Source organism: Diceros bicornis, chromosome 6, assembly GCF_020826845.1.
Source record: "Diceros bicornis minor isolate mBicDic1 chromosome 6, mDicBic1.mat.cur, whole genome shotgun sequence".
In the NCBI taxonomy this organism is placed as follows: domain Eukaryota; kingdom Metazoa; phylum Chordata; class Mammalia; order Perissodactyla; family Rhinocerotidae; genus Diceros; species Diceros bicornis.
The window spans coordinates 9,136,017-9,424,374 of NC_080745.1; positions in this window are offsets into that span (position 1 = coordinate 9,136,017).

Genomic DNA, 288,358 nt, shown 5'->3' on the forward strand with positions numbered 1-288,358 from the left:
TTAAGGGAAACTCAAAATCCCATCATTTCCAGACTTTTTTTCAATTGAGAAATAATTGACATATAACCTTGTAATAGTTTTAAGTGTACAACATAATGACTCGATATATGTATATATTGTGAAATGATTACCTCAAGAAGTTTAGTTAACATCCATCACTGTGCATAATTACAAATTCCTTTTTCTTGTGATGAGACTTTTTAAGATCTACTTCTTAGCAACTTTCAAATATTCAGTAGAGTATCGTTAACTATAGTCACCATGCTGTACGTTACATCCCCAGGACTTATTTATCTTATAACTGGAAGTTTGTACCTTTTGACCCCCTTCCCTTATTTTGCCCTTCATTCTTCATTTCATCCTTCATTTATCCTTCATTCCTAAGAAGAGACTTCTGACACATTCTCAGGAGCAGAATGGAGTTCCTGAACCTGCAGAGGGGTTTTGTTGGAAGATGGCTGGCGGAACTGGGCTAGGGAGACCCCACTATTCCTCCTTTAATTTTTGGATCTACTTATTGTGCAAATGTTTTTCTATTTGCTCTTTTTCAGGAACGTTGTTGTCCTAAGAAATGATCTTCTCAAGAGCAACCCACAACTCAACATCAAGAAGTAAGCAGAGTGGAGTTCAGGGGGAGGGAGCAATAGGCAAGCTGCTTGGACAGCTTCCTGGCCATGACATGAACTAGAGAGGCCATGAAGGTCATATGGCTCTATAACCATGGCAGGAGAACAGACTGGCACGTGGAAACAGAGCCCTGGTCAATGGCTAAAGAGGGCATTGTCCAGTGTATATTCTGGGTAGTAAGTATAGATTACCTCATGGTGACCATTTGAGGATTGGGGGGATTAGGGTTCTAGGCATCCCATTTCCACCTTGAGCTGAAACTATTGTGGTCTATGAGGGGGTGTGGCAAGCCTTATGGAGTATACTATGTAAGCCCTATGGTTATTTTACTTAATGTTTCTGTAGTTTTCATATAAACTGGGTGAGATATCTCAAAGCAGCAGTGATAACAACACATTGGAGGCTGATGAAGAGGGAGGATGTTACCCAGCTGTTGTTTCTCAAACTCCTCAGGAGCTTCCCAGGTATTATCTGAAACCAGCCCCACACATGGAGAGTACAGAGAGACCAAAGAAAGAGGCTAACTACTCCAGCTTGGTAGGCGGTAGGTTTAATAAATAAGGGAATTTCTTATGAGGCTTCTCTTGAGCAGCCTCAAGATGAGTAGATTTCCACACTCCCTGCCAAATCTTAGAAGTTTTTATATACAGGCCTTAACTGGATTTAGTCACATACACCATCCAGATAGTCTTAACACCACATTTCTATCTCAAGGCTGCATCCTTGGGGTAGCTTCTGGGAACAGGGAAGGCAAACAAAATGCACATTTGAAGGACAGGGGAGGAGATGAGGAGCCTCCAATTGCCCAAGTCCAGAGCACAGGTCAACTGACCATCACATCTTCTTGATGGCCTCCTCCAGCATCAGCAAAACACCAGCATAGGAGAAAGTGCATCCTGTAAGTGTGCTCGAATTTTCTCCAAGACTGTAAATAGAGAGAAAGTGATGGGTTGGTCTGAGAGACTTCCATTGATTGACAGTGCCTTCTCCTGGAGTCTGTGCTTCAGGCACATTTCCTGACGTCTCAATATCAACTGAACACTTTGCAGAAGATCGTGCCCTAGAGAACTGGGTACTGTCATTACTCTCTCTAGTGTCCAGTTGACTTTTGTGTTTGGTTCATGGGTAAGTGGCAATGTGGAGATGACACTTATTTTTGTTAGCTGGATGCTATGAGGACTTGCCTTTTGCTACAGTAGATAAATGAGTGTTTATGGAGGAGAATGTCCTTCTCTTAAGAGTCTCTTCTCTTTCTCTCTCTTTCCGTATGTATATATAATGTTTTTCTAAATGCCTCAAATTATGATGCCATTCTCCATGAATTTCTATCAATAAGTTGAGATGGGTGATTATTATATGGGTTAATTATGTAGCTATATATTATATAGATATATTATCAAATAGATGACTGTTATGTAGATTAGAAGATTAGAAGCCAGGGTCCTCACAAAGTTAAGCAATTTTTATTGGGTTGCACAGCTTAGTAAAGTAGAAACATGCAACAGACCCCAGACCCTCTGGCTCCAAGGGATCATGTCCAACAGACATGACAATTTTATTTGCACAATGTTTGGTACATTGTAGGTGCTCAAAATATATTGTTGAGTAAATGAATAAATGTCTGGAAGTCTTTGGGTCATGACTTGATTATCTCCTTTTTTCTTTGTTTTGATCTGTCAGCCTAAGTAGGTACTCAATTTTTCTCATGACAAAGCCCTTTAGTCACCTTTTGCCCCCTTGGGGACTTTCTATAGTTTTTCCATCAAGCTCTTTACTAGCCCTGCCAAGGAGCAAATGTTTTTATTGGAACAGTATGAAATGTGACATTACTCATGGATTCTGGCAGAAAATTAGTGGTAGTGAAAACTAGCTCAGCACAGCTGGGCAAGATTGCACCTCCTCCCAGGAAGCGGTAAGCTGAGGGACTGGAGGGACTGCAGGGAGTCATAATGGTCTAATGATGGCTAATGGTGAGGAAACGATGGACCCAAGGCATAAATCAGTCTGAACACAGGGATGGCTAATGAAATGCTCTGGAGATGCTTAAGCTCATCTGAGTACTGTTCATGGGTGTGTGTCTCTTACTGAACAATTATTTTTTGTTACATGGGGGGAAGTATAACAATTTACTTATAGAAAGCTCAGAAGGCTAAGATATTTGCAGGTTGGCAAATAGGTGGGGGAATATGAGGCCTGTTTTCAGGTTCCAGAGCTCTAAGCCCATGATTCTTTCATGGTCTGGAGTTTAATCCCTGTTTTAGTTATTTACCAAAATTAGGGATGGATCCAGTTTTTAGCTGTGATCTAAGTTTTCTTCATATGCCATGAACAACGAGGCAGAAGATTTAAGATAGCAAGAGACCAGAGTTTAGTCCAAGACATATAATTGCCTTTGCATTCCCCAGTCCAATCATATTACTAACAGTTCTGATTTCACAACATTGGTTTCAGTTCTTCCTATACTTGTAAGGTTCTTTTGTTTCAAATATTTACCTTTTAGGAACAGTCAAAAAAAAGCAAGTTTGATTATAACCATAGAAAGTTTCAAAGGTGGGATTTTTCCAACTCTTTTAATAGCTTCCTCTTGAGCAAAAATGACTGGCAGCAATGATGTGCAATCAAATTTCCATGACTCACTTGAGGCAGATTCAAGGTGCAGCCACTTCTATCTGTTCTTTCATAGAAATATTAAACAAGGAGTTGGTACAGCTTGTAAGCAGACATTTTTAATGTGAACTTTGCAAGCAGCATGACATGTTGTTTTTGTAGAAATAATATAAAATATCTTCTGGAAAAAAAGAAGCATACATATCTTGAGACAATTTACTTGAGATTTGAGAATGATAGTTAACAGCCACAACTTAGTTTCCATTTTTTTCCAAAATATAATTTTTCCTTTTTTTTTTGAAATATATGGTGAGAGTGAGAAGGCTTCAGGACTATGACAAGGCGTTTGCTCAAGGGACCCTGGAAGATTCCACATATGAAATTATCACAACAACCTTTTCACGATTGAAGATGATGCCAAGATGTGTATGAGAGACTCTATTAAATCCTTCCTTGTGATCTTTTTGTAGGTAAAAGTTTTTTTTTCAGGTGTGGATCCCTGTGTTCCTAGAGGAAGGTGCCAGCTATACAGACTGTCACAGAGATTGGAACGGGAAGTGGGAACTTTCTGGCACAATTATATGGTTCTTACAGTTGCTAGAGTAACCTACTGGTTTTCAGACAAGCATATTTGACATTATTTCTCTGTCCTCAACACACTAGAAACATCCATTCTCTGTGACAATTTACTTTGAGGGAGTATGGAAATGACTTGCAGCCATGGATGTTGAGACTAGAGGGAGAACAGGATCATGACTTAGAGAAAGGGGTCATGGCTTACTGGAGAAACAAAGCAGAGAAGAAGAGCAAAACTATACCAGAAAGAAAAATAAGGCAGCAGTTTCTGCAAAATCCCATTCTCACAGCAATAATAATTAGGAGAACTGCCCCTGACACTTCTGGCACAGTCTGCTCCAGAGATGGCCTTTTCATTTTTGCCAGCCCTGACATCTGCACATCAACTCAGAATAATTCTGTTCAGTCAACTGGTTTTGTCTTGTCCCTTTTTCATGCCCAATCATTTAGCCTAAGCCCTACCAAGGTTATCAACCAGTCTGAGTGACCATTCATCTTCCTTTAAACTAGATGAAGCAATAGTCTCAGGCTTTTCTCTTTTCTGTCTTATTATTTACAAATCATCCACCTCATTATTACCAGCCATAAAAGAAAAAGAAAATTCAAAGGAGTGTAGCAGAGATTTTTTCCTTCTAGGGCTCTAACTTTTTGCTCTACAGTGCTCCAGGAAGAGAGCCTCTGATCTTGCTATTCTGGAAACATACTGCAAATGCTTTTACCCAGATCTGGACAAAGGACTTCTTAAGGCAAATGACCTCCAGGGTGGGGAAAGCTGAAATGAGTGCTTCCTGTCTCCTTCTCCAGTCAGTGTCTACTTGGAAAGTTCAACAGATATTTGGCCCCCTTGATTGTCATTCACTCATTGCAGGGTCAGAGTTAGGAAAAATATTGTGATCTGCACCATGACACAAAGAAGGGTACTGGCTACTTAATATATTTGAGTATAACTTATGTGTGGAATGATTGGCCTACTGTTCTGAGATTGAAAATGGAATGTGGATCTCAGAGGTGCTTCCTGGATCTAATGATGAGTACACCTCCTCTCACACAGGGATGGGGTTTTGTTAGAAGGGACTATTACTCAAAGTCTTCTCTGAAACTTGGATGAAATCAAAGAGCAAGACCTGAATAAGCACATTTTCAAATGAAGAAGCCTTATTTTAGGTAAACAAGGGTTTCTGGTTATTTACCCATTATTCCAATAACCAGATAGAAGGTGTCAAGAATAATACACTTGCCCTCTTCTTCCAGCTAAAAGACAAAGGCCTCTTTTGTGTTATTTACTTAGCACAATAACTAGGTAATATTTCTATCAAAGTGAAGTTTTCATGTTCTAACAAATGCCAGGATCTTAAGCCAAATATAGTCAGAATATTTTATCCTGGCATAAAGTCTCACTTCTGGGTGACCTGGGCCATGCTCTGAGAAATGTCTGGCAAAACAAACTAATCACTGGAGGTCACAAATAAAGACATTGTCACTTGCTAAGACACATAGCTACTTCCTGGAGTAGCTGGGAATTGGTGATAACAAACCACAATAAACCTGAGCTTAGAAATGGATTTGAATTTTGTTATTATACATTTTGCAATTTTGGCAGTTTTGAAGGTAAAAATGTATCAAAGGGTAATATGTCTCAAGGACAGTCACTGTTAAATCAATATTAATTAAACAGCCTTCTTCTTATTTAACAAAACACTGAAGTGTGGAGGAAGGGATCTGCTGTGACCATTTTATTTAATTTTCTTTTGCCATTTGTCAGATAAGGTAACACCTCCAAATCCCATACATTAGCATTTTTAAAACATAGCCAATTTTCAGCTCAGGTTGCTTACCTAATGATGTATTTACTATGCCTCAGTTATGATTTACCAGAAATAAAGCTGTTTTACTAAACAGAAAGGAACGAGGAGGAGCACCTATGAAGAGAAATTTTTAAAGCAGTTTCAAAGCAAGAAAAATAGTGGTGTTAGTACTTTTAATCAAATCAGAAACCCTGAAGGGTGTAAGAGCACATAGGAATGAGATAACAAGTACTGTCTTTGTCATGAAGCATAAAAGAAGGAATTGTTTGTGGGCCAGCTGAGTTATGGAAATAGAGCCAAATAGTCTTTGTCTATCCGTTTCATATCTGTTAAGGATCAAGGTCCCTACTCTTAACTTAACAACATATAAAGCACATAAAGGAGAAAAAAATCCCTTGATGAAAAGTAAAAGACCATCCTGTCAATTAGTTATATCCTTTCAAGGGTGTAGATATCTTAACGGAGTGGTCAGTAAAACCTGAACTTCACTTCTGATGAAGACGTTACTAAGAGCTGATTGTGTCGGCCGGGTGGGGGGGGGGGGGAGACTGGTGAGAACAGATCCCAAGAGCCTCATGAACAAAGCTCATTATAAACATATGTAGTCCTTTTACCAACAATGGAACTTCAGAACATCATTCCGAGCTTTTTAAAACATATCCTTAGAACCACCTCGTGGCACTATCCAAGGTGCTGAATTAGCTAGTGTGAAATCTGTCTCAGTTGAGAAGTCAGTGTCCCTTATCTCAGGGCCAGATTTTCTACCCTACCTCTGTCCCCTTTGACTTTGTGCTCCTGGCATCAAATGCATGCCAATTTTGAACTCCACTATATAACTTCAGAAAATTTCATATGTTGGGACTAATCCAGCAACTGTTTTTATATCCTGACTCCTATCATCATATCAAAGAGTAATAAAATTTGGTCCTTATCATCAATAGCATTATTATCTTACAAAACGTATCTGGCAGTTAAAGAAAGAAATGTAAGCACTTTGGTGGGGGCATGGATGGAATGTTTTGTGACCTTAGAAGGAAGATTTCTCTGCCTAGGTATGGAAAGAAGGAAACCCAAACTTAAACATTTTTTACAAATATAGGGTTTAAGTCATTTTTGAGTTAGACTTGGAATTGAGGATAAGGGTGAAGTTATCCTTGTTAAGGCATTAGTTTTCCCACCTGAAAAATGGTTCCATGTGGATATCAACTGTTGACATGAATCCCATCTATGACGTCCTGAGAATGAGTTGTTTAGCAACAAAAGAATAGTACATTTCTTTGAGTAAGCCCAGAATATGTACCTTTAAACCACTGCCACTCCATCCTTACCCTATGTTACAGAGAGTTTCTAGTACATGGTTTGAATTCTTCAGATTCTGATGAATGAATTATTTCAATTATAGTAGTTATTTTCTCATATTTATACCTAAAATAACCCACTTTAGGGATCAAGTGTTGTTACCTATTTTGGAGAGTCGCAACACTCCGTGCTTGAATTTATCAGTCCTTTATTCAGGTTTACAAATCTTATTGAATGCAATGCAAGTGATAAGAGAACATTATAATTTCTAGTACATGCATGTGCAGCTATGATAACACTTTTGAAGGAGTTCTAGTTTCATCAAAGTTTTGCTTCGGGACTGATGAGTGAGCCACAATGATAAAATCATATGGGACTTCCCACCCAAAATTTTTGGAAAATTTAAACCCTCCCTTGCCTCCTTTTGAAGATAAACCAGGAAAAATCGTTTTAAAATACTGGTAGAAACTAATCTTGTTCTTATGTCACCCTCAACATTAAACACTTTACGGTTAGAAACAGATAAGAGAACCAAGCAGCTAATGATTTTCTGAATATGTGAATATCTCATTTGTATTTTTACTGCCACTAAAAAGCAATTACAGATTTATTAAGAATACAGAGAAATGCATTTACTTGTATTAAGGAATGGTATCATCATAGAGAAACTATATACAGTGGTCAATTGTCAAATTAAGCACCACTTATTGGATAACATCCATATCTATTGTGCACATTAAGGGGCCTGGAGCTACTGAATAATCACAGATTCTCAAACCATGATGGGAATCCCTTTCATTATATTAATTTGTTCTATGGTTTAATTGTGTTCCCCCAAAATTCATATATTGAAGCCCTAACCTCCAATGTGACTATATTTGGAGATAGGGCTTTTAGGAAGTAGTTACAGTTAAATGGGGTCATAAGGATGGGATCCTAGTTCAATAGGATTGGTGGCCTTATAAGAAAAGAAAGAGAAAAATCTCTCTCTCTCTCTTCATGTTCACACACTGAGAAAAAGCCACATGAGCATACAGCAAGAAGGTGGCCATCTGCAAGCCAGGAAGGGAGCTCTCACCAGAACCCAACCATGCTGACACCCTGATCTTGGACTTCCAGTCTCTCGCATTGTGATAAAATAAACTTCTGTTATTTAAGCCACCGAGTCTATTGTATTTTGTTATGGAAGCTTGAGTTGACTAATGTACCTTGTCCTGAGAAACACAAATCCCTTCTGAGGAAATACACTCATACCTTTTTGATAATTTGAGCAATTGCTAATCCAATTTCATGGTGTAAACTGGCTTTCTGAAAGGAGAACATCCCTGAAACCCTACAGTAGCCCTGGATGACTTTTATTCATCCTTCATTGACCTGACAACAGCTCAAGTGTCTTGAACTTATGATTTTTTGTCCCTGATTACTCCCTGTCCATGAACAACCATTGAGAGGTCAACAAAGCTTCAGATGGTCTTACATACTCCTTAGAAATGTCAGGTAATCAAAAAATGGTGTAAAAGTAAGCAATAGCAAAGTATCTTTGGTTGATACTTGGCAGTTTCACATGTAAAATACTTAATGGAGAAACCTTACTTTCTGAAAAAGTAGTTGGAATCAGGTTGTGAGAACATATCGCACAACTTGACAAATATGTGGTTTGAGAGAATAGAAGGCTCCCTGTGGAAAAAAATGATATCACTTTGCATCTTTTTAGAATTTAGCATATATTAAAATAGTAATAGTAATAGTAAATACTTTTGCAACGATTAAAGCAACTTAAATCACGAATGATTTTTAAATGACGGTGGAGGTTAACCCCTTATCAGGTATACGATTTGCAAATATTTTCTCCAATTTCACAGATCCTTTTTCATTTTGTTGATGGTTCCCTTTGCTGTTCAGAAGCTTTTTAGTTTGATGTAGTCCCACTTGTATTTGCTTATTTTTAGTGTGAAATCCAAAAAATCATCGCCAAGACCAATGTCAAGGAGATTACCCCCTATGATTTCTTCTAGGAGTTTTGTGGTTTCAGGTCTTATGTTCAATTCCTTAATCCATTTTGAGTTGATTTTTGTGTAGGGTATAAGATAGGGGTCCAATTTCAGTCTTTTGCATATGCCTGTCGAGTTTTCCCAATACCATTTATTGAAGAGACTGTCCTTTTCCCATTGTATAATCTTGGCAACTTTGTCATCAATTAATTGATCATATAGGCATAGATTTATTTCTGGGCTCTCAGTTCTGTTCCATTGATCTATGTGTCTGTTTTTATGCCAATACCATACTATTTTGATATATATAATAAAAGGTTAATATCCAAAGTATATAAAGAACTCATACAACTCAATAACGAAAAACCCCCAAACAATCCGCTTAATAAATAGACAGAGGAATTGAAGAGCCACTTTCCTAAAAAGACCTACCAATGGCAAACAGGCACATGAAAAGGTGATCAATATCACTAATCATCAGGGAACTGCAAATCAAAACCACAATGAGATATCTCACACCTGTTAGAATGGCCATCATCAAAAAGACAAGAGATGAGTGTTGGCAAGGATGTGGAGAAAAGAGAACTCTTATGCCAATTGGTGAGAATGTATTGATTCAGTCTCAATGGAAAACAGTATGGAGGTTCCTCAAAAAATTAAACTAGAGCTACAATATGATACAACATCCCATTTCTGGACATATTCCCAAAGGAAATGAAAGCAGGATATCAAAGAGATACCTGTACTTCCATGTTTATTGTGGCATTATTCACAATAGCCAAAATGTGGAAACAAACTAAGTATCCATCAATGGATGAATGGATAGAGAAGATGTGACATCTATCTATCTATCTATCTATCTATCTATCTATCTATCTATCCATCCATCCATCCATCCATCCATCCATCTATCTATCTATCTATCTATCTATCTATCTATCTATCTATCCATCCAATTTAATATTATTCAGCCATGAGAAAGAAGGAAATCTTGCCATTTGCAACAACATGGATGAACCTTGAGGGCATTATGCTAAGCGAGATAAGTCAGACAGAGAAGGAAAAATACTGCATGGTATCGCTTATATGTAGAATCTAAAAAAAAACCAAAATGTCAAGCTCATAGAAACAGAGATTACAAAAGTCATTTCAGGGGGTCAGCCTGGTGGCGTAGTGGTTAAACTCGTGTGCTCTTCTTCGATGGCCTGGGGTTTGCAGGTTCGGATCCTAGGTGTGTACCTATGCACCACTTATCAAGCCTTGCTGTGGCAGGCATCCCCCATAAAATAGAGGAAGATGGGCACAGATGTTAACTCAGGGCCAATCTTCCTCAGCAAAAAAAAAGAGAAAAGTCATTTCTAGGGCTAGGGATGGGTGTAATAGAGAGAAGTGGGTAAAAGGGTACAAACTTTCAACTATAAGATGAATAAGGTCGAGGATTTAATGTAAAGCATGGTAATTATAGTTGATAACGCTATATTGCTCAACTGAAATTTGCTAAGAGAGTAGAACTTAAATGCCCTCACCAAAAAAAAAAAAGAAAGATAAATATGTGAGGTGATAGATGTGTAAATTAACCAGATGGAGGCAATCATTTCACAACATACACATGCATCACGTTACCACAAGGTACACTTTAAATATCTCACTTTTATATTTATCAATCATACCTCAATAAAGTTGAAATTGAAATAAACAAATAAATAAATAAAATGGTAATGAAGGAAAAATATGATCCAAAGCTTTATTTGATTTAAAGTGTTTGATCTGATCATATATGTTTGAAGAGGTTACTCATTTATAAGCTAAGGGTACTATTTTTCCTGGGACTATAACTCTGAGATAAACATACCTCTCTACTTAGGACTACTAAGAATCTTTAACTTAAGCCATACTAATTGTCTTTAAATTTATTTTTTAGTTTTAATTATATCCAGGAGATCCCCTGGAAAATGAAGTCAATTAAAGAGAGGTCAACTGGAAAGATTCAGATGATGGTGAAAGAGTCAGATAATTCCAGGGTCTACCAGATGATGTGAGTGAGGCATTTAGATGAGGTCACCGTTGATCTGTGGTTAACTAGCATGAAGGTTCATAACTGAACAGGTGATTTTCTCCCTGGTGCTGGTTTTCCTTCATCTGAGTTTCCATTCTCAATGAATTATTTACCTAATTGTTCCTCTAGTTTATCTAGTGATTCAAACAAGAAACTTATCAGTCCTAAAATCTCAATCCCCGCAGAAATCAGTTCCCAAATCTTTCTGATCCCATACCTCAAACAGTTCTCAAACCACTCTGCTGCTCTTCTTCTATCCCTTACAACCGAACTCCAAGCTACCATTGTCTCTTATCTTGCATCTGTCTCCTTACTACAGTTTTCCTGTCTGCTCTTGCCCCTCCACTCCAGTCTCTAAATCTGAGACAGAATGGGACAGTTTTACTGATCAGATCACTCCCATGCTTAAGGCCTTTCAATGTCTTCCTGGTAGTCTCAGGATACAATGCAAAATTTTTGACATACAGTAGGCCCAGAGGATCTGACTAATTTATATCACTAGCATCATCCTAAATTACTTTGTTTATTTTTTCATTATAATCCAGTCAAACTGGCCTTGACAATCAAGTACTTGAGAAGGCTACAGTTCTTTGTGATTTGGGCCTCACATGTAAGTTTTTCTCTCTGCACGTCTACACCATCTTCTGTACCCTTTGCTAACAATGCCTTAATTATTCTTCAGATTTCAAATCAATGCTGTCTAAGTGAAGCATTCTCTGATCCTCAGATTAATAGCAACCAGTTAATTTTTAGTATCCTGAATCTGCTCCAGCAGGATGTTTTGGTTTAGGGAGCAAAATTATGCTCAGATACTGAGACCATCTTTGCCAATAGTTTATTTAACACAGGTTTGCTGTGGGATTTATAATAGTCTCACAAGCCAATAGCATGCAGGATAATTTCTCTTAATAAGCCTATAAAGAAATAACATGACATACTCCAAACCAATGATAGATTAATCACACTATTGTTCTAGGCAAGGGGAGATGAAAGGAATAAAGTCCAAATTAAATCAAGGTGTACCTTTTCATACGAGTAGGTACTCCAGAGACATGGCTTGACTAACTGAGAGCTGATGTCCAGCTGCCAGCACAAAACAAGTGAAAAGTCCCTTGTTGCTAGAGCGTGTTGCTAGGGAACGAGGGCACCAGTGTTGGCAGGCACAAACGTCTTTGTGGAGCTGCTGTGTGGCTTTTGCCACTACTAATAAGGGACTCCCCCTTACCATGGTAGCAGCTAATGCCCCGAGGTCTTCAGAGAGTATATTTAGGTCAGCAAAGTGTTGCTTTTCCCAGATTAAAACTCTTCAAGAATTCTCACAAGCTCTCAGTATTTATAGTCTAAATGTCCCCTTGTCATACTTGCTTCTCCACTTGTTCTTACTGATAAGTCCCCAGCGGGACCCCTCAGCAGCTGGGCTACTGAGTTCTTCTCAATGACAACAGATGAGATGATGACATCCTGACTCAATTTACTTCATTCTTGTATCAAAACAACAACTATTTTTATCTTTGTCATAAACAAGGGACTAAAACAACCTTACTTAAGTCATAAACAAGTGGATTTGAAATAGTATTAAACCAATACACAACACAACATATATAATTATAAGAAAATAATTTTATAATTTAGTAATTATGATTAACATTCAAGTATACAGTGTAATATCTTACATGTAGTGAGAACTAATTAAATCCAACATTGATCAAACGAGATTTTGTTCGTTTTATTTTTTTGCTGTCAAACTTATTTTAAAGAACTTCAATGTGACCCCAAATGGAATCAAATTCTCCCGTTGGAATGTGGGCAAGTGGGACCCAAGAATCTGTCATAAAAACAATCTGTCATTCTTGGAAATAGATGATGCTTAGAGTGACGTCGAGACTCAGAGTCAGGGATGAAGTTGGTGTCCAATTCTTAGGGCTGTATGGTATTCTAAGCAAGTGGGTTTTGCCTAAGGAGAGTTCTACTTTTGTCCATGAGAGTGGTCTTCCTAAATGGTAACTATCTTCATTCTGAATGTCCTTTGCAGGATGACTCAAGGCCTAGCCAGTTCTCCATGGCTCTTACAACTAAAGAGTGGAATTGAGAAGAGGCATACATGAGAGAAGCTTTTGGGAAATTATGTTAACACTCTAGTAGTTGATTCAATCCATGAGATGTGGTTGTCCAGGGGAAAATTTTACTTCCACAATTATGTTTTGCCTCATGGGGTCATCCAGTCATTTATTGTCACATACTGTGGGAATATGGCAATGTGGTAAGATCCATCACTGTCAGGAAAGCATTGTGCCAGCTTTTCTAAGAGCATGGAACAAACATTCTTATATCTGTTCCCGTCTTCCATCAACTCTGGCAACGTGTTATTTAGTCAGCTAAGAAATTAAAGACAAGTAAAAAAAAACTTTTCTTAAAAAAATCAAATAGAGATAATTTTTAAAAGAAAGAAATCAAGACAAAAGCTTGAGTCCCTATCAATTCATAGACAAATCAAAATGAAGAAACTGAGGAAATGTGGCAGAAAACACCGTGGAGAGGATTGACTTAAACACAATAAGAGTCAGAGCCAGCTACCTGTGAGGAACAGCTTTAGGGAGAAGTTCTCAGAGTGCAGTTTAGAGTATTCTCACCATACACACGAGCAGAAGTTAACTGTGAGGCGGTTGATGGAAACATCAATTAGCTTGATTGTGATATTTCACAATGTATACATGTATCAAAACAGTACCTTGTACACCTTAAATATATACAATTTTTATTTGTCAATTATACCTCAATAAAGCTGGAATACACAAGAGAGGTAAGTGTTATAAACTGTTGCCAAATAAGACTAATAATGCAATGAACAGAACTTGGGAGGAGCTGGGAAAAACTTTGTTGTTAGTGCTGTCAAGGCTATTTTGACTCCCAGCGACGCTGCGTACGACAGAGCAGAACCTGCCTGGTCTTTTTGAGCCATTCTCTTACTTCCAGCGCTGTATCGACAATGCTCCACTGCTGTTCGTAGGGCTTTCACGGCCTTGGGAAAAAGTACCAGGGACCTAATTTCTTTATTTTTCTTAGTAAGAAGACAAATGCTGCTGTCTCAAATTTAGATATGATATTAACAAATAAGTAATGACTTTAGCTTCTTCATTTTTTTCATAATATTATTTCTTAAACCAAAAAGGAAGCTGTTATAAAATAATATCCTTTTAGGGAAGAAATACTTATTTGAAGTTTGGCAAGCCCTTTGATTTCACATTAGCGTATTTTTTCCTATTAAATTAAAGTAAAACAGAAATTCTTTCTTGGTCTTTATATCTACATTTGTGCAAAAAAACATTTGGAGTGATATGAAACTAATATTAATGACAGTTTTAGGGGATTTAGGAGTGGTGAGCTCTTGCAAGACGGATGGAAATGGACAGAAGACAGCTTTTATTTTTCATTTTCTAGTTTTCTATACTATTTGAATGTTCTAATATTCATCCTGCATGAAAATTTGTCAACAGGGGTTATCTGAGCAGAGAGCTCATTGTCCACTGTTTATTCTTACCTTTATAATTTGTCATATTTGCATGTACCAATAAGTCATATTTGGGTTTGGATACTTTTAAAAAGAAACATATGGAAGTATAGAATACAATTTAAAAAAATAATAAAACTGAAATTAAATAATAAGGTAAATATCCAAAGGTTTAAAATAAAAAGTAGACATAGTAACATAGATCCTATATGATTAGAGACAGTGAATGAAGAACTAATATTTCTGAGCATTCAATATATTTTACTTATGTGGGAATTTTAAATAATCTCTTTTAGGTTGCTGATCTACAAATGAATAAAATGACTTAAGTGCATAAATATATAACGAAAAATAACATCTAAAGGCAGATGTATAATTAAAATATACTAAAATTCAAAATAGGATAAAAGAAAATAAGACAAAAACTCTAAAGATTGGGGCTGGCCTCGTGGCGTAGTGGTTAAGTGTGCACGCTCTGCTGCTGGTGGCCCAGGTTCGGATCCGGGGCGTGCACCGACGTGCTGCTTGTCAGGCCATGCTGTGGGGGCATCCCACATAAAGTGGAGGAAGATGAGCATGGATGTTAGCCCAGGGCCAGTCTTCCTCAGCAAAAAGAGGAGAATTGGCATGGATGTTAGCTCAGGGCTGATCTTCCTCACACACACACAAAAAAGAATAAAGAGTTAAGTGAAGCTAAAATAAATAAAAGGAGAAATATTTACATAAAGAGTACTTTACATGTTTATACAAAGAGAAAAGTAAATTTACCTAAAATAGAAAAGTTTTTAAAAATGAAAAATTGCTAATAAATGTAAAGAAAAAACTAGATTAGTATAGAATATACTAATGAAAAATATGATGAATAGTACTAAAATTGTGAAATGGCATAAAAGGAAAATATAAAAGAATAATAGTCCAAGATTGCATTTTGTGTGTATGCCTGAGGAAGATTGGCCCTGAGCTAACATCTGTGCCAGTCTTCCTCTATTTTATACGTGGGATGCCACGACAGTGTGGCTTGATGAGCGGTGTGTAGGTCCGCGCCTGGGATCCAAACCTGGAAACCCCAGACTGCCGAAGCGGATTGCGCGAAATTAATCACTATGCTACTGGACTGGCACCAAAGACTATACTTTTAATTTATTGTTAAAGTCAACCAGAAGGGATCAGGATCTCAAAATGCCCAGAGTGTGCAGGTTTGGGTAATATGGTTGCTGGCCGTTTGCTTTTCATACTGATAATGAATGAGGACAAATTCAGTCTGGACACATTTTTCTGTGTCACAGTTATTGCAAAAAACAAACAAAAAATAGGAAATGTATATAAGAGAGAAAAATTTTAAAGCAAAAACTGAAACAACAAAAATCAGTGATTTCTGCTATGTTAATTCTGGAAGTCCTGATTCAGGTTATAATCAATACTTCCACCAGAGGAGAAAAAAGGAGACATGTAGAAGAAACACAAAACAATATTTTAAAAGTCAATAGTACGGTGAAGTATTGTGAAAAGCAAAAATATTAAATCATAAAGGAAATGAGAAAATGACAATAACATGAAAAAATAAACTAAATCACTAAAAATCAAATAATGGTAAACAATAAGTGCTTAAAAATAATTAGGCAACAGGTGGTTGACAGCAAAACATTAAATGAGGTATCTGGGCAATGTCCAAATTCTAACAACTTCCTAGTATGAAAAAAAACATGACAAAGAATGTGTTATTTTAATTTTCCTTTATTTGTGGAGGTTAATGGAAGCCATGAGCATGGACTCTAGAGATTGGAGGAGCTAGTGCAGAGTTTAATTTCTCGAAATAAGAAAGGGGTGAAGGAGTGACATCAGCATCATGACGGAGTGAGCTTTCCCGTGAACTCTTCCCCCGACAAGATACAACAAAAGCAACAGTCACAGACCAACAATGGAATCCCAGACAGTGAAAACCTAGAGCGGAGGGATCCACACTGCCGCACATCTGAGAGCGGAACGTGCTGGGCCCCCAGAGGAAGTGGGGAGAGGTAAGGAGAACTCCGCTCCCTCCCCATCAGATCAGCGATCTCGGTCCATGCGGCTCCCAGAGAGGGGGGAGGGGCGGCCCTCGGCGGGGAAACCGTGGCTCTTCGGACTCCCTCAGCCAGTGGAAAACTCCCGCACAGAGGACTCAGAGGAGCCACAGGGCTACCATCAACATCTGAGCACCCCAGAGAGCGGATAAATAGGGGCAAACGAGAAGCCTCCCACATCAGGGACCCAGAGGGCAAAAGAGAGAGCTCCCCCCTCCCCGCAACCCGGACTCTGCAGCTCAACTGACCAGATCTAGCGATCCGAGGCAGATCTGATCAAACAACTGGACCCGTGGATTGCAGCGGGGAAAAAGCAAAACAAAACCAAACTGCGGATCGCAGCAGAAAAACCGGGGCAGAGCGCAGGGGGCTTAGACTACACAGCCCTTTACCACCAGACAGTGGCGGCAGGTGGAAATTGCAACCAGAGACTTCCAGGATGAGGAAAAACAAAACCAACACAGGAACCACAATGCAAAAATATATGAAATCACCAGACCAGAAACAAAATGACAAGCACCCAGAAATCAACCCCGAAGACACAGAAATCCATAAACTAAATGACAGAGATTTCAAAATAGCTATCATAAAAACACTCAACGAAATAGGAGACAACACAGACAAACAATTCAATGAGATTAGGAGTTTCTTCACAAAAGAGATTGAAATCATAAAGAAAAACCAATCAGTGCTGGTGGAGATGAAGAACACAATGGAGGACATAAAGGAGAATCTGGAATCTTTAAAGAACAGAGCTGACAATATGGAGGAAAGAATTAGTACTTTAGAGGATAGGAATACAGATATACTCCAGATGGAAGAAGAGAGAGAACTAAGACTAAAAAGAAATGAAGAAAGACTCCGAGAAATATCTGACTCTATTAGAAAATGTAACATAAGAATTATAGCTATTCCTGAGGGAGAGGAGAGGGAAAGAGGAACAGAGAGCCTATTCAAGGAAATAATAGCTGAAAATTTCCCAAATCTGGGGAAGGAGCAGGAAATACCAGTAAGCGAAGCCAACAGGACACCTATATACATTAACAGACAAAGGCCTTCACCACGACACCTAGTGGTAAGGCTAGCCAGGGTCAACGACAAAGAAACAATATTAAGGGCAGCTAGACAAAAACAAAAAATAACGTACAAAGGAACTCCCATCAGGCTCTCAGCGGATTTCTCAACAGAAACTTTTCAGGCTAGAAGAGACTGGAATGATATATTCAAAATACTGAAAGACAAAAACTTTCAGCCAAGAATACTCTATCCAGCAAAAATATCCTACAAATATGATGGAGAAATAGTAACTCTCCCAGATAAACAAAAGCTAAGGGAGTTCATGGCCATGAGACCCCCACAAGAAATACTGAAGAAGGCCCTCAGACCTGAAAAAAAGAAGAGAAAGGGAGCACAAAGCTTGGAGGAAGGAGAAAAGTAGGTAGACAAAATCAGAGAAATAGTAGATCTTTACCGGAATAGGTTAGCAACTACATAATACTAAACTCAAAGATCAAAGGAAGAAATTCACCAAAAATAAATTTAACCTCATCACTGTAAACACACAGCCACAACACAAGATAGAATAAGGTATAACAAGAGCAACTTAGAAGGGGAAGAGGAAAGTGACTGAATTGACTTAGTATAAGGAAATAGGAGGCTATCAGATAATGGACTATCTCATACACAAGATTTTTTGCCCAAACCTCAAGGTAACCACTAAACAAATAATCAAAGCAAAACCACATATGATAAACAAAGAGAAAACTAGAAGAATCATAAGACAGAACAACCAAACTGAATTGACAGTCCAAAACAAATGGGACAAGAAACAAAGAAAATGCAAAAGAACCAGAAAATAAGTGACAAAACAGCAACATTAAGCCCTCATATATCAATAATTACCCTAAATGTAAATGGATTGAACTCTCCAATCAAAAGATACAGAGTGGCAGGATGGATTAAAAAGCAAGACCCAACAATATGCTGCCTTCAGGAAACACATCTTAGCACTAAAGACAAGCACAGGCTCAGAGTGAAAGGATGGAAGACAATACTCCAAGCTAATGGAAAACAAAAGAAAGCAGGTGTTGCCATACTCATATCAGACAAAGTAGACTTCAAGATAAAACAGGTTAAGAAAGACAAAGAAGGGAAATATATAATGATAAAAGGGACACTCCATCAAGAAGACATATCACTTATAAATATATATGCACCCAACATAGGAGCACCAATGTACATAAAGCAACTATTAACAAACCTAAAAGGAGAAATCAACAACAACACAATAATAGTAGGGGATCTTAACACCCCACTTACAGCAATGGATAGATCAGCCAGACAAAAAGTTAATAAAGAAATATTAGACTTAAATGAAAAACTGGACGAGATGGACCTAGTAGACATATACAGAGCACTCCATCCAAAAACAGCTGACTACACATTCTTCTCAAGTGCGCATGGAACATTCTCTAGGATAGACCATATGTTGGGAAACAAAGCAAGCCTCAATAAATTTAAGAAGATTGAAATCATAACAAGCATCTTTTCAGACCATAAGGCTATGAAACTGGAAATGAACCAGGAAAAAAAAAACTGGGAAAGTGACAAAAATGTGGAGATTAAACAACATGCTACTGAACAACCAATGGATCATTGATGAAATTAAAGGAGAAATCAAAAACTATCTGGAAACAAACGAAAATGATAACATGCCATATCAAACCATATGGGATGCAGCAAAAGCAGTCCTGAGAGGGAAACTCATAGCGATACAAGCCCACCTTAACAAACAAGAAAAAGCCCTAATAGGCAACCTTAAATTACACCTAACAGAACTAGAAAAAGAAGAACAAACAAAGCCTAAAGCCAGCAGAAGGAGAGAAATAATAAAAATCAGAGCAGAAATAAAGGAAATTGAGACCAAAAAAACAGTAGAAAGGATTAATGAAACAAAGAGTTGGTTCTTCGAGAAGTTAAACAAAATCGACAAACCTTTAGCCAGGCTTACTAAGAAAAAAAGAGAAAAGGCTCAAGTAAATAAAATTAGAAATGAAAGAGGAGAAATTACAACGGATACCATGGAAATACAGAGGATTATAAGAGAATACTATGAGAAATTATATGCCAACAAATTGGACAATCTAGAAGAAATGGATAAATTCTTAGACTTATACAACCTCCCAAAATTGAACCAAGAAGAAATGGAGAATCTGAATAGACCAATAATAAGTAAAGAGGTTGAAATAGTAATCAAAAACCTCCCAAAAAATAAAAGTCCAGGACCAGATGGCTTCTCCAGTGAATTTTACCAAACATTCAAAGAAGATTTAATACCCATCCTTCTCAAACTATTCCAAAAAATAGAGGAAGATGGAACACTTCCTAAATCATTCTATGAGGCCAACATCACCCTGATACCAAAACCAGGTAAAGACAATACAAAGAAAGAAAATTACAGGCCAATATCGCTGATGAACATTGATGCAAAAATCCTCAACAAAATATTGGCAAACCCAGGGCCGTCTTCCTCAGCAAAAAAAAGAGGAGTATTGGCGGATGTTAGCTCAGGGCTGATCTCTTCACAAAAAAAAAAAAAAAAAAAATATTGGCAAACTGAATACAACAATACATTAAAAAGATCATACACCATGATCAAGCGGGATTTATACCAGAGACGCAGGGATGGTTCAACATCGGCAAATCAATCAATGTGATAAATCACATCAACAAAACAAAGAATAAAAACCACATGATCATCTCAATAGACGCAGAGAAGGCATTTGACAAGATACAATATTCATTTATGATAAAAACTCTCAATAAAATGGGAATAGAAGGAAAGTACCTCAACATAATAAAGGCCATATATGACAAACCCACAGCCAACATCATACTCAACGGGGAAAGACTGAAAGCCATTCGTCTGAGAACAGGAACGAGGCAGGGCTGCCCACTCTCACCACTCCTGTTCAACATAGTATTGGAGGTTTTGGCCAGAGCAATTAGGCAAGAAAAAGGAATAAAAGGAATCCAAATAGGTAACGAAGAAGTGAAACTCTCACTATTTGCAGATGACATGATTGTATATATAGAAAACCCTAAAGAATCTGTTGGAAAACTGTTAGAAACAATCAACAACTACAGCAAAGTTGCAGGGTACAAAATCAATCTACAAAAATCAGTTGCATTTCTATATGCTAATAATGAACTAACAGAAAGAGAGCTCAAAAAGATAATACCATTTACAATTGCATCAAAAAGAATAAAATACCTAGGAATAAATCTTACCAAGGAGGTGAAGGACCTATACAATGAGAACTACAAGACATTATTGAAAGAAATCCATGATGACATAAAGAAATGGAAAGCTATCCCATGCACATGGATTGGAAGAATAAACATAGTTAAAATGTCTATATTACCTAAAGCAATCTACAGATTCAATGCAATCCCAATCAGAATCCCAATGACATTCTTCACAGAAATAGAAAAAAGAATACTAAAATTTATATGGGGCAACAAAAGACCCTGAATAGCTAAAGAAATCCTAAAGAAAAAGAACAAAGCAGGAGGCATCACAATCCCTGACTTCAAAACATACTACAAAGCAATAGTAATCAAAACAGCATGGTACTGGTACAAAAACAGACACACAGATCAATGGAACAGAATTGAAAGCCCAGAAATAAAACCACACATATACGGACAGCTAATTGTCGACAAAAGTGCTAAGAACATGCAATGGAGAAAGGAAAGTCTCTTCAATAAATGGTGCTGGGAAAACTGGACAGCCACATGCAAAAGAATGAAAGTGGACCATGTGCTATCGCCATTCACAAAAATTAACTCAAAATGGATCAAAGACCTGAAGGTGAGACCTGAAACTATAAAACTCATAGAAGAAAATATAGGCAACACACTATTTGACATTGGTTTTAAAGGAATCTTTTCAGATGACATGCCTACCCAGACTAGGGAAACTAAAGAAAAAATAAACAAGTGGGACTTTATAAGATTAAAGAGCTTTTATAAGACAAATGAAACCAGAATCAAGATGAACAGACAACCAACCAGCTGGGAGAGAATATTTGCAAAACATACATCAGACAAGGGGTTGATCTCCATAATATATAAAGAACTCACACAATTGAACAACAAAAAAACAAACAACCCGATCAAAAAATGGGCAGAGGAAATGAACAGACACTTCTCCAAGGAAGATATACAGATGGCCAATAGGCACATGAAAAGATGCTCAACATCACTAATCATCAGGGAAATGCAAATCAAAACAACACTAAGATACCACCTCACGCCTGTTAGAATGGCTATAATCACCAAGACAAAAAACAACAAATGTTGGAGAGGATGTGGAGAAACAGGAACCCTCATACACAGCTGGTGGGAATGCAAATTGGTGCAGCCTCTATGGAAAACGGTATGGAGATTCCTCAAAGAATTAAAAATAGAGATGCCCTATGATCCAGCCATCCCACTACTGGGAATCTATCCAATGCACCTGAAATCAACAATCCAAAGAGACTTATGCACCCCTATGTTCATTGCAGCATTATTCACCGTAGCCAAGAAGTGGAAGCAACCTAAATGTCCCTCGACAGACGATTGGATTAAGAAAATGTGGTATATATATACAATGGAATACTACTCAGCCATAAAAAAAGACAAAATCGTCCCATTTGCAACAACATGGATGGGCCTGGAGCGTATTATGTTAAGTGAAATAAGCCAGAAAGAGAAAGACAAACACTGTATGATCTCACTCATATGTGGAATATAAACCAACACATGGACAGAGAAAACTGTACTGTGGTTACCAGGGGCAGTGGGGGTGGGGGGTGGGGGGTGAGGGGTGGGCACAAGGGGTGAAGGGAGTCATATACATGGTGATGGACAAACACAAATGTACAACCCAAAATTTCACAATGTTAGAAACCATTGAAACATCAATAAAAAAAAAAAAAAAAAAGAAAGGGGTGAGGAAGAACAGTGAAGATCACAGTATGAGTGTCCAAAGTTGCACGAGAATTAGAGTTTCAAGGGCGGGTGTTCCAGTAGCTGAAGTTCCACATGCCGGTGGCCAGAGAAGGATTTGAAGAAGAACAGATATATCTGTTGTTAGGTGTTACTAAATTGTTTGATTTGTGATTTGTGAACCCACTCGCCCTCATTGCGAACACACATCTATCCAGACACACACACAACACTAATGGTTTGGATAATGGTTTTGCTTGCAGATGCTGGTCAATCACACAGCACTCATTTCATCTTCATTTCAGTCCAAAGGAGGCAGAAACTTTCCCTGTTTCACAGATAAGGAAACCAGGTCACAGGGAGGTTAAGTGATGTGTCCAGGATTATAGAATTGGAGAATGCTTGAGCCGTGCTGCAAACCCACGCAGTTTGTGCCTAACTTTCTACTCTAATGTGTCAAAGTGGTCTATGATTGGTGAGGTTCAAAACCAGAGGCTTCCAGTCATATCAAGCTTATAGTTAAGAATTTGAAGATCCCTCTACTCTATCTTCCCTCAGACCACAAAGGAACAGGAGTCCTATTCCTGTTTTAAAGCAAAGATGAGAAGAGAAGGTATTCAAGAGGTCCTTGAGAATATTTACACTAAGACTTTGGTCAAAATACTTAGAGGACTCAGTTTTTGTGTTTTCTTTTCCTCTTGGGCTCCTCCATTACCCTGGGGAAGAAAGTGTACCATCTTTATAGGATACTCTGGCCTGGCTTGGCACAGCAGGGACCAACTCACAACAGCTGGAAGGTGCTTGCTTCTTTGAAAGCAAGAGAAAGCGGAAGACTAGTTTGCTTTTTCACTTAGCATCTTCCAAAGCCTTTAGAGAGAGTTTAGCCAATTAGCCTGGATTGTAAAACCTCCCATGATTTGGTGGCTCATTTATTTTCAGATCAACACCCCTCCTATGGTTGGAAGTCATTTGTCCAAAGCTTATTCAATTCATTGGCTGAAGAGATGGATGTCTCCCTCTGAAGGGAAGTGAGTTTGTTTTCCATCCAGACAGCTAGTTCCTTGACCTGCTCAATGGGTGTTGAGTAACTGCTGTCTCTGCAAATTCCTAGGCCCTCCTCGCTTGCTCCATGCTTATGTTTAATGAAGTGTGTAAAGGCAAAGTAAGGAGAAATGAATTGCATAGGAAAATACGGCAAAAGATGGAGCATAGGAAGTTCTCTCTAAGTTCCGGCTCATCATATTGCCTTTTAATCACAGCTCAGTACCCTACACCTATCACTATCCGTAAGTCAAACTTAGATTCCTTATCTTGGCCTTCCATGGCCATCCATGGCCTTCCATGATCTGCTGTCACCATTTCCACATGTACTTCTTGATGATTGCACTTTTCTCTACAAGTGTTTCACCAACCAGATGGGTGTCTTTTACTCTACGTATTTCGCCACCATACCCCACCTCACTGCTTTCACCCTATTTCCCTGACATGATCCTCTGTGCATTTTCTTCTTTCAGCTTTTGCTTGAATTGTAGTTGTAGTAGTTCCTCTCTGGGTGAGGACCTCACACTTGGCAGAAGAGCAGCTTATTTAAGACAAGAGAGTCCTGTCCTGGGCCCACACGAACCTGTGTGTCAGGGCCACTGATGCCCCAGAAATGCAATTAACAGTTCTCTTTAACAAGGGTGATGGTGGAGAAATACGAACTTCTAAGTTGTTAATTTGGAAACTGGTGCCACAGTCCCTCCTACTCTCTGATCCCCTAACGTGGAGAGTAGGGTCCATCAGACAAGAGGATCCAGCTGTTTCTAGGTGCAGTTTCCTTGTTGGAGCCTAGGTGGTGCTTTGAACTCAAACATCTGCACAGATAACTTGTTTCTATGCCAGAATGAATTCTCCTTTAATGGTGAGTGCAACTTATCTTTCAGAAACGGCATTAAACCACACTCTGACTGTCCTGTCTTCTTTTCCTTTTATTCTAATGACCTTCTCATTCCGTTAAGAGGCATTGCTGACTTTCTATTTTGCTGACCAATGGAACACATCCATTTTAACTATTAGACCTAATCACCTGGCTTCCAAGGGCAGTGACCACTCCAATCCCCCTCCCACTAGTGGCAGGGCCACCATCCCAAGTTCCTGAACCCAACTGAGTCACAGGAGTAAAGCTGCTGTTAATATAGTAAGGTCCAACATAGAGTCAAGGCACCGGGATTTTTAAAATAATAAATCATGAATGATTTTATACATATATATCTACAAGGAAAAATATAATAAACATCTATGCCCAGCACATCCAGCTTAAGAAGTAGAAAATTAGTTGAGACCCCTGTGTACCCCTCATCAATTGCATTATTTGGAGGTCCTCCCTCCGAAATGTGGCTGGTATACTAATTTGCTGTTGTCACACCCATACATTTCTTTATGCTGTTACTACCCATGTAAGTATCCCTAAAGAATATATGGTATTTATTTGGATATTTCTCAACTTTGTGTAAATTATTAAATTATACTGAAAATATTCTTTTGCAATTTCCTTTGTCTTTTGCTCAACATCCTGTTTATAAGATTTATTTATTTATTCATGTTTATGTTTTCCAGCTGTCTGTATTTATTTTCAGTATTATATGGTAATTCATTATGTGAATATATTGTAATTTACTTATCTATTATGCTGTTTCACATTTGGGTAGTTTCCAAGGGTTTTTTTTTTCCCTATTACAATGAGTGCTGCTATGAACATTTTTATTATATACAGCTCCTTATAACACAGTTTTAAGTTGGTCTAAAGAACTCTCTGCTGGCATGGAGTTATCAGGTGGTAGGGTATCTAAATTTTCAACTTTGCTGGATATTTCCAATTGTTTCTAAAGTGTTTGTACAAATTTATATTCCCATCAGTAGTGTAATACATGGCTCCACATTTCTACACCTTCATCATTGCTTGGAATTGTCATACTTTCAAAGTTTTGCCAATTTACTAGTGTAAAATAATATTGTATGAGGTTCAAATTTTAGTTTCTCTAATTACCGGTGAGATTGGGTATCTTTTGTATGTTTCTTGGCCATTTCAATTTTCTTTTCTGCAAATTCCTAAGAATAGTAGTTCTTTGTCCCTCTCTCTGCTCTCAAGTCCCTCTCTCCACTGCGTCTGCACAGGAGCCTAACCCCTAGCTCCTCCCTCTGGGGCGAGTCTTGGAGGTTCCTTTCTGGTTTTCCTATTAAGATCCAAGCACCGAGAAATCTTTCTCCATGTGTCTTTTTTTTGTTTCTTTCTGAAGAAGTCTTGTCCTGAGCTAACATCTGTTGCCAATCTTCCTCTTTTTGTATGTGAGCTGCCGCCACAGCATGGCCGCTGACTGAAGAGTGGTGTAGGTCTGTGCCCAGGAACCGAACCCAGGCCACCAAGGTGGAACATGCCGAACTTAACCACCAGGCCACCAGGGCTGGCCTCCATGTGTCTTAACATCAGTTCATTTTCTCCTTCCCATTTCTTGATCAAGGTCAAGAATGAACCTACCAATACCCAGCAATGGCCTCATTTTGATCTCTCTGGAAGGGCAGTAGGGTCTTTGCCTCAGCAGCTGAAGATTCTCATATAATCATTAGCAGAGGAATGGAAAGGTGGGAAGGATTGGGGAATCGAGGTCCCTGGTGTGCTAAGGATTGAATAGTGCTGCTGTTTTTATTAGAATAGAGAAGGGACAAGGACCCATGAAACATGAAATGATTAATCATGAAATGACTACATTTCCTTAAACAATTCTTTCCCACCACAATCTAAACAGAGTTGTCTGAATCAGCTGATTTGATTTTGTGATAGAAAACAGAGTCGTATTAGGGGCTAAGTAGAGGGAGAAGTGGAATGTTGTAATCAATGTGCAAAGATACTTTTCCCCCTTGTTTTAGTGTTCCTGCGATGTAACTGTATCTGCAGCACAAGTGCACGGGCCACCAGAAAGGATATGCAATTCTCTTGTCCATTTTTCTCATTCTTTTTATTTCTGTGTTACCTCTGGGTTGATATTTGGGAGAGAAGGCAGAAGTACTTAGCCAGGAAATCTATGCTGATAAAGACATGAAGAAGCTGGCATGTGGGTGTCTAAAGGAGGAGAGTGAAGAGGGATAAGCGGCCGCCTGGTGAGTTCAGGGAGGGGAATCAGGAGCAGGACACGGACGCTGCTCTGGAGCAGCTGTGGGCTCTGGGGCTGCGGGGGCAGAGTGTCTCTGGGCTCCGCAGGGGCACTGCTGCGAAGTATTATTAAGTATTACTCCCTCTTTGTGTTCTTTTGAGAGATGCAAAGGAGAATATGGACTCACTTCTGTAATTACTTTGATTATTCATGACTTCAGAAAAGGGCAGATTTTATAGAGGTCTAACGTTTGTTAGGATTACATAACTATCCTAAAGTTATACCACCTAGGACCCTTGAAAATTCTACCTTCTTGTCTTTGAAATGTGAGACTCACTTGAGACTTCTCATCAATGTGTGATTGTAGGTCCATTAATGTTGAATTTGTGTACTCTCAAATTCTAGACACAGTCTAATATCATGGGATAAGCACTGGAATTTGATTTATAATTAAAAAAAAAACCTTCAGGATCCGATCTTTCTTGCTATCAGTGTATGGGATGACTTCAACCTCTGAAGTTGTCTTTGTCTGTGTAACATGATACTAATTACCCCTTCCCTGCCAACCTCTTAGAGCTGTTGTGAAGATCAACAACTGAAAATATTTATGAAAATTTGAAAACTATACAGCAACATCACAGTGTTGGGCTAGTTATTTTATACCTAATTAACCACGTTGGAGAGGTGACTGACTGTGCCTTACGACTTGTGTGTTTTGCTGCACTAATGGGGAAAGGTATATTATGGTTGCCCACAGCTGCTATATCCTCCAACAGACACTGCACAAAAATTTAGACTACATGAAAAATTGAAAAAGGCATACTACCTATATATACTACTATTTTGTGCCCTGGATTTGGAAGTTTATTACCAGAGAGTATTCTGTGCACATTTATAAGGAGACTTGGTAAAGGCTTTGCTCTCCCCTTTAGACACTTATTGGACTCAGAGAACTGCTGTAAATTACTAAGGGTGAGAAAGAGACTAGTGTGAAGCGTGGACTCAAGTGGCTGCCCCATCTTCTCCCTAGCAGCAAATGTCTTCCAGAAGATGAGGGGCACGCAAACTAGGGAAGACAAACGGTTCCGTCAAGGAGGGATATGACAAGTGGGAGATTGCTTTATTTAAAAAGAAAATCTGCCTTGTTGGAGGCGCCTCATGTTCTTGGGACACAGATGAGATAAGCACACAGACTCTATTGCCATTAATACTCCCGGAATGAGAAGTGAAACATTTCTTTTGAGTGATAATTTGGGCCAGCAAGTGTGTTTGCACACAGGTGAATGGAAAGCCTGGAGAGGGACACAGGAAGTGGGGAAAGAGAAAGTCAAGTGGAGCAAAAGAGACAAAAAAAAAATTCCCTGTGCTCCTTAACCCTTGAAGACAGAGATAACTGGTAAACCATGTAAACTACCAATCAATGATGAGCTGAAATATCCAAATGTGATATGAGAAGTGAACTACCTTTTGACTCCTGGTTGCTAACAATTTTGTGTTTCAAAATCCTTTGAGAAATTAATAAAAATTATGGAGATTTTTCTCCATGAAATAAATGGAGATATCCATACAGGCAAAACATTTTGCATAATATCCATTGGATTTGAGGATTCCTGTGATTCGTCCATGTACCTCACTCAGGACTGACTCCCTGCTGACATTTTTCTTCATCTATATGATGTGACATGATATGATATGATGTGACATGATATAATACTATATGATATGATAATAAGGGATGTCTGGAAACGTAAGTCTTGTTTGAAGACATAATTCTAAAGTGCACAAGTAGGGGAAGGTGAGACCTTTTTGTAGGAGACCTTGCTCTGGGGTAGTTGTCTTTACTGAGTCTTGGTTCCTGATTCTTATTCCCAATTAAAGGAAGATATATCTAAGAGGGCACAGGGATGTCTATTGCTCTGTGGTATCCAAATATCAGGTATCACCGTATGCCCTGGGCCCCTAATATAGAGCTTTCATTGTCCTGCAGATGCTGAGTGTCACTATTTCGGGGACACCATTCAAATAGGCTTTAATGTGAATGGTGGCCCTTGGGGTAGTTCGGGGTGGTGCCTGCACAAATAGCAACTCTAGGATTACCTTCTCACCATTGCAGGCAGACAGCAGAGCTACAAAGAACTAGGAGTGACCACAAAGGTCTCTTGCCCAGTCCTAGGCTGTAGGCTGGCGCAGGTTATCATGCCATCACATGGAGATATTCGAATCTCTCTCTGACAAGGTTTTCTTCTGTCTACAGAATTATCCATGGTGGAACCAGCCAGAACCCATAAGGTGAATGACATTGACTTCTCATTTCTTTTAACAGTTGGATAACTTTGGGCAAATTTCATGACTCCAAAGTGAAACACTCCTCTCTGGAGAGGGCACTGCAGGTATCTGGAGATCCCAAGATTCCATCATCTGCTTTTTGCTGCCACCAAAGGTAACTGCGCTGACACCTCTTAGAACAACTAGGTTTGGGCTCTACCGTCTAAGAACTCTTGGGGACAAGAGAAGATACAAATGAGCACTTACTGACCACCTGCTGTGTACAGTTTGCACTGTCTCACCCTGATTTCCCATATTGATAGAAGGTCATTCGTCAAAAGAGGAATTCTCCACTTCTTCTTAAACTGGATGCTCTAAACCTCACCTGCTTCTCTCTGTTCAGGAGAATTTATTGGAATTTAAGCCTACATGTCAGCTTAATTGTGGAGAACAATTTAGAATAGAAACTGAGTTTCAAAGAGAATTGGGCAGTTTCGGTGTTTGTGACAGTGACAGAGTTGTGTAAAATGTCAGATTTATGTCAAGGGTCTGAGGTACCAGAGCCTCAAGGTACCTAAGGCTGTTTGCTGTTCCACAAAATGGATTTTATGTCTATTTTCCATTGTTACTCAGGGCATAATAACAGAGAGCTATAAGTTGCCCTATCAACAACCGGGTCACCAAATGCAAGCCTTCCTCTGAGAGTGTTCAAAGGCACTGGACTCTGGGCTGCTGTTTCACCTATGCTGCACCATACTTTTTTTTTTTTTTTTTCAATTTAGAAAGTTTAGTTTTATTTTTTTTTAATTTTTTGTTTATTGCCTAACATTGGTTTATAACATTGTAAAAATTTCAGGTGTACATCATTGTACTTCTATTTCTGCATGGACTACATCATGTTCACCACCAAAATACTAATTACAACCCATCACCACACACATGTGCCGAATTATCCCTTTCACCCTCCTCCCTCCCCCCTTCCACTCTGGTAACCACCAATCCACTCTCTGTCCCTATGTGTCTGTTTATTGTTGTTATTATCTACTACTTAATGAAGGAAATCATACGGTATTTGACCATCTCCCTCTGACTTATTTCACTTTGCATTATACCCTCAATGTCCATCCATGTTGTCACAAATGGCTGGATTTCATCGTTTCTTATGGCTGAGTAGTATTCCATTGTGTATATATACCACAGCTTCTTTATCCATTCGTCCCTTGATGGGCACTTAGGTTGCTTCCAAGTCTTGGCTATTGTGAATAACGCTGCAATGAACACAGGGGTGCATGTACCTTTACAAATTGGTGTTTTCAAGTTCTTTGGATAAATACCCAGCAGTGGAATAGCTGGATCATATGGTAGTTCTATCCTTGATTTTTTGAGGAATCTCCATACTGTTTTCCATAGTGGCTGCACCAGTTTGCACTCCCACCAGCAGTGGATGAGAGTTCCCTTTTCTCCACATCCTCTCCAACACATATTGTTTCCTGTCTTGTTAATTATAGCCATTCTGATGGGCGTGAGGTGATATCTCATTGTAGTTTTGATTTGCATTTCCCTGATAGTTAGTGATTTTGAACATCTTTTCATGTGTCTGTTGGCCATCTGTATATCTTCTTTGGAGAAATGTCTGTTCAGGTCTTTTGCCCATTTTTTAATTGGGTTGGTAGTTTTTTTGTTGTTGAGATGCATGAGTTCTTTATATATTTTGGAGATTAAGCCCTTATCAGATGTATGGTTTGCAAATATCTTCTCCCAATTGTTAGGTTGTCTTATCGTTTTGTTAATGGTTTCCTTAGCTGTGCAGAAGATTTTTAGTTTGACGTAGTCCCATTTGTTTATTTTTTCTATTGTTTCTTTTGCCCAGTCAGATGTGGTGTTTGAAAAGATGTTGCTAAGACCGATGTCGAAGAGCGAACTGCCTATGTTTTCTTCTAGAAGTTTCATAGTTTCAGGTCTTACATTCAAGTCTTTAATCCATTTGGAGTTAATTTTTGTGTATGGTGTAAGGTAAGGGTCTACTTTCATTTTTTTGCATGTGGCTATCCAGTTTTCCCAACATCATTTGTTGAAGAGACTTTCTTTTCCCCATTGTATGTTCTTGGCTCCTTTGTCGAAGATTAGCTGTCCATAGATGTGTGGGTTTATTTCTGGGCTTTCGATTCTATTCCATTGATCTGTGTGTCTGTTTTTGTGCCAGTACCATGCTGTTTTGGTTACTATAGCTTTGTAGTATATTTTGAAATCAGGGAGTGTGATACCTCCAGCTTTGTTCTTTTTTCTCAGGCTTCCTTTAGCTATTCGGGGTCTTTTGTTGTTCCATATAAATTTTAGGATTCTTTGTTCTATTTCTGTGAAAAATGTTGTTGGAACTTTGATAGGGATTGCATTGAATCTATAGATGGCTTTAGGAAGTATAGACATCTTAACTATGTTAATTCTTCCAATCCAAGAGCATGGAATATCTTTCCATTTCTTTGTGTCTTCTTCAATTTCTTTCAGCAATGTTTTATAGTTTTCGGTGTACAGATCTTTCACCTCTTTGGTTAAGTTTATTCCTAGGTATTTTATTCTTTTTGTTGCAATTGTAAATGGGATTGTATTCTTAATTTCTCTTTCTGCTACTTCGTTGTTAGCTGCACCATACTTTCTGCCGACTTACCAACGACCCTTTTCACTCATCCATTCGCTCGGACATTGAGACAGAATTTATTGAGTACTGTAAACCCAAGGTTTGGAGACAAATATGATGAGCACGCTGTCCTCTAGTTTGGGCATGGGCATAGATAGCCACTGTACAAAGTGACAAAAATGCAGCGGAAGAACAAGACCTGAGTACTGTGTGACTACACTTGGGGCTAAGGGAGGGCTTCCAGAGGAGGTTTCATCTGAACTGTCATGATGGCAGAGAGAGAGTTTTCCTTGTGGAAACAGTGAGGTAAGAGGTCTCAGCCAGCAGGAGCATCACGAGAAGAGGCTGGAGACACAAGGGCTGTCAAGGAGCTCAGTGCAGTTGGAAGGCAGAGTTTGTGCATAGGGAGAGGAGGTGGTCGTGCCTGAATAGTGTGCGGGTGGCATATCAGAAAGCCCCTGTGTCTTACTCTTCAGCTTTGGTTACTTCGCTGTTCCTCTTCGGATTGAAACACACCATCTTACCATGAAGGAAAGGTAGACAATTCCGGGAGACTGAGAGAAGGGTGTATTCCCCGAGAGCCTGGGGTAGCTGGAGAGACTGCTTGAGTGAGGAGTCGTGCTTTGTTTGAGAGAAGGTGGCTGGGAGTTGCAGCTTTCTGAACACCAACATTAAACGGATCAAGATATATTTTGTGGTAGACCACGGAAAGAACTTGTAAATAGAAGTAGTGTATCATCTGAACTATTATAAGGCAAGGAGAGAGTTTTTCTATGAAGACAGAAAAGGGAAAATGGAATTTTACCTTTCTAGATTATTTTAAATTGAGACCTATACTAGGGCATAATTCCAACAGAACCTGTCCTGATTCTTCATTTTTGATGAATATGATCACATTTATCTAAAATTGGTAAGGTATGAATATCGACTTCACTGGGCTATTGTAGGGGAATAAATAAATTACATATGAGAAAGTGCTCATCACAAGGTCTGGCGTATAATATAGAATCAGGAAATATGCTTCCCTTTTTCCCCTTCCCTTCCTCCTTTCTTCCTTTCTGATTCTTCCTTCCTTGATTATTTTGATGGCTAAGGGAGATATCAATCTAGCTGGGGTTTTTCACAAGCGAGCTGTTGAATTTATATCTACCAAAACCCATGCATTGAAATAACAGTGACAGACTGTTTCAAATTTTTCAGCTCATTTTCACCCTTGTGATTGTTGACGGTAAACCCCTGGAACTGAAATATGTTTCCTGAGCATACTTCCCCTCCTCGTCACACATGGAGACCCTTATTTGCTGTGAGAATCTATTCCTAAGTCTATTACTGAAAGAGTGATGCCAGTGTTGTAGGAAAACAAGCACAGTCTCTTTCCTTTGGGAATAAAAGGAGGCATGTGGTAAGCAAAGTCTCCAAACCTGGGAACTCAGTGTGTAGTCACAGTCTTGACTTGAGCTTTTATTTTTCTTTCCCTCTGTGTGGCCCCACGGTATAGTACTGCATGATTCTCCCAGCCTAGAGATGGGCAACAGACAGAACCAGATGCTATACAGAGAACTGAAATTGCTGACCAAGGCACTTGCACTTTTAAAGGGGCACTTAATTAAACACAGGGACGCAAGAAACTCAGAGAATATGGGTGTTTCAAGAGAATGAACTCTAACTACTTGGTATTCTCCCAAGAAAGCCACTGCCAGAGTTGTTTTTAAAACATAGGTCTGATTATGTCATGCTCATGTGCACAAAACTTCTTTAACTGCCCATTGATTTCAACATAAAGTTTTAAATCTCTTTTCATGGATTCATAACACTCATGCATTTGGAGTTAATTCTGAGCACCTAAGACACATGAGTTAAGTAAGAATTTTGACTTCACCTTAACCTTCTCTGGTTCTCTAACATCTCTGTGTAAAGGTGAAGCTAGAAACAGAACCACTGGTGACTCTATGAGAAAGATTTCTGAAGAGGAGTGTTACTCATATGTCATCATGAGTGCTGTTCCTGGGGTTGGCTCATGAGAGTGACCTGTGAGGAATTTCAGGTACTCTGCATCAGTTGGTGTGAGGTTCTTAGTCCCCCAGAGAACTGGGACTCGGGCTTGTGCATTCCATCACGCAGGCCCTGCTCTCAGAACAAGGCTGGCAAGCCAGCTTGTGTCCAGGTCCCTGTTTTCTAACTGCTGGTCTGCTGACCCCACAAGTACATGATTACTTTCTCTTTCTCATATCCCGCTCAACTGTAGGGTAATACATTGTGAGTAGAGAAGTCAAAACAGTCCTTTGGATCCTAGTTTTCCAAGGATACTACCTAGAAGAAAAGACAAATTTTCCAGACAGAATTCAGGGTCATAGGTGCATTACAAACATATTTTTCAGCCCTGAACACATTTCACAATTAATATCATGGAGGAATGGAGGAAGCACAGCCATTGTTTAAAACCCAGAAGGGGGCAATGGACTAAGTCAGCAACTGGGGGAAGATAAAACAATATTGTCCTCTGGGTCCATAAACCACCTGGTGGGAAGCAGTGTTCTTGACCAGTGGTTCCCAAAATGGGTTGTACACACCCAGAGGGTGCCAAGATCATCCATTGCAATACGGGTAGAAAATATTAGGGCTCTAATTCTATATTTTATATAAAAAGACAAGAATGAAGTTTCACTAATTTTTAATGTATGGATTGACATTGGTGTCTTTATGTGGTCCATATGTCAGATGCTTCCACCTAAAGTTTAGCTGATGAAATAAGAGAGTTCCAAAATAGGGAGGCGTAGACAGCAATGACTTACTCTTCATTCACTTTTGGTTTATGGTGATGTTTTACAGTTTTCTGTGCGCCTGGTTAAGTGGATTTATCACGTAACTAGTTTTAACTAAACTACCTTTCCATAAAGGACAAATGGCTTTAAAAATTCATACAAAGAAACTGCATAGTTAGTACAGATGAAAGTACTATTTAGAATGCAAACTAAAGAGGATGGTGATAAAATGACAGCATGGACATTCCCACTCATAGAATGAGCTCTTTGTCATCAACATTAAGAGGTTAAAGCAGTGGTGATACAATAAGATCTGAAAAGAATCAGCCAAAGAAAAAGTCAAAATTTTCCAGGTTGTTTGAAATATCTTTAAAAACAATATGATCTGGGAAAGCTTTGCTCTAAGCCTATATTTTGCCTTTAAGTATTAGCTAATGACAGCACAAAACCCATATAATTAGTAAAATGTTTAAAAATATTGTTTATTTTATCTTAACTCCATCTTTTAAAATTTACATTTTGTGTATATTTTATAGTGGTTATACTATACATTATGTACATATACATTAAGTTAAAATACACACATACACATGTTGGAAAAAATTGTCAAATAATTTTACTAATGGCAAGAATCATCAATATGCTGCTCTAGGAAATTATGATAATCAGAATCAGAGAAAGAATCTAGAAGTCAATGAATTTTAATTCTTGTTAGTCCATCACTCTATCCACTTGTCATTGTATCATGAAATGGTGAGGGAGAGTATTTTAATCATTTCCCTCATAAAATATCACAAATTGAAGTTTCTTAATTGAGTAATTTCATCATCTCTGAATGGAAAATATGGACTTGTTATGATATTTTGTTACATTGGATTTGTTTGGCACAGGATTTTGTTCACCACTTGCTGATGGCAGATCTGTTCTCCTGTCATGCTAAGAGAAGCGGGTATATCTCACAGTGAGGCAGAGAGAGGCCTCAGTGAAGTCCTGAAAGTTTCAGGACATGTTAACTTCTCTGGAGACTGTTCTGGTTGAGAGAAGAGGGAATAACGAGCTTCACTGTGGATGAGTGGAAGGTGTTGTGTCTAATGACAATCCAGATTAAACTGCATTAAACAGTGAGCTCAGAACTATTATTTTTAATCAGGAGCGAGACATGGAACTCAGACTTATAGACTGTTTTGTGGCAACATTAGTTTGATGTGCCGGTTTAGCCATAAAGGCTAGTAAAATGTGAGATGTTGTCAAGCAGGGGATAGAAAATAACAACTTCTGCCATTAAATCCAGATTCAGCAAATCGTTGATTGAATACCTGCTATGTGTCTATACGTTGCGATGATACGGGTCAGCTCACTACAATTTAAAATAGATTCAGAGAGTTGGAAAACACTAGGAAAAAATAACTACTATAGGGAGAGGGGGAATTGGGAGAACGTGGTCAAAAGGCACAAACTTCCAGTTTTAAGATAAATAAATCCCGGGGATGCAATGTACAACATGATGACTGCTGTGTGATACATAGGAAAGTTGTTAAGAGAGTAGATCCTAAGAGTTCTCATCACAGGGAGAAATGTTTTTTTCTTTCTTTCGTTGTTTCCAATGATTATACTGGTTATTTTTTTATGGTTTGATTTGCATATATCGTGAAATGACTATCACAACATCCATCATCTCATATAAGTACAATAAAAAGAAAAGAAAAAACAAAGAATATAAATAATTATAATTTCTTAGAAAAGTGAAAGTGGAAGGAGGGGTAGGAACTAGCTTATTAGATAATAAAGAACAATGGTCCTTTGTTAGAACCATTTTTTGTTAGATTATTTTCTTTGTTAATAAAAACAAACAACAAGGTAAGGGGAAGGAGGAGGAGAGATGTAAACCAGTTGAACCATTTTGTGTGCATGAGTACAATGATAGTTTCCCCAGACAAACAGCCCAGAGTCATATTGTTGAACAGGTAGGATATCAACAGCAAGACTCCAACTCTATGTCCCCAGAACAGTTGATGAAATCCTCACATGTGTCTTCTCTTCTTGCCAACAGCTTCTTCCTAAACCATTCCCCTCCACCCTCATTCCAGTAGCATCCTTTTTCCAGGTGGGATTTGGTCAAGAAAACAGAAAGCACTGTAAGATTTCAAGCAGGGAGACATTTCATACGGAAAACTACAATTCCATTAGATGGACTGGGAGAGTCATAGGGAAAGGTTCTAATGTCTTCTAGGAAATCAATACATGAAAGAATAATCAGAAACTACCATCAATTACCTCAGCCACATGCAGCACCAAAGTGAGTGATTTACTAAAATATGCTCTGAACCCCTGGCACAGCTCTATCATCTGCTGAAACCCAAGCCTCTGCTCATATCTGCCACAAAAACAATATGACTTCAGTTTCTCTTCTCCTCCCAGCTTTCATATGAGCGACTCTCACTGGCAGAATCTAAACCAGAGCCCAGCTGGATGGGAAATGCAGCTCCTAAGCTTGTAGCCATTGTGATGCAGGAGAGAGCAGAGGAGGCAAATGGCGCTGAGTTTCCAACAGACGATCTAGCACAGTCATGCTTTCTCATTGGGAGTAATGAACATCTTTCTGCCTCACTGGTATTCCTGAGGGTGTTTTAGTACAAGGTCACTTAATATACAGAATTATTTCATATGGACGTTTGATAGATACTATATAATAAACTAATGTGCATTGATACCACATTTTTAATTGAGTTGAAGTTTAAGAAGAAAAGGCTCCCTCTCTTGCTCTAGGTGGGGCTTCCACATACTCTGTGATGATGTCATCCCATTATCCCACAGAGATTTTTACTGCTGCTCTCCTGCAATCTACTCTCTGCAAGTCCCTTGCTCTCCCTCTCAGAATTGTCTTGCTCTCGATTACCAAGGGTAATTCTGCTGTCCTTCTGAGATAGCAAGTAGTGCTCTCTCCCACCAGGAATACCTTTCTGTCTCTCGGCCACTTGATAGGCTTTGTACTCAGATTGTTAGAGTGAAAAACCAGGAATTACACTATTGCATTTGATTCAGTCTTTCAGTTTATCCCTGGGAACTTGGAACACTTTCCTTTAGGACTGAAAACACTATGAAGGAAAATGTTTTGGGTAATGCCCCAAAGTACTGATCATGGACAAAACTGGTTTTCCAAGACTTACTCCCCAGGTGGGGGTGGGAAGTGTGTGGGGAGCAGTTTTCTCTTCTTTACTTGAGTGTCTGGAATTAAGAGAAAGGTATTTATTCTCAGCCTCTTTGTTAAAGAGTCTTAGACTCAGGGAAGGTCCTCAGCTTCAATTGCTTTTTTACCTCTTCCTCACAGGACGGTAAATACAGTGACATGAACCAACCCTGGCAAGTAGAACATGAGTAGAACATGACATGACATGTGAGGTATCCCTGCATTTGAGCAGTGGGCATGCAGATTTGCTCCCTTTCTGTGACATCTACTGCATCTCAACAAGGAGATCGGCAATGCTTTGAAGAAGGAAATTAAAAACATAAAGACATTTGTTTAAGCTTCAAGGTTAGAGAAATTATGCTTTAAGACCTCTCAGTCAAGCCTGAAATTATAACTCAAGGCATAGAACAGTGGTGATCAACTGTGCCTGCTTTGTCCCCATTCCCTGGTAGTCCTGAAGGCTGGAAAGACCCTGGTAACCAGGTAGAGTACTCTCTTTGTGGCAACATCATAATCTTTTCCTCATTGGCTGTTGCAGATCATCGGTACCAGAGACCCATGGCAGGAATAAGGAGATGCCATAGATTATCACAAATTTCTTCATAAAACTGAAGTGTAATATTGATCCAGGAGGCACTGGTCACAACTGACATTTTCTTCCACTAAATTAAAAGAATAAGAGACAATTTTGATGAATTGAACAAAGTCTAGATGCTTTATATTGCGCTGATGTTTTGAATTTTGAGGAAATGCATTTCCTAACTGTATCCTGCAGATAGATAACTCCATTATTCCACTCATTTGTTGGAATTGTAGAAAAAATAATCAAACTTGCCAGCATGCTCAAGTCTCAGATTTTGCAGCTTGTCATAATTAACACAGGATCTGCCACAAAGTCTGCTGGAATGACAAGAAGAGGAGCACACAAAAAGGAAAGCAAGCCAGAAATAGGCAAAGTTAAACCCCGGATAGTCATCTGTTTATTAGGAGTAATTCCCAGGGACAGCAGCCAATAGACTGAATTGAAATGTCTAAGTTGGTGACCAGAAAACCATAACATAATATCCTAAGACATTGACCTAGGGGCCGGCATTAAAATGTCCAAGGAGGATGGTCACAAGGCCATATTATCACATCCGAAGTGGCAGTCAGAAGGCCAATTTCCAGTTTATAATGTCATGGTGGGGTAAGGAAAGCAGATAATGAGACTACATTATAAAGTCCGAAGTTATGATCATAATGACATTACCATCTATATGAATATGTTCACAGAGTCAAACGATAATTTCAAAGGGCAGAAGCCAAAAGACCATATTATGATGATCAAGAAGATACCCAGAGGCTGCACATTATAATGTCTTGGATTGTGACCAACAAAATCCATTTCTCTCATGGCCAACTGATTGATTAGCTGGTTACCTTATAGTGGTCAAGGACTGGGAGGTATTGCCCTCTAGGTTTTCTGGTTTGTGGTCAAAGATAGAGAAACAAGGATCTGTGAGTGTTGGGGATGAAATCACTTGCTAGTACAAGGAAGGACTTGTTTGGCTTAAAACATCACCTTTGTAATGCATGTGCAGGATCTTACAGGCTGGCTGGTGGGACAGGCAAGGACTGACAGAAAGTGTGGAGACACATCTTAGAAGCCATGTGTATCAGTCTTCTTGGGCTGCCATAAAAAAGTACCACAGGCCGGGTGGCTTAAACAACAGACTTTCATTTTCTTACAGTTCTGGAGGCTGGAGGTCCAAGATCAAGGTGTCGTAGGTTTGGTTTCTGGTGAGGCTTCTCTTCCTGACTTGTAGTTGGTCACTTTCTTGCTGTGTCCTCTCATGGTCTTTCTTCTGTGCTGTCATGGAGAGAGAGAGATCTTTGGCGTCCCCTCCTCTTCTTATAAGGGCACCAGTCTTATGAGATCAGGGTCCCACCCTTATGACCTCACTTAACCAGAATTACCTCCTAAAGGCCCTATCTTCAACCATAGTCATGTTGGACTTGAGACTTCAACTTATGAATTTGGCGAGGGGACACAATTCAGTCCATAACACTATGTATCGCTGACCCTCCATAGATCACTCAGTCTTTGGTTGGCCATGTTGAAAACTGGTCTTACTAACCCTCCTGCACTGCAGGAGAACCAATTCTCTCTGAAAAAGATATTCTAAGAAAGATTTGAATAAAGCGACAACACGCTTCTGCTCTAATTCATAACATTTTATTCAAACCTCTTATAGCATTTCTTATAAGTCTTAGTAAGCTAGGCAGTTGTGATATATAATTATATTCACAATTGTTTCTAATGTGTAACTTTCTGGTTGATACCCGTTATTTTCCAGATCTGCTCTTCTCTCTTTTCCATCCTATTTTCTGCCTTGGAAAGTTATCGTGTACAATCCTTTCGCTCGCCTCTGGGTTTGGGAGCCTTAGATGGCAGTAAGATGGTTGAAGAAGGATAAGGCCAGGACATTAATCCTTGTAGATCCCTCCCTGCAAGGTTTATTAAGGCCACCTGTATTCTTCAACTGAACGCTCTGCTGCTCTCAAGGAGGCTTTCTCTACATGATTCTCTTCACCTCGGGCCTGGTAAATACCTTCTTCCCTCAACCTTTTGGGCCTAGGAGTGGTAACTAAGTCCCTGCTTCTAACCCAGATCACTGCACTATCTCTTGTAGTTCCTTTAAATCCAGCTAACACATTTGTGAATAGTCCATTTGTTAATAAGCATCCAAAGTACCCCAGATGTGCTCTTTGTTTTGTATAGAGGCACTGACTGATACAAAAACCATCACTAAGCCAACGTTCCCATTTTTGCTTATTATCTTCGAGTCAATTTACATGCACATAGCTTCCCAGGAAAATCACTTGTATTGGCTGGGGTAATGTCAAAATTTAGAGATGCTTAGCCACAAAGCATTCTGGAAGCTCAGGCTATGTAGGGAAATGGAGGGGAAGCTGAGATGACTGAGGGGACTGGTCTCCACTGGAGTGCGGTGGGAAAAGTCCAAATCACAGTAACCAGAACTGTGTGGTGAACCTGAGTGTCATTCAGGTTGGGACCAAGATCCAAGGGAGTAAGAACTGCTTCTGGAGTCCATCCAATTTCAGGACAACAGATTAGAAATAAGCCTCGACTACTCATATACATTAAGGTAAAAATGTTTCAGTGATGCTAAATAAATATATTTTCCCCATGGGATTCAATGAAGTTTTTTTTTTTCGAATTACTAAGTAATGCTGTCCACAACCGCTGTTTTTCTCCCTGAATGGCCCTTGTGCCCAAAAGTTGCCCACTCTGATTCTAAGCAGTTAGGTTAATCAAGAACTGTCACCACACTGTGATCTAAAGCTTGGACCTTAGAGCCAGAAAGGGCTATGCTCAAATACAGTCTTTGTCATGTAGTAGCTGTGCAACTGTAGTCAAGTTACTTTGCCTCTCTGAACCTCAATTTTCTCATCTATAACTGGGGATACTCTTAGTATTTATCTTGACGGTTTGTTGAGACATGAATAAGATTCCTTCTGTAGAATACTAAGCTCAGTTCCTTGCATAGAATGAGCATTGGGATAGATGCTGCCACACTCCTCCTCCCACCCTGTTGCTCAGCATCAGGTAAGGGGCGCTTTGTGTCCTGGGTAGCCAACCTGCCTTGGGAGCCTTCTCAGCTCATATTGGCTAGCGTAAAGGTTGGATTTCAACCTACACAGAAAGGAGATGGAAAAAACTGTGCAGACTAGCAGGGTCATCAATGGGGCTAGAACCTAGACATAGCCCAGTTCCAAAAAGCTATCTGGATAGAGAAGCTGAGGACAGGCCACCTCAGCAGGCCCCGGGGGGTAATGGTCTTTAACAACATGCTTAACCCGTGGCCTCCCACCCTGGCCGGGATTTGTTCTGGAGCTAAGGGCAGGGGCATCATGTAGCCCTGGGAGCTGGAGTAGGGGAACATAGAGTTGACAACCAAGAAATTTGGGTTGCTTCCCCCAGTTCTAATGTCCTTTGTCACTGAGGAGTGGTAGGGCGAGTGTAGTGAGAAGGCATGGTCCCAGAGCCTTCAGGAGAAGACAAACATTTTGATCAAATAGGGAAGATGCTGTGATTAGGTGTTTCCTATTTGATATTAGATGTTAAAATGTGTTGGAAATAATTTTCTTCTCTTAGTCGCAATGGATCCTACTAACAATAATAGCTGAAATTTGTTGAGTGCGTACCACATGCTAGTCATTGTGCTACTTTGTTTTTTGCAACTTAATTACAAGATAAATATGGCTATTATTTCAGTTTCGAGATAAAGAAACAGGCACAAAGAAGATAAATAAATTGGTAAAGTGCTTCTAGCCAGTAAATATCAGGGCCAGCATTAAATCTGAGTCAGCTTTTAATAATTACAAGGCTTCACCATTTAGACACAGAGAATGACTTAGTAGGCAGCATAGTGACAGACAACTAGACTGACTCCTTCTCTATTGCTTCTATCTCAAAGGTAAATATCTTGGAAAGGCCAGTGGAGCTGGATTTCTACTCCTGGTTTATCACTTTCTAGCTGTGTCACCTTAGGCAAGCGACTTCATTTCTCTGGGCCTCAGTGTCCTCATCTATAAACTGGGAAAATAATACTCACCTTACTGATGCAGGTGTTAAATGATACAAGATAAGAATGAATAAGAAATTATATAAGACATGAAAGGCATAGAGTAGATGCTAATTTATGACCATCCCTAGTTTTCTTTCCTTTTATCACATGCCATTCCAAAAGGTCATCCTTCGTCTTGGATATCTCCAGTGACAGGGACTTCACCATTTCCCTGGGACTCTTATTCTGGTCCATTACAGAACAACTCTGATTATTAAAGGGTTGTAATGAGATACTTGTAATGAGATGCTTGCCTGAGGTCAGTTCTCTGAGTCGACATAGACTAAGAGTAATCTCCACTTCACATCACTGGCCTTTTCATATTATAGAGATCATTCTTATGGCCTCCTAATATTTTTCTTCTCCAAAGTAAACACCTATAGTTATGTCATCTCTTTCTCAAGTGAGAAGCCTGTGAATTCTATCACCAGACTTATCATCTCTTTGATAGTGACATTCGTCGATTTCTCTTTTCAATTTTTTTTTTAATTTCCCAGGAAGCAAATGTTCACTATATAAAAAAGGAAAAAATATACAGACTTAATAAAATAAAAATTACAATTTCTGATGCAATATTTGCTTTTTACAATCCACCCTGGGGATCTTCACTCATTTGCTATCATGAGTCTGACATGCCACTGGCACTGTCTTGATAGAATAGCTCTCCTGACCTGATGTTAGGTGACAAACTATAAATCTTCCTAACTTGCTCATTAGAGATAATTGAGAAATGATGAAGAAAGCAGTGCTGAACCCTCTAGAAGATGCAGATACTTCATTTATCTGTCTCATTTGGTACTACCATTATCTCAAATTACAAATTCACTGTGCTTTCATCATATTTGTACAAAGGGAAATTGCCTGCCCACAGAGTTCAAGGACTCAGATGGACCTGTGTAATTTGGCCAAGCACAACAGCCATTCCCCAGATCTTGGGTGATAGGAATCATACCCTGTTCTGTAAGTTCAGGTAGTTAGTTCATCCAGTTGTCATTTCCTGTGACAATCTTCTCTCTAGAACTTATTGGTTCCCTGAGGAATTCTCGTGTTGAAGTGGGAACTGAAATCATGACTTATTTACTTGTCCTAGTGCTTAAAATCCCAAGTTTGATCATTTGCTAACTCCCAATTCCCAGTCCTCTCATAGCTTTGAATACCCAGGATGTCTTGGATATTTAGAAAGAAAAGCTTATGTAGCCAGTATGGTCAAAGAAGAGGGGCACTCCCAAATGCAAAAGCAGTTTTCTAGATTCCATCCAGAAGGCATGGTTTATACAATCTTAAATGTATTCTCTACAACATCAGTGCACAATATGTAACTGGAAAAGACATATGATCTCTACTAGTGTCTTAGCTCCCTTAATGCACGCACGTGCACACACATACAATGGAAGAAAGATCAGAAAGAATTGGTTCTGAGGTCCAGCTTTGCTTATTTCCCTTAAGGCTGAATTTTATCCTCTTATCTCCAACCTCAAATCCTCCTTTCTGTGAACCTAAACATCTCCTTTACTCACTGCTAGTGGACCTGATTCTAAGTGCCCGCTGAGTTGATGATAAAGTTCCAAATTTGTAGCTGACGTGTGGAACAGTCCTCCCACCCTGGAAATGTGTAAAGCCCCAGCATTTGGCAACTCTGCAGTTCACAATGAAAAGTGATGAGGACTAAATGGAGGGACCATAGAAGAAAATTAGAGTCAGAAGCACTTAACAATTTAGTATTAAATTCCAAGACATGAATTTTCCTCCTGGATTTGTTTGTTTTTCTTGGAGGTGGAGAGGAATTTGGATCTCTGGAAGCAAAGCACCATGAGAGATCCACAAACCTCTGCAACGTAAACCCAAACAGCTGTTAGACTGCAAGTTCCACAAAGGCAGGAGCTTCTGCACTGTTCACCACAGTATCTTCAGCTCTTGGAAGTTAGAGGGCACTTAGTAAATGTTTGTTGAATAAATAAAGGATTGCATAAAGAATGAAAGTTGAGTGAATTTTTGCTTTGTATCTTCTTCATGTTTATTTTATTTTCCTTTTATTCCTTCTTGGTTTTTGCAAAGTCTTTTTGGAAATTCTGTGCCCTCTCATATGCTAGGGGTTAGATTTAGAAAACTTGCATCAATAGTTGAGCTAGAGGTTAAAAGTGACATATGGGAAGTGATATATCCGTGGAGCCATTAAGGAGCTGTGGTGGGGCAGAAGTGTGAATAGAAAAAAGAGAAGGAGGCACACATGAAGTCAAATCCAAGGATCTAGGTTCATCCATGGATGGGATTTTAATATTTGTTCTAAATAGGATGCTGATTCCTTTAAATACAGGACATTCTGCAAAGCTGTTTTTATCTCTTTAAGTAAAAAATCAGGGGTAGAGTGAAGATTGTTGAAAACTAAGCTGCCTGGAATCTGAGGCCAATGAAAGGGTGAAAAGTCAGGGAGTCTCACATGAAGAGAAGGAAACGACTTCAGGATGAATCACACTTGGGACCCTTCTCAACTTGCTGACCCTGCACTGGGTCAGCCTGCCTCCAGAAAAGATTCTGCTTTCTGAGTTTTAAAACCACAGTTTGTAAAGGGTTGGTGCTCTAGGACTCAATGAATAACACTGGAAAACCCCACAGAAAAGAATGAGTGAGGATTGCCTTAAATCTAAATGGACTATTTCATTCAAAAAAAGTTTTCTTTTATGAGGTTGTGAACTGAATATTGACTTGGCTCATGAAAACTGCGGATGTCGCGGAAGCTCCCACTTCAGGAACTAGGACAGATACTGGACCTGGTCACCCAGACTCTGTCTGGGATCCCAAATGTTCACTCTTAGACCTCAAATACTCTTCTTTCCTCTCGACACAGAACATCGTCTGAAGGATGTTGTTTGCTGAAGGACTGAGCAGGCAGAGCAAGAATCAACTTGCCAAGGGTTTCCTCCACCCCTGCCATCTAATCACATTGTTTTTCAATCCTTCATCCATCCCTGACCCCACATCATGCTGTATGCTCTCATTGTTCTGATGGATTCCATACTTGTGTCCATGGAGAAGATCGTAGTGTTGTCCAATGGCAGAGATGAAAATTACCTTGAACAGCCTTTCCTTGCCAGGCAGGAGACTTTGTGGTCATGGTTTATATCTTTGGAAGAGTTTCCCACTTTTCTAGGGACAAATACATTGTCTCTCTCTCTCTCTGGTTAGAAGAGTAGCTGGTGTGCCCTTCCTAACAGTGCCCAGCTCTCCCCCCTCGACCCACGCATGCTGCTTCTTATAAGAAGGGGAGAGGTCAGGCTAATGGTGCCAAAGCTCTGCAGGGCTAGAGAAAGACTCTCCCAGGGAGCCAAACATCTCCCTTTCTAAAGTTTGTTAAGGGAGAGCAAAGGAAAGAGCACAATCAGAATTAAAATGAATTGTCTCGGATAGCTAGAGTGAAAGGTAAAGAATTTTTGAAAGGTTTCTTGGTCTTTCTTTTTTGAAAAAGATAACAGCCTTTAAAATAAGTAAGACTTTCTTCAAGGTCCAAGAGACCCCATGCTCTCACTTTGAGCTTTGAGTGACAACACCCCTGTTGCTTATTTCAATAGAAGCCTTCAGAACTCATTAACTTAAGGGAGGAACATCGCATGGGGAAAGAGGAAAGGAAAGAAGAGGAACATGATTCCCCCAAAAATATCCCAATATAATTTCTTTATTCTGATGTCCAAGAGGTAAAAATTGTAACTGCTTGATATATAATAGTTCATGAAATCAGTTTTTGAATCATGAAACAAGTCACTGTTATATCGCTCAATTTAGTGAGAAAAATTTTTTTAAATATAATCATTGCTGAAATAGAAACTGAATTGAAGAAACTGAAATATTGAGTGCTATCACATGGAGAGGTCTGTTACTATCACATCAGACCAGATCCTTCCCCGGCCCCACATCACATTTTAGCTTTGCTCTCTCTCTGCTTAGAGGGTCTTTGCAGTGCAACTATGCTGGTCTTTGGGGATATAGGACACGTTTTGCAGTGTTAGGAAACCTCCAGAGGCACCTGGGCCGTCCACAGCCTGGTTGGTGGTGCAGTGAGCAGATGACGCAACAGGGGAGCTGATTGCTTATCATGAGATAAGAGTTGTTATACAGTGATGGCAGGGGAGAGAGAGTTGGGAGGAGAATGGAGATTTTATTGCAATTTGACAAAGAGCCTAATTCCTATAGTCTCATCTAAGATTGGCACACCACGGAGCTTGCTCCTTGATGTTGTTAGGCTTAAGCTAGGTGACAAGATACCCTAGTTTCTGATAGCCAAAATTCCCTATTTCTTTACTTCATTACCCCAAAGCCTCATATGACTATGGCAACTGGAGTAAGTACTGGTGCTGGCAAAGAGTTCTTAAGGTAAAGTGATTCCAGAAATTTTGTCAGCGACAAATGTGGCTACCCCACAAGCTTCATAGAACACTTCGCTGGTTGGCAGATGGGAATAGTTTTCATTTTCAAAAGCTTTACCTTCCATTACCTTCTATCCTATTTTCCTCATTATTTTTCTTATATCACAAGTCTCACAGCACAGAGAGGAAAAAAAATCAAATGCTAAAATGAAGCTGTTCTTGAGTAGGTGTGAGAGAGAGAGGAGTTTCTGATCTTAATTGGGGTTAACAGGCACCAGTGTTTTGGCTTCAGACTTAAAATCACATAGTGAGGTAATTATCAGCCACTCAAATGTGGGCCCCTCAACTGCACAGACCAGGCTGCCTACTTCACATGATGTGTGCATCTTTGGGTGGAGGGTGGGGAAAATAGGTGTGTAAAATTTCAGGCATAGGACTGTGGGTGTTTGCACCTGTGCTCAGGGCCTCCTCCAGCTGCCCTTCAGTGTTCACATTGTGTGCACCTGGGATGGGACACTTCTTTGGATCTGCTGTATAAGATCCACAGGCATCCTACAGGGGATGGAAGAACGTTCCAAGAGAAATCATTCCTCCCTGGGTGGGGTGGGGACTTGCTTAGAAGAGGCTGAAAGACACAGCTAACCTAGGAAAGGTTTTTAGCCATTTCTCTCTGAGATGGGGGCTTCCTCTCATGAAACGTCAGTGAGAGGTTCCCTCAGCAATGCGGGAAGCCTGGCGGGCATGCAGAGACACATCTTTCTAAATTTCAGGTAAGGAAGGATTTCTGAACTGGGGCACAACAAACACAAATTATAAAAATAAAGCGGTAATTTTTATGAGTATAATTCAATTTTCTGTTTATTAAGAAATACATATACAATGACAATTCAAAACCTAAAAAAAGAATATTTGCCATTCTATAAACCCCTCTCCTCCCAAAAAGAAATAATATACAGAATAATGCAAAATTCTACAAAACACTAAGAAATCAAATAAGCTGAGTAGGGGGGGAGACCAGCAAAAATACTAACAGAAAATTCACAGAAGAAACCTGAATAGCAAGTACAGATATGAAAAAATGCTCTACATCATTAATAATCATGAACATTCAAATTAAAACCACAAATTTCAAACTAATCAGGCCGGCAAAGTTAAAAAGTCTGATAATATCATGGTGGTGAAGATGCAGAGCCACAGGGATCCTTACACTGTGCTGGTGAATATGTATATTGGTACAATTTCTTTGAAAAATAATTTGACAATAACTGGTAAAGTTGAAGTTGAGCTGGCAATTCCACTTCTTGGCGTATACCACCAAGGTATCCTTGAACACCTATGCCAGCAAACATGTAGAAAAGCACTCATAACCTTGTTCATAATAGCAAGATCTGGAAGCAACACAAATGTCCATCAACTGGAGAATGGATAATTCAATCATGATGTATTCAAACATCAAAAAAATGGAATGGAAAACCATAGTAAAATGAAAACACTAGAGCTACAATATCAAACAATTGAGAAAAAATTTGTAATAAACATATAACTAACATATATATGAAAAACATGCAAAACAATACTACATATTGCTTCAAGATTCATAAAAGTTTTAGTTGAAGTATGAATAAAGGCATGGGAATAAAAACCACTAAATTCAGGGTAGTGTTTTTCTGGGAAGGGAAGGAAAAGAATTGGGGAGAGGTCCAAAGGGGTATTTAGTTCTGCTGACAATGTTTCATTCCTTATTAGGGATGTGAATGCACAAATATTCAATGTACTGTTTTAATATCTATTTGAATGCCTTAAATACAGCAAATTAACTTTTTAAAAAAGAAGTCATGGTAGCTGGTGACATGTGGTAAAGCTCTCATTCTCTTTCTCCCAGAGCAAAAAGATTGCTCTCAGGAACATTCTCCACACTTTTCCCAAAGCTATATAATCCATTCAAAGATGCAGAGAGAAAAGAGAACTGGCAAAAGAAACAAATAACAAACAAAAAACTCATTTCACATCAAGAAGATATTATGTCATGGCTAAGTGGACCTGACCACCATGTAAAAAGGACATTCATTTTTGTCATGTGTGTGTTTAACCACCTTGCATTCCTTTTTCCCTTTTGGTTAAATGCCTTTATTTCCCTCCGAAGGACTCGCCCTTCTCCATTCACAATCCACATGTTTGCATAGACTTCTGTGGAGGACGTGACCCTAATCAAAGCTAGTCACCAGGTTACAATGATTGATTCAAGAATAAATCATCCAATCAAAATCAATGAGAGCTCAAAGATTTTGCAAAGAGTCATTGGAAAGGGACTTGTGCTCTTTTCTCCTCCATTAGCTGAAACAAAGACAGAACGTGAGCTCCAAAGCTGCTTCAGGCTCTTTGTGACTAGAAGGCTCTCCAGTGAGTCTGAGCATGAAGGCTGTGTGAGGAAGAAATCCAAGTGAATAAACAGAGTGGGAGAAACTAGGGCCCGGTGGATTTGTCAAACCTTCCAATCAAGCTGTGTTTGACACCAGCCCCACCTCTGATCTCTTCAGAACTGAAGGTCAATACACCTTCTTTATGAGCACGATTTGACTTTTCCATTTCTTGCAACCAAAATGATCCTGATACATTTTTCCTTAGAGTGAAAATATCAAAATGAACCCTCCGGTTAGTAATACAAGCAATCACAATTTTGGCTGAAAGGAGAGCACTCGGCCCTCCACGCCCACCCAGCTCCCACCTGCCAGGTCACCAGTTCCCCTGAAACACTTTTCTAACCACCTCAGCAGCTAATAAAGGAAACACAGCTGGCTCCACTCAGATCCAATACCTAGTCCTTCTGTCACAGAATTGCCTAATCAAAATAACTAAAATTGCCATCTCAGAAATTAAACCCTCCTTTTGACTAGAGATACTTATCCCAGCCAAAAACACTTGATGAAGACCCAGTGAGGGGGTCATTGTTATCTTCACTTTGAATATTAGAGAAAAATGAAGGAAAAGGAGATGAGTTGGTGAGGAGGTAATTTGCTTCTTCTGTCAGATGTTGCACAACACGAATGATGGTCTAAATTTAAAGATTCTTTAAACAGCATGTACCCAGACTAATGAAAATCAAAGTTCAAGGGCTTATTTCAATTCTGATGAACAATCCACCCATTCGTAAGGATTTATTGACTAGCAGGGGAATATTTAAAATTTGCATTTCACTTGCCACTTTAGAATTTTTTTCCAAGAGCATTTAATCTTCTTTCCTCCTTCTCTATTCTTTAAAAGGTCTTGACTTGCTATTCTTAAATGAAATTATCCCTGTCTGCTCCCTCTTCAGTGAAATGAAACCAACTTTAAATAACTCCCCTAGACGACTGAGTTCTAAAACTTTTTGAACGAATACTTTCTCTCAAGGTCCCTACATGTTGTGATGTTGTATTCTATCCTATTCTATTCCACTTTATCTTAAAATATCTTGGTCAAGACTCACTAAATTGGCTACTGCTGAAATGATTTCTCTCTTCCAGAGTTGTTTCATATCTGTTTAGGAAAACCTTTGAATCAGCAAAGTGATTTTTTTCTTTAACTTCCTTCATTTTACATCTAATCTAAGAATATTTTCCATCAATGAATGAAGGTAGTGGGACATGGGAGTTTTGTCAGTTCTATTGGTTTTCCTGCACCTAGTTTCAAAGGGACTTTTCCCATCATTTTTGCACTTAGATGCACTTGAATGCATTTCTGAGATGTCCTCTACTCCACACAAAAAAGATTGATCCTTTATTTCTCAGGATCTTTTTCCAAGTGGCAGTTAGGATTATCCAAAAGGATACATTAGCAAATGAGTGGCAGGCAGGGGGAGGGGAGAATCACATTTCTTCCTCTCTTCTTGGTGATGACCATGTCTCCCATGTGATCCCACTCTTGTTGGAAGCCTCTGTTCTGATTCTGGTGTGTACCTGGTAGATTTGGCTCCTGGTCTCTGTAAACATCATGCTCTTTCCCTAGGAGGAGAAGCAGCTTTCTGTTGCTCATCTCTGAATTGCTTTTCCATCCCCTATTTGGCTTTGTGATGCTTCCAATAGCTTCGTTAACTTGTTCTCATACTAAATTCCTCCCATGGAACTACGTGGCATTCACTCTTTCTTTAGACTGATGCGTTAGACTGACGTATGTTAGGATTGGTTACATTTGTTATTAATTTGACCCACATCTTGAACTTTAGTTCTGGGAATGGGTGTATTTGAGGGTCCAAGATTCTGGAGAAAAGGATATCCTAGAAAGGCAAGCCCAATATTCTGCCTGAGGTTTTCTCTTGAGGCATTTGCCAATTCCTAAGAGGCTGAGAAGCCAAACGGATATTTAAGACATTAAGGAGCTAAGAAACTTATGTAATCTCAGGGTGCTTCAGAGAGAGAGAGAAAAATAAGAATTTTAAGGCCTGCCATAGAGGAGGGACCTTGGAAACAACACACACATTTAGTTGAATGGCTCCTCTTAGGAACAAGAGCAAACTGGAAGAAGGCCAGTTCTCACAAAGCCTGAAACACCTTAAGCTATCTTAATTCCTGATTAAATCAAAGCAGTCTTCCCAAGGTGGTCTGTCAGAAGAAAATTAAATTCTATCTGGAGGAATATAAATCATTCAAAGCCTCTATATTTTAAAAATATACAATAAAACTAACTAAACATAACAGAAAAAAATGACCATATGCCTGAAAATAAAGAGGAAAAAAAGAGAAAATGAACACAACTGTAATGTAATAAAACTCCAGATATACAATGTAACTCCAGAATTTGGAGTTATCAGATGAGTACTTTTAAGAAACTATAGTTCACGTGTTCAAGAAAATAGATAAAAAATTTCAGTGGAGAACTAGAATCTATAAAAAGAGTAAAACGGAAATTCTAGAACTGAAATAATTTCTATTGAAGGATTCAATAGAAGTTTGGTTGAAACAGAACTGAGTAATAGTGAACTAAAATAATGAGCTAAAATATGCAGTAGAAAATATGTAGACTGAATCACAAAGAAAAATATATACAGGAAAAAAATGGAGCATACCAAAATATCTAAATATATGTAATTCAAGTCTCACCAAGGATAGGAGAGAAAGAGATAATAAAAGGCAGAAGAAATAATTGATGAGTTACAAGCTAAGAATTTCACAAAATCTAACAAAATACCTCAAGACTAAATTCAAGAGGTTCTACAAACCATACAAAGAATAAATATGAAGAAATCTACACTTGAGTAATTACAGTCATGTGTCACTTAACGACAGGGATACATTCTGAGAAATATGTCATCAGACAATTTCATCATTGTACGAACATCATAGAATGTATTTACACAAACCTAGATGGTAGAGCCTGCTACACACATAGGCTATGTGGTACTGATCTTATGAGTCGACTGTCTTACACGCGGTCTGTCGTTGACTGAAACGTCGTTATGCGGTGTGTGGCTGTGGAGTAAAACTGCTGTAACCAAAGTCAAAGTGAAAATCTTAAAAGCAGCTAGAGGAAAAGAAGGTTCATTGGCTTCACAGGAGCAACAATAAAACTGACACAAACAACAAAAGATAAAACAAGACCAAGTTCTGAACGAAAATATTTGCTAACCTGGAGTTCTATATTTCAAAAGTGATGGTAGAATACTTTTCAAACAAACAAGGAGAGAAGTTATTGCCAGTAGTCCCACACTAAAATAAAGAAGAAAAATATAAAGAAAGACACGTTATAATGATTTAAGGCTTTACTCAACTGGAAATTATAAAGATATAAACTTGTCTGCACTTAAGATTAATAATACAGGAGAGAAGTCAAGATGGCGGCGTAGGCAGACTCTGAACTCACCACCTCTTGCAGACACAGCCAATTTACAACTACTCTTGGAAAAACTACCCCTGAGAGAGAACTGAAAACTGGATAAGAGAAGCCCCTGCAACAAATGACAATCCTAATTGAGATGGAAGAGGCAGAAACTCCCTTCTGAAGAGAAAAAACGCCACCCTCACAAGCTGCAGCACTTCAAGGTCACCCGGGAGCAGTCCAAAGGTACGCAGCCCTCCCTGGAGGCGTGGGGCTCTGAGCTGGGGAGTGTGCCCACTACAGGCATTTTTTGGACCCAGCACAACCCAGCTGAGTGGCATAATATCAAACTTTGCTCTCTACTAACAACATTGGGGAATACCCGCAGGAAAGCTGGTTCACAAAGAAATTAAAGCTGGCTCTTAAAGGGCCCACGCACAAATTCACCTATCTGGGAAAGCAACCTAAAATCACCAGAAAAAAAGATGCACAGTCTTTTGGTGAAAAAAGACTCACCTGATACACTCTGAGTGCATCTCGGTGAGAGGTGACACCTCTCCAGGGACTGGGACATGGGCAGTGGCCATTGTTGTGGCTTGGTGTGGGCGTGCTGACACAGACACTGGCAGACGCCATTGGAGTTCTCCCTGGGGCCTGCTAGCCCAGGGTCTGCCCCACCCACTAGAGCACCGATTTAATCCGGCTTAGCCAGGACAGGCAGCCCACCCTAGGGATTGGCCCCACGCAACAACAAGCTGTCAGGAAACTTGTGGGCCTGCATAGATTGGTGACTGGATTCTCCACAGCCTGGCGAGTGGGTCCACCTCTGTGGGGCAGGGCGTGCACAAGGAGCCGGTGGAGAGTGTGGAGTATTGGTGGAGTGTGTGGGGCTCCTGCCTTGGAGAGACTGGGTCCACTTCAGGAGGTCAGGACACGCACGTGGGGCAGGATTGTGTTGACAGTGTGTGTGGCCCTGTGTGCAGTGGGGCTTGTCAGCTGCAGAAGACTTGTGCTTCTCAAAGACCCACATAGGGGATTGGCCCTACCTTCCAAAGCCTGAAACAATTGGGTGCTCCTGTGCCTGAGGCCAGCGCCACCCAGCTGCAATCCTCAGACAGCTGACAAGACCCTTATGCTGGAGGCTTATGGCAATTGTAAGCCCCTCAACCAGCCACATGGGGGACCTACTCACTTAATGGAAAAACTGCAACAGGAATGTGCTATTAGACCTTGTAGCCAACTGTGCTGGGGCTCCCCACACCTGATGAAGACAGTGAAGGGCCCACAACAACTACATACAGCTGAGCATTACAACCAGCTGGACAGGGGGACAGCTCAGCATCCCTGGGCACCTACAGGAAGAGTAACCCCACCCCAACAGAAGGACACATGTAAGCCCACACAGGGGTCACTCCTGGAACATTTGGAACTGGTGATGAGAGGGAAGCACACTGCTGGGCCTCATACGGCCTCACTTATGTCAGGTCACCTCTCCAAGATCAGGAGTTTTAGCTGACCTACCTAATACTTAGACACAAACACAGGGAAAGAGGCAAAATGAGGAGGCAAAAGAATACGTTCCAAATAAGGGAACAGGACAAAACCCCAGAAAAGGAACTAAATGAAACAGAAATGAGCAATATACCTGACAGAGAGTTCAAACAAAGAGTGTTAAGGATGCTTACTGATCTTGGGAGAAGAATGGATGAGCTCAGTGAGAACGTCAACAAAGAAATGGAAGAATACAATATTGGAAATGAAAAATTCACTAGAGGGACTCAAAAGTAGAGTAGAGGATACAGAAGAACAGATCAGCAAGCTGGATGAAAGACTAGAAGAAATCACACAAGCTGAGCAGATAAAAGAAAAAAGAATTAAAGAGAACGAGGACAGTCTAAGGGATCTCTGGAAGAACATCAAGCACACTAACATCCATGTTATAGGTGTCCCAGAAGGAGAAGAATGAGACAAAGGGGCAGAGAATCTATTTGAAGAAGTAATAGATGAAAACTTCCCTAAGCTAAGGAAGGAAACAGACATCCAGGTACAGGAAGCACAGAGAGCCCCAAACAAGATATACCCAAAGAGGCCGACACCAAGACACAAGACACATCATAATTAAAATGTCCAGAATTAAAGATAAAGAGAGAATCCTAAACGCCACAAGAGAAAGACAAGTTACATACAAAGGAAACTCCATAAGCCTATCAACTGACTTCTCAGCAGAAACCTTACAGGCTAGAAGAGAGTGGCATGGTATATGTAAAGTGCTAAAAGGAAAAAACCTAAGCCAAGAATATTCTACCTGGCAAGGCTACCGTTCAAAATGAAAGGAGAGATAAAAAGTTTCTCAGATAAGCAAAAATTAAAGGAATTTGTCACCAAGAAACCAGTTCTACAAGAAATAATAAAGGACTTATCTAAGGGTGAAAGAGAAGACCACAAATAGGAAAAATTATCTATTTCCATGATAAGACGGTAACAGATACAAATACACAAAAAGGAGGTTAGATATGATATCCAAAACATAAAATGTGGGAGGAGAGGAGTTAAAGAGTAGAGCTTTCAGATAGAGGTCAAACTAAAGAGACTATCAACTTAATATACATTATTCTATACATAGGTTACTGTATATGAACCCCATGGTAATCACAAACCAGAAACCTATAATAAATACACAAAATCTAAGGGAAAGGAACCCAAACATAATACTAAAGAAAGCCGTCAAGCCACAAGGGAAGAGAGCAAATGAAGAAGAAAGGAACAGAGAAGAACTACTAAGACACCGAGGAAAAAAAAGTTAAAAAATAGCAGTAAGTACATACTTAGCAATAGCTACTTTAAATGTCAATGGACTAAATGCTCCAATCAAAAGGCATAGGGTTGCTGATTGGATAAAAAACAAGACCCATATATATGCTGCATATAAGAGACACACTTTAGACCTATAGACACTCACAAACTGAAAGTGAAGGGATGCAAAAAGATACTCCATGCAAATGGAAAGAAGAGAAACCTGGGGTAGCAATACTCATAACAGAAAAAATAGACATTAAAACAAAAACTGTAACAAGAGACAAAGAAGGGCACTACATAATGATCAAGGAAACAATCCAACAAGACGATATAACACTTATAAATATCTGTGCACCCAACGTTGAAGCACCTAAATGTATAAAGCGATTATTAATAGACATAAAAGGAGAAATAGACAGTAACACAATAATAGTAGGGGACTTTAACACTCTACTTACATTAATAGATAGATCATCCCAACAGAAGATCAATAAGGAAACATTGGCCTTAAATGACAAACTAGAACAGATGGACCTAGTACATGTATACAGAACATTCCATCCAAAAACTGAAGAATACACATTCTTTTCAAATGCACATGGACTATTCTCCAGGATTGATCACATATTAGTCCATGAAACAAGTCTCCATAAATTTAAGAAGATTGAAATAATACCAAGCATCTTTTCTGACCACAAGAGTATGAAACTAGAAATCAACTACAGGAAGAAAAACAGAAAGGCCACAAATATGTGGAGATTAAACAAAATGCTACTGAACAACAATTGGATCCACGAAGAAATAAAAGGAGAATCAAAAAATACCTAGAGACAAATGAAAATGAAAATATGACATGCCAGAATTTATGGGATACAGCAAAAGCTGTTCAAAGAGGGAAGTTTATAGCAATGCAAGCCTATCTCAACAAACAAGAAAAATCTCAAATAAACAATCTAACAGCACACCTAAAGGAACTGGAAAAAGAAGAACAAACAAAAAGCCTCAAATCAGTAGAAGAAGGTAAATAATAAAAATCAGAGCAGAAATAAACGAAATAGAGACCAAAAAAACAATAGAAAAAAATCAATGAATCCAAGAGCTGTTTCTTTGAAAGGATCAACAGAATTGACAAACCTTTAGCTAGATCCACTAAGAAAAAAAGAGAGAATGCTCAAATAAATAAAATCAGAAATGCAAGAGGAGAAATTACACAGGACACCTCAGAAATACAAAAGATTATAAGAGAGGACTATGAAAAGCTATATGCAAACAAAAGGGATAATCTAGAAGAAATGGACAAATTCTTAGAATCATACAACCTTATGAAACTGAATCAAGAAGATATAGAGAATTTGAATAGACCGATCACCACTAAGGAGATCAAAACAATAATCAAAAACCTCCCCCAAAATAACAGTCCAGGACCAGACAGCTTCCCTGGTGAATTCTACCAAACATTAAAAGAAGACTTAATACCAATCCTTCTCAAACTCTTCCAAAAAATTGAAGAGGAGGGGAAGCTCTCTAACTCATTCTATGAAGCCAACACTACTCTGGTACCAAAACCAGACAAGGACAACACAAAAAAACAAAATTACAGACCAATATCGCTGATGAACATTGATGCAAAAATCCTCAACAAAATACTAGCAAATCATATACAACAATTCATTAAAAAGATTATACACCATGATCAGGTGGAATTTATTCCAGGGATGAAGTGATGGTTCAACATCCACAAATCAATCAACGTGATACACCACATTAACAAAATGAAGAATAAAAATCACGTGATCATCTCAGTAGATGCAGAGAAAGCATTTGACAAGGTACAGCATCCATTTATGATAAAAACTCTGAATAAAATGGGTGTAGAAGGAAAGTACCTCAACATAATAAAGGCCATATATGACAAACCCATAGCTAATATCATCCTCAATTGTGAGAAACTGAAAGCTATCCCTCTAAGAACAGGAACCAGACAAGGATGCCCATTCTCACCACTCCTGTTTAACACAGTATTGGAAGTCCTAGCCAGAGCAATCAGGCAAAAGAAAAAAATAAATGGGATCCAAAATAGAAAGGAAGAAGTGAAGCTGTCACTATTTGCAGATGACATATATATTTTATATATAGAAAACCTTAAAGAATCCACCAAAAAACTTTTAAAATTAATAAATAATATGGTAAAGTTGCAGGATACAAAATCAACACACAAAAATCAGTTGCACTTCTACACAGTAACAACGAAGCAGCAGAAAGAGAAATTAAGAATACAATCTCATTTACAATTGCAACGAAAAGAATAAAATACCTAGGAAGAAGGTTAACCAAAGAGGTGAAAGATCTGAACACTGAAAACTGTAAAACATTGCTGAAAGAAATTGAAGACACAAAGAAATGGAAAGATATTTCACGCTCTTGGATTGGAAGAATTAACATAGTTAAGATGTCCATACTTCGTAAAGCAATCTATAGATTCAATGGAATCTCTATCGAAGTTTACATTTGATATTTTTCACAGAAATAAAACAAAGAATCCTAAAATTTATATGTAACAACAAAAGACCCTGAATAGCCAAAGGAAACCTGAGAAAAAAGAACAAAGCTGGAGGTATCACTCTCCATGATTTCAAAATACATTACAAAGCTATAGTAACCAAAACAGCATGGTACTGGCACAAAAACAGACACACAGATCAATGGAACAGAATTGAGAGCCCAGAAATAAGCCCACACATCTATGGACAGCTAATTTTTGACAAAGGAGCCAAAAACATACAAAGGAGAAAGGAAAATCTCTTCAACAAATGGTGTTGGGAAAATTGGACAGCCACATGCAAAAAAAATGAAAGTAGACAATTATCTTACACCATACACAAAAATTAACTCAAAGTGGATTAAAGACTTGAATGTAAGACCTGAAACCATGAAACTTCTAGAAGAAAACATAGGAAGTACACTCTTTGATACTGGTGTCAGCAACATATTTTCAAGGACCACGTCAGACCAGGCAAGAGAAACAATAGAAAAAATAAACAAATGGGACTACGTCAAACTGAAAAGCTTCTGCACAGCAAAGGAAACCATCAACAAAATGAAAAGACAACCTAACAATTGGGAGAAGATATTTGTAAACCATATATCTGATAAGGGGTTAATCTTCAAAATATATAAAGAACTCATACATCTCAACAACAAAAAAAAACTAACAACCCGATGAAAAAATGGGCAAAAGACCTGAACAGACATTTCTCCAAAGAAGATATATAGATGGCCAACAAGCACATAAAAAGATGTTCAACATCATTAACTGTCAGGGAAATGCAAATCAAAACTACAATGAGGTATCACCTCACGCCTGCCAGAATATCTATAATTAACAAGGCAGGAAACAACAAGTGTTGGAGAGGATGTGGAGAGAAGGGAACTCTCATACCCTGCTGGTGGGAGTTCAAACTGGTGCAGCCACTATGGAAAACAGTATGGAGATTCCTCAAAAAATTAAGGATAGAACTCCCATACAATCCAGCTATCCCACTGCTGGGTATTTATCCAAAGAACATTAAAACACCAATGTGTAAAGATACATGCACCCCTGTGTTTATTGCAGTGTTATTCGCAATAGCCAAGACTTGGAAGCAACCTAGGTGCCCATCAAGGGACGAAAGGATAAAGAAGATGTGGTATATATACACAATGGAATACTACTCAGCCATAAGAAATGATGAAATCCAGCCATTTGTGACAACACGGATGGACATTGACGGTATTATGCTAACCAAAATAAGTTAGAGGGAGAAGGTCAAATATCATATGATCTCACTCATAAGTAGAAGATAAAAACAACAACAAACAGACACAGAGAGATAAAGACTGGATTGGCGGTTACCAGAGGGGAGGAGGGGAGAGAGGAGGGCAAAAGGGATGATTATGCACATGTGTGTGGTGATAGATTGTAATTAGTATTTTTGTGGTGAAAATGAGGTAATCAATGCAGAAATAGAAGTATAATGATGTATGCCTGAAATTTATACAATGTTACAAACCAATGTTACTGCAAAAGAAAAATAAGTTAATTAAAAAATTAAAAAAAAAGATAAATAATACAAGCATGAACATATACATAAGGCAAAATGATATGTGTAAAAGGATATCAACAAATCCAAAACCATAATTGGAGATTTTCGCATCTCTTTCATAGTAACTGATAAGAAAAGAGGATACTAAATTGGTGGTGCTATAGAAGACTTTCATAATATAATAAACAAATGTCATTTGATATATCTATATATCACTACACCCAAAACCTCCAGAATATATTATCTTTTAAAGTGCACACAGAATTTTTACCAAAATGGAACATATGATAGGCTTTAAAGCCAACTATGCAAATTTCAAAGATTTGAAATCACAGAGTATATTCTCCAACCATAGCAGAATCCGTGTAGAAGTAAAATCCCCAAATATTTGAATATTAAGCAAAATATATGTATATAAACCATAGCCCAAAGAACAAATCACAATGGAAATCAGAAAATATTATTGTTCAAATAATGATGAAAAGAAAACATGTCAAATGTAGTGGGGTGCAACTAAAGCTATGCATAGAGGAAAACTAATAGCTTAACATATAAAATAAGAAGACTGAAAATAGAGGTTCTAAGCATGTATCATAAAAAGTCAGGAAGAAAGACACAAAATAAATGAGTATTTTATTTACAATATTTGAATAAAAGTGAATGAAGCCAAGTATTATTTCTTTGAAAACATCATTTAAATTGATATTCCTCTAACAAGACTGAACATGAAAGTAAAGAGACAAGGGTTATATTATCAATATCAGGAAAGAAAAAGGGAGCATTACTGAAGATTCTACAGATATTAAAATGTTCATTAGAAATACAATGTAAAATTTACGCCCAGGATGTCTGCTGTCTCCATGTGTATTCACTATCATATTGGAGGTCCTAGCCAGTGCAATAAGATAACAAAATAACCAAAATGAATAAGAATTGAAAAGGAAAAAATGCATTTGTCTTTACTTCTGTGCATGTGGAAGATCCAAAGTAATCTATAGATAAATTATTAAAACTTATAAATTGATCAGCCAGGTTGCTGGACAAAAAGGGAATGTACAAAATGTCAGTTGAATTTCTATACAATAACAAAAATTATTAGAAAATAAAAATTTAAAAGATACCATTTACAATAGCATCAAAAATATCGAATATCTTAAGTACTCGCAAAATCACTATACAAAAAAAAACCCTATAAAATGCGAAGACAAATTAAAATAAAAGCAGTAATATATCTTCTTATGAACTGGAAGAATTAATATTAAGATGTAATTTTTCCCAAAATATATCTATAGATTCTACCACTAGAAAATCGATCAAAATCATCATGTTTTAGTGGAAATTGACAAATTGATTCTGAAACTTACATGGAAATATAAAGGAATTAGAATAGTAAAAACCTTTTTGAAGAAGCAGCGTAAAGTTGGAGCACTTGTATTACCAGGAACCAAGTATCTGTACAGCACTTTGCCTCACTGTTATTGCCAATACATTTGTACTCTTTATACTATTTGTACAATAATTAAAAACTGTGGTGTTGAATAAGGATAGGGAAATGTGCCTAGAGAATTCAGAAAAAGGCTCACACACCTGACATCTTTATCACTGTAATACAATAGGATAAGAGAGCTCTATTCTCTAAATGGCGATGAAACAAATCAAGATCTAAATGAAAAAACAAATCACCCTAACCTCTACTGCACCCATAAAAAAATAGTTACAAATGGATTATAGACTAAATATGAAAGGTAAAACAATAAAGCCTTTGGAAGACAACATAGAGAATGGCTTCAGGACCATTGAGAAGGTCAGGATTTCTTATTTGTTTTTTATTTATTTTTTTTCCAGTTTTATTGATAGATAATCTACATACATCATTTTATAAGTTTAAGGTGTACAGCATGATGGTTTATTTACATATGTAGTGAAATGGTTATCACAATATGTTAACATTCATCATCTCATATAGATATAATAAGAAGAAAAGAAAAAAATTTCTTCTTGTGGTGAGAATTCTTAAGCTCTGCTCCCTTAACCACTCTCCTATATGTCATACAGCGGTGTTAATGATAGTCATCATATTGTACATTACATTCCTAGGACTTATCCATCTTATAACTGAAGTGTGAACCCAAGTTTATTCCTTTTGACCACCTTTCTCCAATTCACCCTCCCCTAGCCCTCTGTCTCTGGTAACCACAAATCTGATCTCTTTTTCTAAGAGTTTGGTGAGTTTTTTTATTATTATTAGATTCCACATATAAGTGAGATAATATAGTATTTGTCTTTCTCTGACTTATTTCACTTAGCGTAATGCCCTCAAGTTCTATCCATGTTGTCGCAAATGGTAGAATTTTCTCCTTTTTTATGGCTGAATAATATTCTTTTGTATATATATGCACACCACAACTTCTTTGCTCATCCATTGATGGACGCTTAAGTTGTTTTCATGTCTTGTCTATTGTAAATAATGCTGCTATGAACATGGGGGTACAGATACCTTTTCAAGTTAGTCTTTTCATTTCTTTTGGATATATTCCCAGAAGTGGAATTGCTAGATCACGTGGTAGTTCTATTTTTAAGTTTTTGAGGAACCTCCATAGTGTTTTCGTTAGTGGCTGACCAATTTGCTATCTCACCAACAGTGCACAAAGGTACCCTTGTTTACACACCCACATCAGCATTTGTTGTCTCTTGCCATTTTGGTGATGGCCATTCTAATAAGTGTGAGGTGATGTCTCATTGTGGTTTTAATTTGCATTTCGCTAATGACTAGTGATGTTGCCTGTCTTTTTATGTACCTGTTGGCCATTCATGTCTTCTTTCAAAAAATGCCTAGTCAGGTCCTTTGCCCATTTTTTAATTGGATTATTTCTGGTTTTTTGCTATTGACTTGTATGAGTTCTCTATATATTGTGGATATTAACTCCGTATCAGATATACAGTGCGCAAATATTTTTTTCAATTCTGTAGCTTGTCTTTTCATTTTGTTGATGGTTTCTTTTGCTGTGAGAAGCTTTTTAGTTTGATGTAGTCTCGCTTGCTTGTTTTTTATTTTGTTGCTTGTGCTTTAGGTGTGATTTCCAAGACCCATGTCAAGGAGCTTTTTTCTTATTTTCTTCTAGAAGTTTCAAGATTTCAGGTCTTACATTAAAGTCTTTAATAAATTTCGAGTTAATTTTTATGAGTGGTGTAAGATAGGGGTCAAATTTCCTTCTTTGACATGTGAATATCCAGTTTCCCCAGCATCATTTATTGAAGAGACTGTCTTCTCTTCATTGAGTATTCCTGGCTCCTTTGTCAAATATTAGTTAACTGTATATACTTGGGTTTATTTCTGAGCTCTCAATTCTGTTGCATTGGTCTATTTGTTTGTTTTTATGCCAGTACCATACTGTTTTAATTACTATAGCTTTATAGTATAGCTTGAAATCAGGAAGTGTGGTGTCTCCTGCTTCGTTCTTCTTTCTTAGGGTTTCTTTTTCTATTTGGGGTCTTTTGTGGTTCCATATAAATTTTAGGGGTGTTTTCTCTATTTCTGTAAAAAATGCCATTGGAATCTTCTTTTTTTTTTGCTGAGGAAGATTCGCCCTGAGCTAACATCTGTGCCCATCTTCCTCTATTTTGTATATGGGATGCCACTACAGCATGGTTTAATGAGCGGTGTGTAGGTCTGTGCCCAGGATCCGAACCAGCGAACCCCAGGCCGCCAAAGCAGAGCACGCGAACTTAACCACTACACCACTGGGCTGGCCCTGCCATTGGAATCTTGATATGGATTGCATTACATCTATAGGTGGATTTTGGTAGTATTGACATTTTAACAGCATTAATTCTTCCAATCCATGAACACGGGCTACCTTTCCATTTATTTGTGTCTTATTCAATTTCTTTCATCAATGTCTTGTAGTTTTCAGAGTAGAGATATTTTACCTCCTTGATTGTTTATTCCTTGGATTTCTTAAGCAGGACACGGAAAGCACTAATCATGAAGGAAAAGATTGGTGGGGACTTTATTTAACTATGGATTATGGTTTTCAAAATATACTATGAAGAAGAGAGTGAAAAAACACAGTGTAGTATAAGATATTTCTCCCACTCATTTAAAATAAATATATATATTCAAATATATATATAAAAAGATACATATATTTAAAGAGAGGTTGAGTGCTGTAAGGTTTAAAATAGCATGTTGGAACAGAAAGTTTCCAAATGTTCAATAAGCACAGGAAAAAGTGATCAGTTTCATTAGTCATCAAGGAAATATAATTTAAGACTCCAACCTAAATAGACCAGTTGATATATTATATGTGGTATCTGTGTCTAAAACAGGAAAACAAACTCATAGTACAAGTGTTAGTAAAATATGAAGTAACTGGCACATGAATACAGCACTGGTTGAAATAGAAATTTATAAAATACTTTAGAAAACTCTTTGATCAAACCTACCAAGGCTAAAGTTTTGTATACTCTATGACCCAGTTATTGCACATCTAGGTATGTATCCAACAGAAATGTGTACGTATTGGCGTTCACGTGGACGATGAATAAGACATGAACAAAAGTGTTCCTAGCAACACGAATCACAACAGCCCCAAACTGACATCAACAGTGGAGTGGATGAAGAGTGTAGCATATATTTAAAAGATAGAATATATATGTATGAATAAATTACTGCTACATAAAAAATTATGGGTGTATCTGACAGACAAACTGTTGAGTGAAAGAAGCCAGACATAGCAGTATCTGTTATATGCTCCTATTAATATAAAGTGCAAAAACCCTCAAAAACAATCTATGGTGATAAAAATCAGAATAGTCATTATGTTGGGAGGTGTAATGATGTGAGTGCCCATGAGGGAGGCTTTCGAGGTACTAATAATATTCTATAACAGTGGTTGGCAACTTTTTTGTTGCCACAGATAATAAATATTTTAGGCTTTGTGGGTCATATGATCTCTGTTGCAACAACTCAACTCCGTCCTCAAGGTGTAAAAGCAGCCATGGACAATATATTAAAAAATTTAGTGACAATATTTATGAACACTAGAATTTGAACTTCATATAATTTTCTGTGAATTTCGTGAAACATAATTTTGTTTTTGATGTTCTCAACCAGTTAAAAAGGTAAAAAACATTCTTAAGTTGCAAGCTGTATAATAACAGGTGGCAGGCCAGATTTGACCCCAGATTGTAGTCTGTTTTTTATCTAGTTTGTAGTTAAGTGAATATGTTCACTCTGCACTAATTCATTAAGCTGTAAACTTAAAGTTGGTGTACCTTAATGCTGTATGTTGTATTTCAATGAAACTCTTTATTAGAAAATGCTGAATAAATCTAGGTGACCTTGGGTTTGCAGATTAGTTTTTAGATACAACTCCAAAAGCACTATCCTTGAAATAAAATTATTAAGTTGGGCATTATTAAAATTCAAAACTTCTGCTCTGTAAAAAATCTCTGGTAAGAGAATGAAAAGAAACACTACAGACTGGAAGAAAATATTTGTAAAACATATTTGGTAAAGAACTTGTGTCCAAAATGTACAAAGAACTCTTAAATTCAATAATATGTAAACAAACAACCTAAAAAATAGGCAAAAGATCTGAACAGACATTTAATCAAAGAAGATATACAGATGGTAAGTTTTAGCACATAAAAATATGCTCAAAGTTATAGCATTAGGGAATTGCAAATTAAAAGAACAATGAGGTACCACTATACACTTATTAGAATGGTTAATATTGAAAAAACTGACTCGGGGCCAACCTGGTAGTTTAGTGGTTAAGTTCGTGCGCTCCACTTCGGCGGCCCGGGTTTGCAGGTTTGGATCCCTGGCACAGACCTACACACCACTCATCAATCCACGCTGTGGCAGCATCCCACATACATAATAGAGGAAGATTGGCACAGATGTTAGCTCAGGGACAATCTTCCTCACAAAACAAAACTTGACAAAACCAAATCCTGAGGAGGACGTGGAGCAATAGGAACTGTTCCTCACTGATGATGGGAATGCAAAATGATACAACCACTTTGGAAGACAGTTTGGCAGTTTCTTGTAAAGCTAAATATAGTTTTACCATACAATCCAGTAATCATGTTCCTAGATATTCACTCAAATGAGTTGAAAACTTATGTCCACACAAAAAGCCTGTGTACAAATGTTTATAACATCTTTATTCATAATCACCAAAACTGGAAGCAGCCAAGATGTCTTTTAATAGGTGAATGGATAAATAGACTGTGGAACATACATACAATGGAATACTATTCAGTGATAAAAATTAATGAACTGTCAAGATATACAAAAATGTGGATGACTCTTAAATTCCTAATACTGAGTGAAAGAAGGAAGTTTGAAAGGTATATACTGTATGATTCCACTTATATGACATTCTAGCAAAAGCAAAACTCAAGAGATAGCAGACAGATCAGTGGTTGGTCATGTTTCTGGGGTGAAGCACAGGGGAATTTATAAGATGGTGAAACTATTCTATATGGTCCTGTGACAGTGGATGCATGACACTATGCATTTGTCAAAACTCACAGATCTTTACAGAAAAAAGAAGGAATTTTGATGTACACACACTTAAAATATTATTTAGAAGTTCGTGGGATCCCAGAGTGGAATTCAGACTCGGACAAAAGAATCTAACTGTAGTGCAAATGTATGTAACAACCTCACTGTAGGGATGGGGGGAAAAGTTCCTGGCACAAGTAACTTTGGAAATAAGTATAACCTGCAAGACTAAAGGTAAAAAGAGTACAGTAACAGGAGTATGTAAGTGCCGTACTCTAGCTGATAAATTTTTTTTTTCCCGCAGAACTATAGATTAACTAATATGGAAGTGTTCCACATGTGCACTGGAATAGAACAATTAGGTAGATGAACGGCAGATGTCAGGAACCAGGCTCCTCACTGTCGGAGTGGGAGGCTACAGGTACATAAGGGGAAGACGTCATGACACGTCCTCAGCCATCCTCCTTTGTTTCACGTCTGGGTGAATCCAGCACCGGGGGGTGATCGGAGTATTCCTGGACGTCATTCCAACACGTGGTGGTAAGCAGTAACAATTTTATAAAGAAGCGACTGTGAGCAACATAAATATTTCTGACTGAGCTCAAATTAAATTTATCTCTAATTCAACGTTTTTTAGGGGGAACCTCAAAGACATATAGGACATCTCCAAGGCCACCTGATCTAAGGACAAGTGCAACCAAGATCAAGATGATCTCTAACCAATAGCAATTAAAAAAAAAAAGTGCCTTAGTCTTATGAATTTTAGGGCTGGTCTGGTGACATAGTGGTTAAGTTCGTGAGCTCCACTTTGGCAGGGGTTTGCGGGTTCTGATCCCAAGTGCAGACCTGCGCACGGTTTATCAAGCTGTGCTGTGGCGGAGTCCCATATAAAGTAGAGGAAGATGGGCACAGATGTTAGCCCAGGGCCAGTCTTCCTCAGCAAAAAAGAGGATTGGCAATGGATGTTAGCTCAGAGCTAATCTTCCTCACACACACGCAAAAAAAGCAACTTGGTCTTATGAATTTTACAAAAGCATTTTTCCATGCAAACACTTTGCAAGGGCTTTTCCCAAAGCCTTGGGAAGGCTCATGAAAGTGTAATCAAGCTTTATTAGTTGCCACCTTTTTTTTACTCTCTGGATTGCCTTTTGACTCTTATAATGATGGCTTTGAATGAATAGATTCTTTTTTTTTTTTGGTGAGGAAGATGAGCCCTGAGCTAACATCCATGCCAATCCTCCTCTTTTTTTTGCTGAGGAAGACTGGCCTTGAGCTAACATCCGTGTGGACCTTCCTCCACTTTATGGGGGACGCCACCACAGCATAGCCTGATAAGCGGTGCGACGGTACCTGCCCGGGATCCGAACCCAGGCCACCAGCAGTGGAGCACGTGCACTTAACTGCTATGCCACGGCCGGCCCCAAATAGATTCTTAATTTTTATGTCACTCAAATCATCAATAATGTCCTCATTTTTTAATGCTTTTTGTATCCTGTTTAAGAAATATTTACCACTCCAAAGTTATGAAAATATTCTGTTATCTTAGAGAGGATTTATTTCTTTTACATTTTACAGATCTGTTGCTTTTGTATTTTTATCTACGATCTATCTGAAATTGATTATGTAAAATATATGAAATAGGGGTCAAGATTCTCATTTTTGTGTGTGAGGAAGATCAGCCCTGAGCTAATATCTGTCAATCCTCCTCTTTTTGCTGAGGAAGAATGGCCCTAGGCTAACATCCGTGCCCATCTTCCTCCACTCTATATGGGACGCCACCACAGCATGGCCTGACAAGCAGTGTATCAGTGTGCTCCCAGGATCTGAACCCAGGCCGCCAGCAGCGGAGCACAGGGCACTTAACTGTATGCCACTGGGCTGGCCCCAAGATTCATTTTTAATACATACTTTGAAAATTGTAGGTATCGTTCATTGAAATGCTTATGTTAAAAATATAAAATACATAACCACAGTAAAATACACATACTCATCAAATATGTATTAGAATATATTAAAAGCATTTATTACATGTGTTTATGGCTAAAGACTCTCCTGTCACCATGGCTTTTTTAAATCATGAATCTTAATGTGACTATTTTTATCATTCAGTTTAAAATATTTTTTCTTTAATTTCCCCTCTGATTTATTCTTTTCCTTTGTGATATTTGGAAGAGTATGACTATGTATTTGAAGTCAGCAGTCATTCTTATTGTCATTCTCTTGAAAGTAGGGAGTCTTTTTTATCTGGCTGATTTTAATTATTCTGTTTTCCTTTGTTTTCAGCAGCTTTACTATCATGTATCCTGGTATGGTTTTGTTTATGCTTATTTTAGTTAGATTTGTAACATTTTTTAAATTTATTGCTTGATGACTTTCATATATTTTAGAAAATTCTCAGCAATCAACACTTCATATATGGCTTCTGCCTCATTTTCTCTCATCTATTTCTAGGATTACAATTACACATATGTTAAACCTTTTCACCTTTACCTTATATTTCTTGTTCTCTTTGTTTTCCATCCTTTTGAATATTAAAGCACTAATTGTTACATTTTCTTTTGACCTATTTTCCTTTTCCCTAATTCTGTCTTTAACAATGTCTAATCTGATGCTACTCCTATTTGTTGTGTTCATAATTTTAGTTCGTATATTTTCATTCTGATTTTTATTTGATTTTTTTTACATGATCAGTTATCTGTCAATATTCTCTATCTTGTCCTTTATTTTCTAGAATCTGTTAATCACAATTATTGTAAAACATTTGCCTTATAACACTCATTAGAATATCCTACACGTCTATTTATTCTCTTGGTTTTTGGTCACATTTTATTCGGATGTCAAATTATTTTTTATATAAAATCAGTTCAGTCATTATATATAAAAACTTGGAAAGATAATGTGAGGATCCAGATGATATGTTTTTCTTTCCTTTATGTCCTTCTCTATTCCTTGGATTACTTTTTCTTTTTTGAGGAAGATTGGCCCTGAGCTAATATCTGTTGCCTATCTTCCTCCTTTTTTTTTTCCTTTTTTCTCCCCAAAGCCCCAGTAGATAGTTGTATGTCACAGTTGTACATCCTTCTAGTTGCTCTATGTGGGACACTGCCTCAGCATGGCTTGATGAGCAGTGTGTAGGTCTGCACCCAGGATCCAAACCGGTGAACCCCAGGCCACTGAAGTGGAGCATGCAAACATAAATGCTATCCCACAAGGCCAGCCCCTATTCTCTGGATTATTGAACTAACACAACATAACTGTCTTGCTAATTGTCTCATTCTATCAAGCAGATTCTTAAATATTTTGTGAAGATTTTCTAGCTGTTCTGAATGGGAGGGCTGATCCAAATCCAGCTAATTCCCCATTGCTTGTAAGTAGTAAGTTGATCTATTATTATTATTTAGAAGCAAGTTGATCTATTTTTCAAAATTGGATCTAGTTCTGGATCCTGTGTTCTTCTTTAGTGATTTAGGTTTTGTTATTTATAAAGAAAACTATTATTTTAATTGCTATTGGTTTATAATACACTTATGTGTCAGATGGCAAAAATGACCACAAATTTTCTTATCTTTGTAAACATGATTTTTTAGCATGACTTTAAAGCTCTTCTCATCCAGAGATTAAATCTCTTTCTGCATCCTTGAATCTTGGCTTGGCCATGTGAGTTTCTTTGGCTAATGGAACATTAGGAAATATGCAAACAGAGATTTGAAAAGCATTTGTGCATTGGAACTTCCTCTCTTTTGTAACCACCACCATTCACTGTGTGATTAAACCTAGAATATTTTGCTGAGTGATGAGAGACATGACAATTATCACTCTAGATGACATTGAGCCAGCCACCAGATATTTGAGTGAGACTGTTATTGTCCATGCAGTTCCAACTACATAACTAAGAGAATCATGACCAAAAAATGGTTATTTTTTGTTTTCAGCCATTAAATTTTGGAGTGGTTTATCATGCAACAAAAGCTAACTTTTACAAAAATAAGTACCTAGAAGTGCATGGATACCACGATATAAATATAAAACATTTAACATTGCTTTGGGGACTGGATGATAGGTAGAAGTTAAACAAAGTGTCATGAAACCAAGTAGGGAAGGCTGGAAAAGTTGTGAACAAACTGCTAGAGGAGGTTGGAAAAAATAATGAGGGACGGCTATAACAAGATGAAGCAAGGTTATATGTGTTAAGTAGCAGCATAAAAATAGGCAAAACTGTTTTTTTCAGTAGTTAGAAGTTAGAAAATATACCTAATGAAATTTAGGTGTATACTCTTGGTAAAGCAGAGGGTAAAAAGTATCAATTAGCTGATTTTAGCTGCATAAGTTATGGGAAGAGATAAGAAGCCGACTAGTCTGTTTGTAAGAATTTAGAAGCACTTGAGAGCTCTTGCTAGGGTTGAAAATAAAACTGTTTCTGATTTCTAGTTTACTTAGGCAGCAAAATTTTGTCAAGATGAGAAAAGATCTCAATGTAAATATCAAATAAATGCTAAGACCCTATGTTAAGATATTAGATAGATAAGGTGGTGCCTGGTGATCCTCTCAGCTATACCAAAGATCTTCCAAGATTAGTTACAGGGTTCTTGTATAGTACTCTGACATATGAAAGAAGAGAAACGCCCATCTCAAAAAGAATTCTGGGTGTAGTTTTATTGAATGTAGTGGATTCGAGTCAGATACGTAGGAAACCCACAGACTTGTTAAAATAGTTATAATAAAGTGCATTTATTTGTGTCAGTGCATAAAGCACTGACTGTTTGAACTAAAAGGCATTGTGATTGTTCAAACTGCAAAAAGATCTCTGGCCAAATTTCTACAGGTAGCCAGATGGTTAAAAACCTATTCAACTGCAAATAGAAGCTATTATATATGAAAAGGAATACTCTTCATATCAGAGCCAAGAGCCTAGGGAACAATGGACTTCCTGGGTAAAATAGAGAATAATAGAATAGGGAACTGCTCCTGGGCCCTTTTGGTTATTATTTCTCCTTCTGATATCCACTAACTCCTCTGCTCTCATCATATCCCTTCCATCCCTCTTCAACTCCTAACCACAGTTTGGTCCGTGAGTCTTTTGGTAGGAGACCACTATCTCCAATTACATTTCTTCCATATGTGATGCTTATGCACAGACACCACTCCACTACCTAAGGACTAGTGCTATTGCAAACCAAAGCCAAGATTTTGACCCTAACTCACTCCCACTTTATTATCTCATCATATTCCTTTCCCAAGGCAATGAACACAGAGTTTATGTGCTTGAATGAATGGGGGAGGAAAAAGGAAATTATCTGGAGGAAAAAAAAATGATTAACATCTCCAAAATATTTTTTAGTCAAAAATGGCTTGTCATTGCCTATTTTCAATTCTTGTTTTATATCTTCCAAAATATTCTTACAGATAATATATAGATTTCATCAAATTTTTTATACTCTTAAATAGAGTTCCAGCTGCTTAGTTGATAGTAGAGTGTCCTTAATATGATTGTGACTCAAGAACTTCTCAAATGAAGATGCCATCTGAAAACCACTTGCCAGCAACATGAATAGTTTTAGAGAGTCCTATTTAAATACGAGTCAGGCCAGATACTTTGTTAATCATCCTTGCAGATTCAGAAAGATTTAGGTTTTTTGCTTCAGATGATTTTATCCATATTTCAATGGGATTTAAGGGAAAGATATTCACAGCATGTATTAAATTCATGATTTATGGTTGCTTTCCTAAATGATATTGCCCCACTTCTCCACAATTAAGAAGTCTCTGTGGTACTAAACTTTCCTACTAGGAAACATTTTTCAAGTGCTTTGAATTTAAAACATAAATCCACTTACACTGGCCTATCTCTGTTTATTTTTATAAAATTATTCTTTTTTTGTGGGTTAATTAGAAATGTAATTTGAGTTTACTTTTGCAATCCATGTAAGCTCTAGGCAATATTCTCACTGATTTCATTGAGTGCTTAATTTTAATAAGAGCAATAGAGCACAATTCTTATTTCCTACCTCAGAGTCTAGTCTCTTTACTTTGGTCCTTAGAGTTAAGATGATATGGTGATTGCAGTACTCAGATGGGCATTTAGTGTGTGGAATCTTTTATTCTCCATGTCTCTTACTTTTAATCTTTCCCAGATGTCAGACAGTAGTCTGCACTTAGATGTGTGAAAGGCTCATGGAATCTTCCTCTCCTGGCTCACAGACATAAAGAAACCAAGAGCTGGGTTTCCTCCTTTTTCATCCTGGAAGCCTCTCTTTGGCAACCTTCTACATAGGTAAATAAGCTCCTGCTAATCTTTTGTTGCTGAGATTCGGCAATGCCTAGAGATATTTGGATCTTTAAACCATCTTACTCAACCTTCAAGGACTATGGCCCAAAGCCTTCTGAGGTGAGGAAGCCAAATAGTCTTCCCAATAAAGGAAAAATGATTTGCTATAAAAAATGGACACTAATGTTACCGAATAGCTTGTCTAATCTACAGTCCAACAAATGCAATTTTACCATGGCCATACATGCTTCATATCTCCAATGGCAGCTCAAATATGAAAGTTTAATTCCAGGCATACAAGATGGAAGTTTCAAATGAGAATTATATTTAAGTCTAATTCTCCCTGGAGCATAAGACAAAAGAAATAGAGGTAATCCAGGTAAAGAGATGTGCTAGGAAAATCTGCTTACTCTGGCCCATCTAAGATTATTCTTATTACTTTGCATAACAAATTACCCTATAACTTAGTAACTTAAAACTACTTCTTTATTTTGCTTACAATTTTGTGGGTCAGATATGTGGATAGGGCTCTTACTACTTGGGTTCTTCCCTGTTAAGTGCAATCAAACGTTGGCTTGTGCTGCAGAATTGTGAAAGCTTGACACGCTGGACATGCAAAATAGCTCACTCACAAGGCTAGTAGTTATTGTTGGTTTTCAGCTGGGAGATGATCTACATTGATGAACTGGAGTACCTATATGTGGCCTTTCCATTATGTTGATCTCAGGGTAGTTGGACTTTCTATACAGAGACTCGGGGCCTCAAAAGTGAGTGTCCCAGCTTGTGAGATGAAGGCTGCATTATCTTTTATGACTTAGCATTAGAAGTCACACAGCATCACTTCTGCCACATTCTATTGTTTCCTTGTGAGCTGTATTCCTGCCCAGATTCAAGGGAAGGAGAACTGAACTCTACCTCTTGACGGTGGAGAGGCAAGGCTGGGGATGTGGGATGAAAGTATTCAAACCAATTTTGGGAAATGTAATCCGCCTCAAGTATGACACAAGATTGGAATCTTCAGGTGGGCCAAGAGGTGCCAGAAAAGCCATTGCTGAATGTATAACCGAAGAAGGGAGCTGAGACTTGAAGAACAATGCACAGAGGTAAAGTGGAAGCTGAACATGGAGCCAGGACGATGGATGAGGTTTCCATGTAGGTATTTTATCTTTCAGAAAGTACCTGAACACCAACTCAAAGAAATCCTCTTTGTCTTCTACTTCCGGTCACCCTTGAGGATCTGACCAAGAGGGCTTTACATCAAGTATTCAGACAAAGGAGAAAAAGTTTGTTTCTTTTTTTTGTCACCAGTAGATTAATAGAAAACATTGATTAAGGCTGGTACCTACAAATTAAAGCAAAGATTATGTCTCCCTGAATACTCTGGAAATTAATAAGGAGAATTGGGTAGATCCTTCATCAAGTGACCAGTGACATATGACTCTGAGTAGAAGGAGGGAAGATAAGGCTTGTGACAAAGCTGCCCAATCATGGTGATATGGTTTCTTTTGTGTTTTATTTTCAGAGGCTCTCCTACTAGGTAGTATTTCAACACTCTCTGAAGACTCTCAGTTTCTCCACTATGGGAGCGGGTATTTTTGGTAATGCTTTAGAGACCCTCTACTGGGTTCCTACACAGGCCAGAATAGAAATTTCCTGAGGAGACCTTTACTCCTTCTACAACTGGAGATGAAAAGTGAGCTTTAAAGATGGTAAAAGCAGTGGAATTAATGTCTGTTTGGGTGAGACACTGTTTTGGCCATCATACTATCTCTTTTTATCTTCAAAACAATCCTGAAATGTTAATAGTATTATTCTCCCTTGACAGATGAGTATATGCTCATCTTTTAAGCATAAATTCTGAGGAAAGTTCTTACAGTTAGTGCACTATAAGTCATAATTTTAAAAAGATGCATCAAATGCCAAAGTTCTGCCTCCATACTTCTCTTGGATGCTTTTAGGATCCCAGCGAAGTTCAGAGGAAATTATTCACCACGAATATTTTTGTTCTTCTTGGTCTTCTCTAAAGTGCTATTTTGATTTTCTTCAAATCAAAGAAGAAATCTCAACATAAAGAAAAACAAAGCCTGTGGCGGAAGAGAAGCTGGAGACATCTCTCCCTTGTAATCATGCTGAGATCCAAAGCTGGGCAGTCAATCCCTGTAGTCAGAGGTGGGCAGTCTTAAGACAGTTTGAATGAGATAGGGCTATAGCTGCACTTCTAAGACTCCAGTTGAGAGACAAAAGAAGGGCCTCAGGCCCTTTTACCGATATTACTCTTGTGTAGATGAAGCAAGTGACGGCACATGACAAATGAGACTAACCCAAAGCTCAGTGGATAAAATAATTTCAGGCCTAAATGACAGAGAAAAGAAAGAAAGCATTCCAGGATTCTCTGCATCTCCATTCATATATAGATTTATGGTAACTACGGAATTAAATTTCAGACAATGAGATTTGATTTAGTACTACCAATTATTTTGTTCATTCACGAATCGGTTCATATATTCAAACATGTGTATTGAGCTTCTACTATGTGCCAAGCAATGAGGATGTATTGGTACACAAAGAAGCCTTGATCTTCATGGATAGTCTAGTTGGGAAAGTGTACAATACATAATTGAAAGACAATTACTCTGAAATTACCAATTCTGGTAAGTACTATGAGAGAAACTCATAGAGTGCGATGATGGGGATTAGTGTGCAATGACCTACGCCAGAAGGGTCAGCAGAAAACTTCTTGCTATGAGGCTGAGAACTGAGTGATATGAGGAGCCATGGGAACAGTGATCTAGGCAGAGGTACAAGGTGTACGGGGATAAGAGTCTAGAAGAAGGAATGTGTGTACTATTGCCTTTCAAGAACTAAAAAATGGTGATTATGCTGGATTATGGAGCACAAGGAGGAATGTCGAGAGTAGGTTGGGGGAGATAAATCAGAACCAGGGCACGCAGTGCTTGTGGACCACGTGCAAAGTTTTGACTTTATTCTCAGTGCAGCAGGTAGCTGTTGGAGGCTCCTTGAGAAAAGAGTGACATGATCTGATTTACATTTTAATAGTCGTTTGTGGATAAGATGGGTGTTTGATCCTCAGCACTTTTCTGAAGGCTTAAATACTAATGAAATGTGCTGGACTCTTTCCCAGAGAGCCAATAATGGAATATCATCTATTTTCTTTTGTTTCTTCTGAATTCCTGATGAGCAAGGTAACAGGAAAAGGAATTCTTGAGAACCAATCAACTCAAGTTCTGATGCATGGTCCTACTATAACCAGAACTAGCCCATCCAGCTGGCGTGATGGAGTCTCCTCAAAACAGAAGGCAGTGAGCTGAGCTCAGAGAGGTGGAGACTGAAGAAAGAAACAGATCAGGAGCTGGAGAGAAGGGAACATCCAAATCTTATCTCAAGTTCAGTGAAATTGGCGTTAATATATGAGAAGTATGAGCTATAGCGGTAGTCACTTGTTCAATGTGGGAGCAGATCTCAGTGTTGGGTGGACTCCTGAGTCCATAGGGAGCTGTCTACAGTGATGCATTTGGTATCAGGTGTGAAACCCACTCCTGGGTGGCAGTAGCTGGTAAGGCCAAGGCTGCCACTGGCTGCATGAGTGTTCAGGTCAAGACTTTCAGCCCTGTGCTTGTTCCTTGTGCCTGCTTGCTCCTGCAGTGAACACAGGAGCAAGCCAGAGGGACATTCTGAGAGATGAATCCCTCCTGTCATGGTTTTGGTTTTGAGGTAGCAACAACATCAAGTCCAAGGAGACATTTGGCTCCTTGTTGGATGGCATCCATCTAACACTCGTGGATGCGTAGACTGAAGACTACTTTCTACCCAACTGACTGGTGGGGAGGAAGCTCTCCATTTACTTCTAGGCCATGGTCAGCTTGGCTCAAGATTGGGTCCAGACCGAGCCTGCAGGTGGTGAGGTCAGTCTTTCTGGCAGCTGGGTGGGACTGGCAGCAGTTGGATGTTGTTCTCTACCTTTGTCTTCCTGGAATAGTCTCCCTTAGGAGATAATAATTCCAATTCTTCTCCTTCTCCTTCTGTTCCTCCTCTCCCCCTTCATCTTCACCTCCCCTCCCCCTCCGTCTTCCTCTCTCTCTCCCACTCCTGCTTTCCCTCCCCTTCCCTTCCTATTTCTCCTCCTCTTCCCCTCTTTCCTCCCCTCCTCTTCCTTCTTTGGTAGTATGTTCCCCGCCCCAAACAAATGAGGGTTACAAAGATGATGCATTGATTCTTCATATAGATAGAGTCATGCTCTAGTTTCAGTCAACCATGGACCACATATACGACAGTGATCCCATAAGATTAGTACCGTACAACCTAGCTATATAGTAGGCTATACCATCTAGGTTTGTGTAAGTGCACTCTATGATGTTCGCACAGCAATGAAATGGCCTAACAGCGTATTTCTCAGAACGTCATATCCCCATATGCATGACCACATATATGCTCTTTATTTAGATAATTTATGCTGTTAAATATTTTAATCAATTTCAAAAATGGACATTTTGAGAGGAGATATTAGGCTAAAGTTGGCTCCTGGGAGCAGAGTTTACCATTGGCTCAGAGAGTCACCTTGTGCCTACCAGCTAGATAAAGTCCCAGGATCTGCAGGAGGTCTGTGGGTGAGCACATTCACCACTTGTGAGCCCCGGGCTGCATGGGATATCCTTCCTCAAGCCACCTTGCTCCAGGGAGATCAACATTGAGACTCAGAAGAATGTCTCCTTAGCGTATGTACTTGTGAAATCCAAGATCAATCTTGGTGAGAGGGACCTATGTGAAATTGGGATTAGAGTTTATTCTAGGTTGAAGTTCACTTAGATTTTGGGTTAGGGACCAATTAGGGTCTGAGTTAGTGATCAAGTTATGGGCAGAGTTAGAGAGTACTCTAGATCCAGGGCTTAGCTCTTCTGTGGTTTGCTGAGGATTCATTTTCTCTGGACATGTCCTCAATCTGTTGCTAAGGTGAGAGGTCAGCCTGGGCTGGAACCTTCAAGGCGGTGGGACCCAGTGACTTCTGTCAGTAGGACAGCACTGATGTTCCCCACTCTGGTCTTGAGAGGACATCCAATGCTTGCTTTTACTTACTTCATTTGTTTCAAAGTGACAGGTCAAGATGTCTCAGAGGGCAAGAGATTGACAACAACCTTTTTTTTCCTGTAGTGGTAGAGGAAAAAAGGTGACACTGTTGGGTGTGTTCAGTGAGATGAGGAGACATGGGATATTTCTAGCTGGTGCTTTTTTGCCATAAGGTGCGGTAGATCCCACTGCTCAGTATGTCTATAGTAAACCCTGGAATGGGAAACAGGATGGTGCTAACGTGTCACTGTGAAACCCCAAGTCTCCAGCAGGGAACTTCCTTCTCAGGAGGAGGCAGCAAGTCATTCACAAGCAGGATATGCTGCTACGTGGGACAACCAATGAAACAATCAACCAGACTGCTGCATTTCCTTCTCAAAATGCCCCATCCAGGACTGGGCACTGCTCACGAAGCAAGAGGATGAGACTGAAGTCCAGAGAAGCCCTCTATAATCATAAACGCCACAGAGAAGAGATCCCTAACAATCAAAGTCTTCACTAGGGTAATAAAAAGAGAATCTGATCTGCAGTGCCTACCAGGAGGCAATGATGGCAGAGCACAGAGGGGCAGGATGGAGACTACATCCTGACCAAGACCCAACATGCTTTTCATCCCACATGATGAGAAGCTAAAATATTAAATAGAGCATATTTCTGAGTATCTTTGGCTAGCCATTGTGTCAGTAAACAACAGTTTGTAAGGTTACAGACTCAAATGACCACAAGAAATAGGATGAGAATAAGACAATAGGGAGTGGTGGGGACTTTGGTCAATTAGAGAGCACATGTTAGTGTGAAGTACAACAATTAGCTATTCAGTTCTGGCAAACTGTCACTATGCTAAAATCTGAGGCCAATGTTACCAAATCTTTCAAGTTTTAAGAAAAGCCATGTATCCAGAATTTAAATGGAATATGCTGTTTTTAAAAATTATTGTGTAATATTCTTGAAACCATTGTGTAAATAGAACCTAACACATCTGGGGTGCTGGACGTGTCCTGGGGGTTATCATTTGTTTGCTGGAGCTTTGCAAAGATAACGGTTATGTATGGTGGTTCTCCTGTTCACTCTAACCCAATCTAATTCTCTGTGAGACTTTAGGTCTGCTGGTAAGAATAGCAACAAAGTGAGTTTTATGCACAACAAATGAGACTGTGAATAGATAGCCTGGCTGTAAACTCCTTAGATACTAGAATAATGTGACAGATTCTCATCCCTGGAGATAGCTTTATGAGACTATGGTGTTTCATTCCCGGGGCTTCAGCGACCAACCCATCTTGCAAGATCTGAGCACACACAGAATCTTTGCTTCAGAATTTACAAACAGTCATGTATGATGAGCACAATCTAGCATGTAGTCTGTATTCTCGGCCTAATCTGTTCAAGTCCCCTGTGTCCATCCCAGGGCTGTAATTGCAACTGACAGATGATCCAGCTTTAAAGACAGGAGCTTTCAGAGCCTGGAAAGGACCAAGCAGAAGCTCCATGCAGGGACAGCGGCACAGGAGGCAAAGTTTAGAAATCACACCTGAGCCCCAGCTGTGGGTTTCATTCTCTCTGGGCCCTGGAAAACAGCTCGAGATTTTACCAATTCATCACAGCCCACTACTTTGGAAAAATGCCTCTAAATATTTCATGGGCAGCTCAGCCCTTCTCAGAGCCTCCACAGGAAACTCAAGGCCTTTCTGCTTGTCTCATTAATTCACAAAATGTACTTTGTTTCACTTGATGGAAAATTCCTCTGTTGGAAAAGGAGAAGAAGCGTTGTTGTGTCCAGAACAGAATGCAAAGCACTGCCCCAGCATCTGTCTGAGGCCAGCCAGACCTCAGAGGGCCAGAGTGCGGGGACTGCAGCTGTCCAGCCCCGCCCTGCTGCTCAGTCCTCTGTAGTCCAAAGGAAGCTGGGGGCGGGAATGGGTGGACATCCTCCTAGGACACAGGCCCCTGAAATCCCAAGGGCTGTCATTGGAGCTATGGAAATCTCAAGTTGGAATCCTAAAAATCCCCTTTGTAAGGAGGCCCAGGAAAGAGGGACACACACACACACACACTCACACACGCACACAGCCGGAGCCCACGCTTTGGAATGCTGCCTGAGGGAAGCTGTGCTCAGTTCAGTGTTTGGTGAATATATCCTTTAGTCGTGAAATAGCAGACACAGATGAGATCCACGGCTGGCGTCGCCACCCGGCATCAACTCCAGTTATCGCTCTTCTCTTGTGCAGCTCAGAGGTTGCTGGAAGCATTTCCCATTCCACTCTGAATCCCTGACAGAGCACCCGGGTTCAGGCTGAGGGCACAAAGCTTGTCAGCTGGCTCCTTCCTTTCTTCCGTCTTTCTCAGAATGAGCAAGGGCTAGCAGCAGGTTTGGAAATTATAGCCAAGGCATTTTGATTGTGTGTCAGCATTGCGGGCTCTGATTCACATTATGGAAAGGTAAAGTGGCCACATTATACCTGTACAGGATTGCTAAGGTCCTAGAGTAGCCCCTCTACCTGTCCTTTCAGACTGGAGAGGTGGAGGATCATCCCTGGAGAATTCCTAACCATAAGAGCACACTCATTCCTGACAGCACACACTCACCACGGTGGGAACACAACATCACAGAGGCACTCATGCGCCAGGGAACATTCCCCCTTTTCCACCTTTATCAGCTAGTGTAGGCTACCTTAGGCTGCATGATACACGGCCCAACATCTCAGCGGCTTACAACACAAAACGTTTTTGTCTCACTCATATCCTGTGTCTCTAATGGATGGAATGTGACTATGTCCCATATCTTTATTCCAGGACCAAAAATGAAGGATCAGGCCCCACCTGGTGAGAGAGTAATGGGGATCCACACTATGGCTTCTAAAGCTTCGGCTTACCAGTGGCATCGGTCACGTGAACTCATATTGAGTTAGCCAAAGCAAGTCACCAGGCCAAGTTGGAATCATTGGGAAAGGGCAACACAATCTTCCCACATGAAGGAATAATGACTACTGGGAAGGATGATATATTATTTCACACCCTTATTCCTTGCAGGGTATATCCTGCCTTGAGAAAAAGAAGCCTAAAGCTCAGAAAAATACGCTGTTTATTAATTTAATATTAATTGAATACCTACCATATGTCAGATACTTCTAGGCATAAAGGATAAGAAAAATCAGGACAATTTCCCACTCCTATGGAGCTTATGTTCTAGGGAGGAGACAGAAAACAAAGTGACATGTAAATATATAGTGTATTTGTGATTAGTGCTATGGAAAATAATACAACAAAGTAAGAGGGAAAGAAAGTTCCAGAATACGTGTATGTGCATATGTGATGTTTTATTTAGAGCTGGGAAGCTGTTGGCTGGTTTAAGGGGAGGCATGGCATGATCCTACTGATGCCACTGACATCCAGTTACTCTGGCTGCTGTCTGGCAGAGGCAGAAGCAGACGAACGAGGTGGTGGCTTTTGTGGTAATTCAGGCCAGAGTTGGTGGTGGTTTGGACTAGGATGGTGGTGGTGGTGAGAGGGTGTGAGAAGTGGTCATTCTGAGTTTCTGAGTATATTTTGAATATAGACAATCGGTTTGTTGGTGGAGTGGACTTGGGGAGGATGAGAAAAAGAGAATTGGAAGATGACTTAAGTATTTTGTCTCGAGCCGCTAGAACAGATGAAGTGCTGTTATTGAGATGGTGAGCTGCAAGGGGAGAGGCTTAGGGGTGAGGGGGAGGGGGAGTCTGGAGGTCGGCTTGGCCCTGTGACCTTGAGGCTCCTGTGACGTCTGAGGCTCCTGTTAGACGTCCGAGTGGAGCTGTCACAGAGGCAGTTGTCGATGTGGTCTTGAAGATCAGGGAGATGTTTAGGCCAAAGATTTGAAGTTTGGAGTCGTCATTTGCTTGATATTTAAAGCCATGAGGCCAGATGAGATGACTCAGGGGGTGGTATGGGCAGAGAAATGGCCTGAAGTCGGAACCTTGGAGGAGAAACTAGTGAAGGAAGCTGGGAAGGTGTGCCCAGCGAGGCAGGAGTGAAAGCAGAGAGTGGTGTTACAGAAGCCAGACAAAGAGGATGTTCCGAAGAAGAGGAAATGACCAACAGTGTCCGACACAGCCAGAGGGCACCGAGCATGGCCACTGCATTTAGCCAAAGGGGCAGAGAAAAGCTGCCGTGCAGAGAGGATTTCTAGGGGAAAAGTGGCACAAGGTCCCTGCCTTTCTGAACCCTCTCAGCTACAGTCACTGAGGAATCTCAGCTTTCAGGCTGAGCACACCCAAGCTGCTGCTGGCCCGGACCTGCAGGCTACCAGCTGGCTCAGACTCCAGCCTTTGGAGTCTGGAGGCCCCTTTGGACTGCTGGGTCTCAGGCTCTCGCTAATCCACTGAACGATGTTTGTTCACACGTGTAACCCACATAAAAGTGGCAAATCCAGGGAGTTGCATTCAGAAGTAAAACTGGTATGACATCCAAAGAGCGTTGAGGAGCAACTGACTCTTTCTCGAGCTCTCTTTAAGGAGCACTAAATGGGGATTACTTGCTAACTCAAGTCCAAATTCTGGAATCCCTTTCTTGAGTCTGTCTCCTACCCTTTCATTTATATGGTGCAGAAGATGCCTCTCCATCTCTCGTCTCATATCTAAAGACTCCCGTAGCTCTTGGAAACAGGGCCTAGGATACTTGTTTCCTCTCTCCCCTTCCCCTCCTGTCTCTTTGGGTCTACTGTCTATTTTATTTATTTACTTTCTCATCATGCGTAGATTTCCCTCCTTTCTAATGTAGATTAACTTGGCCTTTCTGGTGGTCTTTCAATTTTCTTCTCCCATTACCAAGATCAATAAAGCAAAGGCCAGAAAGCTGGCCAGACAAACAGAAATCTCAAAAGGAAGGCAAAGCAGGAAAATGATGCGCAGGTATCCATTACATACGCCTGTTGTTCTGCCTGAATTTGCATGTGTCAGCCACTCTCTTCTTGAGCCAGGAGCCACACAGGGGCCCACACACCTCTCACTGGGTCCTCATGTCTTTAGGTCCATAGAGGAGTCCCTAGTCAAAAGCGTAACCTTCCTCCTAAGCCCTGCCCACTGCTAAAGAATTAGACTTTGCTTCTCTTTTGACATATTTCTCCTCCTTTCTGGGATGTGTGGGTTCATTTTCCCCTTTGAGGATTTGCCAAAAGCAAAAGTAACAATTCCAACTGCCTATCACTTAAACAAGAGGAGATTTATTGGATTTATCAGAAAGCATATAGTGCAAGAGCGAGAAAAACACAAGGTTAACTTCAGGTCAAGCGGTCCAACTCCTGTCCAGCCAGGCCATCCCAAGCAATCATTTTTGGGGTCCTGCAGCAGTCTCGCTGGGCCCAGTGTCTGACCTCCAGAGAACTCCAGGAAGAGGAATCAGAGGCTCCTGAGGAATCAGAGCTGCAGCCCTGGGAGGCTTCCCCAGTTCTGTGTGTGAGTCAGCTTTAGAGCTTTAGTGAGATGAGGGACTGTGACCCAGAACGTCTGCTACCTTCTCCCACCTGTGCTATGTGTGCTCCGTTCAGGGGTGGGGGTGAGGGGACTGGTTACCTCCACTCCAGCTATTAACTACAAGGGCAGGGCAGGGGTGGAATCAGCTGTCAACTGGACTTAGGGATGTGAGGGGTAAGGTCTGCGGCTGGAGAGTCCTGTTGTCACTTTAGTCCCCTCTGGGAGCATTGAGAGTAGTGAAGAGTTGAAATTGAAGTTCGTACAAGTAGTGATCAAAGCTTATGTAGTATCTCCTTAAATACACTATCCTATATCCCCTTGGACTGAAAACAACAGCCATTTCCATGGTTACAGAGACCCATTTTCCAGGAAATAAATAGAAGATGTTTGAAACTGAGTAGTCAGAAAAGGAAGTGTGTGCACGTGTGTATGGGGGGTGTGTGTGTGTGTGTTTATTCTGTGCCTATATGCCCTGACCCTTTCCAGTATCCTATTCCAAAGCAGAATTGTGCATTGCCCTCATAAGACAGCAGGCCCTGTGACAGCAGGCATCGTGTTTGTTGTGCCCACTTCTGTGCCCTCAGAGGGGATCCTGACCAGAGTTAGGTGTGTTGAATTGCTGACAGCAGAGAAATCGTCAGTGCCACTGCATTTCCTTGTGTTTGAATGAACACATCCACAGTCCTGGTTGTGCTTTCCCCGCCATGTTAGATGCCCACAGATAATCTAATGCCAGAACTGAATATGAGTTTGCCATGCCTTCTGGGATGCTTGGATTTGGAGCACCCCCATGACCCCACAAAGAATAAGCTGAAAGCAACCCTTAGCTCATGACCCACCCATATCCACCTTCATTCCTCTTCTCCCCCAGCAACAGTTTGAGCAAGAAGCATAAAAATGGTAAGTGTCAATTTAAAAAAGCATCTTAAAGATCTCAGTCTTCAAGGTAAAGAATTGCTCTACTGGATCTTGGGCCTCCACTTGCTATGCTAGCCAATCACCAGACCCCCAAAGCTGGTCCTCTCTTTCTTTCTTGGTATAATACAGACTGGGATGGGGCTGTAGCCAGGGCATAAGAGTTCAAGACATTTTCCAGGAGCAGGTAACGTGGCTGCTTCCTTGTCAGGGAGGCAATGCTGATACTGGGATGGGTGGTAATAAGGGTTCACCAAGAGGCATGGAGAAGCTTTACCAGGACTTTCAAAGCATGTCCTTGATGGATGCAACCAAATACCAGATAACTGTACAGTGAAGTGTCAGAAATACAGAGGTAAAGACCAAGCTGTTCAACAAGGAATTCTGCTGGTCACTCTGGTCTGTTTTTATGGAGCATCATTTACATACTTTGCCCTAATACTGATCTCATCATTTTAAACAGATATATAGTAGTCCATTGTGTGATTATACTTTGATTCATTTAGCTCATTCCTTAATAATGGACGTTTAGACTATTATTCCTTGTTGTTGTTGTTGTTGATACACAGAGTGCCATAATATGCATGCAGAATGACCACTTGTGCTACACTGTTTCTTAGAATAGATTCCTAATATTTGAATTATCAGGTCATAGGAGGAGACATTTTTAATTTTGGTAGATATTGCAAAGTTATAATCTGGAAACACTGTAGCAATTTAAATTCTCATCAACCAGTAAATGAAAGATGCCCATCATACATAACAACAGTAGGCATTATAATTCTTTCATAGTTTTACTTATCTGATATGTGACAATCAATACCTAATTACTTTGTGTTCATTTATTTACAAATAAAGAATACTACTTGCTTACAATTTATTAATTATTGGTATGTCTTTTTGTGGAACTTTTAACAAAATTTTTGAGCTTTCTTTCTTATTGAATTGGTATTGGTATTTTTTTTTTATTTGCAAAAATATTTCATGTATTATGGATAAGGAATTTACATCTGTTATTTATGTTGCAAAGTTTTTCTAGGATGGAAACCATGTCTGTTTTGCACATGATAGTTTTTCCATCAATTCACACAGTGCCTGGCCCAGAATGGGCACTCAATAAACATGCGTTAAAGAAATGGATGGATGCACAATACTACAGAGACTATGAGTGCAACGACCCTGGCTTGACTTGTAGCCTTTTCGGCATTGACTTATTGATTAATATCAACCTCCTGGTCCACCTGAGCCCCAATAGTATGTCTTGTTCCATCCTTAGACAAAGGCAATTCTCCTTGGTAAAATTCCAACCTTTTCCTGGAGTGTGCCTCTCAGACCATCTATGGACTTCCTGCTGATATAAGCACAACTCCTCCTCTGCAAGCTATTAGCAGGAGATGATGATTGTCCAAGGAATGATCTTCAGTGGTGAAATGCAGCGCTGCTTGCATATGTCAGCTTTATTCTGTTAGTAATGATTTGATCATTAAATAAGATATTCAGTGTTATTTCTTTGGGGCTTCGCTTATCATCTGTAGCCTCATCCGATTATTTGCATGTTGGCTCATTCAAGTGAGACATCCCCTTCATACAGAGGGAAGATTTTTCGAAAGTTGATTTAATCTGAACAAAATAGAATAATTACAACCTATATATGATAATTTTATTATCTTAACCACTCAAACCACTAAGAAAGATCACAATATAAACAAGTATCAAACTATATCATCTTCAGTGGAAGAACTCAAGCAGTCTTTAAAGGGAATCAGCCTCTTCTTAATATTCCTAGAAAAAGCCTGGATTATCATCTTCTCTCCAAAGACATGGAACATCTTGGTACTGATAGAAACAGAGCTATGGCTTCTACCTCATACCTGGAATGTAACAGCATATCTATGCTGTAGTTTGTCAAGCATTGAGCTGGGCACTGATTCTCCTAGTGCTGGTTCCTACTTCAGAGAACTCACAGTGGATGAGTGCAAGCATTACCTCCCCCCACCACAAATAATTTGCAGAATACCTGACCTACATGGGCACCGTGAGACAAGAGGCAAGAGAAAAAATCAATTCCTAGGGACACACACCTTTACAGAAAGAGGTCTGCTAAAGGGGAAAAGATTCTCATTCTTTTCTTTTTCTCTTTTTGCTGAGCAAGACTGGCCCTGGGCTAACATCCATGCCCATCTTCCTCCACTTTATATGGGAGGCCGCCACAGCATGGCTTGACAAGCGGTGCCTTGGTGTGTGCCTGGGATCCGAACCATCGAACCCCAGGTCGCCGCAGCGGAGCGTGCGCACTTAACCGCTTGCACCACCAGGCCAGCCCCCTGGTTCGTTTCTTCACATCACATATATTACACACAGCTTCAAGGGGTTGAGGGTAGACAATCCTCAGTGGACCAGGGAAGTAAAAATTGTAGGAACACCAGGAAACATTGTCTTCCTGTTAAAACCAAAAAGAAAAATTTCTGTAGAAGACGTCAAATCTATTCCATTTATTTCAATTCACCCAGAAATTCTTATATACCCAGTATGTGCCTGGACCTGCACAGCATTAAGGAAAAGATAGATTTTCTGTTTGGGGAAAACTGGGATCTGATTGATGAGTGGAGGCTCACACATTAAAATTAAAACATTACATAAAAAAAAGTGGAATGTGGTGCTAGGCTCAATACAATTGAGCTTGAGAATCAAGTTTTAGCACATAATGCCTGCAAAGCACTGTAGAATATAAGATAAAGAAAACAAGTCCCTGTGCCCTAGAAGTTTATCATTAAATTGCTAAGTGTGTACACAGCCAATAAATGCCTAGGAATTTCAGGAATCATGAAGCCCCTTCAGCAGGGAGGGAACATGATCTTATGACAGCATGGGACTCTTTCCAAGGGGGTTAATGAGGGCAAGCTTTCCAAAACACATTTTTAAATTCTGCAAGCCTCGATTTCCTTGGCTGGAATGATCTCTCCCATTGACACAGTGAAGCACCATGTCACTGCCAAGAGCCAGCTGTTGGGGTACTACAGAGGTCCTTGTGATGTTAATTTCTTTGTAACAGTGAAGATGAGCAGAAGGGGATACGGTGTCTGGATACTATCTTTACTACTCTTAGATTAAGCACAATAGCTCCTTATTCTACCTTACCATGTGGTTTCCCAAGGATTATCCTGGGGATGTCTACCTACCATTTGGCCTTATTTTTGGAACTAGATCTCTTTGTGACCTGAACCAGAAAAAACCAGAGAACCAGGGACCCCAGAATTACAGCCTGACTTGTCAACAAGAATAAGAGATATGCAACACGTGAAATGAGAAAACCCATGATGAGAGGCTCACCCAGCCTCAGTGCATTGAGCAGAAGTGGATGTCAGGACCTTTGGGGGAAACTGCCTGGCTGAAGGAGATCAGAACTGAGGTTATATTTCCCAACTATTACCATAAGCTCTATATTTTTTCTAAATCTATCCCTACTTTATTTTATTTTGACCTAACAACAGAAGGCAAAGAGTATTAAAAATGTTTGTTTGTTTTCTATTTGAACCCAGATATGATCTGATACCATGAAATCTTTTACTTCAAACAAACAAACACACCAATCAAACAGCCATTTAAAAAGCTGGCTTCCAGGAGAGTAAGCCACTGAAGTCAAATAAGAATCCTTTCTTAACATCCCAACAGGTTAAGTGCGTGGCTCAGGATTCAGGTTGGGCAGGGGCCTGGGAGACAGGGCACACAATAAAACAAACCTGAGATGATTCCAGCTCTCAGGAAGGAGGAGGACTCATTGAGGAATGAAATGAAACAAAAGAATAGACCCATCTGATCTGTGGAAGAATCTTGTCGGGTAGAGTGTTGTCATGCATCTTGGAAACTGTCCAAGACACATGGTTACTTCCTGCCTCTGACTTCCGGTCTTGCCACATCTCATTTGCCTTTCATCTCCCTGGCTCTGGGAAGACAATTTTTAAGCTGATATTAAGGTATAGACAGAGGCAGTGGGAAAATCTGCAGTCACAGCATATTTATAATTTAGGGGAGACCCATGTATTATGCAAAATGGTTCCATTATTTCTAAACCAAAGATGATGAGTGACAACGAAGGCTTCCCTGTGGTTCTGCTGGGAAACAGAAAAGAGAATAATATAGGACAGCTGACAGAGAGGAATACAAACTCCATCCTCAAGCTTCTGCCACTTATTTTCTTGTCTGTCCACTCTCTTCTTGATGGGAAGCCAGGTAAGAGGTGGGCTTGGCCAGTTGGACCCTGGAGTCAAAAGGAAAATGGCATATCTTTTATCTTCAGTTATCTTTCAAGGTCCAGAAAGAAAATTTTAAATTTATGTTGTTTGAAGATTGTGGAGTTTAATCCAGATAGGCAATTAGAAACACGGCTGTTGTGCAAGGGGGCGTGGGGATAGCATAAAAGTGGTATTCTTGGAAAAATATTAGTAGTCTAGTAGGGATAAAAGGGATATTAGAGAACCAAGAATGTCAATAGTAAGGACAAAGGGTTTAGGGTAGACAAATAAAAAGTGCTCACAGAACTCCATTACCTAAGGTCCCATGTACCTGGTTGATTTGTGATTTCATGAGTTTGTAAGAGCTGAGTAGGTTGATTCCAAGGGCTGGATCTTCCTTCCTTCCCACTATTCAAGGCCCATGTCTTCCTTGCCCTGTGGTGCCAAAAGGAGGTTTTGGCCATCATTTTCTAGGAGAAAGTCCTGGGGAGTGGGGGAAACTCCGTCAATTACACACAAGACCCAAGTTTGCTGAAAAGAGAGGAAAGGTTCTGCCAGTCTCTGACAAGCTCTGACCTTCCAGTAATTTCTGTTTAGAAATATGAGTTGTGTGTTCGTCTCTCTGCATGTCCATCTGGCTTGGCTGCTGCCCCTGCCATACTGGACCCTGAGGACCCATAACCTCCAGTGTTCTCTCATGGCCCTGCACAGACAGATCCTTTAGATGTTAACTCAGTGAGTGGAAAACAAACATGAAAATTCCAAAGCTTGGAATAATATGAGACTTAGAAGGACATGTTATTCTTCTTAAGAAAAGTGTTCTATCTTAAAGGATACTAGTACATCCGGCAATCACGTGGAACTCAGTCCATTCCTCAGCCTGGCTTCTCAGACCCCAGCATTTAGGCAACTTTCGGTGAGCGCTGCCTCAAGGTCTCTGGAGGTCTCTGTTCATTCTAGATGCTGACATCCACACCTCCTCCTGGCTGTGATGCTCAAAACCTTCACTCTGGCAGGATTGTCTTAGAAGGAGCCTTTGGGCTTCCTTCAGCCTTTTGGAATTCCTATTCCTGACTGGGACCCCAAGCACTAGTCCTTTCCCTTTGACCTATTGTGTTCACCTAAAGTGTATTCAGACATGCTTGGTGGTAAGGCTGTGATTTTCTTTGCAGACTTCAGCTTTTTCATCTGAGCCTAGACAGACATCTGGGACAGAACAACCCCTGCTTTTGAAAATGCCATGTCTCTCCTCTATCCTGTTACCAATCAAGTTGTTGCCTTCCTTCTCTCCTTTCTAGAAGAGTCATCTGCTCTGACTACTCTCGTCCCTTCACTCTCATTCCCTCCATAGCCCACTACGGTCTAGCCTCTTTCCCATCAGAAAACTGCTTGCTTTCTGGCCTTGTCCTCATGCATAGGCATCCGAGACTTCTCTATGATGTTTCACACAGTGGGCTTCTCCTGGCTTGAAACCCTCTCATCTTTTGTTTTTCTTGACATCACACTCTCCTGGGTTTTCCTCTGTGGCCTCCACTGGTCTGGTCTCTCTTCCTCCATTTATCCCACAAATGCTGGGGTCCCCAGGTTTCCTTCTTGTCAGTCACTGGCTGAGGATAAGTATAAGCTGTTGGCTAAGCATCTGTGCTGTGACACCAAACTACTTGGGTGTGAATCCCAGCTTGTCCACTTCCCTTCTTGGACAATTTTTTAACCTCTTTGTGAATCAGTTTCCTGTGTATAGGGAAAACAACTATAGTGCTTAACTTACAGCGTTGCTGTAAGAATTAAATAAACAAATATTTGTAAAGTGGTCACACAGTGAGCCCCCAATACATGTCTCTTGTTTTGATTATTAGTCTCTCATCCTCTCTAAGAGCTTTTACTACCAGCTCTATATTCCTGAGTCTCAAATCCATTTCAGTAACTCAAAACTTACCTTTAAGTTCCAGACCTATATATTTCCATTTTCTACATTCCTGGATATATCAGGGAAACATACAAATCAGCATGTTCAAAGCTAAACTCATTATCTACTTGCTAAAACCAGCTCTTTTTCCTGCTTTCCATATCTGGGTTAATGATACTGCCATCCACTGGGTTGTTATAATTAGAATTCTCTGAGTCCTTATCTATTACTCACCTTCCACAGTCAATTTTGAACCAAGCCCTGACTATTCATCTTTCAAAATATTTCTTAAATCTTTTTATAATCCTTCCTTAGTGTTAGTTTCAGTTCAGTCCCTCATCATCTCTCACTTGGACTCTTAGAATAATTTTCTTCCTTCATTTTTACTCCTGTTTTCAACTTTTCTTTTTAAAACAATGATCATATGTCATTCCTGTTCTTAAAACATAACCAAAGAAAACAACAGTACTAACAAGAGTGCCTTCACGGAGCCTCCAATGCCCGAAGAAAGCAGATGCAGCCACGCACCCTCCCAGCTCTGAAGACTGCTTGGAATTCACATTTACCACTTTTAACCTGAAGTAGCTAAATCTCTGGTACTGAAAAAGGATTTGGGATTTTACAAACAAGTCACATCCTTTCACTTCTCTTTATCATTAGTTTTCTCTTTTTCTCTATTTGACAAAAATCTGACTCAGGTTTAAGGTCCAGAACAAAGATGTCTTTTTCAGGGCAACTCCCCTGCCATGTCTATCCCCCAAGACCCAAGGCAGATCCACCTCCCCCTCTCCTAAGCTCTGTCTGCTCTTTGAATAGACCTGGCTACTGAATTTGTAATACTACAATGACATTACTTATTTCTATTTCTCTCCTAGCTGTGGGTTCTTGTTGGTCTCTTATCCCCTGTATCTGACACGGCCCCTGGCACATATTAGCACTAAGTGAACGTCTATTGATTGCACTTTTTCTGAGAATCTTTCTTTCTCTTGGCAATTTCCTTACCAGGGCAGCCAAACTTGATGCCTCTTCTTTTTCCATTCAGGCATTTGCTTGGTTTCTGCCAAGTGTCTGTGTGCTGGCAGTGGGTCCTCTCAGCCCATGGTATTGTCACTATGATGGGCACTTGTGTGGGAGCAGGCGAGTTTGCCCACAACTGATTTGAGTCAAACTAATTTGATTAATGGAAACTTTCCTAATGACACTCACTTAAAATCCGTATTTACACAATGCAAAGCATTTTATGGAATATACACAAAGTGACAGTTGTTAGAGAAGGAGTACTTGCATCCTTTTAGGAATATTTTGATCCATTTTGTCTACTTTTGAGTATTTCAAGTATTTTTAGATTTAGAAATCTTCCATTTATGAATTTTACATTATGTCATATGCAATTCATCAAATGCATTCCTTTTGGTGTTCTGGCCTGCATTTTGCTGTCTGGGGACTATTTTAGGTGACTGTGTGCGCTATGTGAATCTATGAAGCAAATCAGCTGATATCCAATTGGCCATTTTAGTGCAGCATTATATTTTGACTCTAAGAATGAAAATCATTTAGCTCCATTTCTCTATTTTATTCAACAGTCTACTTCATACAGTAATGCTCTATCAAAACAGTCACATACTACAACAATTTAACCTAACACTTTGAAATTTGTAGGTTATTGCTTTCACTATCGACACAGTATACACTCATTAAATAAAAGTCAGAAAGCATGAAAGAAAAGAGTAAGAAAACTAGTCTTCTTGGTTATCATAATATCAAGATCCATAATATTAAGATGCATTTCCTTTCAATCTTTTTATGATCATTTTTGCAATTTTATTTGATATTTTATCCTTTAATATTTATTATATTAGTTAACATTATTTATATTTTATATGGAAATTTTATGTATTTAACATTATATTGATACATTTATAAAGTGAGTGATATGTATATTTCCTCCTGAGGTTCACCATGTAGTTGTAGTTCATTCATGCTCACAGCTGAATTGTATTAAATTTTGTAAATATACTGGAATTTGGTTATTTATTCTACTATCGACCGATATTATTTTTTGCTAAGAGAAAGATTTATTCTAGGAATATTAATGTTTATGTAATATATGGATATTATTTAATTATATTTTATTACATATATATAAATACCTAATATATAGATATCTGATATATAATCAATAATTATAATCATATATGTAATCAATTGCTAATATATATTATGTATCTTTCTATCTATCTATTTACCTATCTATCTATCTATCCAATGAGAAGGATCAGAGTGTAGACTTATCCTCGAATGCATGGGTCAGAGGGTGTGGTTTTTTCCAACTTTGTCGGTTGGTATAAGTTTATTTTCTAAATAACATAACATTCCACAAGTATGTAAATATACTGGTTGCTCTGCAACTTTTTCAACACTTGTATTTTGGGTTAAATCCAATTTAATTATGATTTTGTATAATCGACATATTTTGTATAATTGACATACGAGAAACTGCACATAAAGTGCATAATTTTATCACACATTTTGTATATTATATTTCTTCATAATTGACATAATAATTGCACACGAAGTATATAATTTGATGTTTCACAAGTGTATACACTAATGAAATTATCAAAACTATGAAGATAATAAATATTCATCATCCACCCCCCCCCCAAATTTTCTCATTCTTCTTGGTAATTCCTCTCTGATACCCCCCCAACCCTTCCTCCCCATCCCCAAGCAACCACTGATGGAGTTCTGTCATTGTAGATTATTGTGCATTTTCTAGAACTCTATATAAATGGAGTCATGTAATATATATAATTTTTACATCAAGCTTTTTCACTCAGCATAATTATTTAAAAACTGTTATTGTGTGTAGAAATAATCCATTTCTTTTTATTACTGAGTAGTATACCATTGTTTGGATATATAACAATATGTTTATCTGTCGATCTATTGATGTACATTTAGGTTGTTTCCACTTTTTGACTATTTCAAATAAAGTTGTATGAACATTCAGAAATAAGTTCTTGTATGTTTGTATGCTTTTAATTCTCTCGAGTAAATATCTAGGGATGGGATGACTGAATTATAAATTTGTGTATATTAACTTTTTAGGACACTGCAAAAATGTTTTCCACAGTGCGCCATTTTATATCGCCGTCAGCTGTGTACAGAAGTTCCAGATGCTCCACATCCTTGCCAGCACTTGGTCTGATTAGTCTTTTTAATTTTACCCATTTTAATAGGTGTGAAGTGGTGGTTCATTATAGTTTTAAATTGCAATTCCTAGAGACTAATGGTGTTGAGCATCTTTTCATGTGCTTACTTGCCATTGTGCATCTCCTTTTTTCCTGAAATTTTGAGCTGATTTTTTTATTGGGCTGTTTGTTTTCTTGTTATTGAATTTTGAGACTTCTTTATATATTCAAGATATAAGTCACTTATCAGATATATAATTTGCAAATATTTTCTCCCAGTCTGTGCTTATCATTTCATCCTGTTTTTTGAAGAGCAGAAGTTCTTAATTTTAATGACATCCAATTTAACCTAGATTTTAAAAAATCATGATCATATTTATGGTGTTTGTATTAGTTTCCTAGGGCTGTGGTAACAAAGTACCACAAACTGGATGGCTTAAAATGACAGAAATTTGAGCCAGCCCTGATGGCCTAGCAGTTAAAATTCAGTGGGCTCCACTTCAGTGGCCCAGGCCCGATTTCCGGGAGTGGAACCACACCACTTGTCTGTCAGTAGCCATGCTGTGGTGGAACAGAAATTTATTTTCTGATAGTTTTGGAGACTTGAAGTCTAGAGTTGGAGTGTCCCCAGAGTTGCTTCTTCTGGAGAGCTATGAGGCAGAATCTAGTCCATGCCTCTCTCCCAGCCTCTGGTGGTGTGCTGGCACTCTTGGGCATTCCTTGGCTTGTAGCTACGTCACTCCAATCCCCTGCTTTCACAGGGCCTTCTCCCTGTGCCTCTTCTCAAAGTCTTCCCTCTGTGCATGTCCATCTCTGCGTCCACACTTTTCCTTTTTATGACAACGCCAGTCATATTGTATTAGGGCCCACCCTAATGATCTCATTTTAACTTAACTACCTCTGTAAAGACCCTATTTCCAAACAAATTACTGGGGATTAGGACTTCAACACATCTTTTTTGAGGCGACACAATTAAACCCATAACAGTGTTGTATGTAAGATACTTTCCCCTAACCTAAGCTCACAAAGATTTGTTCTGTTGTTTTCTTTATAAAAGTTTTAGTTTTATGTTTTAAATTTTAGGTTTATGATCCATTTGATTTTTGTATATGGTAGGAGGTATGGACTAAAAAGTTCTTTCACTTTTTTTTTCTTTTGCATATGGTTATCCAGTTGTTCCACCATTGTTGTTTGAAAAGAGCACCATTTCTCCATTGAATTGCCTTTGCATCTTTGTGAAAAACTAGTTGTCCATAATCGTGTAGGTCTATTTTGTCCTCTTTATTTTGTTTATCTTTACACCAATATCACACTGTATTGACTACTATAGCTCTCCTTTCAAATAGATTCTCTCTCATTTCTTCTGAAACGCCAAGGGATCTTATGTTAGACCTTTAGTCCTGTATGTTTATTAAATTTTTCTCTCCAATTTCCTGTATCTTTTTTACTGTTCTTCATTCTTTATAATTTCATTTGCCCTATCTTTTACTTATTTGACTCTTTCTTCAACTTTGTTGAATTAGTTGTTGAACTCGGATATTGCATTTTCTAATTTTAATTACTAATTTTATTCCACTTCTAGAATTTCAATTTCCTAATCTGAAAAATCTATTTTGGTTATTTTATATATTTTCTTGTTCCTCTAATCATAGTTTCATTTTTTTTCTTCGAGATATGTTTTTAAGTGATGATTCCAATATTGGACATTTTGCAGATCTGATTTGGCTATGTTGTCTCTTCTGCTCTTCACAACATGGCACCTTTTTTTCCCACCATATACCTTTGTTTTCATCTTTACCCAAGATATCTCATTCCTTGAAAATTTGTATATTGAAATTCTTTGACATCTATTTTAAATTTTCTTTGCTCTGGAGAGGATTTGCCATTTTTCTACCAAAGTTGAGGTTTTTTTGTTTGTTTGTTCAACTTGTTTTTTTCAATCAATATCATTGATAAAGGTAAAAAGAATTTTTGCTTTATTCACCAAAAACTTTTAATAATTTATAATAATTAGGTTCATCAGGCCATGTAGTTTCTAGACCACCCAAAATATAAGCATCTGGGCTTTTGTTTTTATGCAGCAATTTGCCTGACGACTCATGTGCCCAGAATGCAATTATGCAGTTACCACCTTACTGAAAAAGCACATCTTTAAGCCTCTCTTTTCACGTAATGTTATCTTGTGCTCATCACTGTTATTACTAGATACCCTGTAAATACCAACTTTGAGGTTTGTATATGATAAAGATATCAAAAAATTAATATTTTTCAAATTATTATTGGCCCCTTAATTTTAAGTTTTTATCTGTGATATTTAACTTGGGGTAGTCAAACTTGTCTTTTTCTCCCTGTTCTCATTTGTTCTATTCAATCTCAGCTTCAAAGATTCTCCCTACAGAAGTAGAATAAAAATACAGTTCTATTTTTTAGAGATCTGTTGCTTTACTTTTAAAATATTTAACTGCTCAGCCATCGTTAGGAGTCTCTAAGCAGATGCCTGTTTACAACCTCCCAGAGGAAGGAGCCGTGGTGGTCCAGCCCTCTTCTCTCCTCTCTATCTCTGATTATTCATGCTCCTCAAGGCTCAACAAAAAATATGTGCTCTGTGATGATTGTTGTTCTACTCATTATAAGGAAGACATTTCCACTTCTTGTACATTTACCTTACTTCCTCTAAATATCCACGCTTTTGACTATTATATTGAAAATTGCTTTTTGCTTGAAATGCTTAAAAATAGGCTAAATGGAAAAAAATGCTCCTAAAGGAATATTAAAAAAAAAGGATTCTTAATGCTACTTTAAAATCAACCTATCGTATAAGAAATAAGTTCAATGCACAGGCATTTCAAATGAATGTCACAGTTAACAAATTATTGTTAGAATTTAGTAGATTTGGCATAGACAAATTGACCTGGAACCAAATTCTCAGCTACTTTCAGGGTCCACAAATATTCTCTGATTTTTCCCTTAGGAAATGGTTTTTCCAAGTCCGATCTCCACAGGTTCCACTTAAAAATCCCTGTGGCCTGCAGGGTCTTTGTCCTCTGTAGCAGGAGGCTGGTCATCTCACAGTCTTGCATACAACCTTGATGCTGCACCTGTCGGGAGAGGCTGGTGGCTGTCTCCAAGAATACCACCTATTTCAATATTTGATGCATAAAGCATTTTAGAAAGTAACTTGCCTAACAGATTCTTATTAATAATAATGAAAACTATCCATATGTTGACAATAGTTATACGGAAGGTTTCCAGGTCCTCTAAATCAAGCGGGCTAAATTATTTCATGAGAAGTTGCTAGTGCTAATCATTTTGAATGATGCCTAATTATATTATGTGATTTTCTTTATTCACTAAAATAAAACTTAGAAATTTCTCATTTGGTTCAATTCACCCCATGCCTCTCCAGCAACATAGGCCAATGTAAAGCCTCTGGGTTATTACCTGTGAGGCCCATGGCTCCAGCCTGAGAACTGTGTGGACAGGGCCACTGGTAGAGGGACAGCCTTACTGATACGTGCTGAAACGATTCTGCTGCCACCCTTGGGGACATCTCTCCCTGTCCTGCCTCTTGTGACCTGGCCCTATTGGTGGCTGGGCCCTTGTGTGGGGCTTTGCCAATTATGGGGCTCTAGGAAACTCCTCCCTTACCTATACAGAGATTTTGTTTTCTAACTTATCTCTATGCAAACTTGAAGAAGTTTCCACCCCCTAAATATCTCTCTTATCTGTCCTCAGTTGTCCATGTCCATTGCTTCTGTCTTGGTTGGGCCTAGTTTACCAATCTCACCCAACAACCTGTTTACCACACTAGGGCTTGGATGAGACCCACTAAGACACAAGTGCACCTGTGGCCTTCTGCTACTGCCTTCTGGAAAAAGTCAGATGCTTACTCAGTGTCCATAATCCGGGCTGTGCCTACCTCACCAGCTGCGCTTCTTTTCTGCTGGCCTTCACAATCCATGTTCCAGCTACAGAGCCCACACTGCCTCTGTTCCTCTGATGTTTTGTGCTTTTGTGAAAGGAGACCCATTAGAGCCCCTCCCCAGGAGACCTCGTTTATTGAGCCTCAAGCAAACATTGCATCTTTGGGGAAACCTCCTCTTTCACTTGAGGTCCCCGTTGTCTCTGTTTAGTGACCTGTGTGTGCCTTAATCATGCATCCCCTACACTGCAGTTGTCTTCCATCTCCTTGTGCCCATCGCCTGGCCTGGTGTGGGGTAGTGGGTAGCAAAGGCAGACTTTGGAGCCAGGCAGTCTGAACTCTCCTTCTTCCTGTGCTACTTACTAGCCATGCCCTGTTGAGCAAATTATATACTCTCAGCCTCTGCCTCACATTCCTTCTTCTGTACAACAGGGATCCTCATGGTATGCAACTCACAGGGCTGACATGCTGATTAATTAGAAAACAGATAAAGTAGTGGGAGAGTCTTGAAACAAAGTAAACACCCAATAATTGCTCTCTTTTGTTAATATCAAGAACTTTGTTGAATGAATTGAGCACACATTCCATATGAGACAATAGCAATGACTAGCATGTGACTGCACAACCCCAATGTGGCAGAGAATATAACAATTTATCTAGTTAATGTTCATAGCAGAATTGTGAGGTAGGTGCTATTATTATTCCCATCTATATATGAAGAGATGAGGCCTAGAGGGAGGTTAATAAAATTGCTCCAGTCATAAAACAAATACGTGGTGAAGTGGGATTTGATTGAAAGCAATATGATTCCAGAATTTTCACTTTTAACCACTGTTCCAAACCCTCCCCCAAAACACTATGTTCTTTCCCCAGCACATATTTCTTGAATGAATGAATTTAAAAAATATGTAGATTTCCTGTCTATAGATCTAGATATACAGAGTGTGAGAAATAATAGGAATGTCCTGACCCAAAAGATCTTTGGAATTTTGCAATTTCTGAAATGCATTGCATTGAGCATGAAAAAATTCATAGTCCTGGACACAGAGTGATAACTTGGGTGTAACACAGATAAAAAGACGTGTGGTAGAAAGCTCGTGGAGAAGGACAACGCGCCCTGGGACAGGAGGCAGAGAAGTTGTGAGGGGAGAGTCAGGAGGCAGCAGTGTGTAGGAAAGCCAGACCTGGGCATAAGGCATATCTTGCTTCTCATTCTGCTTCTGCCATGTGTTAGCTGGCTCATTCAGTCAATAGTTTATTCACACCTAGTCCGTATTTGCTGCACTCCTGGTATGTTCCAGGAACTGCTACTTCTTTCTGAACCTTAACTTCCTTTTATGTAAAACAGTCATGGTACTTCCACCTTGAAAGATGTTGGAGAAGATTCAGTGGGAATATGGAAAGGTGCAACCCAGGGACCTTCTAACGGGGCTTTCTTACCCTTTTACCAGGCTGTCCCTAGACAGGGACCAGAGGATGGGTTCGGTTATACATGAGGAGTCGGAAAGGTGATTGTAAACCCCAGAAGGAGAAAGGCGTAGGATCAGCAAGCTGAAGTCTAGGGTGAAGTTTGGGCAAGTCAGTGGAGCCCAGGCGAGAGATCCAAGTCAGGTCAGGAAGGTAAGGGTCTGAGGCTGGGCAACAAAGGGAAAGCATGTTGAGATCAAGTTAAAGAATGGGGCAGGATGTATTCCTCATGGTTACATTTATCACTTGCTAGTGTGTGAGGTTCATCCGTATGTCTGGCTGGTCTGAGAATGGATACTGTTAGAAGGGAGAGTCCTTTCCTCACTCCCCGTGTCTTTGAGGGGCTCCTGACCTCCTGCCCTGTGCTTTACAACTACCTGTTAAGACGGAATGAGTTACTTGGATAGAAGACAACAACCACCAGTCCACGTTTCTCAATAGATAATCTATCAAAGATTCTGAGCACAGGTGTGGGTTCTCGTTATTCTTTCTTTCTCCCTAGGAGCAGTGGGAGGCAGTGACCTATGTAAGTGTGTCCACTTTACAGACTCATGTTTACCTCAGATGTGCGGCACAAAAGTGTAGACAAGCATTTTTCGACCTCAGCACTATTGACATTTTGGACCAGATGATTCTTTTTTGAGGGTGGAGTGCCGTGTTGGAGCATCTGGTGCATTGTAGGATATTAGCCACATAGCTGGCCTCTACCCACTAGAAACCCATAACATCTCCACAGTTGTGCTAACCAGAAATGTCTCCAGACATTGCAAAATTGCATCTCCCCCCCTCGAGAACCAATGCTCTAGACAGATGTAGGGAATTGGCAGACCACTTGGACCTGATACCAAGTTGTGTCCTCCAATTTAGCTTCGTCAGTAATAAAGCTGATATTTTGGCCTCTATTTTTACTTTTCTTTTAACAATTTACAACTTATTCAGAACCCTGATGAGAGTCTCTTCAGAGAGTTCAGGGAATTGCTTAGGGTGGGTGTGCAGGTCCTAGCTGGAGTGGACCTCTGTCACGTGAGTGCTTCACCCCTAGGATAATTACTCCTCTCGTAGACAACCTTTAGACATTATAAAAGAGAAGGCCCCTGAGCCCTGCCACTGACCTGACGTTTGTGGCTGAAGTTCAAGAGGAGGCTGCCCTGGGTCTCCTGAATATCCAACTCTCAGATGAGTTATGTAGCTTCAAAAGCCAGGTCAAAGGCAGGCACTGACCCTTTAGCAGGTTGACAGTCTTATCTCAGTAGCCAGCTGGTAGGTAGACCAGTTGGCTCTGGTCCCAGCTACATTTTCTGGAAAGGCAAAGATAAGATACTTTTTAAGGCTGGGGAAGTTCTCTGCAGGGCTTCTGTGGGCAGTCAAAAACCAAGACTGAGCCTGTGATGTTTGGACTGGGCATACTAGAGGCTGTCTGCCTAACTTGGGCCATTTTCCTGGCTGAGCATCACCTATGGGCACTGTGCCTCAGACAGCCCCAATCCACAGACCAGAAAGGCTGAGTTTTCAGCTCTGCAGAGGCAGCAGCCTTTAGGCTAATTAATAAATCATCAACACATTTGTGGTGTGAAAAATGAAATATTTATGCTCGCCAGAGTAATATTTCTGTCTTGCAGCCCCATGCTCTGTTGATGCCTGATGGAGGATGAAGTAAATACCAGCTGGTGTAGAATGAGTGGAATATAATTACTCTCTACAAAGTTAAGTGAATATTAACACACAGAAGTCACGGGCACCGCCACTCACCCTCCCCCGACTGCACTGCCCAGTCAATGGCATCCTGACCCCGTATTTGGCTCCCCCACAGCTTCCAGCAGGGATCTCAGCAAAGGGCTTGGTTGTCGGCGCTGGGGAAGTGCTGGGGCACAGGCTGCTGAGAAAGGCAGCATGTCGACCACTGTGCAGGGGCACGGGGAGGAGATTTTCCTGATGCCTGAGAGACAGTGTGATACTGTGAAAGAAATGTGGCTTTCAAGCTAGAAAGACCCAGTTCTGTGTCCTACCTCTGAAATTTACAAGCCTTGTGACCTTGGTCAAGGTCCTTCACCTTTTTTTTTTTTTTTTTTTGGTGAGGAAGAGTAACCCTGAGCTACACCTGTTGCCAATCTTCCTCCTTTTGCTTGAGGAAGATTGTCCCTGAGCTAACATCTGTGCCAATCTTCCTCTATTTTGTATGTGGGACGCCGCCACAGCATGGCTTGATGAGTGGTGTGTAGGTCCGTGCCTGGGAACCAAAACTGCGAACCCCAAGCCCCCAAAGCGGAGCACACGAACTTAACCACTACACCACCAGGCCGGCCCTGGTCCCTCACTTTTTTGTATCTCCATTTACTTATCTAGAAAATGAGGGTAATACTGCATTCTGTGATCAGAGATCTGTGCTTCAGAAATTAATAGACAAAGATTTGCATGGTGACATGGAGGTAGAGATGAAATGTGAGGAGAGCTGGAAGGAGATTGAGTAAATAAACCTCAAATGTTAAGGTGATGGCAACGGAAATGCAAAGGAATGAAAGCGTGTGAAAGGCAAGGTTGGCCAGTAATTTTAAGATTGGAGAGTCAAAGGGGACTCAGTTATGAACCCAAGCAGCAGGGAAAACAGAGATGCCATGGCAGAGACTAGGAAGTCCAGAAGGAGAGCATGCTCAATGAGAGGAGGTGGCGGAGAGGTGGGCTGTGTGTGGAGTGGAAACCAGGTGGACAGTCTAAGAGGAGTAAGTGATCAGTGAGATTTGTCCAGCCTTGGAAAAGTGTGTGTGTGTGTGCACGTGCAGGCGCTGGGTTTCTGGTCCCCTCCGTAAATCCCCATGCTGCGTAAATACAATCCCCACGTAGTAGAATTTCCACCAGGAAAAGACTATACGTGGCTCTGGATAGTCAGTTCTGAGCTCCTCTCTGCCTTCATTTCCCGTGTTGAGTGCCTCATACCTAATCCCGGGATTGCAGATCAGTCTGTTTATGTTGTGGGGGGCTCACCTTCACAGCAGTCATTCTTTCACTTCTGCTTGGACCTCACTTTGAAGGTCCGTCCTCACCCTGTGTAGAATCACTGTGTCATTATTAGCCTTGCCCAGTGTCAAGGGCAGCAGGTGCCTGGTGTCCAATGAGCATGGATGTGGTATAAAAGATATCCAAGTCTTTTATAGAATCCCAAGGGATCCCAAAGTCCCTGCCCTTAAAGAGCAGAAGCTCTCCTCAGGCTACAACGTGATATCCATGAGACAATTAAAGAACCAAAAGTGTACACCTGAGTGTTTTAATATTTCATAGGCTATAGGCCTTCTGGAAGAAGAAAATCCACTTTCTTAGCACCTACTGTATGCAATCACTATTTTAAGAATATTACATAAATGATTTCATTTAATCCTTATAGCCATCTTGTAAGATAGGCATTTTACAATTGGGAAAGCAGCCTCAAAGAAACTAATTTGCCTTCCATCAAAAAGCACGGAAGTGACAAGAACAGGATTTAAACTCAAGTCTGTTGTCTTCAAGTTCTAGGTCCATTCCATCTTTCCTTCTACACTCATCTCCTTCTTCCCTCCCTTCTTTCCATTCCTCTGCTTTCTATGTTCCCTTTTTCTTCATTTTCAAAATGTTCTACAAGTGTCGCAATATTGTTAGCTGCGTACAATTGATTGTATTCAAGCTGGTAATATGTCAGCTTGAAAAAAAAGATTCCTTGTAGATGAGTGTGGCCATGTCACATAATTCTGGCCAATGACATATAAGTGGAGAGAATGAGCTCAGCCTACCTGGTGCTTGGCTGTCCTTCCCCCACCCTGGAAGGAAGACTTGATGCTCAAAGTAGAACAGCTATCTTGTGAGCAGTAGGTGATGGGCGCATAAGGCTACCTGAGATTAAACAGAGGATCTTGGTCTTGGAGGACATAGTGGACCTGCCATCTCAGCCCTGGACTGCCTGCCTCTGGACTTGCTCAAATCCCTGTTTTTAAGGCTCTGTTGCTTGTCGTGGAATGCAATTCCTAACTTTGTTTAGGGAGTGATGCACTAAAACATTAACTTAAAAAAAGCTCCCAGGGCCGGCCCCGTGGCTTAGCGGTTAAGTGCGTGCGCTCTGCTGCTGGCGGCCCGGGTTCGGATCCCGGGCGTGCACCGACGCACCGCTTCTCTGGCCATGCTGAGGCCACGTCCCACATACAGCAACTAGAAGGATGTGCAGCTATGACACACAACTATCTACTGGGGCTTTGGGGGAAAAAAATAAATAAATAAAATCTTTAAAAAAAAATAAAAAAATAAAAGCTCCCAGACTCCCACTCTCCACTTAGAGGGAACCACTGGCAACAGGGGAATGGTGTACGTGCTCCAATACTCATTCTGTGCTGGCTCCATTTACAAACAGACATATTGGCACATCTGTCTTTCTAGTACATTAGTGATGCGCTCTATTTTTCTGTAACATGCTCTTTCCACTTGTGTGAAAATATGGAACCCTACTATTTAAAACATTTAGATATTTACCAGGTACTCTCTATATGTTGCGAAACAGTGGTTTTTAAATGGGGATAATTTTGCTCCAGCCTCGGAAGCTGTCTTTTGTTGATGTCTAGAAGCATGTTGCCATTTGGCAACGTCTGGGAGCACGTTGGTTGTCACAATTGTAGGGAAGGGAGTGCCTGGAAGGATATAATTCAGAGACACTGCTGAGTATCCTCCACAGGACAGCCTCCCACAACAAAGAATTATCCTGCCCAAAATATCAAGGTTCAGACTTAAATGTCAACACCAAGGTCGAGAGACCTTGCTATGAAGTATTCCACAATATAGTTGTACCATAATTTATTTAAAAGAATCCTACTAATCAACACTAAGAATGTTTCTAACAATGCTAAAAAGACCGTCATTGCCCATATATATTTGAAGTTATGTATAAAGTTTTTTAAGAATAAATTTTTATGCGTGGAATTGCTCGGACAAAGAATATGCACAGTAAATATTTAGATGCTGCTGCCAAATCACCTGCAAAGAAAAGGCTTCCTTAATTTACACACCCGTCAAGAGTGCAATAGACATTGCTTACTTCCCTGAATCCTCACCAGCATCAGATATCATCAATATTTTTAATCTTTGTGAACCAATGGAATTCTTATTGTTTAATTTGCATTCTCTGATATGAATGAGTTTAAGTCTCATTTTCTCCGTTAATTGGCCATTTTATTTCCTTTTCTGTGAAATGCTTCATCCGTATTCTTTACCTATTTTCTTTCTGATTATTGTTTTTTTTCTTATTGATTTGTAGAAGTTCCTCTTATATATTGAATATTATTGTTTTTTTTATTAAACATGTTAGAATTGTGTTCTGTCTACCTTTCCCTGCTGCCTAACCATTTAGGAAAGAGAGAATAAATGAAGGTTGTAGAAGTTGGGAAACATTTCATTCATCATTAATCAAACCTGGTTTATCTGGGTGCCTCCTACGGGTCACGTAGGCACTATGCGAAACATAGCGAGGGAGGGCCCATCCTGCCCTCAGGTAGCTCAGTCTAGATGTGGATGACAAAATGTGCACATATAGCCTTTACTTTGATCCTTATTAGGAATCAACTGCCTAATAAAAGAACTTGTCCTTCATGCACAATGAGCTGAATCTATTGAACGTTAAGACAAAAAAATTAGCAGAAGAGATATCAAAATAGCTCTTCTTTTACCTAGGATAATGACTCTGGGGAGGGAGGCAGATCTTTGCAGATCACAGCCCTAATACTGATCCCCAGGATTAGACAGACAGACCTGCCCATTCGTTGTGAGGTTGGCCACAGGGCAGAGAGCAGTGAAGAGCATGTGCCCGTGCTGGCAGGGCCTGCTCCTAAGAGGAAGAGGGAGGCTCTGAGTCACACACACTGAGTTTATTCTCTCCGTCTTTACCAATAAGATAAATTGCTCCATACACCATGGGGGAAGAGTAAGTGAGGGGACAGATAGAGGCCAGGAGTGTTACCTTAATGATGACTTTCCACCTGGAAGGGAAAGAAGGGAGGAGAAATAAATGTCACCTACTTTCTGTTACAGAAAACTCCCATAAGACCTTTAAAACCTCCCCCTCCCCATTTACATCCTCCACCGGTTTGTTTTTGTCGGGGGAAGAGGGAGAATCTCCCTCTGCCCTTTCCCTTAAGGTTCTTCTGGCTGGCCAAATAATCAACAAGACAGGTTAGCAGGAGAAAATAATACCAAGTTTAATAACATGTATACATGGGAGAAAGCAGGGACACTGCGTTTCTCAACACAATAGCAGAAATTCTCATCTTAAATATCTTTTTCAGCCAATGACAAAGGAGGATTTTGGCGGTGGGGGGAGTCAGTTACAGGAGATTACCACTAAAGCACAGTAAACAAGAGTAAGGTTTATTATGTAGTTCAAGGCCTCACCTTCCACATTGATAAGTCACTAGAGATGAGCTCATGCCCCTCTCTTCTCCAAACAGAGAGGGAGATACCTTTACAAATGGAGATTTCCCTTATAAATGTAAATGATTGTCTGGCAACTCTTCGCAGGGTCATCCAGAGAATGTGGCCAGAGAGACAGAACTTCTGATAAGAGGGGCTTGTTGGTGCCTTTCCTATTGTAACATTTACCCTACGTTATCTTTACAGCCATCATGATAGATCTGTTCCAGGAAGGAGCCACCATGTCAAATTCTTTAGGCAGTTAGTGGGGGAGGTCAAATGTCCTCAGAGAAAACAACCAAGGTAAAGAGATAGATTTCAGGGTGGCCAAATCTTGATCTCCCACATTTTCAAACAATTCATCAGTGTGTCTCTCTTTTCATATCCCCTCCCCTCTTCAGTGCATCACACATTCTTCCTTCCTTCCACCCTTTGCCCTGATCTTTGATATCGTGGTAGCAGCTTTCTTCATGTTCAAAGTTCTCACATTTCCATCTACAGCCTCCCCTGATTACCGCCTGTCTTCCTCCTTCAGGCTTTCAGGTGAGATTTTTTCATACCTACAAGTATTTAGGATAGCTTACTAAGAAAACCTTTGTGACTTTGTTTTGTTCATAATTTACTATACTTCCTTTAAGTCAATGTCCACTCTCCCCTCCACATTCTAAGAGACCTTTACGTTTATTCACATTTATTCTAGATATTTTCTTTTTCTTTGGTAATTCTTCTTCCTTTACCCTCTCCCTTCTCCCTCTCACTATATAAAATGTTGGTATTCTTCAAAGTACCATGCTCAGCTCTTTTCTCATTCACTATCCCCTGTAAATGCATGATTTTGCTGTCAACTATATAATAACAACTTCAAAATTTATATCTTCTAACCTAACCTGCACACACACACATCCCTGTGTTTCCAATCCCTAGTGCATATTTATACCTGGCTGTCACACTGCTATTTCAAACTCAACATGACCAAATCCTATTTTTCTTTCTATATTCGACTCAGTTAATATCATTAACATCTGTTCAATTAATAATGTAGGCATTATCTGCAGTGCAACTCTATCCATATTATAAATCATAGATTTTATTGTTTGATTAAAACTTTTCAAGGGCTCTGTATTACCCAAAAGATAAAAAACAAAAAATCCTTGGAATTCTAAATATGTCTCTTTACTTTATGGATATGTGATGGTTAATTTTATATGTCAACTTGGCTGGGCCACAATGCCCATATATTCGGTGAAACATTATTGTAGATATTTCTGAGAGGTGTTTTTTAGATGAGATTAATATTTAAATTGATGGACTTTGAGTAAAGCAGATTATGCTCCATAATGTGGGGGAGTATCATCTAATAAGTTGAAGACCTGAATAGAACAAAGACTGACATCCCCTGAGCAAGAAGGAATTCTGCGAGCAGACAGCCTTTGAACTTGAACTGTAGCATGGACTCTTCCCTGGATCTCCAGCCTGCCCTGCCAGCCTACCCTGCCGATTTTGGATTTACCCAGCCTCCTCAACTGCATGAGCCAGTCCCCTAAATTAAATCTCTCTATATAGCTATGCACACACATCCTAGTGGTTATGCTTCTCTGGAGAACCCTGACTCGTACAAGACCTGATCCTGTATCTTTAAATGAGATCATTCACTTTTTTGAATATTAAAAAAAAAAAAAAAGAAAAATCAACCAGATAAACAATCAAACAAAAATAACCAAATAAAAAACAAACAAGTAGGAAAACAATTCTAAACTACCACCAACACAAACCCGTGTTCCAACCGTGTCCAAGCTCCCGTCTCTCCGGGTACATGACACACTCTTTAAGGCCTTTGTGCTGTATCACATGCTGGTCTTTCATCTTGGGATACTCTTCCATATTTCTTTGCCTGAGTTTTCTCAGAGATTCCAGGTAGAGTCAGATGTGGCCTTCTCTGTGCTCCTGTAACACTTAGTCCCCATCTTTATTTGGGCAGGTCCCATACTGGATGACAATTATTTGCATCTGCCTTCCTCACTGGGGCTCACAGCCCCAGCACCCAGTGGGTCCTCAATCAATCTTTGTGGAATGGAATGTCTTTAATCTACAACGAACTTTTCCCCATTAAATCCTTCTTGTATGCAGTAATTCCTGCATACAATTCCTCCAGAGGCAGTCAACTCCTGAACCCTCCCCACCTAGTCCCTGACATTCAAGCGCTATCTGCCTCATAAATTCCTTCTGCATTTGGAGTGCTGTCCTGACCTCCAGCAGGAAGCCTCGGAGACTAAGATGGCTGCCCCCTGGGGATTCAAGATCATGCAGCCCATTGACACCCCTCAAGGACTCATGACCTACAAGAGCAACAAGTGGAGTTGAGCACAGGTGGGAGGTGACTTCAGAGGAGGCTGATGCTTCTTGCTCTACTGAGTAGCAAGTGCAGAGATAATCACACTAAGTCCATCCTTGACTTTCTGCCCACTTGGGAGAAGTGGCCAAGTCCTTTAATTACAGACTGGGGGCTCCCTGAGGGCAAGTGATCCACTCTTCTCCCCTCATGATTCACTATTGTGTGCAAAAATAAATAAGTGTTTGTTTCTTAGTAGCTGTTGGTAAATACTGCCTTGATTGATTGGTATGGTAAGAAGTATCTCAGTCTGAGAGGCTGGCTTATTGAGGTAAAATAAACATAGGTAGCAAGTTTTGAGGGAAAGTAGGAAGGACCTTGCGCCTTCCTAAAAGCTGTATCTGTAACATAAGTTATTACCTCATCAGACATCGTAGGATTTAGCATGAGATATATGAACGTAAATTTTGATTTTAGCCTTACTATGCCATATTGGGCAATTATTTTACCTCTTTACTCTCAATTTCCTCATCTGTCCATTAGGCCTTATAAATTCCTCTTGTTGTGAAGAGGATTTGAATTAAAATATGTCAGAGTGCCCATCACCAGAAGTCCCTCAATAAAGTGGTTATTGAACCTGAGTCTTCAACACCTTCTTTATTATAGGCAATCACAGTTCTTTTTTCCCCCACGCACTGTGCTGTAAACCTTGCCAAAACACTCAGACTATATTAACCGTGCAGTAATAAAGAAAAACAGCAAGCTAATTTGGGAAACTTCCAATAACAAAAATGTCTATTAAAATTTGAAAATTGTATAAAAACTCTATGACCGCAATAGCCTCTTTCTGTTCTGCGGGGAAACCAGAGATGGAACATCATATTTCTAGTCCTTGGCTTTTGCTGTTTGCTTCCAGAAAAGACAATTTACGTGCTGGTTATTAGAGCCTGTCAATAAATTTCAGAAGTGAAGCAAATCTCACTCAACTGACTGACAGCTACAAATTAATTTTGCTTTCTTTAAACAACTAACCAGCCTAATGTTTGTGTAGCTGACAAGCCTCGCTGTGTCCTGTTCTCTTGGCCCAGTGCAGCGTGCACGGTCTGAACGTCATCATGTAGTGCAAATTACTTTGCTTTCGCTCAGCTTCTTAATGGGGAAGACAGTGCAGTTTGTTAACAGACGCCTGGGTGAAAGAGGACTGCAGTTTAGAATTCTGTCTTTGGAGATATGCATAGCCATGCTAGGAGATGGTTACAGCAGGAATGGCCCCACACTCTCAGGGGCTCCGCTCAGTCCCAGCTGTGGTTTCTTACTGCATTCATTCAGCAATACTTGACCAAATACTGTGTTAAGTGCTGGGGATGAAAAGAAAAATGCTACTCAATTCTTTTTTATAACGATGCCACAGGCTAAGAGCAAAAGAGATACAAATAAGGACCATCTGTCCTAATTATAGCTGTAATAGGCAGTGAGGACATAAATGAGACAGTGATTATTTTATGGGCAGAAATTGGAGTGTGGTGACCAGTTGTGAATATAGGAAGTGATTATTCCAAAATGTCACTTAGCTGTTTGTATTTGTTTTCTTTTTAAGTGAGGTATAACACACACACAGTAGTGTTCACACACCTACATTGCACAGCTCAATGAAACTTTACTCCTGTAATCACCCATGTAATTACCACCCAGATCAAGATCTTGGACGGGACATTATCATCTCCCAAGAAGGCTTCTTTATGCCCCTTCCTGGTCACTCTTCCCCACCTCCAAAACGTAACTACTATTTCATCACTAAAGATTTATTTTGTCTGTTTTTGAATTTCAAATAAATGGATTTATATGATATGTCCTCTTTTGTAACTGTCTTCTTCCGCACATTTGTCCGTGAGATCCATCCACGTACGGGGTGTACCTGTAGCTCTTTTCATTGCTATGTAGTCTTCCCTGTAGACACTGGTATGTGAAGGATGGATACAAGTTGCTCCCAAGTGGACAGTCAGGAGGAGGCATGGCTTACATTTCAGCGTGGTGTATTTGGAGAGTAGCTGTAGTCACACTATAGGGATTTAGGGGTTCATATAGGAGATTGTGCTGAAAAAAAAATTGGTGTTAACACTGGGAAGGATGTAGAATATACTGCAAGATGTCTGAACTCTGTTTTTGTAGATCATCTCCCAACATATTCAGAGGTAAACAGGAGGTGTGGTTGGATCTGATCTAAGTATAGCACACATTATTCTGATATAAACATGGCCAGTGCGTGGAAACAAGGAGAATTCCATCTCAGGAAACTAGAGGACAGGCCGTCATAATAACCCTGGTGGCTTGATGTGAGGTCAAGGGCGGGAGAGAAGTGGAATAAACAGAGAGAGTAACACGTTTGGAGACGGACAGGAAGGGGAGCGAGGAGTCAAAAACTGACTTGCAGCATGTGAGGCAGAAGCAGATGAGGAAACAAGAAATCAACTTCCACTTTGGATGTTCATGTGAGACTGAATGAGAGCATCCAGGTTCTGCTGAGGTTTCCTCCATCCTCCCCTCCCTCCACCCCACTACCTCTACCCTGACCCACCACGAGGAATTATGCACATTTCATTTACATCTGGGTCTGAATTCTTGCGCCTGCTTTTGTGTCATTTTGCCATTTCAAAGAATAACATACCACAGCTTTTTATTCCAGCCCTGTGGTGGTGCCCTTTTGGAGAGAATAAATCCCAAGTAGAGTTGCCAAGTGCCAGTGACATTTGCCATGTTTGAAAAGGCCTTATTTTGAAGAATGATTATTGATTCTTTTTCACATTTCAGATCATTCCTTTGATGCTGCCTTTTACTGGCCCTGGTGAGCAACCCTCAGCTGCGTTCGTGGCTCCTTGACACAGCATTGCACCCGAAAAGAACGCGATGTGCTTCCAGGCTGCACTCACCCTGAGCCTCACCATCAGGAAAGTCACTGTTTCTCTGAATACTTCATCAGACAGAGGAGCTTCTCCAAGCCTCGGCAGGGTTGTTGAAGACACGTAGATATGCTTATAAATGAACGCAGATAATGATGGAGTGTGCGGAGGGAGGAATGAGGGTATCGGTGCACTTGTTTAGAATGAACGATAGCAACTTTGGGACTATATCACTGCTGTGGGCCTGCAATTTCCAGAAAGGAATAGGACTGGAAAGAGAGCATAGCAGAAGGGAGTTGCAGACCAGGAGAAAATGATAAATAATCCGCTGAAATTGCCCACAAAATATTGACTGCCAAGGAATAAATATTGAAAAGAACCATTGGGTATGCATGGTGTCCATGTAACAGAAGCCTGCCCTGATTTCTAAATTTCAGAATCACAAAGCCACAAAGCCATATATCTTAGGAATCTTGACATCACCTATAAGTGTTAGAAGTGAAACCTCACATTCAAAGGCAGTGAAGGTTTTGTGAGCCTTTTAGGAGCAGTAGAAGAAAGGAATGGGGTTTCAATTCATGGTATATATTCTGTATATTTGAAATGTGTTATTTATTCTCTATTACATGTGTCCCTTGATATCATGTTGTCTTCTGGGTGTTGGCCAGGAGAATTGACGAGACATTGCACGTCAATGAACTTTTAGGAATAGGAAAGAACTTTTATCAAATACTGATTTCATTCTTCCATATTAGAGTAGGACTAACATTCTGAATATATCAGAATATATATCATTACATATCCTGTATATTGTATAAATATATAATATATATAAAATTAAATATAGTTGAGTACTTACTATTTGGAAAGTAAAGTCTCAAATTGTGAATAAAGTATTTAGCATAATGCATAGAACAAGGTAATTATTATCCTATCTTTTCCTTTAGACCAACTCTCCAGAGTGGGTATGGATGCTTCTGTTTTAGACCTGAAGATTCAAACTTGTGCTCTTGATGACTTTAACTGTTCTGCCAGCACTGGGATTTTTAAGTAGAGAGTCTGTGAAACCAGCTTGGCATCGGGTGATTGAAATGTATCCACATAGGATGGACAACCCCATGGCACTCCCTCTTCTGCCTTCTCTAGATAGACTCTTTCCTATGCCAGCACCATCATGGACCCTGATATTGCTTCAGAAATGGAGCTTCTCCCTTACAGAAGTTTATTCACACCATTAAGAACCTACAGCGGAGTGTGCTGAGGAACCTGGGCAAGACTCTATGGTACAAGGACAGAACTTGTAATTAAGGTGGCTTCTGTCAGATAATATAAGTGTTTTTACCCTTTAAAAAGCTGATTCTTTACATTTCCTATTCAACATTAGAACAAAACACTTCCATTTAGATCTTTGCAGCAGCCTTTATACTGCCTTTTCACAGATGCTTATGTGCTATGATTGACAGCTTAATACAGTAGGTCTCAAGTGTTCGTGTACATTATAAGCACATGGAAAATTGGTTTAAAGTACTGTTGTCCATGCCCAGTTCCAAACTTACTCAAACAGACTCTCTAGATACTGTAAAAAAATAATAATAGTAATTCTGATTCTGATAACCACTATTGGCTTAGCCAACTTGAACTTTTCTTTAAAATTTATCCTAACTTTCGTCTTGGAACCAAACACATCCTCTTGCCTGGACTAATAGCTGACTTTCCAAGTTCTTGCCACTTCTGAGAGCTGTTGAGGCCTTTGCCTGCAGCCTGATCAATCAGTTCATTTGCTTTATTTTTTGGATTATTAAGGTATGGCTTTCTGGCCTGCATCTCAGTGAAAGAGTTGACCGTTGCACATATCATGCCTTCCATGAACTAGGGAAGAAATAATGAGCTTGCACCTGGTGACAATGTGGTCCCTAATGTCCATTATGGGGGCATGAAGTCAAGGAACCAATATTTCAGACAAGTAACAAGAAAGCGCAAATGTCAAAAACTAGGAAGTGCCTGAAAATAGTAATTGGTGCTATTTCAGAAACAGTTATCAGAATTCCATCATGTCAAAGTCAAAAACACCAGAGAAGTTGCTTCAGCAAGTAGAACAGACAGGTGCCTGCGATAAATTCTGTCATATATGAGACAAGGGCTGCTACTTCACAGGATTTGAATTCCCACTCATGCCATGCACGTTTCTACTTCTTGGATGAATTCAAGATCTCAAGAGCCTTCTGAAAAATGTCTGACTTTCTTTCTTTTTAAGAGAATGTATTAGTTAGGGCAATATTAACTGCTGTAATAAATTCTCACAAAATTTCAGAGCCTTAAGACAATAGAAATATATTTCGTGCCCATGAAACAGCACCATGTGGATGTTCCTGGTCAACAAGCGGCTTTTCTCCAGACAATGATTATGGAATCCAGACTCCTTCCAACTTGTGATTTCACCATCCCCTTGGGCCTCAGGTTGCTCCAGAAACAGCTGACAAGTGGGGAAATAGAGAATGAAGATAGCATATCCACTTCTTAAATGTTTCTGCCCCAAAGTAAGAAGCAGCACTTCTGCTCGTTTATCTTTGGTGAGGACTGATCACATGACCTCATCTAGACTCAAGAGGTCAGGGAGTCAGCAACTATAACCTCTGATCTGGCATCCACTTTTCAGCATCAACTCTACGGCAAAGCTGAGTTTTTTATTCTTTGTTAGGTAGTTCCAAATCTCGAGACTAGCCTCAATGTGAAATTCCCTTTCATATGCGTATAATGCACACATAATATATCTGTTCTCAATGAGGAAAGAGGGCCAAGAAGGCCTTTGTCCTAAACCAACTCTGTCTGAGGGAACACTGCTTTGTCTTAGTAGCCATTTAGCCACAGTCTTCTCTTGGATGCACTGCTTGAAATTTTATTATAAAAATGAATTCACTTAGTAATAATAGTTGACTCCATTAACATTTAATATTTAACTTGCTCTTTCCTACAAAGTTCTCCAGAAATTGTGTTCTAAAGGGATCAGTGCTTCTTCTGGTACAACAGAATTTTCAACAATGTTTAATCAGAAATGAAAGGTTATTAAGCAAATATTTTTAAATGACTTTGTTTTGCAACGGTAGAGGACAAACTGCATCCGACATGGATCCGTTGCAGAGGCTGGGTTCCAAGGAGCTAGATATTCGTGTGTCTTGCCACACCATGTAGATGTTAGTGCCACATGTTTTATACTTAGCTGTGAAGTCAGTGTGTATACCCAGACCAGATACTACTAGAATATTCTCTTTCCTAATGCTGGCTAGTGACTAGAAGTTGCTAAGGTGAGGATTATAAAATCCAGTTGAGCCCTTCTAGCGGGAGAGACATCACTCCTTATTTTAGACAACGTAATGGAGATCGGGGCTGGCTGTATTTGGGAAGCCAGCAGCTCTCCTGAGAGAAGCTGTGTGATGCTACAACTTGAAGGACATCTTGCCTCTCGGACTAAGTATGAAGAGGCAGCAGATGGTCTTCCTGTGCTCTATCAGGGTCGGTTATACTTTTGATCAGCTTTGAGAAAGAAGTGATCTGCCGTTGATGTTGACTCTGCCACGACATCAGTTGTTTGGGTTTTCGTGATACATGTAAGACATATATCGTGGACGTATTCAGATTTCTATTCTACTTCACACTTAATAGTAGCAATCCTTGAGCACTGGCCGATTTTTGGGTGCTTACTATGTGCCAGGCACTGTAATAGGTATTTGTGAACACAACACGATCTACTTTATATCTTACAATAACCTTATGTGAGGGTAATATATTATCTCCATATTACAGAAGAGAAAACACTGAGGCTTAGAGATGTTTAGTTTCTTGCTCATAGTCACAGGACAATTCAATAGCACATCTGTGTTTCCATCCTACGGCTGTCCAGCTCCAAAGCCCGAGCATCAGCCTCAAGGTGAAACAGCTTTGGCTTCTCATACATGCTTTCTCACTTATTTAACCAACTTATAAATATTTATTGAACAGGTACAGGGCTAAATGCTGAGAATATAGCAGTAAACCAAAAAGACAAGTTTTCTCACAGTGTGAAAAATGCATGTTAGTAGGGATGACTGCAGTAAAGTTAAAGTTACATAAATAACCATTTAAATGCATTTGTGGTAAGAACTATGATGAAGAGTTCAGGGTGCTATGGAAAGATTTAGGAGGTGGATGTGTTATCCAAGATGCCCCTAAGAAAGAAGTACTTAAGCTGGGACTTAAACCTAGGTAGACATTAGCTTCAAAAGAAGGGGAAAGAGCATGCCCAGCAAAGGAAGTATGTGTGTGCAAGCCCAGAGAAAGGCACTGGCCGGCAGAGATACAGAAACGTGGGAGGCCAGTGTCGCTGGACCGTGGACAGCCAGGCAGAGTGGTGAGAGAGGAGGTTGATGAAGCCGGCAGGGCTGCGCTCATGAAGAGCCTAGAATGTACACAGATGGTGGAGAAAAGCACAGACTAGTCACCAGACTATGGGTATTGTCAGAGATTCTGGAAGGTTGAATGCTGCTGAGGGCTCTGCTTTGTTTATTTAGATAACTTCATAAACACAGTCATTGACAGTGCATTAACTCTTTGTGACAAGGCATTTTACACAGGACTAGCTTATTTTCTGCTTTCTTATAGACGGTTAGGGAGAATAAAGTGCTCAAAATGTCATCAATAGTAAGAAAATCAATTAATGCAGCTTTTCCAGAATAGTGAGTTAAGAAATGTAATTTGTAGAATAGTAAATATACTGGAGGGCTGGCCTCGTGGCTTAGCGGTTAAGTGCACGTGCTCTGCTACTGGCGGCCTGGGTTAGGATCCCGGGCGCGCACCGACGCACCGCTTCTCCAGCTGTGCTGAGGCCGCGTCCCACATACAGCAACTAGAAGGATGTGCAACTATGACATACAACTATCCACTGAGGCTTTGGGGGGTTAAAAAAAAAAAGGAGGAGGATTGACAATAGATGTTAGCTCAGAGCCGGTCTTCCTCAGCAAAAAGAGGAGGATTAGCATGGATGTTAGCTCAGGGTTGATCTTCCTCACAAAATAAATAAATAAATAAATAAATAAATAAATAAATGTACTAGATATACAATATATGCCATTTTGGACGATCAAATTGAAAATAATTAGGATATAATTAAATACTTTAAAAATTAAAACTATAGTAACACAGTTTAATTTTCTCCCAGGCTTCCAGTTAAATATGGCATCTTACTAGGTAGTATATAGCATTCTCCCATTAAGCTTCTCCCCACTTCCCGCCAGATACACAACTGATGACATGAGAAACAAAATATGTCAAATAAAAAACTTACCTAAAATTTAAAACACTAATTTATGGAAACCCTGAAATCTGGAAACCTCCCGGATAATAATTGTCCACTGAACACGCATTAGGTACTGGGTTAAGTACTTCATATGTTAGGTGCTTCAGATGCTTTACAATCCCTCCAACAACCTTACCAGGTAGGACTTCTAATTTTTCAATTTTAAACAGTAAAACTAAATGTTAATAATTTAAGTAATTTGTGCAAGATCATCCAGCTGGTAAGGGGTGGAACTGGGCTCAGGAGTCTGTGCCTTTAAGCACAACGCCAGTCTCACCTAACGCTGGTGGGTGCTATTGTCACTGATCCTTAGATACATGCCCACTGATTCTCGAGAGAGTCAGGGTTGTGCGTGTGTGAACAGACTAGTGCTAATCTGTTTTCTCCTTCCCTTCCTTCATCCCACCATTTCTAGGAGGAGCTAGCCCCCCATCCTCTGCAGGCTGCAGCCCAAGTGTGGTCTGCAGTCTTCCCAGCTGAGCCTCAAGCACTTCCCCCTAAGCATCCTGGTTTCATGTATAACATTCCCCTGTGCTGAGCCAAGATGCTGGGTCAAGCCCATCTGTTCTTGTAGCTCTTGGCCATGTTTTCTGCAGCAGAACAGAAGAGAGTGAGCGGGGCTGAGTCCTGGTCTGCTCATCTAACAGGTGAGGCAAGCTAGAGGATGACAGGGGATGTTTCAAATGTTGAGAGAATGCTCAGTGTGGCAGACAGGCTGTTAGATGATTCCTGACAGGTTCTGGGAGCCGAGGTGTCTTATTTAGGTGTATGCAAGCCACAGGTGTTTTCCCGTAGGTATGCAAGCAATCCTGCGTGACAGGCTAGTTCAGGAAGAGAAGTGCAGTGCTGTCCCCCAGCACTGCTCTGTGCCTTGTGCCCCACCCCACACCTGAGATTTTGTAATGGCTGTGCCAGTCCTGACCCGGTCAACGGCACACCTGGGATGTAAGTTGGGCGAGTGCATGAACCATCATAATATGGTATTGTCTCTGATATATTAGGGGCATTTGGAGATGCAGAATTAAGATGAAAAAGAAAAGTATTAACTATCTGCGGGTAACTCCAGAAAACCTCCACAAAGGAAAGTGTTATAGAAAAGAGGGCTTTGTGCAGTCAGACTGATGGGGGAAGGAGGACGTGTAGAGAGAGAGAAAGTTTTATAAATGTGACAGAATATAACTTGCTCAGGGAGTTGAACAAACATGGCATTGTTTACATGGATTAATCTGTTGGTATAGGTACTGTGAGAAATTTTGGGGTGAGCACTCCTTGTGGTCACCGCATATGTTCTTTGGGTTGCAAAGAGACGTGATTTATTAAGAGCATGTAGGAGTTAATGAATCAGTAAAAAACAAGGAAAGTAGTCCTTTTCCCAGTATCAGCTCAGCGCCTGTTCTCTTACCAGTCTCAGACAGCAGAAAACCAGGGATTGTAAAGTCAAGAGCTTATTAGCCTATGACCATGGTCATTCTCTAACAAGAAAAAAAAAAATTAACTTGATAGTATTTTGTCAGATCTTCATGTACTCCTTCTTACTTCAGTTAATAGCATTCTTGCCTGCTTGGATAAGGTCATCTCAGTCTCCACACCTCACTCAACTCGCTGCAATCTGACTTCTTCCTCTCACTTCATGTAAATCGCTCTTACCAAGGTTACATGTGACTGTCTCGTCACTAAATCTGGGGATTCCTGTCAACCCTTACGGTGTGAGCGCTCTGCAGGCTTTGTCACGGTTAACACTGTCCATCCTTTGAAACGACTCTGGCATTTATTTTACCTTCCATGGCACTCTATTCCCGGCTTCTCTCAGTGGTGGACACCTACCTGTTTGTTCTTCTAGTACCTTCTTTCCTGAGAATAGTCCCTCCCTCTCCAAACCCCACCAACTCAGTGGGAGCAGTGATGTTACAGTGTGACTTCAGCCCAAGCTGGCTGGTCCAGCGGTGGGAGTCTGACCCCAGCGGGACCAATCATTGTCTTGTGTGTTGGAGAGATCACGGGCTCTAAGGGAAGCAGTTCTGAGCCAGTTTAGGTAAAGAGTCTCTAACTGGATATCTGAATTCACAGATACAAACTGCAGGAACTGATGGCAAGTGTCTTACCACGTGCGCTGGAGACATGGGTCCTCAGTGAGACAGTGAAGGGTGGAGCGGAAGCAGAGGGGGAGAGAGGAGAGGCAGAGAAGATGACTGCTGGTGTCTGAAACTTGCGCCTGATCCTCGTCATGAACCTCTCTCGCCCTGGGTTTCCTATTTCCAGAGGTAGCAAAGGGAGATTTGGAGGTTTCGAGTCAAGGGCAACGTGGGCAATGGGAGAAGCCCAGTGTCACTGCAACCATCTTGCCTAAGGATTTGGGGAGGAGATCCTTGAGAGTAAGTCGAGGTACTCTTCTCAGAAAAGGTGGAATGAACTCCATGCCAATAGACACAGCAGATGTCCCCCACACTACTGAGGGTCCTCACTCAGATATTAATTTTTAGCTTTCATAGAAATCCCAAAATATTGGCACAGATGAATAGATTGGGGCTCGTACATGTTAAACAAATTATACAAGTCCCCATAGATGTTAGAGGTGAGAGAGATGCAAAACTGAAATGGCTTCCCGCACTGCCTGTGCTCTCTCCAACACAGCAGGGAGTGTGTGTTTTCCTTTATCAATGTGTTCTTTTCCTTCCCCTTCTTCCTTGTCTTCTTCTTCTTCCTCCTCTTCTTCTTTTTCCTTCTCTTCCTCCTTCTTCTTGACAGAACAGTTTCTTTTTAATGAACTCTTATCCAGAGATTTAACAAGTAGATCTTCTCTGGTAGAAATGGGAGTTGAAGCCAAAGCTGCACACTCTTCTCTGACAAGTTCTGGGTCTTGATTAATAGAAAATGTCACATGGGATGCTTTCTAATCAATTGATCAATTTCTAATCAATCAATATTCTGTCTCTTGTATTCTGATTACCAAAATGATACATCGTATATAATTCAAGTATATGAATATCCAACACTGAATATAAACAAATGTCCTGGTCTTTATCAAATTGATAGGCAAGAAATGGTGTAGCATTACATTTTCAGTTTGTATCTTCTTGATTATCAGCATGAGAGAACATAGTTTAACATATTTCTGGACATGTATATATTTTGTTTTTAAAGTGTCCATGTTGTCATTTACTTATTTTTATGTTGGTTTGTTTGCCTTTTCTTCTTGGTACAAAGGAGCACATTACAGAGTATAGACATGAATGCCTTATGTATTATATATGTTGCAAATCATTTACTTCAAGCTGTGATCTCTTTTAACCTTGTTTATGGAATATTTTAAACTCAATAGAATAAACAGGGAGAGGTCACTGCGGAGGGGTAGAAATATCACTGCTTTTATGTCCAAGGAAGATCTGGATTTGAATTCTGACTCCTCCACTCACTGTCTGACCTTTTGGAAGTTGTCTAAATCTCTCTGAGCTTTTATTTCTCTTAGATAAAGAAGGTGGATATTATCTGACTAATGTAGTTTTGAAATGATTAAATGAGATAACACAACTGAAAGCATGGTCCACTTATCAGAGTACCATTCAAATTTAAGTGGCCCATTGTGATTACATGCTCTTCGATAGGGCATGGGGTGTTTCTCAGCCCGAAATAGACATAACCGTTGTCTTGCATACAGGCAGAATATTCCAGATGTAAAACATGAATGATCCTAAGCACTAAGCCTCAGGTCATTGTTTTCAGTCTTGTCTTTTTCTAAACCTGAGAGCATTGATACAGACTGAGTGACCTGCTTAACTTCTCCCTCTTGTGGAATGACAATGAGCCTTTTGTGTGAACTGACCCATCCATTTAGTGATCTCTATTCTTCAGTCTACAATGCGCTTTGCACCAGTCTATTCGTTTATTTGTTATCAAATATGTTCCTCTTATTTCCTCCGCTCTGTGTTTCAGAGGACTACGTTTTCCAGGCTTCCTTGTCTGCTGGTTTTATTTACTAAATCTTCTGTAATAAAAAAAAGAAAATCTTTATTAAAAATGTATTCAACCAAATTTGTCAATCATTTGCTTTGTAGCCTCTAGGATTTTTTTATATTAATTAGGAAAGATCTTGCCCTGTATAAGAATATGAAAACATTCTCTGATACATTTTATAGCGTATTTTATAGCATTACAAAAGGAAAATTATTTTATTCATCTGGAATCTGTTTCTGTATATGGTGTGAGGTATTTATATTTTGTTCCCAAATGAATAGTGAATTTTCCCAATACCATTTATTGAATAATTGAGTAACCTATTCCTGTCTCACTGATTTGAAAAGCCACCTTCTGCATGTGTTAAATTAGCGTATATACTTAGATTGTCTTGTTCTGTTTCGATCACTTATTCATCTATTTCTAAACGTTTTTATACCTTTTATGTTACAAATGAATGCAGAATTCTTCTTTTTGTAGCTCTGAAGCACGTTAAATGAAACAAAAAGACTTGTTCCAACATCAAATTCTATCATCAAAAGTTTGACGTAAAACCATTTAGGCCTAATGCTTTCTGGGGTGGATACTTGTTTTTGCAGGCTCTCTTATGACTAAAAGTATATTTAGGTTATGTATGACCTCTCCAATCAAGCTTGTGACAAACTTTTTTTTATGATTATTTATTTCATGTAGATTTATAAGCGTACTTACACATAATAGTCTCTAAGATGTTTTTCTAATATAATTCCTTTGATTGTATGCGCGTGTATGTGTGTAAGTGTGTGTGTGCTTCCTTGACTGACCTGTCAGAATTTTATATGTATTTAGTGGTCTTTAAAAAAAAAAAAACAAACTTTAAAGCTTATTTATAAAATCTATTTTTGGTTTTATTTTTAAATTCTGATGTTATAACCATTACATTTTTTCATCTATTTTATGAGTTTATTTTATTCCTTATCTCACTTTTTGAGTTAAATGTCTCCTTCCAGGTTCTAATTTTAAAAGAGAATAGACAAAAGGATCCAAGCAAGGATATGTATTGCCTTTATTTAGAGGTTTTATTAATTACTAGATTGCAAGATACTTGGGGTCTCCAAGAAGGAAAGAAGGCACCACACGGGAGCAGCCAGCCTTTCCCCGGTGAACGAATTCCAAGCTTCTCACCCTCTGGTTACAAGATTCAGTGGATTCTTAGTTCTCACCAATATTGCTGATCAGATTAGACATTCTTGAGGAGGGGAGTGAATAAGTGGAGGAGTGGAAGAGGAATTATGTGTCCTCTAAGCCCCTACAAAGGGATAAAAGAGAAATGTCTTTCCCATGATTATCAAGGAAATAATTTCACCCTGAATGATCTATATATCGTACTCTCTAATTCTATTGGGTTTAATTGTGAAGAATATGTATATAACTTCTCTGTACATGAGCTCATTTTCACCAGATATCTAGTTGTGACAAAGCTGAGAAAGCAGGCTTCTTTCTCCTGAAAAATGTGTCAAGGACCTGCAACCACTTGAAGTTCATATCCAGAATTTATATTTTCTAGAACATTCAAATAAATGGAACCTCCTTACACGTGCATGGGCAAGAGAGCAATTATCACTTTTTGGAAGGGATTGTTGTATTTACCCAACACCATGATCAAGATAATAAAAATTTCTTGTGATCTGTCTTTGAAAAGAGGAAGCTTTCTCTGAAGGTGTAACCCTCGGAGGGATTTATGTGGTAGAGTCAGTCTAACTCCCACCTACATTCACCTAAGACATTATCTCCTAAAGACCTTGAGTTTATTATAACTGGAAAATGCCCTTAGGACAGCCAGGTCTTCAGTTGTAGCTTATGATCTCCATTACTAGTTTCCTCCTAGATGTTAGAAGGTGAAGATTTCTCTAACATTCTTGAGAATTCAGCTAGGCAAGTAAACGAATCTTTATTGCATTTTATCTGCTATTTCCAGGTGGTTTTAAATGAGAATGTTTTCATAAAATATAATCAACAACGTTTCTAGATATAGGGAATGTTTTCTCTTTATTAAGATTTATTTCATTAAGTTACAATGGATTCTTTTTTCTTTACCTGAGTTTCGTTAGATTGATCCTTTTGCTGTTGTCTTGTGGATTAGACTTTCTGCTCCACACATCTGTTCTACTAGTTGTGACATTAACTTTTAAGCAAATACATTTACACTTAGAGCTTCCTATCAACGTCAAAACTGGATTGCTAACCATGGCCCACCCCTAGGCTCCCATAGAATGAGGCGAAAATTCTAGCAATTTCTCTTCTTCCTGGACCCTTACGTTTGGGGAAGAGAACACTTACTTAAAAGCTGGGTTAAGTTCCTTGGCTTTATTAGCTCCAAGTATTTAAAATTAATTACTTTTGTCATTACATATCCTCCACATACTAAGATTCATTTCTCAGTTCATAGGGGTATGTTAATGAATACATTTTGTGAAAAAAGAAAGTGTAAGCAATATATAGTTTCTTTCCATTGACATTTAAAAAGTCTACTTTTTTCTTCATAGTTGGATCAAAGTTTTGACAGGGATAGCATTTTATAGTTCAAAATCCTTCATTCTTGTGTGCTATTTTCTCGAATCCAGTGTTTTAGACAAAAAGGTGCATGTCAGTCTGAATCTTAAAAGGATATTGGCTATTGTAGATCTAATCTCCATAACTTCTGCTTTCTGTCTTTTAATTCTTATTGTTTTGAATTTTAAACTGTACATTGGGATAATTTTGTAGCTTTATCTTCCAAATCACCAAAATAATCTTTACTCATAACAATTCTCCTATCCAACCTTCGTATTGTTGTTGTAATTTTTAATATTAGTAATTATGTTTTTAATTTAAAGAAACAAATAATTAATTTCTATTGTTCAGAGCAGGCTTTCTTTTCTATGAAAATACAAATACAAAAAGTTAAAATCTTTCAGCGTTCAATGCTAACTCTGATACCTCCAGTATTAGTTCTCCTGTTTGTTCATTTTGATTTCTCCCTTTCATGGTGTTAAGTTTTTAATATTTTTTCCTCCAAAGTCTGATGATTTTTTTTTTGGTTGCTCATTTCCATGTATTAATGAGCTTATAGATTCAGCCGTGATCATTGTTCCTGGGAGTTTCCTTGGCAATGAGTGCTGAGGCCAACTGCACCCAGTGGACAGGAAGGGAAAGCCAGGCTGGCTCTGCCTGACAGCTGCAGAAGGGGCCTATCTGGACGATGCGAGTGCCTTGGACTCCCACAGCGAGAGCCCAAAGTCACCCATGATAGGCCCCTTGGCAGAATTCCCACAGTGGTCCTATAAAAAGTGGTCCTGTAAGCTTTACCCAGTTGGAAAATGTAACAGACAGCAGGCCTGAAAGCAGGGGTTTGCAGCAACTATTTTTTAATCCTTTAATTAATTACACAGTAAAAAAGCCCATACTCTGTTCCAGCTCCTCGTTCTTGCTCTCTGTGATCTTGTTTTTGAGGAATTCTTTTTGGAAAACAATTTTTCAGAGGTTCCCTCTTCTGTTTTTATAGATTTCAAGGTTCCTCAGCTATATTAGTTTTGGGGATCAATATTGTTCCATTAGCTTAAGATCTTCCAGAAATATTCTATATTTCTTGGCGTTTAAAGGCATTATTCTTAATATTTTAGCCTTACCATTTGTGTTTTTTTCTGTATCAGAGTAATTTTGTGATTTTCATGAGAATTTTGAGAGAAAGAAGAGGAAAATATTTGTGTTCAGTGAGTCATTTGAAATGAGAATTCAGATTCTAGTTTTTCCTTTCATTTTTTAAATTCAGAAAGTTCACCATCACCAGTCTGAGTAGACCTCTTCATATTGATTTTCAATGTGAAACCTCAATCCCTCAACTCACTGGAATTTCTTTTTGTCTGTATTTATTGCTTATTCGTCTGTTCTATAGTCCTTTTCTTGAATATGTGTGTCTTTCTAGTAAATACTCCATCTTCATAGATTTGTAGGGGAGGAAGACAATTCCTCTACCCTCCAGGTCCTTCTGGTTGGTCTAAGAGTTAAGTTGACAAGAGATGGAATTCTGGGAGAAAAATCAAACAAAGCTTTATAACGTGTATACATGGGAGAAACCCAGGAAAACTGAGCAACTTGCCATAATGGCCAAAGTTGCCACCTTAAATATCATCTTCAGCTAAAGACAAAGGAGGATGTTGGAGGTAGAGGTTTGGGACTTCAAAGGGGAGGAAGGCAAGTTACATGGAGATGGAAAAGCAAATGTTTGTTAGACAGAACTTTGATGAGAATGGGCTTAGCAAGGACCCTCGCAGTCTACTGATACCCAGAGTTATCTATGGTGATGGCTTGTCCTGGGGACAGGCCTTTTATCTTAAATTCTTTTAGGCAATTTGGGGAGAAAGTCAAAGTTTCTTTCATAGTCTTTTGTTCTTAAAAACAATTAAGGGGCCGGCGCCATGGCCTAGTGGTTGAGTTCAGTGCGCTCTGCTTCAGTGGCCCAGATTGGTTCCTGGGCGCAGACCTACACCACTCATCAGCCATGCCATGGCAGTGACCCACATACAAAATAGAGGAAGATTGGCATAGATGTTAGCTCAGGGTAAATCTTCCTCAGCAAAAATAAATGAATAAATAAAAATAATGAAGGTAAAGAGACACATTTTGGGGTAGCCAATTCTGATCCCCCACAAATTCTATCCTTGAACATATATTCATCTCCTTATCCTTGTCTGCTGAGCCCTATTTGATATTTTACAAACTGGATTTCTAATCCACTATTTGTTTCTACAGTTTCTAACCTGATATTTCTGAACTTCATTGACTTTACCCTTTTTGATAATCTAATTTTTCTTCTGAAAACAGTATTTTCTGATTGTTCATTTTTTCTTTTCACACATTTATTTTAAACTCAGATCTTGATAAATATATGAAGCAAAAAATTTCTTGAAAGTTTTTTTCTTCTTAGGATAATTTGTTTTATAAGGAAACACTTACTCCTTCTCCTCAGTTTCTTTAAAATGTATTTGGTTTCATTTTTTGTTTGCTCTCATTAAAGTGAGAGCTTCATGTTCATCTAATATTGGGAATCAAGACGGGCATGGTCAGAGGTCATGCAGAGCATTATCCTGATCTCTAGGGCTACGTGAGTGAGAAGAACATGTTTCTATTTGCTGACTTCTTTTGGGTGTGAATGTATAGTGGTCCAAGTGCACAAGAGAGTGATAAAGAGGTAAATGTACCTGCATCATCTGCTGAAGGCCTTCTCTGGCTTGCTTTCTCTCTCGCTCTCTTTTTTTTAAAAAAATAATAGCTTAAAGATATCTGATTAATATAACTGTTTTGTAAAGAGATAGGTCTTCCCTCATTAGGAGCAGGACCTCCTTTCTTTAGGGCACTGTCCACAAGAATAGGTCTGCTGTGCTGGTTACCTGGCAGGGCTGCATTTAAACTGTGCTGATTATGTAATGGCCAAAGGTTGCCTTCAGGTCTTGCTTCTTGAAACTCTGGGAATTTGCTAGAGGCTTTCCACCCACTCCCAGGCACGGCTGCTCTGCAAGAGACCACTGGCCCTTTATTTTACCCAGAGCTTTTACACTCTAGTTACAGAGTCTTTGAATTTTGTTTTGCCGTTGGGTGCCATGTTTCCTTAGTTTGAAGTGGTGATACATGCTTCTTCCAATTTTATATTTCTTTATTCATTTTAGTGGGGTTGTCAGAGAGGTAAGTTAAATGTTGGTTTTAAATTGCCATTTGATCTGAAAGCCCTACTGATTTTGCTTCCAGCCATTTCAGTTCTGATCTTTTTTATTCTCTAACACGGATTTTGATTCTGTTTTTTACTTGTTTAGATGCCTTGTAAATCCTTCCCTGATCACTCATCTCCCTGTAAATCTCATCCTGTTCATTCCTTATCTCATTTTGTTGAATTTCCATCTCTATCTTTCATTGGTTTAAGGTTTTCTGCTCTTGTTTCACTGAGTGTATGTCTTCTTTTGTTTTATTGAAGATGCCAAACTGTTTTTGAGGTTTTATTCTCAATCCATTGTTGGCAATAACCTTATCATTCCCAGAGCTCGGCTACTCCTGAGGCTTTGGGCCGTGGTCTTCTTGTTTCAGTTTACTATGTGCCCCTTCTGTGTTTTTGCTCTCTTTATTCACTGTTAAAGTCACCTTATCATTCACAATGAGATTATTTTGAAAGAGAAAGAAGGTACCTACAGGATAAAATTATATCATTTAAAAATATCTCTGTATTCATAGACAAATTGGTTTTGTAACATTGGTCCCTATAAAATAGTTCTGATGCAAAAATCCTAAACATAATATTAGTGAGTCAAATTCAGTGATATTATAAATAGATAATATGTCATGAACTAATAAGGCTTATCTGGATCTGTAATGCTGACTTAATATTTGAAAATCAGTCAATATTATTCACACATTTACAAAAAGAAAGGAAAAAAATTATATGATCACTGTGACTATGTAGAAAAAGCTTTTGGTAAAATTCTACATTCATTCATGTTTAAAAATAAATAGCAAACTAGGACGAGTACGTTCAAAATGTCTACTGTAAACATCATATTTATTTTTGAAATATTGAGTTTTATACCCAAGATAAAAAATGAGACAAAAATGCCTGATCTCATCATTTCTAGTCAACTCTGTACTGGAAGTCTTAGCCAATAAATCAAGACAAAGTCGTAACCTCAACAGTGGATTCTAATGCGTCTCCAGCAATTTTTGTCTTCTTGTTTTCATGTATTGAGAAAAAGTACTATGGCCGCATAGTAGAAAGTAAATTTTGAGAAAAACTTGTGTAAATTACAGGTTCATCACCAAGTTTTGTAAGAGACAGAATTTCAGTACCTTTTTTTGATGAACCATGCTCTTACATTTTTCAGTTACTACTGCCAAAGGGCTTACTGCAAAATTAAAAAAAAATAACATTTAAAAAAATTAAATAAATAACTTTAGATTTACAACATAAAATAAATAAAATCACAGTAGCAACACCACTTAGAGTCTTCTCTTCACTCTATGACAGGACTGCTTAGCTTTTATTTTCCACATGTATTTCGTGTATGTCTAATCTATACCTTACCACATTTCCTTCTAACTCTTCTATCAGCCCAGCAATTTCATGTGTCTGACAGATGACAGAAAGAGCCACGATGAACTGCTGCACTAAGTAGCTAGCTGGGACAGCAGCATTGAGTACCTGACACTAGAAAGAATTAGCTGAACCTGGTCACTGGTTGCTCTGGGGATTACAATATACAACCTTAATTTTTCTAATTGTACCTGGAATTTGCATATTACTATTGCATGTAAAATATAGAAGCTCTGCAACCTTCTAGTCTTTTTAATTGTCTTGCTCCTTTTAGTTATATTTGCCATATTTGTTACATCTATTCATATTAACATGTAAGACAATTTATAGTTTTTGTTTTAAACAGCATATTTAGTTTAAAGAAGCTAAAATAAAAAAATAATGTTTTATATTTACCATTTTAATGCTCTTCATTTATTCCTGAAGAGTCTAGTTTCTCTCTGATATGATTTCTCTTCATGCTGAAAAATTTCCTTTGAACATTTTGTGTGCTTCAAAGTCTGGTGACAATGAATTACTATAGTTTTCCTTTATCTAAAAATGTCTGTATTTTGCCTTCATTTATTAAGGTATCTTTGCTGCTTACAGAACTCTGGGTTGACAGATGTCTTTTTTTCTTAGTCTTCTAAAGATGTGGTTCCACCATCTTTTGACCTCCATAGTTTCTCATCAGGAATCTACAGACATCCAAATTATTAATCCCCTGTATGTGTTGATATTTGCTGGTTGTGTTCAAACTTTTTATATTGTGTTTCAGCAATCTGATTATAGTTTGCCTAGGTGTGGTTTTCCTTAAATGTATCATGTTCAATCTTTACTGAGCTGCTTGAATCTATATATTTGTTTTTTAACAAATTTGAGAAGTGTTGGACACTCTTTAAATATTTTTCTCCTCTTTTCTCTCTACGTTGCTTTTGGACTTTTTGAAATTGTCTGTTTACTTTATTTTTGATGTTTTTCTTTCTTGTTTTTAAATTGTGTGATTTATATTGATTTATCTTTGTGTTCGCTGATTCCATCCTTTTTGTTGATATACTGTTATTAAACCCATGTGCTAAAAAACTTATTTCACATATTCTATTTTACAGGTCTTGAATGTCCAACTCTCTATTTTTTGTATTATCTATTTCTTTGTTGACACTATCTTTTCATTTGTTATAAGTGTGTTCTCAGTGTTTTTTACTTTATTACAGTGTGCATGCTTATAATAGACCCTTTAATGGCCTTATCTGATATTTCCAGCATCTGCATCATTTCAAGGTTGCATATATTTTTTCTTGTTTTTCATATGCCTAGTAACTTTGGATTGTACCTTGGACATTTTGAATGTTATGTTCTGAGGATTCTGTATTCTCTTATACTTACCCAGAGATTGTTGATTTTTTTAAGCAGGCAATTAACTTACTAGACTCAAATCCAAGTGATCATATCTGTGGTGCATAGTGGTTCAAATGTCAATTTAGTTCTTTGAGCTCAAGTTCAAGCTGCTTTCAGTTTTCCTTTCATATGCATGATTTAGTAGTCAGTCACAGACTTTTACAGAGTTTATGCACAGTGGTGATTTCCATAATTTTGGTTCTGTTTTGCTCTCTTATTTCTAGTGTTTCTCCTTTACCATCTGTTGGCACTTTTAGTTCCAGGGTTTTTTGCATTGAGCAACAAAACTACTGGTTTTTATACCAGAGTTTTAGCTATCTGGTGCAATTGTGATAACTGTGACTGTGGCTAACCTTGAGGTGAAAGGAAGGAAGGAAGGAAGGAAGGAAGGAAGGAAGGAAGGAAAGAAGGAAGGAAGGAAAAAGCAAGAAAGGGACCAGCCCCATGGCGTAGTGGTTAAGTGTGTGCACTCTGTTGCTGGTGGCCCGGGTTCGGATCCCGGGTGTGCACCGACGCACCGTGTGTCAGGCCATGCTAAGGTGGTGTCCCATATAAAGTGGAGGAAGATGGGCACGGATGTTAGCCCAGGGCCAGTCTTCCTCAACCAAAAAAGAGGAGGACTGGCATGGATGTTAGCTCAGGGCTGATTTTCCTCACAAAAAAAAAAAAAAGAAAGAAAAGCAACCAAAAAAAAAGAAAAGGAAAGAAAAGGTGGGGAGAAATTCACTTCTTGCTAGACACTTTCTCTACATTTTGATTTCCCCACAAATAGTGTCTTCTTTTGTTTAGTCTGCAGAGCCCTCAAAATAGGTATTCTTTTCCCCCATTTTGTTTTGTTTTCAAGCTAATTCAGAGTTCATAGCTGTTATTTTGGGGTGGCTGAGTTTATTAGGAGCTCACTTTTCTGTATGGGATGCCAGTGTCAGAGTTTTTAAACCGTCATAACACAGGGGCAAAAATCTGCGCAATCTTCGTACTATACATGATTGAGTGATATTGGATTTCTTGCTAATCCCAGGAGGTGAGGCTGATCCAGATTTAAGATTACTTAGGAAAAGCATTTTCATACTTCTAATTATTTTACATGCATGTGTGTGAATTTTTGTGTAAAGAGATGTTGCAATTAAAGTTTTAAGCAAGAAACCAAAGTACTAAAGATGCTGCTTATAAAGTGAATTAATACCAGACTAAAAGGAAGTATTTCAAAATAGGTGGTTAATTGATTTCAGGAATCATGGTCACCTTAAACAGTGACTCCTCTAGGTTATAAAAGATTGAGGGAATGGAGATGAAAAGATTTCATGATGAAATTTCTTTGGCAAGACCTGATGTGGTGTCCGATTTACTTGGTTCCCACCGAGGGGAGTAGATGGGTGAGGATGCTACCTCTTTCACTTCAAGGCTAGAGACAGGAACTTCACAGGAACCTAACAGAGAACTTTAGATGTGAGAGAGACTGGAAGAGGCATTGAATCCTGTGAAGGTATCTGGAGGGGAGACAACATAGACTGGAAAACTGCTCTGCCAGTAGTGAAAAAGCTAAGCTACTGCTACTTCTGAGAAGCAAGTGAATTCCCCTCTGTTGGCAGTTCAAAGAGGAGTGGGCATTTTCTGGGCACCAGATGTATACTCTGCGGAAGAGAGAGCCAGGTTGGAGCTATTTTACGGCCTTCTCAAGAGCACTACGTACAGAGGTGGTGGACCTGCAATAAGAAGGGTGAACGTAGACCTCTAAGGACAGGGGGTTGGGGAAAAGTGGATGGTTGAGGGCTGTGGGAAACTGCACGTGACATGCCCTAGCAGACGATCCTCCAGATTTCTGCAAAAGTGCCAAGAGAGTCACTATCAACGTTTACCAGGGCCTGAGACCTCAAAGACATCTTTTGGAAGTGCCAGCTCTAGAAAGACCTTCTCTGTCATGTTTTCTTTTCCTGTCTCCCTGGAATGATTGATAAAAAGAGAAGAATCATGGCCTCTTCTTCCACTGCAAGTAGCTAATGTTATTTTTGGGGATTATTAAATTTTTTGGAACTTGACATTCTAATTTCTGTATTGAAACTATGTTTCCAAAGTAAAGAAATAGGACAAATTATTATTATCCAAGAGTGAAGTAGTGAGTCATAGAGCCTAACAAATATTGAGATACGAAAGTCTAAAAAAAAAGATATTTTCTTTATTATATACTACCATTTGTGCTTGCGCAATGTGCTGACATTATACACATTCACAGAGAGAAGAGGTGAGCAATTGATTTTGTTTGAGGATCCTGGAGAGCAGCAGAAAGGATGTGACATTTGAAATACGTCTTAACAGAGTTGAAAAAGAAAGAAAGAAAGCAATATGAGCAAAGACATGGAGTTGAAACTGCATAGTGTGGTATAGGTGACAACAAGAATTATGGTTTATACAGGCAATAGGGTTTGGAGGAAGAGAAAGGTGAATTTGCACAAGTGGCCCGAAGCCCGTATACTAAAAACAGTGTGTGTCGAGTGGATTTACGACAGAATAATGAGGTAGTAGGAGGCTGTCAAATTCCTAATATCAGGGAGTTTTATGAAAGTGTTGGTGGTTTAGAAAGGTAGTCTTGTCAGTGCATTGGAGGAAACGTTAGAGGGACAGAGACTAGAGGCAGAGGCTGTTGGTAAACAGTTGAGAAACGGTTTTCGCCTGGGGTAGGGACGAGGCAGCAGCAGTGGATTTGCTAACCTTGGGGACAAGCAGAATGTGAGGATACCCGATAAGGAGCAGCTAAGAGCAACACTCAGATTGTCTGGTTTGAGGTCTTCAGCTGGCACATGAGACTGCTTAAACAAACCTGGTTGAAGGAGGAACTTTAGGTTTGAGGGGGCGGAAAATGAAGCTGACTTGGAAGACATTAGTGCCAGTCAACTCACCTATAATACACCCAAATGCAGGCATTCACTAGCTAATTAGAAAAAGAGTTCATTGATTCAGGAGCTAAGAGTTGGGAAAAGATTGGTATTTATAAGTTTAGGTTTAGGTATGGACATAGAGAGACATTGCAAATCATTGTAGATAAAGTGGGAAGAAGCAGACTTGATAAATAAGAAAAAGAGCTGTCAGAGGTATGAGAGGCAGGAGACGACATTATAGGAATCAAGGAAGGAAAGAGAAGTTTTTAGAAACAATGGGGTTTACACCAGCATCAGCTTTTGCACATAAACCAAATAGGATGAGCACTGAAAAGAGTCCACGGCATTTGATTATTAGTCAATCATACATGGCTTTTGCCTGAACTCTTTAGTGGAGTGGGGATTCAGGAGTCAGGACACCATGGAGTGAATGAAAGACAACAGATTAGAAGCAGTAAATACTGCCTCGGCTACCTAAAATAGTGTGGAGGAGCAGGAGAGAGCTGGAGAGCCAGATGGATTTCTATGTGCCACTTTCAGAATGGAGGAGCTGAAAGAATGGGAGATGCCAGAGACAATATGAATGTGAACTACTAGGGAAGACAGAGTAAACATTAGCTCAGTGGTGCCCTCTGTGCCTTTTGCAATGATTGAGAGTAAGAGCACCTAATATGTTCTTACAAAATACATTTCCTTGTCTTTATTCCCTTCGGCCAACTTTAATTAACTTAGATCTAGAGATAATTCTTGACAGTTGTGTAAGAAAAATTGGATAAAGCAAAATGGAAATAATCTTTCTGCAGATGATCCAGAATGAAGTGATAAATGCTTTCTCTTAGACCTCTGTGCTATTGTATCTCTAGATTATTTCCTTTTTTTTTTTTTTTTAGTTCTCATATCTTTTCTTTTAGTTAATAGATTTCATTTTTAGAAAAGTTTTAGGTCTACAGAAAAATTGAGCAGAGAATCCAGACTTACCTATACTGCCACCCTCCCGTCACACACATTTTCCCCTTATTAACTTCCTTTATTAGTGTGGTACATTGGATACAATTGATGAGCCAACATTGACTCCTTATTCTTAACTAAAGCTCACAGTTTACATTAGTATTCACTCTCTGTGTTGCACATTCTATGGGTTTTGACACATGTATGCTGACATGTATCCACTATTACAGTACCATACAGAGTAGTTTCACTGCCCTAAAAATCCACTGAGCTCCATCTAGATTATTTTCTTATATTTGTCTTAAGGAGAAAAGAGGTATTGGCTGACCAATCGCAGAGCACTATGGCCTGATTTGTTTTGTTTTTTTGTCATTTGTGGTTGTTCTATGTTGCACTTGGTTGTCTATTGATTTGTATAGTAGGTTTGAGACCAAACAGATCTGAACTCGAATACCAGTTTCACTGCTTCTTGGGTGTATGATCTTGACTAAGAATTAACCTCTCTGAGACTCAGTTTCCTCAGCTATAATGTGGACACAACACTGCCTCCCTTTCTGAGGATTAGTGATGACTCACTTTAGGCAACTGCACAGTGCTTTACATACAGTGCTTAGTGAATGGTAGGCTTATCATTAAATATGACCCAGATTTCCCAGAAGGTGGTCTACAGCCCAGTTGTCTGAGGATTTTTCCTGGGAGAACAATATTCTCCCCCTCTTGGAAAGTCACATGGAATAAGTCAAATAGAGAGCAGATAATTTAGATCTCTGCCAAATATTTCACTATCTTGCTATATGTAACATCATGGCCTATGAGAAAATTCTGTAGCGTAACAGATATGGAGGACTCAGAGGAAAAGTGTATCTTGACAGTTGTTGTGAAAATAGGTCAGGTTTAAAAAATATCTGATTTATGCTCTTAGTAAGATAAAGCGGAACCATGAAACAAGAAAATGACATATGACAAAAGAACAGGTGAGATAAAAGGGCAAAATTCTGAGAAAAAAATAGCATAAGCTAAATTTTTTAAAATCTGCCACAAAACCAAAAAAAAGTTATATCAGGTTTAAAATTGGCATTGGGTTCAAAACGAAATAAAATTGTCAGTGCAGAACATTGAATTAGTGTTGAAGGAAATGTTTGAGAAATTATTCCAGAAATCAGAGGAAAAGGGCAAAGACGATAGTGGGGAGACAAAGATTTACAGTTTTGGGGCAGAAGAGATAAAAGAGAAAAATATTGAGAGAGAGAGAAATAGATTGAAAAGGCAAACAGTGGGAAATCACTTATAAATTACAGGAATTCCTATAGAAGATCTTCTCCCTCTAAAAAATAAGCCAGAATGGCTGGAGAAAAGGGTTACAATAGATAAGAATTTTGACCTAAAAAAAAAAATACCCCAGTCTAAAAGAAGCATCATAAATCAATAGGGACAAAGATGATTATTTAATACCTGGTGATGGAATAATTGGGAATAAATTATATTCCTACCTCATCCAATACTGCAAAATAAATTTTATGGATTTAAATATAAAAAAAAATCACACAAAACAATTTAGTAAAATAGAAGTAAATATTTATTAAATTTGTGCATGGAGGAGAATTTTATAATCTCAGATGCAATGAAAGAATTCTCAACAAAAATGTGAACAGATGTGGCTAAATTGAAATTAGAGTAATGCAATTAGGATGTGTCCACATTTAAAAAGGCAAAATCAATGTGGGAATGATGTTTCAGCAAATATGACAAACAAAGAGATTTCAATGTCTTTCCCAAGTGAATTTTTTCAACCAGTGACGGGTGAGAGAACGAGAAGCCAAACTCCTGACTCCCATGTCCAGCTGGATAGATTAGATGGTGTGCATTGAGCATAAATGCACCCGCACTACTGAAGGTCACCCTATGTCATGCCCATTGACTCAAGATAAAATAGCGTTATGGCTGAACAACCATATAAGGAATTGACTTACACAGCTACTAGTGTATTTATTATAATGACGCTAAAATTAATGTAGTTTTTGCACTGTCATTATGCCTACTTCATCAACCATTTTAGTACAGAAATTCGCCAAAACTCAGATTATCTCCTGAAGGAAATGAAGAACCAAATATAGAAGAGAACTAGTTTGTGGTGAGGCAGGAAGACTCAGACTCAATGAGAGAGTAGATCTGCTCATTGTTATTTATGCTGAGACCTCCTTCCCACATAGACTAAGGGGAAGGGGCTCAGGAGTCCAGATGCCTCTTCTTTTTCCCTCCTGGTGTATGCAGCTTGTATTTTTTCTCTATATTTCTTATTCTCTTTCTCTTCTTTGTTCCTTGCTTTTTCTTCAGTTTCCCTTTTCTCCTTTTCTAGTAAAATGAATGGACCATGGGCTCTGGAATGAGACAGTGCAGTCATTTCAGCCAGTTAATGATTTTTAAACCCAACACAAATTGTTACGAGCCATACTTTTCTCTTCTGTAAAATGGAGACAAGAATACTTAGCCTCCAGGATTTTGTGGGTATTAAGTGACATAATGCATGTGAAGTGCTTGGCAATATTAGGAGCTCAGGAAGTATTAGGTCCCTTTTCCCTCACAGCTCACCTCCCTCTCAAGTTCTCTACCAGGCTGAGCTTTGCCCGGTGTCTCAGGGTAGATGATCCACAAAGCCCTACTTGTCTGAAGCCAACCTGTGAAACATCCAGTTCCTTTTCAGCAACAGGAAATAGGGGATAAGATCAGAGTAATTTTACATTGGTCTTCTACCCTACAAACACCATCACACTTTCGGCACCCTCACCCACCTCCCAACCTCCCACCTGCCCATACTTGGTTTACTCTGCTCTTATCAGTTTAATTTCTTTATACCAGAGGTGATCAGAGTATGAGGTTCTCCAGACTTAAGTGGCTTCCAGGACATAGACTTTGTCTGAAGAGGGGTTTGCTCAACACCATTTACAAAGGGTCAAGGGTTCCTCTCTTGGAATTTTGTACATGGATGTTGCCCGGAGTTTGGCCAGAGATAACAGTCCTTTCTCCCTCCATAGCTGTCCAGATCTGTGGTTCTTTCATTCCTTCTTCCATCTAAGGCAGGCAGTGATTATCTAACCCCCTTCCAGACAACACTGGAAATAGGAAACTTGCTGGATTTCTAAGTGGAATGTCCTAGCTTCCTTTTACTATAGCAAGCACCATATCATCCTCATCAGTTGGAAGCGTGAATCTATGGTGGTGCTCCTTGGTACAAGGGCCAGGAGACCTTCTGTCACATAAAGATTGTAAGAGGTTTTCCCTCCATATTAACCTGTGTGGGAAATGGGGCACGGGAAGGTAAACCTAAGCAAAGAACATAACAAGAGCACATTTCTGTAAGTCATAGAAAATATAGATGGCTTTTTATTATTCAGCTTGTTGGGGCCCAGGGCAGGCTTCCTCAAAATATCCCACAATGGCATATTGATTATTTTGAATTAAAGTTACTTTAGCCAAATCAAAAAAACACATTTTGACTTTCCTCTCTTTGTTACCCCTGAAAGCAGGAAATAAATTTCCCATGTGAAAGGTGCTCTCCCTGCATCCTTATCACCAGGGCTAGGGAATTCAGGGCCAAGGAGCCTATATAAACAAACCATGCTAATTTATTACCTCAAGCCTAAACTCTGCTTAAATTCCTCACTAACGATGTACCTCAAACCTAAGTTTCTTTGTCCTGTCATTCCTCACAAATGTACTGTTTCTTTGTGTAAAAGATATATATACTGCCTACTTTGTTCACTCTCCGAGCATCATTTCTCTATGATCTCGAATGCGTATGTATTAGACTGAGTTTTTCTCCTGTTAATCTGGTCTTGTATCAATTTTATTATTAGTTCAGCCACAAGAACACAAGAAGGGTAGAAGGGGGAATTTCCCCTTTCCCCAACAAGCTCAAGTATTGATTGAGCCCCTACCAAGTGCTAAGATTTGGAAAGATAAAGGCAAAGGAAACACAGTTATGGTCTTGAAGAACTCGCTCTCCAGGGGGAGAGACACCTGTGTGAACAAGTAACGGCACTTTCATGTTCTTGGCTGTTGTGATGGAAATCTGAGGGGCCCCGTGGTGACATGTGGGGGGAGGCATCATTTGGGGCAGGGGGGAAGATGGTGATCAAGAAATGCTTCCTGGTGAGGGCACGCCCGAGTTTTCCTGAGGGGCTTTGCTACACTTCACTACATGCTCTGAGAGGTGTCTCCAGGACCCCATGTTAAACATTGGGGCTTTCTCAGCACTGCTGAAACACCCACTCAGACACCATTTGGCCTTTCAAGGTCTTCATAAGTTTCTCCTATATTGTCTTATTCAACTAGAGATACAGACTCTAATTTCAATTACATTTTCTGAGAAAGACTTATAGGATCCAATTTAGAAGAAATGCTGAAAGTGGTTTCATAGAATCCCAAAGATGTCATCCTTCTTCTAACTCCCACACCGAGGTCCCTAGTAGAATGCCCAGTGTGGGTGGGATCTATAAATCGTTCAGGGAAAAACAGCACCACAGCAGCTGGGCGATGTGAGCATCACAAGAGCAGCTCATCTTGTCTCACTGGTCCATCTTGTTAAACGTCCATAAAAATATATGGTGGAAATCAAAGAGGACTCAGAGCCGGCCCGCGTGGTCTAGCTGCCCTCACTTTCATGCCACTATCCTCTGAGGTCCCTTTTTACTCTTTTCCAGGAAATTTTTCTATTTATGAATTTTCAGCAGGGTGTCTGTGTAAGCCCTTCCTGTGCAGCACATGTCCCCAATGGGTGAAGTGTTTTGTAGTTAATTCCAATAAAGGAAGAGTTTTAGCGCCTTCAGCATTGTCATGGTCAATTACGTTAGAATTAAAACTGTGGAGTAAAATCTGCAAAGGAGCAGACCTCAGTTAAAGCACACAGTTTGGCATTTAGTGCTTCAGAACACTTGTGCACAGACACACTACAGAGGGCAAAATGGTTCCCTTAGTAACTATTTGAAGACTTCGGAGCCACATTTGGATAGAGAGAAGTCACTGGATCTCCAGTATTGAATGTTAGACAACCAATTTCCATATTGCCATGCAAAATGACTCAGGCGGGAGAAAAGCCCTCTCCTGTGTTAAAGAATGCAGGCAGGTCTGTCCTTGCTCCTTGTTTCTGGAGGCGAAATTAACGAACATGGCTTCTTGAGTTTTGAAATAGAAGTGCCTCCAATTCTGGGCTAAAAAGGCCCAATGAGAATGATTGCTTCTCAGTGAGAAGGTAATGTAACAAAACTGAAGTTCAAGGAGGAAGAAGAGAATCACTACTATGTACAGGTAAATGTGTTAAATGTGCTCAGATGCACAAAAGGTAATTAGCATGTAAATTGAATTCTGAAGAGGAGAACACAAATAATCCAGTCACTAAGGACCTATCTACAGTGGATTTTTGGTGCCAGAGTTTGACCTGCAATCCTTTCTAATGAGGTGATAATGAGCTGTGAAAGCCCAAAGGAGATGTTGGGTAGCAATCTTTAAAAGGAAAGGTAGGCACAATTCCACATGCACAGTCAGCCCTCGAATGTAGCAAGGAAGTCACTAACATCGGTTGCCATAACTTGCCGTGGAAAGAACGTGTGGTTTTGGAAATGACGCTGGCTGAGGCTTCTGACCTTTTGAAGTTGTCAGTAATCTAGGAATGACTTAGACATCAGGAAATGGGAGCAGACTTGGCAAGATATAAAGACAGTGACATCATAAGAGCACACAACCTGCAACTACTCACGGAGGGAGACATCTAACTTTCAGTACCAGACCCAGGCCCCCTTCTCATCCTCATGATTAATTCTAAATTTGCCAAAAGGGATTCAGGACTTCCTGTCCCACACTCTGAACTCATCATGAGGACTCTTGCTCCAGGTGATTTGGAGCTCTGGTTATTTAATTCAAGAGTTAAGTGTCTACTGCACAGTAGAGAAATAAGACTATTTATTCTAAAGTTCAGTTCTCTCAAAGACAGAGACCCTGTCTTGCTTTTGTTGATGGATTTTAATTCTCTCCCTAAACCCCAGAGCATAAACTAATGACTAACCACTTCTTTTTAAGGTCTCGCTGAGAATGGCTGGTGGCAGCCAGGGCCCAGCCAGAGATAGGACGGGAGTCAGTCTAGATGTGCTCAGAGCCATCCAGGAAGGAGGCCAGGAGGAGAGGAGCAGAGTTAACTTGCAAGAGGACGTAGGTTCTCAGAGCAGAGGTAAAGAAGAAGAGTCAGGAATTTGAAATAGGTCCATGCCGGAAAATTATCTTAAAGGCAGCAGAATATATATTTTTAATCCAGCAAAACTTAGTTGAAATAAAATGCAAGTATAAAAATGGGTCAGTGATGGAAACCTTGGAGTATGAGAATATCCACAGAGCAAGAAGACAGAAATAAGTTTGCCCAAAGGCCTCACCCAGCTCTCTTTTAATCGGAACTTGCTCCCGGTATGGCTGCTTTGATCCCACGCTCTAGAGGAGGCTGAGCCACTGTGTCCATATTGATCGGATGTCAATTGGCTCCCTTGGCCGTCTAAGACCCCCATGTGCTGACCCTATGGCTCCTGCTGGCCAAATCCCTTTGTTACTGTGATAAGCTATAAAGAGAAGTCTAGGATACAGTAAGAACCAATCACAGGGGATATGGCCTGGTCTGTTAGGAGTCAAATAAAGCCTGTCTGGGGAGTGGCATTTAACATGAGATCCGAAGGATGAGGAGGAATTTGGCCAGGAGAAGGATGGGGGTGGGGGATGGGGGTGAGGCAGTTTCCCAGTCAGAAGGCATGGCCTGTGCGAAGGTCCTGAGGCACAAAACTGGCAAGGCAGCTGGTTCTGTGTGTTATCCCTCCAATAGGTCCTGCTTAGCCACAGCCCTGCCCTGGAGATAGCCGCCAGAGGAAAGAAAGGAAGGGAATGAAAGTATTTTTGTAGAGCTCCAACCTTCTTGGAAAAGAAGGGGCTGGGCAATGGGAAAAATAAACTAGTGCTCTGAGAAACCTAGTTTCCTACTTCCCATCCCTTCAGCCAACATTTCTGAATTGGAAATTAAAGAGAATATTTGGGAGTTCCGACATTTCACAACATCCTAGCTGACCTCCAGTCACAGCCAGAAAAAACGGCCAGCTTCAGTCTCAAAGGAGGTTGTTCTAAGGAGAAGTTTTACACACACACGGTTGCATTTTCTTAGTACTGAAGGATTTGGAACTCACTCTGTATTTACTCAGCTGTGCATAGCAATTACCAAACAGCTCAATGGTCAAGAATTTCCATAAAGTGAAACACAAATACCTGATATTTACATTTTAAAGTCTCCCCTTCCAAACCATCATATTTTAACCCTCGGCAAGGGGATTCCCTGCTGACACTAGGATTTGAATGACAGAAGGGATAAGCCACTATATTTTGTTTCCACCGGGGTCACATTACCAACCCATAATTTCTCCATATTAGAAAATAGTACTTGGTTTCCAAATAATGAGCAGTTGGACGATGGCTTTGCCCCCTGCCACCAAACACTAGTGCCATTTACATCTCCCCATGTGGAGACAGGAGAGAGATCTGTTTCCTCTTGTCACTTATAGAGGGACGGTGGGGCCTCAGAGACACAGAGCCACACCATCCCTCAGAAACAATACCACCCAGAAGCCCTGCTTAACTTTGACCCCTCTCAGAGGAGGAGCATTCACAAGCATCCTCCACATGACCGGTGCCTTTCCTGAGTGACAGGGATACTGTCCTCTGAAGGCTTCAGGACGCAATGGGTTGTTCACAGAAATATATTCACATGGTTCGAACTCTTTTCAGAAAAGTCCTGTCTATATTACAATTCACTTTGAGAGCCTTCAACCGTTTAAGTTCTGAGGTTCCATGTCCAGGGGAAAGGTACTGACTATTTGTGGTCTCAGATCCCCAGAAGCAAGTGCATTCAGGAGAGGGTTGCACCAGCTGCACAAACCCTCAGAAAGGAGGGGCACAGACTAAGAAGGAGGGATGGGACCTTGCAGCTCTTCAGGTCTAGGGAACGCCAAAAGAAGACCAAGGGCTGTGAAAAAGCTTGAGTCCATTTATCGCCACACACCATTTTCTGTGGGGGTGGTGTGAGGGGTGTAATTCTTAGGGAGGAGGGTGTGAGCTTAGCACTCAGAGTCTAGACATGCAGAGATAAGTTGTGTCCAGGGATGCCCTTGGGAGATATGGCACAGATGATGAAAACCAGGAGCTTGGCTGGAAAGGTGGGCAGGTTTCCCAGAAAAGGAGAATGGTACGACACAACAGTCCCCAGATTTCAAAGAACCAGAGGGACCGAGAAGCCTGCGCTGCCCCTCCAAATGTGGAGGGCGTTGCATCCATTAGATGCAAACCCCTGAGGCCTGATGGGTTTGCTGCTCTGCCTTTGGAGGGAGTCGTCCTGCCTGTGGCTACCTTACTAATCATGGTGCCCAGCTAGGAAGGAGTTTGCACTGAGACTGGCCACAAGGCAGGGCCAAGAATCTCCAATGACACATTTTAGTTGGGTGAGGCCTCTGTGCTTAACACAGAGTGTTCATGTCACTTGCTCTGGCTCTGTCCCAAGCAGGAACAGAGAATATGGCTTATGCCTGTCCTTGGGATGTTAATTATGCCCAGGCTTAAGGGTATGGGAGCACCCTCTAATACACACTACTCATACATATGCAGGCCTTACTCTAATTTCCATGGCTTTTATTGGCAAGCTTTATTTTTACTTCTTAAAATATCTCTCAAAAAACTCCCTGCTCCTTTCTTCTGTAAGGGATATAATCTTATAGAAAACCACCAGTGTGGGAGTGAGGCAGACTTAAGACGAAATCCAAGTTCTGACATAACTAACCGTTTGACCTTGGAAAAGTCATTCATCTCCCAGTATAGAGAGAGAGAGATGATATTGACTTGAAATTTGAAATACTGGGACGAGGAATCAATGATATATTATATACCAAAAGTTTAGCATTTTCCTTAATTCGGCATGTCCCCAACATCCGTTTGACTCTTGATCTCTCTTTCTCATCTAACTCCTATTAATATCCCCAGAAATACTCAGGAAAACCCCAGCTGTCCGCATCTGCTGATTCCGGTTTCCCAGCCTTCCGCTTTCCTGTATGGAGGAGACGTACACTCTTGGGCTGGGATGTTACAATTTCTCTGCCTCAAGCTAGCTGACCTCTATTGTGAGCTCTCACTGGGGACCCTCTAGTGGCTCTTTTCCAGGGTGGCCTGACAAAGCTGTGACAATCTGAGAATCTTTGCCAAAATCACTGTGCTCCACTATGACCTTCCTGCATTTATCATTTAATAAGACACACATTTGGTTTTTGGCAATGGATACTTTTCCTCCCAGAGCAAAGATGCGTTAAGGATGTTATCCGAGGACCCTCCTCTACGTCTTATTAATGTTCCATCATATTCCATTATGGTCACATAAAGATTTGATGTGACCTTTGTCTGTGTTGCTGAATAATTGGGGTGATGGGGAGAAAGGGATTACCAATGCCTGAGCCCCTCAGAGTTCCCCCGGAAGAGGATGCAGCAGGGCCACAAGACACTGGGCTAGAGCTCTAGAGAGGCAGCTCACCCCCTGCAAGATGGGGCAACCACTCCATTTACAGATGAGCAAACAGAGGCCCAAAGAGATTATTCAACTGGTCCATGTTCACACAGTATTAAATGGTACTGGGTATACGTGGTTTGTTTTTCCTACTGCAGAATGATGTCCCATCGCTCTTCCTCTTAAGAAAGCCTGAAGATTTAGTGTTGGCCTCTCATGATTTGCTCTGCCTTATGCTGTCTGTGGATTGCACACAAAAACTCAGCTGGCTTCGTCAAGTTGACAGTAGATGCTACAAAGGTCCTGAGGACCAAGAATCCTGGAGGATGAACTCTTGCCACTTGACCTGGTGTCCTGGGAGATGCCCAAGTGATTGATCTCCCCACTGGGCCCTGGGAGGGGCTGGTTCAGAGATCAAAGCAAGAGGTCCCAGAGGAGGCACTGGGCCGAGAGTGTGCCCTGCACAGAAGACATGAAGACGATACCCCTGCATCAAAGGAGCAGCATAATGAAATATAACCAGAGGATTAATTAAAATTGGCACACAAACCAAATTTTATGCTAAGGTTTTATTCTAGTCTCCTACAGGGCTTTAAGTTCTCTTTGGTTCATAATGTCCACCAGGAAAAATAGTGTTATAATGTATTCTTATTCTGTAGTTTATAGTCTTTTTTTAATTCTCATACTAGATACGATATCAGGTTATTTTAATTAGTTTTTCTATAAAAGCACATTTGCAAGTATCATCTGGTTTAAAATCTAATGGAATCATAGTTTGTAAATGCTCGGTTAAAGATTTAGTTGAGCATGATTGTCCCATCAGTGAGTGCTCTGAAAATTTGTCCATGGAAATTAGATTTTTGACGCTGCTTCATTTCCCAGGTGGCATGTTATCATCTCTTTAGCTACATTTTCTGTTGGGTTATTGCTACAGACCTACCTCAATCTCAAAACAATTGGGAAAAACATTGTATTGTGAACACTCAGTGATATCTTGCTGCCATTTGGAGAAGGTGACAGGATACTCAAGGTGCAACCCCATCATGCCCATAATGACCTTACAGAAGCACAAGTTGTACCTCTGTGGGCTGGCTGTCCCCTGTCCAGGTCGCAAATGATTTAGAAACCACGTAGGCCCAAGACTTGAAAGCTTCAAGTTGCTGGGGTGGATGAGGCTGGCAGACGCAGGCCTGAAATCGTCAAAGCATAATTGTGTCGGTGCGAGGTTACCATTATTCACTCGGGGCTGCACAGGGATCACATTAATATGCCGACAGCTGACTCCACAGGAGAACAACTGGATAGAAAGTCATCTTTGCCTGGAAATGATTCAATACCCAACTGGGGTGAGGAACAGAAGCCAATCTCCTCTAAGTCTCTTTCCACCTCTCTTTCTCCGATGCTCCCTTGGTTAGCTCATTGAAAATGTAGTAAGGTTGCAGGGCTATTTCTCCTCTGTAAATCCATGTGAGAAGGGACTCTGATATGTAACACTATATCAGGTGGGCCACCGAGGGTTCTATTTGTAGAAGGGATCTATAAGTATTCTGGGAGAAAGAGCAGCCACTGGGCACTTTGGAGTTAATGCACGATCAGTAAGGCTCTGATGTAAATGTCCCACCTCAGCAGGAGAGGGAAGATGCTGGGACTCAGAGAAGCTGGAAGAGTTGAATGTGGATGTGGTGCTGTAGGCACAGGTGTTTTCTTCTGACCAATCCTACAGAGAATACTCCTTGAGATTTTTGAGGGAGGAAGTAGGATGAAAAAGTAGACCCGCAACACCAATCCAATTGCTGTTAGAGCAAAAATGAGGAGAGAGGGGCTATGGGTTGAAATATCAACAAAAACAAGGATAAAGCTTTTTTCTCTTTCCTGGGAAAATCCCCTGAAACGTGGGATGAGGACCCAGAAGGGAAGGAAGGAGACTTGTCAATAAAGCAGGCAACCTTTGGAGAGAGCCCAGGGCCCATCCTGTGTGCTACGAAGGTAAGTGGTGAGAAGGTCAGATCAGGGCTTTACACTGGCAGCCATCAGCAGAGCTGTCCTAGCCATCAGCAGGACTCATAGGTCCTTTCCAGGGGGTGAGTGGGTTGAGGGGAACTTGGTGGTGAAGTGAGGTGGAAGTACTTGAGTTTCTCTACTGGCAACTCTGCTCTAGAAACAACTACAGTCACGTGCTGTGTGATGATGTTTTGGTAAATGATGGACCACATATACGATGGTGGTCCCATAAGATTAGTCCCATATGGCCTAGGTCTGTAGTAGGCTATACCATCTAGGTTTGTGTAAGTGCACTCTGTGATGGTCACACAATGACGAAATCACCTAATGATGCATTTTTCAGAACGTATCCCTGTCGTCAAGTGACACATGTCTGTATAGCAAAACCGTGGGTAAGAGTGCTAGGGCTGGAGTCATGCCACCTGGGTTCAAACCCGGCCCTGCACTTACTACGGATATTAGGTTGGAAAAGTTCACTGCCTGTGGAAGACACGGAGATACGCCACTCAGCTTCCCCTTCAAGAATGGGCTTGTGGCTCAGGTAGAGGTGTGTGGATAGCTGACAGCCTCCCGCTATTAGCAGTGTCCACCCTGGCTTTCAAGCTGAGGTCATGTTACTGTTGAGGCAGCCCCTGCCGGTGACTAAGCATGTGGTGGTGGAAGGGTGTAGACATTTCCTTTAAAAAGAGGCCTCCTCTAAAGGGCAGACTTTGCTCTGCATCCCGTTGGACTAGCAGAATCTTTGTCAACTCCACACCGTGGCTTCACGGCCCCCCTTGACCAGGCCTGCTTCCTCCCTGGTTCTGTCACAGGTGTTACTCCACGATAAGCTTTTTCTACTCCTAACTCCATCTCAGCGTCTACTTCCCAGAGGACTCAACCATTGCCACAGCCCTATGCCTCAGTTTCCTCATCTGTAAATCAGGCATAATAAATTTGAAAACTAATTTATTGCTGTTATAGGATGAACAAAATAATCATGTAAAACACTTAGCAGAGTGACATCCTTGCCATGTTGTCAGTGGAGTGAAGACTGGAAAGGTCCAGGTTATCTGATTTTCTCTAAATAAAGAGTCCCATTCTACCTCACTCCAATTCCTTTCAGCATTTGGCTGATTGGGCATATCCTAGTATCCAAACCTTTGGCCCGAGGAACTGATCCTGGTCTTATGTTTGGAAGATTTCTCCTTCTTGAAATTTCCCTCACAAAGAGACTTCAGTCTGGCCATGACTTATTTACAGTTTAGCCACATTAACCAGCTAGAGGAGGCCTCACTTGTCTTGACAGAGGAAACCCAGGATTCTGGAATGAAGATTTGGATGCTCTGGAGACTTTACAACCTTGGTTTCTAGAACACAAGCCAGGAGTTCCAGAGCAGGCTAAGGAGCACCATGAGATCTTGCTTACACTGATATTCAACAGGGGATTGCTATCAGCTTTTAGGGTAAACAGTTCTCAAAGACTGCAGGATGTTCTGATTAGAAAGGGTTGAAGTTTCATGACTACTCTGAGTTCTTGACGTGGAAAATAATTGTCACAAGCCATTGTTGTTGTCGACAAGAACCGCAGAGCTTACAACAATTTTTATCTGAGAGATCATAGGGAAAATCTCTTTTCCCCAGACACTGCCAGCCCCAGGCCAGTTGTCATAGTGATAGTCATAGCGAAAGCAGCTCAAGTCCCTAGCTCCATGTCCCAGTCTATATGACAAAGTGGTTAGGGCTGGAACTTAAGCTTTCATTTCTTTCCTTCTTTTCTCTCTCTTTCTCTCCCTTTTCCACTTCTTCCCTCTCTCCTTTACTCTCCTTCTTCTTCCTTAACTGCCCTTCATTTATGCATTTAAGAAACTTTATTGATCTTTTTCTAGGTCCTAGGGTTACTTAGAGAAATAAGATATAGGAGGTACTGTCAAGTTTGTTGTCTGAGAAATATTAGACAAAAAAATAAGATAACATGATTTGGGGCAATTAGGAAGGATTTCACAGAATATATAGCTTATGGACTGATCTTTGAAGAATGATTAAGAACCTTCCAGGCAGACTGGAATGGGGGGGTGATGGTGGTGGTAGGGCTGTGGAGATAGCTTCACTCTAAAGCAAAGTGAAGAGCACGTAGAGACTCAGAGAGTCGTGAAACATCGTGGCTTTAAAATAGTCTCAGTGCAACTCAGTGACTCAGCAGCCCAGTGAAGCAGCCATCCAGTGGCATGGAACCCATATTATGCTTGGAAGTTTGTGAAGAACACTGAACTATTTTTAGCAGGACAGGATTAGAGCCCAGAGCCTCGTAGGGTCCTTCCTGGCCACCTAGAGCCTGTGTAGGCGAGTCTTGCTTTACATTAGACTTATGAGTGCAATCTCTCCTGAGAGATTGAGGTCCCCCACTCAGTGGCGTCACTATCCTCGCTTTTTCCTCCAAGTAAACATATGCATTTGAACCCACAAATAGCCACTGATTTACGTGTAACTCAAGAAAAGAATGGAAATGTGGCCAAATGGACCAACAAGTAGGGAAAGTTGAAAAATCAGGAAACACCAAGGACTCAACATTGGGGCAGGTTATTTCCTTTAAAAATATACAATTAGTGTCATCGGTGACATTTCAGGGAACTTGTGCTCTGAACCATGTCTTGGGCAGTGGCTTGGGCTGCTCATGGCCAAATCATTCTCTCACCTCACTGCCCTGTGCGTAGGCCCTAATACATCACACCCCACTTACCACTGCACTCTGACTTTGCATTTGCTCACTCACTGTCTAAGTTTTTCAGCTTTTTCAGATTTAACAAAGTTATAAATTGGTGAGGATTTTGAGGGAGCATATTTAGTGGATTGACATTTATAGTTTAATGTGATGTTAACTCATGGTTCACTCAAGTCCATCACCACACACACACAGGCTTTTCCTCCTGCGTTGGCATCACTGCATATCTGCTCTCTGCAAAGTTCTTGTCACCATGCACACTGCACTATCTGTCTCCAACGCACCAAGATTACCATGACCCTGGGGCCGCCTTGCAGGATGGAGAGGTCTCCCACACTCTGTTGGAAGCTGTCCTTTGGGAATGTAGTCTCTACTCTGTCCCTCCTTCTGGATTATCAGAGAAATGACTCAAAGTTTCTGCTTGATCTAGAATGACATAGGTCCCTTGATAACCACTCAATGACGTAATCTTTTCAGGGAGGCAAATATTTGTTTGAATGCTGTTGCTATAATTCTCAACATTCATTCCATTGAGCTCTGCCTGCACTCTTCCCCAAAACCCGTTGAGGGGGAGGGACAGCATCCCCCATCCACATCCACTCAGACGTTAGTACAGCTCCTTTCCCATGCCCTTTGTGCCTTTCCCTCTCTCTCTCTGTCTGCATAATACGCAGACACACAATCTCCTCCCTTCCTCTATGTTCACCATAGTGCTTCCCTGATTTTGGAGGAAAAAAATAAAAGGATCGCCATGCAGAAAACCTGCCTGTTGAACAGACTAATATATCTCTCCCAACACGCTGGACAGGAAGCGGGTTTATGGAAGTTTTCTAGTTTTCTAAGGAGTGAGTGTTTTAACTCCTACTAGATGCTGAGCTTAGATGCTCAACAAACAGGAGAGGTGAGGTCATTGTGAATGTTAAAGAATCGCCACCACAGGCCGGCCCCGCGGCTTAGCGGTTAAGTGCACGCGCTCCGCTGCTGGCGGCCCGGGTTTGGATCCCGGGGACGCACCGTTTCTCCGGTCATGCTGAGGCCGTGTCCCACATACAGCAACTAGAAGGATGTGCAACTATGACATACAACTATCCACTGGGGCTTTGGGGAAAAAAAAAAAGGAGGAGGATTGGCAATAGATGTTAGCTCAGAGTCGGTCTTCCTCAGCAAAAAGAGGAGGATTAGCACGGATATTAGCTCAGGGCTGATCTTCCTCACACACACAAAAAAGAAAAAGAATTGCCACCAAAGGAGGCTGCTGGGCAATCCTACGAAAAAGAAAGACAACAGGAAATATTAGACAAGCATCCCAAATGGCCGCTACACTATATGTGACCTTGGGCAAGTTACTTAACTTTTCCCTGCCCGGGTTTGTAAAATGGGAAGATAATCACATTATCTTCATCATAGACTATGATGAGAATGAAGTGAAAAAAAGAAAATGCACAGAGCTATTGCACCGTGCCTGAAACATAGCAAGCACTTCCTAAAAGTTAGACATTATTTTCGTTTCCTAGCTTGACAAAAAATTGCAAAGTTTATGGTTGCAGAAAAAGTAGAATTCTAATGTACGTTTCACAATTTATACTTCAGATTTCCTGTTCTTTTGACAATTCTGTAGTATTTCCAAGTGTAGCTATGTTTGCCTCCCTGGACCTTTGTGGGATTCGGTTGGGATGGTAAGAGGGAATCACTCATTCGGTTTCCCATTTTCCTAATACAGTATGAATGGCCCAAAGATCGTGTTCAGTCTAATGTGTCATGCAGTCTGTTCAGTGTTTTACTTTTTCACAAAATGAAATGTTAATGCCTGAAAGATCATTTACATACAGCCTACTAGTTATTTAAGAAAACAGCAATTAAACATGTTGAGATAATTAACAGTGTGCACACGATTAACAATGCTTTTTAGATGCTAGACATTAATGGAGTAGATGCCAAATGTAATCTCTCACACTTCAGTTAGGATTTTTTTGTTAATTATATTAATTTACAAATTTAAAACAACAATCATACTCATTCAAACAAAATGAGTATTTGAAAAGTTGAAACAATCAAAGTGGGTCTCTGCTCTGAGGACAGAATGGAATGGATTACCTTTATTTTCTGTCCCCACCAGAGGACAGTGTAATTAAGGACAAGAAATAACCTGCTACCCTGCAGCCTTGTCCACAACGGACTCATCCAACTCTTTCATGCACATAATTTGTTTCGAAGCTAACTCGCCTGCTGGGATCCAACAAAATAGAATTGTTCTGCAGCTGTGATTCATGTGCCCTTCCCTGGGTCTGAGTCCTGTCTTGACCCCACAATATGGATTCTAAATGGAACATGTGGAAATGTCAGGTGAGCACACTGGCAGGCCAGCCCCTTGGCTGCCCGGCCGGGGGTCACGGACCTAGCAGATCCAGGGGACTCTCATATCCATTCATATTCACGGCAACATTTCACAAGCCCAGGACTGCTCCCAAGATCATCCTAGTCTATTTATGAAGATAGTGACCCAACAACCACTGCAACTTGGACATCCAAGAACACGTGTCCGTCTAGTGTCTGCTGAGCCACTGGCACATGAAACAGTCCCATTGAGGGGCAGCCTGATCCAGAGAACACCATTTACTAGCTGAATGGTCTTGGGCAAGATTGTATGCTTCAGTGTTTCTAAATTTGTAAAATGGGGATAATTTCTACTTCACAAAGTTATTTTGAGGATTGAAATGAGATAATCCCCTGAATGTTAATTCCCTTCCACTCATTTTGAATGTTTTCTAAGCCCTCAGTATTCAGGCAGCTGCAGCAGGAAAATTTAACGTGAAAGGGAAGGAGGGAGGGAGGGAGGGAGAGGAAACTTAAAATTGAAAGTCTTTAGTTGATTGCTGCATGGCTCTACAGTCACCAACAGAAGAGGCTCTGGCTGTATGGCTAAAGGTCAGGCTATAAATAGGGCAATATAAGGGAGGTGAATAGGGCAAGTGACAGTTGGAATCTGGGTTTGATTTCCAAGATTTTGTCATGAAAAGAGGCTTATGGCAGGGAGGGAAATTGGCATCAGTTGATCATCTATATCAAACTTGACCCTATGTCTAATGTTTTACTCACACTCTTTTCACATAGTTGGTGAGTTTCAAAGCCCTAATTTGAACCCATGTCTCGGTCTCTGATTTCAGAATCCTGGTAATCAAGACCTATAGCTTCCTACCTAGTCTCCCTTCTCTTGTTGGGACTATTCATATCCTGAGGAACAGACTCTCCATTTGGCTGGTTCTCAGCTCCCCTGGCCCACAACATGTTCTTGGGTGCTACCAAGTCAGGAGGATCCAGAGACGAACAGTCAGATTGCCCTGTCTAGGTGACATGATGAGAAGTGATCCTGCATAGACCTCCGTGTGCCAGAGCCCCACACCCAAAATATTGCAGTCATTTCCTTTTTATAGCACGCTTCCTTGTTAGAAATATAGTTGGGTTTGGGGTCTTTGTCTCCGTATTAAAAGCACTTCTGGCTTCAAGCTTAAAACTTATCATAAATTCCTCTCCTGACTCTCCACAAAAAATACTAATTTGAGATTCTGTATCTAAAAAAAATGCTTTTCTTTTACAAACTCTGAGTCCTAAAAATGAAGCAAGCATTCAAGTAAGTTCATGTTCCCCGGCCTTTGCCCTTCTTCTTCCTTGTGCCTCATTAGCATCCCTTGCACCTTCTCATCATCCCAAGCTGGTTAATTGCTATTAATTATTCCACATTATCCCAATAATTACCTCCTCCAGGAAGCCTTCTCTCACTATACCTCTACCTCAATATGTGGTAATGGGTCTTCCCTTCTGGGGATTCCAGGATCATCATCACTCTGAGCACTACAAGTCTCGTTGAGCCTCTGAGCCACTTACTATACCATGTACCTCCAGGCAGACACAGTGTCTTGCTCTCTGTACCCTAATACCTACTTTCCAATGCCTAGAACTAAACAGGTTCACCAAAAAATTGTCACACTCCATCTGGTCAACATGTTGAGGACCCATGGAATCTAAACATGGCTTCAGCAGTCCAGACAAGAAATTGTTGCAGGAATCCCAGCCCATCGCATTAGGAGGGACACAGATGAAACGCATTAACATATGCCAGCCACGCTCTCTGGAAAGAGAATGAGATCTATTTAGAGCAGGCAGTTTAATCCAGCTCCCTTCACTAGGTTTATCTGGAGCCACAGGGACTGGGGAGGAAAGTCAGCAATTGTCCCATAATTTAATCGACACAAGAGCTGATCTTGGCAGTTCATACCAGAGGAACTACCTGTTCATCAATGGCCTTTTGTTCAGACCTCATGACAGTTCAATCTGAAAGTGAAATTTTCTTTTTGTTGCTGTCTTCTGCTCCTCGGCATTTTGCCCTGGTGTGGAGCAGCTCTTCTCAAACTCCCGTGTATCTAAGAATCACATGGAGATGCTGTTCAAATGCTGATTCTGATTCAGGAGTTCTAGGATGGGACCGGAGATTCCAACAGGCTCCCAGGTTAAGAGCTGCTGCCACTGGTCCATGGAACACACTTTGAGTAGCAGGGTTTAGAGATGTAATTTTCAGTTTCTGCTGCGCATTCAAATCACCTAGGAAGTTCTACAAAAGCACCAGTTCCTGAGCCCCACTTCAGATCATTTAAATCAGAATACTGTTGAAGCCCAGGAATGGTATTTGGTAAAATGTCCCCCAGAGATTCCAATGGGCAACCAAAGTTGAGAACCATTGGTCTAAATTAGTGGTCCTCAAAGTGTTGTCACCAGAACAGTAGCATCAGCTTCACCTGGGAACTTGTCAGAAATGCAAATTCTCGGTGAATAGATAAACAAATTGTGGTATATCCAAGGAACAGAATATTACTCAGCAATTTAAAGAAAGAAATGAAGTACTGCTACGTGCTACAACATGAATGGATCTCAAAATTATTAGACTAAGTGAAAAAAGGTAAGTGCAGGAGGCTGGCCCTGCAGCACAAGGGGTTAAGCGCACGCGCTCGCCGGTTTGGATCCCGGGCACGCATCGACGCACTGCTTGGCAAGCCATGCTGTGGTGGCGTCCCATATAAAGTGGAGGAAGATGGGCATGCATGTTAGCCCAGGGCCAGCAGTCTTCCTCAGCAAAAAAAGAAGAGGATTGGCAGATGTTAGCACAGGGCCAATCTTCCTCACAAAAAAAAAGGGGGGGGGTAAGTGCAAAAGATCACATATTGTATGATTCCAGAATTGGAAAATTATAGAGACAGAAAGTAGATGAGTGCTTGCTAGGGGCTGGGGGTGGGAACTGGGAGTGACAACAAATAGACACAAGGGATCTTCCTGGAGTGATGGAAATGTTCTAAACTAGATTGTGGTGATGGTTGTACAAGTAGGTCAAGTTATTAAAAATCATTGAATTGTACACTTTAAATGGTTGAATTTTATGGTATGTAAACTATACCTCAATGAAGCTGTTAAACAAACAAAAAAAAAAGACAGGCAAATTCTCTTGCCTCATCCCAGATCCACTAAATTGAAGACTCTGCCCAGCAATGTGTGTTTAACAAGCCGTCCTGGTAATTCTGAAGTGCACTCACATTTGAGAAACCCTGGCCTAGGGTGGGAGGGTCCTGAAAGCTGGCTACTGCTGGGATACGGTCCTGGAAGGAGTTTTAGGGTAGAACCCCCAGGAAACTGCTCCGGGGAATTGCAAAATAGAAGCAAAACAGTATTCCAGAAACCGTGGAGTAAAAAACTCTTGGTAATTGGAGGAAAAAGTTTATGTTCCACACGCCAATCTGCACCCTTGATGGCTATGTGAACGTGGGAAAATTATTAGCCTTTTCTCACCCTTGGTAGCCTAATCTATAAATGGCAGTAAAAACACATACCTCTCAGTGTCGCTGTGCAGATAAAATTAGGGGACAAATGTGAAAGCTCTTCACAGTAATAGACTCATATGAGGAACTGGTACAAAATACATTGAGAAGAGTAACAGATATGGGTCCATTTTTCCTGCATATAAACTGCTATAATCCAGCCTCTTCTAAGAAACTCATCTTGGAATTTTCAGTTGCATTGGGGAAGCTTTGTGCTGCTATATTAGAAGGTTATTATTCCAGCAAATTCATATTCTTCTGGGTTCTTTCTTGCCTCTGGGGTCTTACTTATTTAAGACTGCTTATTTTCAAAGTCATATATATCTACTGCTTGGAAAAAGCTTCAGGACAATGCCCTGGATTCAGTTCCATTCTCTTTGTTATCACAACAGCAGAAACTATTTTTACTGGGGAAATTGCCACCCCTGAAAGAGATGCCATCCTTATCTTGGAACCAAGGAATTTCTCTTTGCAATCCCTGACCTAGTAAGTGGACTGTCACAGAGAAGAATATATGCTTGTTCCCCAAAGCCATCCACTAGGTGTGCTAAGAGAATTTCAGTTTAGCATCAATGAGACAAGAAGTAAACAGAATCAGCCTTCAGTGAAATATATTTTAGGGTGACATATAGCACTTTAGCAACTGGAGCTCAAGTCAAGACATAATCAACTAATCATTGGTAATCATTGGTAATTCAGATGTGAATGAAGCTAATTTCCAGACAAACCGCCCTTCAGATGGTCCCACTGAGTGGCAGGCATAGGTGTTTATGTTGAGTAGCTTTTGGACCCGAGGAAAAGGCAAAGTGCGGTACTGTGGGGCAGGAAGACTAGGAAGCAATGATAAATCCTCAGTCATCTTCTGGTGCCCTACTCACCCTAACCAGCTCATGAAAAGACAGAGCCACTGCCTTCTTTCCTGAAGCCCTGTCATGTCCTTGAAAGGCAGTCATTTCAATTAGCTCTGTCTTCCAGTTGCTCAGTTAATGTAATGTTCAGTTAGTGATTCAAATGGAAAAGCCTTCATCCCAGCTAACAGAATTTGTGTGCCATCTATGTCCTATTATAAGCTTCTTTAAGGAAATGTCCATGTCTTGTCCACTGATGTGTTCCACCCAGAGAACGCTGCACATTGCAGCAGAGCGCTATGCATTTAACTTGTTCTCTTAACAGTTAATATCCACACTGCTCCTGTGACATGGGCATTATGATCTGGAATTTATCAGGAAGTACATGGTAGAATTGGGGCGTGACCATGAATTTCAGACTCCAAAGCCCATGCTCTGCATTTGGTCCCTCTTTGCCTCATCCCGTATTTATATCTAGAAACAAGCAGCAAGTTTGATGCATTGGAATTTGACCCTCCAGTTCATCTCTTAGTTTCTGGGTTATCTGGGACAATAAAGGCTTATCAGTCTTACATGTCCATGCGGTAACAGGAGAACACGTCCACACTCCCTGCTTGCGGCTTTCTGAGGCAGCCCTGATTGTTTGAGCCAACTCCATCTCTGCCGAAACCTCTGAGTCCAGTTCCGCCCATAAGCTCTTTAAACAGCTTGCTCATCCAGTCTATAACAGTAAAAATCCCTAGTACAACAGGCAAGGAATTGCTTGAAATTCCAATTAAGCCAAGTCTTACCAAAGCCATTTCCATTATCTCAGTAAGCTGCTTTCTGCATTAAAAGCCTCCCCTTAAGTAATTCTTCTTGCTGGTCTGTTGACATGTAGTGCTTTTTTATGACCTGTGAATTCAAAAGCAAGAAAATAAAGTGTAGATAAGCAGTGCACTGAACTTCCATCATCAAATCAGAGCAGCATCGTATCGCCTTGTCACTGGTCGTGGCTGACTGTTTCTCACATCAAGGAAGAAAGCACTTCTCAAGGGAGGGCTGGGGAAGACTCAGTAAAGGGTTCTCTGAGGTCTTTGGTATGAATAACAGCATGTTCTGGGGAGCTGCTTGGATAGCAGTGTCATGTGTTATGCCCTCTTCTAGATGGGAAGCTGAAACAGGGGAGGGATGACACTATCCCACACTTCTTGCCCAGCAGTGAATGCACGTGAGGGGCTGGTTGCATGAATAAATGCATGGTGGTGACAATTTTTGCATGCTGGGTTCTGACATCTTACCTTCAGGTGCCCATCTGCCAGGAGTTCTGTCATGTAGAGCCCACCTTACTGAGGTAGACTTCTTGTCTTGTGTCTGCTCTGCTTTGCCAGTCGCCCAGTCATCCAAAGACCTAGTTTCAGAGGCCCGATCTCCTGCCAATGAAATCTACAACAGAAATATTGAGGCAGTGGACTTTCTGCCCAGCTTAACCCTGACTTGTTCAATGTCACGTTAGGGGCTCAGAAAATCAAATTACTTCTACAGGGCATATAGCATTTCCCTGGTTCTCTGTGGATTTTCTGTCTCTCTGCTCCCCTGATGTTTGTTTGTTTCTCTCTTCACTGCTGAGTTCATCTCAACACAGGCTTATTTTTTGGTTTATTTGTTTTTAACCAAATTCCTCAGGATCTACTACCGATCCCTGGGGTGAAAGATAAATCCTCCTCAAACTATGCAATGTTTCCCCTACATGTGCTTGTCGCTCCAGTGCTAGATTTGCCTAGACTTTAGTCCTCTGTGTGAAAGCCAAAGTCCCTCTGACTTAGCCACTTTCTCTGGGCAGAGAAGCCAAGGCAGGCTGTCCTGGATTTGGAGTTAACAGGATCCCTGAGGACTGGGGTGTGGCTGCATGTGGGTGCCTGCAATGATGGCGATGCTGCAGGAAAAGAAAGAGGCATCTCCGTTCAGTCTGACAGCGGGTTTAGATCTTAGCAACGCCAGGATAAAGCTTTAATAAAATTAACCCCACATCCACAAATGTATCTTTTCCCCCAATGTATCTCTCTCTTTCTCTGTGGCTCAGATACCGGGCTACGAAATGCAGGGTCCTCGCGTCTGGTGTTCTATCACTCACCAAGCAGTGTGAGCCGGCAGCTGGTGACAGGGTTGAGTTGTTACAGTCACATGTATTTCTCCAGAGTGTGCAGAATGACAACCTCAGTTTTGATGGAGAAGACATTCTGAAAGTATTTCTAATTGCTTTTATTGAAAGGGATAAAAGGAAACAACTCTAGCAGATAAAGTGGGATGGCTCCTGGGAATAATACCTGCCTCTCAAGATTATGCTTGATTTATGGTTTTGCATTGCTGAATGCTAGGGTTCTACCTCCACCTCTCTCTGAAAGCCATTTCTTTCTCTCCATCCCCACTGATACATTGTTCTAGTACAAAAATGGGTCTTTTCTCAGAGGGGCTATCACAGCAGCCTGTTGTCTCGCCCACTGCCCTCCCAGCTCCATGAAGCACTTAGAACAATCTTCCTAAAATATGAAACTGATCATGTCAGCCTCCTGAAGGAAACCCTACCATGGTTCTCCATCTCCCCTTCAGGATGAAGATCACCTGCCCACCTCATGGAGCTCTGAGGCTTAATGGGATGCCGCTCAGCGTGAGGCAAGCATCCACTGAGCTGGCCACCAATACGTGGCTGCTCCCCAGTCCTTCTCTCACACTTGTCTATCTCCTCTTCAAGTCTATGACTTTTTCTTAACGTGTATTGGCTTCCTCAGCATCTGGTGGTTTCTGAGTCCTCACATGTACTTAGTTAATGTTTTGAGCAACTTCGTCTATTCCACCACCACTCAAGGACAACAGCTTTAGGTCAGGCAATGTCCTAGGCACTGAAAACACAGCCATGAACCGACGAGAGCCCACTGCCCTCGTGGAGCTCACCTAGAAAATGAGGGAGGGCAACGTCATATAAGGTATTAGGAAGGCCTCCCTGTTAAGCAGACATCTGAAAAAGGAGAGGAAACAAGTCTCATGGATATCTGGTGAAAGAGCGCAGCAGGCAGAGAGAAGAGCCAGTGCCTTCCTTGAGGTGAAGCCATGCTCTAAGGGTTCGGGGAATGGGGAGGGACCAGTGTGGCTGGAGGAGAGGAGCTATGGGCAGAGAAGGATGCAATAAAGTCAGAGGGAAATATAGGAGGCATGTGGAAAAACGCAAGGAGTTTGGATTTTTATCCTCAATAAGATGTAAAACCACTGGAGGATTTTAAACAAAGAGGTAACATGACCTGACTTAAATTTTCAAAGGACTGTGTAGGCTGCTAGGGATCAACTAGACTAAAAGGCAAGGGCAGGAAAGGGGAGAGCAATTGGGCGACTATAGGATGAGGGTGATCATTGTGCAGGTGGTAAGCAATGGGATTCTGGGTGCATATTGAAGGTAAAGATAACTGAATTTGCTTATAGATTGGATGAGTGGTATTGAGAAAGAGAAGAGTTAGGAAACGAGGAAGGATGGCTCCAAGATTCTTGGTCTGCATAATTGCAATAACAGAATGGCCAATAACAGAGAGGGTGAATACTCTGGGACTAGTGGCAGGAGGAGATCAGATATCTTCTCACAATGCTATTACATGGTCAAATCCTTCCTTTATTGCTTGTTGTTGTCTTTTCCCATGTTGGTCACTATGTATTTTTATTATTTTGTGGTCCCAAATAAAATGTAATATATGATTGTTCAAGTCTGTGACTTTGGGCAAGTTACCAAATAACTCTGAGCCTCAGTATTCTTATTTGCAAAATGAAGATAATAATATCTGCCTCATAGGCGAGTTATGAGGATTCCATTATATAATGCATATAAAGTGTTTATTTTCTTCAGTAAAAATTTATGGCTTTGCTCAAACGAGTTCTGCAGATTACTTACTAAATATTTTGTAATATATCTGATATTGGAAAGGGATTTTTTTTATCTCTTCCAAATGATTACTTCTGAATTGTAGGAAAAATTTTTAAACAAGTTATACTTGAACTAGCTTCCTTATTTCACTATTTCTAAATTTATTGAGGAAATTCTTTTGATTTGCCAGGTGGTCAGCTGCCTGTTCTTCCTTCGTTTTGCTAGATGTATGTCATATTTAGTTTTCTTGGCTTCTTGCACTGGTCATAGAAATGTTAAATAACAGCAAACCACCTGAGACCATTTGGGGTAGAGTGGCAGTGACACCAGTACATCACTTAAACATAATGGTGGCTGCTGATTTCAAGCTGAGGACTTATTCCTATCTTCCTAGTAGTCTACATTAAAATAATTTATTTGACACAAGCTTTCATCAAATACCTTTTCTGCTTGAGATAGTTATATTGGGCTCTCTTTCCTATTAAAGTAATGACATATCAAAGGATTTCCAAAATTTTAAAATTTCTTTGCCTTGCTGCTTTATTGGGATTAACCCTTGCATGTCTGTCATATATCATTTTTAAAGTTTTGAAATATTTTATTTATGATTATACACACACACATATATTCATAGTGAGACTAAGTTGAAGATTTTCTTTTGGTGCTTTTTGCAAGTTTTGCTACTTTTATACAACTAATTGAGAAATTTGCAATAACTTCTTATATTTTGACAGGTTAAATAGCATTGGATAAAATTTTTTCAAAGAATGATTTGTCTTGAACATTTATTTTCATGGAAGTTCTTCAACAACTTTTATCATTGTTGACCACAGTTAATGGCCTATTTCCCTCTTCTAACTTTTCTTGAATAAATTTTGGTAATTTACATTTTTCTAGGAAGTCATGCATTTATCAATGAACTGCATGTTAAGATTATAATGACATTGCATTCCATTGTAATTATTTCACTCATTATCTTATTTGTGTATATATCCTACTTTGCATGCATAATGTTATACATTTTTGTATTTTTATTTTTGCTGTTTTTCATACTGCCAGAGATATATCCATCTTATTGCTGTTTTCTAAGAATCACATCTTTGATTTCTCAGTTTTATTGCATCTTATTCTAATTCATTAAATTTTGGTTTTATTTTTATTATATATTTTCTATGCCTTTTCTAGGAAGTTTTCATTGTTCTTTGCTTCTATAATTGAATGAAAGTTTATTTCATTAGTTTTTTCATATTTACTAGTAAATTGTATAAGCATATGAATTTTCTTGAGTACAGTTTTGTGTGAGATGATCTTTAAACTGTAATGATAGCTTGACACCAATTTTGAAAAAAATACTTAAAGTTAACTTTGTTCTCTGCTTCAATCAAACTTAAACATTAAAAACATAAATGGAGCTTTTTGCTTAATTCTTTCTTATTTAGTTTTAATTCTATTAATTGTTTTTATACTTATAACTATTGGATATTTTGTCAAAGGTTATTTGGTATTAAGTATTTAGTTTCTTTGCATTATAATTAGTCGATTGTGACTTGCAGAATTTCTACTCTCGGGGTCACTGAGATTCTTTCTCTCTTTTAGTATTGAATGTGATGTCCCTGTGCAAAAATTACATTGGCATCAGAAAGGTATATTTTCTATAGGTATTTTCTGTAGCTATATATTTAATATACACCTATTAAAGAAACATTAATTAAGTTTTCCATATCATTTTTAAAAATTTTTGTCTTCTCACTGTGTCAAAGACTGAAATTTATGTTTTAGACTTTCACAGGGCCGGCCCCGTGGCTGAGCGGTTAAGTGCGTGCGCTCCGCTGCTGGTGGCCCGAGTTCGGATCCCGGGCGTGCCTCGATGTACTGCTTCTCCAGCCATGCTGAGGCCGCGTCCCACATACAGCAACTAGAAGAATGTGCAGCTATGACATACAACTAGCTACTGGGGCTTCGGGGAAGAAAATAAAAAGAAATAAAAAAATAAAAATAGACTTTCACAATAATTATGATATTGTCAATTTCTCCTTGGGTTTCTAACAGCTCTTCCTTTATATTGTTCACTGTTTTATTATTCATTTTATGAATGTTGTATCTTAACTGCGGATTATTCTTTTTAAAACATAAAATAACACTGTTGGCAGCTTTCATGCATTGGCTCTCCCATCCTCTCTTCTGATACTAATTTTGCTACATCTGCTTCTGCATTTTCACTGCTCGATCTGTCGCTGCTCTTCTCTTCTGTAATTTCTTCCCATCTGTACTGAGGTATAATTGACAAAGAAAATTGTAAGGTATTTAAAGTGTGCAACGTGATGCTTTGATAATGCTATACATTGTGAAAGGATTTCCCCCACTGAGGTAATTAGCACATCCATCACCTGACATGTCACCTTTCTTTTTTTTTTTTTTTGTGAGAACATTTAAGTTTTACTCTTTTAGCAAGTTTCAGCTATATGATACAATGTTATCAACTATAGTCACCAAGTTTTAAGTTAGATCCTGGGACTTTATTCATCTTATAACTGGAAGATTGTGCCCTTTTACCCGCCTCTCCCTATTTCCCCACCCTGGCCCCTGACAACCACTTCTCTACTCTGTCCCCTCTGTAGCTTTTGTTTTAGGCTTGTCTGTTGGCAAATAGCTTATATTCTAGTTTGCTTTTGTGCTTTGACCCTACCTTAGACATTAGTCTTTAATAATTTGCATTATTTTTATAGCTGATGTGTTTTGGCTTACTTCAGCTCTCTTATTATTCCTTATTGTCACTTTTCTTTTGCTTTTTCTTTTCCTTCCTAATTTTTTTTTTCTCTAAGTGATTTGGAAGTTATAGCTTTCATGGGTAAATCAAAACTGTGCTGAAGCCTTACATTCAATTAAATAAAAATTGATTTTATCCAGTCAGTGGGCGAAAGCCAGGGCTGAGAATGGACAATGGCCTGGGCTCTCCCCTCCGGGAGCTCCCTTATCAACCACTGCAGTGGCCAGGAATGCTCCTCACAGTACCGAGTTGAGGATATTCTTTGTGCCCAACCTCACTTTACCATCCTTCTGCCACTTTGTTTTGTCTTGTCTGTCAGGTAATACAGATTCATTATTATTTAAACCTCTTATTTAAAAAAAAATTAAACCTACACAAAAGTTATAAGAATAGTACAATGGACATTCACATACGCTTTACCTAGATTGGTCAAATGGTAACATTTTCCACATTTATGTTGTGTGTGTGTGTGTGTGTGTGTGTATGCTGAATCATTTGATATGTGGTAATTATAATGACCCTACAGTCCCTAAATACTTTAGTACAAATTTGCTAACAACAAAGATTGTTTTATAGAATCATGACATGGTTATCAAATAATAGAAATTTAATATTGGTAGATTGTTGTCACCTAATATGCAACCCACATTTGAATGTTACTAATCTTCCCAAGAATGTCCTTTAGAGCAAAATAAAATATTTTTTCTTGTGGTGGCCACCACCTTGGCCAACTGACCAAAGGTATTATCATCAATATTGGGACAAAATCATATCACATGATTCTTGATACGATGCACTGAAAAGGATGCAACCTCACTTCAGTAGTTTTCCCGCCAAAAACGCATAACCTGAATCTGATAGTGAGAAAACATCAGACAAACCCAAGTTGAATGAAATTCCACAATATAACTGGCTTATACTCTTCAAAATGTCAAGGTGAAGAAACACAAAGAAAGGAAGAGGAACTACTCCAGATTCAAGAAGCTGTTAGGGACCTGACAATTGAGGGCAATGCATAGTCCTGGATGGGACTGGCGTAAAACAGCTCTGAAGCAGGGGTTGGCAAACTATTTCTGTAAAGAGCCAGATAATAAATATTTTAGGCTTTCTGGACCATATGGTCTCTGTTGCAACTACTGAACTCCGCGGTTGTAATGCGAAAGCAGCCATAGACAACATGTAAACAAATGGGCATGATTCTGTTCCAATAAAACTTTACTTAGGAAAACAGATGGCAGGTGGGCTGTAGTTTGCAGATCCCTGCTTTAAAGTGCATTATTAGGACAACCGACAAAATTTGAATATGGACAGAGGATTATAACATTTTTATTTTATCAGTGTTAAATTTCCTAAAATTGATAACTGTGTGATGGTTACGTAAAAGAACGTCTTTCTTCTTAGGAGATACACACACACATATACACATAAACAGAGATACAGAGGGAATATTCTGTATGGATAGGTAGATAGATAGATCTGCATCTAATCTATATATTTTTCTTTTTCTGACCCAGGCTCTAATCCAGAGCCATGCCTTTTATTCAGTTTCCTTTAATGGGGAATGGTTTCTCTTCTTTTTTTTTCTCTTTTGTGATTTTGACATGTGTGAAAAGTCAAGCATTTTTTTTGTAGCATATTTCTCAATTTGTGCTTTCTCGTAGGACTACTATAAAAGCAATATTCTGTTCCAATCAGCACATCACATCAGGAGGCATATGATGCCAATTTATTCCATTACTGAGGAGGTTAGCATTGATCTCTTGGTAAACATGGTGTTTTCCGGATTTCTCCACTTTAAAGGTAACTTGGTTCATCATTCTTAATTTATTATCTTCAAATTTATTCAAACAGTCTTCATAGTGAGACCTGACATCTTTCTCTGTTTATAGGAACCATCATCTTTTGCGTTTATACACTTATAAAAAAGAACCATCTGCATTGTATTACTGACCTTCGAAGTCAATAGATGCTTGTGAAATCTTCTTGTAAGAGTTGATGTTTATTTCTGTCATATTAAAAATTATTTCCATTATATTTGCACATAACAGCACAACACAGACGCTGGGACTCCTAATCATGTGGGTGAGCCCCTTGCAGAGGCCCAGTATGTTTAAGAATACTCTCTTCTATTTAAAGGTTATCGTGCAAATACCAAATAACTACCACAGCTGGGTATGAGCTGGTGGCTTTGATTCGTAGACCTTTCAGAGGTGCTATGATTTGCGTTACTATAGTTAGGTTTTATTAAAAGTTATATATTGTAATAACCTAGTTTTTTTTTAAAGATTTTATTTATTTATTTTTCCCCCCAAAGCCCCAGTAGATAGTTGTATGTCATAGCTGCACATCCTTCTAGTTGCTGTATGTGGGACGTGGCCTCAGCACAGCCGGAGAAGCGGTGCGTCGGTGCACGCCCGGGATCTGAACCCGGGCCGCCAGCAACGGAGCGCACACACTTAACCGCTAAGCCACGGGGCCAGCCCATAACCTAGATTTTTTAAAAAAATGAATATGGTCTTAAGATATTAATGTACCAGCTACACAGCTAATTAAGAGGTCAGAAAATCAAAAATATCAAGCTTAAGGCTTTGAGTATTTCAAATGATTTTTAGAACTGAAAAGGTATAGGTTTGATTATGAATGTGGCCCACCAGAATGATTTTCTTTGCTTTAGCTGCACAGCTCAGGGGGTGTGGGAAGCCAGGACCCCAGGGATGTTCATTTGGGTAGACCTCAGGTGCATGCACATCTGTCCTCAGGTCTACTTTAACAACTGGGCTTCCAGGAACAGCAATGGGGATATAATGGGTTACATGTGAAATGAATAAACGAATAAGTGAATTAAAAGAAGAGAAAAAATGGAAGCCTTGAATCCAAGGAAAGCAATGGGATTAGTAGTGTGGATACATCCTTCGTGGGAATGAGGCAACATGACATGCTCACCTGTAATGGAAAATGCCAAGCACCTACAAAGCCAGTGGATTAAGAGAATTTTCAAGCTTGACACATTGGAACTGAAATAGGGAATCATCTGGGGTTCCTTCGCTTTGATGAATGGGGCCATGTAGCAGATTTTGGCTTTGAAAAGCAAATATACCCAGAAGAATGAAAGGGAGTAACTGCTGAAAGAGAGTGAACTCAGAAGCCACTGTCCTCCCAATTATCTTCAGAAGAGATAAAGATTTATTGAAGAATATTTTTTCAGGATGATCAATGGTTTCCTGTCTGGCTCTAGGTACCCAGCAGAAAATTTTCATTTTCCATGGTGTGGGGAGGACACCAATTTATCTCTCTTTTCAGAGGCTACACTTGACTGGAGGTGCAGAGAGTGAGCACACCTAATTTAGGCTCTTCAATCACCATTTTCATGGAAAGGGATTCAACAAATTCTCCTTAGGAGAATATCCAGCAGTGCATTCACTTCCCACAGGAAGTTTTGGTGGTCATTCCTCTCAGACTTGGGCCAGCAGAACACTTGGGCAGAAACGAGTGTGGGAGGAACGGGAAAAGGCACTGAGTGACAGCAAGAAAACACAGTTTCTTGTCAGCTCTGATCTGTGGGGCAGAATCAGTGTTGAGCAAAATGTAATCTGAGAAGCCCAGAGCCACTCCAACAAGAGCCAGAGAACTAGATTCAAGCTGGAGGTGAGTTATGAGACAGGAGAGGATTAAGTATGGCTGCTCCTTTTGCTTTCATTGGCCAAGAGTATATTGAGTGGCTTCCATCCCCAAAGCACTACTCATTCCCAAAATGCCCACTCTGTTTCCTGCAACCCACAGAGGCCCCACCCAAGTTTGGGCAGCCATCCTCACCATGGGCCTGGGAGGAGGCAGGGACTTTTGGCAACAACTGGAGGTAGGAAATGGAAAAGATTTTCCAGCATGATGCTCCTGATGGTAATGCGGAGTCCTGCTGCCCAGGAAGCCTGCGCCTCTTCCTCATTCCTGTCTACCCATCCACCTTAACTATCCGCTCCTTCCTCAGAGACCTCACTACCCTGTAAAAATGGCCCTGGGTAGCTGCAGCTGTTCTCCATGTATGTGATCTGCTTCTAACCCAGTTTTCCATCTGAGTTAACCAGATCAAGTGAGGTGAAGCAATTTGAACTTGATCCCCAGTGAGCCTGTGACTGAGTCTACATTTAGAGAACTCACCTCTCTTCTCCCAGGGCTGCTCACCACAGCCACGTCCCTGAGCCTATCAGCTCCTCTAGATTAATATCCACTTAAGCACCCGATGGATGTTTCTAACCCCATCACCCGGCAGGCCATGCTGAAGGGTTCCTCACCCCTCCTAAGCCAGGCATCATCAATCCTTCCATCTATCCATCCATCCATCCATCACTCATTCCATCCATCCATCCATCAATCAATCAATCAATCAATCAACATTTGTAAGTTAGACAAAATTTTCCAAAGGGCATGCTTGCACCTCAATCATTTCTTTTAGTACTTCCCTCTCTGGGGACTATTTGCAACCTATTTTTAAAAAGAAGCATGAAGAGGCAGACCTGAGAACCTTCAGAAGAACTTTCTTACTCATCACCTGGATAAGTTATTTTCTAGCTCTTATTCTATTCTTTCTTTTTAAAATTCATTTCTTTTTAAAAAGCAGCAAATCTATCTATAATCTAACACATTAGAACAGTTTCCCCATTACTAATGAAACCAATTTTCCAGCAAGCATTCAATTTGGCAGTTTTAATTATGGACATATTTCCAAATCTGATCAGAGTATCCAAGATATATTGGGTATACATTCCGGGATGAAAAATGTGTGCTTTGCCCAGAGTGCTTGCTTAGCATAATGACAATCAAGAGCACTGGATTGGTGAAGGACATGGATAATTCAGACAGATGGGGACCCTGCATTGAAGGGCTTAGAGGCGCAGAAAGACACAGGCATGGCTGCAGATAAGCAGAGCCAGAGGACAGCAGGGTGGAGTCAGCGAGCATTCCCCAGGGGTGAAAGGATGGGAAATGAGTTAGAGCCTCATGGAGGCTGGAAACCCCAGGAGGAGCTGGCTCTGTGGAGGATTGGGTTTAAATCCCCCTTCCCACTTCAACTCTGGATCTGGTGACATCAGCAGGGACGGGGAGCATGTGGCATGTGTGGAGCATTTCGGCTCCCTCTGCTGTACAGACCACACTATCTGATAGGGAATTCATTGGCTCACAAAGATGAATATATTCAGGCAGGCTTTGTGGATCTAGCTTTCCATATATGGGAATTCCAGCTCCTGGGAAATGCTCAACCCAAGGGGCTGTGTACAGGAGACAAGGCATGCAAAGCACTGAACCCAATGCCTTGCATGGAGCCAGGCTTAATAAATAGTACTTGAATGAATAAAACAATAAATGAATGGATGGATGCAAGTTTGTTCTCTTTGCACATTCTGATTCCTGCAGGGTCCGTAATTTGGAAACCAAGCAAGGATCCTAAGAGATGTTGCTAATGTGGCCAACCACTCCAGGGCTGAGAGAAGGTATGAAATATCAGCCTAGCCTAGCCAAGGCCCCACTCACAGCACACTAGTGGGGAAAGACAGGAAGCGGGGATAATAACTAACCTTGGTCCGGAGCGCACTGTCTGCCAGGCACTCTTCCAAATGCATTACATGTCTTAACCTTTTAATCCTCACAATGCATCTATAATATAGACACAATTATTAACCCAACTAACAAGTGAGAAAACTGAAGCTCAGAAAAATTGTATAACTTGTCAAAGACACCCTGCTGGGACTGACCCCAGTGGTAAGAACTGTAATCCAAATACCATTAACCAAATGGAGGCTGTTCTTGAGGAAGAACATGAACAGGGGAATCCCCAGGAAACAGATGCCTCACAGTCAGGTGGGAGGTGGTTTGTGACTGAAGGCAGTCATTCAGTTTGTTGGAAAACTCCTGCAAGAGACCGGATTTAAGGGGATAAGGACTTGCCCCAGGAAGAAGTATGTGGCGGTGACTAGGCAGGAAGTCAGGACCCCAGAAAAGTGTGGAAAGCCAGAAAGCAAAGCAAGAAATGAAGCAGAAAGACAAATACATTGCATTGGGAACATGTGGTGGGGATTAGTAGAAACCTGCAATCTACCATTGGTAAGTGATGATCCAGGGTTAGAGAGCAAGACAAATCCAGTCCCATCTGGATGGCCTAGGTGTGAAGGTTCCAGGCCTTGAGGACTCAGAGGGAACATGATTGCTGAGGTCATAATCCAACACAAGCATGCAAAGGTAGCACAAAAGCCACCTGTCTGACGTAGGGAGGGGAGAACAGGTGGCAGGCAAGTGATCCTGGCAAAAGGCTGAGATGGAATCCAATATTCAGAGTGGCCATTCAAGCAGAGGATGAGCACACAATTGGCGGTGGGTGGCATCAGGTGTCTAGAGTACATACAGGTGAGCAGCCAGATGGTATCTATTGATTACCAGAAGTACAGGTGGAAAGACAGATGGCAACAGGTGACTATGGTCTACATGAGGTCCAGGCAACTCACCAATGAGATCAGAGATCAGCAGAGGCACAGGTGAATGGAGAGATGGCACCACAGGATGATCAGGCATTCAGATAGCATCGTGGGATGCCACCAGCAAGTACATGTATACTTCGCCATCCAAATTGCTGTCCAAACCTGAGTATTGCATAGGGTTGGATGGGTAAGGATTCTTGTGTCATGGAGACTGCGATCCATGGAGTAGATTATCCTGAAACTAGAAGGACTGGGAAGGGCCTAGATGCTGGGTTAATGAATATAGGATTCCCAAATAAGTGCTACATGGCCTTTGCTTGTAAGGTCTCAACCCTCTAGACAGGTCAGATAGGCTATCATGTCTGGATCCACTGGACAGTGTGTCTATTTAAGATTCTAGTTCTTGTGCACCTGTTCCCCACACTGCAAGGCGGTCCCACACAGAGAGGAGTAGGCCCAACCCAGTGGAATGTAATTACACACCAGACCCAGAGGCTGCTATGAAGGCCCCGACCAGTGGCTCCAAGACACTTGGTGCTCTACCCAACACAGGGCTCTAAGAAATACTGGTCTGTGAGGATGGTCCAACCAAGCCCTCAGCCACTAAAAGGGATTTTCTGATTTTGACATACTTGATAATAAAAGGAATCAAACCAGGAACCTCCCCCACCACTTCACCATACACATACATTTTCTATATTCTTGGGAATGTGGCCTCTGTCCTACAATTGGCATTTTCCATCTTTCCAGGAACACTGCTTCTTTTGTGCTACCTAGCCACAGCCAATCTTTCCTGGCAGACAGAGTTCGATTACTCTTCTCGTCCTCCTCTAAGCCGGCCTCTGCCTGCACTGTGCTCACTCCTCGGCCTCCCCTGGACCTCTAGAGTAGACTGTAGGCAACTCTACAGAACCCAGAGGCCCTATGGAAAATGACAGAGCACACAACAAGGGCTGGGTGCAGCCATGGGTCAGGAGCTCCTCACTGACTGTGTGGCTTCACAGGGCTCAGCCAGCCTTGCTCCCGCTGAAAGGCTTTGGCCTCACTTGGTCCCCTGGCTCTCAGCCACTCCCTCACTCTCTCTGCTTTCTTTCAGTTCCTCAAATAAGTCACACTACCTCCTCCCACACAGTCTTAATACTTGCTTTTCTATCTGCCTAAAATTATCGCTCCCCTCCTCCTCACTACCTCCTGTGCATCCTTTAGATTTCAGCTCGTTTGTCACTTCCTTAGGGAATCCTTCTCTGACCCCGATTAGGCACACGCTCTCTCTGAGGCACCACGGCCTGCATTGGTGGCCATTGTAATCACAGATCCATTCTTGTGGCTATTTGATTAGTGTTCAACTCCTTCCCTGAGCCATGATTCACTTATTTCATTGCCCCCAGTATCCAGCACAAGACAGGATACCTCATAGATGTCCAGTGAACAGTTGTTGAATGAATGAACAAATGAATGTTCCTTTGGGAACACACCAACAGCCCTGAGCCTATATTTCCAGATATGCAGAATGAGAATAATGAAAGTAACCTGCTAGAGCGATTGTGATGAGGATTAAATCATAAAGTGTCTATAAAGGTCCTCACATGGTGGCTGGCACACAGTGGCACCCCATACCTTCAAATTCTTCTGTTCTCTTTTTCCCAATACCCAAGAGCAGTGAGGGCTTCTTCTTCCTGCCTGGGGCTTTAATCTGCAGTTAGCCTCCGAGAGGGACACAAAGTGTTAAGAGTACCGATTGTGATGTCAAATCGACCTATAAGGTGGTCATGGCAATGCTTTATTTCTCTTAAACCTCAGTTTTCTCACCTGTGAAGTGGAGATTGTAATAATACTTACCTCACAGGATCGTTATGGATAATACATGGAACAGTACTTAGAACAGTCCCTGACCTGTGACAGTCAGGCATTGGTGGCTGTTGTTACTATATTTATCTCTAGCCCAGAGACCCAATTAGACACTCATGGGAAAAGAATTGAGAAAACTGGCCCAGAGTTTGTCATACCCCAAATATTCTATTAGGACCCCAACAAAGCTGAGCCAACTAAATGCCATCTCTCTAGCCAGGTCCTGCAAAGCTGGGGGAACATCACCACGCTGTTTTCGTTAGAGGATTGCCTTTTGTAAGTTGGCTTTTCAGCCTTGTCAATTCAGCAAAATGCACTTTACTGAGACTTGAAAATGCTCACTTGATCATATTTCCACTTACCTTTCTGAATACAGCTCTCTTTGAACCCTGCTAAGATTGGCAGTTGCATTTCTAGTTCTCAAAGGACATCCCAGAGCATAAAGGAAAATTCTATCCACTGTAGTTGGCTGTGTATTACTCAGAGAAGAGTTCACAGGAGACCAGCTTGAGTTCTAGGTGGACAAGGGGAAAAAATTGCAAAGGATGAGCCAAATTGATGAACAAAGAAAACAACAAAAAAAAGAAATGAAAAGAAAAAATTTTAAAAAAGGAACATATACGTTTTGCCATCAGGGACAGACTGTATTCAAGTTCTTGAATAGAAGCAGGACCAGCATAATGGGGAGAATTAGGGAGAAGTCCAGACGAAAGTCAAGATTCTCCCGAGAGGTTTCTCGAAATAGGACATTACATAGAGGAGGCTGGGACTCCACTGAGGGGGCCCAACAGTAACTCCTTATCCTCAGGCAGAGGGTCTGCAGAGTCAGCCTCCAAGTAAGCCTCATGCCTGTACTTCCGCTAGAACAAGGGGAATTGCTAAAGAAACTCTGACAAAAATATAGGACAGAGAGGAGAGAGGCCAAGCAGGTCATTGGAAATTTTTTGGAAAGACTCCTATCAACAGCTTTGCCCTCCACGTGGGTTTAACCTCAGGTGATCTATACAGGTCTGGAACTAGAACTAAGACAATGAACGACCCTCCTTTGAGCAGTACAGGATTAAGCTCTGCCTTAGCCCGGTGGAGGTGGAACTCATTTAGGCTCCGTTTTATGTTGGGGAATGGTAACCTGCTCTGTAAGCAGCATGATACCTGGATTACAGACTTCAATGGTTCTTCAGTATTAAATAGGGTCGAAGAGGAATATTTGAGAGCAACTGAACCATACACTATGGAATGAATGATGTTATTTTTGGTGCACACACACACACACTCATCAAGCTGTAATTAATATACTTTGGGATTCTGTATTATCTCTAATCATTCCCGCAACACCCTCTAGGTCAGGCATCTCCAAAGAAAATCTCTTCGTCATGTTTTCTTACTTTCTTAACTTTTCCTTTGTTCACTCACTTTTCCATTTTCACTATTGCAGGTTGAAAAGACATTGTTGCCTTTGAAACTACAGAGACCAGAGCTCAGATATCGTCTGTGCCATTTACTAAGTGAATAGCCTCTGGCAAGTTGTTAAACTCTCTGAGAGCATTTCCTCTGCTAGAGAACCGGAATAACAATAATCGCCCCCATAGGATTGGTAGAAGGACTAAATGCATCTTAGAGGCAAAACACCTTAAAACATGCCTGGCAAGAGAGAGGCTAAGGAAATGATAATTCTCCTCCTTTTTTCCTTCCATATTCTAGTGCACATTGGACTTATCATGCATTTACTTCATAGTTTTACACAAACTACAGAACTTCTCAACTTGCCCTTTCTCAAAGTTTGGATTTTAATCTAGACTCTTCATCAACCATGTAAAAACTCTAGCTACTACTGTTCCTAATTTGCTGTTCTTCAGACCTGTACACTGCTTGAATTTTGGGAGGTCTCCTTTCCCTAATTCTAAATTGATCATTGGAAATGGGTTTCGCTTCTCTTTTTATATCTGCATCACGTTGGTAGGAGGAGTTTTTGGATTGCCATGGCTTTTCATGGCAAGAGAACCACTTTGAAATTAAATGCCCATTAAAAATTTCCCTCTAGTTGACAAAGTCATTGATTTTGTTACCATTCCAAATACGGCCCCAGGTAATTTAACCATCTCTTGCGCTGCCCTAATGATACAGACAAAGTGAGAAGTAGCTTCTATTTATACTGTTTTTGGAGCTGAATCCTCTTGTGCTTGGAGCTGAGAAGAGGGTCCATATGTTTGGACTGAAGTGGCAGGGGCTTTGGAAATCGACCATTGTAGTTGGCAGGGGAGTGGATCCCTGGGCTGGTTGAGGCAGAGTGTTCATATAATTGAAAGTAATTATGTTGACAAAAGGGGAAGTGTAAGGGTACCTCGTAATTACAAACAGATGTATTTGAGTAATGGCAGCCAGTCTTTCAGGGGCCCAAGAGACTGACGACGCTTCAGCAGGGATTCATATCCCCAGTGGGACAGAGATGCTTCAACACCTCTGACAACCCAAATATGGCAAGCCAAAGTGATTGAGCTGTTTTCAGAGAAAACAATACACAAGAAAATCAGATAAGGAGAGCAGCATAGTAAGAAAAATGTGCGTTTTGGAACCAAATAGTTTCATTTAAATCACAGATATACCACTTAATAACTGGGTGATTTCACATCAGCTGTTTAAGCAATCTGTGTCTCAGTTTCCTTATCTCTAACATGGCTAGAATAATACCCACCTCACGAAGTTGTTAGTAGACTTGAAGAAGTGTATGTCAATGGTCTCACACATAACAGGCACACAGTGGTTGCTAGTCCAAACCGAGGTCATCGTTTTCAGTCTCCTGCCTGGTCTCCCTGCTTCCACTCTGACCCCCAGATTATCTGTTCTCCAGAGGAATTTTTGAAAAACCTAAGTCAGAATATACAACTGCTCAAAACTTTCTAACAGCTTCTCATTACTCTTAGGCTAAACTCTAGGATCTGTATCCTATAAGATCTGGGCTCAGCTCTTAGGACTCCCCAACCTCCTCTTCTCCCACTTCTCCCCTCTCTAGTGCCCTCCATCTAAGACTTTCTCTTGGTTCTTAAAGCATGCTAAGCTTGTTCCACCTGATGTTTACATTCCTGCCTACTTCTCATCACTCATTTCCAAGCTTAAATATAATAACTCAGAAGAGGCCTTCCTTGACCACTGTCTTGGTTTGGTTTCCTAGAAACAGAGCCTGAGGGAGGAGTTTGGGAGCACAGGATTTGTTTAAAGTGTATGCTTAGAAGAAAACCTGTAAAGAGGTGAGGGTAGCAAGGAGGGGAAGAGGAACAGAGGACAAGGACGTGGTGTTAGATGTGGTCTCAGGTAATGTCTAGCTTCGGCCTGATCTATGGGTTGTGGTAGCGGGGAGGGGTCTGGAGCATGAGTCATTCCTCATAGATAGCCTGCCTTGAAGCCAGGCTTTTGTACCACTGCATCAATCAGTCTTGGGCTGCCTCACAGGCATCTCCTACCAGCCAAGGACACTTCTCCTGAAAAGGTTGCAGGTTTCAGCTACTGGCCACACAACCATCCTCCAGCAGCTGGAGGATGTGTGCACTGGCTTGCAAACAGGATCCAGCAGGCACCAGCTCACCTGCTGTGACCACCTGGCCCCGCACTGCCATCTACACCCTCCATCACAGAAACTTAGTTCAACTCTTTGGCTTACATTTATTCTCTAATGCTTTTCCTGCTTAATTATTTGTGGGTTTTCTGTCTCCCTGATTAGAGTATAGGATCTTGAGAGCAGCGCCCCTGTCTGTTTTGTTCAGGGATACGTCTCTATACTCCAGAACAAACGCTGGTTTAATGAGTGAATGTTGATTGCCACACACCTTTTCCTTCTGAAACAGAAAAATAGTTTATGTTCAGACAAAGAACATGTCATAAACAAAATGAGAAGACTGAATCGTCCTTGTCATGGTCACCTGCTCCCTAGAGTTCCTTTGTTTCCTGCGCCATTTTCGTGTTCCCTCAGTGGAAAGTTGGCTGACATTTTTTTTTTTTAAGCATTTCAAAGAATCTTGCTTATAAACTGTGTTTTCTAAAACAATGATATCCGCGACCAGGGAGGCAAAGTCAGCTTTCGGCACTTATCCTGAAATATTTACAGAACAGATTTGAAGAAAGGGAAAGGAAAAGCTGTCCCCAGAAGCTTATCTCCACAGCTTATTTAATAAGACTTTCCCCGAATGATATTCCCCAACCAGTTAATTGCTACCGGGACCAAATTTTATGGAGTATTTTCTACAGAGGAAGTGCTTCTCCTCCCAGATCTTCCATGTGTATCAAAGCACAATCTGTTATGTGTGTTGCTGTTGTTGTCTCTCTCTCCTTCCTTGTCTTTGGGGAAAGGAGATTATGACCAAATAGCAACATGTTAGAGGATTAACAGGATAATGAGATGTGTACCTCTGCCTCACACTGTGTCTACACACACAACTTCCTCTGAAAACGATGGCCGCCAACAGCTTTTGTAGCAGCCTTTCTGAAAGGCTGCTACAGCTTCCCATGCCCTCTGGCCATCAAAAATTCAAAGATAGTGTGAGGAATTCTGGGCCATTTAAATAAGGAGCCAGAGGCATGAGGAAAATAAGGCAATCCAGTTGCCTGGATGAAGGTAAGAAGAGAGTCAAGAGGCCTGGGGCATGATAATATAAACTGATCTTATGCTATTTGGAGGACTTACCAAGCATCAAGCATTGTGCTAAGCAATTTCAAACATTATATCATTGTGTCCTTAACAAATGCTGTGAGATATGCCGTATGTTTGTTTTACAGATGAGGAAACTGATACACAGAGAGGCTCTGCAAATTGTCCTGTATCACACGCTTGCTTCAGCGGCTATTTATTATTTTTGCCTGTTCAGCATCCATTTGCCATCATTCTAGCCATAATACCCTGATTTGTCCAACTTTTAGTATATGTTGTTTGAGTGAGGCTGACCCCACTCCATAGCCTATGGCTGGCTAATCAAATTGTTCCAGTGTCCTGGCCTTTTTGTGAGTTCCGGATGGGCACATGGCCCCAGCCAGACCAGTGAGACTCAGTTCCTGGATTTTCCTAGAAATGTTAGGAAAGGAAATACTTCTTTCTTACGATTGCTCAAGTAAGATAAATATAGCTAATGACGACCAACTTGCCATCTCAAGGGGAAGGCTTGGTGACAAAATGCTGACATGAAAGAAAATAGAGACACGTGATAAAGAGAGACATATTCCTGGTATGCTAATAGTTTTAGCACCTGTATTCCACCATTGCTGAAGCTGGTGCTACCCATCGGGCGTTTTAGGAAGTCAGTACCTTTCCTTCATTCCTTGAGACAGTTTAAGGCGAATTTCTCCCTCTAGCAATTGGATGAGTCTTAATATAGAATTAAATAAGTAATTGTTGACCTTGGATATTAACTGAAGAATGGCTGACCCCTTGATGCTTGTGTACATAGCTGGAGAGCAGATACGCTCCAAGAATCATGCAAGAGGAAGGGGTTGGATATTTAATCTACTTCTCCTTCTGAACCTTTGGCTATTTTAAACACAGATCTTATCCAGCTTGCCACAGAACTAGCCTAGAAGAGAAAGAATGAGACTGGGATACAGACTGAAATACTGAAGGAACCTGGGATAGGAATCAGACAGTACTTGGTTCAAATCTTAGCTCTGATACTGTATATCAAATGGCTTTGGAGAATTACTGAACCTCTCTGCACCTCAGTTTTCTCATCAGTAAGACGTGATGATAAAACCTTTCTCATAGGGCTATTCTGAGAAATAAGGAACAGCATGCATATAAAGTACTCAGCCAGTGTAGCCACTCTATAGAGACTAGTTCCCCACTCATCTCAGGGGCAACCTATCTGTCTCTGACTATTGAAGCTGACAAATACCACCTCAGGGAAGTGGTTAGGAGCTCCCCCCATGTCCACCCACAAATAGTAGTTCCTGATTTTAGGACAAGTAAACGAGGCAAGTTTGGGCTCATGTTCCAAGGATTTGAATAACGGGGTATACGTGTACTTTATAGAGCCTCTAAAGGAAGGCAAATTTCTAAACAAAACCAACCTGATTGATAGAGAACGTCATTTCAGCCAAATAACTGATTGTGTTTTTGACACCTTGTCAAATAACTGATTTGATTGATTTGTCTCTTGCCTCTGAATACAGGTTGTCTGGACTGATCAAGCCAATGAGATTTCTTGAGAACTTGTAATAGTAACAGGGCCATCCTTCATTTCCATGCTGGCCCTTGAATAGGACACAGGTGTGTACAGGGTCATCTGCACTCCATCCTAGGAGTCCCTTAAAGTCAGTGACACATGGTAATGAAAAATCTAGAGTTTGAGCATAAGTAATGACTGGAAAAAAGTCTACATAGATCTGTTTCCTGAAGAAGGAGCTATGCCTTTATCTTCTTCCTGCTATGGGAGCCTGTGAGGCCAGTCACGGGCCATGTGCACTGCAGTGAGGAACCACACTGTGAGGGGATGGGTGGAGAGATGACCAGGTCCCAGTCTTGGCTGCAGTTATTAGAGTCTGCTTATTAATGTGCATTTATTGAGGGCTCACATTATTCCAGGAAGTGCTCTAGGTGCTGGGATACGGATAAAACTATCATCTTCATGGAGCTTAAAATTGATTGGAGGGAGACAGACAAAATAAGTAAAATATATAGCATGTTAGAAACTGATAAATACTGTGAAGAAAAGAAGAAAGCAAGGAAGGAGATTAAAAATAATAGATGCCGGAGTGCAGGAGCTAAAAATTCCAATTTAAAATAGAGTGTTTACTGAAGACCTCAATGAAAAGGCTGTGTTGGAGGGGGGGGCTGTAGAATAAAGGAAATGAAGAAAAGAACACAATAAGACCCACTTCATTTCTGGGAGAAGAGCATTCCTCTGAAGTAGAGGGCTGCCTAGCATGTTGGAAGACAGCAAGAAGGAACATCTAAGTGCCCACGAATGGATGAAGGGATAAAGAAGATGAGGTATATATGTGTGTGTGTATATATATATATATACATATATATACACACACACCCCCACACAATGGAATACTACTCAGCCATAAAAAGATGGAATCTTTTTTTTTTGTGAGGAAGATCAGCCCTGTGCTAACATCTGCCAAGCCTCCTCTTTTTTTTTTTTTTTTGCTGAGGAAGATTGGCCCTGGGCTAACATCCAATGCCCATCTTCCTCCACTTTGTATGGGACGCCCACAGCACGGCTTGCCAAGCGGTGCATCAGTGCACACCCGGGATCCAAACCGGCGAACCCCGGGCCACCCCAGTGGAGGGTGCACACTTAACCGCTTGCGCCACCAGGCCAGCCCCAGAAGATGAAATCTTGACATTTGCAACAACATGGGTGGACCTTGAGGGCACTATGCTAAGTGAAATAAGTCAGATGGAGAAAGACAAATACTGTATGATTTCACTCATATGTGGAAGATAAAAAACAGCAGCAACAACAACAACAACAAGGAAACACAGGTACAGATAACAGATTGGTGGTCACCAGAGGGGAAGGCAGAGAATGAAGGGCAAAAGGAGTGACTGGGCATATGTGTGTGGTGACAGATGGCAGCTACACTTTTGGTGGTGAACACGATGTAGTCTACACAGAAGTCGAAATATAATGATATACACCTAAAATTTATTTAATGTTGTAAGCCAACGTTACCTCAGTAAAAATTAATTAAATTAAAAAGAAAAGAAGGAACAAGCGGCAGGGAAGGAGGTGGTGTCAGAGAGCAGGCAGTGTGAGGTGGGGAGTAGAGGGGCTAGAATGCCCAAGCCTTTTCCCGCCAGGGAGAGGGAGCCGTGAGTAGGTCTGAACCGCTCTGGCTTAGGTTTACCAGTCTCTTTGTTGCTGCTGCTCTGAGAATAGACTCTGGAGGCACACCGGAGGAGGAGCAAGACATGGGTACAGAGACCAGGTAAGCAGTTACCCCAACAATGCAGGTGACCCACGAGAGGGGCTTAAACCAGGAGACCAGCGTGGGGAGGATGAGGAATGGCCGTCTTACAAAATGTTTTAGACTGTGCTCAGTTTCGCCTGCGGGCTAGGGTAACACAGGCGCTCATTCTACTGGAAAAAGCCTGAAGAAGTTCTAAAGACTTGAATAAAACCGACAGGGTCTCAGGGCAAGGACCTTAAGGCAGTTTAATAAAGCGCCATGTTGGATTATAAGCAAGAGTACAGTCTACAATTCCTCAAGCCCAAAGAGTGAGGTGAAAAAGAAGTGAGGGAGGTAGGGGACATCGGCGAGCCCGGCATGACTCAGGAGCAAGGCCAACGGTGGTGACTGGTGTCGGTGTCAGGGGGTGGGTTGGGGGGGGTTACAGAGCCCCTTTAGATGTCACATGTGCGGCAGGAGGCCGAACGAGGAACTTCAAGGAGCCCCAGTGGCTGAGAGAGGGTGTCAGAAGTGGAGCACCTCCAAGAAACAAGGTGGAAACGGGGTGGACAGAGAACAAGGGCCTCACCAGTCGACGGGCTGTGCTGTGTGGCTTCCGGAGGAGGGGGTGGGCGCGTCAGGTGGGGGACGTGTGACCCGGGAGGGCGCGGATGCCCAGGGATGGCCTCATCAAGGTTTTCTTTTTGTGGGAAATCAGAGTGAACAAACAAAGTGGCTCCTTCTCTTCCTGGGAAAGACACTGATTGAAGACTCTCCCAAATTTCATTGCAGAAAATGAAGAAGGGCTCCTGGTGAGTGTGATGTTCTGCTTCCCTGACCCAGCGCTGAGGAGGGAGACGGCTCATTCCTCAAGCTGCGTCCCCCGCGCCTGGACGGCGCTCACCTCTGGGCGAAGCGCATCTTTCCCCCGGACAGAGTCTCGGACCGACGACAGGCAGAGCTCGTCTTGTGAATCTTCCAAACCCTTCAGGCCAGAGATCAGCCCCTTGCAGAGGCCTAATCTAAAGCAAACAGAAGGGAGAAGCGAGAGCCTGCGAACGTTAACCATTTCCTCTCAAGCGGGCATCATCCCAAGCACTCCTCATGTATTACGGGGCGTAACTCTCAAAACACCCCGCAGAGGCGAGGTCTTGAAGGTGACCAAATGCAGGAACTGAAAACAGGTATGTGCCTTGCCCAGGTCGCCTCCACCCTAAGTTTCTCACCCCAACATCAGGATCCCCCGTTTCACCCACCTGCCTCCCGTCCAGGCTCTAGGAAGGGCATGTTCAGCCTGTCCCTCTCTCTGGCCGTGCCACCAGGAAACGTTCCACATGAAGCAGTGTCCCGGGGCTGCTGCTGTCCACCGCCCTCCTGGCACGAGCCTGTGAATAACTGAGGAGAGGGAATGAGGGCAGGAATGTATATTTTCCAAGCACATCCTGACAGGTTTTGTACTCAGTCTCTTTATAGAAGAGTTCCCTTAGCCTTCATCACAGCCTCAGGAGGAAGATGTTATTTCCACGAGGAAGCTGGGAGTGTTTACCCACCCATGAGCAACTTTTCTGGGAGGCAGGTGCAACCCCCAGTATGTTTCCAAATTCTGTGTTCACTGATGCTGAGCCCTGGGGGTCTTTGCTGGTTTGGGCAAGATCTGGGGGCAGCTCTCTGATTCTTTTCAAGTCACAGAAATTAAATTCAGAAAATCAGACTTGTCAGAATTACTAAGGTCAGAGGATACCAAAGAGGCATCCTGGTTTTATGTCCATTCACGTAGGTAAGTGACCAATGGGAAAGGTAGATTGTAGCCTGCTCACTGTTAGTATTCAAGAGCCACAATGTGCGTGGGGATCCCAAACATGGCTCTGCCACTCATCAGCTTGGTGACCTTACACATGTTACCTAGTCTTTCTGTTTCCTTAGCTGTGAAGTACACTGGATATAAGAACTTGCTTCCTCCCACAAGTTTCTTGTGAGGACAAAATTAGACACTGTTTTATAGCATTTAGTACCATGCTTAGTGTGTGCTGGATAAGTCCCAGTAGTAGCACTGGTTGGTGAATAACTAGTACTTGTAACCAGTCATTTCACTGTCATTTCACTGCAGGTCATGTTTATCTGGAATTGTTTAGAGTCACCATTGGAAGGAAGAGACAAGAAAGGAAGAAAAGGAACAGAAGACAGGGCAGGAAAGCTGGCGGAGGATGCTTGAGAATGCTGGTGGGATCACATTACCATGAGTGGGACTGCAGTAGCTGCAGAGGCTACTGGCAGCCAGGATTGCCTTCCCAGCAGTAGGGTGAGGTGATAAGCACCCCAACCACCTGGAGCAGTAGCGATGGGTAAAGGAGAGGAAGAGGAGACTTGTCTTACCTGCAAGGTCCTTTTCTTATGGAAAGTGCTATGAGCACCCCCCATCCTGGCTGGGCTGAGGCGTCCATCTTCACTTCTGCTTTATGGAGATCCTAAACCATGCTGTCTGGACAGCCAGCCCTCCACTCCTGCCTGTGTGGTAGGGACAGGCTGTCTGGAAGTCTTTATCATGCAAATGGCTTGCAAATTTTCTGCTTGGCATCCCCAGCCTCCTCATTCCACACACCCACACACACACACACATTTCCATTTCTTCTGGACCATCCTTTTTTTTGCTCTATGGCTTTAAGAATCATTATTTCTTTTGTGCTTTCTACTGAAAAAGACAAAAGAGAGAAGTTTAATTCCCAACTCAGGCTGTGGCTTCTAATTATCTTGTTAAAACCATTTGGGTTCCTTAAGCCTTTTATGTTGGTGGCTCTAGGACAATCTTCCTACTTTCTAATGTCACTTTTCAGTGAAGCTTTAATACCTGGTGATGAGTGTCAGATGAAGGGAAATTTGCTTTAAAAAATATTTATCAAAACATGATTCTCACGTCGCGATAGTCTCAGCTTTAAGGGGCCTGCAAGGAGAAGGGGTAATTTGGAGTGTTTACTTTTCACAGTGGAGGCCCACCTGAAATGGTATAGATTTAGAAAACAGGAAGACTTGCAGAAGCTGAGCTCATTTTTAAATAAAATAATATTTTTTAAAAACTGCCTTTGTTGTTAGGCTGAAGGCAGCTCACCTGCTCATTTGTCAAATTCGTGATTCTTATTGCCAACAAAAAAGAGAAACAGGCAGAAGAGAAGAGTGGAGAGAAAACACTTCTTTTGAAGGAGAAAATAAAGACATTTTTCTAACTTGATTACCAATGCTCCTACTAGAAATCTGAGTCATTAGATCGCAGCCCATTTGGATACATCATACTTTGAAGATTATCTAAGGAGATGTAGGTGAAAGATGGGAAAGTCATACCACTGGAAGCCTGCACGGTCCACAGAATAGACCACCCTGAGAAGAAGCCCACTTACCTGCAGGATGTCGCTAACTCCTTAGACTGCCCTATAAGACCATCATGATCCCTCATCTATTTGTGTGGCCTTGTCTCTTGTCACTTCAACCCATTCTCTCTCAAAATTTGTGCTGGCATTATATCAAATCACATCTTCAGCTTCCCCAAACTATCTTGTCCCTGACACTTCTGGGTTGGCTCCACCCATGCTCTCCACTCGCCTCCTGCGTCAACCCTCTACCAATTGTCCACCTAGCAAATTCAGATTTCCTGACCCCCACAAGCAGCCTTATGTCCTTCCTCCCTGCTGCTTCTGCCCAGCTCCTTTGAGCCTCAATTATTGTCAGTCAGTATCAACAAGTATTAGAAAAGATAGTGTCACAAAACATCCTATCTTTATATATCTCCAAGTATGCACCATTTAGGCTCATGGACTCCTGGCAATTTCTTTTGTACATATGGAGGAACTGAGGCAGAGGGCTGCTTTAGCCTCAAGAAGTCGTGTACCACAGGGAATACAAGTTAAGATTTTAGTGTGCTGGGAAATATTTACTTGTGGGTCCACTATACTGAGTTATCCCAAAAAGAATTTTATGAGAAACTGCTCATAAAATTTATGATACTAGACACAAATCAACCCCAAAGCAGTGAATCCGTTTAATTACATTCAACACACACTTCCCCAGCCCCCACAAGGAGCCAGGTACTGTTCTGGCTGCCAGTTTGGGGATGCACCCAGAGCTCCAGGACAAGGTCTGGTCATCGAGGAGCTAAAAATTGAATGAGGAAGTATACAAGGCAACAATATATCCCATTTGGAGTAAACGCTAATATCTGGGGGATTTTTTTTTTTTCTCATAGTGAAACCAACTGGGTTTCTTGTAGTCTCCATCCACTATCCCTGCCCCCTGGTGGGACCTGCAAAAAGTTCAAAAGTCTCTATAATACAACAGTATAACATTTTTCCTTTTTTTATGAGCGTTCTTAGGCTACTCTCTCCCTTTTGCCTCAAGCGTCTCTTTTTTTATGAAACAACTATGTTTCTATTTTTTTCTATTCTAACATGATGACTTTCGCACCCCGGCCACTCTTTCCTAGACTCCCCCATCTGTCAGTGTTGCTCTTGGAGTATGCTGGCCAGTTCTAGACCCAGTGTCCAGCTGTGACCTGAACCGTGCTGCCTGGACCTTAACCACTGCCTTCCTCTGCGTCGCCAGCTGCTTCTGTAATCCATCTCCTGATGGCACTGGCAATTTTTTCAGAAGGTTTAGAACATGATCCAGCATAGTAGATAGCTACATATTACAACCCTTTCCTATTCTTGTCATGTAAAAATTTGATAGGAATATCGTCATTGCCTTCATAAGTCCATAATAACCAATTGAATAGGATAAAAACTACACGCAGACTGTCATGAAGCAGTGATTTCTACCCTGGGAGTCATGGACCAGGGAGGGAGGGTGGGTATTAACATAGGTTGCCAATATTTTATTTTGCCAAGTAAGGGCATTTTTTATTTATTAAAAAGAAAGAAAGGAAAGAAAGGAAGGAAGGAAGGAAGGAAGGGAGGAAGGAAGGGAAAAAGAAAGAAAATACTGCCATATCTTATCACCATTATTTCATGAGAGAAAGAACAGGCACCCTCCACCACCACCACCATCAGTGTGCCACAGATCATGGTGCCACAGGACACGCTTAACCAATATGTGTGAATAAATGGATGTAAAAATAAATATGATTTATAGAAAACAGGCTCCACTCAGTTAAAAATTATCTTCAACAATTCTTTAGCTCAGTAACTATTGATCTGGTAGCAAGAGAAAGTTCATTTGTCAAAGGGGACATGGTAAAGAGAACAGTTTACTGCCCTGGTGTGACCAAGTGAATTTGTCTTGCGTAACATGGTCTCCTGAGTCCTGCTTATACTCTGCCTTCCAAATGGACTTAAATCCCAGCATCCTGGTCCTACAATCTTGAAGCCCCACTGCCATCAGCAGGACAGCACAACCATTCCCTAGTGCCTCCCACACCAACAGCTGTGAAAACCCGGAGAGATCTGCAGTCAGCCCAGGACTACACACACCATCGAGGCTCCTGCTCCAAGAAGATTCATTTAATAAATGATTCAATGACAGCTCTCCCTTCCTCAGCCCCCAACTGATAAGCCTAACTCCAGTCATCCCCATCTCCCAATCCTTCCATGGCATTTCTTACCAAAGCCTTCTGTAGCTCAGAAATCTTTAATGCCTTCCCATTAGGCTCAGAAACAGGCCCAAGTCCTTAGACAAACAGTAAAGAAACTCCTATAATCTGATTTTAATGTATCTTTTCAACCTCAATGCCTTCTAGCTAATTGTCTTCAACTCTCCCGTGGCCTTTTCAATATCTGCTGTACCTGTTAGTAAGTATCTGTGTCTTCTGTCCTCTGCTAGAGAATGAGCTGGGTGCCTCCCCAACCTTAGCACAAGTCTTGCAAATACTGTCTCCAATTACAACAGTTGGATGAGTGAATAAGGTAGGCAGGTACAGATAAATGAAGCTGCACCTTTACTCGATTATTCATATTGTGATCTGCGTAGCACCTAGCACACTGTTAGGTATATCATAGGTACTCAATGCATAGGACTTGCATAAAGAAAGGATGGAAGGCAGGAAGGCAAGAAGAAAGAGAGAGAGGAAGGAAGGAGAAAAGGAAAAATGAGCTCAAGGTGGTCAGGATTTAAACTATATTACAGTCCCATCAATTTTCTCTCTTGGACCACAGGGCAGAGGTGGGGGTGGATAAAGCTGGGACAGTCAGGATGATTCAGATGTTATGAATCAACTCTGTCCACAAAGAGTCAGAGAAGGGAGAAATAGTCTCCTGTCACAGGCAGTGGGAAACCCTGTCTTCAGCAAAGGAGAGAAAAACTAAATGTCTGAAGTAAAGGCAAGTGTGCCAAAGATTTGATGAAGGTCAAACACAGAAGTATCCGATGGCTGCCAACCGATCCTTGTGCTCATCTGCTCTGTGTCCAGATCTTCTTCCAGAAGCTAGCTCTGCTAACCAACAGTGGTTCCAAGCCATCATCAGACACTTGTTTGCAGTCCGCCAAAGGCAACAGCCACACAGAAGCAATGGCTTTCCATAGATGTTGCCCTCAGATCCTCTTCACAGCCCACTGTGACGCTTTCTCAGCAAGCTGCAATCTGTCCACCTGCTCCGCTTCTCCAGGACACCCAGTGTGTCCCTCTCCTCTAATCACCTACCTTTTCCTTCTAGATCTCCACTTACCCAGCTCCTCCCACAACTGTGGAAGGCTAATTACGGCAATAGATCCCTTATTCCACAGTACTTGTAGTGGATCTTCTTTCCTAATTGAACTCAGACTAATAGGAAATGAGGAGGCCTCTATACCCCCAATCTTCTTTAGACAGGAAGCAGCATGAGAAAGCTACTCCGCTGCAAACACAGACCATTTCTTATATAAAAGGAGATGTATTAAAATGTACCCAGGACTTGTTTTAATCAAGTATGGTCAGACAGCAGACTCGTAGAGGAAGTTTATACTCACAGATCCCTAAAAGCAGGAGGCATGCCATGCCATGCAGGGCCATATGAGGAAGAACCAGGGATGGTGAGGATGCAGAGCAGGGCAAGAGGGGAGAGACTGAGCCAGAGCCTTTATTGGGATTTTTGTAGGAGGGAATGGGTGAGGCAGGGTGGACATGTTGAGTAAGTTTAGGATTAGATAGTTTGAATAATTTCAGGTGGGCTCTGGACTCTAGGGGTAGTCCCTAGTTGTCCAGTACCTGGCCCTGGGGTGATTTAGGACAGAAAGAATATTGGCTTGGTGTGTAAGAGTTTGATAAAGGCGATGGTTGGGTGTATGGGTTCTGGATTGGCTGATGTCAATGTCGTACTGGAAAAGGAGGAGCTTACTATCTCTAGGAATTAGCTAACACTGGGAGGGGCAGTCTCTTCAGGATGAAGGCCCCAAATGACAGAACTCTGAGAACACAAAAAATAGGAAAATGTAGTCAATACAGGAGAGATGACTCAGAGGGTGGAGCCAGGCACTCAGACAGCAAAGCAAAGATCTGAGGAGAACCAGATATAAAAAAGCTAAGATCTAACAAAGCTAAGATCTGAGGGAGCAAAATTGAGTTCTAATCAATATACACCCCTTGCCCAGAGGAGGGGCAGTGGTGACACATGCCCGGCTGGATTTCAGAATTGCTGTGGAACAGAATTGCTAGGGAACAGTGATGCTTGTATTCCTCATGTTTCCTCCTTTTCTGAACATGAGTTTCTATAGTAGTTGTGCTATGCCTGTTTCATCATTGTAGGTTGTGTTGTGTCTCTTTCATTCATACCCCATCAAATCAAGAAGAACCATGCTAAAGGGCCTACTCCCAAGGAACAACACATCAGGGTAAGTTTCTCACGCACTCTTGGACATGATTAAATGACAAGATCCTGAACTTCAAGCCTAAGTCTGATGCTATTATTGAATAGGACTTTTGTGGTTCTTGGGATGTGGGGGAGTGTATTTTGCATGTGGGAGGATTGTAAATAATCTGTGGCCACAGGATGAACTATAGATAATTAAAGATGGTGGTAATTTTTTTGCCACTCCCCTCACCTACAGGTGAGACTTATTCCCCTCCCCTTGAATGGGGGCTGGCCTTGGACCTGCTTTGACATGGAATGTGGTGGAAATGACCCTGCATAACTTGCAAGTCTTGATCTTAAGAGTTGTGCAGCTTTTGTGCACTAGGAATTCTCCCTCTTGGAGGCCAGTTGCTGCACTGTGAGAAACTCGAACTGTATGGAGAGGCTGGGTAGAGGGCCAGCAAGCTCTCTAGTCGACAGCCCCAGTTAGCTCCCAGCCAACCGTACTACCAAACATCAGCCATTTGAACGAGTCATTTTGCTTGTTCTAGCCTAGTCAAACCTGCAGATGATTGCAGTCTCAGCCAATGAGATGAGGAGCAGAGCACCCCAGCTAAGCCCAAATGAACTCTAGCATTGTGAGAGATAATAAACAGTAGTTATTGTTTTTAACCATTTGGTGGTCCGGGGTGGGGGGTTGATATACAGCAATAGGTAGCTGAAACAGCCAGAGAACAGAAAACTTGGAAATGCCTCAAAAAAAAAGAAAAAGTCTCCATGATGGAATCTAGCCTATGATCTCAGATTTCCCCACTACACATCCTTCCAAGAGTCTACTTGCCTCTATTGCTCTCCCAAGAGCCACGTTCCTCTGAAAGAAGGACAGCCACAAATCAGGCTTTTGGAAAAAGACATTGAATCTTCTCTCTATTTGGACAAATCTTGTCGATCCTTTGAGAAGTTTTCCTCTCCAATTTCTTATGTTGGCACAGACACAGAAATACTGTTAAAACAAAACAATATTAGAATTTCCTTTGGAGATTGATGCCCTGGATTGAGAAGTGACAAGCATTCTCTGGATTCTAACCACTCTGTTTTCGTTTTGCTTTTATATTGCTGCTGGCAAATCTACATGTCATAAAACTATATCTCCACACTCTTAGGACAAAAATGTTAAATTTCCTTTATAGATTGCTCCCTCTGAATGAGGAGGTAATGTGGTTTATCTGGTTCTAGCTGCCCTGTTTTCATTTTGCTATTGTATTGCTTTTGGAAAATCTATATATCATAAAAAAAACTTATGTCTGCTTGTCTGAAGCTTGTTAATATCTTTCCAAAGTTGCATAAAACATGGTTAAGACTACGCAGGACAGTCTTCATCACTTGGGATCCAAATTAGGGCCACCTGATTGGACTGGTGCGCTTGAGTTCTTACACTCCACAACCAAGTAGGGCAGCTTCGAGTGGTGACATACATGCACAAGTGGGTTGCCAGAATTAGTGAATGAAACTATAGGACATCCAGTTAAATTTGAAGTTCAAACAAATAATAAACAATGTTTTAGTACAAGTGTATCCTATGCAATGTTTGAACATACTTAAACTAAAAACATATTTAACTGGATGCCTGTATTTTACCTGATAAACCTATCATAAGTTGAAGTAAGGTAGAGGGAGGCTGGGTATGTTTCCTACATCCTTTTAAAAAATGGGTCTGTTTTAGGGGCCGGCCCGGTGGAGTAGTGGTTAAGTTTGTGTGCTCCACTTCAGCGGCCTGGGGTTCACAGGTTCAGATCCCAGGCACCAACCTGCACACTACTCATCAAGCCATGCTGTGGCAGTGTCCCACATACAAAAAATAGAGGAAGACTGGCACAGATGTTAGCTCAGGGACAATCTTCCTCAAGCAAAAAGAGGAAAATTGGCAATAGATGTTAGCTCAAGGCCAATCTTCCTCACCAAAAAAAAAAAAATTATCTTTTTTTCTACTTTTATGGGATACATAGTAACACTTTAACACGTGGCAAGGAAAAGATGATACAGACTTCTGGGAACTGAGAGCAGTGGGAAAGAGTACTCACATCCATTGAGCACTTATAATGCATCCAATATTTCACTTATATTATTTCATGCGATCTTCTCAACAGCCCCAACAGTTGCGAGTGTCATCACTTTGCTGTGAGGAAACAGACACTCAGAGAAGGACTTGCCCAGGGTCACACAGCTGGTAGTTGAGGTTCAACTCTCTGCCCAGAACCACCTGATCCCCAAGCCCGTGTGTCCATAGCTCCACAGTGTGCTGATCTCTGGGGAGGCACACCGGGAGATCGGGGCTGTGAGGAGGGAGTGCACTTCTTGCTATTTTCCTGTCACTCTTGTGCCTCCCGTGTGTTCCCTTGTTGCATGACATTTGAGAGGCCTGTTGATAACTCTCTACTTTATTGAGGACAAATGAAGGTAAGAGAGAAACAGGGAAGATGTGGAAAAGATATAAAATGTGCCTCTTTTTAATCTCTGAAGAAGGAATAAATCCTTATTCACTGACTCAAACAGTCCCCCAGCCACTTGCTTTTGTCACATACAGATGGTAGCAGACTCCTCTTCCGTGGAAAGGGAGCCCAGCGGGGGAGTTGCTCTGCAGTAAACTTGAGGTTAAGTGATCCCTCTTGGGTCGCTCAGGGTCCTAGTGGAATAGCGTCTATTTCACATGGAACAGCCCCTTGGCACAAAGTAGAAATAGTAGGACTCTTCTTCTAAGCTTCAGAAGAGTTCTCTCTGTCCTGGATTATTGCCGGAGGGAATAAAGGGGGAAAGAAGTGAGAACACAGGGCAATATCAAGTAAGTTATGGGTCCCCGTGTTGTGTAGTTCTGACCTCTGCTGCTCGGTAGGGAAGAGGAGCCTTAGCAAGCAAAACTTAGGAATTGGATTATAAAAAGGTAATGAAATATTATATCACTCCCATGTGGAGGTTTCCTTTCCCAAAAGGAACAAGCCAAGACTTAGATCCAAGATGTTAGCAGATCAGTATCTTTTTCATGAAAGACTGATGCCTCTCAGCTAGGGTCAGTAACTCCAAACTTGGCTTCTGTTTTCCATCACTCTTTTTCTTATACTTGAGAGCTGAAAATAAACCAGTCAGCAGTTATCCTTGAGCTTGACCTAAATCATTTTCTGGAAGGATGCTGACATGAAGGGAAACCAATGGCCCAGAGCTGAACTGAGTAAATGATTCACAAAATGCTTTTGTCCCTACTAAAGCATGTGGTCCTCATGCTGCTGGGAACAGGGATATAGAATAAGGGTCCTATCTGGCCCTCAGCCACTCATAGACACCATTCAGGATGCTTTTCTTCCAAGAGTCCATGTGGGCTTACATCGCTGCCAGCATTAGGACTCAGAAATGCTCACAGCAGGCAAAAAATCCCCAGCAAATTCACTAAATGTTCTTGTGCTTGCATATGGATTCCTCCAGATAATTGCGTAAATATTTCTTCTGCTTTCTGCAAGATGTCTTTTTGTATCTTCTGTGTGTATTTCTGGGATGGGAGCTAAGAGATTTCAATAGATTTTCCAAAGGAATCCATAACGCCCTGGATAGAGAAGTTACAGATTACTGTTTACTGCTTTAGAGGACCTGTATGACTTGATATTTTGGCTAGGCCAGAAACTGCCTCTTATTGTTTGGTTTTAAGGCAGTTTTCAAAGTGCAGGTGAATTACTATCTGGAGCAGCCTTGTACGCCAGGTAAGTGCAATCTTGGGATCTGACGGTCTTATCTGTTGGGTCTTGTAATCCACTCTGCTGTGATGTGGACATCAGTGCTCCTGGCTCACGCGCGGTTGACCTGGACTGAACAAACGATGGCGAGCACGTTGGACCAGGTCAATCTCTGTTAGGTGATGACACAACAAGTGAAAGTAGCCAGGTCTATCTGGTTCCAAAGCTATGCTTTTGGTTGCCTCTTCTTTGCTTCTTGGTTCGTTAAAGACCAGTGCGTTCCTTTGCTATTGGACTTGTGCCCGGCCTCTGTCCTTACTACCTATAGGTGCCTGAATTCTTTTGCTGACGGCCTTCTCTTGCTCTGGACCCCATTTTGCTATCCTCACCATAAGTTGGGAGCAAGGAGGAATTAACTCTCCTACCTCTAGGATGACTAGCAGAGTTGGTAAACACACTGCTGATATGTGTTGCCTCCACTTTTTTTTTTTCTTTCTTTCTTTTTCTTTCTTTCTTTCTTTCTTTCTTTCTTTCTTTCTTTCTTTCTTTCTTTCTTTCTTTCTTTCTTTCTTTCTTTCTCTCTCTCTCTCTCTCTCTCTCTCTCTCTCTCTCTCTCTCTCTCTCTTCTCTCTCTCTCTCTCTCTCTCTCTCTTTATTTTCTTTCTTTCTTTTATTGCAGTAACATTGGTTTGTAACAGTGTATAAATTTCAGGCATACATGATTATACTTCTATCTCTGCATAGATCACATCATGTTCACCACCCAAATACTGCTTACAATCCATCACCACACACATGTGCTTTCACCCTCCCCCCTATCTTCCCCCACTCTGGTAACCAGCAATCTTTGTCTCGATGTGTCTGTTTGTTGTTGTTTTTATCTTCTACTTATGAGTGAGATCATATGATATTTGACCCTCTCCCTCTGACTTCTTTCGCTTAGCATAATACCCTCAATGTTCATCCATGTTGTCACAAATGGCTGGATTTCCATGTTGTCACAAATGGCTGGATTTCATCGTTTCTTATGGCTGAGTAGTATTCCATTGTGTATATATACCGCATCCTCTTCATCTATGCGTCCCTTGATAGACACTTAGGTTGCTTCCAAGTCTCGGCTATCGTGAATAATGCTGCAGTGAACACAGGGGTGCACGTATCTTTACGCATTGGTGTTTTCACGTTCTTTGGATAAATACCCAGCAGTGAAATAGCTGGATCGTATGGGAGTTGTATCCTTAATTTTTTGAGGAATCTCCATACTGTTTTCCATAGTGGCTGCACCTGTTTGAACTCCCACCAGCAGGGTATGAGAGTTCCCTTCTCTCCACATCCTCTCCAACACTTGTTTCCTGTCTCGTTAATTATAGCCATTCTGATGGGAGTGAGGTGATATCTCATTGTAGTTTTGATTTGCATTTCCCTGATAGTTAATGATGCTGAACATCTTCTCATGTGCCTGTTGGCCATCTGTGTATCTTCTTTGGAGAAATGTCTGTTCAGGTCTTTTGCTCATTTTTAAATTGGGTTGTCAGTTTTTCTGTTGTTGAGATGTATGAGTTCTTTATATATTTTTGAGATTAACCCCTTATCAGATATATGGTTTGCAAATATCTTCTCCCAATTGTTAGGTTGTCTTTTTGTTTTGTTGATGGTTTCCTTCACTGTGCAGAAGCTTTTCAGTTACTCCCTGATTTCAAAATATACTACAAAGCTGTAGTAACCAAAACAGCATGGTACTGGGACAAAAACAGGACACAGATAAATGGAACAGAATCGAGAGCCCAGAAATAAACCCACACATCTATGGACAGCTAATTTTCGACAAAGGAGCCAAGAACATACAATGGAGAAAGGAAAGTCTCTTCAACAAATGGTTTTGGGAAAACTGGACAGCCACATGCAAAAAAATGAAAGTAGACGATTATCTTACACCATACACAAAAATTAACTCAAAATGGATTCAAGACTTGAATGTAAGTCCTGAAACCATGAAAATTCTAGAAGAAAACATAGGAAGTACGCTCTTCGACACTGGTGTCACAACATATTTCCAATGACCATGTTGGTCCACTGGCTTTTAGTTTCCCTGTGAGGCAGAGCCCCAGGTTCTGACATTGGTAGCTGCTCTGCTAACTCCTTTTCTGGCTGCCTTTCCTTCCTTGCCCCATTTCTCCATCCCCCTAGGGGTATTCCTTAGGTTATCTCTTGTATTGTGGTCCCATGCCCTGCTTTTGAGGGAACCCCCAAAATGTGGCCTCAGCTGCTGGAAAGTAGAGGTAGAGACACAGAAGAAATGTGGGCTGTGTGTGTGTGAGATGAGAAGGGTGAGAGAGGGTGATATAGCCCAGGACGAGAACTACCACTCCTGTCAGATTTCTACTTTTTCATTTATAAGTGTGATAAAAATACCTACCTTATGTAACTGTTGAAAGTATTAAATTGCATGACGTATGGACAGCTGCTGCCCATAGTAGGTGCTCAATAAATGTTCAGCAATTGTAGAGTTGAAAGGTCATGAGCTTTGAGCTTGACCTAAATTAGACACCTGGATTTAAATTCTGGATCTGTCACTGACTAGCTATGTGAGTTTGGGTAAATTACCCCAAGTCTCAATGCCTTTATCTGTACAATGGGCATAAAGCTATGCTCCCCGCGAAGCCGTGTGGAGGACTGAAGTAAGTGATGTGTGCACAGCAGCTGCAGACAGACACTGTAGCTTCCAGACCGTGGGAGAACCTTTGCTTCTGCGTCTCCCACGTCTTCCAGGACACAGACAGAGCCTTCTGGGCAGGGTGGTTTTCCAGCCTTCTTAGTCCCGCTCTAGCAGGAATTAAAATCATGCTTGCAATTTCTCTGAATGATTGCTAGGCATTTCATGATGATTTTATCACTCGACAGAGGGTGAAAGTCACTCAAATATTAGCCGGTTCCTCCATTAAAACCCACTGCCCAAGACATACTCTAATTACTCACAAATTCCTGTTAGCCTTTATAGTGTAATTGCTATTCATGGTCCAATTAAGGAGCAATTGCAAGCCAAGAAAAAAAAAATGTGCTTTATTGCTTCAATTTTGAAAGTCGTGTATCTTGGAGCCTTAATCTACTCTTGGTCTGTGGAGTTTCGCGTAAAGCAAGGCCCATGCTGCTGCAGTGAGGCTTGTGGGACTGCCTTCCCCTGGCCAGGCTTCTGCAAGGAGAGCTCTCTGGCTGACAGCAGAGCCTCCACAGGCTCCAGTGTTTTGCATTCTAGAAGGCAGAGGGACAGATGGACAAGGGGATCTGCTCTTTCTGGTGTGCTTAAGACCTTGAAGGAAAATCGTCAGATCCTTTTAGAGTTTGAACTACCAGGGTGGGTGGGGCTCTGCTGGGTTGGAAGCTGGCCCCACCCCTAAGGGAAGGCAAGAGGCAAATGCTTAGGGGAAAAGCAGACACTACCTGGGGGGCTGAGAATTCAGGCAGGTGTGGGTTCAAATCCCTGTTCTACCATTTCCCGGTGGGGCGACCTTTGGCAAGATAACTCTCAATATTCCAGTGTCCTCATCTACCGTGAATAGGGACACTGATAGCCTTCATTCTTTAGCAAAATTGTGAAGATTAGATGAGATAATACATGGAAAGTACTTAGCACATGATAGTCTCAGTAAATGCTATCATCATCATCATCACCATCACTGTCACCACCAATACTGCTACTCCAACCTCTACATGATTGTCCTGTTCTGAGCATACAGGACAGGAAGGATACACCTGCGGACTGTGGCAATGCTACCTGGCAGAGCTTAACAGAGCTCTTAATGTTGTTTAATGTTAAGCAAAATGAAATAGGGTTCTTTACTGAGTATATGTCAGAGCATTTAATCCTCTAATTTGTATTGTAAAGCTAAAAAAATGAGTTATGAGACAGCACAGAGCATAGTGGCCAAGACTTTGAGGTCAGAGACACTGGGGTGCATATACCTGGTTCTGCACTATCGGCCTCTTGACTCTCAGTCTCTGCATCTATAAAATGGGAATAATAGTGTTTCCTTCATTGATGTATGTGTGAGGATTAAATGAGATAATATTGGCAAAGTGCTTAACCATTCAAGAAAGGCTAACTCATCAATATTAGTCTTATTTATATTTTTAAAAAGAGATGGGATCATAGTGTTTCCTGGAAGCTGCTCAGAGCCTCTCTTCTGTAAAATTACTAAGTCCTAAGGAGAGAACAAGTGTCTGTCAAGGAGATTTCTCTTTCAGAAAATCGTGGGACTATTATACAAAATGAGGATGGATACTGGGCAGGGAAAACAGATTCCACTGTGTTTTGCATTTGATTTACACTTCCTGGTGGATATATAAGGACCTGAGGGGGAGGGACTATAGGTTTGCAACTAGTGGATCAATCAGATATGCACAAGGAAGACACTTTTCTGAGGAGAAGCAGAATGGAATTCCCAAGTAGACAGGGATTTGGGGGAAATTCAGAATATGCGCAAATATGGACAGAATGGAAACTTTGGCCCGATAATGAAACATCCTCCTGATTAACTAGGAACTGTCCCTTTGTCAGAAAAGACGGGGGCTTCCTGAACAGTCTTTGCTCTAAGAGGCATTGTGTTAGATGCCATGTTCAACTTCTTGGGGTGGCCTTTTATCCCAATTCCCATCTTTAGAAAGAACCTGAGGAGCGTGGATCAAGCCCTAATCTCCAAACCTGGCCAAGTTTGTGAGCACATGGCCAAGGGGCTTCCACCCACCTGCAAAAGAATCTGCCAAGTGTCTGCCCATATGCCTAGAGGAATATGCATACGCATTCCTTCATCTTCCAGAAGTCAAAACCAGACCCACAGATCTTACAGTCAAGGAGCAGGTGGCTGAGCTGCCTCTCCTCTGTTTCTCAGAGAATTCACTTCATGCTGAACAGAATGGGTCATTTTACTGTGAGCCTGGCCCCATAGTTCCCAGGTTCCCACTGGTGGAGCATTACCAATTCTCACTCTGGTCCATTTGTTTTCACTGCAAGTGTCCCAGAGACCTACGGATGTGATATTCATAGATTTTTCCATTTATGTTGTTTCCTAGTGCATAACAATGATCTGCTGGCTTTCATTTCCTTTAATGATCCTCTGAATGGGGAAATGTTCCCTTGTCATGTCACATGTCTGATGCTGGCCTGATTTCAGAAGTTAAAACAGTCTTGCATGATGATGACCTAAAAAGGGTCACTCTCCACTATTTTGCAGGGTGGTGACAAGTCCCCATCCAAAAGGGAAGGTGTCAGAGAGAGGCAGGCTGGGGCAGGGTAAAGAGTGAGTCTTTTGGAGTCAAATAGGCGAGGATTTGATTTATAGGTCTGCCACTTTCTCAATGTCTAGCCTTGGGCAAGTCATTTCACTGCTTTATGCCTCAGTTTGCTCAGCTGTATAATAGACTTAGTGACACCGTGAGATCACAGTGAGGCTTGTAATATTATTGCTATTCTCAGTCATAACATGAGATTCCCCAGGAATTATGGAATATGATGCTCTGTTCCACCCTAGTGGAACACCCCATTTTTTTCGAACCCGTTTTTTTCATCCAGTGATGAAAAAAATATCAGCAAATGCAAACATCTCCAAATGATAAAGGACACAAAATAATCTACTGTACTTATTTGTTTACATATGTCTCTCCTCTAGATTGTGAGTTTCTTACAGGCAGGAGCTGTGTCTTATTTTCATTTGCATCCCCAGTAATCGCTAATCAGTAAACATTTATTGAACTAATGCAAATGCCAGCTGCGTACTGAAGCTCAAACAAGGACAGTGGTCCCTATCGCAGGAAGCAGCGCAGCCTTGAGTAGATGCTGCCTTACCCTGGAAAGGGGGTGAGCTCTGGGGAAGGCGGTAACCTAGCCCAGCCAACGCCCTAGAGATGGGTGAAGCAGCTCTGAGAAGGGGAACCCAGGGTCTGTTCCCACAGAGACCCAGGACTTCTTCTAGGGTTCAGAGTTTCAGTCTGAGAGAAGGTGGGGGCAGAGCTCCCAGGAGCTGGTCTGGGACAGAAAAGACTGCTCTTCACCACGGGCAGGGAAGGAGAGGGCACCGAACAGAGCCACGACAGCTTCTGCAATTTGGGATTGAGCGAGTTTGCTGTGGCCCTTGTAAGAGTCATGCTATGAAATCCTTCACAGCAAATGAGTTTGCCAATGTTTGCAGATTCCTTTGGAACTTCGGGGGACTCAATGCAGGGAGCTGCTCTACTCTGAACAAGTCCTCAGGAGGCTTGGTAGGGGTGAAAGGACAGGAGGCCATGCTGGGCCAGTGCTCTCGTGTGCACACACGCTCAAGAGCAGCAGGAGCCACGTGTCAACCTGTGCAATCTGCAAGGGGCAGAAGCAAGTGTGGGTGTGACCACAGGCTTCTCACCATCCTCACCCCCAGCGCCCACGCAGCGAGCCCTGCAGCACTCCCCCACCCCATCAGTCAATAGCTGGGCTCCACCTGCCTCAGGGACCGTGCCTCAGGGAGTACTTTCCAAGTCTCAGCAGGAGATGGAAAATGTCAGGAACAGAGGGGGAAGGGAAATAGAAGTGGGAGAGAGGAAAAGAGAGGACAGGAAAGGAGGAGGGGATCCACTACCTGTATAATGACTTCCACGGCGTGGCGTGCCCAGCCTGAAATGGGTTTCCTGTCCAAAGCCCAGTGAAGAGGAATTTGTCTTAAGTTCTTGTTAGTGCTTTGCTCAGGGAAGGCCCCAGCTGGGAGTGTCTGTCTGCTGGCCGCCCTGCGCAGCTTCGTAACGGGAGGCTGCTTGGTAATCATGGCACTGCAATCTTAGCTCCCACTGGAGTCCCCCGGGATTGTTTCCTTGCAGCCACCGAATCATCTGAGGCTGCGGCCTTTTCTCTGATGATATACACAGCTTTGCCTAGCAAATCACTTTAAATGAGAGACCCATTAAGGGCCTTGTTGGAAAGGGTGGGCCCCTAGGGGGCTAGCTGAGGCCTTGCCTGGAGGCCCGGGCAGGGGAAGATGGGCGCCTGCCCTCCCGTCCTGTGTAGCTCCCTTGGAGCAGCCAGACGCCATCATCCAGTTATTGGGTCACATTCTATACAGGGAAACCAAAGGCACTAAAAATAGCACCTCACATTTGAAAAATGTTTTAAAATTGCCAAAGTGCTTTTCATACCTGTCATCTGACTCAGTCCTCACAATACACTTCTCCAGGAAGCAGGAAAACATCCTATTTGACAGAAAGAAGCTCTGAAGGGCAAAGTCACCTGCCTGACATCCCACAGCAAGTTCCCCAAAGTCCTGCCTCAGTGGTCTGTCTTCCTGGGTTGTAGGTCCAAGGGAGGTGGGGGAGAGGCACATCCTGTCCTCAGGGTGGGCTTCCTCCGTTGCCCGAGCCCCTTTGCCCTCCAATCCAATCAACAGCTGTTCCTCGCTCCTCCCAGATATTTGCTACCACCTGCTCCATCGCTCTCTTCTGGTGCAGACTCTCGGCGTCTCCCCCTCGCACACAATCTCATTCACCTCCACCCACTCGCCACACTGCGTGCAGAAGAGAGCGAGATGGCAGGTGCTTTTCTGAAAACACAAATATGAACATGTCCCATTGCTACCCAGATTTCTTTGGTGGCTCCCGATGACAAGGTCCAGGGTCCAGCTTGTCCCCAGATCTGTTACTGGGTTCTCAAGGGTTGTCATTCATGCCCCCCTGAACCTCTGTGCCTCAGTGCTACTGACCTATGACCTTTCCAACTGTGCCCGGGGGCCAGGCTCCTCTGGGCCTTTCTCGTGCACTTGCCTTCCTGGAATCAGTAGTTGTAATGACTGTGCTAATAATAACAACAATAAGGATAATAAGGAGAATGATGGTGATGATGATAAGCACATTTTGTTGACAGGTTACCATCAGAGTTGTTTAACTCACATATCTACTCTAATGTCCACCCCTGACAGCGCAGTTTATATGGAAAATACAGCCTCTTCCTTCGTATCATCCAGATCTCAGTTCAAATGTTACCTCCTCAGGGAGGCCTTCCCTGACAATCTTCCCTAAAATCATCTGCTCTCTTCCATCTTTCCCTGTCATTGTCATCCTGTTTTGTTCTGTCACAGCTCACCTTATTTATGTATCTGAGTGGTAGTGTCCTGTCTCCAATCCCACTGCCACAAACTGAATGTGAGCTCCCTGGGAACAGGGACAGGATGTCAGGCCTGTTCACTCTGTAACCCTGTGCCTAGCACATGCCCACGTTCACGGTGTTGAGTGACTCAGGACAATTTGGTTGATGAGGAATCTGAGGCTCAAAGAACTTAACTGACTCACCTAAGGTCAACCAGCTAAGAAGAGGCAGAGCCAAAAATTGGTGCAGGGTTTCCTGACTCCAAAATCAGCTTCTGGGTTCAAGGTCACATGATCCAGAAAATTTCTCTAGTGTCCCCAAGACTGTATGTCTCAGTACACATGTGCACCCACGCTCACATGCTCACCAGCCCCAGTAACTACCCCTGTCTTGGCACTTACCTTGCCTTGTAACTGCCCTTTCATGTATCTCTACACTATAAGCCACTTGACATTAGGGATTCTGTCTTGTTTACTGGGTTGTCTCTAGTTCTTGGCAAGGTAACTGAAATCAAGAAGAGGCTACATTTGTTGAATAAGGTGTGAAGGAAAGCAAGCATTACTGTTCTGGGTGCCCTTTGGCTTAGCATTACTTTAGACCAGAGCTACTCAAAGGGTAGTCCCTGGACCAGCAGTATCAGCATCCCTGGGAACTTGTTAGAAATGCCAATTCGCAGGCCCCATCCAGACACACTGACTCAGAAACTCTGCAGGTAGGGCCAGCCACCTGGGGTTTAAAAAGTCCTCCAGGTGATTCTGACACGTACTAAACTTTGAGAATAACTGCTTTAGACCAAGGACTGACACCACTAAGCAAATTTAACACAACTCTGGCTGAATCCCAGATTCCCTCAGGCCATGGGATGCTATGGTCTCAGAGTTGAAGGCAGTATGACGTGCAATCACCCAGCCCCAGCTGGAAGACTCAGCTCCTGCTCTCCCTGCCTCACTTGGCACAGACACGCAGGCCCTTCCCCATGCAGTGTCGTGTTGGCCTTCCTTCTGTAAGAACTTCGTGTCCACTGGCAGGAGCACTGAACAAAGGAGGCCTCCCTGCCCCCCACACTCCCTCCCACCTTCCTCCACCCTCCTCCACACCATTTGTATCTAGGGTACATCATTCTGGTTTCCCCGAGTCCCAGATTCCTACTCGGACCTCAGCACCCCATTGGCTGGGTCTATGACTTGACCTGGTACTCCGCTCAGAAGGCAAAATTGGCCCTACTCCTTCAGATTCTGGCAAACATCCTGCTTTGCTTCATTCATCCTTCTGCTTCCTGCTAAGGTGGATTAACATCACTACCCAGATTCCTGATACTGGGAATTGCTACCCCCCACCCACACCTGTCCAGACTGCAATGGCCCCCTGGAGATGATGGGATTGGGTTAACAGCTAGCTTTCTTCCTAGTCAGGCACAGGCACTAGTTATTTCCCAGAGCCTGTCCCCATGGTGCCTGGCTACTCCCCTGACACTGCCCACTTGGCATGGACACCTCAGCCTGCCTATAGGCCAGGTTTTCAGGGGGTGAGCCCTTCCCCTACAACCTCAAGTGCTTCTCCAGCCCCCCTCTCGGTAACAAGAAACACATTACCTTCCAACGTAGTCCATTTCATCTTCCAACAGCTCTGGCTGTTCGAATGTCCTCATGTGACCACAGTCTACTTTTCTGTAACTTCCACCCACAGCTCCTGACTCTACAGGCCCATTTCACCTCCCTTCCCTGCAACCCCCGACCCCAGATTATTCATTGGTGACTCCCAAGTTACCATCATTGCTCTAGGGATGCTTAAAGCATTATCTGCTTTGATCCTGTCTAAATATATATTTTGTCTTTAATGAAATGAGGCCAAGAGAACCTGCACCAGTCATACAGTGCTAAAAGCCAGACGGCAATGTTTCTAGGTTAGGGGAGTAGATCCCAGTGCTGATAAGAGATAGGGCAGGTCTCTGCAAATGTGACATGTGTCAGTGACTGCCTGGAGCTCCCCAGAAGCTTAGCTTTGAGCAATGAACATTCCTATGTCAGAATAGCTTCATTTTATTTTTAGAACATGCCTTGTGGAATTACAAGCTTGGAGGGACATGGGAAGCACATGAACCTTCTCAAATCACTGCAGACATGTTATGTGGGCCGGAGAGAGAAAGCCTGCAAAGGGAGAGAAATGTCAAAGAGTGGGGGAAGAAGGAGGGCGAAGCTCTTTGCCAGGTTCAAGGGGCCCTGAGTAGAACATCACAGCCCAAGTCAAGGTCTTTAGTGCTACCCCTTTATCCACACGTGCAAGCTCCTGCAGCTTCCCACCCTGTCTTCTCTGGCCATATGGGACCTCAGTCAGCTGAATAGTACCGTGGCAAAGAAAGCAGACTGAGCAGTACATCAGTAACCTCCTGCCCCATCAGTTCATTGAATTTGGAGACCATCTTGGCTTCCAGGGATAATACCCGTATTCAAATGTAGCCCCCAGAATATCTCTGGAATATCAGCATGAGTTCTGGAATCAGAGAAATCTACCTTCAAATCTTGGCTACTCATTAGCTGTAGGATGCTAGACAAATTGCCTAACCTTCTTGAATCTCAAATTTCCCATCTTTGAAATGGATATAAAAATGTATACCACAAACTTGTTTGGAAGATGGAAAGAAGTAATAGTTGTAAGGAGATAGCAAATATTTTCATTAGTATTAAATGCCAGGCTAAACCTTTCCTGCTCTAACCTCTTTTGCCTACACCTGTAAGGTTTCTCCATAACTGCCTCCCAATATCATGATGCTCTTACCTAATTCTTCAGTCAGATGATCTGGATTCAGGGTTCTTCTTCATTTCCTTGCATACCTGTTTCCTGGTGGCTGGCCCAGGTGCACTTTTTCTGCCTCCTTTTGAATCTGGATCAAAGGATCCAATGAGTGGAGAGTGGAATTCCATCATCTCCATCCAGCACTTTGGGGTCTACTCTTGTTTTGTAACCTAGATCAGACTCTACTCACTTGCAACTGGGCTGGGCTTGCAATGACCCAATTTGATATTGAGAAGAGAAAGCTTGAAGGTTTAAACTAGCAAAAAGCCAGTGGAAAGGGAGCTAAAATATTTTTCTGACATAGGAATATGCATGCTGTTAAATTTTAGGTCTCATGAATGAGACATGATGCTTCTTTGCAGAAGAGAGGTGGGAAACCAGGTTCCCAGGACAACTTAGAATTTGACTGGACCATTTTACAAGGCAGGAGCTAAGAAGGGAGCTGAGACATCAAAGTATAGCAGGAGGTCAGAGGAGTAGGCGTCTTTGTGGAGCACAGACCTGAGACTCAAAACAAAGCATCCACGGAGAATCCAATCTAGGCCTGAGACGGTAACATGGAAAGGATCCTCAGAGGGGGCAACCGAGTTGGGAATGGGCACCATGCCTAAGCCTTGCAACAAGAGGTTATTTTTGCATACTTGGCTGGGCTCCAGGGCTGGAGAGGAATTCTTGTAGCCTGGGTTTCTCCTCAGATTGCCTTTGTGAGTATTCACATCTCCACTCCCACAGTGGTATCCACCTGTACCATGAAGTATGGGTTCTTAAAGTCTCTTCATGGCTTAGCCTGGTCTTTTCATCCTGCCAGGACTGCGCCACACTGAGAGATGCCAACATCCTGGGCACTGGCCTCCCTGGAAGTTGGGCAATGTGCAGTAGTCTAATCGAATCAGAGGAGCTAGGTGTTCAGAGTGACCAGACCTGGGCTTAAGGACAAGACACCACACCACACTAGCTGGATGACTTCACAGCGAGTTCTTAGCAATGCAAACCTCAGTTTCCTCGTTTGTAAGATGAGAAAGGAGCCATACCTATGTTCATAATGTTAGATTAAATGAGAAAATAAATGGAAATCACATAACACAGTCTGACACTTGGTAGGATTATTAGATGCTTGAATCATTAATATATTTCTACCTATAGTTTTGGAATAGGAGTATCAATCAAAGTTATGTTTTATACAGCTATGAATCATTTGATAGGGCCCCTCTCCAAGAAAAGACATTGTCTTCAGCTCCATGGGTAATAAAAGGAAACAAAGCATGATTCACAAGCTCAAGGGATTTATAAATGAGGAGAGATAAGAAGAATAGTGGTCACACAAGAAGTAAAGTGATACCTATAGAAATAAATCTGGAATTGCTGTGCCATCAGAGGAGGAAAGTTGACTTGTGCTTACCACGTGGCTTCTCTGTCTCAGGACCTACGATAGCAATTTACAAACCTTATTTTCCGTAATCCTCCCAACTCATTGTGGGGTAGGTCGATTAGTTTCCCATTTAATAGTTGTGAGAACTGAGGCTTAGAAGGGCCAGATGACTTTCCAAGAAGCCCCAACTAGTAGATGATGAGAGGGATTTTACACGTCTGACTTTAAGGTCGGCTCTTTCTGGAATACTCATTGACTCTAAGGAGAGAGAAAGTAGAGGAAAGATGTTTTCACTGGCCCCAGAGAAAAAAGAACTGTGCTATTGCTGCAACTTTACATTAGACAACAGGGAAAGTACAAGCAGTTCTCCAAAAGAGAGGGAGGAATCACGGCACTTTTTTTTCTGAAATGATAGCTATGAAAACACAAGCACAGCTTCTCTCATCAGTGCAGAGTGTGGAGAATGTGGGACGTACTGGCAAAGTAACCTCTGCAGAATCCCTGATGGTTACAATGGGGAAGCATCCAATGATGATTAATTGGAAATTGGCCCAGAATATCTTTATGAATAATTGGGCCATGGATCTTTTCCAAACTGTGGCCTCAGAAAGTAGATCATAGATAAAAATAAAAATATAAAGAATAACTAGTTTTTAAAAATAAAGAAAGAAACAACTTGAGTCAAGCATAAGGAATGCACCCTCTAGGTAGAGGGTGGGAGATAATAACATTTACGTAGCAGCTAATGTACTGGACATTATGTTTGGTGTACACTGTTTGGACTTTATACAGGAGAATGTTGAGATGGCATCACATTAGACCGAGAGGAAGAAAGGCATTACTACCTTGGTGTTGATGCGATGAGGATATAATCATGGAGCTGCCAGGGGTCACTATACTGAGAGAGCCTGCATGACAGGGAAGCCCACCCAGAGGAAAGCAGAGCTGAGGAGGTGGGAGGGAGCAATAGGAAGACCAGGTCCTGATGGAACTCTATTGACCTCTGGATCCGGGTGCACGTGAAATCAGGTCCATCCCTGGATTCCGCGGTTGTGCAAGCCATTGTATCTTCTCTTTAGTTTAGCTAGTTTGAGCTGGAGTTATCATTACTTACAACCAAAAGAGCCCTGACTAATATGGAAGTGAACTCTTGCTGTATCTCCAGCACTGAGGACAATGTAGGGTGTAGAGTAGATGCTCAAATATATTATTGGAATGAGTAAATAATATGCTTGATCCTTACAAGCAATTATAAGCAGTGACTCAGAAATATGGTTACTATGACAGAAATAAAAGTAAAACTCTCATCTCTTGATTTCTAGTTCAGTGCTCCTTCAATTACTTTACATGGACCTTTACTAATTTGAGGAAAACCTTATGCCTCTAGCACATATGGAGGGATGGTTCTTTTTTTAAATTATCTTTCTATGTTTTATGACAAAAATTCTACATGAATACTTTTTCATCATAAAAGATCCACCCACTCTACTGCACCCCTATTCCATTCTCAATCACACTTTGATATGTGCCCTAATAGACCTTATTCTAGGCATTTATATAAAATTAATTATTAAGTTGGTAATCTTTGAATTAAAAATAACATTTTAATTTGCTTCAAAATAATACATGGAGCATATGGGAGGAGACAGCTGGTGGGGTTCAAGTGAAACAGAATAGGCTGTGCTGATAATTATTGAAGCAGCGTGACAGGTACAGAGAGGTTAGTCACTCTATTGTCTATACTTTGTGTATGTTTGACATATGGAAAACAGATAAAAATAAAATAAAATCTTATTACAAAACAAGTATGCATGCAGTGTAAAGAACTGAAGAAAAAAGGAAAGAAAAAATGAGAAAATGAAAACGTCATATTCCTATTACCCAGAGTTTACCACAGTTAAGTGTATATTGTCATAGGTCCTTCCAAATCTTTGCAAGTGTGTAGACACAGATATACACATTAGTCTTACCTTTTTGTCTTTTATTTAACCAAAATTAGATAAAAGTATATATTTTTTTAACTTGAGGATTTTCTGTTGTTCTTATTGTGTTTATTTTATTATTTGAGAGGAGCAATCTCTAGCTTCCCATGTTTCCATGTCAATATTTAATATTCTTTGTCTCAATAATGCCCATTCCATATTCAAATTTTTCTAACCATCTTTAATAATTTGTTTATTTGTCTATGGGCATCCAATATAGGACCAGGCATTGTATCTAGTTTTTATGCCCTTTAAAACTCATGGGAAAAAAAACCCAGACTTATTGAAATATAATTCACATAGCATAATTCTCCCATTTAGAATGTATGGTTCAGTATTTTTTAGTATATTCATAAAACTCTGAAACCATCACAACAATCTAATTTTAAAACATTTCATCATTCCAAAAATTAGCAGTCACTCCCTGATTCCCCACCTGCTCCTCTCCAGCCTCAGGCTACTTTCTATCTCTATGCAATTGCCTGTTCTAGACATGTCATATAAGTGAAATCATATAATATTTGGTCTTTTATGATGGGTTTCTTTCACTTAGCATAATGTTTTCAAGGGTTGCCCATACTGGAGCATGTGTCAGTATTTTATTCCTTTGTATTGCCAAATAATATTCCATTGTATGGATTTAACACATTTTGTTTATTCATTCATCAACTTATGGTCATTTGGATTGTTTCCACTTTTTAGGTACTTATGAATAAAGCTGCTGTGAACATTTGTGTTCAAGCTTTTGTATGGATTTGTGTTTTCTTTTCTTTTGGTATATATCTAGGAGTGGAATTGTTGGAAACGTGGTACCCCTATGTTTAGCATTTTGATGAAATGCCAAACTGCACAATCTAAATGGGTGAAATATACGGTATATGAATTATATCCCAATAAAGCTGTTAAAAACTTGAATATTTTCCTTTCAAGTTTGTTTTTAAATAGTTTAGCCCTACTAGTAAGATTCTCTACTAGGTAATTTACTGAATGTCCCGGATGTTCACCAAGGCCTCTCCACTCTGGCTGGTTGGAACTAGAAGGTTCCTTATCCTTGTGTGAGCTGTGACAGTTGCTCAGTTTACAGGTCCTTGGTCATTCTTTGTCTGGCTTTGCGGGGAATCACCCTATATGTGCACAGACAAAGATTCAGAGGGAAACCTATGAAAATTTGTGTGGTTTTTATCTATGTGACTTCTTCCTCTCTGGTATCTGCCCTGGAAATTCTAGCTGCCTCAGCCTCCATGAGCCCTGATCTCTGTCCTTAAGTCAGGGAGACCTCAGTTCCATGCTTGGGCTCTCCTGCTCTGGAAGAAGGCTCAGAAATCTAGGGTAATTAATTGTATGGCTCACCTCATTTGTTTCTCTTCCCTCAGAAATCATAGTCCTATCCTGCCCATAGGAAACAGTTCTTTAATATATTTTGTTCAATTTTCTACTTGTTTATGGAAAGGGAGTAAATCCAGTATTTACTCAATCTTGGTTAAATACACTCTTTTAGCCTCACTTCCCCAAATGGATTTCCAATTTTACTAACAGAACTAATTGTTACTTCTTTTTCTTCCATTTCCTAATTACAAATATAATTTTATAAAGTCACTAGAATTTGGATCATTATAGTTCATAACCCTTTACCAGAGGAAGGAGCATACTGTGTAGTGATTGGTTTTCATGTTAACATTGGGTGAAGAGATATGATCAAACACTGTGACAGATCTGCTTTGATTTTTAGATATCCATTTGGGTTTCAGAGTTGCGTGCTTTTACTCAGAAAATAAGAGCATGAATTAAAAATTGATTCCATGAATTTATTGGAGGAAGACAGACACGTATGTTGCTGAAATTGCTAAAACTATCTTGCTAACAAATAAAAGTCATGACTGTAGGTTTATAGTCTATCATTCTTTTTGGTGTGCAGCCCTTCCCCACAATTACAAAATGATAGAATATTTTGATCTGAAACCCTTGCAGTGCCTGCAGCTAGTGAGCTATGTGAGGATAGTCCCATACATTATTCCTCCCTGCGGCTTTGTCCCAGCATGAGCTGTGTGTGAAGTTGTTCTAATCATTGAATGAATGACTAAGTAGGAAAGAGGATGTGCACGCCCCATGCCCTCTTCCAAAACAGTCCCTCAGAGATGTCTAGAATGTAAAAAGTCACATTTTAACAAACCCTATATGAGAGGAAGAGAGAGAGGCAAAGGTGAAGCACAGAGGTATGTGCAGACCAGCCCAATATAAGAGTAACGTTTATCTCCATCGACAGTTGAGTTCTTTCTCTGGGACCAGAGCTGTTGAGTTTCTATGAGGCCAGCACAGTGAGATCTAATCAAAGCATATAAGAGATAAAAAATTCCTTTTGCTCCAGAAGCAAAAGGAATTGCTCTGGAAGTAACATTCTCTTTAAAAATTAACACTCGACTTAACATTGCTTCCTCTTCTGCTCAAATTGGGCAGAAACATGGATTAATTACAGCATGGGCTATAAAACAATATCATGGTGAATTCAACAAACATGGTGGAATAAGGAGCTCTATGACTCTGTCCTTCTAGAAAAACAACTAATAAGCTGACAAAAACTGTCAGAATTAACTTTTACAGAACTCTGAAATCTAGTCAAAAACTTTCAATAACCAGGAGAAAGTTTAATGAAGAAGAAAGTAGCTGTGTTACAATAAGAGAGAGCTGTGGCATTTTAAATCACCTGCCTATCATCCCCCACTCTCCAGAATGTCAGGAGCCATGAAAATGGCAATCTGAACATCAGGTGCAGGTGGCAAGTACCATACGGAGCAATAAAGATCTTATTATCAAAACATTATGGTTGTGGACTTCACCCTCTCTGGCAGCCTCCTCAAAGATTGGCACGGGGCTGGCATTGGTTTCGCCCGACCCGGCACATTCCCAGGGCTGAGTGGCATCCAAGGCAGCTTTTAGTGAAAGCATTTAAAGGCAAGAGTATTGACTGAAGGAAACTTAGGCAAGGGAAAACAGTTAGAGCCAGAAGTAGACAGACCAAACTCCTGGGAAAGGAGAAGCTGAGAAATGAAATATGTCGGGGGAATACGGGCTTTAAAAAGCTCCTGTGTACACGGGAGAATCAAGAAGACCAAGACCATTCCTGTGGATGGATGCATTTTCAATAATGGCCTGAAAAGTCTTTAAGCTTTCACCTCTGGGTGACCTTCAGGCTCCACACAAGCAGGAAGTGAAGGCTAAGGCAGAATTGTAAATGGCCTGACTAAGCACTGAAGAAGTGCCCCAAAATAAAGCCAATCTACAAAGACTGGGAAAATTTTTTTCTTCTTTGGGCTTCAGATATTTAACGAAATTTTGTCAAAACACTAGTTGACTGCTAAGGCAATGGAACAGAGATTTCATTGGCTACATATGGCAGAGAATATAGACTTTAGAAGAATAGTTTAGAAGAGTCATTAACAAAGAAACAGTAACTCCTATCAAACAGGAACACAAAACCAGGGAGGGCAAAGAATAGGATTTCTAGAGTTGTCACAGTAAAATGTTCAGAAAAATCTAGTTTTCAATAAGAAATGATAAGGCATGCCAAAAAATGAGGAAGTATATCCTAGTCATAGGAAAAAAAATGAAATTAATGGAAACTATCCCTGAGAAAGTACAGACATTGGACTTACTAGACGTGGCCTGTATTCAATATGTTCAAAGAACTGAAAAAACCCATGGAGAATGATGTCTCACCCATAGAGAATGTCAGTAAAGGGATAAAAATTGTAAAAAGGAACTGAATAGAGATTCTGGAGCTGAAAAATACAATAATTGAAATTAAAAATTCACTAGCATAGATCATGTCAAATTTGAATATGAAGAAGACAGAATCAGCAAAGTTGGAAGATAGATCAGTTGAGATTATCTAGTCTAAGGAACAGACAGAGAAAAGAATGAGGAAAAATGAATGAAGCCTAAGAGACTTGTGGGACAACATCAAGCATAGTAACATATGCATAATGAGAGTCTCAGCAAGAAAGGAGAGAAAGAGGCAGAAAGAATCTTTGAAGAAATATTGGCCAAAAGTGTAATGAATGACGTGAATGTATCCAAGAAGCTGAAGGAACTGCAAATAAGATGAAGTCAAAGATATCCACAATGAGAGAAATTGTAGTGCAATAGTCAAAACTTGAAGATGGAGTCTTGAAAGGAGCAAGAGAGAAGCAATTTGTCATGTACAGCGGATCTTCAATAAGATAAGATTAACAGTTAATTTCTCTTCAGAAAACGTAAAGGCCAGGAGGCAGTGGGATGATATATTTAAAGTACTTACAGAAAAAAACTGTCAACAAAGACTTCTATACCCAGAAAAAACTATCCTTCAAAAACAAAGGTGAGATTAAAATATTCCTTGATTTAAAAAAAGTAGAGTTGGGGGCCGGCCCGGTGGCACAAGTGGTTAAGTGCGCACGTTCCACTGCGGCCGCCTGGGGTTCGCTGGTTCGGATCCTGGGCGCGCATCAATGCACGGCATGTAGAGCCATGCTGTGGTGGCATCCCATATAAGGTAGAGGAAGATGGGCGTGGATGTTAGCTCAGGGCCAATCTTCTTCAGCAAAAAAAGAGGAGGATTGGCATCAGATGTTAGCTCAGTGCTGATCTTCCTCACAAAAAAAAAAAAAGAGTTTATTACTAGTAGACATGTCCAACAAAAATGCTAAAAAGAGTCCATTAGACCGAAATGAAAGGACATTAGACAGTAACTCAAAGCCATGTGAAGAAACAAAGAACACTGGCAAAGGTAGCTACAGAGGTAAATATAAAAGCCAGTATTTTCGCAATTTTTTCTATCTCCTCTTTTTTCTTTCCTATACAATTTAAAATAAAAGCATAAAACAATAATTATTGATCTGTGTTAATGAACATGCAATGTATAGAGATGTAATTGGGAAAAAATATCATAAATGGAGGAGGGATGAAGCTGTACAGGAACTGTTTTTGTATACTACTGAAAGTAAGTTGGTATGAATTCAAACTTGATTCTTGTAAAGTTAGATATTACTTTTAATCTCATGGTGACCACTAAGAAAGAAAACTAAAAAAAATTACACAGACAAAGAAACAAGAAGGGAATCAAAATGATATACTAGAAACAAATCAATAAATCATTGGGAAAGTCAGTATGGAGGAATCTAGGCATGAAAAATGACAATACACAAAAACAGACAGCCAAATGACAGAAGAAAGTCTGTCTTTATCAGTAATTACTTTATATGTAAATGATTACAGCTCTTTAATTGAAAGTCAACAACTAGCAGAATGAACCAAAAAACATTGTGTAACTACATGCTGTCTATAAGAGACTCTCTTTGGATCCAAAGACACACTGAGAGAAAGTAAAAGGATGGAAAAGGTAACGTGTGTAATAGTAAACAAAAGAGAGCTGGATGACTATGTTAATGTCAGATAAAATACAGTTCAAAAATTGTTATAAGAGACAAAGAAAGCTATTACATACTGATAAAAGGGTCAATCCATCAAGAAGATGTAATGACTATAAATATATATGCCCCTAAAAGCAGAACCCCAAAATATATGAAGCAAAAACTAACAGAATTGAAAGGAGAATTAGACAGTTCTACAATAATAGTTGTTGACTTCAATTTCCCATTTTCAATAATGGATGGAACATCTAGATTGAAAACCAATAAGGATATCAAGAACTTGAACAACACTATAAACCAACTAGACATAACTGACACATCTATAACATTCAACCCAACAACAAGAGAATACACATTCTTCTCAAGTGCATATGGAACATTCTAACCATATGTTAGGCCACAAAACAAATTTTAATACATTTAAAAATATTGAAATCAGGGGCCGGCCCGGTGGCGCAAGCGGTTAAGTGCGCGCGCTCCGCTGCGGCGGCCCGGGGTTCGCTGGTTCGGATCCCGGGCGCGCACCGACGCACTGCTTGGTAAGCCATGCTGTGGCGGCGTCCCATATAAAGTGGAGGAAGATAGGCACAGATGTTAGCCCAGGGCCGTCTTCCTCAGCAAAAAAAGAGGAGAATTGGCGGATGTTAGCTCAGGGCTGATCTCCTCACAAAAAAAAAAAAAAATATTGAAATCATACAAGGTATCTTCATACATATTGAGATCATACAATGTGTCATCTTGTTAAGACAGCAATAGTCCCTAAAGCAATGTACAGATTCAATGCAATGTCTATAAAATCTCAAAGCCTTTTTTTCAGAGGTGGAAATGTTGGTCTCAATCTTGAAAAAGAAAAACAAAGTTGGAAGACTCATACTTTGCAATTTCAAAGCTTACTACAAATCTATAGTAATCTAAACAATGTAGTACTGGCATTAGGATAGACATACAGATCAACAGAATAGACTGAAATAAAGCCATATATCTATGGTCAACTGATTTTTGACAAGGGTTCCAAGGATATTCAATAAAGGAAAGAATACGGTCTTCAACCAATGATGCTGGGATAAGTAGATATGCACAGGCAAAAGAATGAAGAATTATCTTACACAATATGCAAAAATTAATGCCAAATATATCAAAAACCTACATATAAGAGCTAAAACTAAAAGTCTTAGAATAAAACATTAGAGTAAATCTTCATGACCTTGGATTTGGCAGTGGATTCTTATATCTGACGCCAAAAACACAGGCAACAAAACATAAGGTAAATAAATTGGACTTCATCAAAATTAAAAACTTTTGTTTATCAAAGGACATTATCAAGAAAGTAAAAAGACAACCTACAGAATGGGAGAAAATATTTGCAAATTGTGTATCTGATAAGGGTCTAAGATCCAGAACACGTAAAAACAACACCAACAAAATCTCTCACAATTCAACAACCAAAAGACAAACAACCCAATTAACAAATGAGAAAGAATTTGAGTAGACATTTCTCCAAAGCAGATATGCAAATGCCTACAAGTACATGAGAAAATGTGCCACATCATTAGTCATTAAGAAAATGTAAATCAAAATTATAATGCGATACTATTTCACACCTACTAGGATTGCTACAATTTTCTAAAATGCAGGAAAATAGTTTAAGTGTTGGCAAGAATGTAGAGAAACTGGAACTCTTGTACATTGCTAGTGAGAACGTAAAATGGTGCCTCCTCTATGAAAAGCAGTTTGATGATTCATCAAAAAGTTCAACATGCAATTACCATGTGACCCAGCAATTCTAACCCTTGGTATATATCCAAAATAATTGAAAACAGGCATTCAAATAAAAACTAGCACGTGAATATTCTTAGTAGCACTGTTGAGAATAGCCAACATGAAAACAACTCAAATGTCCATCAACTGATGAATGGATTTTTAAAAAGTGATATATGAGTGCAGTGGAGCCATAAAAAGGAATGAAATCACTGAGTCACGCTAAAACATGGATGAACTGGGAACTATGTAAATGAAAGAAGCCAGTCACAAAATGTCACATATTGTATGATTCCATTTATACGAAATATCCTGGGTAGGTAAATTCACACAGAAAGAAAGAGATTAGTGGTGTCGGAAGCTGGGAGGAGGGGGAATGGGGAACAACTGCTTAATGGGCATGGGGTTTCTTTTTGGGATGATGAAAATGTTTTCTAATTAGATAGAGATGGTGGTTGCACAGCATTGTGAATGTACTAAAGGCACTGATTTGTTCACTTTAAAATGGTGAAGTTTATGTGATGTGAATTTTACTTGACTTGAAAAAAAACAGTGTCACACTTTTCCCCAATTCATATAGGCTCTAAATTTTAATCTTGAATTTGTTTATTTCTGCTTCCATTTGTGCTAAAACATTTTGAAAAGAATAAAATACTCTGCACACATCATATAATCACATGTATATGCATATCAATGTAGATAAATACAAACATTTAAATATATATGCATATGTAAATATAAATATATATAGCCAGTGGGTTGATATCATTTCCTTTCATTTCCTTCATCCTATTCAAAAATTACAGGTACAGCAGGAGACATTGATCCTTCATTTTCTTCAGCATAAAAAGGGCACAGATATTTCCATATATCTTCATTTTCTATGGCGCCTCAATGCCTACAAGACACAATTTATGCTTCTTATTATGCCCTTTAACATCTGGTCGATGCCTTCCCTGGTTGTCATCTGCCATTGATTCATTCATGGTCTGCTTCAGCCGCGTGACTCCACTGTAATTACCTAAACATAATGGGCTGTGGGCATGCTCATCTCTCTCCCTTAAATGCCTTAACCCCTAGATCAGCATGGAAACAGTTACAGAGCTGCCAAGATTTGGTTCAAGCTTTCAACCCTTTGGGAAAACTGCTCTATTCACAAAGTGTCAGAGGGGATAAATCTACTTCTCTATGTTTCTAGCTCCTACTTATTCAAAGCATGGTGCCTAGACAGGCAACATCAGCAGCATGCAAGAGCTTGTTACAAATGCCGTATCTCAGGATCCATCCCAGACCTACCGACTCAGACCCTGCCTTTATCAAGTATCCCAGATGATTTGTGTGCACATGGAAGTGTGGGGAGCACACAGTGCAGATCTCTATTTTTCTACTTACAGCATTACATTGTTCTCTTTACTGGTCTGCATGAATCCCCAGGTCATTAAGCTCCTTGAGGATAGGGAATCTGTTTTATTTATCAATGTATTCTTACACACACAGTTCTAGGATCACATCTTTCCTCAGAAAATATTTTCAGAATTATTAGAGAAAAAGATTGGTTTCCACAATCCCCCGAGAAGTGCTTCTTTCTCCAATACGTTACTGAACCACCTTTGGAGGTTTGGTGGGAAAATGTTGAAGTTCAACCTCAGCTATCTGTAGATTTTAGTCGTTAGGATCCACACAGCATCATGAAGCTAATAAAGCTAAGAGTAATGAGAAGCAAATGACAAAGGAAGCCAGGCTTCTCCTGCTACCCCAGAGCGGAGGATAATTTGACAGTTCAATGCCGCCTGTTTGCGAAAACACTTCCGTGGCTCATTTCTCATTGCGGAAAGTAGCCCTGTGGGGCGTGTCACTGTATCCGGGTGACAGGGTCCATGTGGGAAAGTACAGCTCAGTGTTTTTGCTGCTGGGCTCGGAAGGCTGTGAGTGACGGGAGGTGTTGGGAGGACTCCCCATGGAAGGCTCCCTCCAACCCCACACGCTCTGCTCAAGCCTAAATAAAGACATTACTAGAAATGTTCTTCTGTTACTCTGGGCTCAGTTCCTTCTTCTCTCTCTTCCTTCCTTCCCTGCTTTCCTCAAATATCTATTATCCCGATAAAAAGGATAGTTGAGGCACAACGTCTGCCTTTGAAAAGCAGCCTATGCTGAGATAAAGAAGCTTGTGGCAAATAATGGAAACATATTGAGCTAAGTACTATACAGGAGGGGCAGAGAAGTGGAAGCGAATCAGCTTTGCAGGGAACGCACTAGAGCTGGGCATAAACCCCCTGTAGAAACGCATTAGGCAGGTGAGTTAGGGAAGGATTCTCGTGTGCAATCTAAAATCTGCAAGTAGTTAAATAATGCTAGAAAGAAAGGTAAAGGAGGTCTGGCAGGGAGGAATTGTGGGGATGCGGGGTAGGCAGGTCAGGGGTCAGGAGATACTTCTCTGACTTATAGTACTCTTCTCTGTCGTGTTCCTCACGCTTTTGTGATGTGAATCACAACGAGAATTAGGTTTTACATCACGATCTAGTAGACGTATGTAGAATTGAAACAAAATTTCATGAAACATCTTTTAACCTCATTAAGTACCTAAATTCCTAATATTTCCATTTTATTCTACTTCAGGATTTAGATACTGGCTTTGATTTTATCTAAGTGTCTGCTTTCAAGAGGACCCAATCTGTGGCAGTGGGTATCCTTGTCTTGTTCTAGATCCCAAAGGGAGGCTTTCAACATTTCACTACTAAAAGGGAGGCTTTCAACATTTCACTACTAAAAGTGATGTTTGTTATATGAGTTTTGTAGATTTCCTTGTCAGAGTGAGGAAGTCCTATTCATATTATTGTACAAGTTTTTAATGTGAATCCTCAATTCCTTGAAACATTGAGGTATTCATGTTTTTTCTCTATCAATTTTTTAATGTCTACATTAAATTGTTTGACTTTTCTAATGTAAAAAAAACCCTTGTATTCATGGTATAAACCTAACTTGGGCATGATGCACTATTCTTACATGTTTCTAGATTTGGTTTGCTACCATTTGTTAGAACTTTTTAAAATTTACGTACAGAAAAATTCACTCTACTTGGTGTTGATATATTAGAGAGTCTAGTAATCACCACTACAAGTGAAAATATAATAGGCAGTGTACAAATTTCCAATTGTCTCATAATTGTCATTTTTTAAAGTTTCTTTGAATCAGTATTCAAATAAGTTCCAACATTACAATTTACTATTATGTCTCTTAAGACTCTTTTTAGATTTTAAGTTCTTTTCCATCTTTCTCTATCCACCTTGCAATGTATTTGTTGAAGAAACCGGATCGTTTTGTCGTGTAGAGTTTTGTACAAGCTGGATTTTGCTGATTACAGACATATGGTTGTTGTTTAACGTCTGTTGTTTAACATATAATATGTTGTTCAATCGTCCATATTTTTGCTAAATTGAATCTGGAGGCTTGATCAGATTTAAGACTGATTTGGGTGAGGACAAGACTAGTTTACACATAGATTTGTATATTGCATCAGGATACATGGACTGTTTGCTTGCCACTTTTTGTAATGTTTGCAGTAGTTAATGACCAGTGCTTAGATATATGAATTCATTATGTGTTACACAATGATGATGTTCTAGTTCTTTCATTTCTTCTTTATTCGTTAACTAGAATACTGCTATAAAGAGAAACTTTGTCTCATCTGCTTTTTGGTGACCTAGTAGTATGGGAAGGCGTGATAAAATGCTGAATTCTTTCCCTTTATTTTCAAGTTTCCAATGATCACCAAAGTTATTTTTTTTCAGTTATATTGCACTCTATATTTTTATACATATTTGATGTGTTTCAATTCATAGAAGATATTAATTTTAGTGATGCTCAAATTGTACCACTTTGGCCAATAAAAACTTACTTGGGTTGCCTTCATATTTGTTTAGATATAACCCTACTAGTCTATCTTGTTATCTGGTATAACAAGATATTCCAAGATCACCTTGTACATTTCCTGCCCCAGACTTGGAATCAGTCATTCTAAAAGGAACTCTGGTTCCTTTTGGTGAGAAATGGCATTTCAAGACTATCTGTGAGCTATGGGTGTTCCTTGACACTGGTTTATGATGTTATATTTTCAAGGCATTTTCAGGGAACAGAGCTAGAAAATAAACACACTTATGTATATATCTGTTTATATGTATGTATATGTATATGTGTGTATATTTATATATGTATGTATGTATTTACATGTGTGTATGTGTCTCTCTATCTATATCTATCTACTTGTCTATCTATCTATCTGTCTATCTATATAAAATTATAATTTGAATCCCAGTACTCCAGGACACAAGAATGATAGACTATCGTATACTTACCCATTTGATAAATTCCAAAATATACATACCTAACAGTTTCAAAAACAAACAACAAATAACAACACTGTCACCAACAATATATTTACCGTAGAAAGTTTGAGACTTTTTTGTTGCAGTTTTTCCCTCTGAACATATATCCCACTAGGATATGTACAAATGATTGAGGTTTTAGATTCAGTTCCACTCTGAATGACTGGCCACCAAATACACAAATTTTTTGGTTCATTTGTTCCATATCACTTTTCAAATTTTCAAGGATCTAATTCCAAAATCAGTTTTGTAAAACAAAGTATTTTCAAAGATGTCTAGTTTATAACTCTGTCCCTCCTATCATATTCCTATTTCATCCCCCAACTAAAGTGAAGTTCACAAACACGCACACACGCACACACACACACACACACACAATTTGGTATTCTCACTTTTCTTAGATAAGCAGTAGCAAACTATACATTTTTCTCCCCTTTATTTTCAGAGAATAAGATATTCTAGAGAACTCTCCAAATTAAGATATAGAGATATCCCTCATTACTTTTCATGAATGCCTAGTACTCCACTGTGGAGTACTACAGTGTATTCACCCAATCTCCTATCTGGAGACTGTTGGCTATCTGGGTTGTTTGTAGTCTATTGATATTTCAAATATTCCTGCAAAGAATGCCTAGAGCATATGATTTTGCGTATTTTTACCTGTGCATTTTTGGCATCAATTCCTAAAAGTGGAATCGCTGGGTCAAAGGTTAAATGAATATGTAATTTTCCTAGAAATGGTGCCTATACCGGTATTTATTAATCTACATTTCCACCAGGGATACATGAGCCTGCCTGATATCCCCCACAGCTGTGACGACACAGTATGTTGTCAATCATTTCTTGTGTTGCCAGTCTACCAAGTGAGAAATGATACCTTATTACAATTTTAACTTTCATCTCTCTTATTGTGAGTGATGTGAGCATATTTTCAAATGATTATATGAATTTTCTTTTCTATGAACTTTATATTCTTAGTCCATTTTTTAGAGACGTTCTCATTTTTTCTCTATTTTTATAACCCCTTTATATATTAGAAATATTGAGCCTTTGTGATACAAGTTGCAGATATTTTCCAATTTGTCAAATTATTTTCTACTTTACTTGACTTTCTTTCTGTAACCATGTAAAAGTTTTTATTTTTGTGGAACTGTATTCATCTACCATTTCACTTATAGCTTCTAGATTTTGAGCAGTGGTTAGAAAAATTGTTCACAGTTCCAGATGACAAGGGAATTACCCCAAATATTTTCCTATTATATTTTCAACTTTTATTATAAAACAATTATAGATCCACAGAGAAAGGCAAAATTAATACAAAGAAGGCCCATGTGCCCTTCACTCAGTTTCCCTTAATGACATCTTACATAATTATAGTACAATATCCAAATAATAAAATTAACATTAGTACAATCCAAACCATATTCAGATTTCATCAAGTTTGTGTGTACCCATTTGTGTCTGTGTGTTTCTGTGTGTGTGGGTGGGTGTGGATGGGTGTGTGTGTAATTCTATGCAATTTTATCACACATGTAGATTTGTTAACCACCAACACATTCAGGACACAGAATTGTTTCATGACCTCAAATGCTACCCCTTTATAGTCACATCCATCCCTTTTCCCCACACCTTGTCCATAACTGTTGATAAGCCCAATCCATTCTTTATCTCTACAATATTGTCATTTCAAGGAGGTTATATAAATAGAATCCTACAGTATGTGACCTTTTGAGATTGGCATTTTCATTCAGCACATTGCCGTTGAGAACCACCCAAGTTATTGTATGTATCAATAGTTTGTCCCTGTTTTATTGCTGAGTAGTATTCCGTGGTTTGGACGTAACACAGTTAAAACATTCACCCATTGAAGAGCATTTGAGTTGTTACCAATATTTGGCTATTACACAGCACACTGCTATGAACTTTCACGTATGGGTTGTTGGGGTGGACATAAATTTTCTTTTCTCTAAGATATAAATGCCCAGGAGTGTGATTACTAAAACATATAGTAAGTTTACATTTAGTTTTTTTTTTTTTAAGAAACGTCATTAGTTTTCTGTTGCTGCCATTACAAATGACCACAAACTTAGTGGCTTAAACACCACAAATTTCTTGCCTTATAGTTCTGGAGGCCCGAGGCCCAACATGGGTCTCACTGGATTAATATCAAGGTGTTGTCAGGACTGTGTTCCTTTGTGCAGGCTCCGGTGCAGGGGCTGAGTGGGGGGAGATCCATTTCCTTGACTTTTCCAGCTTGTAGAAGCTGGCTATATTCTTTGACTCACAGCTCTATTCGTCAGTCTTCAAAGACAATAATGTCACATCTCTCCAACTCTTTTTCTGCCCTAAGTCTCTCTCTCTGAACATAGCTGAGAGAGGTCCTCTACTTTTCAGGACTCTAGTGATTAGATTGAGCCCATCTAGATTATCCAAGATAATCTCCCTTTCTCAAGGTCCGTAACCTTAATCTTGTCTACAAAGTCCCTTTTCCTAAATAATGTAATTTATTCACAGGTTCCAGGGATCAGGTTGTGAACATCTTTGAGGATCATTATTCTGCCTACACAGAAAGTGTCAAACTATTTTCCCGAGTGGCTATGCCATGTTATATTTCCACCAGCAATATATGATAGATTCAGGTTCTACACATCCTCGTCAGCATTTGACATTGCTACTGTTTTTTTCCCAATTGTTCTACTAGGTGTCTAGTAATATGTCATCATGATTTTAATTTGCATTTCCTTATTGCCTAATGAAGTTGAACATCTTTTCATGTGCTTAGTTGTCATCCATATATCCTCTTTAGTGAAATGTCCCTTTATGTCTTCTGCTATTTTCTAGTTGGATTGTTTATTTTTTTTCTGTTCAGTTTTGCCGATCCTTTATATACTCTAAATACGAGTCCTTTTTAAGATATACAATTGCAAATATTTTCTCCCAATCTGTAGTTTGTCTTTTCATTATCTTAACAGAGTCTTTTGCAGAGTAAAAGCTTTAATTTTGATGAAGCCCATTTTATCAATATTTTCTTATAAGATCATGTTTTGGCATCATATCTAAGATATCTTCATCTAGCTATGTGTCCTGAAGATTTTCTCCTATGTTTTATTCTAATGCATGCTATATTGTACATTTTATATTTAAGTATGTGATCCCTTTTGAGTTAATTTGTCTATAAGGCATGAGTTTAGGTTCAGGTTCATTTTTTTCCCTGTAGGTGTCCAATTGTTCCAGTAGCATTTGTGGAAAGGATATCTTTCTTCCATTGAATTGCTGTTGCCCCTTTGTCAAAAATCAGTTAGACATACTTGTGTAGGACTATTTCTTGGATCTCTATTCTGTTTCATTCATCTGTGTGTCTGGCCTTCTGCCATACCACACTGTCTTGGTTACTACAGCTATAAAGTAAACATTAAAATCAGAGAGATTGATTCCTCCCACTTTATTCTTCTTTTTCAAAAGGAGCAATGAGTGGGTCCCAGCCTTATCAGACATTTAAATATACTCTAAAATTTCTATGACTAAAATAGTGAGATATTGACAGATATACCAGTGGAACATAGTGTAAAATCTATAAGTAGACCTAATTGCATATGGAAATTCGGTACATTCCTAAATTCCTGTGTGATTCAGACACAGGAAACATCTCAGATCAATAGAAAAGATGGACATTTAATTTAGTGGTTTTGGTGTACCTGGGAAAATATAACAGTGGATCATCTCTTATAATGTGCACCAGGTTTTCAAATGGATCACAAAATTTAAGTGAAATCATGCAAGTACCAGAAGAAAACATGGGCAAATTCTTCTATAATCTGCAAATTGGGAAATATTTTTAATCTATTACTCAAAATCCAGAAGCAGCAAATAAATAAAGATAGATAATTTTGATTACATTTAAAAACTGTCTGAGACAAAAAAATGCTCAGTGCAAATTAAAAGGGAAAATTGCATACTACAGAAAAAAGATTAGTACTAATGAGACAAACAAATTCTCGATTTTCCTAACTTAGAGAGAGCTTTCAAAAATAGAAAAGGAAAAGCCAACAACTTTATAGAAAAAGGGGCTAAAAAAATAAACAGAAAGTTCACAGAAAAAGATATGAAAATGACTTGTAAACTTATAAAAAGATGTTCAAGCTTGTTTATACAATAAGAGAAATGTAAATTAAAATTATAATGAGATATTATTTCTCATCCATCAGAATAACAAAAACCCCAAAGTCTGCCACTATACTGTGGATGAAGCTGTGCGGAGACAGGCACCATCCTGCTTTGCTGGTGGGAATGCAAAAGGGTACAATCTCTTTGGAGGGGAATTTGACAGTACCTAGAAAATCACACATGTACATTTACCATTGAACCCAGCAATTCCACCTCTGCAATCTCTCCTGAAGATGCACATTACAGTGATTGCAAATTTCTCAAAATATCACTTGTGCTCATCACCGCTTTGAAATTTTCATAGTTTTAGGACCCACCATTTGATCTTGTTACTGAATGTTTAAATAAAAAAGCAAATACTGTCATATCACAAATTAACTTCTTAAAAATATTTTAATACATTTCTTTCATGTTATTTGAAATTCAAAATAAAATAAATATCACTCCTAGAGGTGCAGCTATTGTAACCCGTAAGACACTTTCTCCCACCAACACACATACATACACACACGTTTTGAGGATTTTTAGACTGCATAAGTTAATATATTGTCATAGGGCAAGAGAAGGCATGGCTTGGGCTAAAGTTCAAAGAAAAATACTGGAGCCAGTGGACTGAGGACTGTGGATATAATGAAGTCACAGGGTAATTGAGCAGTGTTCATATAGCCTTTCTGAAATGGAGAGCAAAGAAAAGAGTTAAAGGAAAAGAGTATTTTTGGTCAGAATTATTGAGCTTGGCTATTGACCAAAGTCAATTGAATAATTATATTAGTCTTACTTTAATCGGTTCTCCGTTGGGCCAAGTTCTAGGTTGGGACATGAAATGTTAGCACTAGGAAAGATTGTAAAGCCTGACTCCTGATTGTACAGATGAGAGAAATGTGCACAGCCTGGACTGGGCTTGGGCGAGTGAGGCACCGAGGGTGCGAAATTTAAGGGGCACTTGCTCACAGGATAGTAGGCGCAGGCCCTGCCCTGAGAGTGCCTATCTCTGGACTTTTGTGCCCTCAGCACCTTACTCACCTCACCTTAGTTTGAGCGTTGAAACTGCCCATGGAGACCAAGTGCCTGGTCAGTTCATGTGACTGGTTGGTGGCAGAGCCAGAACTAATACAGGTTCTCTAATGCAGGTCTGGGATCTTCCCTACGTTAGGCTGCCTTCACCCTTGCCACTGCTCTGAGGAAGTGCTCTCAAGACAGAGTGCTCAGCGTCTTAGCCTGGATAAGACCTTGAGTCCCAATTTGGTCATGGCATGGTGACCAACCGGAGCACAGTAAGACTTCACCCACGACAAGATATCACACTGTTCAAATGGGAAAATGTTTACAAGGTGAATCAACAGGTAGACAAGGGTAATGTTTATCCTTCCTAATTAAGAACAAGAAATTTTCTCTAAGTGCTAACGAAATTATTATGAAGAGAGCCATTATAAGCAACGGTGACTTTGCTAATTTACAAAACCCTCTGCACAATGATGGAAACACACAGAAAATCCTCCAAAGAATGAAGTAGTTTCACCTTTTAAAACAGCATTTGTTAAGGATTGAAGGAAATAGTTCTGCATTTCTTCAAGAATGCTCTAAAAATTAGGGTTTTCAAAAAACAAATAAATAGACCCAGCAATCCTTATTTACCCAAGAGAAATGAAAACTTATGTTCACACTAAACACCTGTACTTGAATGATTATAGCATCTTTTTTTCTAACCACAAAAAGTCTGGGAAAACCAAAATGACCTTCAAGTGGTGAATGGATAAACAAATTGTGGTCCATTAATACACTGGAATACTAGACAGAAATAAAAAGGAGCAGACTATTGATATACACAAGAACTTACATGGATCTCAAATGCATTATACTGACTGAAGGCAGACAAACTCAAAAAACTACATACTGTATGATTCTATTTATCTGACATTATAGAAAAGGCAAAATTACAGGGGGAAAAAATAGGCAAATTGTTGCCAGGGCTGGAGATTGGAGGAGGGGTTGACAACAGAGAAACGTGGGGAATTTTTTGAGGTGATAGAACTTTTTTATATGTTATACGTCATGATGACCACTGGACTGTGTTTGTCAAAAATCATAGACTTATACACTAACAAGAATATATTTTATTGTAAAACATACTTTGATAACTGTTTTTCAGTATAATTGGTTTCTTTGTATTCCTAATTATTTCATTGCATGCATCTAAAAAATTATTCTAAGAAGGGATCACATAAGCTTCATCAGACTGTCAAGGGGCCATGAGAAAGAAAAAAGGATTAAGAATCTCTGCAGTGTGGGGTGTTACCATTGCCTTCTGCCTTTGGTGGATCTGAGCTCCCATCCTGTCAACCCCGCATGTCAACCAAATCTCTGCTCACCTCTCAGCTGTTTGTCAGGGATGCACAGACGGGGGATGAGATCTCAGTGTGTGTGTTTGTGTGCATCTGTGTGTGCACACGTGCACATGTGTGTATGTGTGTGACAGAGATGAGGCTCTCTGATCCCCCTTCTGTAGTGTCCCTGGCTCAACGCTACCCTGCCTTCAGTGTGCTCACGGAGCTCTGCCTCCCAGTTGCCTCCCTCCTGATTCCTAGGAAGACGTCCATGGGCAGAGCATTCTGCTCTACATTTTGTGCTCCTATTTTCAGCCAGTGACTTGGTCCAGGAATCTTCAGTATCTTGCTTGGTCTTTGATGCTATTAAAACAAGTCTTTCTGCATTTTTCCAGCCTTTTAATTTGTTGTTAGTGAAAGAATTAGTTTGAAACGCCCAGTGTGCTATTACATAACCATGTTTTAAGGGTGTTTAAGTTGTTTAGTATTTTTGCTTTTTAGTTATGTTAGGTAATATTTTATCTAAAGTGACTCTTTTTAGGAGCAAGGCTGTATCACCCTTCCTTTTAAATGAACGGACACCGATGATAGAGAATTCAGTGACCTCTGTGATGGATTAAATTTCAGATTTGTTGATCTAGTTCTGAATATTTATCCAACTTCATTTCTATCTGATGTTTTGGTCCTGACTAGATACTATGGCCCTTCAGAATAAAAAACTTTTAGTAAATCATGGTTGCAAATTTAAGATTGGACTTTCATATTTTACCTAACAATTATTTCAATGCTGGCCCCCAATTCTATTCATCTATGGAGTTCTTAACTACAATAGCAGTCCAATTAGGAAGGGATTAAACGTAATTCTATGCCTCACAGGGCTTTTGTGAGCTATAGCCATATGTTTTCATGTTGCACAACAAAGTTGGGAGATTGAGGGGCGATCCTTTATCCAAGTGTTTCTAAGACAGCATCACGACAATGAAGATTTAAATACAAAGAACATTTGTCACATCTATGGTATTATGTTGAGATCACAATGAGGCAAAGGAAATCACGAAAAAGGAAACTGAGAAGTTGTGAGGCCCAAGGTCTAGAGCCAGCCAGGAAGCTTGAGGAGACAGATTTTCAATCACATTTTGAAGGAGATCTTTCTAGCAGCCTCAGTTGATCAAAGACAAAACTGTCTCTGCTGCAGTTGGCTCTCTGCTCTTCATCCCCACGGTGCTCTGTCACAGACTGCACAGCCACTCCCCAGAGAGGTTTGAAAGACGATTCGGCATCACGAGGCACATTGGACTAATGGCCTCAAGGGACCCGCCAACTCCGAGAATCTGTGAGTCTCCCAACCGGGGATGCTTGACTTCTTTAGTTGTCTTTTTTAAAGTAATCTCATTAGATATTAAATGATACCAGATTTTCTTTATCCCCTTTAAAGTGCAGAAAGTTGAGTTAACCGTACTCCTTAGTTCTTGGTACATTATTTCTGCTGGCTTATGCAAAGCTCTCCTCTTATTTGTTTAATTCAATTATTTGTTCATTCCTTCTTATCTCTGCACAGTCTGTTCCCATTTTTGTCTCCCACATTAGGCAAAATTCCAATATATTTAATATATATCTTTCTGTTCATATGAAAAACTGTATCCTTGCAAAATAGGTGTTCATTTTGCAAAATGTATACTTGTTGTTTTACACACATGCATTTTCAATGTACACTAGTGTTATTGTGTGATATATTTTATTCTATTTCTAACTTTCTTCATTAAGCACCCAGTCTTCACTATCCATCCATTTTGCTATATTTGGTCCATTGCTTCCAACTATGCTGTAGCCCTCCATGGTGTGAATTGCACTGTATTTGACCTAGCCACTCTCTACCTCCACGAATAAAATGAACACCCTTATCTACATCCTTATGGACTGGTAAACGTAGACTTTGACATGTGTGTTAGACAAAATTCTCCAGAAAAACAGAACGAATAGGATATGTGAGTGTGTGTGTGTGTGTGTGTGTGTGTGTATTCTCTCTTTCTCCATATATATTTATATAAATATAGCTATATTTATATATATATATAAAGAAATTATTTATATATAGAGAGAGATAAATGTATTAGAAGAAATTGGTTCAGATGATTATGGAGGCTGGTGAGGCCCAAGATATGCAGTGTGAGTCACAAACGGGAGACCCAGGAGAGCTGGTGTTGTAATTCCAGGCTGTGATTCCAGGATGGCAGGCTCAAGACCCAGGAAGCATCAACATTTCGGTTCTAGTCCAAAGGCAGGACAAAGCTGATATCGCAGTTTGAAAGTCATCAGACAGGAAAAATTCTCTCTGACTCAGGGAAGGGTTAGTCTTTTTTTGTTCTATTCAGGCCTTCAACTGATTCGATGACGTCTGTCCACATTATGGCAGGCAATCTGCTTTACTAAGTCTGTCGATTTAAATGTTAATGTTCAAAAAATACCCTCAAAAACACACTCAGAATAATTTATTTAACATTTAACCAAATATCTGGGCATTCTGTAGCCCAGTCAAGTTGACACATAAAATTAACCATCACAGCATGTAAAATCAGGAGTGTAAATGCTGAACCATGAAGCGTGTGTACATTTAATTTGATAAGGTACTGTCAGTGTACTCTCCTGGTGGGTAGTCCTAGTCTAAGCCCACTCACAGTGTCTTAATCCCTGCTAACACTTGGCGTTATCCAGCTATCTAATTTTTCCAATCTACAAAGTTTAAAGAGATATCTCTTTGTTGTTTTAATTTGCATTTTTGATATTATTAATGAGTTTGAGCAGCTTGTCATATACATACTCTCTGTTTTTCTCCTCTCTACTTGTTGTTTTCATATGTTTAAATCTCTAATGTGTCTAAATTATCACTCCATTTCCTTTGGCACTTATTTGTATTTTCTAATTTTTCCTATTCAGTCTTGCCTGAGGTCTATCTTGTTAATCTTTTAAGAGAACAAATGTTGGGCTTTTTAAATCTTTTCTATTGCTTTTGTGTTTTATTTCCAAATTTCCTTTTTCTAATATTCCTCTTTTTTTCCGCTCTCTAACAAGAGTGATAATGGTTTATTCTACACAAGATCTCCCTAAAAGCACAGCAAAGCGTCTGGCACATAGTAGGTGCACAATATAAGTTTGTCAAATGACCTAATTAATGAGAAAATATATCATCTTTGAGGTATAGTATTCATAGAAACAGCTTATATTTAACTAACTTCTCTACTGAGGTTTAATTATACCCACTGAATGCAAACATGCTTAGGAATGTGGGGAGTGAAGATGGCGATTCTCTCTTCCAAAAATAATACCAAAGGACTAGCATATATATTTTTTCATTAGACAATTTTTTAGAGCAGTTTTAGGTTCACAGCAAAATTGAAGGGAAGGTACAGAGATTTCCTACATATCACCTGCCCCACACATGCATTAGCTTCCCCCATTATCAATATCCCCCTCCAGAGTGGTACAATTTTTACAATTGTTGAGCCTACATTGAAACATCATTATCACCCAAAGTCCATACTTTACATTACAGTTCACTTTTGCTGTACATTTTATGGGATTGGACAAAAGTATAAGGATTGTATCCATCATTATGGTATCACACAGAAGAGTTTCATTGACTTAAAAATCCTTTGTGCTCTGTATATTCACCCCTCCCTCCCCCCAACCCCTGGAAACCACTAATCTTTGTACTGTCCCCATAGTTTTGCATTTTCCAGAATGTCATATGGTTGGACTCAAACAGTATGTAACCTTTTCATATGGGCTTATTTCACATAGCAATATGCATTTAAGCTTCATCTATGCTTTTCCTGGTGTGAAAACTTATTTATTTTTAGCACTGAATAGTATTTTATTGTGTGGATGTACCACAGGTTATTTATCCATTCACCTACTGAAGGACATCTTGGCTGCTTCTAAGTTTAGACAATTACGAATAAAGCTGCTATAAACATCCACGTGCAGGTTTTGTGTGGACATAAATTTTCACCTTCTTTGAGTCAATACCAAGGAGCACAATTGCTGGATCATATGGTAAGAATGTTTAACTTTATAAGAAACTACCAAACTGTCTTCCAGAGTGGCTGTACCATTTTCCATTCCCAACAACAGTGAATGAGAGCTCTTTTTGTTTCACCTCCTCACAGGCATTTGATGTCAGTGTTTGGATTTTGGCCATTCTAACAAGTGAGTAGTGGTATGTCAATGTTGTTTTAATTTGAAATTTTCTGATGATACATGATGTGGAGCATCTTTTCATATGGTTATTTACCATCTCTATATCATCTTTGGTGAGGTGTCTGTTAAGGTCTTTGGCCCGTTTTTTAATTGTGTTGTTTGTTTTCTTATTGTTGAGTTTTAAGAGTTCTTTGTATGTTTTGGATAACAGTCCTTTATCAGATGTGTCTTTTGAAAATATTCTCTCCCAGTCTGTGGTTTGTCTTCTCATTCTCTTGACATTGTCTTTCACAGAGCAGAAGTTTTCAATTTTAATGAAGTCCAGGTTATCAATTATTTCTTCCTGGATTGTGCCTTTGGTGTTGTGTCTAAAACATCATCACCATACCCAAGGTCATCTAAGTTTTCTCCTGTGACGTCTTCTAAAAGTTTTATATTTTTACATTTTACATTTAGGTCTGTGATCCATTTTGAGTTATTTTTTGTGAAAGGTGTAAGGCGTCTCTAGATTCATTTTTTGCATGTGGCTGTCCAGTTGTTCTAATGCCATTTGTTGAAAAGACTGTCTTTGATATATTTTATTTCCCTTACTCCTTTGTCAAAGATCAGTTGACTACATTTATGTGGGACTATCCCCAGGCTCTCTATTCTATTCCACTGATCTATTTATCTATTCTTTTGCCAATACCACACTGTCTTGATTACTATAGCATTATAGTAAGCCTTCAAGTCAAATAGTGTCAGTCCTCCAACTTTGTTCTTCTCCTTCAATATTGGGTTGGCTATTCTGGGTCATTTACCTCTCCATATAAACTTCAGAATCAGTTTATTGATATCTACAAAATTACTTGCTGAGATCATGATTGGGATTGCATTGAATCTATAGATCAGGTTGGGAAGAACTAAAATTTTTAGATTTTAGAATAGACAATATTAAGTCTTCCTATCCATGAACATGGAATATCTCTCTCTTTATTTAATTCTTCTTTTATTTTATTAATCAAGGTTTTGTGGTTTTCCTCATGTAGCTCTTATACATATTTTGTTAGGTTTATACCTAAGTATTTCATTTTGAGGGGTGCTGATATAAATGTTACTGTGTTTTTAATATCAAATTCCATTTGTTCTTTGTTGGTATATAGGAAAGCAATTGATTTCTGTATATTAACCTTGCATTGTGCAACCAGGCTATAGTCATTTATTGGTTCCAAGAGTTCTTTTGTCTATCCTTTTGTATTTTATTCATAGATTACATAATTATTCATAATTACATGATTATGTAACCTGTGAACAAAGACAGTTTTATTTCTTTCTTCTCAATCTGTATATCTTTTATTTCTTTTTCCAGTCTTACTGCATTTGCCAGAACTTGCAGTAAAATGTCGAAAAGGCATGACAAGAGATGACGTCCTTGTCTTGTACCTGATCTTTGTAGGAAAGCTTCAAGTTCCTCACTATTGACTACGATGTTCATACAGAGTTTTTAAAGCAATGTTAGGAAAACTTTGATTACCAGAAATATAATCACCAGTAATACTGCAAAGAGTTCTGTGGAGATGGCATATGAAATGAGTACCAGATATACTTTTGCATAACACAAATCATGAGGATCATAAATCCAGAATATTATAATTATAGAGAAAAATGTAGCATAAACTGGAAATATCAAGCACTAAAATAAGTTTACCCATGCACTAATAATGCATAGGTAAATGGATATTAAACATTTGCTAATAGGTTTGACCATAGACGCTCCTATTGAGGGTGTAATGGGGCAGGAGGGAAGATTTCCAGCAACCATATTTTTTAAATGAGGAAAGGAATAACTTTCCCAAGAGCACAAAATCTAAAAGTAAGTTTCTCTTCAGCAAAATACCACAAATGAGAGTCAACAGGCAAAAGAATATGGAAGTTGACATCACGCATGAAGAAAAAGTTCTGATGGTTTTTGTGCCAAAAGGCTTCATCAAAAATATCTGAAGCACCTAATAAAGTTTTGTCACGGAAACAAGAATACTTAGTGTCTTAATCCATTTGGGTGGTTTAAAGAACAAACATTTATTTCTCGCAGTTCTGGAGACTGAGAAGTCCAAGATCAAGGAGCTGACAGATTTGGTGTCTGGTGAAGGCCTACTTCGTGGTTCATAGATGACCATATCTTTTTGCTATGTTCTCACATGAAGGAAGGAGCAAGACAGCTCTTTGGGGGTAACTTTTATAATGCACAAATCTCATTTATGAGAACTCTGTCCTCATGACTTAGTCACCTCCTTTGGTGTTTAATTGTATGTGTCAACTTGACTGAGCTAAGAGATACTCAACTATTTGGTAACACATTATTTCTGGGTGTGTCTCTGAGAGTATTTCTGAAAGAGATTAGCATTTGAATCAGTAGGCTGACTAAAGAAGATCTGCCTTCACCAAGGTGGGCAGGTGTCATCCAATCCATTGAGGGCCTTAACAGAAAAAAAGTGAAGGAAGGGCAAGTTCTTTCTCTCTCATTTTGAGCTGGAACATCCATCTTCTTCTGCCCTCAAACATCGGAGCTCCTACTTCTTGTGCCTTTGGATTCCAGGACTTACACTAGTTGTGCCCCCTACCCGCATTCTCAGGCCTTCGGCCTCGGACTGAGGGTCACACCATTGACATCCCTGGTTCTCAGGTCTTTGGACTTGAGCTGAATTACACCTCTGGCTTTCCTGGTTCTCCAGCTTGCAGACGGCATATCATGGTATATCTCAGCCTCTATAATTGCGTGACTCAACTGTCATAATAAATTTCCTCCGATCGATTGATTGATCTATCAATTATCTATCTATCTATCTATTATATTGGTTCTGTTTCTCTGGAGAACCCTGACTAATACACTTCTCAAAGGCCTCACCTTTTAATACTATCACATTGCAGGCTAATATTTCAGCATAGGAATTTGGGGGGAACATAAATATTCAGTCCATAACACGTAACAGTTAAAGTTTCTCAATGACAATATAAATTGTATGTCATATTTTACAGTAGGGTTTATAGCCTTTATAATCTTAAAATTATATACTTAAGAGACCATATTTTGTCCATGCAAATGAAAAAATATGCTAAAAACTCATAAAAAGTTTACTTCTTACAAATATAACATTGAATCTATTGCTTTCTTCACTCAAGAGATTACTCATGATACTAAAAACTATTTTTGTTTGATCACTTTATATGAGATTTGAAACAGAATATTCAATCAGTTTAACTAATTTGGAAGAGAAGCTCAGTTGCTGCCTTAAAAAAAATGTGCTCATCAGGCATTGCTATTTTCCCAAGTGAAGTCCATATTCTACATTATCTTTAAAGCGATGGCTTTTTATTAAAAGTAAATGGAAGGCATTTTTAGCTTCGTGTTTATACCATCCAAATTTGAATTACTTCAGCAAAAAATGGTGATTTATTTTGTGATTCACCAAATTCAAAGCACTCAGAGCATCAACTGTTAAATTGTCAAAGCCTTGCCCTTCCTGGACTTCTGAGCACCCACATACATATATTCGAACTTCAGAAGGAGATGTACTGTATATAGGAACTGATAAATAGTCATTCATATAAATCGGATGTTAATTTTTAAAAATCATAATAATTGCTCTCTTTAAAAAATTTGGGAATCAAATCAAATTTGGGAAAATTTTGACAATTCAACCCAGTTGCTGCAGTGATTTACCAACACTGTTTAAAAAACTCATCTCTACTTATCAAAACAGTGTATAAAACTTGGCATTTTTCTTTCAAAATTAATAGGAAGGCACATCCTCTCAAGCTGGAGTCCAAAGAGAAAATGGAAAGATGATTCAGTAAAAGATAAAGAACAGCAAAGTATTTTCCCTCTATGGGGGTAACACAATAAGCATTAACTCCCAGGGAAGGCATCTTTTTCATAGCGCCAACCATGGTCAATGTCCATCTCATACCTCCTAAGCTGAATGAAAAACTGCTAATACCTCACCTCATCCTGGATCTTCACCTGACAGTCACTGGAAGAGAAAATACAGCAACCTCTCTCCTCGACAACACACACGCATACCCCCTGATCAATGGAAAAGTGGCTGTGACCATGTGAGGGTCATCTCTGAGTTTTGCAGACACTAAATAATTGACCACAGAGAGTGAAATGTTTGTGGCCCTGGGATCAGGGACTATAGCTCCCACACCCACATCCTCAGCGAAAACCAGCTTCGGATTGCCTTGCGTTGGCTGTGCTCTTTAAATCAGTTGGACTCATGACATATGTGAGTACAAGAAAATGGGGCATTTTGGGGGGCTCATACAATATGCTGAACAGTGGTTGTGTCCTGATCCATGATTGATGCCTAGAGGGGTAGTGCTTTGGAGATAAATATTCACTTCATTATCAATAGACGTAAATCTCTTTCAAATGGCGTGTATTTGGATTTGTGACTTTTGATTTTGGCATGCTCTTAAAGAGAAAATGCAAACTCACTTGTCATGGTCAGATGGTAAGAGGTCAAACAGTTAATGTTGGACCTAGTCCCACAGCAATAGAACATGGGCTAAGCAAAATAGCCTATGATTATGAATAGAGACAATTCTGGGGTCTCCCAAAGGGGAGAATTACTAAATACTCCTTACCTTAAAAGAGTAACGTAAAAATCAAGATAAATGAAAGACATACAAAGAACAATATGGTTTTGAACTTTCCATTTTTGAAAATGAAAATATGGCACTCTGCAGCACATTTGCATGGTTACTGGAGAGTGGCAAATGTGAGTGAAATTGGATTCTGCCACATATGGTCTGTGCGGCATATAAAACTGCCTACTCTGATGCTTAAGGAAGTCTCAAGCTCTTCCAAGTGAACCACAAGTCAGCCTACTAATTGATAAGCAAGGTCAGAGAGTGAGCAGGAATCTCCAGGTCTGCGCTGTGTCATAGACCACCAACACCACACCAATATTAAAACAAAGATGCCAAGAGTAAATTCAAGATACTGCACTCTGCGGTTCAACGTGGCAACCCTACTAGAAGATCCTTAGTCTACAGGGACCTGTATTAGAAAAGGGACTCCTTAGAGGTGTATGCTGTCATGGGAACAGAGGGAGGCTCCACTGTGACGTTGAGATACACTGGTGCCCAGGCCATTGGACCTCTTCTTCTAACACAGTTGTCAGATGAGGAGAATTTAGTGAGAATTTTACGCTTAACATGTAAACATGGGCAACATGTTTCAGGTTATGTTTTGTCTGTTGATACTTTTTTCAATACCAAGCACTAAGTATGTTACTGAGACTTACTTTTGTCCCAGTTTGTAGATGTTTCTAGGAGTTCTGAGAAAGAAATATTCCACAAAGGTGATATATCTAAGCTAGTGATCTGGGGATCCCCAAAGGTAAGGTACACTTAACCTGAGTGTTACACTAAGATGCAGAGACCTTAAAAACAAAAAAGGTAATAAAAAAAAAAAAAAATGAGTTCCAAAGCTATAAATCCCAAATAAGAGAAACATTGATTATTAAAAATATTGAGTAGAGGCATTCCCCAGAATGGAAATACAGAATACCAGAAACACTGATTATAAAAATATGAGTATCATAAATCTCAATACCGTAAATACTGAAAGATGGAAACACAGAGTATCAGAGTTGGGAGTGTTCTTGAAAAGCCCTTCCCACTACAAGGACTTGTACACAGGTTAAAATACAAAGCACTTGTGAGTCCTCCTCACTAATGTGAAATATCCTGGAAGTTATTGTCATTGAAACAAGAGTTTTGCTTTTCCTTAACTTTTCAGTAAATCCTCTTCTTTATCATATCTCTTGTGGTGATATTGACCACCTGGTCTTCTAGACTAAAGCCTCTTTCGGCAGATGGTTTGCGGTGTTTTTCAAGAACAGCTTAAAAGCTGAAACATTTCCCCATTCATTGACATGTCAATCTTTCAGAGAGGCTCTCTTGTTTCCATGATGAATAAAAAGAGTTACCAAGATGTATATTCTTAAAAAAGAATAATTACAATTAATTTCCAATTCCAACTACAATTCATTTGAGAGAATCCATGACACAGGCTATGGAGAGAGCAGCTTGGGGTCTCATTTAAAACCTGAGTACTCTGTCCCATGAGGTGCCCAAGGCTGCCTGTGCCAGTAGATGGGAGATCAGAAAAACAAGCATAGCCTAGACCCTTAAGCACTAAAAATTTTGTGCTACTTGAGAATTCTGCTCATTTGGCTGGTTTATTTCATTTTGTGGCTAAACCTCCAGTGTCCTCAAACAATGCCTTTGGTTCTTTTGTGCCTTAGACAAGTGTCTGGTAATCTGTTTTAATTGAAGTGCAAATAATATTTCAGCATGGGCAAATAGAACACAGAATTTGGAGTGGACAAAGGCAAGCGTTACTACAACCAACTCTTTGCCCTTTGGAGAATTACTTCAACATTCTGAGCCTCAGTTCTTTCACTTTTAAATGAATACAGTGCAGCTTCATCATAAATTATTGTTATTTGTATTAAATGAGGTGATGAAGGAACATCTGGCGCAGTCCATGCGATAGCATAAGTGCTCAGGTAGAGGTTGTATTTCTGCCTTGTAAGACCCCGGCCTGCCATTGTGGATCTTACCTGGCCTCAGAGACTGAGAATACTGCTCTGGGTGTCGTCTGTCATCTTCCTGCTTCAAGCTCGCTATTCCTCATAGTGTGAATGCGCTCCTATTGCGCCACGCACCATGGAGACTGCACTCCTAGAACAGATTGGGAGTCACAAAGACTAGAGTTTAAACCCTGGATCTGTTCAGTACGAGATTCATGATCTTAAGCAAGTGATTTAACTCCTCTGAATCTCAGTTTCCTCAGAGAAAACAGAACTAACTGGCCTTGGTCCACAGTAAGCACCAAATAAATATATGCCTCCCTGCCCTAACCCCCGGCAACCACTGATCTTTTTACTGTCTCCGTGGTTTTTGCCTTTTCCAGAATGTCATATAGTTGGAATCACATAGTATGTGGCCTTTTCAAATTGGTTTCTTTCACTTAGCAATATGCATTTTAAGTTCATTCATATTTTTTGTGGCTTGATACCTCATTTCTTTTTAGCATTGAGTAATATTTCATTGTCAGGATATATCACAGTTCATTTGTCCATTCACCAACTGAAGGACACCTTGGTTGCTTCCAAGTTTTGGCAATTATGAATATAGCTACTATAAAACCCACTTGCAGGTTTTTGTGTGGATATAAATTTTAACTCCTTTGTATAAATACCAAGGAGCATGATTGCTACATACCATGGTCAAAGTATGTTTTGTTTTATAAGAAACTGCCAAACAGTCTTCCAAGGTGGCTGTACCATTTTGCATTCTCACCAGCAAAGAATGAGAGCTTCTGTTGCTCCACATCCTTGCGAGCATTTCGTATTGTCAGTGTTTTGTTTCTCTGGCCATCCTAATAGGTATGTAGTGGTATGTCATTGTTGTTTTAATTTACAATTTCCTGATGACATATGATGTTGAACATCTTTTCAAATGCTTATTTATCTGTATATCTTCTTTCTTCAGAGAAGTTTAAGTCACTTGCTGAAGTCCATGAAGTTAGTACTTAACTGAGCTAGGGTTTAAACTCGTCTATGTGACTCCCAAACCCATTCTAGTAGTGCAGTCTCCATGGCATGTGGCCCAATAGAAGCACATTCACATTTATACATATTATGTCAATTATATATGTATATGTGTATATTATGATATGTTATACATACATCATACACGTGTGTATATATTATATTATGTATACATATCTATGTATATATGTGAGTGTGTGTATATATATTTATACGTAACACACATTCTATGTGTTATATGTGCATGCTTCTTTATTGTATCTCCTCCACTGAAATGTCAGTTCCATGAGGACAGGGATGTTGCCTTGTTGACTATTATACCTTAAGCACCTAGGGGACTGCTTGGCCCAGTGTGCATGACATACTTTATAGTTCTAATTGTTTTTTAGGTGTTTGCCATAGCTCTTCTAGGCTTTTCTACAAATGTTTGTTGAGTAAATGAACACATACATGGATGTATAAATTAAAATAAAACTTTGCTAATTACAGTGGCATAGGTAAGATGTGTGCTTCAGAAAGAGACAAAAGCACTATCTGGCCCATAACAATGTTGTGTTGACATTTCTTTCTTCCCAATGGTATTAAAATTTACCTTATTGACTATCAGTTTCCAGGTGGGGTATGCAGGTAACAGCGTTCATTCATGAAGAACTCTGAATTTTCAGGGGAATGGGGACAGGAGAAGAGGAGGGAAGACTTTATTATAATACAAAATAATCACCAGCTTTTTTCAGAGATCAGCTTAAAAATTCTGCCAGATTGGTTCTATTTTAAATTATATTGATGGATCTCCAATAACTATAATTAAGTTTTTCCTCCTCAAGAAGAAATAAGCGATCAAGGATATTTTCTAAGGTTTCCTGCGATTGTGCAGCAGAATGCATCTCTCAAATGCTGTAATTTGTGAAGACTTCAATGGAAGACTTAATGAGGGTTTGGAGACATGCAGACTGAGTAATCATCATTTAGCTAACAAAAAAGTGTTAACATATCTAAAAAGGGCCTAAGGTTAATTGATATTTGGCAAAACGAAAGCCCTGCTTAGGACGTTTTTCTTGCCACAAATTGGAGTACGCCAGATTTACTCCTTGAACCTCCTATCAGCATAAATCTGTTCATTACCTCCTCTATTCTCATGTATCAGTTTATGTTTCCAGTCCCAATGCAGGAGCTAAAAAGCAAGAGGAAGCCAGAAGGGTTCTCTTAAACAGTATCAGGACTTAGGGTAAATTTTTGGTATAAAATAATACATATTCATAACACAAAATTTGTAACACATGAAAATTCAGAGGAAAAGGGGGGAAAAATATAGATCCATATACTAAAGTCTTCAGGTGCAAACATCCCGATGTATTAAGTTTTATATTTTATTTATGCTTATTCTTAGCATATTTTAGATTTTACTGTATGTACAATTTTGCATCTTATTTTTTTAACTAACTTAAGAGATGGTTATCATACTTACACATTTTAATGGCTAAATGATGCATCAGAAGCAGATTATAATTTAAGTAATCATGTCCCTTATTGCTGTGAATTTAGAATCTATCTTTCTTACACATTTTTATTAATGATTCATTGAACATTTTTGTGATTATTTGTTTCCAATCCTGTAGAACATGTAGGCCTAAACGGTTTGTACTCCTCGTGAGGTCTGGCTGCACTTTCCCTTCTTCTTATAATCAACCTCCTATCTCCTTAAGCTTCTCTGAGTGTGCTTCTGCTCCTTGCAGCAGAAAACCTCTGACAAAGCACATGTCAGTTCCAAAAGGGACAGCATTTCCTATAGAACTCTTTCCAGTTTCTCAAGAGCTTCCAGAGAAGCCAAATGTAATAAATATAGAAGTACTGCTTCGGGGTTACATCACCTTAAGAGCCACTTATTCGATCTCTCCCTGTGTATAAACATACACACACACTTACATGTAGGTGTATGTGTGTGTATACGTGTATATACACATATATATGCATGTATATGTGTATATACATATTCATACACACTCGTGACTAGTTTTCTGATGGAAAGACTCAACAAAGATTTGAAGGCCAGTGTTATTTACCTGCAGACACAACTCGATGCTATCCTCTAATGTCCTGAAACCAAAGACAGAAGAATATGGGATGAATATTTACAACTTCACCTCAAGAAATGCTGTAAAAGAATGTAGATATTTGTAGCAAACTTGTAACTTAACATAGAGAAATTTAAAATTAGCTTCCCAAGAAATGGTCAGGGAGGGTGATATCATGGCATGAGAATAATAAAGCATATCATCAACAATTGACATGCGACACAATAGTATTTCTGCATCTGGATTAGCAGACAAGTGTCTAGAGGTGAAGGGGAACTGCTCGGCTGTGATTCCTCAGTGTGCCATGCGTGCACAGGGATGGTGCGTGTGTCCTCTCCTGTACAATAGCCATGACCATTCTTCGCGGTGGAGGTGGAGGTACTTCTAACCGGGAGAGAAGTGGAGGTGAGGTCTCCTGGTAGCCTACAGCCCCTCTGTTAGCAAGTAACAGAGCTGGGACTCGAGCCCAGGGCACTCTGACTCCAGGGGCCATGCTCTTTCCCCTCCTCCATCTTACTTACACATGTTTCTATTTCCACTAAACCTGGAAACAGAAAATGCTTCTGTACTTAGGGTCTTTTTCAACTTATCCTTAGACCAAACATTTTGTTTCTCTATGATCAAGAATTGAAACCTGTTCCTGACTCAGCTTGTCATATTTCCTCAACTCACACCCTCCAAAACTTCCTTGCTTTTGAAATCGCAGAATTCTTGGACTAAGATATATAATCACTAAGATAAAAGGCTGAAGGGACAGGACTCTTAAAATGAGAGTTTCCTGAACCCTGTACACTTAGGGCAACCTCATGGTGACAGTGAGAGAAAGGAAGTAGCAGGAGGAAAGAGCGGAGAGCCTTCCCAATTGTGTTTCCTTGTTCAGGCTCCCCCTCCCCGCCCCACCTCACCAAGACTGGTCAAATGAGTCTCCTTCCACTCCCGCAGGTTCTGTGGAATGTTCTTAAAGTACCCCTTTTTAGCCCCATCCATTCATCTACCTCTGAGTTCAAGGGAAGATTCACATTACTGATTTCCCTAACCATGATACTTTTATTTGAAGGCCCAAGTAAATTGATGTTCATCTTCAGTTCCCTGCATCATCTCCCAGGCACACTCATTCGACGTCGATGTGCTCTGCAAGACATACGGCTCGGCTGTGGGTGAGGCGGGATGTTGTTACTGCAATGAAATGTAAAAACCAGGAAGGAAAAATCACTGTAGCACTCCTTCATCCCACTCCAAAGGGTCAGACTGAAATTTATCCGCTCAGGTATGCTCTTAGGCTTTATCTCACCCTGGGGCAAGTCCTACATGCCACTGTGTGGAGACACCAGAATTAATTTTCTAACAATAATAACATTCTACTTTATTATATTTATGTATTAATTTATTCACTTATTGTACAAACATTTACTGAGTGATCTTTATGTACTGGGCACTGTGCAAGTCACTTATGGGAAAAGATACAGAATTTGTAAGATACAGATTCTGTCTGTTGTAGGAAGAAGGAAAATAAACAGTCATAGAGCAGTTAGATAGGGTTTCAGGTGGAAACTATGAGTCCCCAAGAAAGGGCACTGTCACTCTGCCCAAAGGGGTATCAGGAGAGCTTTAGCCAGTGAAGGTACTTTTGACTTGCACTTGCAGAATAAATGGAGAGGACATGTGCAAAAGCAAGTGTGTCTACTAGAACCAGGGGAGGTGGGCATGGATGAGTAAGTTAGTGACAGAGCCTGGTGCTGAGGCTGGAGAAGCCTGTGTGGGGAGCAGCACAATGATCATGGGAGATGGACCACACCCAGTGGGGGGAGAGGCCAAGGCCACATCACCTCCTAAGCAGTGGTAAGAGCTTTAACTCTACCCCATCAGTAACTAACAGGGGTGGAGCAATGGAACACAGCTGCCTTGCTGGTGGCTGTCAGGGCTGTATTTTCTCTGGTCCAGGTCTCATTATGGGTAGCAGATATTAAATTCCAAATCCTACAAGCTCCAGGAAGGGGCTCTAAATTCCTGGTTTGAAGGAGAAAACAAGAGTTAGGAGAAAAGAGAATCCTTGTTTCGCTATTCATTAACTGTGAGACTAGAATAAGTAAATTAACTCTCTCATCCTTTGTTTACTTATTTGCATATTGAGGGCAAATTGGGCTGCCTTGATGGGTAAATATCTTAGTGTATAAAATGCCTTGCTCACTGCCTTTGTGGAGATAAAGCACATTGTGATATTTAACAAGATTCCCATATCACTGTCCCCTCACTCAGGCATTCCATCTTTACCACCTGTGTCAATTCTGAGCTTTGGAGTTGCAGAAGCCAAATTGCTAGCAATAGGCTAAAGAGAAGTCAGAGTCTGACGGGAAGCCAAGAGTTAGACTCTAGTGGGTGTGGCTGAGACATCTGTGTCCTTCTAGCCTCTTCCCTGCTTTGAGGGATGACAAGCATCCCAAATAGTTTTGGGAAAGTCAAGGGTAGAGGGAGCTGGGCTCCCAATCCATTTCCTATGGCTGCTGTAAGAAATTTCCACAATGTTGGTGGCTTAAAGCAACACACATTTATTCTCTTACAGTTCTTAGGGGGTCAAAATTAAACTGTCAGCAAGGCCATGCTCCCTCTGAAGGCTCCAGGGGAAGAGAACTTCTTTCCTTGCCTTTGCCAGAGTCTGGAGTCTGTCCACATTCCTCGGCTGGTGTCTTTTTCCATCTTCAAAGCCCACACTGTAGCATCTTCAAATCTCTCTCTCTCTGCTGAGGTTGTGACATCGCCTTCTCTCTTCTGTCTCAGTGGTCAAATGTCCCTCTGCTTGCCTCTTATAAGGACACAGGAATCACATTTAGAGCTAAGTGGATAATCCAGGATGATCTCCTCCATCTCAAGATCCTTAATTTAATCAGCATCTACAAAGCCATTTTTGCAATTTATGGTAACATAGTCACAAGTTCTAGGGATTGGGACCTGGTCATCTTTGGGCACCATTATTCAGCCCACCAGATCTCCCTTAATGAGTAAAGCCCAGGGAGTCCTGGAGCAGAGCCGGGACCAAGATGAGGCGAGTGAGGCACGCAGGGTGCATGACTTAAGGAGACCCTCACTCTCAGGGCCACCCTGAGTGAAGGATCAGCTCCTCAAAATGTACACTTCCTAAAATCGTGTGCAGTAGATGCCTTGCTCATCTCACCCTAGTCCGGGCCCTGTCTTGGAGTGCCTCGGTGCTCCAGCCTGGCAAAGCAGAGCTACAGCAGAAATAGGTGGGGATGTGTCTAGGCAGCAGGCCTGAGACAGTCCAATAGAGTTCCTGTGGTTTGGGGAGCTTGGATGTGTTTGCCTGAGTGAGTGTGTGTGTGTTTGCATGTGTGTGTGTGTATAGTGAGGCATAGAGTAACAGACGGGGAAGAGGATATAGAGCAAGGGAATGATTTTCCGTGATCATAAAAGTAACGTCCCGCTCTAGTAACACCCCAGAGTGGAGCAGGTTTCACTCAGATGGAGCCAGTCTTGGAGAGCCAGTCTTTCCTCGATCTGGGAATAGGATCGCAGGCCAGATGGTGAATGAGGTTGCCTCAGAGCTTGCCAGCATGGACACCGTGGAGGACCAGATGAACACCACCGGGAAGGTATGTGCAACAGGGAAAAGTGGTGAGAAGATCACAGACTGGCAGCAATTAAACCTCCTGGGGAATGAGGTCTCAAAGGCGGAATGAAATACAGACGTTACACATCTTGTACACACATCCACAGTGTCTCGTCTAGGGGACCCATTGAGCAATGATGTTCCTTTCCTCCTGGCTTCCCCACTAGGAGCAGAATGCCGTTTGTGCGCCCTCTGCTCTGGAGCTCCTGTCTCTGGGAACTCAAGGAAGAACAGCACCTTCCCCAGTCCCGGGCCTGGCTGTCCTCCTCCACGCCTCCTCCTGCTCTCCCGCACACACTCTCAGCGGAGAGGACAGTGACTCAAGCTAATTATACAGTGACAGGGAGCAAAAAACCACACACATTTTTTTTTCCCAACAGCAGCTGGGACTCTCTATTTATTTGTCCGCTATTTATAACTCACTCAGACAAGGAGGTCTTATCTCCTCCTCCCACCACCACTCCCCCAAATGAAATTTCTCTAGGGCAGATCCAGTTTTATCTAAATTGGTTGGACAGAGGAGCACAGCATATATAATCCATACTGAAAGAGATAAGGCTTTCTCCTTGTACTTGATATAAAAATAACCAACAAGCAAAATGAGCATGGATAGGGAAAAATTAATTTACTTCCCTGCCTAATTAGTAGATGCAGGATAAATGTATCTGCTTAGCTCCCTAATTATAATAATACTTAGCAGTTACATGAAACTCTTCATCATCAGAAACACCACCCTCTCCTGACACTAAATAACTAATCTTCGGCACCCCTGTGTGAGCATCTTATCTGAGCAAGAGGAGTTCTGTGAGGGCGGAGGGGGAGGAAGAGCAGGGTGAGGTGCTGAGGCCACCCCTTCTCACTAAAGCAGGAGCTGCTCCACGTGTCCCAGTCCCCTGGCCTCCTGACCTGTTTGCTCAGGGACAAACTGTCCATCACGGCCAACCCAGGGCTCTGCCAGCTGCAGCGAGAAGTCCACCACCAAGTCCCAGAGCCTGCGGACCCCGGCCCGCCAGCCTGTGTAGCCCAGAACTCCTCCTCCCGCAGTGAACGAGGCCCATGATGGACCTGAGAGGAGGAGCCCCCGGTGCCATGCCGGAGCAAGGGGCAGTCACCGAGGAGCCCCACTGGGGGCCTTCAGTTTGTTAGTGGGCTTTCTGCCCAGGTCCTGGTTCCATGTTCATTTGCTCCACCCTACCTTTCCCTTCTTCCTGTAGTGGGATCCAATTCCTAGCATCGCTGTATCCACTCAGAACTCCTGACAGGGCCTGCGACCCTTACCTTCACCAGGTACCAGAAACTTCTTTTCCTCCAAACCCTGTGGCCTCACAGCCCTTGTGCCTTAGATCAGACGCCTTAGACATAGTTTCAGTCTCCAATAAAGTCAGATTTGCTGCTCCATCCTCCTGAGCAACGGGGCTGTTGCCTAATTGCCATCCTGGGGGATGCCCACTCCCTTCCCATGCCTTTGACAGCCTGCTCGTCCTCCAGCTGGGAGCTCCCAGCATGCCCCCACCCTGCATCATGCCAGCTAGGGCAGGAGCCTTTGGCCCAGACCAAACTCAGGCTGCAGACCAAGGGGAAGTGTGACCTATCTCCCTGCCCTTTACACCTGCCAACAGCTGCAGAGGCCCCTGTCATATGCAGACACTGGAAACACATTAGTATTATGAAAGAAAGAAAAAAATATCCAATACGGTCATCATTGTGGTTGGTGTTTGATAGACTGTCAACAAAGTTTGCTTAAAAAATTAATTTCAAATCATTTGTTAAGACCTTATTTTTTATGACTTTCAGAAAAAAGGAAATACATAGCTAAGCTCTGAAGAGGTTCTACAACCGTGAGATTTTGCCTTTATCTTTTAGCCAGGGGTGGGGAGAGAGACACCAATAAAAACAATTGTTACTTCAATTGCAGCTTTATCATATTTTTATTTTTTTCTTTACATTTATAAACATAATAGGCCATATAAATATTGCTTAAATTTAAAATTTGTTGAAGCTCAAAGCTACTATAATGGGATAAGAATAGTAAGTTCTAATTATATAGCTTTGAGGCAATGTAATTATGCAACAGTTTTTTGGGAAAAAAATGAATTCAAAACAACAGATCTCTCTCTCCCTTTCTCATTTTCTTAATTTTGGGCTTATCCTCAACTAAGGAAGAAGATCTAACTTCTGGATTTCTACTGATCATCCCTCCATAGTTCAGCTAACAATACATTTCTGATTAAATCACATGTGTTCAGAAGAAGGAGGAAGCAAAGATGTAGCGTTTGCTACATCTTCTCACAACGTGCCTGTGAGGTGGTGACTCCTAACCCCATTTCAAGGATCAGAAATCTGAGCCCATAGGTCCCATCTGATGCCACATCTCCACCGCTGACTTCTGTTTCCCCCACCCTGGGCCAGTTCAGAGCACCAGCCAGGATGGGGAAGGTGGCAGTGAAAGGCCCTGACAAAGGAAAGACTCAGCAGGGCATGGTGTTGCCAAGAAATCACTGAGGCACCAGAATGTGGGGGGAGAATCACTCTCGACCTTTATGAACCCTGGTCTGGCCTGAGAGTGAACGCTGCAGGAGGTCAGGTTCCATTTGATACTAAAAGGAAATGGCTGGACCTTCTGAGCTCTCACAGGTAGTGGGCTGGCCAAGGTCGTGGTCAATTTTCTGGAGATGGATAAACACAGGAAAGGAATAGACTTGTCAGGGATGGTGTAGAAGAAATGTAGGCTGCACTCAGGTAACTGCTTCTCCTGAGGTCATTGCAACTCTGAGGAGCTCCGACTCTGTATTCGAACTCTCAAGGTCTCAGTTTCCTCATCTTCAAAATGAGAGAAGCTGAATTAAAGCCTAAACAGATGCTTCAAATTTTATAGATAAGTGTGTGTATGTGTGTGTGTCCTTAAATGAAACCTACACTTGAGTCTAACTTGTGAAGACTCCACAGTACACAGCTGTATTCAGCAAGCTAACCACATTTATCACTAGAAAGGATAAATAGATTGTATTTCCTGACCCATGATGGGTTGATTGATAAAAACAATGGGAGAGAAGAGATTTGTTGTCCTACTCAGATTGATCAAAAATAACCATCAGGAATGATGATCTCAGTTGGGTGGGCAGAGTTTTTCTGAGAGGAAGCCTAACTTATTTTCATAACAAAAATAACCAACATATATTCCATATATTCTATACTTTCTGCTTTCCAAGTGCATTCTTTGTGTTTCAAATATTTAATCTGCACGATAAATTATTATTATTAATTATCATTCCCATTACACAGAAGGAGGAAATGAAGCTCAAATAAGACAGGTGGTGTGTCCGAAGTCCCCAGTCTAATTCTGTAGTCCTCGCACTTCCCACTGCACCCTCTGCCCGAGGACAATCAGATAAACCAGAACTCAGAGAGTTAAAATGTGATTCGTTCTCCTAATTTCATGAGAAATTATTCATGGGTAATGTGGACCTGTAAAGGAGGTGGCACAGTTTTCGGTGGTGGAAGCCCTCTGCCAGTTTTGAGTCTGTGGCGTTCCGTCTGTCTTGACCTGGGAGCCTGTCAGCTTTGTCTGCCTTCACTAGTGAGCACGCCACCGAGCACCCTCTAGAAACCATGCCAATTCCTACCTCATACCCAGACCCTCTGTAAAAAAAACTCAACCTGGGTTCTGCCCACTCTGCTTACTTACTCATCCTCAGAACCAGCTTCCCTGAGATTCCTGGTGCCACTCTCTCTCCTCAGCTATAACACCTTAAAAGGTTAAAGACAAACGCAGTCTCTTTTTCAGAAAATGAATTCTGACATACGCTGTATTGACAAAGGGCCGCGGGCCTTTCTCTCCCCAAAACTTTCAAAACAGAAGGTCTCTGTCTAAAATAGAAGTGTATGTAACAGTGTTCCCATAAAAGAAAGAAACCAGAGGAGTCTCAGAGCCACAAACATTCTATTTCCAAGTTCAGAGCAAACAAAAAATATGTAAGCCCAGAGGGGATGGATTTGGAGGGAAGGGGGAGCGAGACATGCAAACTTTATTCTATGTTTAAATCCCAACATATGGGTCAATCCTATTTTAGGATGACAAATACTGACTTCCACACTTTGATAATTAATGATATAAAAAGAGGAGCTAAGCTGCATTTGAAGGTCCCAGTAGGCTATCCTACTATCAGTAGAATGGAGACCATATGCCCATTTTGAAGATTAGATTTGTAGCAGTCAGTGGGCATTGCCCAAGCTCACTCAGCCATTTAAAAGCAGTGTACAGATCAGAATGTGGGCAAGCGTACTTATTACTCCTGATGAATCTCATTTTCTGGGATCAAATTTTAACAACTTGGTATATCCCTAAGATGAAATCTGCCACGATCCAGGGTTGGTGGGAGACCCCTTGCAAGTGCTAGGCTGAGGAACAGATGTTTCTGAAGACTAGTGATGGGGACAACCTGAGCCCCAGTGTGGGGAGCAGTGCTCCGCATGGGCCAAACTCAGGGCTCAGCAGACCTCCCGGCCATTCCTATTTGTCAGGCTAATTGGAAATGCACTTGAGAAGTCAAGTGAAACATTTCCTGTACATCTGTCCCGTAAATGAAAGTGGGCTAGTTCTCAGTCTATGTTACATGATGCTACCAGAAACAAGACCAACGTCCCAGGGCTCCAGATTGTAGCTCTTCTCTGTGCCTAAGCTGCATCCTTTTTCCTTACCGTGGCTATCCTTTGACCTAGGTCATATCTCTAATTAGGATGGCAGACTACAGTTCTACAGTGATTCCCTGCTGGCCCCAAATTCAGGCCCCTTATACCTAGATCACATTGAAGGTGAATGGTATAAACAAATTATTTAAAAGATTGAGATTGTCAAATTGGACACAAAGCAAGACCTGGCTATTGCTTTCTAAAAGAAATCACATTAAATTTAAAAAATAGATAAATTAAAAGCAAAAGCATGAAAAAATATATCACATAAACACTAACCAAAAGAAAGCTGGAGTAGCTATAGTCATTTCACACGAAGTAGACTTCTAAACAAGGAATATTAGCAGGGACAAAGATGGATATTCATTAATGATAAGAGAGTTTAATTCTCTGAGATGACATATTAATCCACAAGTATATGCAACAACAAGAAATACATAAGGAAAACCTGGTAGAACTGAAATGAGAGATAAATCTGCGATTAGAATTGGAGGCTTCAACACTTCACTCTCAGTTCAAAGCACAAGTTGGCAGAAAATCAGTAGGTCCCAGTAGCCCAAAATGTAATGTAGACTTTGACAAATGAATCTAACTCTATTACGAATGCATAACATAACCACACTAAAGAGTGTAGGTAAGGGCCTGCCCGGTGGCGCAAGCGGTTAAGTGTGCACGCTCCGCTGCGGCAGCCCGGGGTTCGCCGGTTTGGATCCCGGGCGCGCACCGACGCACCACTTGTCAAGCCATGCTGTGGTGGCATCCCATATAAAAAGTGGAGGAAGATGGGCATGGATGTTAGCCCAGGGCCAGTCTTCCTCAGCAAAAAAGGAGGAGGATTGGCAGATGTTAGCTCAGGGCCGATTTTCCTCACAATAAAATAAAATAAAATAAAAAGAGTGTAGGTAAGAAAGGATCTGACCTAATTATCTTTGGGAAACAATGATTTCAACCAGATATCGTATCGTGAGGATACAAAAAGAATTGTACATAAACACTGTATTCTAATTGGTAAATTTGTTTCTCACAGGCGTAAAGGTTAGTCATTCTGAAACTAAATATAAACCAAGTTTGGACAAAATAATATGTATTTAGACAGTGAAAGCCAGGTTTTTCGCTGTCGGAGGAAGATGTAACAAATAAGCAATGAGATAATGCTAGAATGAACCCATGATGCTGGATTAGAGTTAAATATACTAGTATGAACTTATATTTTTAATGTATATACAAATATATAGATACCTAAATAAGTATATATACACACACATATATTTATATATGTATTTATATGTTTATATGTATATATGTCTAGAAACATATATACATTTATATATATGTTTTGAGAGAGAGAGAGAAATCTTGATCTCTAACTACCATTCTGGGCTCCTTGGAGAAATGGATGATTCCAGGGCTGGCACAGGATGACACAGCATAAGCCTGGAGCATCTTTTGTTGCCAGAATTAAGGAAAAGCTGAAAAACAAAGGAACATAAAAGCAGGGGGCATGTCAAAAGTTCACGGGAATCAATCGGTAAGAGCTCAGTGACCAAAGTTAGAATAATTTGAGTGACAAAATTAAAAATGATAGGTTATAACTCAAAGAATAAAATAAATATCCATAAGTCCATACTGATATAAATACATAACTGAATAAATAAATAAATGAGGTATAAAGGGTTATGTGTCCTTACAGAAAAATTCTAGTTAATAGGCATAGAGGAGAGAAATGGGAAATTACTACTAGAATACCACAATAAGAATTGCTGCAAACAAAACCCACTGACAAATGCTAAATTTAGTGGAAGAAATACTAAAGAGAAATAGAGTATTTGCATATCTTCTAAGTATCTGTCCTGAAATATTTATTACTATGGTGATTTTAACATATGTCCACAAATTCTTTGCCACTTCTCCTTCCAAGTGATGGAGTTTAATTCCTTACCCCTTAGGCATGGATTGGATTTAGTGAGTTACATCTAACAAATAGAGTAAGACAAGGGAAAAAATAATAATTTTACAATAGAGAATACTGGCAGACATGACTTGAACCAAGTGGCCAAGGTTAACATCACCTGTCATATTGATATCATGTGCCTCTGATAATGATGCAATATACAAGGGCCATCACACCTCTGATACTCTCCCCCAAAATGTATAACCTCAGTCTAATCATGAGAAAACATCATACAAACGTAAATCAGGGAGCATTTTATAAAATACCTGACCACTACATTTCAGAAGTGTCAAGGTCACCAAGACAAGGGATAATTGAGGAATTATCACTGATTAAATTAAGGATACATGACAACCAAATGCAATGTACAATGCAGGATTGGATCATAGAATTAAAAAAAGGGGGACATTAGTGGGAAAACTGAGGAAATCTGAATAAAGTCTGTAGTTTACTTATTAGTATTGTTCTCATGTTAATTTCTTAGTTTTGATAGTTGAACCATGGTTATGTAAGATATTAACACGAGGAGGAGCTGTGTGCAGGGTATAAAGAAACTATCTTTGCAACTCTTCTCTAAGTGTGAAATTATTCCAAAAAAATTAAAGAAAATAAAGTGGTATGGAGTCTAAAAATATTCTACCTTGGAAATAAAGATCCCCTGGGTTGATAGCCTATTTCATCGTCCTGTATTGAATTATCACCAACTTTCAGCCAACCCTAGTGGTTTCCATATCATAAGAGTATAGACATTCTCTCCTCACTATGAGTTCCTCTTTGGTGTCCTCCAAGTTGGCGTAGATTCAATTTGTTAAACCTTTTACCCAGCTGGATATAGTTTGGTTTCTATAAATGTGAATCCTAAGTCTCAACAATTTAAAAATAAAAAGTCAGTCTTGCAATCATTTTTTACATCTTTCATGCCATTTTCCTGACTGTCTCACAAAACAGAGTAACTTTTTTTTCTCCTAAATAGTCTAATAGTCATTCTTTATGTAATGCATCACATACATGCTAAGTCTCATTAAAACAATTTTGTTTTATAATACTGCAAGACACTATAGGATTTGTATTTTAAATAGTAGATATATTTACATATTGTATTGTATATGTTATTGTGTATGTATGCCTTTTGTTTTACTTGTGTTTATCCTACAATTAACATTTCCCAATACACGTAAATAAATTCAGTGACCTTTCTATGTCTCCTTTTCTGAGGATGGCAGAATCCTAAACCAAATATATGGGTGGTAGTATAAAAAAGATCTTCTCAAAGTCTGTTCTAAGGAATACTGTCCTCTTAAGAAGGTCCCAGATCAAAGAAACCTATGATTAAATTAATATGAAAAATTCTGCCAATCCGTGAGCATAGAATAACTTTCCATTTCTTTGTGTCTTCAATTTCTTTCAATAATGTCTTATAGTTTTTTGTGTACAGGTCTTTCACTTCCTTGGTTAAATTTATTGCTAGGTATTTTATTTTATTTGTTGCAATTGTAAGTGGTATTGTCTTCTTGATGTCTCCTTCTGTTAGTTTGTTGTTAATATGTAGAAACACAACTGATTTTTGTATGTTAATTTTGTACCCTGCAACTTTACTGTGTTTGTCTATTATTTCTAATAGTTTTTTGGCGGATTCTTGAGGGCTTTCTATATATAAAATCATGTCATCCGCAGATAGTGACAGTTTTGCTTCTTCCTTTCCAATTTGGATACCTTTTATTTCTTTTTCATAGCTAATTGCTCTGGTTAGGACATCCACATACTATGTTGAATAAGAATGGCGATAGTGGGCATCCTCATCTTATTCCTGTTCTCAGTAGGATGGCTTTCAGTTTTTTACCATTGAGTATGATGTTAACTGTGGGCTTGTCATATATGGCCTTTATTATATTGAGGTATTTTTTTCTATATCCACTTTATTCAGAGTTTTTATTATAAATGAATGCTGAATTTTGTTAAATGCTTTTTCTGCATCTATTGAGATGATCAGGTGATTTTATTCTTCATTTTGTTAATGTGGTATATCAGTTTGCAGTTGTTGAACCATCCTTGAATCCCTGGAATAAATCCCACTTGATCATGGTGTATGATCCTTTTAATGTATTGTTGTATTCGATCTGCTAGTATTGTGTTGAGGATTTTTGCATTTATGTTCATCAGCAATACTGGCCTGTAATATTCTTTTTTTGTGTTGTCCTTGTCTGGTTTTTGTATTAGGGTAATGTTGGCCTTGTAAAATGAGTTAGAAAGTGTCCCCTTCTTTTGAATTTTTTGGAACAGTTTGAGAAGGATAGGTATTAAATCTTCTTTGAATATTTGATAGAATTCATCATAGTTAAAATGTCCATATTACCTAAAGAAATCTGCAGATTCAATGCAATCCCTGTCAAAATTTCTATGACATTTTCCATGGAAATAGAAAAAATAATCCTAAAATTTATATGGAATAACAAAAGACCCTGAACAGCCAAAGCAATTCTTGAAAAAAAAGAACAAAGCTAGAGGTATCACACTCTCTGATTTCAAAGTATACTGCAAAGCTATAGTATCCAAAACAATATGGTATTCGCAGAAAAACAGACACGCAGATCAATAGAACAGAATTGAAAGCCCAGAAATAAACCCACACATTTACGGACAGCTACTTTTCAACAAGGGAGCCGAGAACATAAAATGGAGAAGGAAAAGTCTCTTCAATAAGTGATGTTGGGAAAACTGGACAGCCACATGCAAAAGAATGAAACTGGACCACTATCTTATACTATACACAAAAATTAACTCCAAATGGATTAAAGACTTGAATGTAAGACCTGAAACCACAAAACTTCTAGAAAAAAACACAGGCAGTATGATCTTTGACATCAGTCTTAGCAATATCTTTTTGGATATGTGTCCTCAGGCATGGGAAACAAAAGAAAAAATAAACAAATGGGACTCTGTCGAACTAAAAAGCTCTGCACAGCAAAGGAAACTATCAACAAAATAAAAAGACAACCTACTGATTGGGAGAAGTTATTTACAAATCATATATCTGATAAGGGGTTAATATCCAAAACATATAAATAACTCACACAACTCAACAATAAAAAAACAAACAACCTGATTGAAAAATGGGCAGAAGATGTGAACAGACATCCAAAGAAGATATACAGATCGTCAACAGGCACATGAAAAAATGTTCAATATCACTAATTATTAGGGAAATGCAAATCAAAACTACAATGAGATATTCACCTCATGCCTGTCAGAATGGCTATTATTGAAAAGACAAGAAAAGGCAAGCATTGGAGAGGATGTGGAGAGAAGGGAACACTTGTACACTGCTGGTGGGAATGTAAATTGGTGCAGCCACTATGGAGAACAGTATGGAGATTCCTCAAAAAATTAAAAATAGAAATACCATATTATCCAGCTATTCCATATCTGGATATTTCTTCAAAGAACATGAAAACACTAATTTGAAAAGATATGTGCACCCCTGTGTTCATTGCAGCATTATTCACAATAGCTGAGACTTGGAAGCAACCTAAGTGCCCAACAGCAGATGAACAGATAAAGAAGAGGTGGTGTATATACACAATGGAATACTACTCAGCCAGAAAAAAAGATGAAATCTTGCCATTTGTGAGGATATGGATGGAGCTTGACAGTGTTAACGCTAAGTGAAATAAGTCAGACGGAGAAAGGTAAAATAGTGTATGATTTCACTCATATGTGGAAGATAAAAAAAAGTAACAAACACACACATAGATACAGAGAACAGATTGGTGGTTACCAGAGGAGAAGGGGGTTAGGGGGAGGGTGAAATGGATAGAGGGGGACAGTTTTACTCTGATGGATGGATACTAGACTTTTGGTGGTGAACACGACATAATCTACACAGAAGTCGAAATATAATGATATACACATGAAATTTATATAATGTTTTATCCAATACCGCTTCAATAAAATAAAATTATAAAAGAAAAAAACAAAATAAAAATTCTGCACACTGTATTTCTTTCTTGGAGACTTAAAAGCACATTAAAGTCTCTAAAAATCTAATAATGAAAGATAATCTTTGTCTTAGAGATTCCCAACTTATTTTTTAATGTAATACCTATCAATTGTAAAAATCACTCTGGGAAACAGTGTGCTGTAATAAACAGAATATTCCATAAAGGCCAAGCTGGAATGCTGCTATTTCAAGCTGGCTTATAGCTCCTAGTGGCCAGTCCATGCATGAAAGGAGGTCTCTGAGCCTTCAGCTGCATAGATAGACAGATTAGATAAATAGATAAATAATGATAGATAGATAGATAGATAGATAGATAGATAGATAGATAGATAGATAGAAAGATAGATAGATAATAAGTAGAAAGGAGCCACTGTTTGAACATATCCCATCAGCATCCTATCAAACGGGGAGTGGGAAAGGGGCGATGGAGGGCAGACACAGAGAGTAGAGGCAAGTATTTTGGGTAATGTCTTACAGATGACACTGGCAAAAAAGCAAAGCAAAAGCAATATTTAATATTTGTATAACATTTTGTGGCATTTCTCACATGTGCTTGCTTTTCTGTGTTTCTGTGAGACCATGTGGTTATTATTTTAATACGTACCATGATGTTTTATAAATCCTTATTTGCCAATACCTCTTTTTCACCCAGGTGGTATTTCAGCTCCAGGCGGTAAGAATAATATCATAGCCATAATTATATCAGGAATGCCTAGCAATGGCCTAGCACAGAGTTGGTAATAAATAAATATGGTTTAATAAATGAAATCCATAAAAGTACCTTTTCTAGAGTTATATGCTATAGCAAAGATGCATAAAGAGGTGAGTTTATAGATGTAAATTTTTCATAATAATGATAAAATAAAATAGTAATAATGATATGTCCCATAAATTTAAAAAAGAAAAGAATTGAGTTTAAAAAATAATATATAAGTGGTTAAAAATTAATTAGAAGATAGCAATATTCTATGTTTTGAAAAATAAATATCCAACACAACAAATTTAAAAGTAGGAAAAAATCTGCAAATAAAGTGCAAAGGAAGAAAGGAGATGTAACAGTAATTTTAGAAAAAAAGGTGTAATTTATAATAAAATACAACATGTAGCATATATTGATTAACCTGAATCCTTGTGTAACAGATAATTTTCATAGAATATTAAAAATTTAGATTATAAAAGTTATTACAAAATGAAGTAGAAAAATTGAATAAATACATAACATGAAAAGTAGCTGATAAATTTATTAAAGAATGACCCAACTGAAGCCTCAGGTCTTGTTGATTATAAAAGCTAATACTTTCAAATACTCAGCAGCAGAAAATTTCCACACAACAGAATATGATGTTATCCCAGAAGAAATAAAGCAAACCAATTTAATTTATAAGGGAACTATAACCCTGATGTTAAAAAATACAAGGATAGCACAAACAGAAAACCATAGATCAATGAATATAGATTTGGAAACCCTCAGTTTTTTCTTCATAGAAGTCAGTGGTTCATTATAACAATTCCACCATTAACAAATAAAGTTTAATCTTTTAAACACAATAATGGTTATATATTAAGAACTTTATTGTAACAAAACACCAAATCAATTGATCAAATCAGAAAAACAAAGCAAAATAAAATTTATCTCAATATAAACCAAAAGGCCTTGTTAAATTATAAAATTCTTTCTAAAAGGTGGTATATTCTAAGAACGAATATTCAAGAAAACTAACAGCATGAAACAATAAAAATGTTTCCATAAACATGAAGAATCAAATAACAATGATTACTGCTATCATTGCTCTTTAATACTCTGGATAATCAAGTTACTAATGTAAACATGAGAAATAATGATATTATCAAGAATCATTTCTTGAATATCCACTACTTGCCAGTTTTAGTTTTTATGTCTATTATGTCATTAAAATGCCATATCTCTCTGAGGTTTACAGATGAGAAAAGAGCTGACAAGACTTGCCCAAGGCCTGACAATCCTGGCTTCAAACACGGACTTTGCAGGAAACTAGTTCTATGATTTTTGGCAAAGGTAAATGAGCAAAAAAACAGACAATTCATAAGAGACATAGGAAGGAGTAAACAGTATAATCAAGGACATGAAAAAAAAATTCACCTTTTCCAGTAATCAAAGAAATGTGCATTAAGGCAATCAGTACTTTTTCATTTATGAAACTAGGAAAATGTAAATAAGGTAAATATCTGTCCTAGGAAGAATAAGAAAAATGTTTTCTCTTGTATAATGGAGGTGACAACGAAAATGAGAACAGAAAACGTCAAGGAATAAAAATGACAATATGTGTTAGGAAGCATAAATAGTTTTTTAGTTCTTGACAGGATTAAATAAATTGTCCATTATTTGGGAAAAAAACTATTATATTAAATAGGTTCCCATGTATGTAGTGTTCATAGTAGTGAAAGATAGGAAGCAATCTACTGTGTCAATAAGAGCGGAGTCGTTGAGAAAATTATAACTGATCCACTAAATCGAATGTTATATGCAACTGTTAAAATTATATTTCACAAGCCATGTAGGAACACTGGAATACATTAATTTTAACTGAAAAAAAAACAGGTGAAAATTAGAATGAACATTTTGATTGTAATAAAAGTATTTGCACATGAAACCTACCATGACATTGGTTATAAGACAATTAACCAGTGATACCCTTGAGCTGTGGCTTCTGGAGGGTTGTTCAGTGGTAGAATGCAAAAGGCACCAGCGTTCTGTACAATGGGCATCTATTTTCATATCAGCTTCTCCCTACTACTGTTACTGTAAAGCACTACTTCTATTCCAAAGCTACAGCAGAATGCTGCTGAGGCCAGAGACCATACAGAGACGGCGGCTTACTTTAAGGAGACAGAGAGCTGCAGTTTCATCCAGCCACTAACAAGAGGAGCAGGGAGCCAGCAGGTTGCAGTGCACATGGTAGAGAAGCCAAGCATCATGGGCATGGCTTGAAAAAGAAAAAAACGCTGAAGGTTGAGCAAAGATTAAGAACTGAAGAATAAATACTTGAAGCCAAGCTGAGCATCCCAGTGAAAAACTTCCAACACAGGGCCCTAAGAGGGATCTCCATTACCCAGAAGCAGATGAATCCAGATGGAACTATCTTTTTCACCAGTGACTCTGACTGAGAGTTAACACAAGGCCTTTAGTGAAATGAGGCCACTACTTGAGGACTGCACCTACAGGGAGACATAAGCGGAGACGCGACTCTGGGGACTGAGTTTCCTGAGAGAAAAGATTTGGTGCATTTGGGATGGAGACAATTCAAATTGTACAGACGGGGAGAACTGGTGTGTGTGTCTGTGTGTGTGCACACGCACGTGCACGTGTGTCTTCTTCTGAAGCAGTAGAACACAGATGACCAAGATGTGAGTTGGATGAAGAATGAGTTTCTACTTGAACAGATAGGAGAGTAAAGCCACTGTGTTTTGACATAAAGGTACATATGACCCTAGTTTTTAGCCACAGTTGGTAAAATTTGTGGATATTAATTTCAAAGGTTTAGAATGTAAACATTTACACATACATAATTTTTGTTCCAGTTATTTAGTGCTTCATAACATATATTCCGAAGTGTAGTGGCTTAAAACAAGAACATTTGTTTTGCTCATAAATTTACAATTTGAGTAGAGCTTGGGAAAGTTTGGGTCCTATAAGCATCACCTGAAGTGGCTCCAAGGCTGAGGACTGTAAACATCTGCAAGCCTGTTTATGCATGTGCCTGGGAGTTGGTGAGGGCTTCAGCTCTTAATTTCCTCCTGTATGGTCCCTCCATGTGACCGCTCCATGTGGTCTCTCCACATAGGCTAGTTCAGACTTCCTCACAGCACAGTGTCTGACTTGCCCAGAGAGTAAGCAAGTGTCCCAGAGAGAGAGAGAAATCAAAGAGAGAGCGAGAGAAGAGGAGGGAAGAGAAAAGAGATCAAGTAGATGTTAGATTGCCGTTTGTAATTTAGCCTGGGAAGTCATAGTGTCCCTTCTACTACATTCTATTAATCAAAGCAGATGTGAAACTCACGTCTTGTTGGAGGAGTGTCAATGAAATGGCTCATTGTAAGAAGAATGTGTGGGATCAGATAAATATTGGTGCTTCCATCTTTGGAAAATATCATCTGCCACAGTTCATTCTCCGGCCACAATAATTCCTGTCTCCTCATATCCAAAATACATTCATTCTTCTCGCCCAAGACCCTCAAGTCTCATCTTAATAAAGCATCATTTCAAAATCCAGGTTCTTAGCGTCCAAATCATGTGCAGTTGCCAGTGTGGCTCCTCAGGTTAAATTCTTCAAAGACAGCTCCTCAAGTAAAATTTCTTTAGCTCTGAAGATCTGTGAACTAAAAAGGCAAGTTATATGCCCTTTACACGCTCAACGTGCAATGGTGGAGCGGGCATCTTCCTGTTTAAGGAAGAGAAAACGGGAGACGCACGCTAGTTACTGCTCCGGTTCTGAAATCCAGCTGGACAAGGATGCTGGTTACTGGATTAGAACGCAGTCCTGCTGCCATGATTCTCCCTGGTCCTCTTTTCCAGCCTCTGACCTCTTGGTTTTGTCCTCTAAGTCCTCCTTCTTTATCCCCAGGAAATGGCAGGTGTCTGTTGCTATGTCGCTTTCGGGGAGTGGTCCCCAATAGCAGTCATTTGGACATCTAAAGGCCTATTTTCATTTCATATTATCTTTATCTCTTTCAGCCCAAAATGATACAATTCTTTTTCAATTTTGTGGATTTGTTATGAATCAATTTGTAATCATCTCTGATAGACAAAAAGTCAATCCATGAATCTGTTCAAGAAAAGTTTTTCTCTGAATTTTCTAAGTCAGCTGTGTGACATGGCCCTAACAGGGCCTTTTGTTTAATGGAAAAGATCTTTCAGTCATGCCTTTTGTCTGACTGACCAGCTCCCTGAAACACAACCTTTTATCTTTCTGAGGTCTTAATAGAGCATCCTTTAGTCCCGCCCTGAATTTTATCATTGCTCTTAATCCCTTTCTTAACTTTGAAAATAAGAAGCTAGGAACGAGAAGCAGTAGTATTTTTAAAGCCAGTAATCCCTAGCTCCTCTTTATTTAACAGTTAGTTCTTTATCTTGTCTCTCTCTTCTCACATTTTATTATAGGCAGGTGAAAGAAGCCAGGTAATACCTTTAACACTTTGCCTGGAAATCTCTGTAGCTAGACCATCCAGTTCATTGGGTACATTTTCTACTTTCCACACTGTGACACATAAAACTGTTGCTCAACTTCCTGAAACTACTTAAAGGCTCTACTTTTCTTCAGTTTTCAAGAGCATTTTCTTTACTTCCCTCTAAGCCTTCATCAATGGCCTCCAAAAGGGCCATTATGCATTCTCTAGGTCCTTCCAGCTACTGGTTATCACTTAGTCACAAAGCTGCTGTTGCAATTTTAGGTCTTGCTTATGGCTGCATACAGCATCCAGGTACCAATAGCTGTACTAATTAGCTGGTGTTACATAACAAACCAACCCAAAACTTAGAGACTTAAAATAACAACATGTAACTGAGTCATGAACCTGCAGTGTGTGTGGGGCTCAGGGAAGGCTGTCTCCACTCTGTCAACAGGGCAGCTCAAGGCCTGGAGGCTGGATCTACTGCAAGCTTATTCACTCATATGTCTGGCACTTGATGTGGGCTGTCAGCTGGGGCCTCAGTTTCTCTCCAAGTAGTCTCTCCACATAGGCTAGTCTGAGCTTTCTCATGGCATGGTGACTAGCTTTCCACAGAGCAAGCATCCTGAGAGAGAGGGCAAGGCAGATACTCTTTGGCCATTTATGACCTATCCTTGATTGCCATGCAATGCCGCTTCTGGCACTTCTATCAGTTGTAGCAGGTACAAAGTCCTACCCAGGTTCCACGGACAGGGACATAGACTAAACCTGATAATGCAGGGGCGTCAACACTGCACTGTAACAAGAGTACGTTGGATGGGATACTTATTGATGTAGCTATCTTTGGGAAACGCAATATGGGCAGTTGTTACTACGGATTATAGTCTTAGTGATTCTGAATATATCATTTTGTTTCTTCATACACCATGTTGTTCTTATAACAATCCCTAAACCAGGTGGGCCCACCTAAGTACAATCAAATTCTAGTTCGGTCAGAATCCTTGCTGTATACTTAATCAGGCTTAACTTTGTCCAAATTTGTAACATATTAGAAATATAAAAATAAAGTTTAGAGAATACTTTCATTAAAATTCTCACAAAGGGATACATCGTTCAGGTTTATGGTTCTCTCTTCTCTGGTAATTATCCCTGAAACAATGGGGAATCTCTTCCACCCCCATCAGCCATGTCCATATTATATCACTTTGCACCATCAGGCAGTTCTGATTGGTCCAGAATTGGGCACTGCATCCAAGACTAGCTGATCAGATTGTGAGCTGAATCATATTTATATTAACAATTGGACAGAAGTTCGGTGAGCTCCTGAAATCAAAGACCTGGGGTAGACAAGCTCTAGCTGTTTTCCTGCATGATCTTTGATTCTTAACTTCCTCTGATTTCATGAGAGCAGAGAATAATTCCACAAGTTCCCATTCACGCTTAAACTAGCTACAATTGCTTAATGTTATTTGACACAAAATAATCTTTATATATATAGTGTATATATATATATATAAATCTCACATATCATATATATGTATTATATATGTGTGTGTATATATACACGCATGTACATATATTTAATAAAAGGTAAAAAAACAAATTTATAATTAAAATAGAGTAGCCCAAATCTTATTATAGTCAGAAAAAAATTACATGTGCATAGAGCTATATCATAATTTGAAGGCTATAGAGTTAGCAAATTAATCCTGACAAAGAGAGTGATCTTGCTATAACTTTGGATATTAAATCAGATTTAGAAATGTCTTAAATGGATTCAAACTCCAATTGCTACTGAGTGACAGACAGTTGAATTGTGCATTTTCCTTGACAACTCCATTCATCCACAGGAAAGCTTTCTCGATCTTCTCTCAGCCATGGTAAAAAATCAGGCCTGTTCTATTCCTACTTAAATAAACGCCATCATCAGAAGGTACTATATCGCCTGCTCTGGTTTTTCTCATAGTCATTGAAAATAGAAAGGTTCGCTGTACATTCTAGAGGCTCATCTCTTATAGGGAATGACAATATGGCAAGCAACTTTTTTTGCTTTTAAATTTGATATTATGTATTAGTGAAGAGAGGGTGCACTTTGGAATTAGATGGAGGGTATAAGTTAACAAGCTTTGTGACCTTTGCCAAAGTTCTTAAATTTTGTAAGCTTCATATACAATCTGAAGATATTAGTTTCAATATAGCAAGGTTGGTGTGTGGATTAAGTGCAATAAAATGTGAAATGATCTCGATAATCTCCTTTATAGAGTAATCATCACTAAAATTTAACTTCATTACCTCTCTCCCTCCTTTCTTTGCTCTCCTCATCCCTGGACCTAGAAACAAAAATAAGATTTAATTCATCACCTTTGGGAGCACACAGTGACTTTGGATTTGCTTCCTCAAGGGGGAATGGGGCAGTCAGTTGTTAAGCAGACAATATAATTTAGGAAATGATATAATGGAGAAATGAAGAAAAAGTTAATAAACTCAGAAATGGAGAATATTTTAACTACCAGAATACTACAAAAAATGTTCATTTAAGTTAAAACTTATATAATGCATAGGAGTTTGTCTAGTGAAGAATGAGGCTAGATGAGGGTGGGGCTCCTGCTGGAAGGATCCAGCTTCAGTCCAATTCAATCTCTGTGTAAATCTAAGATCTGGGAGGCCTCACTGCGTTCCTCTCCGTCATTAGAAAGAAAAAGCTAAGCAATCTTCTTTTTGATTAAACAAAATGAAAGGAAAAGGTCCAGTAGTAGTTAACTCCACTTCTACTTGAGCGTATATTTCAGAAGTAGAACATATTTAATTTATATGTCTCTATTTTTATTCCAGGAAGACAGATTGTCATAGTGTCTTTTTGCTCATAGTGCACCCAAAGTGTTTTGTTTATAAAAATCAATAAGCCCAAAGCTCTTCGGGTTTTTTTTTTTTTTTTTAAGCTAATCTATTTCATCTCTCAGTCTGCTGAAGGAAACCATGTATCTTCCAGCGAGCAGTTGGATTTTGTCAATTCTTTGTGGTTCATTATCAGCCAGCCAAGACTCAAGGTCACTGTTTTAGTGTCTGCTTCCTGGCAGAGTGCCCTCCACCTGACCAGGGCCCTTCAAGTTGGTAAATGGGCACAGACTATTTTGGGCTGTATGAAATGCGATTCATCACCCTGCCCAATGCTCCCCATCTAGTCTTGCCTTGTGTCTGATCACTTGGAGTTTTCAGCAAGCAAGGGGAGCTCCTCACTTTCTCTGGTCTTCTCTGAAGGTAAGATTGGTTAGACGGATGGGATTATCTGCTGTAAAGCAGTCAACTTCTGCCAAGGATTGTGACACCCAGTCACTTTCCTGAATGTCAGGACACTAAGAAATAACCCTAAGTTGATTTCCTAACTCAAACACATTGAAACAAACTTTATAAACATTATTATTTATTCATATTATAAATATTAACATAAATAATTAAGACTAAACTCGGGTTTTTTGGTTAACTCCATGTTTTACCTTTTTATGTCGTTATTTTTGGCTATCTTTATTAATTTATTGTTTATGCCTTTTTATCACTGAATTGTCCTATTCTAGCTCTTTAAATTAAAAACGCAATTCATTTATTTCCAAAATTTCTTATTTTTCTAATACTTTCTTTTAAGGCCATAAAGTATTCAATGTTTACTGTTTTTTTATATCTAGGTGTTATTTTCGCTAAAAGTTTTGAATAGTAATTTCCATTTTTATGTTTTCTCTAACTCCATAGTTCCCTATAACTGTGTGTGTTTTATGTATGTATATTTTTACTTTTCAGTGAGTGCAATTTATGTGCTCCTATTTTGTTGTTAACTCCTAATTGTGTTAGGCTTTGTTTAATGGGATATAGATTACATACAATTAGCTTTTTGTAATTTGTTGATATTTCCTTTGGGTTCTAATTCATAATCAACATTTGTGACTGTTTCATATGTGTTTTTTTAAAAGTACGGTTTTGTGAAATTCAAAGTAATACATATTTATTTGCTTGAATAAATTCATTATTAAAATTCACAAAGCAGTGTGCGATATCCATTGAATTCAAATTCTATTTGTTCAAACATTTTATAATTCAATATACCTACACTTATTTTAGTCTGCTCTGTTCTGTCATTTCTGAGAGAGGTGTAATAAACTCTCTCACTAGGTTTGTGGCTCTGACAGTTTGTCCTCCATGGCTAATCATTTTTCCTTTATATATTTCAAGCTATGTTGCTGAGTACATAAATATTATTGACTGTAATATTTTCATGGTGGGTTATTCCTTTCATTCAAATGAAAAATTTTGTATTTTGCTTTTAAAGCTTTTTATCTTGAATTTTACCTGATCCTGTTTGCTTTATTTTATTTGCAATTTAAAAATCTGTTTTTAATACAAATGAACTTAATTCACGCATATTGATGATGATTATTAATATATTTTGAAATCCTCTGTCCTATTTAGTGACATATTTATCCTGAGTTCTAATTACCTCTTCCTCCCACTTTTTGGATTTTTTCTTTCTTTTTCTTTTTTTTTTTTTTTTGCTGAGGAAGATTTGCCCTGAGCTAACATCTGTGCCAATCTTACCTTAATTTGTATGTGGGTCGCCACCACAGCATGGCCGCCAACAAGTGGTGTGGGTCTGTGCCTGGGAACTGAACCCCTGCCACTGAAGCACAGCATGCCGAACTTAACCACTAGGCCACAGGGCTGGCCCATGGATTTTTATCTCTGTCTTTATTTATCACATTTCCTTCAAGGATTTTTTGTTGTTTTTGTTTCTCTAATGATCTGCAAGTTATGAATTCTATTTCTATTTTTCAAGTGTTTACCCTAAGGTGTTAACACATATACTTAAAGTTATATTTGTCAAACAAAATCTTGCTAGCATTAATCCATGTCTATATCACCCTCCTCCCACCAACTTTGTCAATTCCTTACCCAACAAGACAAAGAAAGAACCCTATGCATCCCTTTTATTTTCTCTACTGGGTGTAAGGTTTACCATTGGTTGAATGTGGTTTCTGTCTATCATGATATAGGTTTTTCTTAAATAGCTGGTGATTATATTTCTGAGAGTATTTTTGCATTTGAGAGTCATTTGGCCTGACTGGCAGCACTTTGTGAGTCTGTGCAGTGTGCCTGAAGGGAGAGCTGGGATGTACCACATCCTCCTGTGGGTTTCTGGGTTAGTCCACGGGATGATACCAATGTCCCAACTCACTGCTCCTGCCCTGAGTGAGGCGGCTTTGTGGCGTTGTGGCTTTGGATAGCTGCGTTGGAGAGGTGAATGTTGTACAGATTTCGAAAGCTATCTGATACTACTGCGGAGCCCTGGGCCTCTTCTACTCCCAGAATCTTTCCTTTTCAGGCTTGAGACTCTGGAAACACTTCCACCACTTTAGTAATCTTCTTCTGTGCCTGTTTTTGCCCATGGTTTCATTTGTTTTTTTTTAATCCAGAAGTATCTCTTTTATGGATTACAGATATTTGTTTATTTTCTATCCCAAATAACCTTTTATGTTTTCAGTGACTTTTTGGATTTATTGTATTTCTTTTCCACTTTTTGTTGTTGATATGTTGTTGCTGTTGTTTTGGTTTATTTTCCTGGGTTTTTCATTTAATATTCCCTGCTATGATAAGCCATCTGTGGCAGGGGTGGAGTAAGTCGTTGTCAGAAAGCTTGTCCCACTATATTGAAATATTAAAATTCCTTTTGTGTTAGAAAATTATTCATTTCTACTGGATTGTCACATTCAAAGTATTAAACAATTTTTTTATAAGTCTTCTAATTTATTTGTATTTGAGCTTACACCTCCTTTGTCATTTCTAATGTTTTGTGGTATTCTAGTCTCTTTTTTTCCATAAATTGAGCTTGTTAGGATTTTATTTTACTATTTTTGGAGGAAAAGGGGTTTTATTAATTGTCCTAACCATTTGTTTTTTTCTATTTCTTCAATTTTATTTCTTAATCTTGATTAACTCTCTCCTTTTTGGTTCTTGTATTAATTTTTTCTATATTTTCTAGGCAAATACTCAAAGTGTTTTTTATTTTGTTTCTTTTATAATAAAAAATGCCACTATAAATTTCCTATGGGTATATTTTGCTGTGCTATATATATGTTAGCATGCGGTTTACTCCTTTTCAGATAATTTTAATTTCAATTTTATCTTTTTTGCTTCAGAGATTTAAGACGTATCTTAATTACCATGATATTAATTTTTCATTTAAATTTGACTTTTTATAAATTTATGAGCAATGAAGGAGGCTAATAAGGTCTCAACTTTTTAAAATTTTCAATGTTATTTAATTTTGTAATTGCAAAATAATATATATTTAATATAAGAAAATTATATAAATATATAAATCTATATGTCTATCAAATCAAATCATCTTATTTGATAACCTAAATTCTCTTTATCTATGTACATTTGTTATCTACTTAATTTTTCTATTCCAGTATGTTTTATTAATATCTTCCTCTATAATTTCATGTTATCAAGTTCTGTCTCCTGTAGTTTTCCTTTGTGTACTTGGCTGCCATTTTGTTTTTTCGTAAATGAAATATATTTTTATAATCCTTCACTCAGAATGCCTTTCTTATTCCCGTGTGATGCGTTTGGCTTTGCATTTAGTCTTGGCCTTGGCCGCTCATCCTTCTTTCCTTGTATTACATTTGTTTGATTGATCTTTGCTAGACCATTTATTTCAAAAGTTTCTTTGGTAGTTCTCATTGAGCATACTACTTGAAAATATCAAACAAGCTGGGCGTGTATATACATATTTATGTGTAATATGCTGAAAAATCAACATCACGACAAAGGATTTCAATCCATCAGTATTTAGTGTGCTGGCTAAAGTATTTGGTTTTGTTTCTTCCATCCTAAATTGTACTGTTTACTTATTAAACTTTCTACTATTTATTGCTGTTGTGGTTTCTCCTTTTCTTATCCTTATTTTTTCTGGCTTAGGCCATTTTCTCTTCAATATCCCCATTAGTTTTGAAATTCTACTATATTTTTAAACTACCTAAAATATTACCCTCTCAATCATAAGAATATATTGACTGATAAAATAAGACAAATTAATAAATCATTATTTCTAATAAAAGATTTTGATCATTTATTTCTATTTTCTTTCTCCCACCTTCACAAAAATAAAACCTTCCAAGGGCTTTTAAATCTCTAGTTTCTGATCCTAAAACTTTAGGTCTTTCCTGAAGTTATTTGAAGTCTTTTAGTTCTTATATTATATTAGGTTTTATATTAAGTTATATAATAGGTTATTATATTATTATAGATTTTCCCTGATGTTCTGTGTCTCTATCTTATTTACCTTTACTTAAACTTCAGAGTACAAATTATCAGTCATATTGTCATTATCTATTTATATTATAAATATATAAATTTATAAATCTATGTGTATAAATGTATGTGTATGCATTTTTAGATTCTTTGTATATTATTTCCTCTTTTTGTCATCGTTATTTGATAATTGTTTTAATTAAATTGCCATTTGATAAAAACATATACATATGTCCTTATATTTTTCGTCAGATAAGAAAACTGTGTAATATACCTTGTGAATCCTTGAAACAACCCCCCCCCCCCCACACACACACAAATTCCTTGCCCTAACAGATGGATGATATCTTGGCTGGGTATAAGTTTTTTTCTCTCATGTCTTTTTTCTCTATAGTCTGTATACGGTGTTGCACATCCTTTTAATAAACTGAGATTATATGATTCTCTATTCTTTGTAGAAAATCTGTTCATTCTGCCCTAAAACTTGATGGAAACTTCTTAGTTGATGTTTTTTATTTACTCTGATGTATCTGTCCCATTTATCTTTTTTTTTTTTTAATAATTCTGTTTAATTCTACATCAGTTTTCCTTAATCATTAGTTTATATCTCCTTATTTTCTCATGAACTTTTCTTTGGGCATTAAATTACATCTATTTAATCTATTTGGTTTTCCACACTGGAAGACTAATATGTTTCTCTGCACTAATCACTCTGCTTTTCAGTTTGTATACTTAAATTTTTAAATTGAATGCTTCAGGCCACACCAGCATACTCTTTTGTTATTGGGCTTTTCCAGGCACGGAAGAGAAAACTTGAGGGATTCAGAGATTTGTCTTTAGTCTATCTTCCCAATAATGTTTTCAGTTTTATCTGTTGTTGATTATCACATACCTAAAAAAATCAGATATTTCACTCTATCAGTTGTCTTCAACGGCTCCACAGAATGAATTCACACCTTATCTACTTACATAACTTTGGACCTACTTAAGCTAAAGATGTGTCTGTCTTATTTTGGGCTTTGAATTACATACAAAATCTTCATTTAATAAATCACCCTTGTCAATTTCTACTTCTTCATCTTGCTCTGAGTACATACTGGAAACAATCCTATTGCACAAATAACTATTATTTGGCACTATGTTAAAAATGTTTAGAATTGTTTATTCCACCTATCTAAGCTCTAATATTAACTGTAGTACACTGGATTTATCAATTCACCTCAATTAAAAAGGTGAATTATCTATTTGAGTGATTAAATAGGTTAATCAATCACAAAAACTGTCTATGAGAAAAATGGAATCCTTCCAGCAAGGCAGAAAATACAAAAGCTGCAAGCAGTCCTGTAACACTTGGTCTGGTGTGGTTTCTTTTCCTAGGGTTTTTCTTAGAGCACCACCTCCAACCTTAGGCCAGGTCCCTCTACTTTATGGGCCAGCTCTTCCCTCAGTTGTCGTTGCTCACATAGAAGACAGGGACTTTCTCTCTACAAAACATGGTGGCCAGTCAGAGGGAGAACAAAATTCCCATATGTGTTTTCATATCCTTCACCTTCTCCAGCCCACCTCAGGATTTAAGTTTGCTAATTGAAGACTCGCCTTGCTTGAAGAACTGAGTCATAATGGGTGGAGGCTGTGATCAGAGGTAGAATTTGGAAAATGTGTTCCAAATACTAGATGAGTGGGAAGAGTGATTACCTGTGGCCTCTATAAGAAAGCCATTGAAGATCAGATCTTTCATCAAGCTTCATTCTCTAGATGAACGTATGACAACAATAGATTGATGGTGGGGTTGTTGGCCTGAGAAGTCTAAGGATCAGACAAATCCCTGTCATAATACTAGGATTGTTGTAGGCAGAATAACGCTGCCACCCCCCAAAAGATGTCTACATACTAATTCTCAGAATCTGTGCACATATTAGGTTACATAGCAAAGAAGAATTAAGGTGGAAGATGGAATGAAGTTGCTAATCAGCTGACCTTGAGATGAGGTGAGTATCCTAGATTATCTGGATGGGCCCAATGTAATCACAAGTGTCTTTATAAGTGAAAGAGGGAGGCCAAAGAGAGAGAGGCAGAGGTGGAAATGATGGAAGCAAGGTCAGAGTCATTCAGTGTGAGAAAGACTCAAACTGCCATTACTGGCTTTGATGATGTTAGAAGGGAACCACGAGCCAAGGATTGTGGGCAGCCTCTAGAAGGTAGAAAGGCAAGGAAACAGATTTTCCCTTAGAGCCTCCAGAAAGGAACACAGCCCTGTCTACATCTTGATTTTAGCCCAGTGAACCCAATTTTGGACCTCTGATCTCAAAACCTGTAAGACAATATATTTTCATTGTTTAAGCCACTATGTTTGTGGTAATATGTTACAGCAGCCATAGTAAACTAATATAAGGGTGGAATCAATTTCAGAACGAAAAATTGCATCCTCTTCCCCAGTTAATTCTTAAGTCCGCAATTTCTTTTTTCCTCCCCTCTTACCTCTCTCAGCCCTTTCCTCTCACTTTCCTCCAACTCCTACCTTGGAGGTGATCCTATATCCTGTGTACTCCAACTTCTCCCTCTCACATCTTCTCTTTTCTCTGTTCCCTACCTCTCCATCAGACTCTTTCCCTTTTCCTCTTTTTCTTTATCACACTTTTTTTTCACTCACCATTCCATATTTTCTATTTCCCACATACTTCTCCTTCCTTGGAGGGAGGTAGATGTCAGAAGTTGGAAGAAGGCAGTGTAAAGATACCCAAGTTCTCCTGTTGTACATTTTTATTTTTTAGAAAGAAATTTCCCTGAGCTCCAGCACTTGCCTTGAGAAATAAGTGACATAAACAACATTCCAGTAAAGATCTACAGAACAGTAGGAACAATGCATGGCTCATAGCAACCCAGCCACATGAAACCCTGAGTTCAGCTGCAATTTGCTAGCATCTACTGAACCCTTGATCTGACTTGAAAATGCTACTCCATTAAGGAGTTTCTCAGAGTGGAGCTCTTAAAATGAAAAGATTTCTATCAAAAGGCACAACTCCATGAAGAATAACTGAATACACAGGATTGAAATTTTGCAAGTTTCCTTTAATTACAAAAATATAGTAAGTATAAAAACTGTACAAGAAGCTAAACAGGGAAACCAAAAAGCCAAGATATGTTAAATTGGATGCTGACTATTGGGAAATTGCAGCTAAGTTTTACCTGTAATTGTGAAATATTATGCAAATTTTTAATAATATTAGGATTTTGGTCGAGGGGTCAATCTGGGTTGGAGAGACATGAAAAATGCTCAGTCCATTTTTTCATGCTCCCTATTGTTGCTACTTCCCAGCAGTGTGAAGAACTGTAGAAGTTTCATGCCTCTGAGAGGACCCTGAAAAAGATGCTTGACATAGAACATTCTCCCACTGTCTATAAAGATTAGAAAAGGGAAATAACTGAAATGGCTTATATTTTAATCCATATTTTGTGCCCGGAATACTAGATGGAGAAAGAGCCAGAAGAATACACATGACAGATTTTACCCACAATCACAGAAACAGAGAGGAACAGGAAATCAGGAGGAGGTGACCAGACCCGAGCAAGCCAATGTTGAAAGTAGATATTCAAGAAGGGAGCTGAAACAGTCCATGATCAAAGGGCAATTGGAATTAATTCTGCTGAAAGGTGTTCTCAAGTGGGTAGTTTTTAAGCCACATTATGTTAAGGTAGCAGTAATGATTCCCACAGGGAGAATTGTTAAGGACCACTGGGAGGGGGCAATAAGCAGCACCTGAAGTCTCGCCAGGCATGATGAATTTCTGGTCTCTAGCCTTGGCCTTGACGATGAAACCATGATTGTGAAGCATTCCTTACACTTAGAATAAAATCTGTCCTCCTTACCATGACTCTTCATGACTTGTCCCTGTCTATTCCTCCAGCTTCACTCTATAGCATTAAGACCCTATTCAGGACACTTTGGCCATATTGGCCTTCTTTCTGTTTCAAAAGCACAGTAATCTGAAATCACACATTGATTCATTTGTATCTCCAATCAACAGAATATAAGCTCTTTGAATGGCGGAAAACTTGCCTGTCCTGGTCAGCTCTCTATACCCCATGTATGCTATAGTGGCCAACACATTATAAGTGCCCAAGACGTATTCGTTGAATGAATGACCCATAATATGGCATTTACCATGGCCAAGGACTAAAGTACAAGTCACGTCAAAGTCTTGAATGTAGAATTTTACTGTAACATGAGATAAAAATATGTTATGAATTATTTTTTAAATTCAACAATGAAGTCTGTGAATATAGCTTTTTCTTCTCAGGAGAAGTAAACATCACTTTACAGTTTCTTTTTTATTTTCCAAATTAATATCTTTCCTGATTCCCATGGTTGTTTATGAGTTTCTGTGCTCAATTCCTTGTATTTTGCTGAAATTATGGAGTGGTAACTTCAGATCTGTGCTGGCCTTGTACTAGTCTATATTCATTTGGGCAATGGGAAAATCATACCACCAATTATCAAGCAGTCAGAGCTGGTATTCAGCTCAGGATGCTGGCTCTATGGAAAGGATCAGACAGCAGGGAATGCATGCCCCCAAAGGAACACTGGCAATCATGTCTGGACCTCCAAGCACAGCTGTACAGAAAGGACCTAGCCTTGAGCAATTCACAAGAGTTCTTTCTAATGTACCTTTGGGGGATGGTGTTCTTCTGAGATCACCTCTTATTTAGCTTACACTAGTGCTGATTTGTGCCCCTTAAGTAGTGAAGCAGAGCAGGGTCCTCAGAGACAGGAGTGTATCTCCTCACAAGTGGCACTTATGTCCAGGGACAAATCTACTTGACAAGTAGACAGTGTCTATTCATCAAGGAAAAGAGGGGCAGAGAGAGAATGAGGAGGGAGGAAGAGAAGAAGGTAAGGAAGAATGGAGGTAAGGAAGAATGGAGGTGAGGAATAAAGATGTGACAGCAAAGAGGCAGATAGAAAAAAGAGACAAAGAATGAAATGAGAGGAAAAATCCAAAACAAGACAGTATAAAATAAATTATGAGAATTGAACATTTTTAAGAAAAAAATTCAAAAAATAGGGAAAGTTGCAAATGTCTCAGGATTCCTGGTTCCCTCCCTCTGGCTGGGTGGTATTCATGGTTGCTCCTTGTCTTGATGTTCCTGTCTTTTTGTTATTTCCAGGGAAACCTTGGGAATTCACCCAGAACTTGCAGTTTCCTTCAGGCCCACGTAGTTGGGGTAAGGGATTAGATGAAAGTGTAAGTTATGACCTAGATAATGCCTTAAAATTGCTTCTCACTTGTTTTCCAGAAATCTTAAGACCCTCCCCAGGCCTGAGAGAATGCTTGTAGGGGAAACCACAGCCAGAGGTTTTACTCATGAGAGACCCAAGTATGTACAGAGCTCTTGTAGGGAGGGACATCCTTAAAGTGAGAAAGGCATTTAGCAGCAGACCTGAGGTGGACATTCATTGTATAATTTACATTCATCCATCCCCTCATTGTGGTATCATGAAAAGAGTGAGGCTTTCAAGTGAGGAACACACCTATGGATGAATCATGAAGTCTTTCAGGGCTCTGCTGTCTAACTCCGGACACCATGTCTGGGAGAGGCACACTGGAGATGGCATGGATGGAGAGAGGGACAGAGGCAGGCAATCAGCCTTCCTAAAACGTTCACCCACCTCCTGGTCATCTTATATTTCCAGCCACCTTCTACTTCTGCCCACCCCAAGCATGTTTCTAGGGGTTGATCACCAACCACATGGTGAGCATTTTGTTCTGAGCCATTTTGTTCACTCTGACTAGAGGAACCATATCATTCATTTTTCAAACTAGAATATTTTCGAGAGTGAGAAAGGGTGCTATTAATAATTAAACCAGGATGACAAGTATAAACAGGACCATTCTAAGCAAACCAGGATACACAATCACACTACTCACGATGTTTCCTTGGATTGGATCAAAGGTTGACACATCCAATGTAAGCCAGGCCAGTTGAAGTCTTTTCTAGGGATTTTAGAACCGTTGATAAGTAGGACTGTCCTTCTCTTTCTGGTGGATAAAGCTAATAAATGCCAAGCTGTCTGTGGTCATGTTTCCCACAGTGTGTCCTGGAGAGACTGAGGGAGTAGGTATAGGGACAGAGCACAGGAACCTAGAATAACACATGATCTGCACACGTGGCACCAAAGTCCCACCTCCATGATGTCTCATATGTGCCTTTCTCTATACATCCACTTGCCTTTTGGAGAAGAGGAGGAGGTGGTGAAAGATATCGCAAAGACTAATAATGTGTCTCAAAGAGACTAAATTCATACTCACCAACACTGGCCAACTTAAATACCAATGACTGTAGGTTTACCTAGAGCCCTATCTTATGTCCATCAACTCAATATTGAACAAGAATGTAAAGAGCCTATTATGCTCCCCTGCCTGGGATTAAGTGGTGAACAGAAACAGAAGAGACTGCTTCTCTGCCCTCCTGCAGTTCACACTCTAGCAGGGGAAATCAGAAAATGAAAAATAGATAAATAAAATAGTTCCAGATAGGGAAAAGTGTTAAGAAGATAAATTGGGGTAATGGGGTAGAAAGTGACTAGGAGAGCGTTTTCTTTGGCTAAGGTGGTCAGAGAAGCCCTCTTTGAGGAGGTGACGTTTGAACTGATATCTTATTGATGAGAAGTGTTATTTTAATTAATTCCACTGTGTATTCAGCCATAGTAAAGACTTGCACACCCATGTTAAAGACTGTACTGGCATCCTCCTCTCTACCTCTGATTCTCTTCCTGTAGGTCTCAGTAATGTCACCAATTCACCTCCCAGCCAGAAATCTTCCATGCCTCCCTTTCCTTCATTTGCAACATTTAATTGTCTGCTAAATATTCTTCAGTCTACCTCCAAAATATCTCAGCAGTCCTCAACAGCTATTATCAGTTCATAGGAAAACAGCACGTGGGCACCTGCTCAGGTACCTTTGTAAGTACCTCAAGGGGAGAAAGCATTTCTATTTTTGTCACTACTGTATCTCCAGGGTCTTGCATAGTGCCTGACACAAGGTAGTCTTCAACATATCTTTTTGTTGACCAAAAGAACACATCTGATTATAGAACTTATCTTAATTGGTTTCCTGTTTTTCATAGCAGGAAAGCTAAACCATTTATGAATGAACCTAGCTTGCCTGTCCATCTTCACCTGCACAACTAGCCCAAGTCACTCTGAACTGACTGTTTCTGTGCATGCCCTGTTATTTCACAGTCCAACATCTTGTAAAGCCTGCTGTACTGAATAGCTAGTTCATGTGGGAAAAAAGAAATTCATCTTGAGGATGCAGTTGCAATATGGTCCCCTTTATGGAGACCTTCTTGAATCTGTAACTGTATTCCCATATCACTAGGTATTACAGCACCTATAACTGTGTATGGTCATTATCTTCTGGCAATGCTGTCTCACTCATTGTGAATTGCACCAGACAAGAATTTTGATTCCTCCCATGCTAGCTGCCCAAAGTTTACTACAGTGCTAGGCACAAGAGTAAGTGCACAATAAATGGTAATTGAAAAGAGAACATGAGGCTTCTGCTGCTTTTTTTCTAAAAGTAAAGGTCATAGACATTGATCCAGTAGATCTATAGCTTCAATAAATCATTAATAGGGAAGCATTGATTATTAACAGCTAATAGAAATCAAAATGATCAGTCACACAGTATACCCAAAGGTGCCTTGAAAATCTTCAGTTGCACAGTACTTATATGTATGGAGTGGTTATATTTTTTCCATAATCATTTGCCATCAAAGAAATATGTCTCAGAGCATGTCATAATTAGTTGTGTCTTAATACACACACACACGCACTCACAAGCTGGCCTTAATTTATTGTGGATTATTTTTTAATATCAAAGACCAAGTAATTCCTATACTACACAAACCATTTCAAAGTAGATTTAAAATATTAGAGCTAATTTGCTCACTTTTTGTTATAAAGCAAATGTGACTTTGATTGTCAAATATTATGTTAAGGGCAAAAAAAAAAGAATATTATAATCTAATCTAACTTATGACAATCAATACAAAACTATTTTTTTCAAGCTTATCTTACCCAACCAATACCTTATTTATCTACCATGACAAAATGACTTATTCCTTAAATAGAAGGCTGCTTTAGCACAAGCACACTATAATAATAAAATTAAACTCCCTGTATGCCAATTTGCTTATCTCTCAAGTAGGAATAATATCTCAAGCATATCCACCTTGAATTTTTTTTTAAATGAGGATTAAGTGAGTTAATACATGTTAAGTTCTTTCAAATAGTGCCTAGCACTTATTAAATGCTATATAAATATTAGCAATCATTGTTGGTGGTAGCAACACAAGTCATAGTTGTAAGTACTAATGTGTCTCATGCACTAGTCTAATTAATTTACATATATTAATTACAAATGTTAATTATTTTACATATATTATTTAATCGTTTCAACCATTCATTGAGGTAGGTATTAATACATGTTCCTTTTGATAAAAGGGGAAAATAAGGCTAAAAGGAATGCATTAAAAGCATTTTCTGAATTAAAGACATGAAAAGGCACTTTCTCATAGTGAGAATGTGCTAAAACTGGATCTGAATCCATGCAAGTCTCTCTCTGGAAGCTCATGTGCGACCATCTTACCCTGCCGCTCAGAGCAGAAGGGTCTAAGCTTTTAGAATGGAGCCTCCTGTTCATTAAAACCTCATTATGTTTATTTGTTTTACTCTCCAAATAATTATAATACTAAGTCCTACAATTAAGAATATGTGATATTATAAATTATATACATATTACATATTTTACATGTATTTTTATTCTATTATGCATATATTACATGTAAAACACAATTCTTATAATAATTTATAATAGAATAAATTGTAGTTGTAAAGTATTTAAATAGATATTACATTATGTACATTATAGATCATACAAAAATTAAAGGTAAAAACAATGAGATGTTAAATAATCAATGTTTATATTTTAAAATTTATTTTATATATTAAGTATACATAAAACATTTTTGCAGAGTAAATATTCTCATTAATAATAAAATTGTAATAGCAACAATGTGTTTGAATATGTATCATTATTTTATGATAATATTTGTTTCACTCTTGATAATATAGAAATTCAAAAGTCTGGTTCTAAGTTCAGTTGATTTTGGTCCTTGGTCTAATGCCTGTAGCAGCTGAAAAAGATGCTCACAAACACACATGCATTTAAATGAAGAAGGTCATCATTGGCTGTGTAATTAATCATAATATCATTTTTCATTCCAATTATGCACTGGTATTTGCAGAAATTGGACTTGCATATTTCCATGATTCCTGAAGTCAACCAGCAGTTCCTACACATAATGAGAAGATATTTCATTTTGATATTTTAACAGATTTGCTCAACATCTATTGAAATTCTGTATTTGGAAAATTTCTAAACATGTAAAAATTCCAATGCCAAGTTTTAAGTGTGTGCACTCATGTTTAGACATAACAAATTTTATGATTTTATTTTATTCCTTTAATTGGCTTATTAGCTACATTTATTTTTTGTGTATTTTTAGTGCGTTGCTTTTGGGTTTACAGTATACATCTCTAACTTAGCGCAGTCTACCTTCAAGTAGCATTATAGCACTTGACATATTGTATAAGAACCTTACAAGAGTACACTTCCATTCTCCTTTTCCTGGACTTTCTGCTATTGTTATGTACCTTTTACTTCTACAGAGGTTATAAATCACATACTACATATTCTTTACTTTAAAGAGTCAATTATCTTATAAAGAGATTTTTATAAAAGAAAAATTTATTTATACTTATCCACGTATTTGACCATTTCCGGTGATACTCATTATTTTATGTAGATACAATTTCCATCTCATATAATTTTTTTCTTCTGCCACAAGGACTTCCTTTAATATTTATTATAGTGCAGGTCTGCTGCTCATAAATTCTTTCAGCTTCTGTATGCTTCCCCCCAAAATTTTTATTTTATCTTTACCATTGCAGAATATCTTATTAGTCACAGAATTCTAGGTTGACAGTTTTGTTTTGTTTCTCTCAGTGCTTTAAAGATATTTCTCCATTGTTCTGCCTTATATTATTTCCAAGGAAGAGTCTAATGTATTTTTTCTCTCTTTTAAGTTTCACATATTTGTGTCTTATCTAAGAAATCTTTGCCTAATCCAAGTCACTAAGATCTAAATGTAAAACCTAAAGCTATAAACCTTCTAGAAGAAAATATAGGAGAAAATCTTGTGACCTGGATTTCCCTTGCTTTTCAAGTCACTACTGCTCAGATAATGAAGAGAGAAATCACAAACTAGGAGAAAATATTAGTAATACAAATATCTTTATCCAGAATGTATTAAAGAACACTGAAATCTAAATAAAACAAGAAAAATAAGACAGGAACTTAAAAAATCAGGTGAAAGTTTGGAATAGAAATTTTACCAAAGAAGAGATATGAAGAGAAAAGATTTACAATATCATTCAACATTAGGGAAATTAAGATCACGACCACAATGAGACACTGCTGCCACATAGTCACTAAAAATGCTGAACTTAAAAAGACTCACAATTCCAAGTGTTGACAATGGTCTGGAATAACTGGCGCTCTCATGTTGCTAATGGGAATGCAATTTGATAGTTTCTTATAAAGTTAAATATGCACATGTAAAGTAGACCCAGGAATCCTACTCCCAGATATTTATCCAAAAGAAAAAAAACTTATGTCCACACAAAAGTTTGCATGCAGAAGTTTATAGAAGTTTTATTGAAAATAACCCAAAACTGGAAAGAACTCAAATTTCCATTCAAGTGGTAGGTAAGTAAACAAGTTGTGGCATGGCCATACAACACAAAGGAATGGACTGATGACACTTGCAACCACATGGATAACTCTCAAAAGCATTACTTTAAATGAAAGAAACAAATAGGAAGGAATCATTAAAAACAAAATAACATAAATTAATTTGTTGATATCAGACTTAAATTAGAAATACCCCCAAAAAAAAAGAACAAGGAAGAGAAGATGTGAATAAAGAGCTAATTAAATTTAGGAAAGAAAATTAAATAAGAGGAGCCATCATCTCAGCAATAAAGATAAGTTACATGATGCCCAAAGGAGAATGAATTTTTACAATAAACGGAACATTGAAGAAATGAATAAAAATATCAAAGAACAGAAAAATGAAATAAAGAAGTAAAAATGATCAGAGAGAAACTGATAGATAAAGAAGGTAGGCAAAAATGCCCAAACATAGATAGGTAGATAAGTAGATAGGTAGGTAGGTAGGTAGGTAGATAGATAGATAGATATCACTGCTCAAAACCAGTGATAAAGAGAAAATCATAAAAGTAGCCAGAAAAAAATGGACACTCTAAGTACAAAATTAGAAAAATAAGGATTGCAGAAGTAAAATGGATGACAAAAATAGGTAAAATCAGAGTGGAGAAATGGAAGCATTTGTTATTACGTTCTCATATCATACTTGAAATGGTATGTTACTTGAGGGTCGACCATCACAGAGGAAAGATGTATACCGTAAACTCTAGAGCAACCAGTAAAACAGCAAAACAAAGAATTATAACTAGTAAGCCAACAAAGACATAAACAGAATCATAAATCATATTCAGTTTAGGCAAAAAAGGGAAGCAAAAGAGGAAAAAGAGTAGAAAAAAACAGGGCAAATAGAAATCAAATAACAAGATGGTAAATTTAAACCTAAACATATCAATACACACATTCAATGTAAATGGTCTAAACAAACATCTCCCTCCAAATATAAAGCAGCAATTGGATGAAAAAGCAAGATAGAAATATAAGCTGACTACAAAAAATTCACTTTAAAAATCATGAAACAAACAGGGTAAAAGTAAAGAGCTGAAGAAATATACCGTGATAAAACTAAATAAAAGAAAGCCAGAGTAGCTATATTAATATTAGACAAAGTAGATTTCAGAGCAAAGACCATTACTAACAAACATTATAGTCAGAGAGTTCAATACCCTTCTTCCAATAATTGATAGAACACCTAGACAGAAATTCTGTAAGGATACAGATGACTGGAACAACCCCAGCCACAGTTTGAACTGATTGACATTTATATAACACTCCACCCCACAATAGTAAAGTGTGCACACCTTTAAAGTGCACATGAATCATTTACCAAAACAGCCCATATTTTGGGTCATAAAACTAGTCTCAATAAATTTAAAATGCTTCAAGTCATGCAAAGTATATTTTCTGGCCACAGTGGAATTAAATTTGAAACAAATCCCCAAATATGTGAAAATTAACTGACACACTTCTAAATAGTGAATGGGTCAACATGGTAATCAAAAGAGAAATTAGAAATTGTTTTAAACTGAATGAAAATGAAAATACAACATATCAGAATTTGCGGAATGTTGCCAAAGCAGTGCTTAGAGGGAAATTGATAGTACCAAACACTTACATTATAAAAGAACAAAAGTCTCAAATCAATGACATCAACTTCTATTTTAGGAAATGAGACAAAGAGGAAATAAAACCCAAAATAATCAGAATTAATCTTGGCAGTTTCTTAAAAATTTAAATATACACCACAACATGATCCAGCAAATCCCTTCCTAAGTATTTACTCAAGAGAAATGAAAGCATATTTTTTTATACAAATGTTCATTGTAGGTTTATTTGTAATAGCCAAACAATGGAAACAACCTAAATGTCCATCAACAGGTTAATAGATAAATAAATTGTTGTATGTCCACGCAGTAGAATAGTACACAGCAATAAAAAAGAAATAATTATTGAAACAAGCAACCACGTGGTAAATTTCAAAATAATTATGCTGAGAGAAAGGAGCAAGGCCAAAAAAAAGGCAAAAATAGTCCCTACATACTGTATTATTCCATTTATATAAACTATAATAAATGTTAAACCACTAAACTAATAAATAGTGACAGAAAGCAGATCAATAATAGAAACAAATGATGACAAAAGGCTTAAGGAGGTAAGTGGATCTGGGAGGGGGAGGAGGGAAGGATTACAAAGGGGCATAAGGAAACTTTCAGAGATGATTAATATGGTCAATTTTCTTGATTATAGTCATGGTTTCACAGGTGTATGCATATGTCAAAACTTACGAAGTGTGCAGTTTATCATATTATCAATAAACTTCAAAAAAGCTGTTATAAATATTGTGAAACTGGAAAGAACTGGAAAATATCTTCATGACTTGGAGTAAACAAAGATGTTTTCAGAAGACTACAAAAGCACACTAACCTAAAAGATAGACTTAAAAAAGTGAAAAAAGTAATCCTCAGAGTGTAAGAAGATATTTGCAACACATATATCTAACACAAAGACTTGTATGCAAAATATATAAAGAATTCCTGCAAATCATTAAGAAAAAGTTTGATGATTCTATAAAAAATACTGGCAAATTAACTTTTCTGATCCTGGTATGGCCAAGTAAACTTCTGCTTGAGCCAAACATCCTTGAGGTAACAAATATAAATAAGAGGCAAAAAACAAAAATTAAATTAGTACATCTGGCTGAAAAACCTGGGGACAGAGTTTGAATCATCCACAGCTAATAAACCAGAGTGTGGAAACCTACAAAAGGAAGTCAGAGCAGTTAGCAGTTTAAAAGAGGAAGAACTGGAAAGGGGCAGTTGAACCACTGCCCAAAGCTGTGACTGCCCCTCAACCACGTGGGTACAGGGCAGGTCAAAGGCATACAGTTAAAGTTTCTAAAAACTGAACTTATATTGGAACTGCCAAACAAAGAAACAAAGTTACCAATTTGAGTCTAACGAAGTTAACACTTTTCCAAGGAAAATACAGAATCCAGAGTTTCCCCATTAGTACAATCACAGTGTACAAGACACAATAAAAAAATATGCAACATACAAAGAACCGTGCACTGTGACCTAGACTCAAGAGAGAAAAAATCAGCTGAAATCAGTCCCAGACCATCTAGATATTGAAATTAGTAAATAAAGGTCCTAAATCAACTGTTATAATTATGTCCTATAACTAAAGGAAAACATGCTCATATAAGTAAAAAGTTAGGAAATCTAATCCAAGAAATAGGAACTGCAAAAAAAATCTAAGTGGAAATTTTAAAACTGAAAAATATAATATCTAAAGTTAAAACACACCATATAAGCTTATCATCAGAATAGAGGTGACAAAAGGGAAAAGTTAGTGAACTTAAAGATAGCACAATAGGAATTATCAATCTATAGGCCAGAGAGAAAGATTGAGACCAGAGCAGAAAAATATTTTTGAAGATATAATTGCTGAAATGTTTCCAATTTTGGTGACATGTAATAAAGAGTCTGACTCCATTTTTGGTGTTTGATTGCTGACTGCTTTTGAGCTCCACCCCTCCTCTTCTGACTCACCGGTGGGCAAGCAAATAAGGAAGCTCAGGTGCATCCCCCTTTTGAACCAGTGGGAAGTTCAAGCCCTGCAGCTCTGGCTTACATGCAGAACAGTCATCCTGGCCCTAACATCATAAAAACCCTAAGCCAGTCTCCTTTCTCTGCTCTCTCAATCCATTTTGTACTTGCTTGAGAAGCCCACCCTGCTCTCCCCGGAAAGCGTCATCATATGAGTGATAAATCTTCTTATATTCTCTTGGTGTACGTGTATGGCATTATCAGCCTTGATATTTGTACCAGTTTTTTCGGGGGAGACTCCATCCCACTTCTGTGGGATAATTAAGCAAAACATGACATCACGAATTCACAGTTTAAGAAGTTCACTGAATTCCACACAGGTTTAAAACACACACAAACACACACACACACACACACACACTCTCTCTCTCTCTCTCTCTCTCTCTGAGGAACATAAGTTAACATGCTAAAACTAAAAACAAAGAGAAAATCTTAAAGGCAACCAGAGAAAAACAAAACACTGCATGTGGAGGAATAATGATTTGAATAACCACTATCTTATCAAAAACTATGGAGTTCAGAAGACAGTGAAAACACGTCTTCAAATTAATGAGAGAAAAATAATTTCAACCCAGAATTCTACATCTTTCAGAGTGCATGCACAATAAATACATTTTTAGATAGAGGAAAATTAAGAAAATCCATTGGCACTGGACCCAAATTATAAGAAATGCCACAACTTGGAGGAGGATGCTATCAACACTTAGTGTTTAGAACACAGGGATGTGGCTAAACATCCTACAACGCACAGGACAGCCCAGTACAACAAAGAATTACCCAGGCCAAAATGTTGAGTGCAAAGGTGAAGTATCATTAAGTTAAAATATCTGTGACAGGATAATTCTGACATAAGAATTGACAAACCAATCAATGAAACAGACCAAAGGATCCAGAAATAGACCCACAGTCACATGCTTTTTTAACAAAGGCATCAAAAATATTCATTGGAAAAAGGAAATTATTTTGAACAAATAGTGCTAGAATATCTAGATATCCATTTAGGGGAAAAAAATGAACCTAAACTCCTACTTCACACTACATACCCAATTAAGTTAGATCACACACCTAAATGTAAAGGTTAAAACTAAAGAAATTTTAGTGGAAAACACAAGAGAACATATTTGTGATTTAGGAATATTCTTAGGTAACAGAAAGTAAAAACAGTAAATGAAAAAATGATAAATTAGACTTCATTGTTATTTTTAAAAATTCTGCTCATCAAGAAACACTAGTTAGATTATAGGAAAGGCCAGTCTGGGAGAAAATTAAACAGCACACTTCTAAATAACCCACTGATCAAAACAAAAGAGACATTAGACAATATTTTTAACTGAATGATAATGAAAACACAACATATTAAGATTAGAGAGATATGGCTAAAGTAGTGCTTAGAGGACATTTATGGCTTTAAAGGCCTGTATTAGAAAAGAAGAAAGGTCTCAAATCATCGACCTAAACTTCGACTTTATTAAACTAGAGAAATAGGAGAAAAGTAAACACAAAGCAAGCAGAAGGAAGGAAATAATAAAGATTATACTGAAAACCAATGAAATAGAATACAGAAAACAAAGAAAAATATTAATGAAACCAAAAGTCCTTTCTTTGAAAATATAAACAAAATGGATAAACCTTTCCCTAAACTGCCAAACTAAAAAGAGAGAAGTCACAGATTATCAAAAGCAGAACTGAAGGAATGAACACCACTATCAATCTTATGTAAATAAAAATATTTTTAAGGGACTACTATAAATAACTGTATCAACAAATTAGACAACTTAGATAAAATACAAATTATTAGACACAAATTATCAAAATTGACTTACGAAGAAATAGAAAATCTGAATAGACATATAACAAGTAAATAAATTGAATTAGTAATTAAAAATATTCTCACAAAAATAAGTCCAGGCTCAGATGAATTCACAGGCAGAATCTATCAATTGTTTAAAGAATATTTAAAGATTGATACAAACCTTTCGCAAACTGTTCCAGAAAATAGATAAGTAGGGGAACGGTTCCCATTTCATTTTTTCAGTCCAATATTACTTACATAACAAGGGCAAAGACATGAGAATAAAAGAAAGTGACAGACACAAAAGTCCTCAAGTGCATATTAGCAAACTAAATCCAACAAAACATAAAAACAGTCACACACCATAACCAAGTGGGATTTATGCTGGAAATGCAAGGTTAGTTTAACATCCAAAAATCAGCTAATGTAATATTATCACATTAATAGAAGGAAAGACAAAGCCCACATGATCATCTTAATAGATGCAGAAAAAGCATTTGACAAAATCCAACACCTATTTATGGTCAAATCGCTCAACAAACTAAGACTAAATGGGAATGTCCTCAACATGATAAAAAGCATCTATGAAAACCCTACAGCTGGTATCATATCAAATGGTCAAAGATGGATGGAGCCTCCCTGAGACGCAGCCATGTCTGGGGTTGCCATTTCTATATTACATTCTGCTGGAAGTTACATCCAGTGCAGTTACACTGAAACAAACTGCATTCAGATGGGAAAGGAGAAAGAAGACTGCTTTGATCTGTGTGCATGATCTCATCTGTAGCAAATACCAAGAAATCCACACACATGCACATGCTCACACTCATACGCACAAAACTACTAGAACTAATAACAGAGACCAGCAAGATCATTGGGTTCAAAATCAGTATATAAAAAGAAGTGTATCTATATATTAACAATGAACAATTTGAATGTTATATTAAGAAAACAATACTATTCATAGCAGCAGTATTATAAAAAATACGAAAAATTTTAACAATTTCCCATACAAAGAAAACCATAAACATTGCTGAGAGAAGTTAGAGGGGATCTAAATAAATTGACAGTCATTCCGTGTTTATGGATGGAAAGACTCAATATTGTCAATATGGCAATTCTACCCAAATTGATTTAGGAATTCAATACAGTCCCTGTGAAAATCTAGCAGCTTTTTGGGGAAAAAATAAGTTGATTGTAAAATGTATATGGAAATTCAAAGGACCCAAAATAGCCAAAGCAGTTTAGAAAAAAGGAACGTTTTGATGTACATAATAGATTCTACTAAAATAGTCTAAATTGATACTGAATTTGTTCATACGCACATTTTTGTTAACAAAGAAATCAAATCCCTGTCCAAATCCTTCGATTCAGAAGGTGTTTGTTAAGGATCTACTGTGTCCCAGTCATTCCTCCAGGTACTGGAGTTATAGCAGTGAACCAAACAGAAGGATCCTGTGAGCAAAGATGAGCAATAAGCAAATAAATAATAGCTATGTCCGCTCGTGACAAGAGCACTGGAGACAACTGAGGTAGAGGGAGAGAGAGGCGATATTATTTAAATAGGATTGTCTGGGAAAGTCTCACTTATAAAGAGATATTTGAGCATAGAGTTGAAGAAAATGACAAAAGGAGCCACCCAAATATGCATGTGTATGGAAGACAAGTATTCCAGGCAGAGGAAACAGCAGAAGAAAAATCCCGGAGCTGAGAGTCTTTTGTCAAAGGCCGAAGAACAGGAAAAGGTCACTGCGGCTCGAGCTGAGTAAGCAAGGAAAGCCGTAGACAGCACATGAAAAGGACGTAAGACATATAACACACTTCCTAAACTGAGTTAACTCCATCTCTGAGAGTGACTTTCAGGAAAAATAGAAAGTAACCCAGAAACAATGTTTAATCCAGGTAATCTAAAATCAATGGCTTTCAAAATGGAAACCTAAGAATATCCATTGTGTTTGGTTTTATGAAAATTGTGTTAGTGGATGAAGACTCCTCAACTTGGATTTTATCACTGAGAAGTCAGTAGCATCCAGGTCCTGCCCATAAGAAAGGAACACCCTGGTCAGGAGGCCGTGATTTCCTGGTCCCCTTGGCACCTCTGACCAGTAGGGTAGCTGCTGAGATGAGCCCCCACAGCTTGACGATACAAGCCATTAAGAATATCCAAACTTGGTTTATTGCTGTATTTTTTAAGTGGACTGAGTCACTTTGCTTCACATGCAGTTAGCATGCAGGGAGAGGGTGTTTTGATTATTCAACACAACATTTTCCCCTGGACGGTGCTGTTTCTTATTGTAAATCATTCCATCCATTGGTATCCCAGCCTCTTTGAGTTTGGTTAATGTGAGTGTGACTATATTCAGGTGTTTTGTTGGCAATTATTGTTTGTTTATCCAGCATCTGTTTCTCCTTCCTAATTGTTCTGTTTTTATTCACGTCTTCTCCCTTTCCTGTCAGCTCGTCCCAACCCCTGCTCCGGGGGGGATGGACCTAATTGGCAACTTGCCATCCACCTGCCCCTTACAGGGCTTGCCTGCAGCAGTACAGGAATGTAGGCCTAAGATAATATCCACATTTAGCGCTGGCGTATACTATTTAGTTCAGAAAAAAGCAAGAGACCCACTTCAGTCCAATGAGACACAAGGGGATATATCTAGGAGGGGAGAGGAGTTATTTTTGAAAAGTCTCCTCAATCTTAAAAAAGAGTCACTAGAAATGAAGGTTCATTCGTTAGCTGGGTATTGTCACGTGCAGAAGCGAGGCTTGGAACTGCTTCAGCAGGTTTCCTTCCAGCATCAAGGACACCAAGAGGAAAGCAAAGCCAAGAGAATGGTGGAGATATGGAGCCAGGATCCCGATGAACAGAGCAGTTACCTGACTCAATAAATCTGCTGCATGATATTAGCCAATTTGAATTTGTTTTTCTGTTCTCTGTGGCTTAAAACACTGTTACAGATACAGACTCTGACAAAATCAACTTTCTAGAATTGTGGAAATGAGAGCCTGACTCTGGAACATAGTGACTCTACTATATGACTTCTCCCTTGTGAAATTTTCCATGGGCGCCTCTCAACATACCGAAATTAGCAAAACAAGGTACGAGTGATAAAAAATGTTTCAAGTCAATGTTGACAAGACTGTGGGGAAACACACACAGTTGTATATTGCTTTTGGCATAGCAAATTGATTCAATCTTCCTAAGGAGAAATCTGTTGCTACATAATAAGACCTTTAAAATTGTTCACAGTTTTGACCCAGAAATTCTACTTCTGTGATTATAACCCAAAGCAATTCTCTTGAATAAAATAAATAAAAATTTAGGCACTCATAGAAATACAATTGAAAATAGAAAAAAAAAAAACCTAGTAAATAATCCAATTACTAAGCAAATGGAGAGAATGCTAAATCAACATAATGAAACACTATGTTGCCTCTCCAAATAAAAAATATTAGGACTGTGTCCAACTTGGAATGAATATGAAATAAAATGAAATGAAAATTGTAGAACACAAAATGGTAAGAACATATTATTCTCTGGGACATCAGCCTCCCTTCGTATGCTCATAAACTATCAAATCAAATTATCTTCCTCAGATGTGGGCAAGTTTACTTTCCTATACACACACACACACACCTCTCAACAACAGACACAACAGCAGCAATTCGGGGCAGCCCTGTGTGCTGGGCATTGAACTAAGCAATGAGGACACAAAGGCGAAAAAGCTCCTAGCAAGGGAGAAAGAGCTAGGTGTGTGTCTTTGTAAACTCACAGCAGATCAACAAGAAAACACTTGAATAAACAAGGGATTCACTGGTCATGATAAGTCTGGTGGAAATAAGTGTGGGGAAGGGGAGTGTGAAACTGGGTGAATGTGGGGGTTCCTTTGGACTGGGTGGCAAGGGAACAACTCGCCTAAGGAAGAGATATTTAAGCTGAGATTTGAAGAATGAAAAGAAGCCTAGGAGAAGAGATTATATGTGGGGCTGTTAACAAATGTGAAGGACTATTGTGGGGAAGGTCTTGGCGTGTTCCAGGAAGAGAAGAGGGGCCAGTGTGGCCATAGCATGTGCTGCTCCAGGAGGAGAGAATCATGTGAGGACCCTTGAGAAGAGGCCAGGAGCCAGATCAGGTGAGGCTTTCCCTGCCACAGTCAAGAACTGGATTTATGTTAAGTGGAATGGAGGTCACTATATGGTTTTAAGCAGGGGAGGGAAGTGATCCAATATATTTTTTAAAGGCATCACTCTTGTTGCTATGCACGGAATGAATTATAGGGGCCACATTTGGAAGCAGGGAAATAGTGAGGAGGCCATAGTAGTGTCCCAGTGAAATACAATGGTGGCTTAGACCGGTACAGCACCAATGATGCTTAGAGAAGCAAAGGCACGTTTTGAAGGTAGTATCAACAAAACATACAAATGGAATCAAGATGGGAGCAGAGAGCAGGAGACTCACCAATGACAGATCCCAGGATTGTGGGCTGGACTTCCTGCTACTTCACTGTCGGTGCAGAGTATGGAGTCTGGGGGACATTCCTAATGAACAATCCCATGTGATCTCCAAATGGAGTAAACAGGCAGGCACTCTATCCAAGGCACTGTATCCAGAAAGCATCTGATGAGAAGCATAAACCAAGACATGAAGCTAGCAGAGTCTGTAACTGGGGAGTCAAAGCCCAGGATAAACAGGAATACATGGATCTTTCCAACCACAAGCAAGGGGGCTACAGGCACTTTTTCTGTGGTTCCTGCTGCAATGAGCAGAGATACAGGTTGAGGCAAATTGTGTGTCTTTGTATTGAGGTCCTTGCCCATGATTCCATCTCCCACCTTTGTGCTGAAAATCAAACCTACACCTCTAGCCTAGAACTCTTTCCAAAGACCTGGGCTGAAATAGACAACATTCTCCTGGACATCTTTATCTGGCTGCACTACTGGCATCTGATAATCTACATGTACAAAAGAGAATTAGCATCTTCTATTGCTTTATCCCCCACTGCTCCTCTTATGCACCCAACTTCATTTAACAGGGTGGTCTTGCACTGCTAGATTTTTCTGCTCTTCCAAAGGCTATTAATGTCTGATAAACTAGTCATTGAGGGTCCATCATTGCTTATCTCTCTGTGAAGTCCTCCCTGATCTCAGGTTTTTCTAGGAAGTAGCAGTCATTCTCTCCCATTTCCTGTCATGAAAACTTGTATCTCTTTGTTACCTCCCACCACATTTTGACAGTTATCTGTAGACCGTCTCTACCCACATCATTCATCTCTGTATTCCCAGAATCTGATAAGTGAGTGAGATATGTTAGATATTTGATGTTCAGTACCTATTTGCTGAATTAATGGATGCATGCAAATCTATTCACTGGCAGGGAAGGCCATGAGTCAGAAATGAAACATCATGTTTGGAACATCACGTTTGGCAGAAAAAGAACATCCTGCGGATGGAGCTGCCAAAGGAGGACTTAGAAGAGGATCTTACTGCAGTCATGCCATGAAAGTTCCTTATCCAGTGTTATGTGGATCCCAGTGTACCAGTCAAGGCTCAACCAGACAAGCAGGACCACAGGGGTATGGATGTCCTGCAGAAGCAAGGGCCCTTTGTTACAGAACTAAACACACACCTGGCCCAGAAGTAGAGAAGCTGAGGAGGCTCCAGGGGAAGGTGCAGCAGTTGCAGGCCTAGCTGCAGCCTCATGCCCACAAGGTGACTCAGCTGATAAACAACAACATGCGTGAGATGCCAAGATGGCTGCTGCTTCTTTTCTGTCTCCAAATGTCCTGAGAATCTCGCTGTGGCCCACCCTAACCAGAAACACAGAAGAAAGAGAATTTTGGGAAGTGTAGTTCAGCCTAGCCAAATTGATACCTTATTACAAAGCCACCACATCCAGAAATGTAGATGCTGGAGTTAAAGAAGAGGATCCTGGAAGTTCTGAGATTTGATTAGTCTTATTGGATACCCGATGCATCAAAAAGATGTTGGATTTCCTGAGATAATTCCATGGTCAACCCATCACTCTTAATCAGGGACGCTCGAATCCCGGGCCTCAGCTGTCACAGCCTCTACTAATCCTCAAGCTGCTGAAAAGCAAGCTCAAGGTCAGGTTTGACGCAGCCCTTCCTCTCAGAACGGAAAAGTTGAAGGTCTGCCAGCCCTGGTTCAGAGGACAATGCTGTGCTCCAAACACTGTGGAACACAGATATCCAAGTCCAATCCCACCAGTAGGTTTGCTTTACTATATGTACACTGAAGATTATCTGACTGATTAACGATAGGTAGATAGATGGATGGATGGATTCACAGGTAATTATTTGCATAGCTCACAGTGTCCACAATATTAAAAAAATTTTAATTGTTCAAAATTATGACCATTCTTAGTTCAGAATTTCTCCTAAGTATCTTCACACAGAGGATCATATGATACAAAATAAACAGTGTTTTCAGCAACGTTCTGACAGTGCTCACAATAGTAAATTTCACAGGGCTAGTCTTTATAGTGTCCTTCAATTTACTCAAATAGCACCACACAAAAGCACAGTTTAATAAAGTGGCTTATGGGGGCCCAGTAGGATGTACCTGAGCTGGAACAACATTTTAAGATATTAAACTGTGTGTTTCTGTTTTTCCAGATACTACTTTTTATTTCCTGGTCTTCCCCAATTAAGTCTCAGAGAAGGGTTATTAGAGCCTTTCAAAGTTTCAAAAGCCTAATCCTGAGAGGACACAGGGCATCAAAAGAGAGAAAAAAAAAAAAAGCATGTTGGGGCAGAACATGGCTCCCCACCTCCAGCGACATGCTAGACAAGGTTCCCCAGGTCATGGAGAGAAAAGAGGCTGAGGGGGACATGGCGTGGAGCAGAGGTTAATGAAGTTGGACCTCAAGGAAACAGAGAGGCAGGAGAGGAAATAGTGAATCAGTCAGAACAAGCTAGGACATGCTGAAGCAACAAACAACCCCAAATCTCGGAGGTTTCAAATAACAAATGTTTATATCTTTTTTTTTTTTACATGCCTATCAAGGGTTATTTGGAGAACTCTGCCAATGCCAGTTATTCAGAGACCTGGGCTGACTAAGTAGCTATCATCTTGAATGTGACCAGTTGCGATGTCAGAGGAAGAGAAATCACTGTTGTCAAACTGAGAATTAAATTCTCTGGCCAAGAAGATATATATCCCAACTGCTCAAAACTCTCTGGCCAGAACTGGTCATATAGCCCTGCCCAACCCCGAGGGTCCAGAGGCGCCATTCTACACATGCTTGGAAATAGAAGAGAAGTGGCTATCTGTGAGCAGCACTGATGACAAACCCAGTTGGCATCCAGAAATGTCCCAGCCTGCATCTGAACGAGCATTGTGGAGGCACATCCCAAGCCTACCTACAAGGAGTTCCTGTGATACTTAATTTTATGTGTCAACCTGACTGGGATAAATGATGCCCAGAGAGCTGGTAACACGTTATTTCTGGGTGTGTCTGTGAGGGTGTTTCTGGGAGAGATTAGCATTTGAATCAGTAGACTGAGTAAAGAAAATCTGCCCTCCCCAATGTGGCTGTGCATCATCCAACCCATTGAGGGCTTGAAGAGAACACAAAGGCAGAGGAAGAGTGAATTCTCTCTCTGCTTGAGTTAGGATGTCCATCTTCTGCCTCAGACATCTCAGCTCTTGGTTCTCCAGCCTTTGCATTCCAGGCCTTACACCTGCGGCTCCCCTGCTTCTCAGGTCTTCAGACTCAGAAGGAATTATATCATTGGTTTTCATGGTTCCCCAACTTGCAGATGGCAGATCACGGGACTTAGCCTCCAAAGCTGCATGAGCCAATTCCTACAATACATCTCTCTTTCTCTTTTCATGTATATACGTATATACGTCTACATACATACATACATATATCTATATGTCTACATACATATATATATGTATATATATCTATGTCTATGTCTATATCTATATCTATGTCTATGTCTATATCTATATCTATATCTATATCTATATCTATATCTATTTCTATATATCTCCTTTTGTTTCTGTTTCTCTGGAGAACCCTGGCTAATACAGTTCCCCTTTGGAGAAATGCTGTGCATTACGTATGTGGGGAAGCTGCTTTTGATTTCCTGCCCATTGTAATCCATGAAGGACTCATGAACAGCAGCGAGCAAGTTGCCTATTGACTCCCATGCAGGAGTTAAGTCCATCGGTCAGTCCTACAAGATACCGCTGTGTTCTCTTCAGAAGTACACCAGGATTCTAAGTCCCTAAAAGAGAGGGTGGGGCTGAGGGTACTGTGGCAGTGATGAGAGAGAGAACGGTTATTTTAGGTGGAAATGGACAGGTCCACCTGGAGGTGATAGCTCCGCTGTTGTGGCTGTAGTCATTCATTTACAAAACATTAATTCAATTTGGAGTGGTCTCTGCAGCTCAGGTTCTGTGGCAGGCAATGAAGCATTTTGCTACACTTATTCATGGAAAAATATTCCAATCTTTGAACGATGTGAAATGAGGTTGTAGTAATTGAAAATTTCACAATTTTTTTCAGTTCTAACAATTTTATCCTAAGACTGTAAGTGGTACTTTCTGTATGCGTGCAAGCAAGGTTGTGTGATAATAAAATGCACGCACTTCAGAGTCAGGCAGATTTGAGTTAAGTTCTGTCCCTAGAGAACCAGCGATACCTCAGATAATATATTTCATCTCTCTTAACTTTTCTCATCTAAACTGAAGACAGTTTTTATATTGCAAGGTTGGTTTCCCTTATCTTAAAATGGAGCTATCACTTATATTACAGTGTCGATTCTAGGATTAATATTTTTATATGTAAACTGATTAGCACAGTGCATAACACATTGGAAAAATAATTGTCATTGTTATATGAAAGCTATTAAATTTGTTAATCTACAAGATGTGTATTGATTAATTTCAAAAACACTTATTCCTTTCTACGATTAGTGAAGCCTTACAGAGATTAATTAGATGTGGTTGGGGGCTTTCAGGATCTCCTTGCCTAGTGATGTTGGTTTAACAAAAATGCAATACTATACTCTGCAGAAAGTGGACTCATAATGGAGATAAGCCCATTTGGAGGAATTGATGAAAATCACAGTTATTGATGAAAGTGGGTGAGGACAAAAAAAAAAGGAGCTGTCCAACATTGAAAAAAAGATACTGAAATGTGAGTGTATCTACTCTTGGGAAGGGACAGTGTAGAGTGTTTGGAATGGATAAAAGAAAAACAGTTGAAACAAATTATTAGACAAATTCAGGTTAGCTAAATAAACAATGGGAGACAGACAGACATTGGTTCAAATCTCGACAACTTTACAACTAAATAGGTATTTGGGGAGCTGAGGAGATCTTTGCATCTCAGCGCTACACCTATCAGGTAGGAGTTCTAAAATCTATCTCACAACATCTAGGAAACAATACGTATTTAATAAATGTTTTTTTGTTCTTTTTAGATTGGCTTTGTTAGACTAAGAACATGTTAATGGAAATTGTGCCACTGAATTTCCTCAATGTCTTTAAAAACAGTATTGAACAGACACACATTAGGCATTAAAGTTTTTATTAATATTAATTTTTACTCTATAATATTGTTTCTAAAAATCCACTTTTAAAATTAATCTTGTATGTACCCAAAGATTTACTGCCATGATGTTTTTCTCATCCTTATTTACCAGAGCAAAAAAGTTGTAAACAGTCTAACCAGGTGAACACATATGGGCGGGAGGAGTGGGCAGAATTTCAATAATTATAGTACATCCGTGCAATAAAATATCGTGCAGACTGTAAAATGTAAAGTTTGGAGTATTTAGTCATTGAAAGGTAAGACACTCTCCTCTTTCTGCTTCTATAAAACCGTGTTCTCATACTGCCCCGAACCCTGACCCCACTGGCCTCTCCTTTTTCTGTCTTCTTCATTGACTTTTTCTTCTCTTGCTGAACGCAGAACTCCTGCCAGGGTCTCCGTTGATGTCATGTATACCCCGTTCTCCAGCTCCAGTGCTGAGATCACTGCCAAGGCCAATGTCCCACTTTCATATCTCCTCTCCCCTGAACTTCGGATGGACAGATCTAATTACCTACTTAAAACTTCACTTGGTTGTTTCACAGCATCTCAAATAACAAATGCCCAAAATGAATCTCTCGATCTCCCCATTCCCATGTCCCCCCAAAAGAAAGTAACTCAAAGTTAGTTTCTGTCAACCTGGTCCATATTAGTAAATATCGCACCATTTTAGAAACTTTGAAGATATAACTGACCATTCACATCCAAACCATTAGCATAGACAGTTAGTCTACTTCGAAAGCATATCTCAGAGGCATGTACTTTTCTCCATCTCTGACGCTACCGACCCAGGCCAAGTCACCATTGCATGTTGCCTGGACTGCTGCAGTAGTCTCCTAATTAGTCCATCTGCTTCTGATGTGCCCCCTTATGCTATGTTCTCCACACAGAGGTCAGAGCGATGTTTTAAAACAATTTACAAGATTATGTAACAAACTCTCTTGCTTAAAACCCATTTGTGAATTTCAGCTTTATTTATGTTAAAATACTCCTATGGCTCACAAGGCCCTAGCCTTCTACAACTTGTGTCTCTGACTTCCTAATTCACCCTGCTCCAGCTGTACCGCCCTTCCTCTGGCCCCTCACACATCCTGAGTTCCTTCCCACACCAAGGCCTTCAGGTTGGGGTTGCTGCTCCCTCCAGCTGGGACGCCCTTCTCCTGGCTGTCCCATTTTCAAATAGGTCTCACGTGTCACATCGCCTGGCTCTAGAAGCTCCGCTCCAGTCCTACTAGGCTCTGTTCCAGCACCTGGTTCCCCTCAAAATACTTGACTGTGAGCTCTGATTTGGGGTTGACTGGATGCTGTAACCCTCCATGCACTGTCAGCTCCAGGAGGGCATGGGAACTCTTGATTACCACTGCATCCCCAGGCCATTGGAGGGGGCCTTCACAAAGGTGGCGTCAATACATGCTTTATGAATGATTATTAACCAATGCTAAAAATCAGGTTTCTAAACTGTATCATCTCATTATATTGGTAAAACAAAAGTACAAAGCAAGGATGTGTGTGTGTGTGTGTGTGTGTGTGTGTGTCTGTGGAGTGAATATGTGTGGCTGCGGGGTGTGGGGGGTGTGTATAAAAAGATTGGACAGATTAAAACCAAAATCTTAACATTGGTTATTGCCAAATGAGGTATTATGGGTGGTTTAAATTTTTTTCCTATTTCCCCAAAGATTCTACAATGCATATATTTCTTGAATAACAAGAAAAAAAGTTATTTTTTAAAGACATCAATTTTAAGTGAAAGTTTTCAATAGGCAGGAGCAATCTAGGGGATCTCTGCAGGTCGTTGGTAAACGCTCTGGGTCCTGCGAATTCCTGTCTCAAGCAGACATAACGAGCACATCCTTGAGTTTGGCCAATTTGTTGATTTTAATTTGCTCAGAAGTGAATCCACTTTCCCGAGGCCAGACTTCTCCCCCATCCCATTTTCTTCTCAGTAGAGTGAAAAGGTGCTGGCCTCCTCCTGCCTCTCTCTCATTTGGGTTTTTCTTATCTCTTGCAGTAATTGAAGAAAGTTAACCCAGGATCAGAGGACAGAAAGGAGATGATGCCTTGAGCTTAATTCAACCTGCATTTTAACAAGCTGGATACACCCCACCGAGGCAGGGAGGTGATTACAGAAGCCTGCCAGTCCTGCCTTGCTTTCTCCCGCGGAGCCTCTCATCTCTCCAACGGCAGGAGCTGTCCTGCCCCAATTACTTGGGCGGTCAGGTGGCAGGGCGCTGAGCCCCGCTCCCTGCGGACTGACCTAGAACGCGGAGTTCCAGCGCTGACGGCCGGCCCCGGCCGGACTCTCTCGCTCAGCGGGAAGCGCGGACTGCCCCTGGAGCGCCTGGCCGGCCGGCTTTACATTTCCAGTTGGATCCATGGGCACTTCCCCCACGTTAATTACACGGAATGTATGAAGTTCTCTGCGCGCTAGCTCAGGTTGCCTCGTGTGACCACCTTACTTTTCGAATGCTTCTTCCTATGATGCGCATAACTTCTCCCTACTCTTGACCAAGTTAACATTCTTTTTAATCTTAGGGCTTATCTCAAGCACCATCCCCATGGGAAGCTTCCTGGGTGCTCTCTTCAGTGTCCTCCCTATCCTTTCTGTATGCCCAACTAAAGTGACTCTCTCCTGGACCGGTGGAGGCAGCTGGCCTTCTCACAGACACCCTAGTACTTGCACATAAAAATCAGCCACCAATTAATTAAAAAACAGCATGCCCTCCCAGTATCGGACAAGATCGCTCTGCAGTGCCCAGCTCCTCCGTCATCTTCCCGGAGCTCCGCTCCCTAACTCGCCACTCTCTTTCCAGTATCTGAAGTGATCCACTCCCAGCATTAGCTTTGGCCCATCAGATTTGAGGACTTGACACCCAGCAACGTTTGCCACCAGAGTTTGGAGGGCAAGAGAAGCTCTCTTTCAAAACCACGCACATCTGCCCTTTCTCTTGGCCAGAGGAGGGAAATATGGCACCAGGTGAATTGTGTTTGTTTACATTTTTGGCTCCTCCAGCTACTGAGTTCCCTGAGGGCAAAGGCCCGTCCCATTGCTAGTGTGACCCATCACTGGCAGAGCATTTTGCAGCTGGCA